Genomic DNA, 288,358 nt, shown 5'->3' with positions numbered 1-288,358 from the left:
ATGAGGGAGACAAGTGGAGGTTGAGTGAGAATGAAGGAGTGAGTGTAGAGATTGCATAGCATAGATACTTAGAAGGAGACAACGATGGAGTGAGGTTGCAAGACCAAGGGCCCTCCCTGTGTGTTGTCAGTTGTGTTCAAAGCATCACAGTGAGAGGGGGTGTGAGAGCTGCATGGTCAAATAGTTATGTGAATGTGAGCATAGAGAGAGAGGGAATGGCTAAGGGTGCATGGATGTGAGTGTCAAGTGGGATGTGGAGGAAGAGATTGCTGAAGCTGAGTGCTGGTGAGGCTTGTAATAAGGGAACATCTATAATTATGGGGGATTTCAACTATCATATTAATTGGACAAATCAAATTGGGCAGAGCAGCCTTGAGGATGAGTTCATTGAATGTATTAGGGATGGGTTTCTTGAGCAGTATGTAACTGAACCGACCAGGGGGCAAGCAACCTTAGATCTGGTCCTGTGTAATGAGACGGGATTAATTAAAAATGTCCTAGTAAAGGATCCCCTTGGAATGAGTGACCATAACATGGTTGAATTCCATATTCAATTAGAGGGTGAGAAGGTTGGATCTCAAACAAGCGTGCTAAGCTTGAATAAAGGAGACTATGAAGGTATGAGAGCGGAATTGAGTAGAGTGGATCGGGAAAATAGATTAAAGGGTAAGACGATACATGATCAGTGGTGTACATTCAAGGAGTTATTTTACAACTTCCAAAAAATATATATTCCACTGAGAAGAAAAGGGTGTAAAAGAAAAGGCAGCCATCCGTGGCTAAGTAAAGAAATTAAGGATAGTATTCGACTAAAAACAAGGGCATATAAGGTAGCCAAATCTAGTGGGAGGATAGAGGATTGGGAAAACTTTAAAAGACAGCAAAAAATAACTAAAAGATTGATTAAGAAAGGGAAGATAGATTATGAAAGTAAATTAGCAAAAAATATAAAAACAGATAGTAAGAGTTTTTATAGTTATATAAAAAGAAAAAGGGTGGCTAAAGTAAATGTTGGTCCCTTAGAGGATGAGACCAGGAAATTAATGGTGGGAAATATGGAGATGGCAAAAACACTGAATGAATATTTTACATCAGTCTTTACAGTAGAAGACACTAAGAATATCCCAACACTGGACAAACAGGGGGCTAAAGGGGGGGAGGAGCTAAACACGATCAAAATCACTAAGGAAGTGGTACTTGGTAAAATAATGGGACTCAAGGCGGATAAATCACCTGGACCTGATGGCTTACATCCTAGGGTCTTGAGGGAAGTGGCGGTAGGGATTGTGGATGCATTGGTAATAATTTTCCAAAACTCCCTGGACTCGGCAAAGGTCCCGGCAGACTGGAAAACTGCAAATGTAACACCCTTATTTAAAAAGGGCAGTAGACAGAAGGCTGGAAACTATAGACCGGTTAGCCTAACATCTGTGGTAGGTAAAATTTTGGAGTCCATTATTAAGGAGACAGTAACAGGACATTTGGATAATCATAATTTAATAGGACAAAGTCAGCATGGTTTTATGAAGGGGAAGTCATGTTTGACAAATTTGCTGGAGTTCTTTGAGGAAGTAACATATAGGGTGGATAAAGGGGAACCAGTGGATGTAGTGTATTTAGACTTCCAAAAGGCATTTGACAAGGTGCCACACAAAAGATTATTGCTTAAGATAAAAAATCACGGGATTGGGGATAATATTCTGGCATGGATAGAGGATTGGCTGTCTAACAGAAGGCAGAGAGTTGGGATAAATGGTTCATTCTCAGACTGGCAATCAGTAACTAGTGGTGTTCCGCAGGGGTCAGTGCTGGGTCCCCAACTCTTTACAATCTATATTAACGATTTGGAGGAGGGGACCGAGTGTAACATATCAAAGTTTGCAGATGATACTAAGATGGGAGGGAAAGTAGTGAGTGAGGAGGACATAAAAACCCTGCAAGGGGACATCGACAGGCTACGTAAGTGGGCAGAGATTTGGCAGATGGAATACAACACTGGAAAGTGTGAGGTTATGCACTTTGGCAGGAAAAATCGTAGAGCAAGTTATTATCTTAATGGCAAGAAACTGGAAAGTACTGAAGTACAAAGGGATCTGGGGGTCCTGGTGCACAAAACTCAAAAGGTTAGTATGCAGGTGCAGCAAGTGATTAAGAAGGCCAATGGAATGTTGGCTTTCATTGCTAGGGGGATAGAATATAAAAATAGGGAGGTATTGCTTCAGTTGTACAAGGTATTGGTGAGGCCGCACCTGGAATACTGCGTACAGTTTTGGTGTCCATACTTAAGAAAGGACATACTTGCTCTCGAGTCAGTACAAAGAAGGTTCACTCGGTTAATCCCGGGGATGAGGGGATGGACATATGAGGAGAGGTTGAGTAGATTGGGACTCTACTCATTGGAGTTCAGAAGAATGAGAGGCGATCTTATTGAAACATATAAGATTGTGAAGGGGTCGGATCGGGTGGATGCGGGGAAGATGTTCCCGATGATGGGTGAAACTAGAACTAGGGGGCATAGTCTTAGAATAAGGGGCTGCTCTTTCAAAACTGAGATGAGGAGGAACTACTTCACTCAGAGGGTGGTAGGTCCATGGAATATGCTGCTCCAAAAAGCTGTAGAAGCTACATCATTACATAAATTTAAAACAGAAATAGACAGTTTCCTAGAAGTAAAGGGAATTAAGGGTTACGGGGAGCGGGCAGGAATTTGGACATGAGTCTAGGTTCGGATCGGTCATGGCCCTGTGGGTAGCGGAGCGGGCCCAGGGGCCGTGTAGCCTGATCCTGCTCCTATTTCGTGTGTCTAATTCTGTTAGATTCAGGAGATGGTTCTGTGATAGTGGATTGGCGGTTAGGATCAGATCAGCCATGATCTTATTGAATGGCGGAGCAGGCTCGAGGGGCCGATTGGCCTACTCCTGCTCCTATTTCTTATGTTCTTATGTTCTTATGTAAAGGCAATGGGGATCAGAATGAGGGTGATGGAAACTTCATACTTCCTCGTTCGGTCCGATTGCCTGCCTCTCTTCCGCGGCTATGTTCGCGCCTGGGTGGCCTTGGAGATGGAGCACGCGGTGTCTGCTGGCACACGTGAGGCCTTCTGCGACCGGTGGGTGCCGCAGGGACTGGAGTACATCATCACCCCAGCCAACCAAATTTTAATTTAATTTGTTAAGTTTCCTTTAAAGTTTTATTAGTTACAGTCAATTTTGTTTAATCACCTCCACTTATAAAAGAGTACACCAGTGTATTTTCCGGTTACAAAACTCTCACCTGCTTACACTGGAAATCTGTCGGTTATGCCTCTGATAGGATCAGCTGTATTTATGTCTGTAGAAAGCAGGTGTAGGTGCTGTTCAGGACCACATTTGAGCCCCAAATAAGATAACCTCCAATTCCAGAGAGATTGATTATGGCCTACCATGCCTTGGAGCAGCTTCCGAGGAAGGATTGCACAACTCGCTCTTCAGCCAGAGAAACATGTTGGTGTCCTTCTGGAGTTGCAATGAGCCATTCTGATATCCTGGCATGCAGGGGTGTGGGTACCCCTGTAGCGGTGCTACTAGTGCGGGTGTCCACTCCCAGTATAGTGATGATTCTGTCTCTGCAACAGCACTGCCAGAGTGTTTACCCTACAATTCCTTGAAGGTGCAGGTAGGTAAAGACATGAAAAAGGTCATTTGTTTTTTTTTAAATAGGGACAAAGAGTACAAGAGTAAATAGGTAATCATTAATTTATACAAGACAATGATTAGTACTGTGTATTGTTTTGGGCGCCCTATTGCAGAAAGGACATTAAAGCCATAGAAGAGCGTACAATGTTGATTCACCCAGATGATGCCAGGGATAGAAAACTAAAGTTATGAGAAGAGATGTGAAATGCTGGACTATTCCCACTGCAGAGAAGATGAAAAGGAGATTTATTAGAGGTTATTATCAAAAAGGTTTCATTAAGGTGAATAGGGCAGGACTGCGGGTGAAATTCAATCGGCGGTAGCACAAAACGAGTGGTGACAGATTGGCTGCCCGCTATACACCCCACACGATTTTCCTTTCCATTGAAGTCAAAGTTAAATTTAGCCCCACTATTTATTCTGGTTGGGGAGTCAGCAATAAGGGGTCATCAGTTTTTTATTGTCACTAAAATAGTGAGAGCTAGGTCAGGAAAAGTTTATTTACAGACAGTTATTGGAGCATGGATTGCTTTGCCATGAGGAATAGTTAAAGCAGAGACCATTACATTTTTTAAGGGTCATATGGATAAATATTTGAAGTGGAGAAAGATACAGGGCTGAAGGGAAGAGTGTTACAGTGGAACTGCCAAAGAGCTTGTAGGGGATGGTGTGTGTGTGGTCAGCTTGCCCCTGACTGTTTTGAGCGGTTCGAATCGCTCCCATACCCCTGGGTTCTAGACACCAGACTTAGGTACAGGCGGCGATACAGAATTGGAGTAGACAACTGGTTTGGTGCAAGAAAACTGCATTTTATTAAAAGGCACAATAAAATTACAACACTGAAAAATTACTGGAATAGTTACAGGCATACAAGAGTACACTTAATTAGGAATGGGGAACACACGGCACATCGACGGAAAAATCACATTAATAACCCCCCTACCCTTGTCCCACCCCCAATATCTAACTAAGTTGTGCTATAAGGGGCCAGGGATTATGCTCACCAATAAAGGTTTCTGGACAGGTCGAATCCAGTCAATTAAGCCGGTTGCGGTTTTGGGGTTTGCTCTTTGTGTCCTTTGGGGCCTGCCATCGCCACGTGGTCCCAGGGCGCGGTGGTGGAGTTGTCTGAGTAAAGTACCCTCTTTTCTCCGTTAGAGATAGGGAGTAAAGTCTTTGTTGGGTACTTTATCTTGTAGAGTGGAAAACTTCGGGTTTTGTTCTTCTGGTGGTGGTCTGGTCGTCGAAGTTTTGTTGCGGTTGGGGTTCGGTTGGCCGTCTTTGGTGTCGGCTCGGTCGCAGTGGCCTAGATCATTACCTGTGCAGTGGTAATGATCTGAAGGTATGGTTTACCCGGCCCTTTGTTACCGCGGTGCTCGTGGTCGTTCCTCGTGTAAGGCTGCGGTTGCGGCCTAGTTGTCTTCGGTCGAGCCTGCCCCACCATGCCTGTCTGCTTCTTTGAGTTTCGAGTAACCCTGGACCTGAGAGTGTGCCTACTCGTCCCCAATGCTTCTTTGCGTTTCGAGTAACTTGGACCTGAGCGTGTGCCTGATTTGTTGGGCACTGTGGGGCAGTATGAGATGGTTCTGGAGGGGTCCGTCATCGCCATTTGCGGCGGCGGGACCGTACCTCTGGTGCCGAGCAGGACACATTGGTGCCGGCTCCGGCTTCACTACCGGGGGTTGTTCTTCCTCCGGTTCTACCTCGGCTTTCTCCTCTTCTACCACCCCCCCTTCGGGCCAAACCTCATTATAGCTCGGCGGTGCTGAGGGTTCAGTGGCTGGTGCCACAACTACTTCACGTGGAATCGGTTTTTTGGATTCCTTCAGGAAGTCTATGTGACTTGCCTTTGGGCTTATGAGGCATACCATGCCTTTTGCCTTAGCCAGGGCCATTGTTAGGTCTTCTACAGCCTTCTGGCAGGGGCCGTGGTCTGCACTTTCAAACCCCTGCTCGATGGCCAGCTTGTAAGCTGCCTTAACCTCCACTACTTTCTCCTCCTGTGCTCTTAGCTGTTGTGCGAGGCGGGCGCTTTTCTCCCGTACTCTCGCTTCATGAATCTTTGCCTCAGTAACCTGGCATTCCATGTACTCTACTTTAGCCTGATGTTGGCTGGCTACAATTTGGAGTTCCTGATTCAGCGCGTGAAGCGTTGCGATCAGCTTTTCCCCACCCATGGCCTTTTCCTCTATTTCTGATGCCTGGGTTATGATCTTGGCTGCCTGCGCTGCAACGACTCTGTCCAAAATCTGGACGTGTCTTTTGTAGCACATCAGCCACACTGCCTTCTCTACTGACTTTTTATGTTCTTTACTCTCTGTCCGCCTGACGGCTGCGTCTACCGGACGCCCATCCAGTAAGAGATCGGAAATCCACTGCTTAGTGAGATTTACCTTACCAAAAACATAATCCGCTATCCTCTCATCCATAACATTTCGTCCATTTAAACCTGGGTCTAATACATTGCAATCCTGCTGCCAGTGTCCTGCCGCGGTCGCCATTTTCTGTAAGGGGTTTTCTCGCTGGGTGTCCCTCTCTCTGGTGAGACCTCTCTCTTTTGCACAGTAATTTACTGAGTGGTTCGACCCACTCACCCCTTAGGTTCCGTACACTGGTCTTTGAGGCAGGAACTACAATGCAGAGAATACTCTGTAGACCAAGTTTAATGAAACAAAGTGAAATTTTATTGCATAAAGGAAAAATTGAATGTAAGCCAATAAGGTACATGGGAGGGAAAAACAAATCATAATACAGTACTAACCAATATATCCACAGGCATATTATACTTTACAAAGTTCACCATGAAATAGGGAAACACACAGAACATCGAGGGACAACAACTCATTGTTAATTATCCCCTAAAATGCCCACCCCCTAAACCTAGCTAGATTAGATTATGAGGGGCCAGGAATCATGCTCACCAGTTCCAGTTAGAAAATAGAGGTTTTGAAGTCTGCGTTTTGGTCCTCTCAGGCGTCCTGTCTCCACATGGTCAGCGGAATGCAGCGGGCTGCAACACACTCTTTTCTCCCTCGAGGTAATGGACACGGACAGGCTGGATGTTAGCAGGCCTGGATGTTGGCGTGGAGAGAGCCCATCTGTTTGACCATGTTCATAAGGTTTCCTCTTGGAGGGTCGTCATCTTCTCGTCTCGTCAATGGCCCGGGGTTTGTCGATGATCTCCCGATAGCTACCCCGGGTCTGGACGCTGACTCAACCTGAACCACCAATGGCTACTCTGAGTCTTCAAAACGTCTCCGATCCCAAACGTCTACCGAATCGTCTTCTTCTTCCGAGCCTGAGTGGCCTCTCTACTGAACCCCAACTCCTAACCGAACTGCACCTTCTTCGGACCCCCGAACAATCTCTCAAAAATGATCTCTACAATGCTCTGCTTGCTCTCCCGCACTGCTCTCTCTCCGAACTCCTAATGGCTACCCCAGGTCTCCAGTTATACTTCTCATGGAGGCCCTTATCTCCCGCCATATCAAGGTTAGTCTTTGTTTAAATTTTGGTGGGCTTGTAGCACAGAGGGGTAGTCATTGTGTTTAAAGTACTTTCAGGATGGCCGGTAACTGCCATCCCTGGTCTGGAATGACCTTGTATTGTCTTTAATGGGTCTTGATGTCCCCCTTTGAACTTGAGGCTGTTTCCCTTTGTCTGGGTAAACATTTTGATGGCCTTTATCTACAGGCCGATCTGATTGGATCTGCATCCAATCCATATGTATGGGGTTCTGTCTGGTTTCGCATTCTCTGAAATTGCATTCCAGAACTTACTGTGGGCTGAATCCACAAAAGCTGTCTGTGGACTGCAGGAACCATTTAAAAATGTCCCAAAAAGCTGGTCACGGGGTCTGGTGGCCATTTTGTGTGCCCCCTTTTTCTGGGCTTCTTTTAAAACAGTCTTTAAAATTAAGGCCTTTTCTGCCAATAGACCCTTATAGGACAATGTTCAATTTTGCGAATCCTACATTTACTATTCTTACCAAAGTGTTGGGATTGTGTGGAATGAGTTTATCTGAAACATAATGGCCTAGAAATTTGGGGGTTTAGCTCCAGCCGTTAAGACCGGTTTTGATGAAAAAATGGCATCTGACTTGCTTCTGCCCACTTCTGGCAGGTTCCACTGCGGCCGCCATGTTGGGAAGGTCGGTAGTGCTGCCGTTGCCAAGAATGGCCAGTGCTGTCTCCTCCAAGTGGGTGAGGTGAGGTTAGGAATGGGAGGTGTGCCTCGTGATTGGTACAGATTATTGGTAGGTGATTGAGGGGGGGGGAAGTCATGCATTGAGAAGTTTGTGAGGCTAGTGATGTAGTTGGTAGGAGACGGCTTTTGAAGATGCATTCACTGACCTTGACCAGTAGTCTGAGGCCATGAAGCTCCTTTGGGCACTGAAGCCAGGTTTTGGGGGCGACACTGCTGGCAGTGACGGCCTCAGTGATGTGGTCCCACATCTTTCTTTCTGGAGGGCCTCCTGGTCCCTTTGGGTACATGACCTCTCTTGCAGTGTTAATAATATTAAAGATCTAGACGAGGGAACTAGATGTAACATCTCCAAGTTTGCAGATGACACAAAGCTGGGTGGGCGTGTGTGCTGTGAGGAGGATGCCGAGAAACTCCAGTATGATTTGGACAGGTTGGGCAATTGGGCAGATGCATGGCAGATGCAGTATAATGTGGATGAATGCGAGGTTATCCACTTTGGTGGCAAAAACAGGAAGGCAGATTATTATCTGAATGGCAATAGATTGGGAGAAGGGGAAGTGCAACGAGACCTGGGTGTTCTTGTGCACCAGTCGCTGAAGGTAAGCATGCAGGTGCAGCAGGTGGTTAAGAAGGCAAATGGTATGTTGGCCTTCGTAGCGAGAGGGTTCGAGTACAGGAACAAGGATGTCTTTCTGCAGTTGTACAGGGCCTTGGTGAGACCACATCTTGAGTATTGTGTGCAGCTTTGGTCGCCTTATCTGAGGAAGGATGTTCTTGCCATGGAGGGAGTGCAGCGAAGATTCACCAGACTGACACCTGGGATGGCAGGAATCAGGAGAGATTGGGTCGATTGGCCTTATACTCGCTGGAGTTTAGAAGAACGAGAGGGGATCTCATTGAAACTTATAAAATTCTAACAGGACTAGACAAACTAGATGCAGGAAGGATGTTCCCGATGGCGGGGGATTCCAGAACCAGGGGTCACAGTCTAAAGATAAGGAGATAAGGGGTAAGCCATTTAGGACAGAGATGAGGAGGAATTTCTTCACCCAGAGAGTGGTGAACCTGTGGAATTCTCTACCACAGAAGGCAGTTGAGGCCAATTCATTAAATATATTCAAGAAGGAGTTAGATATATTTCTTAAGGCTAAAGGGATCAAGGGATATGGGGAGAAGGCAGGGACAGGGTACTGAGTTTGGATGATCAGCCATGATCTCATTGAATGGCGGAGCAGGCTCGAGGGGCCGAATGGCCTACTCCTGCTCCTATCTTCTATGTTTCTATGTTTCTATGTGTTGACCCTATAGTAATCTGGGATGTTATGATTAAGGTTATCCACCAGGTGGTGCTGTAGCCAATGCTGCTGCTTCGGTCAGAGGTTTGTGTTGTGTATGTACCTTTAAGGGAATAACTGGTCTTAGACTGCAGTACCGGCAGTGACCACCCCTGTATAAAAGGCCCTAGCAGGCTTCTGTAGTTTCAGTTTCAAGCTGCCTCTTGTTCAGTAAAGTATCTGTTAAACTGTTCTCCCGAAGTCCGTGTGTTATTGAGGCGCGGACTTTACAGTGGCGACGAGTAAGTTCGAACTCACCTGCAGTGTGGCATCATCTCACGGGGATCTCGCCTGAAAGGAAGGTCCTGGAAGGTCGTAGTCTGAGCAACGGGCGTCGAACGAGGGCAACCGCCCAAAGAATCCATCAGTGTTTGGAGAATTGCAGGAGAGACTGTGGTTCCAACGAATCGTGCTGGTAGCAGGTAGTGCGCTGACCCTTCCGGACTGCGGCGGGCTCAAGCTCGATCGAGCGGCTCTACAAATCGGGCTGCGCAGCGTCGCCGGGAAAAGAAAACAAGAGAGAGAGGGTGGAGCGCACAGGGTGCGGTCGGTGCTCGAGAACAGGACAGCGGAGAGAAACTAAACGGGGGGGAAGGAAAGCGAGACGCGCCGAAGCTGCGGGTCGCCGCCATTACCGCGTAGAACGCTAGGAGCAGCATGGCTGTAAGGGGAAGAAGCAAAAGCGCGGGAGGCGCCATTTTATCCCGTTGGGGAAGAAGCAAAAGCACGGGAGGCGCCATTTTATTCCAGTGGGGAAGAAGCAAAAGCGCGGGAGGCGCCATTTTAAATCGCCCAAGATGCCGAAAAGTGGCAGTATCACTGCTTTTGACAACGAGGTAGAAGACTGGACCACGTATGTGGAAAGAATTGAAGTGTACTGCAAGGCAAATGAGGTGGCTGATGGAAAGAGGGCGTCGGTATTATTAAATCTGATGGGTGCGAGTACGTCCGGCCTATTGCGGAATTTAATTACCCCAGCTAAACCAATGGAGAAAAGTTTTGAGGAGATTGTTCATATCTTACAGAAACATCTAAGCCCTACACCACTGCTGATAGCAGAAAGATTCAAGTTCCATAAAAGAAACCAGCACAAAGATGAGAGCAATGCTGACTATCTTACGGAACTACGCAAGTTATCGAAGCACTGCCATTTCGGAGCAGGACTGGCAGACACCTTACGGGATAAGTTTGTCTGCGGGCTCCAGAGTGAAGGAACCCAGAAACGACTACTTTCAGAAAAGGACCTGAAGCTAGAACAGGCTTTCAGCGTGGCAGTATCCTGCGAAGCAGCAGCACGGGGAGCTGCGGAAATACAACAGAAACCACAGGAATACAGCGCTAACGAAATGGCGTATGGAACCGAAAAGTGCTATCGCTGCGGCAGAACAACCCATGAGCAGAAGGACTGCTGGTTTAAAGACAAAATATGCAGGCAATGCGGGAAAATGGGACATATAGCAAGAGTCTGCAGGTCGGGAAAGAAGACCAACACGACAAGAACTATTAAGGAACAGTACAGGAAAGTAAAGAAACTGACAGATAGTAGTTCAGAAGATCAGGAGAGTGATAAGGACTCCGGGAGCAGGCGACTAAGTTGTTTAAAGTTACACAACATGATCGCAAAAGAAGATCACCGAACCATTTGGGTCACCCTCATGATAGCAGGGTCCCCAGTGAAGATGGAATTGGACACAGGATCAGCCCTAACTGTCATGAATCGACGAGACTATGAGCGGCTATTCTCACACATACCCTTAAAGGACACGTCCATTGTATTGAAGACATACACGGGGCAAAAGGTCTACCCCAGAGGAAAAATAAGGGTGCCAGTTGAATATAACGGAAAGGAAACACAGAAACTATACATGTATATACTACGAGATGGAGGACCACCATTATTGGGACGTGAATGGATCTGAAGACTACAATTGGATTGGCATTCCATTCTGGCACTAACTGTGACTGACAAAGAAGATGATGACGTCGCACCTGGACGTCTGTCACAAATTCTATCTGACGTGGAAGAGGTGTTCCAACAAGGACTTGGGACTCTAAAAGGAGTAAAGGCAACCATAAAGATTGAGGATAACGCAACCCCAAAATTTTTCAAGGCCAGACCGGTGCCATACGTGTTACGCCCAGCTGTGGAAGCTGAACTGGAGAGTCTGGAGCGTTCGGGGGTGCTGTCTAAGGTGGGCTGGAGCAAATGGGCCACACCCATCATTCCTGTAATGAAGAAAGCATTGAGCAGCACGCCTGGGGAGCCAAGGAAGGTTCGCATCCGTGGGGACTTCAAGGTGACTGTGAACCCAGTCCTGCACACAGTACAGTATCCGCTTCTGCGGATAGAAGATATTTTCGCCTCACTATCTGGAGGGAAACGTTTTACAAAGATTGACCTGGCTCAAGCGTATCTACAAATGGAGGTGGAAGAAGCATTTAGGAAATACCTCACGATAAACACTCACAAAGGCCTTTACCAGTACAATCGACTGGTATTTGGGGTAGCATCAGCCCCGGCTATGTGGCACAGGGCAATGGAACAAGTCCTGCAAGGGATCCCGGGGACCCAGTGTTATTTGGACGACATCCTGGTTACGGGCGAAAATGACAATGAACACCTTGCCAACCTGGAACAGGTGCTCACGAGATTGCAGGAATATGGGCTACGAGCCAACCGTCCCAAATGCGAGTTCTTCAGGAGACAAATCTCGTATTGTGGCCACATGATTGATGAGGAAGGGTTGCATAAGCCGCCGGACAAGATTGAGGCTGTAGTCAAGGCTCCAGCACCAGAAAATGTGTCGCAACTGAGGTCGTTCCTCGGGTTGGTGAACTACTACCATAAGTTCTTGCCGAATTTATCTACAATTCTGCACCCACTGAACGCCCTCCTTCAAACTGGTGTAACATGGAAATGGAGTGATGAGTGTAAGCGTGCCTTTTAGGAATGTAAATGCCAAATCACTTCAAAAGGAGTATTGGCCCACTAAAACCCAACACTACCGATTCGGTTGGCATGTGATGTGTCACCTTACGGCATTGGAGCGGTGCTGTCACACAAATTCCGTGACGGTTCAGAGAGGCCAATAGCCTTTGCATCGCGCTCGCTAACGTCAGCCGAGCGTAACTACGCCCAGATTGACAGGGAGGCCCTCAGCCTGGTGTGGGGGGTGAAGAAGTTCAATCACTATCTGCACAGGCAGAAATTCACCCTACTGACGGATCATCAACCCCTGGTCTCAATTTTTAACCCAAAGAAGGGCGTTCTGGTGATGATGGCGCAACGGCTGCAAAGATGGTCACTTTTTCTAGGGGCACATCAGTATGACATAGAGTACAAAGGTACGAAACAACATGGAAACGCTGATGGGTTGTCGCGCCTACCGTTGCCTATGGCGGAAGAAGCACCTGCAGTGGACCCGGTGGAGATATTCCATGCGATCATAGTCGAATGTTTGCCTGTTACAAACGCAAGTATTGAGAAGGAAACCCGAAATGACCCGACACTCTCTCGGGTCTATGATTTGACGGTGAAGGGATGGCCAGCATATGGCGACTCACTGTTGCCAGCATTCCCACCAAGGAGGGAACAGCTGTCAGTGTGCCGGGGAACCTTGATGTGTGGATCCTGAGTGGTAATTCCACCCAAGTTGAGAGATAGAGTACTCAATGAGCTTCACGAGGGTCATCTGGGAGGGGTAAAAATGAAGAGCCTAGCCAGGGCGTTTGTGTGGTGGCCGGGAATCGATAAAGAAATCGAGGATATGACCATGAGATGCACAGGATGCCAGAAGGTCCAAAACGCTCCACCACAGGCCCCGCTACATCCATGGGAGTGGCCCTCATCTCCATGGCAACGGGTACACATTGATTTCACTGGTCCATTTATGGACTCAATGGGCTGGATTTTCCTAAGCCCCTGGAGTCGGGTTGGAGGCGTGCGGGCGATAAAAATCGGAGATCCGGGGGTCCCGACCCCATCCCACCTCCAACCCACCTCCATGTCAATTTCATAGGAGTCGGGTTGCCGACCAGTGCTGGAACCCGACTCCCAGAGGCGGGAAGGGATTAAAGGCAATTAAACTGCCTGTTAACGGATAGTTAACAGGTAGTTTTTTGCCTATTCGCGATTTTATTGCTGCTCCAAACCACGAAAAGTTTTCGAGGCGGGACGTGGGTCTGAGGTCTTGGAGGGGTCAAGATGCCCAGTGTTCAGGTGAGTGAGGGGTGCAGGAGTGCAAAGGTAAGTGTTTTGCAAGTGTTTAAAGTGTTTAAATAAGTTTAACTTACTTTTACTTACCTTTACAGGAGTCCTGCATGCCGGTGTCGGGAGTCGGCTGCAAGAACCACAGAAGCTCCGATTTAAAAAAAAAAATCAGCTTCTTGGTTTCTGCAGCAAAATGATTTTAAAGTTATCCTGAGAAAGGACTGAGGCTGAATTAGCAGTTTTTCAGTGCTTGACAGCTTCAAACAGCTGTTAAACACTGATATTTCATCTGCCAAAAGCTTTTGACAGATGAAATGTCAATCTCTGACATCACCTGTTGCTGGGTGGCCCTTAATTGGCCTGCTGAGCCCACAGGGCGGGCTCAACAAGGTCAATCAGAGGAAAATCCAGTGGGTTGGCCACATCTCCATGGAGGTGGGACAACAAGCCCGAATGTGGGTTTCCCACCTCCAACCCGCCCCCGTAGCAAAATCCAGCCCAATGTTTCTAATTGCTGTGGACGCCCATTCGAAATGGCCAGAGGTCATTAAAATGTCCTCCTCCACCACGGAGAAAACTATTGCAGTCCTAAGGACCATCTTCACCAGGAATGTGTTGCCAGAACAGATCTGTTCCGACAATGGCCCACAGTTTGTGTCTGAGGATTTCCGGAGGGTTCTGAAGAATAATGGGGTGAAACATTACACATCTGCCCCATATCATCCAGCCACAAATGGATTGGCTGAGAGGTTTGTTCAGACCTTTAAAAAGGCCATAAAGGCAATGTATAATGACGACATACCACTGCAACACAAGGTGGATAATTTCTTGTTTGCTTACCGGAATGCGACACATGCAGTCACCAACCAAGCTCCAGCCATAATGTTCTTCAACCGAAGGCTAAGATGTCGCCTGGATTTGCTCAAACCAAACATAAGACGAGATGTTGAGGATAAGCAATTCCAGCACATCAATGAGAAGCCAACCAGGAGCTTCAAGATAGGGCAACCAGCCAGAATTGACTCCACCGCCAGAACAGGATACTTGAGAAAGGCGCTATCCAGTCTGGATCAGGAAGCCTCCTCAAAGACTGAACTTATAAATGACTATTTCAGTTGATGTATATATTACTGAGAAAATTGTAATTGTAATTAGTTATTATTTAGTTGTTAAAATGAATGTTATGTACTGTTTATCTAAAAGGGGAGGAATTGTTGTGTATGTACCTTTAAGGGAATAACTGGTCTTAGCCTGCAGTACCGGCAGTGACCACCTGTGTATAAAAGGCCCTAGCAGGCTTCTGTAGTTTCAGTTTCAAGCTGCCTCTTGTTCAGTAAAGTACCTGTTAAACTGTTCTCCCGAAGTCCATGTATTATTGAGGCGCGGACTTTACAGTTTGCTTCCTGTTAAGGTCAGAGGTTTGCTTCCTGTCAAGGTCAGCAAAGGTGCAATGTGTTAAGTCTGTGTGTTCTAGTTACTGTTAATAAGAATCACTGCACACAGACCACAAGAATAAATTCAACAGGTCTTTACAAGTCGAAGGTCAGGCTGAACTGCCCAATAAATCATTACACAGCACTTATATACCGGTGTGGTCACCACCGGTATTACAGTATACAGCAGCCAAGATAAGTAGTGCATCTCTTAAAATAGTTCTCTTAAAGGTGGAACGGTTACATACACCACAATCCTCCCTTTTTAGCTTAACAGTATATATTCCCCATTTAACATAACGTAATAACATATATACACAACTTCATGTAAAAACAGTTCACAGATTCAGTCTCTGAGGAGGCCTCCTGATCCAAGACGGATAACGCCTTTCAGGGGTCTCTGGTTCTCGTTGCTGGGGTGACTCATCTAGTTGATCCCCTATGGATAGGACGTCATCATCAGGTATATTCACTTCTGAGGTAGATGCCTCAGGTTCACTAACTTCCTCCACGGTTGTCTCTGTCGTAACCATGGGCTCGACTCTTGTTCTCGATCCCACCAGTTGGTCAGCATGACGCCGTATTACATTTTCACCAACATCTACCGTGTACATCAGGGGTCCTTGTCTGGCCCGAATTGTTCCAGATTGCCATTTCTCGTTTTTATAGTCCCTGGCTAACACCGGTTGTCCTATTTCAAAACTCCGAGTGGGCTTGTTATTGATATGCTGGAACTGTTTGTTTTCGACTTCCCTCCGCACATTTGGTTTTAACAAGTCCAACCTGGACCGCAACCTCCTGTTATAGAACATCATGGCAGGACTTTGGTTTGTTGTTGCATGGGTGGCATTTCAATATGCCAGTAGGAAATTGTCCACCTTGTGTTGCAGTGGAATCTGATCTTCGCTCATGGCCTTTATTGCCTTTTTGAACGTCTGTACTAACCTCTCGGCCAGCCCATTCGTAGCTGGATGATATGGGGCAGAGGTATAATGTTTCACCCCATTCTTCTTCAGGAATTTCTGGAATTCCTCTGACACGAACTGTGGTCCGTTGTCTGAACATATTTGCTCTGGCAATCCATTTCTTGCAAATATCGTTCTTAGCACCGCGATCGTCTTCTCCGAGGTAGTGGTAGTCATTTTAATCACTTCTGGCCATTTAGAATGTGCGTCCACCGCAATTAAAAACATGGAGTCCATGAATGGACCAGCAAAGTCAATATGTACACGTTGCCATGGGGTTGAAGGCCATTCCCATGGATGCAGCGGTGCAATTGGAGGTGCATTTTGGACTTTTAGGCACCCTGAGCAGCTTTTCGTCAGATCCTCTATCTGTTGGTCGATACCCGGCCACCACGCATAAGCCCTAGCAAGGCTTTTCACCTTGACTCCCCCCAGATGACCTTCATGTAGTTCTTTTAGAACTCTCTCTCTTAACTTAGGAGGGATAATCATCCTTGTTCCATACATCAATGTTCCCTGACAGATGGACAGCTGTTCTCGTCTTGCTGAGAATGCCGGTAACAGTGGATCACCATGGGCTGGGCGTCCCTTTACTGTCAATTCGTAGACCCGGGACAGTGTCGGGTCATTCCTAGTCTCCCTTTCAATATTTGCATTGGTGACAGGTAAACATTCGATGATGGTCGAGTGAAATAACTCCACCGGGTCAACCGTCGGTGCCTCCTCCTCAGTCGGTAATGGCAGGCGCGACAGCCCATCAGCATTACCATGCTGCTTTGTACCTTTGAATTCTATCTGATATTGATGTGCCCCTAGGAAAAGGGACCATCTCTGGAGCCTCTGTGCTGTCATCACCGAAACACCCTTCTTAGGGTTAAAAATGGATACCAACGGCTGGTGGTCTGTCAGCAGTGTAAACTTCTGGCCCTGCAGGTAATGATTAAACTTCTTTACTCCCCACACCAGGCTGAGAGCCTCCCTATCTATCTGAGCATAGTTGCGCTCAGCGGAGGTCAATGATCTGGATGCAAATGCGACTGGCCTTTCCAAGCCATTTGGCAACTTGTGTGAGAGTACTGCTCCAATACCATAAGGAGAAGCATCACAAGCTAAACGAATAGGTAGCGTTGGGTTGAAGTGAGCTGACACTTCCTCTGAGGTGATCAATGCCTTGCTTTTGCGAAAGGCCTTCTTACAGTCCTCGCTCCACTTCCATGGTACTTCTTTCTGCAAAAGAGCATTCAGCGGGTGCAGCACCGTGGATAGATTTGGCAGAAACTTATGGTAATAATTAATCAACCCTAGGAACGACCTCAACTGGGATACATTTTCCGGAGCGGGAGCCTTCACAACAGCTTCGATCTTGTCAGGTGACTTGTGCAGCCCCTCCTGGTCAATGACATGACCACAGTACGAGATCCGTTTCTGAAAGAACTCACATTTCTGGCGATTAACTCGAAGTCCATATTCCTTCAATCTGGTGAGCACCAGTTTCAAATTTGCAAGGTGTTCCTCATCGTCATCTCCTGTAATCAGGATATCGTCCAGGTAACATTGAGTGCTTGGAATTCCCTGTAATACCTGCTCCATGGCCCTCTGCCAAATTGCTGGAGCCGAAGCCACTCCAAAAACCAGTCTATTGTATCGATACGAGCCTCTGTGCGTGTTGATTGTGAGATACTGGCGCGACTCTTCCTCAACTTCCATCTGTAAGTACGCTTGCGCCAGGTCTATCTTGGTGAAGTGTTTCCCGCCAGACAATGAAGCAAAGATATCCTCAATCCGCGGAAGCGGATATTGCACCGTGTGAAGCACCAGATTAACCGTGATCTTGAAGTCTCCACAGATGCGGACCTTCCCCGGTTCCCCTGGCTTGTTACTCGATGAACGCTTCATGACGGGAACAATGGGCGTGGCCCACTCACTCCAGTCCACCTTAGACAGTACTCCTGAATGTTCTAGCCCTTCCAGCTCAGCTTCCACAGCAGGTCGTATCACATAAGGTACCGGTCTGGCTTTGAAAAATTTTGGGTTTGCATGTTCTGCAATCTTGATTTTTGCCGTAATTCCTCTCAGTGTTCCCAGTCCCTGTTGGAACACCTCTTTAGCCTCATCCAATATTCTGGACAATCGTTCAGGTTTGACATCTTTTTTTCCGGAATCTACCGTTATTGCTTTTAGGGAGTGCCAGTCCATATTTATTTTCCTGATCCACTCCCATCCCAGAAGTGGTGGACCTCCCTCAGGTAGTACATATAAGTCCATTCCTTGGTGTTCTTTGCCCTTGTGTACCACCTTGACTTTTATCTTTCCGATGGGGTATACTCTTTGCCCCGTGTATGTCTGCAATACTATCTCCGTATCCCGTAGGGGAATACGTGTGAATAACCTTTTGTAATCTTGCTTATTCATGACCGTCAATGCCGATCCGGTGTCCAATTCCATCTTCACTTGAACTCCTGCTATCTGAAGTGTGACCCAGATAGTTTGTAGGTCAGCTTCCTTACTCACATTGTGAATTCTCAGACTACCCAGTTCCTTGCTGTTGGAGTCTGAATCTGAATTCTGTTCATCCGAACTCTTCTCAGCCACCTTATGTACCTTTCTGCACTTTTCCTGCGGTGACTTTTTGTTGCTGGTCTTCTTTCCTGACCGGCATACTTTAGCTATGTGACCAAGCTTGCCACATTTTCTACATTCCTGATTTTTAAACCAGCATTGGTTCTGATCGTGTGTTGTCTTTCCACAACGATAACATTTCGCTGTACCCAAAGCCATTTGATCTACGCTGAGTACCGCTGCCTTCAGCTGCATTTCCGCAGTGCCTCTCGCTGCGGCTTCGTGCGATGCTGCAATAGTGACAGCCTTATCAAGTGTAAGATCATTCTCTTCAAGCAGCCGCTTTTGTGTTCCTTCTTTCGACAATCCACACACGAATTTGTCTCTCAGTGCCTCTGTCAGTCTTTCCCCAAACTGACAGTATTTCGCTAGCTTACGCAGTTCAATTAAATACTCCGCGTTGCTTTCCTCTTTCAGTTGCGTTCTCGCATAAAATTTAAATTGTTCCGCTAACATCAGCGGTGTGGGGTTCAAATGATTTCTCAGGACAGCAACAATATTAGCGAAAGCCTGATCCGTTGGTTTAGCTGGTGATAGAAGATGCTTCAATAGCCCGTATGTCTTCGCACCCATTGAGTTTAGTAAGGTTAGTGCTTTATCTTCATCTGATATTTTATTTGCCTTACAATAAATCTCTATGCGTTCTACATACGTGGCCCAATCTTCAACATTGGCATCGAAATCGTTGACGTTACCATGCTTAGGCATCCTCACAATCTTCTTGAGAAACAAAAAGAAATTTTTCTTTTATTTTTTTTTTCAAAATGGCGGTTTCCCGCGCTTGTCTTCTTCCCCCGCCTACGAAAATGGCGGCTTCCCGTGTTTGCCTTTCTCCCCCGCTGGCTGTAATGGCGATTGCCGTATTGCTGCGTTCGCCCTCCCCAGCGGTTCTCAAATCGTGCCTCCCAGCCCCTCTTGCAGTCCGGTCCTTTCCCCCGGCTGCGGCTGAGTTCTCCGCATTTAAAAAATTTTTTTAAATTATTTTCTCCCGCGCCTCGCAGCCTCGGTAGCTGCCCGGCCTTTTTCCCCGGTCGCGATCGAGCTCTCTCTCGACGCTGTTGCGCCTCCCAGCCCGCTTGCAGCCCGGTCTTTTACACCGGCTGCGTTTGCATTCACCTCGGCTCCCGTGCCTTACGCTGCCCCAGTCTCAGCGCCTCTGGCCCCGACTTCTGTCCGGCTCTTTTCCCCGGCCGTGGTCGAGTTCTCCACCCTTATATCCTCCACTTTTCCCTCCCCTACTTCACAGCCAACGTGGCCGACTTGCTGCTCGTCGCTGATCGGCTTACCCACCACTGTGGTAGAAGGGATGATCACTGCCTGTTGCTGATGGAAGGCTTCGTGTCAGGATTCTTCCTTGCTCTTCAGACCCGAGTCTTTTCTCAGCAGGATGATGAGGGCGGATGCCTCTTCTCGACGCCCGTTAAACTGCCTTGGATATATCTCTGCCGCAGGGTAAGATCGTCATCGTCGCCACTGTTAAGTCTGTGTGTTCTAGTTATTGTTAATAAGAATCACTGCACACAGACCACAAGAATAAATTCAACAGGTCTTTACTAGTCGAAGGTCAGGCTGAACTGCCCAATAAATCATTACACAGCACTTATATACCGGTGTGGTCACCACCGGTATTACAGTATACAGCAGCCAAGATAAGTAGTGCATCTCTTAAAATAGTTCTCTTAAAGGTGGAACGGTTACATACACCACACAATGCCTGGATGGAAGCCTGCCTGGTTGTTTTGCAGTCGTTTAATAAAGCACTCGTATTAATCTGAATACCTCGCTTCTTCGAGTCCTTGTCTCACTACATGGATTTATTACAGGCACCCTGCACATAGCTGGAGTGCTGCGTGTGAGACCCTGGGTGCCCCTCCTCTGGCTTGCTGAGCCTTTTGTGTTCATGCTGAAGCACTTTTCCCATTTTTTGAGTTGTGGAAGGGAATTCAGCTTTAAGTGCTGAAGACTCCCATTTGGGAATGTTTTTTCAAATGCTCTAGAGGCTTTTGGAAGATGCCAAAATCCTGGAACTCCCTCTCTAACAGTACTGTGGGAGTACCTTCACCACACAGACTGCAGCGGTTCAAGAAGGTGGCTCACCACCACCTTCTCAAGGGCAACTAGGGATGTGCCAGCAACACCCAGATCTCATGAACGAATAAAAAAAAACGCCGCTTTTGGAAGCCATATTTGGCATGGACGCTTGGACTAATGCCACCAGGAGGGCATCACACGGTCAGTGTTGCGCTGGGCTAATAATCTTTAGTTCCCAGTGTGAATTTTTCTCTCCTACTGGCATGACCATTTTCAGCGGTGATTAGCCCAAGGCTGCAGTGACACCAGCAACTTTCATGTCGCAGTCCAATTTCTAGGCCTCTGTCTTTTGTGTGCCTTTTCCTACCCTAGTGTTCCTACGAAGTGCTCCCCCAGTGGCTGCAGCATGGCTGGTGGAAGGCTGCTGAGTTTCAGTGTGGGAGACTACAGAGGGCCTTGCATGATGACTTTAAGCAGCTCTGGACCTAGAAGTCCCGGCTGTAGACTGCACCACCTCAGCATGGGTGGCAGCAGTCTGGGCTGGCTGGCTGACAGGCAGAGGCAAGGGCAATGGCGGAGTGGAGTGGGAATGCTGTCATCCTGAGAGAGGACAGCAAGTTCTTGCTCCACAGAGCCACTGCCACACCCCCGTGGCAATCCCTCAGCAATTCTAGCAACCTGTTGGAAGACAGATTGCTGGCCTGCTGCAACACCCTGCAAGCCTCTTTTGACAGCGACGATGGCAGCAGTCTGAGATTCCACTGCAGCACTGAGATGATGGATCACTTCAGCCTGTGCTGCAATGGAAGCTGCGAGATTGCCCATCCACCCACTGGCTATTTGGGTCCACAAGGTGTCTCCTGGAGTTGCCCATCATTTCCATCCTGGAAATCATGGGCTCCAAGCTCTGCGCAAAACCCCATACAATGTTGGAGCCGGACTCCTCCATGCTCCTTGACACTGATAAGAGGCTTTTTGGCAGGCTTGCCATTGCACCTTGCATTTTCGTGTGCATGCCCATCACCCTTCTTCTGAAGGCTGCCCTATCGATGTCATCATCTGAGTCCTGTGGAGCAGAACACATGCGCGAACTCGTCCTCCGGGGAGCTGGCACCCGAGCTACCCTTTTCCCCTGGCCTTGCTGCAGTCCACTCATGCCCAGTGACTCATCACGTGCAGATCCCGTGTCGGCGGGAATTTCAGCGGCAGCAGCGGGGCTATAAAAGGCTCCCAGAGACCAGGTAGGCCTCACAGCGTTGGCGGGGATTTCAGCGGCGGCAGCGGGGCTATAAAGGCTCCAAGAGACCAGGTAGGCCTCACAGCATCAGCGGGAAATTCAGCGGCGGCAGCAGGGCTATAAAAGGCTCCAGAGACCCAGGTAGGCCTCACAGCGTCGGCGGGAATTTCAGCTGCAGCAGCGGGGCTATAAAAGGCCCCAGAGACCAGGTAGGCCTCACAGCGTCGGCGGGAATTTCAGCGGCAGCAGCAGGGCTATAAAATGCCGCAGAGACCAGGTAGCCATACTAATCTCCAATCTCAGAGAGGGAGAGAAGTAAAAAGTAATCGAAGTGTGACGGCACCAGAAAGCAGGTAAGTGATTGGTTGGTGAGTATTTCTCTCTTTTTAAACATTAACTCTGTGGTTTATAATTTCTAAGCTCTCTGTGGTGTAGCGAGGACTGTTTGTAAACCAGTACCCTTAAATATATCATTTAACTGTAGTGAAATTGGTGGGATTGATTTGATTTAATTTAATTGCAATTAACTAAAGGGTAAGTCATGGCAGGACAGTCCGGTGCCGTGGTATGCTACTCCTGCGATATGTGGGAACTCAGGGACATTTCCTGTGTCCCTGACAACCATCTGTGCAGGAAGTGTGTCCAGCTGCAGCTACTGGCAGATCGCATTGCGGCGTTGGAGCTGCGATTGGATTCATACTGGACCATTCGCAATGCTGAGGACGTCGTGAATAGCACGTTTGATCAGTTGGTCACACCGCAGGCAAAGGTTGGTCAGGCAGAAAGGGAATGGGTGACTAACAGACAGAGTACTAGGCACAGGCAGGTAGTGCAGGGGTCCCCTGTGGACAGCCCCCTCTCAAAAAGATACACCACTTTGAGTACTGTTGGGGGGGATGGCTTATCAGAGGAAGGCAGCAGCAGCCAACTTCCTGGCAACAGGGGTGGTTCTGCTGCACAGGACGGGAGAAAAATGAGGGGTAGAGCTATAGTAATAGGGGATTCTATTGTAAGGGGAATAGATAGGTGTTTCTGCGGCCGCAAACGAGACTCCAGGATGGTGTGTTGCCTCCCTGGTGCAAGGGTCAAGGATGTCTCAGAGCGGCTGCAGAACATTTTGGAAGGGGAGGGTGAACAGCCAGTTGTCGTGGTGCATATAGCTACCAACGATAAAGGTAAAAAACGGGATGAGGTCCTAAAAGCTGAATATAGGGAGTTAGGAGGTAAATTAAAAAATAGGACCTCAAAGGTAGTAATCTCAGGATTGCTAACTGTGCCACGTGCTAGTCAGAGTAGAAATAGAAGAATATTTCAGATGAATACATGGCTAGAAGAATGGTGTAAGGGGGAGGGATTCAAATTCCTGGGACATTGGGACCGGTTCTGGGGGAGGTGGGAACAGTTCAAACCGGACGGTTTGCACCTGGGCAGGGCTGGGACCAATGTCCTAGGGGGAGTGTTTGCTCGTGCTCTGGGGGAGGATTTAAACTAAAATGGCAGGGGGTTGGGAACCTGAGCAGAGGGACAGAGGAAAGGGAAACAAGGATAAAAGAAAAAGATAGGAAGGAGAAAAACAAAAGTGGCAGTCAGAGAAATCAACAGTTTAAATCAAACATGGCCACAGTAAATAATAATTCTAATAGCTCTAAGAGCATTAAAAAAACAAGCCTGAAGGCTTTGTGTCTTAATGCGAGGAGCATTTGTAATAACGTGGATGAATTAGCTGCGCAAATAGAGGTAAACGATTATGATTTGATTGGGATTACGGAAACATGGCTCCAGGGTGGCCAAGGCTGGGAACTCAATATCCAGGGGTATTCAATATTCAGGAAAGATAGGCAAAAAGGAAAGGGAGGTGGGGTAGCATTGCTGGTTAAAGAAGGGATTAACACAATTGTAAGGAAGGATATTAGCTCTGATTATGTGGAATCTGTATGGGTAGAACTGAGAAATACCAAGGGGCAGAAAACATTAGTGGGAGTGGTATATAGACCTCCAAACAGTAATGCAGAGGTTGGGGATGGCATTAAAAGTGAAATTAGAGAAGCGTGCAATAAGGGCACAGTAGTCATCATGGGTGACTTTAATCTACATATAAATTGGGCTAACCAAATTAGTAACAATACTGTGGAGGAGGAATTCCTGGAGTGTTTACGGGATGGTTTCCTGGACCAATATGTCGAGGAACCAACCAGAGATCAGGCCATCTTAGACTGGGTATTCTGTAACGAGAAAGGATTAATTAACAATCTTGTTGTATGAGGCCCCTTGGGTCGGAGCGATCATAATATGATAGAATTCTTCATTAAGATGGAGAATGAAGTTGTTGACTCAGAGACTAGGGCCCTGAATTTAAATGATGAGGCGCGCATTGGGTAGGATTGATTGGAGAATGTCACTCAAAGGGTTGATGGTGGATAGGCAATGGCAAACATTCAAAGACCGCATGGATGAGCTACAGAATTTGTTCATCCCAGTTTGGCATAAAAATAAAACAAAAAAGGTGACTCAACCATGGCTAACAAGGGAAATTAGGGATAGCATAAGATCCAAGGAGAGGACATATAAATTGGCCAGAAAAAGCAGTAAAACTGAGGGTTGGGAGCAGTTTATGATTCAACAAAGGAGGACAAAGGGATTAATTAAAAAGGGTAAAATAGAATATGAGAGTAAGCTTGCAGGGAACATAAAAACTGACTGTAAAAGCTTTTACAGATATGTGAAGAGAAAAAGATTGATTAAGTCAAGCGTAGGTCCCTTGCAGTCAGAATCAGGGGAATTTATAATGGGGAACAAAGAAATGGCCGACCAATTAAATATATATTTTGGTTCTGTCTTCAAAAAGGAGGACACAAATAACCTCCCAGAGATGTCGGGGAATATAGCATCTGGTGAAAGGAAGGAACTGAAAGAAATCAGTATTTGTAGGGCAATGGTGTTAAGGAAATTGATGGGATTGAAGGCCGATACATCCCCAGGGTCTGATAATCTACATCCTAGGTTGCTTAAGGAAGTGGCCCTAGAAATAGTAGATGCATTGCTGATCATCTTCCAACATTCGATGGAATCTGGAACAGTACCCATGGATTGGAGGGTAGCTAATGTTACCCCACTATTCAAAAAAGGTGGTAGAGAGAAAACGGGGAATTAAGCCTGACATCGGTAGTGGGGAAAATGCTAGAGTCCATTATAAAAGATGTAATAGCAGAGCACTTGGAAAACAGTGACAGGATCAGACAAAGTCAACATGGATTTACAAAGGGTAAATCGTGCTTGACTAATCTACTGGCATTTTTTGAGGATGTAACTGATAAAATAGATAAGGGAGAACCAGTGGATGTGGTGTATTTGGACTTTCAGAAGGCTTTCGATTAGGTCCCACATAAGAGATTAGCGTGTAAAGTTACGGCACATGGGATTGGGGGCAAGATACTGACTTGGATAGAGAACTGGTTGGCAGACAGAAAGCAAAGAGTTGGAATAAACGGGTCTTTTTCCGAGTGGCAGGCAGTGACTAGCGGGGTACCACAGGGATCAGTCCTTGGACCCCAGCTATTCACAATATATATTAATGATCTAGACAAGGGAACTAGATGTAATATCTCCAAATTTGCAGACGACACAAAGCTGGGTGGGCGTGTGTGCTGTGAGAAGGATGCCGAGAAACTCCAGGATGATTTGGACAGGTTGGGTGATTGGGCAGAAGCATGGCAGATGCAATATAAGGTGGATAAATGTGAGGTTACCCACTTTGGTAGCAAAAACAGGAAGGCAGGTTATTATCTGAATAGCAATAGATTGGGAGAAGGGGAAGTGCAATGAGATCTGGGTGTCCTTGTGCACCAGTCGCTGAAGGTAAGCATGCAGGTGCAGCAGGCGGTTAAGAAGGCAAATGGTATGTTGGCCTTCGTAGTGAGAGGGTTTGAGTACAGGAACAAGGATGTCTTTCTGCAGTTGTACAGGGCCTTGGTGAGACCACATCTTGAGTATTGTGTGCAGTTTTGGTCGCCTTATCTGAGGAAGGATGTTCTTGCCATGGAAGGAGTTCAGCAAAGATTCACCAGACTGATACCTGGGATGGCAGGAATGACGTATGAGGAGAGATTGGATCGATTGGGCTTGTACTTGCTGGAGTTTAGAAGAATGAGAGGGCATCTCATCGAAACGTATAAAATTCTAACAGGGCTAGACAGACTAGATGCTGGAAGGATGTTCCCGATTGTCGGGGAGTCCAGAACCAGGGGTCACAGTCTAAGGATAAGGGGTAGGCCAATTAGGACAGAAATGAGGAGGAATTTCTTCACCCAGAGAGTGGTGAACCTGTGGAATTCTCTACCACAGAAGGCAGTAAAGGCCAATTCATTAAATACATTCAAGAAGGAGTTGGATATATTTCTCAAGGCTAAAGGGATCAAGGGGTATGGTGAGAAAGCAGGGACTGGGTACTGAATTTGGATGATCAGCCATGATCGCATTGAATGGTGGAGCAAGCTCGAGGGGCCGAATGGCCTACTCCTGCTCCTATCTTCTATGTTTCTATGTTTCTATACTACCCTCTAAAGTATGCGCACTGCAACGCTTTCAACTTCACCGCTCACCACAGACTCTGTCACAGCCCTTCCAATTATTTACAACACTGATTCCTCCAGGTTGGTTAGGATTTGAATCCTCACTTGGCCGCCTCCCGTCTGCTGTTGCTCACGGCGTTTGTGTGCCATCTTGACCTGCAAGTGAAAGGGAAGTGTGTCATTGAGTGTAGTGGAATGTGTTTGGGTGATGTGCCTGCCATGGTTGAATAGCTGGCAGTGTGTGCAAGGCTTGAGATGTGGGTGTGAGTATTGTAGCAGTGATAAGTGTGTGAGGGTGAAGTGAAGCCATGATTGTGAGGTATGAGTGGTGATAGCTAGAGATTGTTGGTAGGTGAGTGAGGGGGGTGTAGTGCATTGAGTAGTGTGTGAGGCTAGTGGTGCAGATAGTGGGATTTGGGATTTGCTGAAGCATTCACTCACCTTGACCAGCCGTGTGAGGTCATTAAACCTTTTGCGGCACTTGTCCAGGTCCTGGGGACAACACTGGTTGCCATGACGAATTGCGCGATCTCCTCCCAGATCCTTCTGCTTTTCAACCTTTCAAGGCCTCTTGCTCCCCCTGTGGGCATAGGACGACCCATTGTTGTTGGATCCCCAGGACCAAGGCCTTCAGTGCAGCATCTGAGAACCGTCTCACACTTTCTCTAGCCATGGCTTCTTCTCATCTGACAATGAGGTGTTTCTACAACAAAGCAGTGGAGAGAGCCTAGGCCAAACTTTATTGGCCAGTAGACTGCACCTGATATTGGCCCCCGCAATGAGCGCTAAGTCAATCGGCAGCGCTTCTAGCACTGAGCTCAGCGCTGCAATTATGAAAATGAGCAGGCAGCATGAATTTTGTGTGCTGCCTGCACCACTTAGAATGGGAGTAGGCAAATAGCGCTGCGCGGTGCCCCTGCCTGTTTTTGGGCCTTATCCAATTTCTAGGCCAAACAGTCTTATAAAGAATATAACTGGATAATTTGCAATGTTCATTAAGGAAGCAGTAGCAGGGCATTTAGAAAATTAAAATGCAGTCAAGCAGAGTCAGCATGGTTTTATGAAAGGGAAATCATGTTTAACAAATTTGCTGGAGTTCTTTGAGGATGTAACGAGCAGGGTAGATAAAGGTAAGCCAGTGGATGTGGTGTATTTGGATTTCCAGAAGGCATTCGATAAGGTGCCACATAAAAGGTTACTGCATAAGATAAGAGCTCACAGAGTTGGGGGTAATATATTAGCATGGATAGAGAATTAGCTAACTAACAGAAAGCAGAGAGTCAGGATAAATGGGTCAATCTCCAGTTGGCAAATGATAACTAGTGGGGTGCCACAGGGATCAGTGCTGGGGCCTCAACTATTTACAATCCACATTAATGACTTGGATGAAGGGACTGAGTGTAATGTAGCCAAATTTGCGATGATACAAAGATGGGTGGGAAAGCAGGTTGTGCAGAGGACTCAAAGAATCTGCAAAGGGATATCGACAGGCTAAGTGAGTGGGCAAACATTTGGCAGATGGAGGATAATGTGGGAAAGTGCGAGGTTATCCACTTTGGCAGGAAAAATAAAAAAGCAAATTATTATTTAAATGGAGAGAGATTACAAAATGCTACAGTTCAGAGGGACCTGGGGGTCCTTGTGCATGAAACACAAAGGGCTGAATTTTGTGAATGGAGGCGAGTTGGAGGTGGGACAGCTGCTTGTCATGTCAATGTCCCGCCTCCATCCTCGCCTGACCAACCAAAGGGATTTTCCCCTGATTGAGCTCGTTAAGCCCGCCCTGCGGCCTCAGCAGGCCAATTAGGGAAGAAGTCACTGACAGAGCATGTCAACGTCAGACGTGCTATATGTCAAGACGTCTTGAAAGAAGAAATGTCAGCGTTTGACAGATCCGTGAAGCTGTCAAACACTGACATTCTCTTTAGTTTGATGAGCCCTTGTATTCAGGACTCATCAAACCTTTCAAATGTATAAATTTCACATGGCTGGTACCGAGGTTCCAACAGCCAGTCTGTGAAATTGACAAGGAGGATGTCGGCTCCACTGATCCACCACGGCTGAAGGCTGTAGAAAGAAAATAAGATAAGTGAACACTTTTTTAAATTTATCACTTACCTTGCATAATTACCACTCCACACTTGCACCCATCACTCATCTCTACACCTTACTTCCAGGTGCCTCCGACCGCCACAGACCTCCTCCACATCTCCTCCAACCTGGTGGGGTTCTCCGAGGTCAGGAAGCCTTCACCTGTGAAGGTAAAATGGCACTAATCCTTTTTTCTGCCTGTTAACTACCTGTTAGCTTCCTCGGGGTTTGGAAAATCCAGCCCAAAAAGTTAGCATGCAGGTTCAGCAAGTAATCAAAAAGGCAAATGGAATGTCGGCCTTTATTGCAAGGGGGCTTAACAAGGTAGATGCAGAGAGGATGTTTCCCCTCGTGGGGAAATCTAGAACTCGGGGGCATAATTTCAGAATAAAGGGTCGCCCTTTTAGAACTGAGATGAGGAGAAATTCCTTCTCTCAGAGGGTCGTAAATCTGTGGAATTCTCTGCCCCAGAGAGCTGTGGAGGCTGGGTCATTAAATACATTTAAGGTGGAGATTGAAAGATTTTTGCAAGATAAGGGAGTGAAGGGTTATGGGGAGCGGACGGGGAAGTGGCTTTGAGCCCAAGATCAGCCATGATCTTATTGAATGGTGGAGCAGGCTCGAGAGGCCAAGTGGCCTATTCCTGCTCCTATTTTTTATGTTCTTCTGTTTGGTGTGTCAATGTGGCATTTGTGATTGATATATTAAAGGAATATCTGCTCATTAATCCAGATATCTGGAGATGATGGAAACAGAATTTTTCTGATATGAAGAGGGGAACCAGAGAATCAATCCCCTCCACTATTGCTATTTGCAGTAGTTTTGGAATCTTTAGTCATTTACATCAGAGCACCTCGTGGCCCGCAGAGAATGGGAGCCACATGATATTCTGTTGTACCTCTGAGACATGCCATCTGGTACTCCTCACCTTATGGATTTTGAGATTTCCTGAGATTTAAACTCAATTGGGACAAATTAAACCCATATCCACTCATTGCTTCCTGACAAATGATTCTGTATTACCTTTCAATGGAGGAATTAAATTATCTGAGTACTCTAGTCCCTACAATCACTGCAGAATAATGGATTTTAATGTTGTTCCTCTTTTGCAGGAAGCCAGTTTTGCCACCATAGCCTTTCCCTTTCTTTAGCAGATGGAATTATATGTAGTAATCCGTATATTTAATTATTTTTTCTCAGTTATACATTGCCTTAAGAAAAACATTTTGAAAAGATAGAAACATATACGATACAAGATATAATTAATCCAGATCTGGAGATGCTGGAATCTCTGAATTTTTCTGATATGATGAGGGGAACCAGAGAATCAACCCCCTTCAAAACAAAAAAAAAGTCAGTTCAGCCTTTTATCTGAATTGTTTATTCATCACCTGTTATAGAAATGATGGTGATTTCCCTAAACCTTCTCCAAGGATTACTGCCTCCCTCTAAAGAACGAGGATGATTTCCTTCACTGCAGGATTTCAAGACCCAATTGTAGTGTATGTACCTTTAAGGGGAGAACTACTTTTTACAGCTCCTGTATACTGTAGTACCAGCAGTGACCACACCTGTATATAAACCCTGAGTAGGGATCTGTACGTTTAGTTTTAGAGTAACCCTCATCCAGTAAATACCTGTTGATTGTTCCCTGCAGTCTCGTGTCTAGTTATTGAAGGACACACAACATCAAAATACACGGATCTAACCTTGGCGACGAGGCAGATTCGAACCTACCTGCAACTCTGCCTCACCTCCCAGGGATTCGCTCCTGGAGAACAGTGCAACAAGGTCGAGTTCAGAAGCACGGGCGTCGACCACGAGCAACCGCCCAGTTATCCAGCGGAGATTTGAGCATCGCAGGGGAGGCTGTTGAGAGCTATGCTTGGTTCTCCAGTCATGGTGGTCCAGCGAAACGGGCTGGCAACAGGTACGGTGCAGACCCTTCCCGGACAGCGGCGGCTAGAGCCGACCGACGGCACAGAAAAGGCCAAGCAGCATCGACGGGAGAAGAGAGAGGGCAGAGCGCACAGGGTGCAGCCTGTGTTCAGGACCGAGCGGCGTCGATGGAAGAGAGAGGGTAGAGTGCACAGGGGGCAGCCGGTGTTCAGGACCGAACGGCGTCAACGGGAGAAGAGAGAGAGGCGCGAAGGAAAACGCACAGAGCGCAGCCGGTGTTCAAGGGCCGAGCAGCCGCAGCGGAGAAGAAGGGAGAGCGCGGGAAACGCCATTTTGAGCCGCAGCGGAGAAGGGAGAGCGCGGGAAAACACCATTTTGAGCCAGTCTAACCACACCCAGGGATGCCGAAGAGTGGCAGTATCACAGCATTCAACAATGAAGTCGAAGATTGGACAACATATGTCGAACGCATAGAAGTGTACTGCAATGCGAATGAAGTGCCAGATGAGAGGAAAGCGCTGGTATTGTTGAATTCAATGGGTGCAAAAACGTATGGCTTACTGCAAAACCTAGCAACCCCAGAGAAGCCAGTGGAAAAAGATTTTGGAAACATAGTGTCAATCCTACAGAACCACTTAAACCCCACACCGCTGCTGATAGCAGAAAGATTTAAATTTCACAAAAGGAACCGGCATAAAGATGAAAGTAATGCTGAGTATTTAACAGAACTGTGCAAGCTATCGAAACACTGCCAGTTTGGAACGGGACTAGCAGATACTTTAAGGGACAAGTTTGTGTGTGGGCTTCAAAGTGAAGGAACCCAGAAACGGCTTGTATCAGAAAAGGATCTTACGCTGGACAAGGCTTTCAGCATGGCAGTATCACACAAAGCAGCCGCACGGGGCACTGCAGAGATACAACGGAGACCGCAAGAATATGGCACAAATGAAATGTCATACGGAACAGTGAAGTGCTATCGCTGCGGCAGAACAACACACGACCATAATGATTGCTGGTTCAAGGACAAAGTGTGCAGACAGTGTGGAAAAATAGGACACATAGCAAGAGTCTGCAGGCCGGGAAAGAAAACCAGCAGCAAGAAATCTCCACAGGAGAAGTACAAGAAGGTACATAAGGTGACGGAGAGTAGTTTAGACGAACAGAAAAGTGATACAGACTCCGGAAGCAAGGAGCTGGGTTGTCTGAAACTACATAAGGTGATCCAAACGGAGGATCACCAAACTATCTGGGTCAGGCTCAAGATAGCTGGAGTCCAAGTGAAAATGGAATTGGACACAGGATCAGCCCTAACAGTCATAAACCGAAGGGGCTACAAGCGGCTATTCTCACATATACCCTTGAGAGATACAGAGGTTGTCTTGAAGACGTACACGGGGCAAAAATTCTACCCCAAAGAAAAATAAGGGTGAACGTCATATATAACGGTAAGGAAACACCAAAAATGGACCTATATGTATTGCCAGATGGAGGACCACCACTACTAGGACGTGAATGGATCCGGAAGATACAGCTAGATTGGCATTCCATACAAGCACTGACTGTAGATGTCAAAAAGGATGACGACGCCACACCTGCACGACTGTCAAAAATGCTAACTGACGCACAAGAAGTGTTCCAGGAGGGACTTGGAACACTAAAAGGCATAACAGCGACGATCAAAATAGAGGAAAATGCAAGCCCAAAGTTTTTTAAGGCCAGACCGGTACCTTATGCGATCCGCCCAGCCGTCGAAGCAGAGCTGGAAGGTTTGGAACGTTCAGGAGTACTGTCCAAAGTGGACTGGAGCGAGTGGGCTACACCCATCATTCCTGTAATGAAGAGGTCATTGAGTAATACGCCTGGGGAACCAAAGAAGGTTCACATCTGTGGGGACTTTTAGGTGACAGTGAACCCAGTCCTTCACACGGTACAATATCCGCTTCCGCGGATTGAAGATATTTTTGCCTCGCTATCCGGAGGGAAATGCTTCACTAAGATTGATCTGGCCCAGGCGTACCTGCAAATGGAGGTAGAAGAAGCCTCGAAACAGTACCTCACGATCAACACTCATAAAGGTCTCTACCAATACAACCGGCTGATGTTCGGGGTAGCTTCAGCTCCGGCTATTTGGCAAAGGGCAATGGATCAAGTCCTGCAAGGGATTCCAGGGACCCAGTGTTATTTGGACAACATCCTGGTCACGGGCGAAAATGACAGTGATCACCTTGCCAGCCTGGAGCAGGTGCTCACTAGATTGAAGGAATATGGGCTCCGAGCAAATCGCCACAAATGTGAGTTTTTCCAGAAGCAGATCTCGTATTGTGGCCACGTTATTGATGAAGAAGGGTTACATAAGTCCCCTGAAAAGATTGAGGCAGTAGTCAAGGCTCCAGCACTGGAAAATGTGTCACAACTGAGGTCATTCCTCGGGCTGGTGAACTACTACCATAAGTTCTTGCTGAATTTGTCTACAGTACTACACCCACTGAACACCCTACTGCAAACGGGGGTACCATGGAAGTGGAATGACGAATGTAAACGAGCTTTCCAGAAGTGCAAAGAATTGATCACATCAAAAGAGGTGTTGGCTCATTTCAACCCAGCACTACCAATTCGGTTGGCGTGTGATGCATCACCCTATGGCATTGGAGCGGTGCTGTCGCACAAGTTCCCGGATGGCTCGGAGAGGCCGGTAGCCTTTGCGTCTTGGTCACTAACCTCAGCCGAGCGTAACTACGCCCAGATTGACAGGGAGGCCCTCAGCCTAGTGTGGGGAGTGAAAAAGTTCAATCACTATCTGCACGGGCAGAAGTTCACCTTGCTGACCGACCACCAACCACTTGTCTCCATCTTTAATCAAAAGAAGGGTGTGCCGGTGATGACTGCGCAACGGCTGCAAAGATGGTCCCTTTTTCTAGGGGCGAACCAATATGAAATCGAGTATAAGGGCACGAAACAGCATGGAAACGCTGATGGGCTATCACGCCTGCCACTGCCTACTGCGGAGGAAGCACCAGCAGTGGACCCTGTCGAAATATTTTATTCGACTATAATTGAATGCTTGCCAGTAACTAACGCTGATATAGAGAAGGAGACCCGAAATGACCCAACACTGTCTCAGGTATATGACTTGACGGTGAAGGGATGGCCAACACATGGCGACTCACTGTTGCCAGCATTCTCATCCAGAAGAGAACAGCTGTCAGTATGCCAGGGGACCTTGATGTGTGGATCCCGAGTGGTAATTCCACCCAAGTTAAGGGAGAGAGTGCTAAATGAGCTTCACGAAGGCCATCTGGGAGGGGTGAAAATGAAAAGCCTTGCTAGGGCTTATGTGTGGTGGCTAGGGACCGATCAGCAAATTGAGGACCTGACAAAGAGCTGTTCAGGATGTCAGAAGGTCCAAAATGCACCACCACATGCCCCTCTACACCCATGGGAGTGGCCCTCATCTCCATGGCAACGGGTGCATATTGATTTTGCTGGTCCATTCATGGACTCAATGTTTCTAATAGCCGTGGATGCGCACTTGAAATGGCCTGAGGTGATCAAAATGTCGTCCACCACCACGGAGAAAACTATTGCAGTCCTACGAACCATATTTGCCAGGAACAGCTTGCCAGAGCAGATTTGCTCTGATAACGGACCACAGTTTGTGTCCGAAGAGTTTCGAAGATTCATGAAAAGGAATGGGGTAAGGCATTACACATCCGCCCCGTATCATCCAGCCACAAATGGATTGGCTGAGAGGTTCGTACAAACCTTTAAGAAAGCAGTAAGGGCCATGTGCGATGACGACATTCCACTGCAGCATAAGGTGGACAATTTCCTGTTAGCCTACAGAAATGCGACACATGCAGTCACCAACCAGACCCCGGCCATGATGTTCTTTAACCGAAGGTTGAGATCTCGTCTGGATTTGCTCAGACCAAATGTACGAAGAGATGTTGAGAATAAGCAATTCCAGCACATCAATGAGAAGCCGACAAGGAGTTACAATGTAGGGCAACCAGTCTTGGCCCGCGACTACCGAACAGAGAAATGGCAACCAGGAACGATATGCACACAGCAGGGGCCACTAATGTACACAGTGGATGTTGGGGAGAACATTGTGAGACGCCATGTCGACCAGATCCTAGAGTCACAGGAACGAGTCAACCCCATGACTCGTGCACCTGGTGATGAACCCAACATACAGGTAGCATCTACCCCAGAAACAATAGCATCGGAAGCTGATGAACCAACTGACGACAGGGGGCCTCCGCACACTCAGGAAAGGCGCTATCCAGAAAGGATCAGGAAGCCGCCCCAAAGACTGAATTTATAAATGGACTATTTTCAGTTAATGTGCATGTTAAAAGTGTTAATTGTTAAATGAATGTTATCGTACTGTCAATCTAAAAGGGGAGGAATTGTAGTGTATGTACCTTTAAGGGGAGAACTACTTTTTACAGCTCCTGTATCCTGTAGTACCGGCAATGACCACACCTGTACATAAACCCTGAGTAGGCATCTGTACGTTTAGTTTTAGAGTAACCCTCATCCAGTAAATACCTGTTGATTGTTCCCTGCAGTCTTGTGTTTAGTTATTGAAGGACACACAACATCAAAATACACAGATCTAACACCTTTCCCCATTTTTCAGCTTCTTCCCTCTACTGCCATGGCAATTGCTAAGAGTTTTAATGTCACTCATGTTCCTGCCTGTATTATTCTTACAACTTGATTGCAATGTTCATTTGTTTCAACTTTTGTAATTCTCACCCTCCTATTCTAGGGTAATCCCATAAAATTGTATATGATATTTCTGTCTTTGATCTCATGGGTGGGAGGGGGTTGGAAGGAAAAGCAGGAGGCCAACAGTTAAAGTTCAGGGGAGGGAGGGAAACCTCAGCCACCCCATTGATGCCCAAGGCCTGCCTGACACAATTTCCAGGCCAGCTGGTAAATGGGCGAGCAGTGTTTGTGGTGGAAGGCTGTATAAATATGCAAAAAACGGTCCTATCTGTTTGCAATTTTCTGGTATAAATGGGTGGAGCATGTGCTGCATTCTCTCTGCCAATTTATACCAGACATAGCGAGGTCTAACCAGGGGTCCTTAAAGGGGCTGCTGGTAGCCACTCAAAAAGAGGCCCCCCAAACATTTTTTTTCTTTTTCTTTTTGTGAAGCCAGGAAAAGCAGGAGTGCTCTTCCTGTCTCCACAAAAATACTCTCAGCCTATGCTTGACCCCCTCTGGGATCGGCTTACTCCCCCTTCCCAGGCCCAACTTGCCAGCTGGCTCAGTGTGGGAGCTGACCGATTTCCTGCCCATTTGGAGCCCGCAACTCACCTGTAGTATTTAAACGAGGCCCGAACCCAAAACTAGTTCAGGCCTTTTGATGCTGGCTTTGGGCCTGTTTTGGGCGGAACGCTAAAATCGCCTCCATTTTCTTGTTTTGCATTTTATTCTGTTATGCTTTCTGCAAAACGAAAAAAACAAAAAGTTAAAAATGTTCTGATTTAGATAACTAATAGGCAGTAAACTGTAAAGTCTGTGTGTTCTAGTTGTAATTAATAACACACAGGCTACAAGATTAAAGTTCAACAGGTCTTTACTGGTTGGAGGTCAGGACTATCTGAAATACATCTTACTACACAGTGCTTATATACCGGTGGTCACCACCGGTATTACGTATACAGCAGCCAGAGAAAGTAGTACATCTCTTAAGGTGGAACAGGCTTAAGTTCTCTTAAGGTGGAACAGGTTACATACACCACAATCCTCCCTTTTTAGCTTAATAGTCATATCCCCATTTAACATAACATCATAACATATATACATATATAACTTCAGGTATAAACAGTTCAAAGGTTCAGTCTCTCAGGAGGCCTTCTGATTCGGTCTGGATAACGCCTTTCAGTGGTCTCTGATTCTTGTTGCTGAGGTGACTCTGCTTGTTGGTTCCCTATGTATTGGACGTCATCATCAGGTACAGTCCCTGCCGAGGTAGATGCTTCAGGTTCATTAACGTCTTCCACAGTTGTCTCTGTCGCAACCATGGGTTCGACTCTTGCTCTTGATTCGACCAGTTGATCCACATGACGCCTTATCACATTGTCACCAATATCTACTGTGTACATCAGAGGTCCTTGTCTGGCCCGAATTGTTCCGGGCTGCCATTTTTCGTTTCCATAGCCCCTTGCCAACACTGGTTGTCCTACTTCGAAACTTCGAGTGGACTTGTTATTAATATGCCGGAACTGTTTGTTTTCCACTTCCCTCCGCACATTTGGTTTTAACAAGTCCAACCTGGACCGCAACCTCCTGTTATAAAACATCATGGCAGGACTTTGATTAGTCACTGCATGAGCGGCGTTTCAATACGCCATTAGGAAATTGTCCTCCTTGTGCTGTAGCGGAATCTGATCATCGTTCATGGCCTTTATTGCCTTTTTGAATGTTTGGACAAATCTCTCGGCCAACCCGTTTTTCGCCGGGTGATATGGGGCAGAGGTATAATGTTTCACCCCATTCTTCTTTAAGAATTTTTGGAATTCTTCCGACACGAACTGTGGTCCATTGTCTGAACAGATCTGTTCTGGCAATCCGTTTCTTGCGAATATTGTTCTTAACACCGCAATTGTCTTTTCTGAAGTAGTGGTATTCATCTTGATCACTTCTGGCCATTTGGAATGTGCGTCCACCGCAATTAGGAACATGGAGTCCATGAATGGACCAGCAAAGTCAATATGTACGCATTGCCATGGGGCTGAAGACCATTCCCATGGGTGTAGTGGTGCGATCGGAGGTGCATTTTGCACTTTTTGGCACCCAGCGCAGCTTTTCGTCAACTCCTCTATCTGTTGGTCAATACCCGGCCACCATACATAAGCCCTAGCAAGACTTTTCATCTTAACTCCCCCCAGATGACCTTCATGCAGTTCTTTTAGAACTCTTTCCCTTAACTTGGGAGGAATAATCACTCTTGTCCCATACATCAAAGTACCATGGCAGACGGGCAGCTGGTCTCGCCTTGCCGAGAATGCTGGTAACAGAGGATCACCACGTGTTGGCCATCGTTTCACGGTCACCTCGTAAACTCTGGACAGTGTCGGGTCGTTCCTGGTTTCTCTTTCCTGACCGGCATACTTTAGCTATGTGGCCAAGCCTGCCACACGTTCTGCATTCTTGGTTTTTATTTGCTTTACAATAATTTTGTATGCGTTCTACATACATAGCCCAATCTTCGATGTCGCTATCAAAGGTATTAATGTTCCCATGTTTAGGCATCGTTGCAATTTAATTTCTTTTAATTTTTATCTAAGATGGCGGCTTCCGCGCTCTTTTCTTCGTCCTCCGCCTACAAAATGGCGGTTTTCCCGCGCTTGGCGGTCTTCACCCTTCCCCCGACGCTGTCTCCGCTTCACCGCGGCTCTCGCACCTTCAGTTGCCCCCAGACGCTGCGCCTTTTTAGCCCGAATGCGGCCCGGCCCTTATCACCAGCCGCGATCGATGTCCCCGCGCTGCGCCTTTCGGCCCGAATGCGGCCCGGCCCTTATCTCCAGTCGCGATTGATCTCACCGCCCTTATTCCTCTGTCTTCCCTCCCCGTCTGTACAGCCAACATGGCCGATTTTCTGGTCGCGTTGCTGCCCAGCTTACCCACTACCGAGGTAGAAAGAAGATAGCTGACAGCCGCTGACGGAGGCTTCGATTTCAGGGTGTCTTCTGCACTCTGGTTTCTCGATGTCTGCCGCGCGACGTGTCTTCCAGCAGGGTGATGAGGGTGGAAACCTCTCTTCGACGTCCGTTCAGTGGACAAAGCCGCCGTGGATATAACTGCCGCAGGGTAAGAATCTGACTCGTCGCCACTGTAAAGTCTGTGTGTTCTAGTTGTAATTAATAACACACAGGCTACAAGATTAAAGTTCAACAGGTCTTTACTGGTTGGAGGTCAGGACTATCTGAAATACATCTTGCTACAGAGTGCTTATATACCGGTGGTCACCACCGGTATTACGTATACAGCAGCCAGAGAAAGTAGTACATCTCTTAAGGTGGAACAGGCTTAAGTTCTCTTACGGTGGAACAGGTTACATACACCACAGTAAACAATTAAAAGAAAGACTTGCATTTATATGGCATCTCAAAGTACTTTACATATAATTAATTACTTTTGAAGTGCAGTGATTGACTGTTGTTGTGTAGGCAAAGGTGGCAACCATTCTCCACACAGCAAAGTTCCACAAACAATCCTGAGAAGAATGACCAGGTAATCTGTTTTTGTGGTGTTGGTTGGGAGAAAATGCCCTGCTGTTCTTCAAAAGACCAAGTTTTTGACCTAGAGAAAGGGGAGAGGGACAAGGTTTAGGAGTTATGGGGCCAAGCACTAGCAGATCAGTAGCAGCGCAATGCAACTCCAGATTGTCATATTTAGATGGGTGGTGAATAGGTGCTGAAAGAGTTAAGTAGAAAGAGAAGAAGGAAGGGAAGATGCCAATAAACCCTGCTGTGCCAGGCCACCAGCCTCAGAATCTCCAATGCTGATTTCTGTGTGTCTTCCTATGGTGTCAGTGGTGGCCTTTTCCATATGAACATGTGCATACAGTGTGGTGAAACCTTCTCCTGTACTAGTCGTCTTCCTTCTGTTGGGTGTCAGCTTCTCCTGAGTGGAAGTGTCCTGGGCAAGGCTTTTCAATGCTCACCATGTATGAGCTTGCTTACCATAGTGTGCATGGTGACAGGAAGATGCAGCAAGTGTGGCCAAAATGAGAAGTCATAGTGAGTTGAGTGTTGTAGCAGCTTTTGACGGTGTGAGTGCAAGCATAAAGGAGGTGCAATAGAGTCTTCCCATCCAACTCATGGACAGCCATGGAAAGTGGAGAAGGGAAAGATTGATTGTGCTAAGGTAAGGTGGGGTCCTTGTCAGGCTGTGCAGAAAGTATGAGAGATGTGAATGGGGGTCTTACCTTGGCACTCCTGGTGAGATCATTACATTTCTTTCTGCACTGCAGCCAGATCCTGGAGATAATGTTGAGCACATTCACATGTACCACCTCTCACCATGCCCATTTACCAATTTGCCTTGGCACCTGCTGACCATCCAAGGGGAAGGAAACCTCCTTTCCATTTTGAACTTCTTCCACTAGCCTTTCCATACCCTCTCTATGGCTATATCTGAAAGCCTTAAGGTCCTGCTGGAACTCCTCTTGCCCCCAATCATCTTCCTGCAGATCCACAGTTTTGCTCCCCTACTTTGGCCACAAAAAATGCACCTTCTCTATCAGCTGCTACAGAAATTGGGATGGGTCCCCCACTGACTCCTTGAGGTGGCCGTTGCTCTTGCCCTACCCAACCTACTGCCAGTTTCCTGTTGGAATTGACCCCAGTGTATCTTAAAAAAGCTATTTCATTATATTTTCAATTCATCCTTTAAAAAAAATTGAACTATATTAAGCCAAATCAAATGATAAGAATTAAAGACAGCATAACATTTGTCAAAGTGCATTGTACTGTTTAATCCTTCCATGGACATCATTCTTCTCAGAAGAGGGTTATACTAGTCTAGATTAGTAATCATTTACATTAATTGTTAGTTTTTTTTTAGCAAAACTGGCTTTCAATCATTTCAAAGCCCAGATCAAGCACCATATTAAAATGTCAGCAAATATTTAAAATATGAAATACATCAATATGCTGCTGGATGCAAAGTTTAGCAGTTATGGACAAATGTATCCACTTTGAAGTATTTTTTGTTAAAAGTGAAGACATCGACATGTATGGAGTGGGTAGAGGATAAACCAGACTTAAATACAGAATTATTCAATTAAGTTTGGAGTCTATACAGCAGGAGGGTTTTATAGGCTCCCACAACCCATACAATGAGTTGGGGGTGGGGGGGGCACACACCAACTGGACATGAGTATCCTGCTGGATGTCAACCCAGAATTCAAAGCTGGAGCTCTGACTCCACTCACCAGGATTGTCTGGAAGTGGGGTTTGAACCCTGCACCTTCCGACCCACAGGTGGGAATGCTACCACCACACCAAAGGCTCACTCCGTGGAAGTAGGCGGTGTTTATGATAGAGAAGATATGCGGTCAGAAGCGCAGCTCAGGGTCAACTAGGACACTGGGGTTGTGAACAGTCTAGTGCAGTCTGTGACAGTTGCCAGGTAGTGGGATGGAATCAGTGGTGAGGCAGGGTTTAGAGATAATGGTCTCAGTCTTCCCAATCTTTAATTGGAGGAAATTGCGGCTCATCCAGGACTGGATGTTGGACAAACAGTCTGACAACACAGAGACAGTAGAGAGGTCGAGAGAGGTGGTGGTGAGTTAGAGCGGGGTATTGTCAGCATACATGTGAAACCTGATGTCATGTCTTCAGATGATGTCACTGAGAGGCAGCATGTAGATGAGAAATAGGAGGGAGCCAAGGATAGATCCTTGTGGAGTGAGAAGAGAAGCCATTACAGGAGATTCTTTGCCTATGACTGGATAGGTAAGAGTGGAACCAAGCAAGGGCAGTATCACTCAGCTGGACAATGGAGGAGAGGCATTGGAGAAGGATGGTGTGATTAACCATGTTAAAGGTTGCAGAGAGGTCGAGAAGGATGAGGAGGGATAGTGCACCATGGTGACGGTCACATAGGATGTCATTTGTGACTTTGTTTAGGGCCATTTCAGTGCTGTAGAAACCTAATTGGAGAGTTTCAAATATGTAGCTGCGGGAAAGATGGGCACGGATTTGGGAAGTGACATGTTCAAAGACTTTGGATAGGAAAGGGAGGTTGGAGATGGGATGGTAGTTTGTATGGAAAGAGGGGTCAAGTTTGGATTTTTTGAGGAAGTGGGTAATGATGGTAGGTTTGAAAAGGAGAGGGACAGTACCAGACAAGAGGGAGCTATTTACAATATCAGCTAGCATGGGGGCCAGGAAGGGAATTTGGATGGCCAGTAGTTTAGTGGGAATAGTGTAGAGAGAGAGATCAGGAGGTGAGTCTAATGGACAAAATAAGCTCAGAGTGGGCAGGAGGAGAGACAAAGAAACTAGAGAAAAATGCGAGTTCTCGGCTAGGATGGGGGGAACCTTGGTGCAAACTTGGTTTGATGGGCAAGGGGAAGGTAGAGATGAGGCAGAGGCACCTGAATGGTCTCGATCTTACTGACAAAGAAGTCCATTATATAAAACCATTGATATAACCATGACCTGCCTGTCTTAGGTGGACATTTTCACATGGTTAGTTAGAAAACCATTAAAAATCTTTTGCAAGCTGAATGCCAAGTTTTAGTTGAAAACACAACCTTATTTGTCAGCGTGGAGATGAGACTTTGGACAGCGGTAACATTTGTTCTGGTGAAGAGATCAATGAACAATATGGCTGTGGTAGGAGGTCTGTAATATAATCGGTTGAGAAAGTCATGATTAGGGCAAGTGATTTGTTGTGGCAAATGATGCATTACCACTCATATCCATTCAAAAATGGCATTTTCACTGCTTTCAGCACTTTTTCATGCTAAGGAGTCCATCTCAAGGCAGAAAATCACATTAGAGAGAAAAGTTTAACAATTTACATAATTTGTCATGGGCTGTCTAGCTGCATCAAATCACTTGCCCTAATAAATGCAAATTGTGCAAAAGGTCATCGTCCCCCCCTCTTCTGTTCTTAAGACAACAGTGATTAAGAACCATTATTAAAGAGCAAACCCTATTATTCCCAACTTTCTGGATATTAGAGCCATTCATAACTTGAACTCAATCGTATCTCATTTTTCTCATTGCTGTGAGTTGAATGTGAAATGTATTTTGAAGATAAAATGTGGAATGGGGAGATGTGATAGGCTTGCATGGGGACATCCCTGGAGGCTTGAAAATACTGCTTGCCCATATTTTCTTGAAGAACAGGTTGAAAAATGCAAATTCACTGCATCTTATAAATGTGTTGCTAATGCAGGAGAAAATATGCACCTTGCATAATAAGAACTTGCTGAAATGCTGCTGTGGTCCTCAAAAAAAGGGTTAAAATTTCAACGGAAGTTAATGTATGTAAGCTTCAGGGTAACAACATTTGAGTAAATAAGAATTTTCTGAATCTAATGTGTGCTGAGTTCCTCTGGCAACCCATCAAAGTCTATGCTTTAGGATCTAAGAATAAGATTGCAAAGGAATCATAATGAAAATATTAAAACTATATCGCTCAGCTACCACAAACCTCCAAGTGCTGCAAAAATGAACAATTTCTGCTAGTTACTGTTGCACAAAATGTAACCCTTTATATCCTACACATTTCTTTTATCAATTCATTCATTTAATTTCATTTTCAAATAAACAAAATAAAATGATCTTAATGGTCAAGGTCAAACTTGTAAAACAATAAACCCATGGCCTAGAAATTCAGTATAGCCACGTTCGGGGCGCAACAGTCGGGCGGCCGCTAAAGTTTGCGGCCGGCGCAAGTTCGCGCTACCTTCGCCGATATTCAGTCGCATCGCCCCAAGAGGTTGCTGCTGCGCTAAAACAGGCGATGCACGACTATCATTAGGCGCTAAGCCGGCGGTCTGGGGCGATACCTCCGAGGGCGGGCGCAGCGCAGGTGCGGCGAGTTGCTGATTGACGGCAGACACTCTGGCGCCGGTCAGCTCTTAAAGGGGCAGGGTGGACTTGTCTGGCTGCCATGCCCTGCGCACTGCAGCCCTGAAGCAAGGCCTGACCAATGCTGGTTCATCAGTTCTACGCCCTGGACCATGGGGAAGCCCGCTATTCTTCCAAATCCCATTGCACGCTCTTGCTGCTTGTCCAGGGTCATGGGGAAGGAGATGTGCTGACGTCTCCTTCTGAAAAGGGCATTGTTCACCTGTTGGATGCAGCAATGTACCGCGAACTGGGAGATGTTGGCAATGTCCCCAGTAGCGGATTGGAAGGAGCCGGTGGCATAGAAGTTGAGAGCCACCGTCACCTTCACTGCCACCGACAGAGACGTCCTGCTCCTCAGCTGTGGCTGCAGATCTCTGCGAAGCAGGTGGCAGATCTCAGTGACCACCTCCCTTCTGAATCGCAGCCTCCGAACACACTGCTCTTCAGACATGTTCAGATATGAGAACTGCTGGCGGTATACCCTGGGTGGGTAAGGCCTCCTGTGCCGACACCTGTTGGCCCTTCTTCATCTGGCCATGACTGGCACTCTCTCACGGCGTCTCTGATCCCTTTGAATGCAATGCAGTAAGCCAACGTCTCCACCCATTGCAGCCCCCATTATATGTGGCGACTCAAGGCTATGGCACTGAAAGTGAAATCCAAGTGCAAAGCTCTGGCTTGAAGCCAGAAGTACCTGTGTGAGCGCTGAGTCAAAGCAGAAAGCTCTCTGCCTTTGTCTCTCACACAGAAGGATTGGCACAAAATGGCTGTCACTTATAATGCAGGAGGAGTCCCCTTTAAATAGCGCCCCCCGCACCCCGCAGCAACTGGGAACCGTTCCCCTCTACCAGTCGCTGGGGGCGCCAGGCGCAAAGAAGGGCGGCGCCACTGAAGTTCCGGTTTGGGGCGCACAAAGGGCGTTGCACGATGAAATGACGTCAGGATCTGCGCGCGCAGCTGAGCACGCGCAAAGACTTTGCGCCGACACTAAATCTCTAGTGAAGTTGGGGAGAGGCGCAGATCGCGCTGCGCCCGGCCGCTAGCCGCCTATCGCCCAACATCTCCTCCTCCTAAGGCGCTACCGGCTGGCGCAAGCAACTGAATTTCTAGGCCATTTTTTCCCAAACAAGTCAGCCTTATAAAGGCACTACATAATAAATTAAAGCTATCATGGCGGAAGTAAATGATGTCATCTTTTCTTCCATGTTTACTCTCCCACTAATCTCTACCTAGTAAGATTAAAGGTCAGAGAGTCAGGAGTTCAATGTTGAGTATCAAAGCATTTCATTCAACCATGTGGGGCTAACTCTACATTTCCAGTTAAGCCGCCAAGAGTAATTTTTCTTAATATCACTGGTTGTAAGTTAAACCATCCAGTAGAATATTATTTGAGATAATTCAAAGTTATCACACTTTAAAAGGAGAAATGAACCACTTGACTTGTGTAAATTAATGTGATTTATAATGATGTAGGCAGAAAATCATAATTTAAGAGAACAGAATGGGGAACATTTTAACACCCAAGAATGGGTGGGTTTGGGTCAGGTGGGAAGTAAAAATAGAAGAAAATTGAAGCGCGACCACAACCTGGCTCCAGAGCACTGACTTCCGGGTTTAACCGAGGCACATCTGGCTGCGTGCGAGTAACCTGCTCGCTGGAGTCGGTGCGATCATTATCGCAGGTGGCTCAGCAATTAACACTGCATTTAACATCACAATTACATGGAAATGAGGGGATTTTCAATTGATTGAAACATTCTTTTGAATTTAACACCTCCAGCACAGGTTTCCCAGGGCGCGGGAAACTCGCCAGTTTAAAGGAAGCGATTTTGAGGTGCACTTCATTGGAGTCTTTAAAGTTCAGATTGCCCAATTGCAATAAAGGCTCAGTTTTTACAGATTCTTTGTCAGTTCCCTCTGGCAAATGTTTAGCAGAGAATTCTTGTCACCAGAAAGGTTTATGGGAAGTTTGGTGGCTTTCAAATGGAAACCAGCAGGATGGGCGGTGCCATGGATGTTTTTGACACTACATGGGATGAGGAATTCAATCACCACCCATATCAGCAACAACGTGCTGTAGTGGGATCATCAGGTTCAAGGGAGTGGTGCACAGAAGTGAGGTGTGCACGGGAGAGAGGTGCACGGGAGGGAGGTGCAAGAGAGAGAGGTGCAGAGGCAGGAGAGAGGTGCACAGGTGAGAGGTGCACAGTAGAGAGGTGCACAGGAGGGAGGTGCAGAGGCGGGAGGTGCAGGGGAGGGAGGTGCATGGGAGAGAGGTGCAGAGACGGGAGGTGCATGGGAGGGAGGTGCACGGGAGAGAGGTGCACAGGCGGGAGGTGCACAGTAGAGAGGTGCAGGGGAGAAAGGTGCACGGGACTGAGGTGCCTGGGAGAGAGGTGCAGAGGAGGGAGGTGCATGGGAGAGAGGTGCAGAGGAGGGAGGTGCACGGGAGAGTGGTGCACGGGAGTGAGGTGCATGGGAGGGAGGTGCGCACGGGAGGGAGGTGCGCACGGGAGGGACGTGCAGAGGTGGGAGGTGCACGGGAGGGAGGTGCACAGGAGAAAGGTACACAGGAGGGAGGTGCAGAACAGTAGAGAGACCAACAGAGAGGCTGAGATTGGCCACTATCCATAGCAAGAGAGTCAACCGACAGAGCCTTCGCTTCCTAGACCTATCTGAAAAGCAGTGCTTCCAAATGCTCATATTGATATGGCAGGTGGTGACTGACATCTGCAGCCTCATTAAGAATAGCTGCTCATTGCTGGACCTGGTGACCATGCATTGCCTGTCGCCCTTAATTTCTTTACCTCTGGCTCCTTCCACCGGAGACATCTCTAGGATCTTTCAGTCAGCTGCCCATAAATGTATACGGCAGGTCACGACGGGTTGTTTGTCAGGTCACCTACTCCTGCTCTTTTTTCTTATGTTCTTATGTTCTTATGTTCTATGTCAATTTCCCCTGCAGCGACAATAGCCAGAATGAAAAGCCAATCGGATTCACCTCTCTGGCTGGCTACCCACAGGTACAGAATGTCCTCGATTGCACATATGTGGCAGTCCGAGGACCACCACAGCAACCATGAGTTTTTATCAACCACAAGGGATTTCATTCCATCAATGTGCAGCCGGTGTATAACAACAAGAAGATGTTCATGCAGGTGTGCACCAGATTCCCTGGGAGCTGTTCTGATGCTTTCATACTGCGGCAGTCCAACGATCCAGACCTTTTTGTTCCAGGAAGCAGACTTAAGGGCTGGCTCATAGGAGACAAGGAATAACCCCTTCAAACTTGGCTCATGACACCTATGAGAAACCTCACCATTGAAGCGCAGGAGCGCTACAATGAGAGCCACATGACCACCAGGTGTGTCATCGAACAAATCATTGGCATGTTGAATTTGCGTTTCAGGTGCCCAGATAGGTCTGGAGGCATCCTTCAGTACTTCGCAGCGAGGGTGTTCAGAATGATAGTGGTGTGTTGCGTCCTGCACAACATTGTGCAGCAGAGAGGATTGCAGGTGGAGGACGACCAAGGTGCTCATCACTCATCTTTGCATGAGGAGAACATAGAGGAGGAGGAAGAGGAAGAATTTGAAGATGAGGCACCCATTGCCAGACCAGCCGTGTACTTTGCTGCCAGGGATCCCTCACAGCTAGAAGGTTCAATTAATTATTCTGACTGGAACAAATAAAAAAGAAAGACACCAACACCACCGACTACTCTGCCCCAGCCCCCGCACCTCCCCCACCACATACATACAACCCCTCCTTTGCACAAAACAATCCTTCAACCAAGCATACACCCAACACACACTGCACATCCACCCAATGGATCTTGCAATAAACGTGGAAGTGGTTCTAATCAATAAATTTTATGTGTTGTTTTAAAAAAGGGAAACTTAACAACATATCATTTTGTGAATTACAATTGCTTTAACTTACACTTCCTACCACTTCTACGTGGTGCATCCCATGTGGTTTTAGCAGAGGTAGAGGCAGACTGCTGAGATGCCTTTGGCCTACGACCTCTGGGTTTTGGAGCCCCTGAGGGCCGCCGCCAAAGACTGCTCCACCTGCACCTGTGTAGGGACAGATTGGGCCGGTGGGAGACGAGGCAGCATGCATCTGTCATCTTGTTTAAGAATCATAGAAATTTACAGCACAGAAGGAGGCCATTCAGCCCATCTTGTCTGTGCGGGCCGACAAAGAGCTATCCAGCCTAATCCCACTTTCCAGAACTTGGTCTGCAGCCTTATAGGTTATGGCATTTCAAGTGTATATCCAAGTACTTTTTAAATGTGATGAGGGTCTCTGCCTCTACCACCCTTTCAGGCAGTGAGTTCCAGACCCCCACCACCCTCTGGGTGGAAAAATTTCTCCTCAAATCCCCTCTAAACCTCCAGCCAATTACTTTAAATCTATGCCTCCTGGTTTTTGACCCCTCTGCTAAGGGAAATAGATCCTTCCTATCCACTCTATCTAGGCCCCTCATAATTTTATACACCTCAATTAGGCCTCCCCTCAGCCTCCTCTGTTCCAAAGAAAACAACCCCAGCCTATCCAATCTTTCCTCATAGCTAAAATTCCCCCAGCCCAGGCAACATCCTCGTAAATCTCCTCTGCACCCCCTCTAGTGTAATCACATCCTTCCTGTAATGTGGTGACCAGAACTGCACGCAGTATTCTAGCTGTGGCCTAACTAGTGTTTTATACAGTTCAAGCATAACCTCCTTGCTCTTATATTCTATGCCTCGGCTAATAAAGGCAAGTATCCCGTATGCCGTCTTAACCCCCTTATCTACCTGTCCTGCTACCTTCAGGGATCTGTGGACATGCACGCCAATATCCCTCTAAGAGAGGAAATAGCAGAGTCTCTGACCATCATTTTCCACTACTCAGTGTCCTACCATTTATTGTGTATTCCCTTGCCTTGTTAGCCCTCCCCAAATGCATTACCTCTCACTTCTCCAGATTGAATTCCATTTGCCACTGTTCTGCCCACCTGACCAGTCCATTGATATCTTCCTGCAGTCTGCAGCATTCTTTTTCAATATCCACCACATTTTTGTATCATCTACAAACTTCTTAATCATACTTCCACATTCAAGTCCAAATCATTGATATATACCACAAAAAGCAAAGGAGCCAGTACTGAGCCCTGCGGAAACCCACTGGAAACAGCCTTCCAGTATTAAAAACACCCTTTGATGATTACTCTTTGTTTCCTGCCTCTGAGCCAATTTTGGATCCAACTTGCCACTTTGCCTTGGGTCCCATAGGCTTTTAATTTCATGACCAGTCTGCCATGCGGGACCTTATCAAGAGCCTCGGTAAAACCCATATAGAGTACATCAAACGCACTACACTCATGGACTCTCCTTGATACCTCCTCAAAAAATTCAATCAAGTTAGTCAGACATGACCTTCCCTTAATAAATCCATGCTGACTGTCCCTGATTAATCCGTGTCTTTCTAACTGAAGATTTATCCTGTCCCTCAGAATTTTTTCCAATAATTTTCCCACCACCAAGGTTAGGCTGACTGGCCTGTAATTACTCGGTCTATCCCTTTCTCCCTTTTTAAACAACGGTACCACGTTAGCAGTCCTCCAGTCCACTGGCACCACACCTGTAGCCAGAAAGGATTGGAAAATGATGGTCAGAGACTCTGCTATTTCCTCTCTTACTTCTCGTAACAGTCTGGGATACATTTCATCCGGGCCTGGGGATTTATCCACTTTCAAAGATGCTAAACCTCTTAATACTTCCTCTTTCACTATGTTTATTTAATCTAATATTTCACGCTCCTCCTCCCTGATTGCAATGTCTGCATCAACCCTTTCTTTTGTGAAAACAGATGCTAAGTATTTATTAAGAACCATACTCATGTCTTCCGCTTCCACACACAGGTTACCTTTATGGTCCCTAATAGGCCCTACTCTTACTTTAGATATCCTCTTGCTCTAATGTATTTATAAAACATCTTTGGGTTTTCCTTGATTTTACTTGACAATAATTTTTCATGCCCTTTCTTTGCTTTGCTAATTTCCTTTTTAATTTCACCCCTGCAATTTTGATACTCCTCTCAGCTTTCTGCAGTATCTGTCATAAGCTTCCCTTTTTCTCTTTATCTTTCCCTGTATGCCCCTTTGTTGTGTATGTAATATGTGTGCTACTTTGAACCTATGGACAGGACTGCACTACTTGTTGGGCGTAGTGATACGCAGTACCACTCCTGGCCATAGGGGTATAAATAGTACTGTGGGTACTGATCTCTCCTCAGACCTATGTATAGTCCCTACCTCCAACCAGTAAAGACCTGTTTGAGTTATACGTTTAAGTCTTTGTGTTAATTGTTCAATACAATACACATACTTAACACTGGCGACGAGTCAGGTTCTTACCCTGCGGCAATTGAAGAGAGGTTTCAAACATCACCACCCCACTAGAAGCGACAGGCTTTAGGACTCTGAAGCCTTCATCAGCGACTGAGCACTGGAGTGCAGCAAACATCCTGACAGCTTCCAGCGACTGACAGAAGTCTTTCTGCAGTTTCCTTGTTCAACCTAGGTGGTGGGGTAAGCCGTGCAGTGTTGGCTGCAAAGACAGGGCTGGGGAAGTTGGAGAAGATAAGGGCGATCGCAATCCCTGATAAGAGCCGCGGTGAAACGCGCGAGCGGGTGAGCCAGAGGCCGGGAGCCGCTTCAAGTGCGAGGCGCAGCGCGGGCCAGCGATCGGAACCAAAGATAAGGGCCGCACTCGGGGGCTGAAGGGAGACGGCGTCGGGGGACGGGTGAAGACCGTCAAGCGCGGGAAAACCGCCATTTTGTGGGCGGAGGACGACGGCAAGAGCGGGAAGCCGCCATCTTTGATAACAAGTAAACAAAATAAAATCTGAGAAATTGCAAATCTACAATGCCTAAACACGGGAATATTAGCACCTTTGATAGTGACCTCGAAGATTGGGCCATATATGTTGAAAGAGTAAAAAATTATTGTAAGGCCAATAAAATTCATGACCAAGATAAAGCTCTAACATTATTAAATTTAATGGGTGCGAAGACATACGGGCAATTGAAACACCTGTTATCACCAGATGAACCGGCGGATAAGACGTTCGATGAGATTGTTACTGTCCTGAAAGATCATCTAAACCCCACGCCGCTGATGCTAGCGGAACGATTTAAATTTTATGACAGAAGGCAGCTACAGCATGAAAGCAATGCTGATTATTTGCTGGAATTGCGTAAATTAGCGAAATATTGCCAGTTTGGAACGGGACTGACAGAGGCACTTCGAGACAAATTTGTGTGTGGTTTATTTAAACAGGATACACAAAAGCGACTGCTAGAGGAGAATGAGCTGATGCTTGAGAAGGCGGTCACTATGGCAGCAGCACACGAAGCCGCAGCGAGAGGCACGGCAGTAATGCAGCTACGGTCACCGGAGCTCAGTGCACACAAATTGGGTGTGAGTTCTGGCAAATGTTATCATTGTGGAAAGACAACGCATGATCAGAACCAGTGTTGGTTTAAAAACCAAGAATGTAGAACTTGTGGTAGGCTTGGACATATAGCTAGAGTATGCAGGTCAGGGAAGAAGACCAGCAACAAGAAGTCACCGCAAGGAAAATACGCAAAGGTACACAAGGTGACCGAACAGGAGTCCGATTCAGACGCTAGCAGTAATGAACTGGCTAGCTTAAGCTGTAATGAACTGGCTAGCTTAAGAGTACTCAACGCTGGTAAGGGTGCAGACCTCCAGACAATTTGGGTCACTCTTCAGATAGAAGGAGTCCAAGTAAAACTGGAATTGGACACTGGATCGGCATTGACGGTCATAAATAAGAAAGATTACAGAAAGTTATTCCAACATATTCCCCTACAGGATACGGGGATTATATTGGAAACATACACGGGGCAAAGAGTGTACCCCATCAGGAAAATAGAGGTTGCAGTGGTCCACAAGGGCGAAGACAGTCAAATAATGGACTTATATGTGATATCTGAAGGAGGTTCTCCACTACTAGGACGGGAGTGGATTAGGAAAATGAATATGGACTGGCATTTCCTACAAACAATAACGAGTGAGAACTCGGTGAAGATAGTCGGCCCAGACTCTGGAACGGATGATGGTAAGCCCAACTCAGGTGCAAAAGACAAAGTTTCAGCACAGAATTCCACTGAGCAACAACAACATAGTTTAACTGTGGATTCTGAGTCTGGCAAGTCTACTGATGTGCCCATTTCTGAGGGACACCGGGCTCGAACTCAACTCCATTTCAAACTACAACAGCAATTAGAACAAATGCTTCGCCGTTGTGAGCAAGAGTTGAATGCAACGAAAGAGTTCTTTGATATAGAGTTGGAGAATCTGGAAAGACAACAGAAGCAGCTGATGGAGAAAATGGAGCAGGAGCACACAAAACGTCTGATGTCAGAGGAGTTAACGGTCAGCCAACTCCTGCATATGCTGAAGGACAGGACTCTGAAATGGGAAAAACTTGAACACGAACTTCAATATTCAAACGAAAGGGGTTCGGAGCTCTCAAAGGTTATTGGAAGAGCTGAGGTGGCAACACAGACTGAGATGACTGCAACAGAGCAGCCCTTGGATGCCAAAAGTACGCTGACTCACGTCAACGTAGAACAACAGACCGCTGAAACAGCTGCTCCGGTAGAGGGATTGAATAGTCCGATCAATCAATCTCCAAAAGAAGTTGAAGTAGTAAAATCTCAAATGAGGTCATTAGTAAACGACTTGCTGAAAGCCCAGAAAAAGCTGGATGAAGAGGTACGCATGAAGAAGTCTCTTCAGGAAAGATGTCTGGACTTGGAACAAAAGCTGGCTAACGCCCAGCTGGGTATGGAGGAAATAGAAGACCCTCTCGCTGGCCTAGATCAGGACGACGCCGAATATTACTATGTCCTGTCCTGCCCAACTTGTAACTTCGACTCCCACCATACAGAAATCATGGAGGAGCACCGAAAGTCTACGGAACATCGGGAGAAGGTGGCTCTACTACGGAAAAAGGAGGGAGAGAAGGAGGAACTGCGCATGCAGCTGGCAGCTGACAGTGGAGCCCAGAGAGTCTCCAAGAAGCAGAAAAGGAAAAGTCGAAACAGAAGATGACCCATCTGAACCATTATTACCTCTACCAGATCACACACGTGGTCCCTCCGAACGGAGCCAATTCAGTTCGGAAGTTCAAACTGTTAAATCCATGGAAGGACTATTGAATGAGTCACTCCAGCAACGTGAACCGACTCCACCACAGAGATTGAATCTGTGAACTGTTTTCCGCAGAGACTGAATCTGTGATCTGTTTTGACATGAAGTTATCTATGTATCTATGTTATTCTGTTATGTAAACCTGAAGTTATATATGTATATATGTTATTACGTTATGTTAAATGGGGAGATGACTGTAAAGCTAGGAAGGGAGGAATGTTGTGTATGTAATATGTGTGCTACTTTGAACCTATGGACAGGACTGCACTACTTGTTGGGCGTAGTGATACGCAGTACCACTCCTGGCCATAGGGGTATAAATAGTACTGTGGGTACTGATCTCCCCTCAGTTCCCGCCTGTGGGCATGAAGTAAAGACCTACGTATAGTCCCTACCTCCAACCAGTAAAGACCTGTTTGAGTTATACGTTTAAGTCTTTGTGTTAATTGTTCAATACAATACACATACTTAACACCCTTGACATCCAGGGAGCTCTAGTTTTGTTAGTCCCACCCTATTTCTTTAAGGGAACATACTTGCTCTGAACCCTCACTATCTCCTCCTTGAATGCCTCCCACTGCCCTGACACTGATTTACCTTCAAGTTTCTGTCTCCAGTCCACTTTGGCTAACTCAAGTAGTAAAATTAGCTTTTCCCCAATTGAGAACTTTTATTCCTGGTCTATCCTTGTCCTTTTCCATAACTATCCTAAATCTAACTGAATTATGATCACTACTGATGAGAGGACTGAGTATGGTGATTGTCAAGATTGTTACTTTGCCATGATAAATCATATCCCTTTCTTTTGTCTTCCAGGGCCTTCACTGATACCCTTTCCACCTGCCCAGCTTTATTCCCTAAATCTAGGTCCAGAACTGCACCCTCTCTTGTTGGGCATGCTATGTACTGGCTAAAAACGTTCTACTGAATGCATTTTAAGAATTCTGCTCCCTCTATACCATTCACACTAATTTTATCCCAGTTAATATTAGGGAAGTTGAAATCCCCTACTATTACTGCCCTATTTTTGCACGTCTCAGAAATGTGCCTACATATTTGCTCTTCTATCCCCCTCTGACTGTTTGGGGGTCTATAGTACACTCCCAGCAGTGTGATTGCCCCTTTTTTATTTTTCAGTTCAACCACAGCAGACATGTTGATAACCAAGTTATGCACGGCCCATGCAGGGTGTGAAGCTCCATGGAGGCGGCCACTCTCTCCACGCAGACAATCTTGCAATTGCCTGTGCCACCAATCCACTACTGTTCGAGTTGGCCTCCTCCATCCTAACTGCTATTGCGGAGAATGTGCGTGGCACATCTGTCAGTACCTCACAAAGTTGCTGATTTCCCTCTATCATTCTCCTTCTCAACAATGGCCCATGGGGTTCAGCATCTATGCTCAGCTGAGTATAAATCGGAGACGATTGCGCCCCCTGACAAGGACTCTCCACAACTGTCCTTGTCACCAGTGTCTGCTTGTGCTTACTTATGAATTGTGAATTGCCAGGTGAAAAACTAACTAACTCCCTAAGTGGACCTACCGAAGTACGAGTATTTGCTCTGGTGCATGGCTGCAGGCCCTGTGACAGTGCACCCTCAGAAGGAATGAGGTCCTTTGAGGAATTGTCCTCATGCACGTCTATCAATACTTGCTCGACGTGTGAAGGCCCTGGAAGACAAAAGAAAGGGATATGATTTATCATGGCAAAGTAACAATCTTGACAATCACCATACTCAGTCCTCTCATAGTTCAGTCATTGATGAAATAAAGTCAGCATATGTGTGTCAGACTAATTTCTAATTCTGTCACCAGCCATCTGCGAGTTTCCAGTCTGTCCATCTTCGATTGAGAGGGACGCAGATGTCCCACTTATCTCCAGGGCCTCCTCCTCTGCATCTGTTAGCTGGATTATCCTCTCCCTCTCTCTTGCGTTTTGCGCTCTCTTCTCCTACAAGGAGTGAAAAGCCAAACCTGTGAGTGACTGAAGGTCACGTATTCATCCGATGGATGCAGTGCACTCGGTGAGGGTGACTATGAGACAGATCCATCACATTGCATAAGGATTCGGGTGAGTGGCAGCAATGGATGGATAAATGGGGAGGTGAGGAATTGCATAGAAAGTGAAAGATGGGTGGTGCTGAAACTTAAGTGGTTGTGAGGACTGATGTGTCCAAGACTGACTTAGTTAAATCCGAAACTAGGGTCTTAAATCTAAACAAAGCAAACTACGTAGGTATGAGGGGCGAGTTGGCTAAGGGAGATTGGGAAACTACATTAAAAGGTATGACAGTGGATGAGCAATGGCTAGTATTTAAAGAATTAATACATAATTTACAACAAATATACATTACTTTAACGCGGAAAAACCCCATAGGAAAAGTGGTCCAAACGTGGCTAACAAGAGAAGTTAAAGTTAGTATTAGATCAAAGGAAGAGACTTATTGGCCCCGATTTTCTGCCAGCCGTCGGGCGGCTTTTCAGGCGGCCGGGGGCTGAAAATCGCCAAAAAAGTGGGTCGCGACCTCCCCCCGCCTGATTCCCCGCCCTGTCCGACTTTCGGACCGCCGTTTCTCCGCGACCCGCTTCAGTCCTGCCCGCCGCTGGCGGGACTGGCCGTCGGAACACTAATGAGCAATTATTACCTTGTTTAAGTCGATTTTCAGGGGCCGTTGCAATTTTGGGGCTTTCCCCACGCTAAACACGCCTGCGGGGAACTTCGCTGATGAAACCTGGCATGAAGCTTGCTGGCTTGCTTGCTGTCAGCTGCAGGTCATTCGGAGAAGCTGCGATTTAAAGGGACAGCACTTGTATGTTGAAGGACCTTGTTGCTGCCGGCTTGGGGCTACTTCTTCAAGGCTTAGGCACAGCTGTGGAAGGTTGGAGCCTCACACACTTCTCCAATGCGATCTCCTGGGAAGCCCCTCTCGCCACCCTCACTCAGCGCTTCCTCAGCGGAGGCATCTACGAGAAGCATGGGACACCTTTTTTTCCTTCCCTTCTTGCCATTAGAGGATCTCCAGCAGCAGAGGTGGCAGCAGCAGAACCAGGAACAGCATGATAAGCACCAGGAGCACCAGGCTGCTGCTCACTCACCTGAAGGTGCACAGGCCAGAAGGGGCCAGCGCTTGGAAGTGGCTTGAGAGCACCTTGCCGCGCTTTAGGGGGCCATGGGGACCCGTTTCTGCACTGGCAGCCCTACTCAGAAGGACTTCCATGAAGATCTGGTTTCTCTGTTCAATAGATGGCCAACGCTCCTCAAGAGATGTCATTCTCTTATGAGCACTCACCATGTTTTCCGTACCCTGGCGAGTTATCTCCTCCATGGAGGTTGCCAACCTTTCCATGGTGATGTGTTCATGCGCCAATGACTCCACAAAGGCTCTGCTCATGGTCGCTATGGACTCCTCCATTCGCTCCACACTCGCAGCGACCCTGGAGACAAAACCTGCCAGAGACTCTTGCATCTGTGCATGGAGATCCATCACCTCTTCTCTTGCGGATGGACCCAGAGGCAGAGGGTCGACATGCAGCGCAGCTGAGCTGAGCTGGCAGAGTCCTGCGACCTCCGACGAGGACTCTCCACTGCTGCCCCTGTCTCCAGAATCTGCTGAGGCTCACTTGTGAGCTGTGAAACACCAGGTGACAACACTACTCTATGTCCCGAAGGTCCCCCCGAGGTGTGAGTGTCTGCGCTGGTGCTGGGTGCGCTTACTTCTGCTGACGCTGCGCCCTCAGAGGTTGGAGCTTCCTCTGAGGAGTCTGGCTGCACAGCCACTTCCTCCTCCACAGTGAGGACGGGGGCTCTGGGTGGTACTGTGGGGGAGTAAAGGAAGGAGTTAGAGATGTAATGCCAAAGTCCTTCTGGTGACTCCCAACAAGTTGGCATCTGCTGACACCTGCATCGATGCAGCATTGGTCTCAGTAGGAGGCCTCTTCCTCCCTGACCTAGGGAAGAGGACCTCCCTGTGGGCCCTAACCCCATCCAATAATGCCTGCAGTGAGGCCTCGTTGAATTTGAAGGCAGCTGGGGGTCTGGCACTGGCCACAGCTGCTGCAGGCTCCTCTGCCATCCTGTATGGTTCATTTGGAAGCCTTCAGAGGATGCAGTGCTTGCTATGGACCTTGAAAGCACCACAAATGATGACATCATACTGTGGGGCTTTCTGACTAGAAATGGACAATTAGCAAGGCTGCCCACATGCTGGGAATTAATTGGCCATTTGAGGGAAAATTGCGTGGAGCAGGCTGACACATTTTTTTGTGTGTCAGAACCCCACATTCGGAGGAATCCGACCATTTCCCACACAAGCCACAAAATCGGGCCCATAATGTTAAAGAAAGAATTACATTTATTTATTTATATGTTGTCAAAAAAGCAATAAGCCTGAGGATTGGGAGGATTTTAGAATTCAGCAAAGGAGGACCAAGAAATTGATAAGGAAAGAGAAAAAAAGAGAGTAAATTAGCAAGAGGCATAAAATCAGATTGTAAACATTTCTATAGGTATGTAAATAGGAAGAGATTAGTGTAAGTAAATGTGGGCCCATTAGAGGCAGAGACAAGAGAAATTATAATGGGCAATAAGGAAATGACAGATCATTTGTATCTGTCTTCACGGTAGAAGACACAAAAAACATTCCAGAAATAATGGGGAACCAAGGGTCTAGAGAGAATGAGGACCTTAAAGAAATCAGTATAAGTAAAGACATAGGGCTAGAAATTTGGTACTAACAGGGCACAAATGGCTTCTCACCTGGACGCGATGCCGCTAATGACTCCCGCTAAATTCAGCAGGAGTTTAGCGGCGGCAGTAACCATTAGCGCCCCACTCCACTGCGCTGCCAATGATGACATCATCACCGTGCGCAGCGTTCCGTTTTCACTCCGCCTCCAAAATTGGCCCGCGCCTCCGAATCTACACCGGGCAATGACAGCGACCGATTCAGGGGGGCAGGAACGGAGCGGCAGGAGGCTCACAGGGTGCTAACTAAAGGGGAGGTGGCGGGCGGAGGAAAAAAAATTGGCCGACTTATCTGTTGCGGCCCGTTGCGTCTTTGAACGTGAGGTCCATGCCGAGATCTGGCAGCCCGGCACTCCTCTTCTGTGCCAGGCTGCTGACATGGCACCCCGCTCCCCTGTGGTCCAGGTAGGGCCCCGTAGAATTGTGGGCTTGGGCCCTCCCCTTTAATGAGGGGAAGAGCCCTTCCATGTGGCAGTGCTATGTGGTCCATTATGTGGCGCTGCAGAGGGTTAGTGCTCTAAGAAGGAAGTGGAGCACTTGAATTAGTGCTCCAACTCCCTCTTGGGGTGCTAAATCTGAAGTTAGCAATCACCATCGCTAACGAATTTTCCCCCATACTACTGGAGAAATTAATGGGGCTAAGTGGCAACAAATCCCCTGGGCCTGACGACCTGCATCCATGGCTTTTAAAAGAGGTAGCTGCAGAGATAGTGGATGCACTGATATTAATCTTTCAGAATACCTAGATTCTAGAACAGTCCCCAAGGATTGGAAGGTAGCAAACATAACCCCGCTATTTAAGAAAGGAGCAAGAGAAAAAATGGGGAACTATAGGCCAGTTAGCCTGACATCAGTAGTAGGCAAAATGCTAGAATCTATTATTAGGGATGTGGTAACAGGGCACTTAGAAAATCATAATATGATTAGGCAGAGTCAACATGGTTTTATGAAAGGGAAATCGTGTTTGGCTAATCTGTTAGAATTTTTTGAAGATGTAACTAGTAGGATGGATAAGGGGGAACCAGTGGATGTAATATATTTGGATTCTCAAAAAGCATTCAATAAGGTGCCACACAAGAGGTTATTACATAACATTAGGACTCATGGGATTGGGGATAACATGTTAGCATGGATTGAGGATTGGTTAATGGGCAGAAAACAGAGTAGGAATAAACAGGACTTTTTTGGGTTGGCAGGCTGTAACTAGTGGGGTACTGCAAGGATCAGTGCTTGGGCCTCAGCCATTTATAATCTATATTAATGACTTAGATGAAGGGACTGAGTATAATGTATCCAAGTTTGCTGATGATACAAAGTTAGGTGGGAAAGTAATCTGTGAGGAGGACGCAAAGAAGCTGCAGAGAGATATAGACAGGATGACTGAATGAGCAAGAACATGGCAAATGGAATACAATGTGGGGAAGTGTGAAGTTATCCACTTTGGTAGCAAAAACAAAAAAGCAGAATATTTTTTGAATGGTGAGAGACTGGGAAATGCTTGCATTCAGAGGGACCTGGGTGTCCTTGTACATGAATCACAGAAAGTTAACATGCAGGTACAGCAGGCAATTAGGAAAGCAAATGGTATGTTAGCTTTTGTTACAAAGGGATTAGAGTATAAGAGTAAAGAAGTCTTACTGTAATTATACAGGGCATTGGTGAGGCCACACCTGGAGTACTGTGTACAGTTCTGGTCTCCTTATCTAAGGAAAGACATACTTGCCTTCGAAGGAGTGCAACGAAGGTTCACTAGACTGGTTCCTCGGATGAGGGGGTTGCCCTATGAGGAGAGATTGAGTAGACTAGGCCTATATTCACTGGAGTTTAGAAGAATGAGAGGTGATCTCATTGAAACATATAAAATTCTTCAGGGACTTGACAGGGTTAATGCTGAGAAAACGTTTCCGCTTGCTGGGGACTCTAGAACATGGGGTCACAGTCTCAGAATAATGGGTCGGCCATTTAGGACTGAGATGAGGAGAAATTTCTTCACTCAAAGGGTTGTGAATCTTTGGAATTCTCTATCTCAGAGAGCTGTGAATGCTCAGTTGTTGAGTATATTCAAGACAGAGGTTGATAAATTTTTAGGAACAAAGGGAATTAAGGGATATGGGGATAGTGCGGGAAGGTGGAGTTGAGGTAGAAGATCAGCCATGATCTTGTTGAATGGTGGAGCAGGCTCGAAGGGCCAAATGGCCTACTCCAGCTCTGATTTCTTATGTTCTTATCCAGATCTGCACAGAGCAGGATTAAACGGAGTGGACTTGAACAGAGTGCTTTGGTTGGGAATTTGGAGAAGAGAAGGAAGGAGTTGTTGCTTTTCGCTTACACTACTTGTAGTGCTTTCTGTTACAGGAAGATATTTAATTGCAGTACCCTTAACTTAATCTAGATCAAGTAAGTAGTCAGGAAACGAAGTTACCTAATTACAAACTTAATTAAATAAAAGGTCATATAGGGATGGCAGTACAGACGGTGTGCTGCAACTGTAGTGTGTGGGAGTTTGTGGAGAGCATTGTGACCCTGGACAGCCACGTTTGCAGTAAGTGCCTGCATCTTGAGGAACTACAGCTCAGTGTTTTTGAGCTGGAGTCTGAGGTGCAGACATTGTGGGGCATCAGGGATGGAGAGAGTTACCTGGACACTTTGATTCAGGAGGCAGTCACACCCTTTAGGTTAGGTAGTGGTACAGGTCTGGTTAGTGGTCAGGGACAGGACAGTGTGACTGCAATTCAGGCAGGTAAGGAGACCCCAGGTCAGTGCTGGAGGCGCCTCAGCTTTTGCCCTTGTCCAACAGGTATGAGGTCCTTGCTGTCTGTGTGGATGAGGGAAAAGCCTGTAGGATGAATGAGCAGGCTGACCATGGCACCATGGTGCAGGAGGCCATTCAAGTGGGGGGAGTGAAAGGGAATGTAGTTGTGGTAGGGGACAGTATAGTCAGGAGGATAGATACTGTTCCTGCAGCCGCGACCGAGAGTTCCGAAGGTTGTGTTGCCTGCCCGGTGCCAGGGTTAAAGACATCTCCTCGCTGCTGGAGAAGAACTTGGAGTGGGCGGGGTAGGATCCAGTTGTCGTGGTCCACGTAGGAAACAACGACATAGGTAAAACTAGGAATGAGGTTCTGCTGAGGGAGTTTGAGGAGCTAGGATTCAAATTAAAAAGCAGAACCTCAAAGGTAATAATCTCTGGATTGTTACCTGAGCCACGCGCAAATTGGCATAGGGACAAACAGATTAGAGGTTTAAATGCGTGGCTCAAAGAGTGGCGTGGGAGGAAGAGGTTTCAGTTCATGGGGCACTGACACCAGTACTGGGGAAAGAGGGAGCTGTTCCGTTGGGACGGGCTCCACTTAAACTGGGCTGGGACCAGTGTCCTAGTGAACTGAATAACTAGGGCAGTAGACAGGGCTTTAAACTAATGAAAGGGGCTGGTGGAAGGATTCAGGAAAGAGTAAATATAAAAGCAGCAAGAGAAATGTCAAGGCTCTAGAGCAGAGTCAAGTTTTGGGTAAAAATAAGCAGAGTGGGTCAGGAAGGGTCAGAGAGAGTAACAAAGGTGATAAGGCATCAGTGACTGAGGTGACATCAGGGAAAAATAAAAATAAGTCAAAGCTAAAGGCATTATATCTGAATGCGCGGAGCATTCGCAACAAAATAGATGAATTAATAGCACAGATAGAAATTAGCAGGTTTGATCTAATAGCCATAATTGAGATGTGGTTGCAAAGTGGCCATGGTTAGAAACTAAATATTCCAGGATACATAACTTTTAGAAGGGGTAGGCAAAATGGAAAACGAGGAGGGGTAGCCCTGATAATAAAGGATGGGATAAAGACAGTAAAGAGAAAGGATCTTAGCTCTGAAAATCAAGAAGTAGAATCAGTTTGGGTGGAGCTAAGAAACAGCAAGTGGCAGAAAACATTGGTGAGAGTAGTTTATAGGCCCCCAAACAGTAGTTGTAATGTAGGGCAGAGTATAAATCAGGAAATTAGAGGCACATGTATCAAGGGTAGTACAGTAATCATGGGGTACTTTAATCTACACATAGACTGGGCAAACAAAATTTGCAGTAATAGTGTGGAGGCCGAGTTCATGGAATGTATACAAGATAGTTTTCTAGATCAGTATGTTGAGGAACCAACTAGGGAACAGGCTATTTTAGATCTAGTATTGTGCAATGAGAAAGGGTTAATTAATAACCTTGTAGTAAAGGGGCCTTTAGGGAAGCGTGACCATAATATGATAGAATTTTATATTGAATTTGAAAGTGAATTAGTTAAATCCAAAGCTAGGGTCTTAAATCTAAACAAAGCAAACTACATAGGTATGAGGGGCGAGTTGGCTAAGGTAGATTGGGAAACTACATTAAAAGGTATGACAGTGGATGAGCAATGGCTAGCATTTAAAGAATTAATATATATTTTACAACAAATATACATTCCTTTAAGGCACAAAAACCTCACCGGAAACGTGATCCAACCGTGGCGAACAAGAGAAGTTAAAGATAGTATTAGATCAAAGGAATAGGCTTATAATGCTGCCAAAAAGAGTAATAAGCCTGAAGATTGGGAGGATTTTAGAATTCAGCAAAGGAGGACCAAGAAATTGATAAAGAAAGGATAGGTTATGAGAGTAAACTAACGAGAGACATAAAAAGAGACTGTAAAAGCTTCTATAGGTATGTAAAAAGGAAAAGATTAGCGAAAGTAAATGTGGGTCCCTTACAGGCTGAGACAGGAGAAATTATAATGGGGAATAAGGAAATGGCAGTGAAATTAATCAAATACTTTGGGCTGGATTTTGATTGAGGAGACGGGACTGCAACTTTCAGGGTTGTAGTCCTGCCGCCATCGAGTTGTGGCCAACCTACACGATTTTCACTTGATTGACCTTGTTGAGCCCACCCAGCGGGCTCAGCAGGCCAATTAAAGGCCACCCGGCAACAAGTGATGTCACAGATTGACATTTCATCTGTCAAAAGCTTTTGACAGATTAAATATCAGCGTTTGACAGCTGTTTGAAGCTGTCAAACACTGACAATCTATACTCCAAATTAATTCCTTCCTCTCAGGCTGATTTAGAGATCTCTCCAGAACAGAAAGCTGAATGCTGCAACTTTTGACAGCTTGCGGCCATTCTGCTTTCTGTGCCGGTGAGATGAGGGACTCCCGAGGCCTGAAGGAAGGAAGGCTGTAAAGGTAAGAAAAGGTAAGTAAAACTTCTTTAAACACTTTACACACACCAAACATACTTACCTCTGCACTCATGCACCCATCACTCACCTGAACAACGGACATCTCGAATCCTCCAAGCCCTTCAGCCCGACGGTCCACCTCGCTAACTTGGCGTGGTTTGGAGCCATCGGGAATCCCACACTTCAGCAATAAAAATAGGGATTCAGCTAAAAACTGCCTGTTAACTACCTGTTAACAGGCAGTTAATTGGCACTAATTCCCTTCCCGCCTCGGGGAGGCGGGTCCCAGCACAGGTTGGGTATCTGCCTCCTTTGAAACTGGCATGGAGGCAGGTTGGGGGCAGGATGGGATTGTGCCCCCTGATTTTGAGATTTTAACCCCCACACGCCTCCAATCCCGCCTCCACGGCCCAATGAAAATCCTGCCCTTTGTGTCTGTCTTCACGGAAGAAGACGCAAAAATATTCCCAGAAATAGTGGACAAGCAAGAGTATAGTGAGAATGAGGAACTGAAAGATATTAGTAATAGTAAAAAAGTAGTACTGGAGAAATGAATGGGACTGAAAGCCGATAAATCCCCTGGACCTGATGGCCTATAGCCTAGGGTTTTGAAAGAGTTGGCTATAGAGATAGTGGATGCATTGGTTGTCATTTTCCAAAATTCCATATATTCTGGAATGGTTCCCACGGATTGGAAGGTAGCAAATATAACCCCACTATTTAAGAAAGGAGGGAAAGAGAAAACAGGGTACTACAGCCCAGTTAGCCTGACATCAGTAGTAGGAAAATTGCTAGACTTTAATTGTTAAGGAAGTGGTAACAGGGCACTTAGAAAATAACAATAGGATTGGGCAGAGTCAACACGGGTTTATGAAAGGGAAATCGTGTTTGGCAAATCTGTTAGAGTTTTTTGAGGTTGTAACTAGCAGAATAGATAAGGGGGAACCAGTGGATGTGGTGTATTTGGACTTTCAGAAGGCATTCGATAAGGTGCCACACAAGAGGTTCACAGAATCACAGAATCACAGAAACCCCACAGTGCAGATAGAGGCCATTTCGGCCCATCGAGCCTGCACCGACACATATCCCACCCGATCCCCGTAACCCCTACACCAACACATATCCCACCCTATCCCCGTAACCCCACATATTTAATCCCCCTAACACTAAGGTTATTAAACAAAATGAGGGCTCATGGGATTGGGGGTAATATACTGGCATGGATTGAGGATTGGCTAATGGACTGAAAACAGAGTCGGAATAAACGAGTCATTTTCGGGTTGGCAGGCTGTAACTAGTGGGTTACCGCAAGAATCAGTGCTTGGGCCTCAGCTATTCACAATCTACAACAATGATTTGGATGAGGTGACCAAATGTAATATATCCAAGTTTGTTGATGATACAGAGCTGGGTGGGAATATAAGTTGTGAGGAGGATGCAAGGAGGCTTCAAGGGGATATAGACAGGCTAAGTGAGTGGGCAAGAACATGGCAAATGGAATATAATGTGGAGAAATGTGAAGTTATCCACATTGGTAGGAAAAATAGAAAAGCAGAGTATTTTTTAAATGGTGAGAGATTGGGAAATGTTGGTGCTCAGAGGGACCTGGGTGTCCTTGTACAGATATCACTGAAAGTTATCATGCAGGTACAGCAAGCAATTAGGAAAGCAAATGCTATGTTGGCCTTTATTACAAGAGGATTTGAGTATAAGAGTAAAGACGTCTTACTGCAAGTATATAGGGCCCTGGTGAGGCCACTCTGTTCCGCAGGGGTCAGTGCTGGGTCCCCAACTCTTTACAATCTATATTAATGATTTGGAGGAGGGGACCGAGTGTAACATATCAAAGTTTGCAGATGATACAAAGATGGGAAGGAAAGTAGTGAGTGAGGAGGACATAAAAAACCTGCAAAGGGACATAGACAGGCTAAGTAAGTGGGCAGAGATTTGGCAGATGGAATACAATACTGGAAAGTGTGAGGTTATGCACTTTGGCAGGAAAAATCATAGAGCAAGTTATTATCTTAATGGCAAGAAACTGGAAAGTACTGTAGTACAAAGGGATCTGGGGGTCCTGGTGCACGAAACTCAAAAAGTTAGTATGCAGGTGCAGCAAGTGATCAAGAAGGCCAATGGAATGTTGGCTTTTATTGCTAGGGGGATAGAATATAAAAACAGGGAGGTATTGTTGCAGTTGTACAAGGTATTGGTGAGACCGTACCTGGAATACTGCATACAATTTTGGTGTCCATACTTAAGAAAAGACATACTTGCTCTCGAGTCAGTACAAAGAAGGTTCACTCGGTTAATCCCGGGGGTGAGGGGGTGGACATATGAGGAGAGGTTGAGTAGATTGGGCCTCTACTCATTGGAGTTCAGAAGAATGAGAGGCGATCTTATTGAAACATATAAGATTGTGAAGGGGCTTGATCGGGTGGATGTGGTGAGGATGTTCCCAATGATGGGTGAAACTAGAACTAGGGGGCATAATCTTAAAATAAGGGGCTGCTCTTTCAAAACTGAGATGAGGAGAAACTTCTTCACTCAGAGGGTAGTAGGTCTGTGGAATTTGCTGCCCCAGAAAGCTGTGGAAGCTACATCATTAAATAAATTTAAAACAGAAATAGACAGTTTCTTAGAAGTAAAGGGAATTAGGGGTTATGGGGAGCGGGCAGGAAATTGGACATGAGTCTATGTTCGGAACATTCATGGCCCTGTGGGTAACGGAGCGGGCCCAGGGGCCATGTAGCCTGGTTCTGCTCCTACTTCTTGTGTTCTAATTCTGTGTTTGATTTCAGGAGATGGTTCTATTCCTGTTCCTGGCTGGGGTGGAGATCACCTTTTACAGAAGGTAAGTACTGTAGAAAATATAGGGACAGTGATCTCCTGGACGAGTTTCGATCGCCTAGATGGGTCGGAGAGGAATTTCCCAGATTTTTTTCTCCCAAATTGGCCATTGGGTTTTTTATCTGGTTTTTCGCCTCTCCGGGGAGATCACATGGGTTCGGGAGGGATGTAGAGTGATAGTAGATTTGAGGTTAGGATCAACTCAGCCATGATCTTGTTGAATGGTGGAGCAGGCTCGAGGGGCCGATTGGCCTACTCCTGCTCCATTTCTTATGTTCTTATGTTCTTATTGTGTACAGTTTTGGTCTCCTTACCTAAGGAAGGATATATTTGCCATAGAGGGAGTGCAACGAAGGTTCACCAGACTGGTTCCTGGGATGGGTTGATTGTCCTATAAGGAGAGATTGAGTAGACTAGGCCTATATTCTCCAGAGTTTAGAAGAATGAAAGGTGATCTCATTGAAACATACAAAATTCTTACAGGGCTTGACAGGGTAGATGCAGGGAGGATGTTTCCCTTGGCTGGGGAGTCTAGAACCAGGGGTCACAGTCTCAGAATAAGGGGTCGGCCGTTTAGGACTGAGATGAGGAGAAATTTCTTCACTCAGAGGGTGGTGAATCTTTGGAATTCTCTACCCCAGAGGGCTGTTGCGGCTCAGTCATTGAGTATATTCAAGACAGAGATTGATAGATTTTTGAATATTAAGGGAATCAAGGGATATGGGGTTAGTTCAGGAAAGTGGAGATGAGGTAGAAGATCAGCCATGATCTTACTGAATGGCCGAGCAGGCTTGAAGGGCCAAATGACCTAATCCTGCTCCTATTTCTTATGTTCTTATGTGATGGAGTACGCTTGGCAAGACAGAGTGAGAGCAACGGTGTTTTGCACCGCAGGATTTAGGTGTTTCAGCAAATGTACTCACTTTCCCTGACCTGATTAGGTCATTAAACCGCTTCCTGCACTGCATCCAAGATCGGGGTACAACGCTCCTGCTGCTCACCTCCTCAGCCACCTCCTACCTCATTGGTGAGAGCCACAGGTTTCTTCATCCCATTGCTGGGGGAGAGTATGTCCACTCCTGCTCCTGACTGCACCCAGCAATAATTAAAGGGGAGCATCATTAAATCTGGGTGCTGCCCTCGCTCTTTGTGATTCACCTCCTGGCTCCTCCAAATTCTATTTCTACTTTGGTCATTTAAATAGTGGGCTTCAGATCGCGTCATGCGAGTGCGCATCATGCCCGCTGCACAGCTTAGAGACGTGAAACCTGGAAGGAAAAATGTAATGATTCAATCAAGTCGAAATCGGAGATTCCGACCCGGTAACTTTGCTTCCGGGTGTCGTGCATACAATCTCCCACCATCCCCACCCCCCCAGTTCATAACCTGTCTTTACATTAATTAGTATATATAAGGGGCCGATGTTTCAGTGACACTGAATTGCTTATTCTTCTGAAGTAGCACGTTAAGTTGAATTTGGGAACAAAATAGCATGGCCTAGAACAGAGAACTGTCAAACATTATTTAAATAAAAATCAACAAAATTCCTAAAGGTGTTAGAACTGCAAATAGTTACAGTAAATGTATTAATGATATTAAATGTTCAGTGCAAGAAAAGACACAATAAAACATCTACAACTGAAAAAATAGCCAAAGACGTCTACATGCTCAGAGAAAAAGACTGATGAATGGTTTGATCTTTTGGGTAAAGGAGCCAACATGCTCTCCTAGTCTTTCAATTATGTGATGTCATATATACACTTTTTCTTTTCAATTTACTTATAAATGAAATATAGAATTATATGATAGTTCATAACATTTTCCATGTCAATAATATTTAATAAAGTCTTCCAAATATTTGAATATGTTTCATTTATCGTCGCAAATCAATCAATATTCTTTTATATCTCCACAAATATTTTTTGACAGTTAGTTTTTCAGAGATGTTGTTAGCCCAATTACACTACTTGGAGGAGGAGACCACAGATGATGAGATAACTAGTGAGGGGGTAGATCCCCACAGCCTTAAAAATCATGGGGGGTAATCTTGACTTTGGGTGATAGTGTGAAACAGCGGTATTGATTCAGCCGCTTGTTGTAAATACATCTTTCCTGATTTTCAATTCTATTGACTTTAATATCGCTTGTTTTATCACCCAAAGTCAAAATTACCCCCAAGGAATCCATGGTGGAAGAATTAGGGGGTAATTTGAACTTAATTCGGTGGTTGGGAAACTGCCGGGATCCACTGAAGTCAATGGAGAGTAAAATTGGGCCACGTGTAAATCCAGCGTTCCCACTGATCCCATCGGTTTCCCACCAGGTGAGTTAAGTTAAAAATGTCCCCGATATCAGACCTCAATTAAAATTAGCAGTAAATTATACTTTGTGGCAAAACCATGATTTTAGGTTAAAATGTTTTAACATGTAGGGATATACAGAGGGAAAATCATAGCAGTTTAAAGGTAAGTTAATTGTTCCACCTCCTAATAATTGACTCAATTGGCTTAATACACCGGCAATAAGCACTGTCCTAAGCCCAAATCAAAATAGTAATCTACTAAAAGTTCCCTTTTCGTCTAGAATGCAAATTTCGACTTGCCATCAGTCAGACAGTAACATTACCAACAGGCCAAACAAATGCCCACAGTTGCTGGTCATGCAGCTGAGATATTGGCCCATATTTTCCAATTGCACGCCTCCCACGGCCGGAGGCCTATGATCTGGAAAAATCTACGCCCTTACCTGAGGGGTCCCGGGACGCACACGCTTCCGATCCTGGGCCTCTCCAAACTGCAAGTGCGCAGAGCCCACGTATCCCAGAGGAGCATGTAGTTCGCAGTGTCCCTTGGATTGCATGGGCCATGGGGAGCCAATCAAAGAAGGGAAGATCCCTTCATACATTTGACAGGAAGACCTGTCAAATATATAAATGGAGATCACCCCAAAAACATGGTAAAACTTTAAATAATTTTTTTTTTATTCATATTTTTAAATGATTTGAAATTACAATAAATTAAGTATTTTGAACAAAAATTTAATTTTTTGAAAAAAATAATTAATGTTTTTTACGGGGCTAAAAGTAAACTTACCTTTTTTAAAAGTATTTTTAAATGATAATCAGTAAAAACATTTTTTTTTTTACTTTTTTCAACTCTTCTGGTAAAAGCAGGTCTTACGCCTGCTTTTACCAGGCGTAAGAATTGTAAGGGTTTTCTGAGGGCGGAAAGTCTCCAAAAAGTGGAACTATCCGCCCACAGAGGCCCTTCTCCAGGGCAGCTGGAGGATCTGTCAAGACCATTCCTGACAGATCAGAAATGCTGGTTTTCAGCGCATGCGCTGTGCATGCCTAAAACCGGCATTTCTGATGTCCCTACGGGTGGGTACACAACGCGTACACACCCGTAGCAATCGGAATATCTGGGCCATTAGCTTGTTTATTCAGTAGTATTGGGCTGGTAGCAAGGCCTTTAAAATAAGCATTGCCTTGTCACACATTACTAAGGCGCTTTGTGGTTTTCTGATTGTTATTCGTGAGGAGGTCTTATCCATCCATGCAATGTCCCACTTAAAGTATTTTATGAAGATTGCTCTTGGCTCCAAGCATTATTCTTTAAAATTGGAAAAAGACAGAGATATCAATAAGCCTCCAGTGTTGCGATATAACTGAGTGGTATGCAGCTCAGTGATTTGCTTGCCTATTTATTCATAGGCACGAAGGTGATTTTAACTAAATCTGGTGGCATTTGATGCCCTTTACTCCCGCCCACACATTCTGTATATTAATCAAAAGTGTAACACAGGGACAGGAGTCCTCATGAAAAATATATTCTCGCATTGCTTGCTTTTAGCTTGCCTTCACCCCTTAATCTCCGATGTGACTGTTTTAACAAGCTTTAACTTAATTACAAAATGACAATGACCTTTATCTTTGTGTATAAATGAAAAATTAGTTAACATGTACAGCTTGCTGTATTAAAACATTTTCAAAAAAAATTCTTAGGCCTTGAAATTATGCTGTGGGGTAATGGGTATAAAAGCTTAATGCTTTTATTCAAAATTCCTCTCTCCACTATTTTAGAGAAGGCATCAGCTCAATTGTCATTCACAAATGCTCTTCTGAATGACTTTTTTTAAGGGATGGAAAGGTTGGGGCAATTTTATTCAAATTCTTATTCTCTTGCCGTGCCTCTCCATGTTGTTCTACACAAGACAGTTTAGTCCTTTGAATTCTCCAATTATTCTACAGCGTCTAAAAGGAGGCATAATTTATGGATTGCTAGTTAGATCTCTTGACTAATTATTCCTTGTGCTGAGCCGCAAGCACTCCAATACTGCAAAGTAAAATTCACCCATAGACTGCAGCCAAATTTGAATGTCAGTTGAAACTGGAATTTGAATTCAGGACCTCTGGAGTCCAGTCCTCTACTGTTCCTTACATCAAGGTCTTTAGTAACATTCTCCATCTGCATGCAGCAGAAAATGCTTTTATCTAGGTCATGTTTCAACAAACACTGGAAAGCATGACAGTGTCAGCAGTTTCATTTATCAGCACAGGACTGCTTTCTCAGTGGATTATGCTGAACAAAACACCTGCTAATTGTTTGTCATGCTGGTCTCAGATGCCAGCTGAGGAATGCAGCTGAAGCTAAGGATGAGAGCAGCCAGTTGTGAAATCAGAATTTATCTATTGTGTTTCAAATAATAAATTACCACCAAATCGCAAAAGGTGGACATACAAGACATCAGGCAGTGAAAATACAAGGAAATAATTCTGTTATTAAATGTATAATCCCCACTAATTCTAGTCCCCTTACTATACCTGACTATTTTGTGAACTTGATGATCAGTTTTGAATGGCCACTACCATACCTCAACTTCAACATTGACATAGGCCTGTGAAGGATTGTGCCAAATTGGCTTGATATTCATAACATTTCCCTTTATTTAGAAAATTGTTCCTATATATCTCCAATCATTGTAAAGAACAGAATACATTGGATCACACATCCTCAATCCCAGTCATAAACATATCTCTGTCCTGTACACAGTGCTCACTTCTACATCAACAGATCCTAGGAAAAGCCTAAAGGGTGCCTAGAAGTGAGACCTAAATCACCAAATAACAGAAAAAGATTGAAATAAAATTTAGGAACAAAACTTTCATAACTACCACTTGTAGTAATGTGCATGAGGATTGGGATCTTTTGAGAAACCAGCAAAGTGGGGCCAAGAAATTGATAAAGGGAAAATGGAATATGAGCACAAACAAGTGAAAAATATAAAAAACGGATTCTAAAAGCTTCTATAGGTATGTGAAAAGGAAAAGACTGGCGAAGGTAAATGTAGGCCCTTTACAGTCAGAGACGGGAGAACTTATAACGGGGAATGAGGAAATGTCAGAGAAATTAAATAAATACTTTGTTCCTGTCTTCACGGAGGTAGACACAAAAAACCTCCCAGAAATACGAGAAAACCAAGGGTGTGGCGAGAATGAGGAACTTAAAGAAATTATTATTAGTAAAAAAACAGAACCAGCAAAATTAATGGGACTAAAAGTTGATAAATCCCAAGGACTGGATGACCTACATCCTAGGGTTTTGACAGAGGTGGCCATTGGGATAGTGGACGCATTGGTTGTCATCTTCCAAAATTCTATAGATTCTGGAACGGTTCCTGCAGATTGGCGGATAGCAAATGTAACCCCACTATTTAAGAAAGGAGGGAAAGAGTAGACGGGGAACTACAGACCTGTTAGCCTCACATCAGTAGTTGGGAAAATGCTGGAATCCATTATAAAGGATGCAATAACTGAGCACTTAGAAACTAATAGTAAGATTGGGCAGAGTCAACATGGATTTCTGAAAGGGAAATCCTGTTTGACAAACCTATTGGAGTTCTTTGAGGATGTAACTAGTGGAGTAGACAAAAGGGTACCGGTAGATGTGGTGTATTTGGATTTTTAGAAGGCCTTCGATAAGGTTGGTGAACAAAATTAGGGCACATGGAATTAGGGGTAATGTACGAGCATGGATTGAGAATTGGTTAACAGACAGAAAACAAAGAGTAGGGATAAACGGGTCTTTTTCAGGATGGCAGGCTGTGACTAGACTGCAAGGATCGGTGCTTGGGCCCCAGCTATTCACAATCTATATCAATGATTTGGATGAGGGGACTAAATGTAACACTTCCAAATTTGCTGATGATACAAAGCTAGGTGGCAGTGTCAGTTGTGAAGAGGATGTAAAGAGGCTTCAAGGGGATCTTGACAGGCTCAGTGAGTGGGCGAGAACATGGCAGATGGAATATAACGTGGTTAAATGTGAAGTTATCCACTTTGGTAGAAAAAACAGAAAGGCAGAGTATTTCCTAAATGGTAAAAGATTGGGGAACGCAGATGCTCAAACGGACCTGGGTGTCCTTGTAAATGAGTCACTGAAAGTGAATGTGCAGTGTAGTGTATGTGCCTTTAAGAGCCCCCTGTGTACTGTAATGCCGGTAATGGCCACTCGGGCTATATAAGCCTGTATATTGTGTTGTATCAGTTAGTTCACCTCCAGACTTTGTTCAGTAAACACCTGTGAAACCAACTCCTGCCTTCAGTGTCTCTATTAACACATGGATACAACAGTGGCGATGAATTGGAAACGGACTTACCTGCAATTCAGCAGCACCTCAAGGACATCGATTCCTCAGGCGTCCAAAGTCGAAGAAAAGCAAGAAAAAAAAAACTGTGGTTTCACCAGCTAGCCGAGCTGGTGGCAGGTACTGCAATAATCCTTCCTGGGTGGGCTGGGGCTCCATCAGCTGGATCTGCGGCGAGGCCAAGCAGCGAAGGCGGGGGCAAGCAGAAACAGACGGGGGGGAGCACTCGGGAGACGGCCGGCGCTGCAAAGCAGGTCGGCGTTCGGACCTAGCAGAGGGGGGGAAAAGTCCCAGAGAGTCCGGCGGGAACGAGTCTCCACGTGTAAATTAAAAAAATAAAAAATAAATAAAAACCGCGGAAAACAGCGTTGTCAGCAGCAGCAGCGGCGGGAAAGCACAGGAAGCGACATTTTTTTCCCAGGATGCCGAAGGCTGGCAATATTGATGCTTTTGATAATGATATAGAGGATTGGATCACATATCTGGAAAGAGTGGAGGTATATTGCACTGCAAATGGAATAGAAAATGATAAAAAGGCGTCAGTACTTCTAAATCTAATGGGCGCAAAGACATACGGGCTGTTACGAAACTTAATCAATCCAGCCAAACCAAAGGACAAGAATTTTAAGGAAATTGTTGATACCCTACAGGAGCACTTAAACCCAACACCGCTGCTGATAGCGGAACGATTCAAATTCTTCAAGAGGAATCAGCACAAGAATGAAAGTAATGCTGATTACCTCACCAAATTAAGAAAGCTATCAAAGCACTGCCAATTCGGGGCAGGACTGGCAGATTCTCTTTGAGACAAATTCGTCTGCGGTCTCCTAAGTGAAGGAACACAGAAAAGGCTGCTTTCTGAGAAAGATTTGACACTGGACAAGGCTTTCAGTATGGCTGTATCATACGAAGCAGCCGCAAGAGGAGCTGCAGAGATACAGCAAAAGACACGACTTCGGCACCCATGAAATGACACAGGGTTTCGAGAGATGTTATCACTGCGGCAGATCTACCCATGACCAGAGGGACTGCTGGTTCAAGGACAAAGCATGCAGGCAATGCGGAAAGATTGGACACATTGCACGGGTATGCCGATCTGGAAAAAAAAAATCCACGGACAGGAAAAAAAAAATCAATAAAGAAAAGTACAGAAAGGTACAAATGATGACGGACAGTAGCTCCGAAGACCAGAAGAGCGATAGCGACTCCGGAAACAAGAGACTAAGCTGTCTCAAATTACATAATGTAATTGCCAAAGAAGATTACCAGACCATTTGGGTTACCCTCACGATAGCAGGGTCCCCAGTTAAAATGGAGCTAGATACAGGATCAGCTCTGACTGTCATAAATCGACGGGATTACGAGCGGCTATTTCCGCATATACCTTTAAAAGACACATCCATTATCTTGAAAACATATACGGGGCAGAAAGTATACCCCAAAGGAAAAATAAGGGTGCCTGTTGTATACAACGGCAAGGAAATACAGAAATTGCATTTATACGTTCTACAAGATGGTGGTCCACTGCTGTTGGGACATGAATGGATCAGGAAGATACGTTTAGACTGGCACTCCATTCAGGCACTGACGGTGACCAGTAAGAAGAAAAATGATGATGACGTCATACCTGAACGATTAAAAGACATCTTGGCCAACGCCAAGGAAGTGTTTCAAGAGAAACTAGGAACCTTGAAAGGCATCACCGCCTCAATAAAAGTGGAAGATGCGGCAATTCCCAAATTTTTTAAGGCAAGGCCGGTTCCATACGCAATTCGTCCAGCAGTCGAGGCAGAGCTGGAGAATTTGGAAAAGGCAGGCGTATTATCCAAGATAGATTGGAACGAGTGGGCAACACCCATCGTCCTGGTCATGAAGAAAACGTTGAATAATGATAAATCTGTAGAACAGAGAAAAATTTGCATCTGTGGAGACTTCAAGGTGACTGTAAACCCGGTCCTTCACACGGTACAGTATCCTCTTCTGAGGATAGAAGATATTTTTGCCTCACTATCCGGAGGGAAACGTTTCACCAAAATTGACTTGGCACAGGCATATCTACAGATGGAGGTTGAAGAGGCCTCTAGAAAGTATCTCACGATAAATACACACAAAGGCCTGTACCAGTACAATCGACTGGTTTTCGGAGTAGCATCAGCTCCAGCTATCTGGCAAAGAGCTATAGAGCAAGTCCTCCAAGGGATTCCGGGGACTCAATGCCACCTAGACGACATCCTTGTAACAGGAGAAAACGACAACGAGCAACTTGCCAATTTGGAGCAGGTGCTCACAGAGCTGAGAGAACGGGGCCTACGAGCAAATCGCCCCAAGTGCGAATTTTTCCAGAAACATATATCACATTGTGGCCACATAATTAATAAGGAAGGGTTGCATAAGTCACCTGAAAAAATTGAAGCGGTCATAAAAGCCCCAGCACCTGAAAATGTTTCACAATTAAGGTCGTTCCTGGGATTGATAAATTACTATCATAAATTTTTACCGAACTTATCAACTCTTCTGCACCCTCTTAATGAACTGCTACAAATAGGATTAATTTGGAAATGGAGCGAAGACTGTAAACGTGCCTTCCATAAATGCAAAGACTTAATCATGTCCAAGGAAGTTTTGGCTCATTACAACCCATTACTGCCAATCAGGCTGGCGTGCGATGCGTCCGCTTACGGCGTAGGAGCGGTATTATCGCATAGATTCCCTGATGGCTCGGAACGGCCGATAGCTTTTGCGTCACGCTCATTGAACTCAGCTGAGCGTAACTATGCCCAAATCGACAGGGAAGCACTCAGCCTGGTATGGGGAATGAAGAAATTCAACCACTACCTACACGGACAAAAATTTACCTTGTTGGCTGACCATCAACCCCTCATCTCCATATTCAACCCTAAAAAGGGTGTTCCCATTATGACAGCGCAAAGGCTACAGAGGTGGTCCCTTTTTCTAGGGGCACACCAATATGACATAGAATACAAAGGATCAAAACAGCATGGGAATACTGACGGTTTATCGTGCCTACCGTTGCCAACGGTAGAAGAGGCACCTACAGTAGACCCAGTGGAGATGTTCCACTCTACCATAGTCGAATGTCTACCAGTAACAAATTCTGCCATTGAAAGGGAAACGAGAAATGACCCGACTCTCTCACGAGTCTACGATTTAACAGTGAAGGGATGGCCAGCACATGGCGAACCACTGTTGCTAGCATTCTCGCAATGAAGAGAACAGCTGTCAGTGTGCCGAGAAACCTTGATGTGTGGATCCAGAGTGGTGATTCCACCCAAACTCCAGGGTAAAGTGCTAAAGCAGCTTCACGAGGGGCATGTGGGTGGAGTGAAAATGAAGAACCTAGCCAGGGCATTTGTATGGTGGCCAGGTATCGATGGAGACATCGAAGAAATGACCAAGAGCTGCCTAGGATGCCAGAAGGTCCAAAACGCTCCACCACAAACCCCTCTACATCCATGGGAGTGGCCCTCACCTCCATGGCAAAGGGTACACATCGACTTTGCTGGTCCATTTATGGACTCAATGTTCTTAATCGCGGTTGATGCACACTCCAACTGGCTGGAGGTAATAAAGATGTCCTCCACCACCACGGAAAAAACCATCACAGTATTAAGGACCATATTTGCCAGGAATGGGCTGCCTGAACAGGTCTGTTCTGATAATGGACCGCAATTTGTGTCCGAAGAATTCAGAAAGTTCTTAAAAAAACAATGGGGTTAAGCACTACACGTCCGCCCCATACCATCCCGCCACCAATGGATTGGCTGAAAGGTTTGTCCAGACCTTCAAGAAGGCCATAAAGGCCATGGGTAATGAGGACATAAAACTTCAGCATAAGGTAGATAACTTCTTGTTTGCATACAGGAATGCAACACATATAGTTACAAACCAAACTCCCGCCATGATGTTCTTCAATAGAAGCCTAAGATGCCGGCTGGATTTGATCAAGCCAAACATCAGAAGGGACGTGGAGAACCGGCAATTTCAAGGCATGAATGAAAGGCCAACTAGAACTTTCCAGATAGGTCAACAAGTTTTGGCCCGGGACTACCGTACCGAGAAATGGCAGCCTGGAACTATTTGCACACGACTAGGACCGCTGATGTATACCGTGGACATTGGAGAAAGCATAATAAGGTGCCATGCTGACCAGGTCATGGAGTCATCCAAAAAGGGACAACCTACACCACAACTCTATACGCCTAATGATGAAGTAGAGATACCCATAGTATCTACCTCCGATCCGGTGATACTGGAACCAGATGAACATGACACTGGCATTCAAGCCGAATCAGCCTTGCCAAAAGAACCTACTACACCACCAGAAACTACTACACCACCGAGGCGTTATCCGGACCGAGTCAGGAAGCCTCCAGAAAGACTGACTTATAATTTTGACTGCAGCAATGTGTAGATTATTGTTCTTGTAACATGTAATTAATGATTACTTAAAATATTATGTACTGGTTGGCTAAAAGGGGAGGAATTGTAGTGTATGTGCCTTTAAGAGCCCCCTGTGTACTGTAATGCCGGTAATGGCCACTCGGGATATATAAGCCTGTATATTGTGTTGTATCAGTTAGTTCACCTCCAGACTTTGTTCAGTAAACACCTGTGAAACCAACTCCTGCCTTCAGTGTCTCTATTAACACACGGATACAACATGCAGGTGCAGCAAGCCATTAGGAAGGCAAATGGTATGCTGGCCTTCATTACAGGAGGATTTGAGTACAGGAGTAAAGAAGTCTTACTCCAATTATATAGGGCCTTGGTGAGACCACACCTGGAGTACTGTGTACAATTTTGATCTCCTTACCTAAGGAAGGATATACTTGCCATAGAGGGAGTGCAATGAAGGTTCACGAGATTGATTCCTGGGATGGCGGGACTGTCGTATGAGAAGAGATTGAGTAAACTAGGCCTGTATTGTCTTGAATTCAGAAGAATGAGAGGGGATCTCATTGAAGCATACAAAATTATTACAGGGCTTGATAGAGTGGATGCTGGGAGAATGTTTCCCTTGATGTGGAGATGCCGGTGTTGGACTGTGGTGGACAAATGTGAGAAGTCACACAACACCAGGTTATAGTCCAACAGCTTTATTTGAAATCACAAGCTTTCGGAGTGCTGCTCCTTCATCAGGTGAAGTGAAGAGATGCATATAGGCACAGCATAGCCAATTTATATGTCAGCTCCTTGGATCTTATGCTATCCCTATTTTCCCTTGTTAGCCACGGTTGAGTCACCTTTTATGTTTTATTTTTATGCCAAACTGGGATGAACAAATTCTGTAGCTCATCCATTTGGTCTTTGAATGTTTGCCATTGCCTATCCACCGGCAACCCTTTGAGTGCCATTCCCCAATCAATCCTACCCAACTCGCTCCTCAGACCATCGTAGTTTCCTTTATTTAAATTGAGGACCCTTGTCTCTGAGTCAACTACTTCATTCTCCATCTTAATTAAGAATTCGATCATATTATGATCGCTCTGACCCAAGGGGCCTCGTACAACAAGATTGTTAATTAATCCTTTCGCGTTACATAATACCCAGTCTAAGATGGCCTGAGTACTTCCCCGGAGTGGAGAAACTACGCCATGTTCTTCGCAGCCTTCAACATGTCATCGATGATGACGAACACCTCGCTAAGGCCATCCCCACACCACCACTACACGCCTTCAAACAGCCGCCTAACCTCAAACAGACCATCGTTCGCAGCAAATTAACCAGCTTTCAGGAGAACAGCGACCACGACACCACACAACCCTGCCACAGCAACCTCTGCAAGACATGCCAGATCATCAACACAGATACCATCATCACACGTGAGGACACTGTAGTGTATGTACCTTTAAGAGACCCTGTGTACTGTAATACCGGTAGTGACCACTCGGGTATATAAGCCTGTATAGCGTCTTGTATCTTTTAGTTCACCTCCAGACTTTGTTCAGTAAACACCTGTTAAACCAACTCCTGCATTCCGTGTCTCCATTAACACACGGATACAACAGTGGCGATGAATTGGAAACGGACTTACCTGCAATTCGGCAGCACCTCAAGGAGATCGATTCCTCAGACGAAGGTCGAAGAAAAACAAAACAAAAAAAAAACTGTGAGTTCACCAGCTAGCCGGGCTGGTGGCAGGTACTGCACTAATCCTTCCTGGGCGGAGGGCTGCGGCTCGATCGGGTGGCTCTGCAGCGGGGCCGAGCAGTGAGTCGGAAGGCGGAGGCAAACAGAGATGGAGGGTGGAGCACTCGGGAGACGGCTGGCGCTGCAAAGCAGGTCGGCGTTCGGACCAAGCAGAGGGAGGGAAAAGTCCCAGAGAGTCCGGCGGGAACGAGTCTCCAACTATTAAAAATATCTGTGTAAATAAAAACCACGGAGAACAGTGTTGTCAGCAGCGGCAGCGGTGGGAAAGCGCGGGAGGCGCCATTTTTTTCTCAGCAGGGAAGAAAGGAAAGCGCGGGAGGCGCCATTATTGATTTTCAGGATGCCGAAGACTGGCAATATTACTGCTTTCGATAGTGATATAGAGGATTGGACCATATATGTGGAAAGAGTGGAGGTATATTGCACAGCGAATGAAGTAGAGGATGATAAAAAGGCATCGGTACTTCTAAATCTGATGGGCGCAAGGACATACAGGCTGTTACGAAACTTAATCACTCCAGCCAAACCGATGGACAAGAATTTTAAGGAGATTGTTGATACCCTACAGGAGCACTTAAACCCAACACCGCTGCTGATAGCGGAATGATTCAAATTCTTCAGGAGGAATCAGCACAAGAATGAAAGTAACGCTGATTACCTCACCGAATTAAGAAAGCTGTCAAAGCACTGCCAATTCGGGGCAGGACTGGCAGATTCTCTACGAGACAAATTCGTCTGCGGTCTCCTAAGTGAAGGAACACAGAAAAGGCTACTTTCTGAGAAAGATTTGACACTAGACAAGGCTTTCAGTGTGGCTGTATCATACAAAGCAGCAGCAAGAGGAGCTGCAGAGATACAGCAAAAGCCACAGGACTTCAGCACCCATGAAATGACACGGGGTTTCGAGAGATGTTATCGCTGCGGCAGATCCATCCATGACCAGAGGGACTGCTGGTTCAAGGACAAAGCATGCAGGCAATGCGGAAAGATGGGACACATCGCACGTGTATGCCGATCTGGAAACAAAAAATCCACTGACAGAAAAAAAATCAATAAGGAAAAGTACAGAAAGGTACAAATGATGACGGACAGTAGCTCCGAAGACCAGAAGAGCGATAGCGACTCCGGAAACAAGAGACTAAGCTGTCTCAAATTACATAATGTAATTGCCAAAGAAGATTACCAGACCATTTGGGTTACCCTCACGATAGCGGGGTCCCCAGTTAAAATGGAGCTAGATACAGGATCAGCTCTGACCGTCATAAGTCAACGGGATTACGAGCAGTTATTTCTGCATATACCTTTGAAAGACACATCCATTATCTTGAAGACATATACGGGGTAGAAAGTATACCTCAGAGGGAAAATAAAGGTGCCTGTTGTATACAATGGCAAGGAAATACAGAAGTTGTATTTATACGTTCTGCAAGATGGTGGTCCACCGCTGTTGGGACGTGAATGGATCAGGAAGATATGTTTAGACTGGCACTCCATTCAGGCACTGACGGTGACCAGTAAGAAGAAAAATGATGATGACATCATACCTGAACGTTTAAAAGACATCTTGGCCAATGCCAAAGAAGTGTTTCAACAGGAACTAGGGACCTTGAAAGGCGTCACCGCTGCGGCAATTCCCAAGTTTTTTAAGGCAAGGCCGGTGCCATACGCAATTCGTCCAGCAGTCGAGGCAGAGCTGGAGAATTTGGAAAAGGCAGGCGTATTATCCAAGATAGATTGGAACGAGTGGGCAACACCCATCGTCCTGGTCATGAAGAAAACGTTGAATAATGATAAATCTGAAGAACAGAGAAAAATTTGCATCTGTGGAGACTTCAAGGTGACTGTAAACCCGGTCCTTCACATGGTAGAGTATCCTCTTCCGAGGATGGAAGATATTTTCGCCTCACTATCCGGAGGGAAACGTTTCACCAAAATTGACTTGGCACAGGCATATCTGCAGATGGAGGTTGAGGAGGCCTCTAAAAAGTATCTCATGATAAACACACACAAAGGCCTGTACCAGTACAATCGACTGGTTTTCGGAGTAGCATCAGCTCCAGCTATCTGGCAAAGAGCTATGGAGCAAGTCCTGCAAGGGATTCCGGGGACTCAATGCTACCTAGACGACATTCTTGTAACAGGAGAAAATGACAACGAGCACCTTGCCAATTTGGAGCAGGTGCTCACTAGGCTGAGAGAACGGGGCCTACGAGCAAATCGCCCCAAGTGCGAATTTTTCCAGAAACAAATATCACATTGTGGCCATATAATTAACGAAGAAGGGTTGCATAAGTCACCTGAAAAAATTGAAGCGGTCATAAAAGCCCCAGCACCTGAAAATGTCTCACAATTAAGGTCGTTCCTGGGATTGATAAATTATTATCATAAATTTTTACCGAACTTGTCAACTGTTCTGCACCCTCTTAACGCACTGCTACAAACGGGAGTAATTTGGAAATGGAGCGAAGACTGTAAACGTGCCTTCCATAAATGCAAAGGCTTGATCACGTCCAAGGAATTGTTGGCTCATTACAACCCATCACTGCCAATCAGACTGGCGTGCGATGCATCCCCTTACGGCGTAGGAGCGGTATTATCGCATAGATTCCCTGATGGCTCGGAGCGGCCGATAGCTTTTGTGTCACACTCATTGAACTCAGCTGAGAGTAACTATGCCCAGATCAACAGGGAAGCACTCAGCCTGGTGTGGGGAGTGAAGTAATTCAACCATTACCTACACGGACAGAAATTTACCTTGTTGACTGACCATCAACCCCTCGTCTCCATATTCAACCCTAAAAAGGGCGTTCCCATTATGACAGCGCAAAGGCTACAGAGGTGGTCCCTTTTCCTAGGGGCACACCAATATGACATAGAATACAAAGGATCAAAACAGCATGGGAATGCTGACGGTTTATCGCGCCTACCGTTGCTAACGGTAGAAGAGGCACCTACAGTGGACCCAGTGGAGATGTTCCACTCAACCATAGTGGAATGTCTACCAGTAACAAATTCTACCATTGAAAAGGAAATGAGAAATGACCCGACTCTTTCACGAGTCTACGATTTAACGGTGAAGGGATGGCCAGCACATGGCGAACCACTGTTGCCAGCATTCTCGCAAAGAAGAGAACAGCTGTCAATGTGCCGAGGAACCTTGATGTGTGGATCCAGAGTGGTGATTCCACCCAAACTCCAGGATAAAGTGCTAAAGGAGCTTCATGAGGGGCATCTGGGTGGAGTGAAAATGAAGAACCTAGCCAGAGCGTTTGTGTGGTGGCCAGGTATCGATGGAGATATCGAAGAAATGACCAAGAGCTGTCTAGGATGCCAGAAGGTCCAAAACGCCCCACCAGAAGCCCCTCTACGTCCATGGGAGTGGCCCTCATCTCCATGGCAAAGGGTACATATCGACTTTGCTGGTCCATTTATGGACTCAATGTTCTTAATCGCGGTTGATGCACACTCCAAGTGGCTGGAGGTAATAAAGATGTCCTCCACCACCACGGAAAAAACCATCACAGTATTAAGGACCATATTTGTCAGGAATGGGCTGCCTGAACAGATCTGTTCTGATAATGGACCGCAATTTGTGTCCGAAGAATTCAGGAAGTTCTTAAAAAACAATGGGGTTAAGCACTATACGTCCGCCCCATACCATCCCGCCACCAATGGATTAGCTGAAAGGTTTGTCCAGACCTTCAAGAAGGCCATAAAGGCCATGGGTAATGAAGACATAAATCTACAGCATAAGGTAGATAACTTCTTGTTTGCGTACAGGAATGCAACACATGTGGTTACAAACCAAATTCCCGCCATGATGTTTTTCAATAGAAGACTAAGATGCCGGCTGGATTTGATCAAGCCAAACATCAGAAGGGACGTGGAGAACCGGCAATTTCAAGGCATGAATGAAAGGCCAACTAGAACCTTCCAGATAGGTCAACAAGTTTTGGCCCGGGACTACCGTACCGAGAAATGGCAGCCTGGAACTATTTGCACACGACTAGGACCGCTGATGTATACCGTAGACATTGGAGAAAGCATAATAAGGTGCCATGCTGACCAGATCATAGAGTCATCCGAAAAGGGACAACCTACACCACAACTCTATATGCCTAATGATGAAGCAGAGATACCCATAGTATCTACCTCCGATCCAATGATACTGGAACCAGATGAACCCGACACTGGCATTCAAGCCGAATCGACCTTGCCAAAAGAACCTACTACACCACCGAAAACTACTACACCACGGAGGCGTTATCCGGACCGAGTCAGGAAGCCTCCAGAGAGACTGACTTATAATTGATTAACTGCAGCAAATGTTTAGATTATTGCTCTTGTAAACATGTTAATTAATGATTACTTATAATGTTATGCACTAATTATCTAAAAGGGGAGGAATTGTAGTGTATGTACCTTTAAGAGCCCCTGTGTACTGTAATACCGGTAGTGACCACTCGGGTATATAAGCCTGTATAGCGTCTTGTATCTTTTAGTTCACCTCCAGACTTTGTTCAGTAAACACCTGTTAAACCAACTCCTGCATTCCATGTCTCCATTAACACACGGATACAACAGACACCACCCACCAGGTACATGGTACATACTCATGTGACTCGGCCAACGTTGTCTACCTCATATGTTGCAGGAAAGGATGCCTCGGAGCATGGTACATCGGCGAGACCAAGGAGACACTGCGACAATGGATGAACGGACACCGCACAACAATCGCCAGGCAGGAGTGTTCCCTCCCAGTCGGGGAACACTTCAGCAGTCAAGGACATTCAGCCTCCGATCTTCGGGTAAGCATTCTCCAAGGCAGCCTTTGAGACACACGACAACGCAAAATCGTCGAGCAGATACTGATAGCCAAGTTCCGCACTCATGAGGACGGCCTCAACCGGAATCTTGGGTTCATGTCATGCTACATGTAACCCCACCTGACGTAGAGTCATCCAGACTCGAGTCGTCATTGGCCTGTTCTCTCTGCACAGATGTGGCCGGACCTGCTGTGATTTCCAGCAAAAAAAAAAGTTTTTTTTTTGTTCTTTGTTTGTTTTTTGTTTTTCATACAGACCCCAGCATCTGCAACATTTGACCCCTGGTGACCCCACCTCATTTTTCTTTGATGTAATGTTTTCCTGACTGACCTGTTTGGACACCATCCACACCTTTGATTGCTGTGATTATCTCTCTGCCAAGGTGGGATAAAGGGCAGTTAGAAAGATTACCTGTAATCATCTGGCAGTGTTCTCTGACTCTATATGCTGTGCCTATATGCATCTCTTCACTTCACCTGATGAAGGAGCAGTGCTCCGAAAGCTTGTGATTTCAAATAAAGCTGTTGGACTATAACCTGGTGTTGTGTGACTTCTCACAAATGTTTCCCTTGGCTGGGGAGTCTAGAACCAGGGGCCACAGCCTCAGGATAAAGGGTAGGCCATTCAGGACTGAGATGAAAAGAAATTTCTTCACACAGAGGGTGGTGAATCTTTGGCATTCTCTACCCCAGAGGGCTGTGGAGGCTCAGTCATTGGGTATATTCAAAACAGAAGTCGATAGATTTCTGATTAGTAAGGGCATCAAGGGATATAGCGATAGGGCCGCTGAATGGAGTTGAGGGAGAAGATCAGCCATGATCTCATTGAATGGCGGAGCAGGCTCAAAGGACCGAATGGCCTACTCCTGCTCCTATTTCTTATGTTCTTATGTTTTTATGTGGGCCATCTCAAATTCACGCACTGAATATACCACCACCTTGCATAAAATTCACACTGCTTAAAATTCTGAGATTTTTAGGCTAGTTTTGGCATAGGAGACTGGAATTTGAGGCATGCCATATATACCAGCAGTTACGCCATGATCTAATTGAATGGCGGAGCAGGCTCGAAGAGCTGAATCTCCTACTCCTGTTCCTATGTTCTAAAATATATACTAAATTCCTGTAGAAGTGGCTGTGGACAGAAGATGAGCCCACCCTATCCCACCCCCAATGTTGACAATATATGTAAATGACAGGATAATGAGGGTGCTGTTCCAGAAATTCTTCTATTTACACCTGTAGAAAAGAGGGATACATTGCCTGCATGAATGTCAAACCATGAACTGAAGAGTTAAAAAAAAAAAGTTGTCAGTGTGTGGTTGATGCTGATGATGCTGCATTTATTTCCTATCCCTAGTCACCCTGACAGATACCCAAGGGCCAGGGATGCCAGTGATGCGTGGCTACGCTGTGGTATAATGTGCCTCTTGGGACCAAGGTGGCCCCTGTGACAGGGCTTCTGAATCCTGGGAGGACTCTGCAGCAGGTTGCGTTACCACACATGGGCAGTCTGGTCTTGTATCCTGACACCAACATAAGCAGACATCTTACGAGAATGGCTCGAAAGGTCACATGAGCTGTCACTGAGAGAGAGAGAGGACAGCATATTTCTCTTGAAACAGTCTCCAAGGCCTGAAGACCAGTGGCCAAAGCATTCACACGGGATGCACTGACTTGTCCGGGGAGCTCTATGTCAGGAGGGATGGATACAGATGTTTGTGGTGCCACTAGTCACTCCAGGTACTGCTGCATTATCTTGAATCCTTCTCAGATATTGCCACTGAGGAAGGTATTGGACCCTGCTATGACCTGCCATCTGTCTCAGGCCCTCAGAGAAGGTCCACAGTGCTATCATGTGTGATGCTCGTCAGTATTCTATATTTATAGAGCAGAGCCCAAAGATCTGAATCTGTAGGCTCTAGTGCTAGGGGCTGATCTGCAGATGCTCTACTCCCCACCATCAGATCCCACTTTCACCTCTGACTGTTCTGACACTGTGAAGGTAATGAATAAAGGAATGCCACGTATAAATAGAGGCTGCAGGGAAGGTTTGGGGGAGCAGGTAGCTTATCTTAACTACTCTGGTGATATCATTAAACTTCTTCCTGCACTGAAGAGAAGCCCTGGGATTCAAAGAGGTGGCATTCATTGCTATAGCCACCTTCCTCCAGAAAGTACATACCACATTCTTGGTGGCCCTAAACAGACTGTCCCTCATGCTCTTTATCTGCATTAGGAGGACATGAGGGTTGGTTCCCTATCATTTTCTGCTTGTTACTTCGATCTGGCTGCCATTCTTCTTGCCAAGTTTGCCTCTAGTGCATCAAATATCATGCTGCTACACCAGATTTCTGCCTCACTGCCAGATATTTTCTGCTTCCCAGGTGTTCATGGCCCCGAAACCAATTTTTCACTTCCCCTTCCAGGTAAAAAATCTAGGCTGACACTCCAGTGTAGTACTGAGATATTTCTATCGTTCTACACTGTTGGCGATACTGTCTTTTGGATAAAACGTTAAGCCGAGGCCCCATCTGCTCTCTCAGGTGGATGTAAAAGATTCCAAGGCACTATTTCAAAGAAGAGCAGGAGACTTCTCCCTGGTGTCCTAAACAATATTTATCCCTCAACCAAAATCACTGAAACAGATTATCACATTGCTGTTTGTGGGAGCTCGCTGTGCGCAATTTGGCTGCAAATATTCCTATGTAATAACAGTGACTACACTTAAAAAAAAAAGGGCTTTATTGGCTGTAAAACACTTTGGGACCTCCTGAGGTCATGAAAGGCGCTATATTAATGCTAGTTCTTTCTTTCTTTTATTGTCGGCTCTCGTGAAGTATTTTCTTCCCCAAGGTGTTCTTGGTCACCCAAGGTATTCCTCAGCCGCCCTCCAGCAAGTTAATGCCAGTTTGCGGCATAACACCAACCTTTTCCCTAGCTTTCCACCCCCTCCCCACACTGGTGTATCTGTATTTACACAGTCTGCCTGCCTCTCATTATTTAAATTAGATGACACTACCGGCAGGCTTGGTGCCACAATTTCAAGGCAGGTGAGAGACCTGCCCCACCGCAGTTCCAATTTTCATTTCACCATTGGAATTTCAGGCCCAAAGCCCCCAGAATTCTGTTGGTTTTGTAGGATGCAAACCAAGTGGATGTTATATGGAGGGGGTGGGTTGGTGGTGGCGAATTTGGGATTTATACTAGTTTTACGCCCATTTAGGTTATACCCTCAATTCTTCTTGAAGTCAGAAGACTTCAACATGTGCCCATCCTAGAAAAAGTACAGCCATTCAAATGTTGAGTTTAGATAAGGATGATGCCATAAATCCTAAATTCCATCATTTATGCTCTAAGAACTACCCATCTAAGATATACCACAATAAAACTGGGGTAAATTAGTACTGCAGCTGAGAAAGAGTGATGCTAGAATCTTAAAGGGGAATTTCTGTATTTCATTATGTTTTTACAAAGAGACTTGTAGCTTTATTTTGGACTGGTATTTTGTCAATGTTTATTCTCCTAATTTGGAGGCTCCTAGCTTCATTTTGAACTCTCCCTTAATACTGCTTTTTCTTTGGAAAATGTTCCTAAACTATATTGCTAGGCTGTAGTATGGGTTTTCCAATGAAGATACTCCTCTTTTGTGATATATGTATGGGAAGAGGAGGAGGAACAGCAGAGAACCCAGGAAGCCAGGCTTATATGACAGGATTGCAGCAGATTCAGACCTTCCCAAAGATATCTAGCCACTAAGGTATATAGATCCAGAAGATCATATTTGAATAGATCCTTAGAGATATACATTAGGAGGCTTATATAAAACTTTACTAAGACCTCAGTTAGAGTACTCTGTGCAGTATTAGGCTCTACATTATAGGAAGAAAATAACAGAGGGTACAATATAGATTTACTAGGATGCTGCCTGGTATGAGGAAATACATGAAGAAAGAGTTGAAAAATTGGAGGAGGAATTCTGACTCCAAGGTAAATTATTAACCCTCCTTTGTGGGGCCAAGAGGAGCAGGAGTAGTCCTCCGGGCTCCACAAGGAAAGTGTGGGCACTGCTATCCCAGACAAACCCCTTACCATCCACGAGACCCTGCCAAAACAACACCCCCACACCCAGAAAATCTACCTGACTGCTGGCGGGCAGCCTCTTGGCTGCCTGATCTTCAAATCGGCCGACTCCCGAGGTCACCACCATCACAGAAACCAGTCTTCAGCCAATTCGATTCACATCATGTGAGATCAAGAAATGGCTGAGCGCACTGGATACAGCAAAGGCTATGTGACCCGACAACATCTCGGCTGTTGTGCTGAAGACTTGTGCTCCAGAACTAGCCGCACCTCTAGCCAAGCTGTTCCAGTACAGCTACAACAGTGGCATCTAATTGGCAATGTGGAAAGCTGCCCAGGTATGTCCTGTTCATAAAAAGCAGGGCAAATCCAATCCAGCCAATTACTGCCCCATCAGTCTACCTTCAATCATCAGCAATGTGATGGAAGGTGTTGTCGACAGTGTTATCAAGCAGCACTTACTCACCAATAACCTGCTCACTGATGCACAGTTTGGGTTCCGCCAAGACCACTCGGCTCCCGACTGCATTACAGCCTTGGTCCAAACATGGACAAAGGAGCTGAATTCCAGAAGTGAGGTGAGAGTGACTGCTCTTGACATCAAGGCAGCATTTGACTGAGTGTGGCATCAAGGAGCCCTACTAAAACTTAAGTAAATGGGAATCGGGGGGAAAAGTCTCCAATGGCTGGAGTCATACCTAGCACAACGGAAGATGGTTGTGGTGGTTGAAGGTCAATCATCACAGCCCCAAGACATCGCTGCAGGAGTTCTTCAGGGCAGTGTCCTAGGCCCAACCATCTTCAGCTGCTTCATCAATGACCTTCCCTCCAACATAAGGTCAGAAATGAGAATGTTCGCTGATGACTGCACAGTGTTCAGTGCCATTCACAACTCCTCAGATAATGAAGCAGTCCATGCCCGCATGCAACAAACCTGGACAACGTTCAGGCTTGGGCTGATAAGTGGCAGGTAACATTCGCGCCACACAAGTGCCAGGCAATGACTCTCCAACAAGCGAAAGTCTAACCACCGCCCGTTGACATTCAACGGCATTGCCATTGCCGAATCCCCCACTATCAATATCCTGGGGGTCACCATTGACCAGAAACTTAACTGGACCAGCCACATAAATACTGTGGCAACAAGAGCAGGTCAGAGGCTAGGGGGGCAATTTTGCCGGCGTTCAGGAGTCGGGTTTGGAGGCGGGACTGCTGGCAAAATCACAAAGATTGACAGCGGGTCCCGAACCCGCTTCTACCCGCCTCCAATCAATCTCCCCGGGAGTTGGGTTCCCGATTTGCGCAGGCACCCGACTCCTCGCGGCGGGAAGAGGATTATAGCCACTTAACTGCTTGTTAACAGGTAGATAATAGGCAGTGAAGAGGCTTTTTCCAATTTGACACTTCTACTGTGGGCTTCCCAATGTCGGGAAACCACGCCAGGGTAAGTGTGGCATGCTGTGGGTCTACTGTAATGTTTGTGTATAGATGACAGCTGCAGAAGTGGTGTGAAGGATCCAATGGGACACTGGTGAGTTGCAAAGCTAAGAAAATGTTGGGAAAGTCATTTTTAATGTGTTTAGAATTTTCTGTATGTGACAAGCTTTGAAGTGCTTGTGTAGTCCCACCTCATTGGGAGAACCTCTCTCACTTGTGACAGATCACTTCTGTAACCTCACTTGCAGCTGCCATCTGTTTTATCCTAAGGAGAGAGTCACTGGAGAGCCATTCACTCCCTCCACCACCGGCATACCGTGGCTGCAGTGTGTACCATCTACAAGATGTACTGCGGCAACTCACCAAGGCTTCTTCTGCAGCACCTCCCAAACCTGCAACCTCTTTCACTAGAAGGACAAGGGCAGCAGGCACATGGGAACATCACCACCTCCAAGTTCCCCTCCAAGTCTCACACTATCCTGACTTAGAGGTATATCATCGATCCTTCATCGTCGCTGGGTCAAAATCCTGGAACTCCCTACCTAACAGCACTGTGAGGGTAACTTCACCACATGGACTGCAGTGGTTCAAAACGGTGGCTCACCACCACCTTCTCAATGGCACTTAGGGATGGGCAATAAATGCTGGCTTTGCCAGCAACGCCCACATCCCAGGAACAAATTAAAAAAAACCTGTCGACAGCTAGCCAGTTGCCTCTTTCTGCCTGTTTTGGCTGGGCAGCTCGCCAGTGAGAACTAAATGAGGCCTGGCTGTTAAAACTGGCCAGTTAACTTCCCGCTAGGGAGTTAAAATTCCCCCTTGGGGCTTTTTTCATTAGAGCAATGCAGGTTATAGGATGTTATGATAGAAGTGTTTAAAATTATGAAAGGATGGTACAGGAAGCAGACTTTTTCCAATAGTTGAGGGTCAAGAACGAGTAGCCATAGATACAAGATTTAGAAAGGAGGCCAAGAGATACTTCTTTACACAGACACTTGTAATGATGTGGCATTTACTTCCAGAGTTAATGGTTGGAGCAAAAACTATGTCGACAATCAAGATTAGATTTGATAGCTGAATGAAGGAATAGGGGATGAAGGGCGTGTGGGAACAGAGTGGATAAATGTGATTTGCTCGCATGGAGAGTAAATGCCGCCATGGACTGTTTGGGTCAAATGGCTCAGAAAGTCATTACATCATTTAATTTCCTAGCCACTTGATCATCCTAAGCGGCACCAGGACACTTCTGCCAGGTCAGTCAATTTACTGTTTGATATTTTTAATAAGTAAGTGCATTGAAAACAGTATGAAGTTTCAATTCAGATTTGATTTGGTTCAATTAACATTTAAATAACTAACATTTTCCAATTTCATTCAAGGTCACGCCAACTATTTTCGCGCCCAATTGATCAGTCCGTGGGCACCTGAACTTCAATGTTTTGCCCAGAGGTTCCTACGATTCCATAACAAGTCTTTTCTAATTCAGCAGCCATCAAGAAAAAGTTCCGCATAATTAATGCTGATTGTTTCTAGACCCATTTGAGCAGCATCCATACGGTAAACCTTACTTGACGCAACGGTGCGTGGGATGATGTGCTTCTAGTACATTTTGTACAGTCACCAGGGGACACATATGCTGCTGTTTTGGAATAGCTGCTATCTGAGTGGATTTCTTCACATATATTTTCTAAATACTGAATGGAAGACTTACAAATTATTATAAATCTAGGTCTGTTTACATTGTGCAGTATGAAATACACACAGATCAATATTACTGTCAATTGTTGCACTCAATACAAAGTTCCAGACTTTCAACTATACACTCTCCACTGCTAGAGTTTTATAAAAGAGGGCAACAACATTCATGGGGCAAGTGCCTGATGCACTCAGGGCTACCAGGCCGAGGGATTACCTGCTAGGCCCAACCAAGAAGGTAAATAACTTACTGGAAAGTGCAGCTGGGAGGTGGACGACTTTAATTTAAAAGAACTGATCGCCGCTGCTTCCCCCCAACATCGCCACCCCTCCCCCCAACATCGCCACCCCTCCCCCCACATCGCCACCCCTCCCCCCACATCGCCACCCCTCCAGCTCATATCGCCCCCCTGCCTCTCACATCGTCCCCCTCCCCCCATATCGCCACCTCTCCCCCCACATCACCACCCCTCCCCCTCATTTCACCACCCCTCGCCCAGTGCCATCCCTCCCCCTCCCCCCATATCGCCAGCCCTCCCCCTCCCCGCCACCGCTCCCCCTCCCTGCCACCCCTCCCCCTCACATCACCCCCTCCTCTTCACATCGCCACCCTCCACCTCACATCGCCACTCCTCCCCCTCGCAACACCACCCTTCCCCCTCGCATCACCACCCCTCCCCCTCGCATTTCCACCCCTCCCCAACATATCGCCACACCTCCACCTCACACTGCCCCCCATCCCCACACATCACCCTCCCCATCACTCCCCTCACCCCCATATCACCCCGCTCCCCCCACATTGCCCCCATCCCCCACTTCACCCCCTCCCCCCAGATCACACCCCCTCCCCACACATCACACCCTCCCCCCAGATCACATCCCCTCCCCACACATCACCCCCTCCCCCCACACATCACCCTCTCCCCCACACATCACCCCCTCCCCCACATACATCACCCCTCCCCCACATACATCACCCCCTCCCCACATACATCACCCCCTCCCCACATACATCACCCCCTCCCCACATACATCACCCCCTTCCCACATACATCACCCCCTCCCCCCACACATCGCCCCATCCCCCCACACATCTCCCCCTCCCCCCTCACATCACCTCCTCCCCCCACATCGCCCCCTCCCCTCTCACATTGCCCTCTTCCCCACACATCGCCCCCCTCCCTCCACATTGCCCCCCTCCCCTTCACATCGCCCCCCCTCCCCCCACATTGCCCCTACCCCACATCAACACCCCGCCCCCTCACATTGCCACCACTCATCCACCCAATTACCCACCCCTGACCCATGAACTCCCCCTCGTCCCCTGAACTCTCCCCCTGTCCCCTGACCCATGAGTAGTTTCTTTATGATGATGAGATTTATAATAGAATTGCCACAGCCAAATAGTCTGTCTTCACTCGCATATGAAGACTGATGAGTTAAGAATAATGCCAATACTTGGAGGACTGTTGCTGCTTGTAAAGCTGCTTCTCAACTTGAATTAAGGTGGGGATTTTCAATTCGCACTTACCTGATAAGGTACTCAATGTCTGGTACAACTAGACCTGGTGTGCAAGGTCCATTATTTTTATTCATTCAGGGGATGTGGGCGACGCTGGAAAGACCAGCATGTATTGTCCATCCCTAACTGCCCTTGAGAAGGTGGTGGTGAGCCACCTTCTTGAATCGCTGCAGTCCTTGTGGTGAAGGTACTTGTTGTATCTATGTTTTAATGCGTTCAATCAAGCATGTAGATATGTCGAATTAAATCAGAGTCAGGCAGACAGGCTTATAACTGCGATGTTCACTTTATTGCGTAAAATGGCCGACTGCCGTTTTCCTGGGTAATTCCCATAATGCAATGCACATTACATTACCATATTGACTGGTGTCAAACCGCAATCAATACACGACATCCCCCTTTTCCTTGGAAACAAACTTGCAGTTTACAATCAGTTGCTTACGATAACACTGCATAACTTATTTGGTTTATAAACTTTTTACAAACTTGTCTTACCACACAATTAAATAATTCCCAGGTTTAAACATTTAACATCACCCATGCAGTTCTCGCACAGTTTATGTTGTGACATAATCAGACAGTCTTTGGGGTTTTCTTTTAACCCTTTGAGGTCTGGCTGTATTGGGTATGTCTGACATGTTGGTGTCAGTGGGTATTGCCTGTGTCACAGTGGTATGTGTGTCAGGGTCTAATATACTGTCCTCAGTCCCTTGTGTTTCCTCCTGCTCATGGAGTGTCTCCTTTGGTCCATTGGTTCTGTATTTCTTCACAAACGTAGTGTTTCTCGAGTAGCATGCTCCGTCTGGAGATTCTACTACTACTTGACTCCCTGTTTTACTCAAAACTTTATGGGGTGTGGCATTAAAAGGAGTGGTGAACTTGTCCACTTTGTCTTGCCGTACCAGCACCGTGTCGCCAATTTCCACCTCTGAGTATAGTGTTCTCCGCTGTTCATCTGCGTACAGTTTGGACTTGCCTTTTTGTTCTGCGTCCCGGTCATGTACTTCCATGTCTGCGCGCGACTCTGTGATGTCTGGCAGCTTTCCTCTCATTTTCCGTTTAAAGAGCAGCTCTGCCGGGCTCTTTCCTGTCATGGCATGGTCAATGCTCCTGTACACAGTCACATATTTTCTAAGTTCACGTTTCCAATCTAATCCTTCTGACTGAGCAATTCTGATTCTCTTCATCAGCGATCCATTCTGGCGCTCAACTTCTCCGTTACCCGGAGCCCATTTTGCTGTCATTTTCAGGTGTTTGATCCTGTTGTTTTCACAGTATTCTTTGAATAATTCAGATCTGAATTGGGGACCATTATCAGATTTGCAGATGATTGGCAAACCATGACGGCTGAAGATTGACTCTAAACTATCAATAACCTTCTCTGTTGTTGTGGAGGTCATGATGTCGTATTCATAGTAGCGACTATAATAATCAACTACCACAAGAATGGAGTGGTTGGATGGCAAGGGTCCCAGTAAGTCTATAGCTACATCCTGCCAGGGGCCCTCCGGTAATGGTGTTGGTCTCAATGGTTCAGGTGGGTCAGGTCTGGCTACTATCTGACAGCCGTGGCACGCTTTACAGTGTTTTTCAGCTGCCTTGTCCATGCCAGGCCACCAAACCTTGGTTCTGAGATGTTGCTTTGTTCCAACTATTCCCAAGTGTCCTTCATGTGCTAACACCAGGGCTCATGCGTGTAACACTGTGGGTAGCACGATGCGTGTTCCCTGAAGAATTAGGTACCCCACTACGCACAGCTCATTTGTAATTGCTGCATAAACTTCACAGTTCTCAAAACGTCCATTTGTGATTGCCTTCCGTACCAGAGGCTTCCTCCACCTCTCTAGTAGTGAGTGCTATTGGTGTCGCACTCACAGCTACAAATCTCACGTATTCATCTGAGCCATGAGAATGTCTCTCCTGTTTTGCTGTCTCCCCCAGCAATTGTGACAGTGGGTCTGCAATGTTTTGCTTGCCTGGAATGTGTATCACCTTAAAATCGTACGGCTGTAATCTAAGTACCCATCTCTCTATACGGGCACAGGGTTTAGAGTGTGGGCCATATATCACTTGTAATGGCTTATGGTCAGTTACCAAGTTAAATGTTTGGCCATACACATATGGATGCAGCCTCTCACAAGCCCATAAAAGAGCTAAGGCCTCTCTCTCTGTTTGAGAGTATTTCCTCTCACAGTCTGTTAAACTACGACTTACATAGCATATTGGCACCTCTTGTCCCTGTTGGTCCTGAACTAGTACTGCGCCTAAAGCTACAGGACTGGCATCTGCTATCACCTTGGTTGGTGCGTCCTTATCAAAATATGCTAAAGTGCCAGCTCTGGCCAACTCTTCCTTGAGTGTACTGAATGACTGTCTCTGTTGTGATCCAAATTTAAATGGTGTGTCTTTTCTCATCAGGCGTCGCAGTGGCTCTGATAGCGTTGCAACCTGCGGGATGAATCTGCTACTGTACCCAACGAGTCCCAAGAAACTCCTCACCTCTGTAGCATTCTCTGGTTCCCGAGCTTCTGTCACCGCTCGCACTCTCTTTGCTGTTGGTCCGATGCCCTTTTCAAACAACAGGATTCCCATGAAAATCAATCGGTCCATGTTGAATTGGCACTTCTCTGAGTTTAGTGTCAGTCCACTTTCCATTAGTCTGGTCATGACAGCGTGCAGGCGTCTGTCGTGCATTTCCTGGTCGTGTGCATGCACAATAATGTCGTCTGAGATGTTTTCAACACCCTCTATTCCAGCTAAGGCATTAGCTATCTCGTGCTGATATTGCTCACTAGCTGAAGATACACCGAATATCAGCCTCTTCTACCTGTATACTCCGTTATGTACTGCAAACGTTGTGATTTCTCATGACTCAGGGGTCAGTTCTAGCTGGTGATAACCCCATTTCAGGTCTAGCTTACTAAACACCGTCGAGCCATTCATACCTTGGAGTATCTCATCAACGGTGGGGATTGGATATCGTTCCCTCACTATTGCCTGGTTTGCTCGTCTCATGTCTAGGCATAACCTTACATCCTTATCCGCTTTTGGTACAATAACCACAGGATTTACCCATGGGGTGGGACCAGTTACAGGTTTGATAATGTCCATGTCCCTCAATTGTTTTATTTTGGCCTCTACTGCCCCCCTTAAGTTGAATGGTATACGCCTGAGTGGCTGGGCCACAGGCTTCACTTGTGATCGATATACAAACTGATCTGTTTTGTGTTCAGCCTTCCTACTCCCTGGAACACCTTTGAATACCGCTGTTCTAGTAGCTGTCTTACATCTACCACAGCTGAGACATCTGCGCCTACTTTTAAAACTCCCAGTTTCATGGCTGTCTCCCTTCCTAGCAACGGCTCTCCATGGCCTTTAACCACAATGAACTCCGCCTGCTCAGTTCTCTTACCTATTGTAATCCCACATGTGAATACACCTTTAACTGACAGTGGTCGGCTAGAAGCATAAGAGACTAAGGGGGAGAAATTCGGTTGGTTGCGCCACCCATTAGCGCCTAAAGAGGCCGAGAATTGGGGCGGTAACCAACTAGTGCCTGGGCGCAGCGAACCCTGCACCTCTTCCCATATTGAGCGGACATTTTGCGCCGGCGCTAAACCTTAGCGCTCGCTCACAGGCGCAGGCAGATCATGACGTCATTTCAGTGTGCAACGCCTTTTGGGCGCCCCGGACCGGAAATTCAGTGGTGCGCCCCTCCGTTCCGCCTGGTGCTAATAAGGGCAGCTTACCTGGAACATTCTCCAGTCACTCTCGGGCTGGGGGGGTGTTCTTTAAAGGGGACTGCTGTGGTATAAAAGCGACAGCCATTTTTGGACCACAACTTCTTCGAGAGTTAGAGAAAGTTGCTGAGCTGCACACTGAGAGCCATTTCACCACTGATCCAGCGCTGGCAGAAGAACTTCAGCCTTCTGACCATCACCTTGCTGTTGGTGAGCATTTCAAACGGGGAGACTTCCTGTGCGCACTTATTATGGGGGCTGCATTGGAGGGGAACGTCCTGCTGCTGAATCATCTGGAAAGGGCACAGAGACGCAGGGAGAGAGGGGCAGGCTTGGCCAGACGGAGGAGGGCCAACAGACGTCGCCACACCAGACCTTACGCTGCCAGGGTTTTCCGACAGCAGTTTTCCTACATGAACATGTCGGAGGAGCAGTGTATCAGAAGGCTGCACTTTAGAAAGGAGGTGGTGACTGAGCTGTGCCATCTGCTTCAGCCAGATCTGCAGCCTCAGTTAAGGTGCAGGACATCTCTTTCGGTGGCTGTGAAGATGACTGTTGCCCTGAACTTCTACGCAAGCGGCTCCTTTCAGGCCGCAACTGGGGACAAAGCCAACATCTCGCAGTTTGCGGTGCATTGCTGCATCCGTCAAGTGACTGATGCCCTGTTTAAAAGGAGGCGGCAGTACATTTCCTTCCCAATGACCCTGGACAAGCAGCGGGAACGCGCAGAGGGCTTTGCAGCAATAGCGGACTTCCCCATGGTGCAGGGTGCCATTGACTGCACGCACGTGGCTTTGTGGGTGCCTGTATTGAATCCAGAGGAGTTCCACAACCGCAAGGGGTTCCATTCCTTGAATGTCCAGCTGGTCTGTGACCACCGACAGCTGATCCTCGCAGTGAACGCACAGTTCCCAGGCAGCAGCCACAACGCCTTCATCCTGCGCCAGACTTCTGTTGCAGACCTTTTCGAGGCCCCGGCTCACCCAGGAGGCTGGTTTCTCAGCGACAAGGGCTATCCTCTGTGCCCGTGGCTGATGACCCCGCTCCGTTCGCCCAGCACCCCTGCTGAAGAATGCTACAATGCGAGCCATCAGGCGATGAGGAACATTGTGGAGCACACAATCGGCATCCTGAAGCAGCGGTTCCGCTGTCTGGACCATTCCGGAGGAGCCCTGCAGTACTCGCATGAGCGAGTCTCCCACTTCGTGGTTGTATGTTGCATGCTCCATAACCTCGCTATCCTACGTGCCCAGCCAATGCCACCAGACATTGAAGCACCAGCAGAGGAGGAGGAGGTGGAGGAGGAGGAGGAGGAGGAGGAGGTGCAGGACCATAATGAGAGGGAGGCACAAACTGGAAGGGCCGTCCGTCAGAGGCTGATCAGAAGTCGCTTCTCGGCCCCTCTCACGGAATGCATGCTGCCATTCCAAGAAGAGGAATGGAACCGTTCTGATACCCCAAAGCCTGTGAAGGGCAAAATGCATGTAAATAGCAGACATGGCCATTGTAAATAAATAAAGTTTTTTATTGTACAAAATGTGCTTCATTCCAACAAGACAAAGCAACAGCAACAGAAAGCAAAACTAACACACTGACACATAAGTGGCTCGCACACCCGGGAGACTGTCCAGAACATAACTAACATTCAGACCAGCATCCTCGGCCTTGATTTCTACAAATAAGACGTTACAGCAGCACCTTCTACTCTTTCCCCGTTGATGGTGATCTGCTTCTCTTGCGAGATTGGCCCCCTCCCTCCCTGCGGTTCCTCCGTAATGGGACCCCAGTGGCTGCAGCAAGGCTGGGGGAGGCCCGCTGACTGTCCGAAAGCGCAGATGCCCCTGAGGGACGGCCTGGACGACCTCTGGCCCTGGAGGGCCCGGCTGCTGACTGCTCCATCTGTGCATGGGTGGAAGCAGTCTGTCCTGCAGGTGCTGGCAGCTGCAGTGGAGACGTGCCAGCGGTGGCATCAGGAATGCTGTCATCCTGAGAGTGGACAGCAGCTCCCTGGTCGGCCGACACACTGGCACTCTGGCGGGGCAGCACCGCAGCATGCACAGCAATCAGATGGTCCACAGATTGCTGGCCTGCTGTGGTGCTGCAAGGGCCCCGGGTAATCCTGCCTGATCCAGCGAGGGTGGCAGCAGTCAGTGGTCGCGTGGCCTCAATCTGCGTCTGCATGAGACCAGCGAGTGACTGTGTGGCAACACTCAGCAGTTGCGTGGCAGGTGCCAGTGCTTCGTTGAAGCCCTGGACAGTCCTTTCCAGTGCTTCGGTGAAGCCCTGGACAGTCCTTTCCAGTGCTGTACTGAAGTCTTAGAGACTCCTTGCCTGTGCTGCGCTGAAGTCTTGGAGACTCCTTGCCTGTGCTGCGCCGAAGTCTTGGACACTCCTTGCCAGTGTCTCGATGGATTCAGGCATCCTTGCCACTGCAGCCATGAGCTCAGTGTGCCTCAGCCTAGCCTGGGCGCTCATTTCTGCGAGGGCACGCACCTCTTCTGTGCTCTGTGCAGCAGTACTCGCGGCCTGACTCGCCCTCCGGGGAGACGGCCCCCGAGCTTCCCTACCCCCCTTGCGTTGCTGCAGCCTGCTGGTTCCTGGAACTGGTTCCTCCTCAGAGCATTCCCCCCCGCTCCCCTAGGGAAGTAGTCTCCCCAGTCTGCAGAGGGACTGGCTCGCCTGAGGGTGGTAGGGATGGTCCGGCTTCCTCCTGCTCGTCGCCTCCGGAGTCCGTGGCAGTGGCAGCTTGAGGGCCCGGCTCCCAAGCTGGTGATGCAGCATCTGAAAGCAGGGAGGTTGAAGAGTGGCTTTAGCGAAAGGATAGGGTGGCAGCAAGGGATACATGAGTGCTGCAATGCACTGACCTGGGTCCAAAGTGAAAAAGCATGCTGGTGGGGGGAACAAGTGGAAGGAGAGAGCTCAAAAAGGTGATGACCTTACCATTGCTGTGCACAATGGGGTCGGCAGCTCCAGAGGTGACAGGATCACTCATCCGGCTTCCAACAATCTGGTGGACTCGCTCCTCGAGGTCTGTGAGGGTCTGCGTGTGAGGCCGGCCTCCACCGGTACGAAGCTGCTCCCTACGGTTCCTTGCCAGCTTGGCCTGCAGGAGAAAGCACGGGAAGTGCTGAGACATGCTGCCCTGAGCTGACATTACATGCCCCCCATGGTAGAATAGCCCTTACATTATGGACTGAGCTGAATGTGCGTGTGTGTTTCCAGAAAGGGCCATGGGTGCTGGCTGGCAGATGGCCATTGGGACTTCGCGCATCCTCTGGCCATAAAGTTAGGTGCAGATGGAGGGATGAAGGTGAATGTGAAAAAGGCACTCACCCTAACGACCCGAGTGAGGTCGTTGAACTTCTTCCTGCATTGCATAGGAGTCCTGGGCACCACGCTGCTGGAGGTGACTCTTTGGGCAACATCCCTCCAAGCTCTGTGGTATTCGCTCTGATGAGGCCTCCTGCCATTCTTGGGGTACAGCACAGCTCGCCGGTGCTCCACTACACCAACCAGATCTTCCAATGCCCCATCGCTAAAGCGCTCCACTCTCTGCCTGACCCTCCCCATGTCTTGGAAGTTTTGAACACCACAGGTAGGTCACCACTGATTTTGAGGCCTACAAGGCGTAGAATGTGGCTGCTGATGTTAATTGACCCGCCCCTTTAAGAGCTGGCCGGCGCCATCGTGTCTCGTGGAAATCGATTATTGACAGCACCTGCGCTGCGCCCGGCCGCCGAGAAATTGAGTAGCGCCGCCGGGTTAGCGCCTTAAGAGTACCGTGCAGCGCCTGATTTAGCGCCGCAATCACCCTCAGGAGCGCTGCAACCCAATATCGCTTGAGGTGGCGATAAGTTGCGCCTGGCGCTAAACTTTGCGCACCGCCAATACTAGCGCCCCAAGCGGGGCTATACCGAATTTATCCCCCTAACTTTCTCTCTGTCTTAGGGACATGTGACTGACACTTAATGTGTTCTGACTTTAATCCTTCCCATGTATTCTCATCTATCACATTACTAGTTGCACCCGAATCAATTAACATTCTCAGGTTTACTCCCCCCACACAAAAGGTAAGTCTCTCTGTCACGTTATTTCCAGTAACAGCAAATGCAAAATCATTTTGTTCCTCTACATTGTTCACACTGTGTTTCTTTGTACCCTTTGTGTGGCATACTTTGGAGAAATGATCCTTTCCCTTGCACTTATGACATGTTTGTCCGCGTGCTGGGCTTTTGTATCTCTGCCCATGTGGTCTGTGTGTCCACATCTGTAACATTTCCTTTCGTTCCTATCGCCATTTCCCTTTGGTTTCTCTGTCGAGCTTTTCGCATAATACCCTCTTTTCTGTGTAACACGATGAACAGTATCTGTCTCCGCCTTCTCTGTACATGACATGGCTGACATCTGCTCCTCGACGTTTTCACATTGTGAGGCCAATTGTAACGTGTGGGCGAGCATTAGACCTTGCCCTTCCTCTAGCAATTTCCTCCGCACATAGGCTGGCGTGCACCTACTCAGGATAGCGTCTCTTATTTGATTATCTGCATCCCCCCCAAAAGCACAGTCTTTAGCAGCCTGCCGCAAGCGAGTAGCAAATTGTTGCACAGTCTCACCTGTCTTCTGGGACAACTTGTGAAAAGCCTGTCTAGCAAATGCTGCGTTGACCTGGGGCACGAAGTAGTGATTCAAAGCACTAACCACTGCCGTGTAGTCTGCTGGCTCTCCTGTGTCCGCTAGAGTCGAAAAGATATCCTGGACATCTGGTCCTGCTAGGTGTAGAAGTAGAGCTCTTCTCCTCTGCTTTGTGGCACCTGTAGAGGTGTCGTCGACAATGAATCCTTTGCCGTCAGCATAAAGCTCAAAAGACGTTAACCACCTCGTGCATCTTGGACCCAACGTGGCCGGCTCGCCGAAGCATGCAAAATTTTGAATGCCGGTCTTCTCCATCCTAGCTAACTAAACTTTGGCAACTACCTATCTAAAATGATTCCGTTCATTATCCTCGTTGCCAATGTTGTATCTATGCTTTAATGCGTTCAATCAAGCATGTAGATACGTCGAATTAAATCAGAGTCAGGCAGACAGGCTTATAACTGCGATGTTCACTTTATTGCGTAAAATGGCCGACTGCCGTTTTCCTGGGTAATTCCCATAATGCAATGCACATTACATTACCGTATTGACTGGTGTCAAACTCGCAATCAATGCACGACAGTACTCCCATAGTGTTGTTAGGGAGGGAGTTCCAGGATTTTGACCCAGCGGCTATGAAGAAATGGCGCTATATTTCCAAGTCAGGATGGTGTGTAACTTGGAGGGGAACTTGCAGGTGGCGGTGTTCCCATGCGCCTGCTGTTTGTCCTTCTAGGTGGGAGAGGTCGCGGTTTTGGGAGGCTCTGCCGAAGAAGCCTTGGCAAGTTGCTGTAGCGTATCTTGCAGATGGTACACACTGCAGCCACATTGCACTGGTGGAAGGAGTGAATTTTTAAGGTGGTGGATGGGGTGACAATCAAGTGGGCTGCTTTGTCTTGGATGGTGTCGAGCTTCTTGAGTGTTGTTGGAGCTGCACTCATCCAGGCAAGTGGAGAGCTTTCCATCACACTCCTGAATTGTGCCTTGTAGATGGTGAAAAGGCTTTGGGGAGCCAGGACATGAGACACTCGCTGCAGAATACCCAGTCTCTGACCTGCTCTTGTAGCCACAGTATTTATGCGGCTGGTCCAGTTAAGTTTCTGGTCAGTGGTATCCCCCCAGGATATTGATGGTGGGGGATTCGGTGATGGTAATCCTGTTGAATGTCAAGGGGCGGAGGTTAGAATTTCTCTTGTTGGAGATGGTCATTGCCTGGCACTCGTGTGGCGCGAATGTTACTTGCCACTTATCAGCCATGCCTGAATGATGTCCAGGTCATGCGGGCACAGACTACTTCATTATCTGAGGAGTTCCGCATGGAACTGAACACTGTGCAATCCCCGCTTCTGACCCTATGATGGAGGGAAGGTCATTGATGAAGCAGCTGAAGATGGTTGGGCCTAGGACACTGCCCTGAGGAACTCCTGCAGCGATGTCCTGGGGCTGTGACGATTGGCCTCCAACAACCACAACCATCTTCCTTTGTAATAAAAACAGAAAATGCTGCAAATACTCAACATGTCAGGCAGCAGCTGTGGAGAGAGAAACAGAATTAACGTTTCAGGTCCATGACCTTATGTCAGTCCTCATCATTGAGGATGGGGATGATCATGGAGCCTCCTCCTCCTGTTGGTTGTTTAATTGTCCACCACCATACATGACTGGATGTGGCAGGACTGCAAAGCTTTGATCTGATCCGTTGATTGTGGGATTGCTGAGCCCTGTCTATAGCATGCTGCTTCCGCTTTTTAGTATGCATGTAGTCCGGAGTTGTAGCTTTACCGGGTTGGCACCTCATTTTTAGCTACGCCTGGTGCTGCTCCTGGCATGCTCTTCTACACTCCTTATTGGACCAGAGTTGGTCCCCTGGCTTGGTGGTAATGGTAGAGTGAGGAATATGCCAGGCCATGAGGTTACAGATTGTGGTGGAATACAATTCTGCTACTGTTGATGGCCCACAGCCCCTCATGGATGCCCAGTTTTGAGCTGCAAGATCTGTTCTGAATCTGTCCCATTTAGCACAGTGATAGTGCCACACAACACGATGATGGGATTTCATCTCCACAAGGACTGTGCAGTGGTCACTCCTATCAATACTGTCATGGGCAGATGCATCTGTGACAGGTAGATTGGTGAGGACAAGGTCAAGTAGGGTTTTCCCCTCGTGTTGATTCTCTCACCACCTGCTGCAGGCCCAGTCTGGCAGCTATGTGCTTCTGGACTCAGCCAGCTTGGTCAGTAGTGGTGCTACCGAGCCACTCTTGGTGATGGACATTGAAGTCCCCCACCCAGAGTACATTCTGTGCCCTTGCTACCCTCACTGCTTCTTCCAAGTGGTGTTCAACATGGAAGAGTACTGATTCATCAGCTGAGGGAGGACAGTAAGTCGTAATCACCAGGAGGGTTCCTTGCCCATATTTGACCTGATGCCATGAGACTTCATGGGGTCCAGAGTCAATGTTGAGGACTCCCAGGACCACTCCCTCCTGACTGTATACCACTGTGCCACCCCTCTGGTGGGTCTGTCCTGTCGGTGGGACAGGATATACCCAGGGATGGTGATGGAGGAGTCTGGGACATTAGTTGAAAGGTATGATTCTGTGAGTAGGACTATGTCAGGCTGTTGCTTGACCAGTATGTGGGACAGCTCTCCCAATTTTGGCACAAGTCCCCAGATGTTAGTGAGGAGTTTGCCGGGTCGACTGGGCTGGGTGTGCTGTTGTCGTGTCCTAACCGGTGCCTCGGTCGATGCCTGGTGGTCCATCCAGCTTTATTCTTATTGCAGATTTTAGTAGCGGTTTTGATACAACTGAATGGCTTGCTAGGCCATTTCAGAGGGCAGTTAACAGTCAACCACATTGCTGTGGGTCTGGTTTTCCTCTGCCAGTTGACTGTTGTCAGGAGAGTAAAGGGTGAGTAGCAGTTGAAAACCACCCTCATTGATTCAAGTTGAGAAGCAGCTCTACAAGCAGCAAAAGACCTCCAAGCACTGGCATCCTTCTTAACTCACCATTCTTCATATGTGAGTCTAGACAGGTTATTAGACTGTGGGAATTCCTTATAGCTAAACCCAACTCTGTCCTCACGTGACATCCGCACATGCATATTTTCCAGTAGAAATTACTGGCTGATATTACCCCTTTGTAGCTCTGGGGCAGTAAGAAGAATGGGGGAGAAATTAGTTTTAGCCAGGAAAGGAGTTAATGGCCACTGAAAATGGCTGACACGCTAACGGGGCAAAATACATCTGGGGGAATGGAGATTGTTGGCACAGCGCTTACCTGCCATGCAATGCCATCTTGGTGGCGTTGCTGGAAGCATCCAAGGCGAAGTTTGTGTGCAAGTGCAGCATTGCAGCTTCCCACAGCCTCTGGAAGTGAGGCTGTGGAGTTTGCAAGGAATTGTGGGCAATGAAGAGGTCTGAGAATTAAAGGGGCCATGCACACTGAAGCAATACAAATTCAAGTGAAGTGAAACAATGCAGTTTTCAGACATTTCTGCCTTAAAAAAAATATTTAACATTAAAAAGAAGTCCTAAATGTGAATATTCAGCTCTTAAAGCTGAATTCCCTTCCTGTAAGATTCTCAAAATTAACAGATCCCCCAAAATGAAAGAAAACCTTATTAAAAATGACTTTGGACCCTTGCTAAAACTTCAGGAGTGATAAAAGAGCATGTTGGGCCTAACAAGGAGTTTCAAGGTCAGAAACAGACTTGGCATTTTAAAAGGCATGTTCAGGAATGTTTGGAAAAAAGCTGTTACAGAATTTGGGATCTACCTCTGCTGTAGACAGTTTGAGTATTCGAGATAGTCAAACTGTCTGGGGGAACTGTAAACGTCACTCAGCCCCATCAAGAAATTTACATGCTAACAATAGACCCATGGAAGAACAGCCTCACAGGACCCATCCAAAAACATGCATAAAACAAATCACTTCACCAACCTACAAAGAATCTCAGGCCCCACAGGAAACTCTAAGCCTGAGGACAATTCACGACAATTAAATAAGAGCTCAACAGCTCAGGAAAACCATCCCGAAATGACTTCTCACATGTTTTAATAACTTCAACAGCTCAGGAAGCCATCCCAAAACCGTTTAAACAATTTACACAACTCAATGTTAATGAGCCCGCCAAAATCTAACAATAAACCTAAACTGATTTGGTGTGCAGATTAGCAGGCCTCGATTAGGATAATTGGGGGCCTGTTCAACAGTTAAAGAGTTCAGCAAAGCGGGAGTGTGAAGAAGTACAAGGTATTCAAAGGAGTTCAAACAGCAACAGTTCCAAGTACAAGTTGAAGATCAAGGAGCAAGCATCTCGAAGCAGTTCTCTCTCTCGAAGAAGTAACACACCATCGGACACCTCGTGGCACCAAGGGCCCCAAGAACCAACCAACCGAATATTACCCTCAGCCAACCGGGTAATATTAGGCCACCGCGACCAACGAAAAACCAACTCGGAAGAAACCGAAGATCTGCAAGCTTTTCCACTCTACAAACTATCCTGACTTACCCCTGGGTAAGATTTCATTCAAAAAGACTCTAAGCCCTATTTCTAACCAAAGAAAATTGGGTACTCACCTGATAGATCCAATACGCACCCTACCGCATCAGCGGACTCATGAAGACTGACCAGATATGCAGATGAAGTCCTCCACTGCGTCCGGGGTATGGCAGGGCCCAACTGACACATCTAGTGAACCCCAAAATCGCGAACCAGCTCAACTGTCATGGAGTCGTTTTGGTGAGCATTATCCCTGGTCCTTTAGAGCCTAACTTAGTTAGTAAGGCGGGATTGGGAGGGGTGAGGTATTTGTCTACTGTAATTTTCCCTCATGTAAAGGGATTAATACAATTGTAATGAAGGATATTAGCTCTGATGATGTGGAATCTGTATGGGTAGAATTGAGAAATACTAAGGGAAAAAAACATTAATGGGAGTGGTATATAGACCTCCAAACAGTAAGGTGGAGGTTGGGGATGGCATTAAAAGGGAAATTAAAGAAGCGTGCAATAAGGGCACAGCAGTCATCATGGGTGACTTTAATCTACATATAGATTGGGCCAACCAAATTAGTAACAATACTGTGGAGGAGGAATTCCTGGAGTGTTTACGGGATGGTTTCCTGGACCAATATGTCGAGGAACCAACCAGAGATCAGGCCATCTTAGACTGGGTATTATGTAACGAGAAAGGATTAATTAGCAATTTTGTTGTACGAGGCCCCTTGGGTCGGAGCGATCATAATATTATCAAATTCTTCATTAAGATGGAGAATGAAGTAGTTGACTCAGAGACAAGGGTCCTCAATTTAAATAAAGGAAACTACGATGGTCTGAGGAGCGAGTTGGGTAGGATTGAGTGGGGAATGGCGCTCAAAGGGTTGACGGTGGATAGGCAATGGCAAACATTCAAAGACCGAATGGATGAGCTACAGAATTTGTTCATCCCAGTTTGGCATAAAAATAAAACAAAAAAGGTGACTCAACCGTGGCTAACAAGGGAAATTAGGGTTAGCATAAGATCCAAGGAGAGGACATATAAATTGGCTAGAAAAAGCAATAATCCTGAGGATTGGGAGCAGTTTAGGAGTCAACAAAGGAGGACAAAGGGATTAATTAAGAAAGGGAAAATAGAATATGAGAGTAAGCTTGCAGGGAACATAAAAACTGACTGTAAAAGCTTTTATAGATATGTGAAGAGAAAAAGATTACTGAAGTCAAGCGTAGGTCCCTTACAGTCAGAATCAGGGGAATTTATAATGGGAAACAAGGAAATGGCTGACCAACTAAATACATACTTTGGTTCTGTCTTCACAAAGGAGGACACAAATAACCTCCCAGAGATGCCGGGGAACATAGGGTCTGATGAAAGAGAGGAACTGAAAGAAATCAGTATTTGTAGGGAAATGGTGTTAGGAAAATTGATGGGACAAAAGGCCGATAAATCCCCAGGGCCTGATGGTCTACATCCGAGTTGGTTTTTCGTTGGTCGCGGTGGTCTAATATTACCCGGTTGGCTGAGGGTAATATTCGGTTGGTTGTTTCTTGGGGCCCTTGGTGCCACGAGGTGTCCGATGGTGTGTTACTTCTTCAAGAGAGAGATCCCAGGGTACTTAAGGAAGTGGCCCTAGAGATAGTAGATGCATTACTGGTCATCTTCCAGAACCCATGGATTGGAGGGTAGCTAATGTTACTCCACTATTCAAAAAAGGTGGTAGAGAAAAAGCGGGGAATTATAGACCAGTAAGCCTGACATCGGTAGTGGGGAAAATGCTAGATTCTATTATAAAAGATGTAATAGCAGAGCACTTGGAAAGCAGTGACAGGATCGGACAAAGTCAACATGGATTTACAAAAGGTAAATCATGCTTGACTAATCTACTGGAATTTTTTGAGGATGTAACTGGTAAAATAGATAGGGGAGAACCAGTGGATGTGGTGTATTTGGACTTTCAGAAGGCTTTCGATAAGGTCCCACACAAGAGATTAGCGTGCAAAATTAAGGCACATGGGATTGGGGGCAAGGTATTGACTTGGATAGAGAACTGGTTGGCGGACAGAAGGCAAAGAGTTGGAATAAACGGGTCGTTTTCCGAGTGGCAGGCAGTGACTAGTGGGGTACCGCAAGGATCAGTCCTAGGACCCCAGCTGTTCACAATATATATTAATGATCTGGATGAGGGAATTGGATGTAATATCTCCAAATTTGCAGACGACACAAAGCTGGGCGAGAGGGTAAGCTGCGAGGAGGATGTCAGGAAACTCCAGTAGGATTTGGACAGGTTGGGTGATTGGGCAGAAACATGGCAAATGCACTATAATGTGGATAAATGTGAGGTTATCCACTTTGGTGGCAAAAACAGGAAGGCAGATTATTATTTGAATGGCAATAGATTGGGAGAAGGGGAAGTGCAAAGAGACCTGGGCGTCCTTGTGCACCAGTCGCTGAAGGTAAGCATGCAGGTGCAGCAGGCGGTTAAGAAGGCAAATGGTATGTTGGCCTTCGTAGCAAGAGGGTTCGAGTACAGGAACAAGGATGTCTTGCTACAGTTGTACAGGGCCTTGGTGAGACCGCACCTTGAGTATTGTGTGCAGTTTTGGTCACCTTACCTGAGGAAGGACGTTCTTGCCATGGAGGGAGTGCAGCGAAGATTCACCAGGCTGATACTTGGGATGGAAGAATGACGTATGAGGAGAGATTGTGTCGATTGGGCTTATACTCACTGGAGTCTAGAAGATTGAGAGGGGATCTCATCGAAACCTATAAAATTCTGTCAGGTCTGGAGAGACTAGATGCAGGAAGGATGTTTCTGATGGCCGGGGAGTCCAGAACCAGGGGTCATAGTCTAAGGGTAAGGGGTAAGCCATTTAGAACTGAAATGAGGAGGAATTTCTTCACCCAGAGAGTGGTGAACCTGTGGAATTCTCTGCCACAGAGGGCGGTGGAGGCTAGTTCATTAAATATATTCAAGAAAGAGTTGGATATATTTCTTGAGGCTAAAGGGATCAAGGGATATGGGGAAAAGGCAGGGACAGGGTACTGAATTTGGATGATCAGCCATGATCACATTGAATGGCGGAGCAGGCTCGAAGGGCCGAATGTCCTACTCCTGCTCCTATCTTCTATGTTTCAATGTATGTCGAAGTGTTTCCCCATTTTTTTTTAAGTATTAAGATTATTGTGTTGTATTTTCTTTCTCAAATAAAATTCAAAGTTCTTGCACCAAAACCAGTTGTCTGCTGCACTTTTATCACAACCCCCAAATAAGTCCAAGGTCTAGAACCAAGGGAGCGGGAGCGATTCGAACTGCTCATAAGTCAGAGTTGAAGCTGACCCCACATACCACCCCCTACATTCCTAACCTCAACAAATGGGAAAAATGCCTCAGCACGAAAACAAATGGCTCAGCAAGCCAGGGAAGGGGCACCCAGGGTCTCACACGCAACACTCCAGCTTTGTGCAGAGAGTCAACGCTGTAAGAGTGGCCCTCTACCCACAGGGGCCAGGAGGCTGTCTAGAAAGAATGTTGTGGGAGTACATCACCGAGGCCATCACAGCCAGCAGTATCACCCCCACCGCCTGACTGCAATGCCCAAAGAAGCTTCATGGCCTCAGGCCACAGGTCAAGGTCAGTGAGTGCATCTTCAAAAGCCGTCTCCTACCAACTGCACCACTAGCCTCACACACTGCTCAATGCACAACGCCCACCACTCCCCCCAATCACTCACCAAGCAACAATCTGCACCAATCATGAGGCACATCTCCCATTCCTAACCTCACCTCACCCACTTGGAGGAGACAATGCTGGCCATTCTTGGCAGGGGCATGGCTGAGCCCTTGGCCAGCGGCGGGGCTGAAAGGATACAAGATGTTGATATCCTCATATGCTATCTGCCTTCTGGCGTGCACCTCTTGCTTTCCTGCCCTCCCCTCACCACAATTCCACCCTTGTGCCTTCCTTATTTCACACACCCAGGAAATGCACCCTGCCCAGCCAGTGATTGGCCAAGAAGAGGGAGAGGAGAGTGAAGAATAACAAGAAGATTTGACACTCCCAGCCAGCAGCTCCTCAATGTCGACCAGCAAGGCCATTTGCAGTATCCCCCACTGAAAGTCAGCAGCTTTCCACCAGTCATGCTGCAGCCACTGGGGTAGCACTGCGTGACATCACTAGGGCAGGCAAAGGCACACACAAGATAATCACTAAGTGAATGCATATAGGTGATGAATTGATTTCTTGATGTCACATTGGATGGATAGTCATATATAGGTGGATTGGAAAGTTTGCTTTGTGGTGGCCTTTATTTCAGCATTGTGGCCAAGAGGACATTGTGATGGTCAGTAACAGATGGAAGGTAAGGTGTGGGACAAATGTTGAAAGGTGAATTGGGGTTGTGGTCACTGGGACCGCAGGTGGATAATTCCATCCCAGATATCCCGGCCAGAAAGGGGCTGTCTGGGTTGCATCCTTCCGTCAGCTTCCTCCTCTTCTGCTTCTTCCTCTTTGGCTTTCTCCTCTTCTGTGTCTTCCCCTTCCCTCTGAGAGCGGATGTTGTCAATCTGAAATGACAGCATAAAATGCTGGAAATACTCAACTGGTCAGGCAGCATCTCGACCTGAGACGGGAACTCTGTGTTCTCTCCAATGGATGTTGCCTGACCTGCAGCGTATTTGTAGCATTTTCTGTCATCTCAAAGGCCTTCATTTACCATCCAAGCCCTTGCAAGCATCCAGCAGCACTCCCTACACAATTAAAAGACTTTTAACAGCTATTGCAGCAAGCCACTACTTGAATAAAATTTTAAAAAACAGTCCAAAAATTTAAGTACAAATTTACCTGAAAGATGTGTGTGTCCCTTTAAGAGGTGATGACATCACCACTGTCAGCCTGCTTGCACGCCAGGTTTACCTGGCGTGCTTAGTACCCAGTGCTGAATTCAGCACTAGGGTTGAAGCTCGTATTAGTGAGGCTAAGTCGGCATCATTGACATCACCATGCTGCCATTTTTTTCAGCCTGTCGCTACCAGCAGCGCAAAGGTAAGCATAAAAATGGCAGCCACCACGGGACCCGCCACCAGCTGTCGAAAGAGCAGTGGCCGGCGCTATGGAATGGCACTGAAGGGAGCAATTTCTAGCCCAATATCACTGCAAGACTGGGTCTGAACCTCAGACTTTTAGGGGGGAATTTTGCCAGCGCTCAGGGGGGTGGGTTTGGAGGCAGGACCGGTGGCAAAATTGCAAAGATTGACAGCGGGTCCCGAACCCGCTCTCAAGCCGTCTCCAAACACTCTTCCCAGGTGTCTGGTCCCCGATTTGCACATGGACCTGACACCTAGCGGCGGAAAGAGGATTATAGGCATTTAACTGCTTGTTAACAAGTTGTTAACGTTGTTGGGGACGGGATCGGAATCCGGAAAGCAGCTGTCCCGCCCCCAAGCCGCATCGAAAGGTAAAATCCAGCCCTTCTAGTCAGTTTGGCTCACTACTGGCAACTCATTCCTAGTGAACCACTGGGTGAACTTTTTCAATTCTTCTTTTAAAAGCCACCAAGGAGATTTGGTTCTCTGTAAGATAAAAGAGGTAATAAACAATAAAGTGCTGACATTTTATCTGAAATAAGATTTTTCAGCAGGAATGTGCAGTTTAGTAGGAATCTTTGATAAATCCAGGTATGCTTGCATCATGATCTTGTGATAATGTTGATAAATAGCCCCTCAGGTGCTGAACCAAGCAAGGTTGCAAGGTCCAACCTTGTACCAAACTGATTAAGAAGGTGATTTTAAGCAGCACACCAAACTTGAGCCTAAAGAAAGAACTTGCATTTATATAGAGCTTTTTGTATCCTCAAGATGTTGTTATGGTCATTAATAACTAATCGTTTTTATTAAGAACAGCTAGCTTTTGCTAGATACTTTATTGAGCACATGTGGACTAGGTACAGTATCTGTAGAGGCATCCATCTTGACTGCTGCCTTGTGGGTAGCCTGGTGCATTGTGGGTAGCCCACTCTTATATACATACAGCACCACCTAGTGTACCATTCCAGAATGACAGGTTACTGATCATTACATCCCCCTTTCTTTGAGGTTAAACAAAATCAGTATCAATCAATATCAATCAATCATAACAACATAAACATCTTCAACAGTCAATACATTTTCAATGTAGTTTTCTTTGTACTCAAAGATTAAGTCTATCAGGCTTTTTTACTTCACATGTGGATCTTCTCAGCACAGGTAAGTCTGATGTGTTTTCATGAGAGCCTGTATGTGTATTTGTGTTAGATTGTTCTGGTGGTGAGTGACAAGATTCAGTTGTGGCATTGTCATCGATTTGCTCTTCGATAGCCTCTTGTGTTTTTAGGAGGGAATGGCGGTTCCTCCTGAGAATCTGTCCTTCCTCAGTTCTAACAGTGTATGACCATGGTCCTACTTCCTCAAGAACTGTAGCTTTCCTGTTCCGTGCATCTGGATCTTCAATCCTGACAACACCATCCCTTGTCAATGGTTTCAGAGTTTTGGATGACTTGTCATAGTATGATTTCTGTTTCAGCTTTAACAGTTGAAGTCTCTGTCTCAGTTCCTTACTCTGCTTTTCTTTTGCACAGCAGGGTAGCGTGGTACGCAACTTGCAACCCATTAGGAGTTCAGCAGGTGAAGAACCAGAGTCTAAAGGTGAGGCTCGGTAGCTGAGCAGGGCGAGATAAGGATCAGACTTGCTTTCTGTCGCTTTCTTCAGTAGCTGCTTGAGAACTTGAACACCTTTCTCTGCCTTACCATTCGACTGAGCATACAAATGACTGGATGTGATGTGTTGAAAGTCATAATGTGCTGCAAACTGTTGCCACTCCTTACAGTTGAAGCACGGACCATTGTCGCTAACGGCAATCCTGGGAATTCCATGTCTGGCAAAGATGGATTTCACATGCATTATGACACTGCTTGCTGTGGTGCTTGAGAGCAGCGCCATCTCAGGATAGTTAGAATAGTAGTCAATCACTATTAGATAGTCTTTACCATTTAAATGAAAAAGGTCCATACCAACCTTTTGCCATGGTGCTGTTGGTATGTCAGCTACTATCATTGGTTCCTTTGCTTGTTTGTTTTGGTGTTTCTGACATGTCTCACATTTGCCTATCATGTTCTCAATGTCCTTATTTATGCCAGGCCAATAAACAGTGTCTCTTGCTCTCCTTTTGCATTTTTCAATTCCGAGGTGTCCCTCATGAATCCTTTTGAGCATGTCTTGACGTAGAGCCTGTGGAATGACTATTCTGTTCTGTTTTAGTAATAGTCCACTTGCGACACTCAATTCTGACCTTATGTGAAAATATTTTGGACAGGAACCTTTTGGCCAACCATCATGAATGTTCTCTATTACTGTTTGTAATACTGTATCTTTTACTGTTTCTTCTGCTATTTGCTTTGATTTTGTGTCTGACATGGGCAGCGCAGCAGTGACCATACTCACATCAACATCCACGTCTTCTTCAGTAGAGCTCACATGACTCATTGTGGGTGCTCGGGATAGTGCATCTGCTAACACTATGGGCTGGATTTTGCTAGGGCCGGGGAGGCGGGATTGGAGGCGTGTGGGGGATAAAAATCGCAAAATTGGCGTGCGGGCCCAAACCCGCCTCCATCCCGCCTCCACGCAATTTTCCTAAATTCATGTCTGCTGGTCCCGACTCCGTCCCGCCTCCAGGAGGCGGGATAGGCCCTTAAGGCCCTTAACAAGCCCTCAATTGGCTCTATAATCCCATTTTCCTAACCACTTGCAAGTTTACTCGTTTTCCCACGTGAAACACGCCTGGTGGGAAACACACATCTGAAACCTGGCGGGAGTAGAACTGGCTTGCGGAGTAGCAGCTGCAGCTCAACCATTAAATGGCAGATTTGAACAGGCTTTAATTGCAAGTGGCATAACTTTGCTCTCTCAGGTCTGGGGGATCTTTCAGAAGGCATACCCACAGCTCTGGAAGTTTGCAGCCTGACAACCATCTCCAGTGTGACCTCCTGGGAAACCCCTCTCGCCACCTTCACTGAGCGCTTCCTCAACTGAGGCATCTACCAGAAGCATGGGAGCCATTTTTGTCCTGCCCGTCTGGATATTACATGAGGCCGCCCAACAGCAGCAGCAACAACAGTTGCGCCAAGCTGCTGCTGCCCCACCTGAGGATGCACAGGCCAGAAGGGGCCAGCGCATGGAAGGCCGTCGGCGCAGGAGATACCCCCCAAACAGGGTCTACAGACGCAGGGTCAGCTACCTCAACATGTCTGAGCAGCAGTGCCAAAGGTGGCTCCGACTTTCGCGAGAGATAGTGGCTGACATCTGCGCAATGCTGCAGCAAGACCTGGAGCCCAGAGGAGCAGCTGGACACCCCTTATCAGTGGCCGTCAAAGTCACCATCGCACTCAACTTTTTTGCCTCAGGCTCATTCCAGGGATCAGCAGCAGACATCAGCGGCATCTCCCAGGCGGCCGCACACACCTGCATCAAGCGGGTAACCGATACCCTCTTTGCCATCGCGCACAATCACATCCATTTCACCAAGGATCAAGCAAGTGTCATGGCGAGAGCGGTTGGATTTGCTAATCTTGCAGGCTTTCCAAGGGTGCAGGGCATTGTTGATTGCACACATGTGGCCCTTAAGGCTCCCCATCGCAATCCTGGTATTTTTGTCAATCGCAAAGGCTTCCACTCCCTCAACGTTCAGCTGGTGTGTGACCACAAGAAGGAAATTTTGCATGTTTGTGCCAAGTACCCTGGCAGTTGCCATGACTCCTTCATACTGCACCAGTCTACTGTGCCTCCGCTATTCAGTCCGGCACACCAACTTAACGGATGGCTACTTGGAGACAAGGGCTATCCCTTGAGGACGTGGCTATTGACGCCGCTGAGGAGCCCATCCAATGCAGCTGAGGAGAACTACAACTCCAGCCACCTTTCCACCAGAGCCATGATCGAGCAGACCATTGGTCTGCTGAAGATGCGCTTCAGATGCCTGGATAGATCAGGTGGAGCCCTGCAATACTCAGCAGCCAGGGTCTCCAGAATCGTTGTGGTTTGCTGTGTGCTTCACAACATGGCACAGCGTCGTGGCTTGCAGATGGCCGAGGACCAAGTGGCTCCTGACATACCCTCCTCAGATGAGGAGGAGGAGGAGGGGGAGGAGGAGAGCGAAGACGAACATCTTGCAGAGGCTCATCAACCAGCGGCAGCAGTGCACGAGAACATTGGTGGCCGGCATGCAAGGAACGCGCTCATATTGGGCAGATTTGCTGAGCCTCGCCCATGAGGGACTATTGCCTCGCATCCTTTTACCTGAGCACTGACAATAGCCAGGAACCAGCTGACTTCTAGCGATGTGACCACCATACTGACCTCAAAGTGAAAGTCCCATTCGCGAAATGACACACGCCACAACTACAGCAGTAGCCAACAGATGATTTATTAACATTATTCTGATGGCTTTCAACCATAACACATTAAATTCCACCCAAGTGACTACCCTTGTGACTATTTGTGCAGTTTCTTTCTCTTATGCGTGCTCCTACGTAGTGGTTCCCCAGTGGCATCAGCAGATGTGGAGGCCCCTTGCTCACTTCCTTGCTGCTCCTGTCTGGACACCTTTGGCGGGCGTCCTCTGGGGTTGCGAGCCTGTAAGGGCTGCGCAACAGTCTGCTGCTCCTGCGGCTGTGCAGGGGTTGAGACGCCGATCTCACTTGGGTGCTGACTCAGGTGGGGCTCTGACCGAGGACTTGTCAGTGGCATGGAAGTTTGAGCGCTTGGAGAGGAGCCCCCACCTCCTTGTTCTCTGCCACCATCATCCCTCTCATGGGTCAGGTCCCCCTCAGCACTTGCAAGTGGCGAGAGAGCACCTTGCTGCACATCAGGGGAGCCATGGGGACCCGTGTCGGGACTGGCAGTCCTTCTCAGAGGGACTGCCATGAAGTCCGGTTTCTCTGTTCAATAGCTGCCCATCGCTCCTCCAGAGATGTCAGTCTAGTCTTAACACTCACCATGTTTTCAACACTCGCGCGACTTATCTCCTCCATGGCCGTAGCCAGCCTTTCCACGGAGGTTGCCATCCTTTCCGTGGTAATGCGTTGATGGGCCAATGACTCCACAAAGGCTCTGCTCATGTTAGCGACAGACTCCTCCATTCGCTCCACACTCGCAGCAACCCTGGAGACAAAACCTGCCAGAGACTCCTGCATATTTTCCTGGAGTGCCATCACCGCTGATGCTGTGGATGGACCCAGAGGCAAAGGGTCGACATGCAGCTGAGCCAAGCTGGGAGAGTGCTGCGCCCTCCGACTAGGACTCTCCACTACTGTCCCTGTCTCCACCATCTGCTGAGGCTCACTTGTGAGCTGTGATACACCAGGTGACAACACTACTCTATGTCCCGAAGGTCCCACCGAGGTGTGAGTATCTGCGCTGGTGCTGGGTGCGTTGCCTTCTGCTGACGCTGCGCCCTCAGAGGTTGCAGCTTCCTCTGAGGAGTCTGGATGCTGAGGCTGAACCTCCTCCTGCGTCCTGGAGACGGGAGCTTGCGATGGTCCTGTGGGGGAGTAAAGGAAAGTGTCAGAGATGAGAGGCCAGGGTTACCTGCACAGTGCTTATTGCAGATGATCAGAGGTCCATCTGCTAGAGCTTCCAAGTCATTATCAGCGAGTCATGCAATGCAATTGAGAGAGTTGGAAAACTCTTCTGTCACCAGCTTGCTCTGCTGCACCGGTCTCTCCGTCCCCCACTTGTGTGTCGTCCTGGATGCCGACGATCTCCAGGATCGCCTCCTCCCATGGGGTCAGCTGGGCTAAGGAGGCTGCCCCTCCCCCTGTCCTGGCTCGCTCTTTTCGGTTGTGAGCTCTCTTTTCCTGCAATGGGGGAGACAAGTGGAGTTTGAGCGAGAATGAAGGAGTGAGTGTAGAGAATCGATGGCATAGATGCTTAGAAGGAGAGAAAGATGGAGTGAGATGGCAAGACCAAGGGCCCTCCCTATGTGATGTAAGTTGTTTTCATAGCATGACAGTGATAGGGAGTGTGAGGGCTGCATAGTCCATTAGTTAGGTGAATGTGACCATAGAGAGAGAGGGAGTGGGAAAGGGTGCATGGATGTCAGTGTCAAGTGGGATGTGGAGGAAGAGATTGGTAAAGCTGAGAGCTGGTGAGGAAAGGCAATGGGGATCAGATTAAGAGTGATGGGAACATCATACTCACTTTTCCAGTGCGCAGAAGGTCATGGAAGCGTTTCCGACACTGGATCCATGTTCTGCTGGTATTCGAGCTGGCGTTCACCTGCTCTGCCACCCTCAGCCACACAGCCTTGGTTTGCTGGGGTGGCTTCTTCCTCCCCGAGGAGGGGAAGAGCACCTCCCTGCTCTCTGTCGCTCCCTCCACCAATGCCTGGAGGGCTGGCTTGTCAAATCTGGGGGATGCCTTACTCCGATGTGTCGCCATGATTGATGATGGTAGCAGCAGCTGCCATGGCCAGAAGCTTGGCAGTCTGCTGAAGTGAGCAAGGCTTGTGGAAGCCCTTAAATGAAGCAGCAGTGATGATGTCATCGGAGGCGAGCTTCCCACCTGAAAAGCTCACTGGCTAGGGGTTCCCACACGTGGGGATTCAATTGGGTTATAAAATCAAAATTGCATCAATTTCCCACATCGTTCAGGATTCGTGTGTGAAACACGAAATGTGGGGAACACGACCCCAACCCGCCCCCGTAGCAAAATCCAGCCCTATGTATTTGCCTGGTGTGTAGATCAGTTCAAAGTCATATCTTTGCAGCTTCATCATGAGTCGTTGAATCCTTGGAGACATCTCATTCAGGTTCTTTTTTATGATGGCAACCAGTGGGCTGTGGTCTGTCTCAACTGTGAAGGTGGGAAGTACATATATGTAGCCATGAAATTTTTCTAGTCCAACTACCAAGCCTAGATATTCCTTTTCAATCTGGGCATATCGACACTCAGTATCAGTCATAGACCTGGAGGCATAGACAACAGGCTTCCAATCTTTACCCTCTGCTTGTAGCAAGACCGCGCCTATGCCATCCTTTGATGCATCCGTTGACACTTTGATTCTCTTTGTCGGGTCAAAGAAAGTGAGTACAGGTGTAGTTGTCAGCACTGTTTTGAGGTTCATCCACTCTTGTTCCTGTTTTTCTGTCCATGCGAACTCATTTGTTTTATGTAGCAGGTCTCGCAGACAGGTTGTCTTGGCTGACAAGTTAGGAATGAACTTTCCAATGAAGTTTATCATCCCCATGATGCGTAGCACTCCTTTTTTGTCAGTGGGTCGGGGCATGTTGAGTATGGCGTTTACTTTTTCCATATCTGGCTCTATTCCTTTACCAGATAGATTATCTCCTAGGAAAGTGACTTCCTGGATGCCAAACTGACACTTGGCTTTGTTGATCTTCAGTCCATTCTGGCGTATGCTCTGTAGCACTTTAGTCAGTCTCTCATTGTGTTCTTTCAGTGTGGAGCCCCAGATGATGATGCCATCAACATAGACCCGAACTCCTTCCAGATCTTCAATTATGTGTTCCATCGCTCTGTGAAAGATTTCAGATGCAGATATTATCCCGAAAGGCATTCTGAGGAAACAATACCTGCCAAATAGTGTGTTGAAGGTACAGTATTTGGTGCTCTCTTCATCCAGTTTTAGTTGCCAAAATCCTTGTGAGGCATCGAGCTTTGTAAAGCATCTGGCACCTGACATTTCACTGGTGATTTCTTCTCGCTTGGGAATCTGGTAGTGTTCACGTTTTATGTTTGCATTTAAGTCATTTGGATCCATGCATATTCTTAGATCATTGTTCTTTTTCTTTACACATACCATGGAGTTAACCCAGTCTGTTGGCTCTTCGACTTTCCTGATGACTCCTAGTGTGGTCATTCTGTCCAGTTCATTCTTGAGCCGGTCACGCAGGGGTGCTGGAACTCTTCGTGGAGCATGTACCACTGGCTGAGCATCTTCCTTTAGCTGGATCTTGTAAGTGAATGGTAGAACTCCAAATCCTTTGAACACATCCTGGAAATTATTTACTACAGAATCCACTGAGTCATCTGGTCTGCTTATGGCACAGTTTATACGGTATACCCTCTTGACCAGTTCTAAGTCCTCACAAGCTTTGTCACCCATTAGTGAATCAAGTCCTTCAGCCACAACAGAAAACATGAGATGATGCACTTTGTCTTTGACTGTCACTTTAAGTCTGCATATACCTAAGCTATCTATTTTCTGTCCATTATAGTCCTTCAGTAGTACTGACTTTTTCTGTATTTTGGGCTTTTCTTTCATGTTTTTAATGTCACTCATACTGATTAAGTTTGCTTTTGCCCCAGTGTCCAGTTTCAATGTAACTAATGCTCCATTTATCTGCAGTGGGATCATCCATTTGTCCTCTTTTACTGCATTAATTTTATGTTCAGCATTGTCCATATCTGAGGGCTGCACATTTTCTGTATCATTTTTGACATTGTCACATGACACCATTCGTACAAAAAATGTCTCACTTAAATCAGTGTCCTCAATCACATTAACTCGTTGCCCTTTCTTTGTTTTTACTTTTGAAAAGCATTGTTTGGCAAAGTGATTCTTTCCATTACACTTTGTGCACATTTTACCAAACACTGGGCATTGTCTTAACTGGTGTTTGTAACCACAGCATTTACAATTAAAAATTTCATCCTCCGATTGCTTTTCATTTCTGTTCTGCCCACGTTTCTTCCCCTTGTAGGACACAGCACCGACAGCAGCATTATCACTCATTACAATCGCATCATTATTGATATCACTGAAAGTCTTCGCGTGCTTTCGAGCTAGCTCGCTGGCTTGGCATATTTTCACAGCAATTTCCAATGTTAGTTTGGTTTCTCTCAACAGACGTTCCCTGACTTTTTTATCATGAATACCAAACACAATCTGGCCCTGAATCATGGATGCTTTCAGCTCAGAGAAATTACATGTCTGTGCTTTCAGTTTCAGATCAGTTATAAAGCTATCAAAAGTCTCATTTTGCTGCTGTGTCCGAGAACAGAAGATGTACCTCTCATAGGTTTCATTCTTTTTGGGAGAACAATGTGTATCAAACTTCTTTAGCACATCGTCTAATTTTCCTCTGTTCTCCTCTGGATTAAATACAAATGTATTAAATAGCTCTATCGCCTGTGGGCCTGCAACCGTGAGCAGCAACACTATTTTCCTTGCGTCTGGCTTCGTACCGTACCCGATGGCAGCAATGTAGAGTTCAAATTGTTGTTTAAAATTCTGCCAATTGTAGTCGACATTTCCTGTGAGTTTCAAACACTCTGGTGGCTTCACATTCTCCATGTCGCGTTGCACAATATTCAGCAGAGCTTACCAATCCTGGTACCATATTATGTTCATTAATAACTAGTCATTTTTATTAAGAACAGCTAGCTTTTGCTAGACACTTTATTGAGCACATGTGGACTAGGTACAGTATCTGTAGAGGCATCGATCTTGTCTGCTGCCTTTTGGGTAGCCTGGTGCATCATGGGTAGCCCGCTCTTATATACATAGAGCACCACCTAGTGTACCATTCCAGAATGACAGGTTACTGATCATTACAGATGTCTCAAAACATTTCACAAACAATGAAGTACTTTTGAAGTGTAGTCACTGCTGTAATGTAGTCAAGCATGTCAGGCAGTTTAGACAGCAAGGTCCAACAAACAGCAATAAGACAAATGACCAGTTAATCTGCATTGGCGCTATTTGTTGAAAGGCAAATGTTGGCCAGCACACCAGGAGAACTCCTTTGCTTCTTCAAAGAGTGCCATGGGATCTTTTAATTCTACTTGAATCGGGCTTAGCGAACAGAGCTGGCTTTGGCTTGATGTTTCATCCAAAAAACAGCATTTTTGATCATGCTGCAGTCCCTCAGTACTGTGCTGAAATGTTAGCCTAGATTATGTGCTCAAGTCTCTAGAAGAAAGCTTGAACTAAAACCTTCCGATTTTGCGGCAAGAGTGTTACCAATAAGCCATTCTGACATCAAAAGCAGTACTGTGTCATGATAGAGTGCATCGTCAGTGATAATTACACTAACAACAGCCAAGTTCAACCTTCAAGTAATTTGTGTTTGTCTGCCAGTAATAAGGTGGGGAGAAATAACAAAATGTAGACGCAAGCTAGCACACCGTTAGAGCCCTGAGCATCTTTCTACAGCGGAGCCAAAATTAGTAATGATTGTGACGCTGGGTAATGTAATGTTGACAATTTCTTATTTTAATTAGTGAGACTGGAGTCGATTTTGAAGTCAATGGAAATAAAAAAAACGAGCTGCCAATTCACTATCGCCCGTTTTACATTATCGCACAACTATTGACTGGGATAGTCAAAATCTACCCCATTGAGTTTTAAAAGGAGGGCAAATTCAGCTCTTCCACTTTCCCAACAGGGATCCACACCATCACCATGAGAGTCCCCTAAGGATCCATCACTGGCTTCCTCCTCTTCTTCATCTGCAACTTGCTCTTAGGCGATGTTATCTGCAGACCTAGGACTAGCTTCCACTTATACACTCAGCTCTACCTCTCCACCACCTCTTTCATTCCCTCCACTGCCTCTTTGCTGTCAGGCTGCTTGCCCAATATTCAGTCTTGAATGAGCTGCAATTTCTTGCAGGGAAACATTGGAAAGACTGAAGCCATCATCTTCAGTCCCCACCACAAAGTCCATAGCCTAGCAACTGACTCCATCTCCCTCCCAGGTGTCCTATTTGACCCTGAGCCGATCTTCTGATATCAAATCATCTCCATTATTAAGACCACCTACTTCCACTTCCATAACATAACTCACCTCCGTCCCAGCTTCAGCCTACCTACCCGAGCTATTGTGCATTGATAGAATCATAGAATCATAGAACGGTTACAGCACAGAAGGAAGCCATTCGGTTCGTCGAGCCCGTGCCGGTTCTCTACAAGAGCACTTCAGCTAGTCCCACTCCCCTGCCCTTTCCTCGTAGTCCTGCAAATATTTTTCCTTCAGGTACTTATCCAATTCCCTTTTGAAATCCACAATTGAGTCTGCCTCCAGTGCATTCCAGATCCTAACCACTTGCTGCATAAAAAAAGATTTTCCTCGCGTCGCCTTTGGTTCTTTTGCCAATCACATTAAATCTGTGTCCTCTGGTTCTCGACCCTTCTGCCAATGGGAACAGTTTCTCTCTATCTACTCTGTCCAGACCCCTCATGATTTTGAACACCTCTATCAAATCTCCTCTCAACCTTCTCTGCTCTAAGGAGAACAACTCCAGCTTCTCCAGTCTATCCACGTAACTAAAGTCCCTCATCACTGGAATCATTTTCGTAATTCTTTTCTGCACCCTCTCTAAGGCTTTCATAAAAATTACTTTCAATGCTTCCCATGAATGATGATTAAGTACAAGATGCACTACCAGCTTTTTCTTAGAAATGTTCCATCAATCACATCCTTGCATGCATCCTGACCAAAGGAGTTGATCCATTTATTGTAGCTGCATGATGTGTGTGCATGTTATCACGCCCACTGTGGGCTGTGTACTGTCATTAGATTTCACTGTTATGATGACAATTGCAATCTATCATTTATACCCTGTTTGCCATCAGGTGACCCCCCTCCCAATCTGCATGTGCTGCTGTCTATTTTGTGCTGACAGCATGCTTCAATTTTGTTGGTTGTGTAAGGGGTTTTAGATCGCAGAGGTTTCTCTCACTAGAGGCCTCTCTCTCTTGCACAGTAAAACCTTGAGTGGTTCGACCCACTCGCCCCTTAGGTTCTAGACACTGGACTTTGAGGCAGGAACTACAATGCAGAGAAAACTCTATACACCAGGTTCAATGAAAACGAAATGAAACTTTATTGCATAAAGAAACAAATCAAACTGCAAACCAATAAGGTACATGGGAGGGAAAAACAAATCATAATACAGTACTGGCTAAGATATATACAGACATATTATACTTTACAAAAGTCATCACGAAATGGGGAAACACACAGAACATCGAGGGACAACAACTCATTGTTAAAATTACCCCTTAAATGCCCACCCCCTAAGCCTATCTAGATCAGATTATGAGGAGCCAGAAACATGCTCACCAATCCAATGAGAAAGTATAAGATTTTGAAAGGTCTGCGTTTTGATCCTCTCAGGCGTCTTGTCTCCACATGGTCAACGCTGCGGGCTGCGACACTCTCTCTTCTTCCTCGAGGTGAAGGTCACGGACAGGCTGGACACTGGCAGGCCTGGACGTCAGCGGGGACGGAGACCACCTGTTTGACCATGGTTAAAGAGGTTTCTTCGCAGAGCCTAGCTGGTTTACCATTTTCAGATAGATTTCTTCTGAAGGGCTGCTGTCCTTTGTCTCGTCAACGGCCCGGGGTTTGTCGATGATCTCCCGATGGTTACCCCGGGGCGGGACGCAGACTCAAATCACCTTCTTGGTCTCTGGATCAATGTTCCTCCACGGGGACTTCTCAAAAGGGCAAGCTGGCTACCAAAAGCTGCAAAAGCTCCAAGCTCAAAAAGCTGCAAAAAGCTACCGATGGCTACCCCGGGACTCCAGTTATACTTCTCAAAGAAGCCTTTATCTCCCGCCAAATCAAGGTTAGTCTTTGTTTATCTTTTGGCGGGCTTGTAGCACAGCGGGGTAGCTATTATGTTTTAAACTACTTTGGGATGGCCGGTAACGGCCATCTCTGGTCTGGAATGACCCTGTATTGTTTTTAATGTCCTCTTGATGTCTTTAATGGGTCTTTAATGCTCCCTTTATGAATATAAAACTGTTTCCCTTTGTCTGGGTAAACATCTAGATGGCCTTTATCTACAGGCCGATCTGACTGGATCTGCATCCAATCCATATGTATGTGTACGATAGCAAAATACTGCGGATGTTGGAAATCCGAAATAACAACAGAAAATGCTGGAAAAACTCAGCAGGTCAGGCAACATCCGTGGACAGAAATTTGAGTTGACGTTTCGGGTCAAACCCTTCTTCAAAACTGGAAAGAAAAGATAGATCGGAGGCAGGGCTGCAATCAGACAAAAGAATAAAAGAAACAAAAGAAGTAAAAAATGAGACAATAAAAGGTATTAGAAGCTAGACGAGATGGTAATAGGCTGAGATTAGGTGTAAAGTGTACTGGCAGGGCAAGAGATAGCTGCCAGACGTGAGAGAGAAACAAAAGGAAAGGGGGGGGGGGAAAGGAGTGGAAAAATTACAAGAAAAAATGAAATAGGGGCCGAGGTTATGATGTGAAATTGTTGAACTCGATATTGAGTCCGGAAGGCTGCAGAGTGCCTAATCGGAAGATGAGGTGCTGTTGAGTTTACGTTGAGCTTGCGTGCGACAATACAAGAGGCCAAGGACGGTGAGGTCCGAGTGGGAATGGAGCGGTGAATTAAAATGACAGGCGACCGGAAGCTCGGGGTCACCCTTACGGACTGAACGGAGGTGTTCCGCAAAGCGGTCACCCATTCTGCGTTTGGTCTCCCCAATGTAGAGGAGACCGCATCGTGAGCAGCGAATACAGTATACTAGTTTGCGAGAAGTGCAAGTAAATCGCTGTTTCACCTGGAAGGGGTGTTTGGGGCCCTGGACAGTGGGAAAGGGGGAGGTATAGGGGCAGGTGTTACATCTCCTCTGCTTGCACGGGAAGGTGCCAGGCGAAGGGGAAGGGCTGTTTGGGGTGATAGAGGAGTGGACTATGGTGTCTCGGAGGGAGCGGTCCCTGCGGAATGCTGAAAGGGGAGGGGAGGGGAAGATACGTTTGGTGGTGGGATCACTTTGGAGGTAGCGGAAATGCCGGAGGATGATCCGTTGAATGTGGAGGCTGGTGGGGTGAAAGGTGAGGACAAGGGGAACCCTATCGTGGTTCCGGGAGGGAGGGGCAGGGGTGAGGGCAGAAGTGCGGGAGATAGAACTGACACGGTCGAGGGCAGTGTCGACCACAGTAGAGGGGAATCCTCGGTTGCGGAAAAAGGAAGACATGTCTGAAGCATTGGTGTGGAAGGTGGCATCGTCGGAGCAGATACGGCGGAGACGGAGAAACTGGGAGAATGGAATAGAGTCCTTACAGGAAGCGGGGTGGGAGGAAGTGTAGTCCAGGTAGTTGTGGGAGTCAGTGGGCTTGTAGTGAATATTGGTCGATAACCTATCCCCAGAGATGGAGACGGAGAAGTCGAGGAAGGGAAGGGAAGAGTCAGAGATGGACCATGTGAAGGTGAGGGAAGGGTGGAAATTGGAGGCAAAGTGAATGAAATTGTCAAGTTCGGGACAAGAGCAGGAAACGGCACCGATACAGTCATCAATGTATCGGAAAAAGAGGTGAGGGAGGGGACCCGAGTAGGACTGGAACAAAGATTGTTCCACATAGCCCACGAAAAGGCAGGCATAGCTAGGACCCATGTGGGTACCCATGGCAACACCTTTGATTTGGAGGAAATGAGTGGAGTTAAAGGAGAAGTTGTTCAATGTGAGAACAAGTTCAGCCAGGCGGCGGAGGGTGGTGGTGGATGGGGACTGGTCGGGCCTCTGTTCAAGGAAGAAGCGGAGCGCCCTCAGCCCATCCAGGTGGGGGATGGAGGTGTAGAGGGATTGTACGTCCATGGTGAAAAGGAAGCAGTTGGGGCCAGGAAATTGGAAACTGTTAAAGTGGCGGAGGGCGTCCAAAGAGTCGCGGATGTAGGTGGGAAGAGACTGGACAAGGAGAGAAAAGATAGAGTTAAGATAGGAAGAGATAAGTTCCGTGGGGCAAGAACAGGCTGAAACGATGCGTCTACCAGGGCAGTCCTGTTTGTGGATCTTGGGAACTCTCCGACTCTCCAACTCTCCGACACCTCCTCCTACCTCCACCTGGACCATGGCCCCACTACCGAACATCAAACCACCGTTTCCAAGACTGTCACTGACCTCATCTCCTCTGGAGATCTTCCCCCCGCTGCCACCAACCTCATAGTTCCCCAACCCGACACAGCCCGCTTCTACCTCCTTCCCAAGATCCACAAACAGGGCTGCCCTGGTAGACCCTTCATTATCCTTTTGGTTCCTGTAACAAATTAAACGATACAGCCAGGCTCCCGAGAGATTATGGCCTAGGTGAAGGCATGATCGGGTCTTTCGACCTCGATCCAAACAACACACATGCTGGGCAGATTCCAAAACTATTACTTATACACACTATCATCTTAAAAATTACACACCTTAAACTTAACTAAACTTAAACTTTATTTATGTACAATGCCGCCCGTCCCCGGGCGGCCTGCCTAATCCCTGTTTGGACTGCAGCTCACCGCTCCCTGTGGCGGGGCTGCACTGACCTGTAGCTTGGGTCCCTCACAGCCTTTTGCTGCCAATTGGGGACTGCGTTTTTCCAGGGATTTCCCAAGTCGGTGTCTGCTGACGTAGGGGGAATCTGGCCCGAGCTTTCTTGGCTGAGGCGTTCGAGACGACCTGCAAGAGGGTGCCTTGGGCGAGGCTCCCTTAGCGAGTGGACCTGCGGTTGGGACTTTAGCCCTCACAGCCCGTGACTCCACCATGACTGCCAGCTTCGGCTCCCTTCCCTCAGGCTCCGCCCCTTTGGGATTTGGGTCTGTGGCAGACGACTTCTCCCTACCTGTCCCTACAGGTGGAGAATCTCCGCCCCCAAGTTCTACCTCCCTTATGCTTGAGTCGAGGGCGGGATCTCCGTCCTCTGACTCCACCTCCTCCAGAATCGTGTCAGGGATGGGGCCTAGCTGTTCGGGCTCCCCCCCGATGGCGTTCAGATCAGGGGGAGGGCCTTGGTCTTCGGGCTCCTCCTCATCCGAGTCCCAGGCCAATGGGGAAGCCTCCCAGGTGGGCGGGACAGCTTCTCCCTTCAAGCAGGCTGCTGTTCCAGCCTGTGTGGTCTGTGACTTATTGCACGCCTCAGGCTGAGGATCTTTACCCTCAGACCTGGCTTCAGTTGTTGGCTCTTTTGCACCCAGCTTAAACAGTTTGCACTGGTTGATGTGAAACCATTTAGTGCGTCGGGGCAACTTCACTGCGTAAACCATGGGGCTGGCTTTGTCTACATTACTGTAGGGCCCCATGTACAGTGGTTCTAAACTCCCTACTCGGGCATAGTTTCTCACCATGACCTGATCTCCAATTTCCCACTCCTGTGCCTTACGGGGTTCGAGCAGCAGTCGGTTGCCCTAATGCTGATTTCCCATGTTCCCAGCCGCTTGCCCATAAACCTGTTTCAGGCGCTCCAAAAGGGTCCGGGCAAACCTGTCCCGATTTACCTCTCGGAGCTGACCCTCAATGAGCACCGGGGCTAGTACATGGGTGGGGGTTCGCATGACTCTCCCAGTCATTAATTCATGCGGGGAGTACCCCGCACTTTTAGACTGGCTAGCCCAGATCCCCATGAGGACTAGAGGCAAGGCTTCCGCCCATTTCTGGGGCGAGCCCATCGTCTCTTTCCTCAACTTTTCTTTGAGAGTGCGGTTCATGCGTTCCACAATCCCGGATGACAGAGGATTGTGGGCCACGTGCCACTTCCCTTCGATGCCTAAGAGCATGAGGGTGTTCTGCATCACTTGGCCGGTGAAATGACTCCCTTGGTCAGACTCCACAAATCGTGGTAGTCCCCACCGCGAGAACACCTCCCGGACCAAGATCCTGGCAGTACCAAGCGCCATGGCTGTTTTGCATGGGAAGGCTTCTACCCATTTGGTGAACACATCCACCAGGACGAGGCAATACTTATAGCCTCCCTGAGCGGTGGGCAGGGGCCCGATGTAGTCGACCTGTATCGACTGCCATGGTCCCTCTACTCTCCTGATGTGTCCCATGGGCACCTTCCTTTTCTGGGGGTCTGGGTTGTTTGCAGCGCACACAAGACAATTAGCGCAGAACTCGCGGACATCGTCCCGAAGTCCCGGCCACCATCCTGCCTGTTCTACCCGTTGCCAGGTGACCTCAGGCCCGGGGTGTCCCGCTCCTGGACCCTCATGGGACAGTTGAAGGAATTCCCTCCGGTGCTGCTGCGGCACAACCCACTGTTCCCCTCGGAACAGCATGCCTTCCTTGATGGAGAGGGCTGCTGTACCGTACGGACCCTCTACTTCCTTGCCCTCAGTGATGGCATTGAGGACTGTTTTTAGGGCGGGATCTAGGGTTTGGACGGTCTTGAGGTCTGGGGGCAGTGTTACCCCTGTGGTCCCCTGAGTCCCATCCCTGCCTTGGATTACTGCCACGGGTTTGGACCCATAGGGATCCCAGAAAATGCCGGTGCGGGCACTTTCCCTGGCTAGTGTATCCGCTTGCTGGTTACCCTGGTTGCGGGGTTCCGTGGAGGAATGGGCCTTCACCTTGTGGATAAAGACTTCCCCTTCCTCCCCCACTGCGGCCAGGATCTTTTCTAACAGGGGCTTTACGGTCAAGGGTCGCCCGTCCGCAGAGGTATATCCGCGGCGGGACCAGATGGCCAGGTATTCCGTACACAAATTGCATGTGAACATGTTGTCTGAGCAAATCGTCTATGGGGTGGGGAAGATCTCGGGGTGTGTAACGACGTACACTACCGCGGACAGTTCAGCCTGCTGGGCGCTCATAGTGCTGGGGAGCTTAATCGCCAGGGCAATGTCTGCCGTGGGGTCATAAACTCCACACCCTGTGAGTCGTTCGCCAGCAGACACCGTGCTGGAACCGTCTACGTAGATCTCGCGGCCCGTGGGATGTATCCTGGCCTGTAAACCTACGTTCACTTCCCATACCCCTTCTACAGAACACCGATGGGCTGTTCCGGGATATACCATGTTGGCCGCGAACTTGGGCTCGCAGAGACCCTTCACCTTCAGATCCATCTGTGAAAGGAGGAGGGTCCAGCGCGCAATGCGGGCACTGCTTACTGTCCCATCCTTAATCCTTCCATCCAGAAGCATCCGGGTGGGTGTGTGATGGGTGAGGAGAGTGATGGGAGAGGTGCCTGTGAAGATCAGCGACCTTTTCACAGCCCAATGCGTGGCCAAAAGATGCCGTTCGCAATTGGAAAAACTCCTTTCCACATCGGTGAGCACTCTGGAGGAGTAAACCACCGGCCTTAGCTTGCCGTGCCGCTCTTGAAGCAGTACAGCGCTCAAGCTATCCCCGCTAGCCGCTACCTCCAGGAAGAACTCCTCCCCCCCATCTATGGCCCCCAGAGCTGGCGCGGTCTGCAAGTCCCCCTTGAGTTTTTCAAATGCTGCCTGGCAACCCTCATCCCAGGACCACTCCACTCCCTTGTGTAGGAGTCAGAGCAGCGGGGCCGCTGTGGCTGCATAGTCCTCAATGAAATCTCTGCAGTACCCGGTCAGTCCCAGAAAGGACCGCACACCTGTTACGGTGGTGGGGATCGGTAGATCTTGCACCGATTCCTGTCTGGCCTTGTGTATGGCTCTCTCTCCAGCGTGGATGGTCAGACCCAGGAATTTTACCTCCTGCTGGCCGATCCGTGCTTTCTTTGGGTTTACCTTGAAACCCTTTCTGCCTAACAGCTCCAATAGCTTGGCCAATAGTGGGCCGTGCTCCTCTCTGGAATCTGTGAACAGGAGCAGGTCGTCCACATACTGCACTAACTGATTGGGCTGGCTGAACTCCTTTAAGCTTCCTGCCATGCATTGATGGAAAATGCTGGGGCTGTTATGGAAACCCTGTGGCAAGCAGTTCCAGGTTTACTGTTGCCCTTTAAAAGTAAAGGCGAACTTGTACTGATCCTCCCTCCTTAAAGGGATGGACCAAAACCCGTTGGAAATATCCAGCACCGTGAACGTGGTCGCGGATGCTGGAATACTCCCTATTAGGTCGGCAACTGCTGCTACCGTCGGCACGCAGGCTGAGATGTTGCTATTGAGGACTCTGTAGTCCACCGTGGCTCTCCAAGAATTGTCCGGCTTCTTCACCGGCCACAAAGGAGAGTTTACATGGGTGACTATCGGTCTCAACTCGCCCTGCTGCACCAGTGAAGACATTGCTGTCTCCATGTCGGGCTCCGCTTCCCTGGGGAAGTTGTACTGTTTTTGGGGTCGGGCCATGGGATCCCCGTCTACACTGACCTCAATCCCGGTGACCCTCCCGCAATCGTGTTTGTGAGTGGCAAACGTAGTCAGGTGGTCTGACACGAATGCCTACAGATCTTGTGGGACACTTGCGACCATGAGCTCGAGGTCGTAGCCCTCTTTTGGCTTCACGGTACATAGGGTCCCTTTCCCTTCCTTTCCTGGGATGATGACTACCTTGCCCTTCTTACCCTTACCCGCTCCCCAAAGACAATGATTTCTTAGATCCACGAGGATCCCGTGTGGAGTGGTCCTAAACGAATGGAGAGGGGAATGGAAAATGTGCCAGCCTGTTCTTTGCCTGTGAAGCCCGACAGAATATATGGGACCCCGGTGGACAGAGGTGAGGTGGTAGGGTTGTCTGTATGGATCACGGTGCACGATGCACCCGTATCCAACAGATAGGTTCCCTTTTCCTGCTCTACCTCTATCTCCACGAGGGGTCGCCTCCATACATCATATCGCAGCGCACACAGGTAAACGGGCTGCGCTGGCTCTAGTCATTTGGGTGCAACGGTCGGGTTTGTAAGAACGACAGGACCGGTGGTGGCTGCTACCCTCCCCTGCGAGATCATAAGAGACCGCATTTTCTCTAAAATTGACTCTATCACAGCGGGGTCCATAGCTGCACCAGCTCCTCTTTCAGGGGCAGGAGCTGCGTCTTGGACCTGGACTCGTGCTGGGGCGGCGGTCTGGGCTTGGGCTGGGGCTGCGGGAACTTTTCACTTATTATCCTTCCACGGATTTTTACAGTCCCTGCGCCAATGTCCATCCTTCCCACACCCGTAACAGTTGAGCTTGGCTTGGGCAGGGCGATTCCCCTCCTGACGCCACTCCTTCTTGCTTGGGGCTGCGGGTTTTGCCTCATGCACTTTTCCCTTAGAGGGAGTGTCTCCTGACTTCTACAATTCTTGAAAGCAATGTTAAGCTGTCGGAGCACTGTCTCCTCCATGATACCGGGACCTTGGGGGGTCAAACCAAGATTTGGCTAGGGCCCGTATCTGGGGCAAGCTGTTAGCAACCAGACAACGGAGCCAATGAACCCGCTGTTCGGCGTTCAGTGCAGCCCGTTCAGGCATGCCCGGACAACTGCGCCGATACACTGGCCACAGCCTTTCTGCGAAAACCCGCGGGGGTTCTCCAGTTAGCTGCACAGTCCCTTCCACACAGAGGAACGGATTACCGTCATCCACTCCCAGAACCTCCAAGATCTCGTCTCTGAGTTCCACATACCCTGTCCGTCCCCTCTTACTCCCGTCTGAGAGGCACTGAAGGATTGTGCTATCCAGGGAGAAGAGCAGCATCTTTGCCTGTTCAAGATCATCACAATCATTGATGGCGGCTGTTTCCTCTACCTCCCTGAAATGGACTGAGGGATTTCCCTTCTCGGAGAGTTTTGGGAGGTGGCTTATCATCGCTCTGAGTTGTTGGGCACCGTGGGGCACCACGAGCAGGTTCATGTGGGGTCCGTCTGCGCCATTTGTGGTGGTGGGACCGAACCTCTTGTGCCGAGTAGGACACATTGGTCCCAGCTCCGGCTTTACTACCAGGGGTTGTTCCTCCTCCTGCTCCACCTCGGCTACCATTTCTTTCACCACCCCCCCTTCGGGCCAAGCCTCACTATAGCTCAGTGGGGCTGAGGGCTCAGTGGCTGGTGCCACAACTACTTCACGAGGAATCGGATGTTTGGATTCCTGCAAAAAGTCTATGTGACTTGCTTTTGGGCTTACGAGGCATACCATGCCTTTTGCCTTAACCAAGGCCGTTCTTAGGTCTTCTATGGTCTTTTGGCAGGGGCCATGGTCGGTGCTCTCAAACCCATGCTCAAGGGACAACTTGTAAGCTGCCTTGACCGTCACTACTCTCTCCTCCTGCACTCTTAGCTGTTGTGCGAGGCAGGCGTTTTTCTCCCGTATTCTCGCTTCATGGATCTTTGCCTCAGTAACCTGGCATTCCAGGTACTCTATTCTAGCCTGGTGTTGGCTGGCTACAACTTGGCGTTCCTGATTCAGCACGTGAAGTGCTGTGATGAGTTTTTTCCCACCCATGGCCTTTTCCTCTATTTCTGCTGCCTGGGTAGTGATCTTGACTGCCTGTGCTGCAATGACTCTGTCCAAAATCTGGACTTGTTTCTTGTAACACATCAGCCACACTGCCTTTTCCACTGACTTTTTATGTTCTTTGCTCTCTGTCCACCTGATGGCTGCGTCTACCGGACGCCCATCCAGTAAGAGATCGGAAATCCACTGTTTAGTGAGATTTACCTTTCCAAAGACATAATCCGCTATCCTCTCATCCATAACATTTCGACTATTCAAACCTGGGTCTAATACATTGCAATCCTGCTGCCAGAGTCCTGCCGCGGTCGCCATTTTCTGTAAGGGGCTTTAGATCGCAGAGGTTTCTCTCTCTAGAGGCCTCTCTCCCTTGCACAGTAAAACCTTGAGTGATTCGACCCACTCACCCCTTAGGTTCTAGACACTGCTCTTTGAGGCAGGAACTACAATGTAGAGAAAACTCTATAGACCAGGTTTAATGAAAATGAAATGAAACTTTATTGCATAAAGAAACAAATCAAACTGCAAACCAATAAGGTACATGGGAGGGAAAAACAAATCATAATACAGTACTGGCTAAGATGTATACAGGCATATTATACTTTACAAAAGTCATCACGAAATGTGGAAACACACGGAACATCGAGGGACAACAACTCATTGTTAAAATTACCCCTTAAATGCCCACCCCCTAAGCCTATCTAGATCAGATTATGAGGGGCCAGAAACATGCTCACCAATCCAATGAGAAAGTATAAGATTTTGAAAGGTCTGCGTTTTGATCCTCTCAGGCGTCCTGTCTCCACGTGGTCAACGCTGCGGGCTGCGACACTTTCTCTTCTTCCTCAAGGTGAAGGTCACGGACAGGCTGGACGCTGGCAGGCCTGGACGTCGGCGGGGACGGAGACCACCTGTTTGACCATGGTTAAAGAGGTTTCTTCGCAGAGCCTAGCTGGTTTACCATTTTCAGATAGATTTCTTCTGAAGGGCTGCTGTCCTTTGTCTCGTCAACGGCCCGGGGTTTGTCGATGATCTCCCGATGGTTACCCCGGGGCGGGATGCAGACTCGAATCACCTTCTTGGTCTCCGGATCGACGTTCCTCCACGGCTCTCAAAAGGGCAAGCTGACTACCAAAAGCTGCAAAAGCTCCAAGCTCAAAAAGCTGCAAAAAGCTACCGATGGCTACCCTGGGACTCCAGTTATACTTCTCAAAGAAGCCTTTATCTCCTGCCAAATCAAGGTTAGTCTTTGTTTAACTTTTGGCAGGCTTGTAGCACAGCGGGGTAGTTATTATGTTTTAAACTACTTTGGGATGGCCGGTAACGGAATGACCCTGTATTGTTTTTAATGTCCTCTTGATGTCTTTAATGTGTCTTTGATGCTCCCCTTATGAATATAAAACTGTTTCCCTTTGTCTGGGTAAACATCTAGATGGCCTTTATCTACAGGCTGATCTGACTGGATCTGCATCCAATCCATATGTATGTGGTTCTGTCTGGTTTCATTTTCTCCGAAACGGCCTTCCAGAACTTACTGTGGGCTGAATCCACAAAGGCTGTCTGGGGACTGCAGGAACCATTTTAAAGTGTCCAAAAAGCTGGTCACGGGGTCTGGTGGCCATTTTGTATGCCCCTTTTTCTGGGCTTCTTTTAAAACAGTCTATTAAAATTAAGGCCTCTTCTGCCAATGGACCCTTATCTGACAATATTCAATTTTGCGGATCTTACAGTTGTCGCATTCAATGGGCCACAGTGCAAACACATGACATGGCAAAAACATAGAATGCCCTGGTGAAAAGTGCAATAAACAGTTTCCAGTGTACCCTGCACTCTGTCGGTGCTCTGATGCTCCACCACGCTGGGAGTGCAGTGCTGTTAAGATGCATTCTAAGGCAACATTGTACAATTAAGCAATATGTGAGCACACCTACTTGGCAACCGTCCTGAGACCAGCTGATTTCTTCCTCACCTGCTCCTAACTTTAGGACACGGGTGAGACAACATTTAGTCTGTTAGCTATCTCCATCCCAGCTGCTCTGCTGCTGTTTTTAACTGAAAGATGCCCCATGCCCCAAAAAGGTCCACCTTTCTTTGGAGCATCTCCAAATTTGCTTTGTTAAAAGGAACATTTCTGACTGATGCCTGTAGGGGGTGGCGTGTGCCCAGTCAGCTCTGCCCCTGACTGTCACTGAGTGATTCGAATCGCTCCCACACCCCTGGGTTCTAGACACCGGACTTAGGTACAGGCGGCGTTACAGAAATAGAGTAGACAACTGGTTTGGTGCAAGAAAACCGTAATTTTTATTAAAAGGCACAACAGTATTACAACACTGGAAAAGTCACTAGAATAATTACAGGCATATAAAAGTACACTTAGTTGGGCATGGGGAACACACGGCACATCGAGGGAACAAACACATTAAAAATCCCCCTACCCATGTCCCACCCCCAATACCTAACTAGATTGAGCTACGAGGGGCCAGGGGTTTATGCTCACCAATGGGATTCCTTTATACGGTTCGAAACCTGTCGATTAAGCTGGTTGTGGTTTTGGGGTTCGCTCTTTGTGTCCTTTGGGGCCTACCATCATCACGTGGTCCCAGGGCGCAGCGGTGGAGTCGTCTGAGTAAAGTACCCTCTTTTCCTCCGTTAGAGAAGTTGTCCTGCACAAACCTACCCACTGCTTTAGGACCAGAAGCTTGAATTGTGTTGTAGTACTGGAGTTTGCATTCTGGGGCTTGCAAAAATAAAGAGGCCTGATGGGATATTGGATTAAAACGTCTTAACGCCTAACACTGGACGAAGAGGGTAGGGTTTACAAGAGGAAGTCATGGCATGCTTTGTGAATGGCCTGTCTTGCTGTCAATAATAAAAAATATTCTCATCCTTTAATGCGCATTCTGACGGCACAAACAAAAGAACATTTCTCCTACACGTGGTTTTCTGATTGGAAATTGAATTCAAGGATTTTTTTTTCAGCTCAATTGTCACCACACTTCTCAGCATCTGTGAAGGCAACTTCTAACTTTTTTCAAGGGCCACTGGTTTTAATTTTAAAATTCTGTATCATGCTGTGTACCACTCGCCGGTCTCATGCTGAGTTCCAGTCCCAGAACAAACTGTTTTCTACTTTTTTGTCACTGCTGCACTGTTTCACTAAAACAGAAGAAAAGATTAAACTTATTTGCACCTATCCTTCTTTACCAAATAACTCTGGCACAATACTAGTCTCCACTAGTCCTATCACCATCTCATCTCGTTTTGAATGCCTCTTAATGTCTCTTCACTTCTCTTTTGTTCTCTCCCAGCCTCCAAACTGGCCTTTTAATTTGTTTCATTTCCTGAAACGTTGACTCTATTTCTTTCTCCACGGATGTTGCCTGGCCTGCTGAGTTTTTCCAGCATTTTCTGTTGTTAACTCTGGCACAATACTTAGCGTTACTGAAAGGTTATGCTCAAATGTATAGATTGAAGGATTTTGTTTAGAATGCCCTTCCAAACAATGCTATAGTCCATCCACAAGTTGCCATCCTTTCTGGTTTTGGTTTTTGGAGTGTATGTACCTTTAAGAGCCCCTGTGTACTGTAATACTGGTAGTGACCACTCGGGTATATAAGCCTGTATAGCGTCTTGTATCTTTTAGTTCACCTCCAGACTTTGTTCAGTAAACACCTGTTAAACCAACTCCTGCATTCCATGTCTCCATTAACACACGGATACAACAGTGGCGACGAATTGGAAACGGACTTACCTGCAATTCGGCAGCACCTCAAGGAGCTCGATTCCTCAGACGAAGGTCAAAGAAAAAAAAAGAAAAAAAAAACTGTGGTTTCACCAGCTAGCCGGACTGGTGGCAGGTACTGCACTAATCCTTCCTGGGCAGCGGGCTGGGGCTCGATCGGGTGGCTCTGCAGTGGGGCCGAGCAGCGAGTCGGAAGGCGGAGGCAAACAGAGACGGAGGGTGGAGCACTCGGGAGACGGCCGGCGCTGCAAAGCAGGTCGGCATTCGGACCAAGCAGAGGGAGGGAAAAGTCCCAGAGAGTCCGGCGGGAACGAGTCTCCAACTATTAAAAATATCTGTGTAAATAAAAAACTGTGGAGAACAGCGTTGTCAGCAGCGGCAGCGGCGGGAAAGCGCGGGAGGCGCCATTTTTTCTCGGCAGGGAAGAAAGGAAAGCGCGGGAGGCGCCATTTTTGATTTTCAGGATGCCTAAGACTGGCAATATTACTGCTTTCGATAGTGATATAGAGGATTGGACCACATATGTGGAAAGAGTGGAGGTATATTGCACAGCGAATGAAGTAGAGGATGATAAAAACGCATCGGTACTTCTAAATCTGGTGGGCGCAAGGACATACGGGCTGTTACGAAACTTAATCACTCCAGCCAAACCGATGGACAAGAATTTTAAGGAGATTGTTGATACCCTACAGGAGCACTTAAACCCAACACCGCTGCTGATAGTGGAACGATTCAAATTCTTCAGGAGGAATCAGCACAAGAATGAAAGTAACGCTGATTACCTCACCGAATTAAGAAAGCTGTCAAAGCACTGCCAATTCGGGGCAGGACTGGCAGATTCTCTACGAGACAAATTCGTCTGCGGTCTCCTAAGTGAAGGAACACAGAAAAGGCTACTTTCTGAGAAAGATTTGACACTGGACAAGGCTTTCAGTGTGGCTGTATCATACGAAGCAGCAGCAAGAGGAGCTGCAGAGATACAGCAAAAGCCACAGGACTTCGGCACCCATGAAATGACACGGGGTTTCGAGAGATGTTATCGCTGTGGCAGATCCACCCATGACCAGAGGGACTGCTGGTTCAAGGACAAAGCATGCAGGCAATGCGGAAAGATGGGACACATTGCACGTGTATGCCGATCTGGAAACAAAAAACCCACTGACAGAAAAAAATCAATAAGGAAAAGTACAGAAAGGTACAAATGATGACGGACAGTAGCTTCAAAGACCAGAAGAGCGATAGCGACTCCGGAAACAAGAGACTAAGCTGTCTCAAATTACATAATGCAATTGCCAAAGAGGATTACCAGGCCATTTGGGTTAACCTCACGATAGCGGGGTCCCCAATTAAAATGGAGCTAGATACAGGATCAGCTCTGACCGTCGTAAGTCGACGGGATTACGAGCGGCTATTTCCGCATATACCTTTGAAAGACACATCCATTATCTTGAAGACATATACGGGGCAGAAAGTATACCCCAGAGGGAAAATAAAGGTGCCTGTTGTATACAACGGCAAGGAAATACAGAAGTTGTATTTATACGTTCTGCAAGATGGTGGTCCACCGTTGTTGGGACGTGAATGGATCAGGAAGATACGTTTAGACTGGCACTCCATTCAGGCACTGACGGTGACCAGTAAGAAAAAAAATGATGATGATGTCATACCTGAATGACTAAAAGGCATCTTGGCTAACGCCAAAGAAGTGTTTCAACAGGAACTAGGAACCTTGAAAGGCGCCACCGCCTCAATAAAAGTGGAAGATGCGGCAATTCCCAAGTTTTTTAAGGCAAGGTCGGTGCCATACGCAATTCGTCCAGCAGCCGAGGCAGAGCTGGAGAATTTGGAAAAAGCAGGCGTGTTATCCAAGGTAGATTGGAGCGAGTGGGCAACACCCATCGTCCCGGTCATGAAGAAAACGTTGAATATTGATAAATCTGAAGAACAGAAAAAAATTCACATCTGTGGGGACTTCAAGGTGACTGTAAACCCGGTCCTTCACACGATACAGTATCCTCTTCCAAGGATAGAAGATATTTTCGCCTCACTATCCGGAGGGAAACGTTTTACCAAAATTGACTTGGCACAGGCATATCTACAGATGGAGGTTGAGGAGGCCTCTAAAACGTATCTCACGATAAACACACACAAAGGCCTGTACCAGTACAATCGACTGGTTTTCGGAATAGCATCAGCTCCAGCTACCTGGCAAAGAGCTATGGAGCAAGTCCTGCAAGGGATTCCGGGGGCTCAATGCTACCTAGACGACATCCTTGTAACAGGAGAAAATGACAACGAGCACCTTGCCAATTTGGAGCAGGTGCTCACTAGGCTGAGAGAACGGGGCCTATGAGCAAATTGCCCCAAGTGCGAATTTTTCCAGAAATAAATGTCATATTGTGGCCATATAATTAACGAAGAAGGGTTGCATAAGTCACCTGAAAAAATTGAAGCGGTCATAAAAGCCCCAGCACCTGAAAATGTCTCACAATTAAGGTCATTCCTGGGATTGATAAATTACTATCATAAATTTTTACCGAATTTGTCAACTGTTCTGCACCCTCTTAACGCACTGCTACAAACGGGAGTAATTTGGAAATGGAGCGAAGACTGTAAACGTGCCTTCCATAAATGCAAAGGCTTGATCACGTCCAAGGAAGTGTTGCCTCATTACAACCCATCACTGCCAATCAGACTGGCGTGCGATGCATCCCCTTATGGCGTAGGAGCGGTATTATCGCATAGATTCCCTGATGGCTCGGAGCGGCCGATAGCTTTTGCGTCACGCTCATTGAACTCAGCTGAGAGTAACTATGCCCAGATCAACAGGGAAGCACTCAGCCTGGTGTGGGGAGTGAAGAAATTCAACCATTACCTACACAGACAGAAATTTACCTTGTTGACTGACCATCAACCCCCCGTCTCCATATTCAACCCTAAAAAGGGCGTTCCCATTATGACAGCGCAAAGGCTACAGAGGTGGTCCCTTTTCCTAGGGGCACACCAATATGACATAGAATACAAAGGATCAAAGCAGCATGAAAATGCTGACGGTTTATCGCGCCTACCGTTGCCAATGGTAGAAGAGGCACCTACAGTGGACCCAGTGGAGATGTTCCACCCAACCATAGTGGAATGTCTACCAGTAACAAATTCTACCATTGAAAAGGAAACGAGAAATGACCCGACTCTCTCACGAGTCTACGATTTAACGGTGAAGGGATGGCCAGCACATGGCGAACCACTGTTGCCAGCATTCTCGCAAAGAAGAGAACAGCTGTCAGTGTGCCGAGGAACCTTGATGTGTGGATCCAGAGTGGTGATTCCACCCAAACTCCAGGATAAAGTGCTAAAGGAGCTTCACGAGGGGCATCTGGGTGGAGTGAAAATGAAGAACCTAGCCAGAGCGTTTGTGTGGTGGCCAGGTATCGATGGAGACATCGAAGAAATGACCAAGAGCTGTCTAGGATGCCAGAAGGTCCAAAACGCCTCACCACAAGCCCCTCTACATCCATGGGAGTGGCCCTCATCTCCATGGCAAAGGGTACATATCGACTTTGCTGGTCCATTTATGGACTCAATGTTCATAATCGCGGTTGATGCACACTCCAAGTGGCCGGAGGTAATAAAGATGTCCTCCACCACCACGGAAAAAACCATCACAGTATTAAGGACCATATTTGCCAGGAATGGGCTGCCTGAACAGATCTGTTCTGATAATGGACTGCAATTTGTGTCCGAAGAATTCAGGAAGTTCTTAAAAAACAATGGGGTTAAGCACTACACGTCCACCCCATACCATCCTGCCACCAATGGATTAGCTGAAAGGTTTGTCCAGACCTTCAAGAAGAACATAACCTGGCGATCGAAAAAGGTAGACACAGACAGACCCGGCTACCAAGAGAGGACAGGATATGCTCTCACTGCAGTCAGGGAGTGGTGGAGACAGAGATGCACTTCCTCACAGCTTGTAGAAAATATCAGGGCATAAGGGAGAATTTCTACCCAAAATTCACAAAAATATGCCCGGAATTCAGAAATTTGAATGACGACCAAAAACTCCCATACCTACTAGGGGAAGAGAGAAATTGCATAACACTAGCGGCACACTATGTTACAGCTTGCCATAAACAGAGGGACAACCAGTAAATATAAGAAAAGAGTATATATAAATTATATGAAAGTATATATTTATACACTCAGGGATATATCTGTTCATACACTGTATGGATAGATCTGTATTTTTGTGAACAAACATGAATGTTTTCCGATGCTTTGGCAACATAAGATGTAACTTGTCATGCCAATAAAGCGATTTGAATTGAATTGAATTGAATTGAAGACATAAATCTACAACATAAGGTAGATAACTTCTTGTTTGCGTACAGGAATGCAACACATGTGGTTACATACCAAACTCCCGCCATGATGTTTTTCAATAGAAGACTAAGTTGCCGGCTGGATTTGATCAAGCCAAACATCAGAAGGGACGTAGAGAACTGGCAATTTCAAGGTATGAATGAAAAGCCAACTAGAACCTTCCAGATAGGTCAAGTTTTGGCCCGGGACTACCGTACCGAGAAATGGCAGCCTGGAATTATTTGCACACAACTAGGACCGCTGATGTATACCGTGGACATTGGTGAAAGCATAATAAGGCGCCATGCTGACCAGATCATAGAGTCATCCGAAAAGGGACAACCTACACCACAACTCTATATGCCTAATGATGAAGCAGAGATACCCATAGTATCTACCTCCGATCCGGTGATACTGGAACCAGATGAACCCGACACTGGCATTCAAGCCGAATCGACCTTGCCAAAAGAACCTACTACACCAACGAAAACTACTACACCACCGAGGCGTTATCCGGACCGAGTCAGGAAGCCTCCAGAGAGACTGACTTATAATTGATTAACTGCAGCAAATGGGTAGATTATTGTTCTTGTAAACATGTTAATTAATGATTACTTAAAATGTTATGTACTAATTATGTAAAAGGGGAGGAATTGTAGTGTATGTACCTTTAAGAGCCCCTGTGTACTGTAATACTGGTAGTGACCACTCGGGTATATAAGCCTGTATAGCGTCTTGTATCTTTTAGTTCACCTCCAGACTTTGTTCAGTAAACACCTGTTAAACCAACTCCTGCATTCTGTGTCTCCATTAACACACGGATACAACAGTTTTGAGTTCTCTCTCAGAAACAAATAAATAATGAAATAAAAATGCAGTTATTCTAACCATTTGGAATCAATCACACGATAGGGTAAATTGTGCTGAGGGTGGAGCTTTGCAGGCATAGTCACTGGGAGCCCAATTGAGGCCAAAAGCTGCGGCCCTCTACCAACGTGCGCTGCCTCATTAAAATATTTAAGTACTTATTTAAATGGCCTAGATCTGAATTTTGACAACTTCGAGTGAGAATCTGTGTCAAGTGCAAACCTTACCCATGAAAAACTGGGTGCACTAGGGTTTGTGAGAGATGCGAGAGAAGGTAGGTTTGGTTTGCTGGGTGGGTGTCCATTTTTCCACTTTTTTTTTTAACCCAGCAGGACTTTTGTTCATTATTTTTGCTTTCTGCTGGCTTTGATATCCACTTTACAAAGGAGTGAAGATGAATTTTATTTTGGGGTTCTGAATATGCTGTATAATTGAAATGAGAAAGGGGAGTTTAGGAGAGACCAACAAATGCAAGTGTAACAAACCTTGATGTATTTTGACCACATCTGTCACTACCCGAGGAGCTGCTGACCAATGATATGCACTTGTGGATCAGGGACAGCTCTTTCCCTTGGAGTAAAGATTACCAGGGTGCAGAGTTGACCACCATATCTTCTCAAGCCACTCCAGAAGCCATCTGCTACATTCTAAGGATCTGCAGAAGGCTGCACCTCAACTGTTGCACTGTACGACCGCCTGGGCATTGGTGGGACGCCATTCTAGCAACTTAGTCTCAAGGGTTGTTAGGATTCCTGTCCTAAAATAAGCTTTTATAAATTGTGAAGAGAGATTTCCGTCTTCATGTAATTGGAAAAAGGAGGGAGGCAAAAACAGCACTGAATGGAAGTAAGATTGAAAGAGGACAGATATTCTCCAGTATGATTACATGTAACATTTTAATTTAATAACATAAGAAAATGAATGTAGAATAACTGTAAAATTGTGTGTTGTAGAAAGGTGGAAGCTGCCATTACACACCAAGAGAGGATAGAAGATCAATTATCTTAAACTCATTCAGCAGTTATGATTAATCACTTATAACAAATAGCCCAATTAGTCACAAAAATGCTCAAAATGAACCTTCTAGTGGCTGCCACAAGGCAACTGCAAAAAAAAATCCACTGATCAAGTTGAATGGCAAACTGCTAGATTTTGGGTTGGAAAATGGCCAAGATTTTGTCTCAGAGGAGAGCCTAGCTTTTCTGATGTGGGTGCAGTTTAAACGCGACTGGTCAAGGTGGGTTTTAAATGGAAGGGTGCTGATTGCATCCAATATTCTGAGGCAGCTCATTTGTATCGATTCAAGTGCAGATTTGGATCGGTGCAGTGAGAATGTTAGTGACGGGAGTGTAAAACTGCATATAACTGAAATATAACGGAAGGGGAATGTCATGAAGGGAGCACAAATTCTGATAGCCTTTGCAAAGGCTCAGAAGGCATTTCAACCCATTAGTGGCCTTTGTCAAGGCTGAGGTAATGCTGCTACTGACGGCACAGCTCTGCCTCTGGCTCCCTGCTGGCTCCGAGCCTGTGAAAACATTTCCCCGTGGTCATTTCCAGGCAGTTTGTGAAGCGGCTTGTAGATATGGTTGCTGGTACCTTGGCTGGTGTGGCTAATTAACGTATGCTGTCTGTTGATCAGCCTAGCATGCTTTCTTTTATGTAGTGCTGTCATAATTATGGCATACTGTGTCTGGAATGCTTCTAACTTACAGCTAGTTAGGCATTCGCAAATCTTAGTGATCCCATCATGTTTGCTGTCTCCAAAGGAGACAGAAGCCTCCATAAGCACTCATTGTTTGCCAAAGCAAAGTATTTTCACCTTTCTACAGATGTTGGTGTGAGGGTCCCAGCAGGTGGGCACAGAGCACCTCTCCTTTAGCTTGACCTGCCTGGCATTCTTCTGTAAGGTTTCTTCTTCTTCAAGATACTTTAAACAAGTGAATTCCTATTGGGAAATCATTGGTGCCAATAATGGTGCTGGGGCAAAAATAAAGTTGAACAATTGGAAAATGTTGGTGAATGTGCTATGAAGTATTGGTTTGCTTCAGGTCCCTGACAGTACCATCAGGCTGCTCCTCCAGGCCTACAATAACGTAAGACCACCAATGTTGCAATACTGACTCCAAGAGACACCATCAAACAGAGCTTGAATTGCAAGAATTCATAATCTGCCATATTCTTATGTCAGCAATATCACACTGTGCATTAACACATCTTCCTTTAACATGTTTGCCTCTTCACTTTAGCTTTATGGGTTAGTTAAATGCACCTGTGCTTATTTCCAAGAGAACTGTACTTTTGCTTTGCCTCACATTTCCCATCCAGATTTGTTGGGTCTCCTTATTGATCCACTGTTTCCTCTGATTCTTTTACTTTCCCAGTTCTTTTTTTTCTTCAGTGATGCTAACAGTTAACTAATATTCTTATCTTTACAAGTACTTCTATTACTCTGCTGTGGTATAGTTTATTATATCTTATGGCTAATTATGTTTCACATTACCACTCTGGCTTACTGTCCAACCTTCTGATTCTCAGCTTTGTAGCCCACAATGATATAGAATCATAGAATCATAGATCAAAACAGCACAGAAGGAGGCCATTCGGCCCATCATGCCTTTGCTGGCTCTTTGAAAGAGCTATCCAATTAATTTCTCTCCTCTGATCTTTCCCCAGAGCCCTGCATTTTTCCCCTTCAAGTATTTATCCAATCCCCTTTTGAAAGTTATTATTAAATGTGCTTCCACCACCCTTTCATGCAGTGAGTTGCAGATCATGACAACTCATTAATATAACATAATATAACATAGTCTGACCATGAAAATAATAGCCACAGACCGAGAAATTCTCCATTTGCTGCACACCAACATGAAGAGATCGCAAAGTCTCTGAAGAATGGATTCAGTCAAGAATATTTTTTGTGGACTTTTTGGGATTTTTCTGAGGGTATTTTCCCTGTTAAGTGATTGCCCTGTACAGATACGTGAAGGAGAGGTTTGTTAAAACTCCAGAGAATGCATGGCAGTTGGCTGTGACAAAAGAACTATCCATCATCCAGTATGTATTGGGTCCGCCCAACAGTCCTGGAAAAAGGAAGGGGGCCATTGAAATTGATTAGAAAAGCCATTCTAATATGCAAAAGCACTTCTCACCTCCATCTCAGAAGAGAAACAGAACAATGAACCCACTAGCTCACCCAGCCAGAAGGAAGCCAGTTTTCCCAACACAAAGACCGAAAGATATGTCCCAGACTTAGGACCATTAATCCAATACGCATGGGTCTGAGGATGACTCATCACAGATTAAGCACCGGAGTGCTCAGAAGCAAATGGATTTTATAGCTTGGCGGGAAAAGATAGGGGAAGCCAGACCCCTATAAAAACAGACTCTTTTTCCACCACTCTCTCTCGCTCTCTCTCGCTCCAACAAGACAAGAAGTACTAGAGAAGCCAACGAGCAGGGCGATCTAAACCGGGGAAAGCATAATCTCTCAGAAGTGACATTTTTGGGTTATTCTGAGGGGGGAGCTTCGTTTGGTTCAGCCAGGTGAAAGGGTTTATGCGACTGGGTAATTCGTTGGTAGGGGTAGATTTAGCATCCACCATAGCAATAAGAGAATTACTGCTTGTTATAGTCTCCAGTTTTGTACTGTATGTATGTTGATTGTAATCTGGATTTGGCCCATCTACCGGAGTGCCTGTGCGGGGGTGCCCGACCAGGCACTGCTGCAGGGGGAGCCTAGGGCTCATTGGCTGAGGACCCTGGTGGCGAACATCCTGCCCAGAATCAAGGCCAAAGCAGAGGGGTGGTTCAATTCCAGGGATCCCCAGACCACAGAAGAGAGTGTGATCCGGCAGTTAACGCTCTCTTTTAAAAATGGTAGGGGTGAGGATGACAAACCAAAGGGCAGAGTACACGAGTTAAAGCCTAGTGGAGGCAACGTTGGAAGAGAGTGGCACCAGGAAGGGGGTAGCTCATAGAAGAAGCAAGGTTGTTATAGGTGCGGGCGTAAAGAGCACTGGAGGAAAGACTGCCCAGTCTCTGACAAAAGGAGCGGGAAAGGGGATCCTCCAGCGCCAGTGCAGAAAGCCGCAGCTGTGGCAGGAAGCAGCACTGATCCATTCGCCGTATTAGTGGCTGCTCTCTGCGCAGTCTTTCTGGCAGGGCAGGGTAGGGTGGACGTGGTAGCGGGCAGCGTACTCCCATCCGCCCCGAACAATCCCGACCCATGGCTAGGGGCTTCTCAGCCCATTTACCTGTGCCCACTAAGTTATGATGCTTGAAAGAGACCGTGCGTGAAGATGGGGGTGGAGAAGGTGCAAGGGACCTATCTGCTGGACACTGGAGCTTCAAGCACCATTGTTTCTGCGGATAACCCGACCACATCACCTCTATCGAGCAGGTTCCCACATAACTTAGTAGGGTTCACCGGGAACAAACAGGCTGGGTCTTTCTCCATCCCGCTAGCCATCGATCTGCGTACACTCCATACAGAGTGGAAATGTGTCCTGATGCGGTGGGAGCGGGAGGGAATAGGCATTTTGGGGGCAGACTTCATACTGGCCCACAAGATATTGGTGGATTTCCGGAATCACTGTCTTTGGGGGGCAGTATGCACGGGAAAGGAGAAGGAGGTGGTAGTTACACCAGGGAAGCAAGGCAAGGGAACCGTGTGCACGATGAAGCCCAAGGATAGTTATGATCTTGAACTTTTGGTCACTTCTACCCCGGCGGAGTACATAGCGGATGTGCGAGCCAGCCTCGCAGCATTCGCTACACACAAGCACGACTGTGGGAGGGTAATAGGGGTGGAGGTCAGAGTAGACGGAGACCCCATGGCCCGGCCACAGAAACAGTACAACTTCCTCAGAGAGGCTGAGGTGGATTTAGAGACGGCATTGGGTTCACTGGTTGAGCAGAGTGTGTTGAGACCCATAGCGAACCATGTGAACTCTCCGATTTGGCCGGTTAGGAGAGCCACTATGGACTATCGGGTTCTGAACAAGAACATCCCAGCCTGTGCCCCCACTGTCGCAGCCATAGCCAACGTGATCGGGAGTATCCCAGCATCCACGAAAACATTCACGGCGCTGGACATTTCGAACGGATTCTGGTCTATCCCTCTCAAAAGGGAGGACCAGTATAAGTTCGCATTCACTTTCAAGGGTCAGCAGTACACATGGACCTGCCTTCCCCAAGGGTTTCACAACAGTCCTTCTATTTTCCACCAATTTATGGCCAACTGTTTAAAAGGATTTAGCAGACCGCAGCAGCTTGTGCAGTATGTGGACGACCTGCTATTGTTCTCCAACAAGGGGGTAGAGCATGGCCCCCTGCTGGCTGAGCTGCTAAGTTCGTTAAAGGAATCTTGGTTTAAAGTTAATCCCAAGAAAGCACAGATCGGCCAACAGGAAGTAAAATTCCTCGGGCTGACCGTACGTGCTGGGGAGAGGGCCATCGATGAGGCGAGGAGGAAGGCGGTACAGGAGCTACCTGCCCCGACCACGGTAACGGGGATAAGATCCTTCCTGGGACTCACAGGGTACTGCAGGGATTTCATAGAGGACTATGCCGCTACGGCAGCTCCTCTACTCCAGCTCCTCCACAAGGGAGTGGGCTGGGAGTGGGATGAGGACTGCATGGCAGCTTTTAGTCGCCTGAAGAGAGATTGCAGACCGCACTGGCTTTAGGAGTGAGTGATGGGGGAAAGGAGTTCTTTTTGGAGGTAGCTGCCACAGGGGCCAGTTTGAGCGCAGTGCTGCTCCAGGAGCGGCATGGCAAGCTGAGGCCTGTGGTATACTCATCAAGAATCCTCACAGATGTAGAGAGGGGTTACTCCAATTGTGAGAGGCACCTGCTTGCCACACATTGGGCCGTGAGGAGATCACAAATCTTCACAGGGGCGTCCCTGATAACTCTCTTAACCCATCATACGCCCACTCAGATGCTTCTGGATGGGAGGATAAAGGACGGCACTGTGAGCAGTGCACGCATTGCTCGCTGGACTTCATTGCTCTCTCAGATGAATTTGAGTGTGAAAGGCCTCTGTGAGCCCAAGCTCGCCGCAAATTTGGTCTACCCAGGGGTGGCCCACAAACGTTCTGTTGAAGGGGTATGGGACGTAGACATAGGGTCTCAGGCTGGGATCCATCCCACGGGCCGCGAGATCTATGTAGACAGGTCCAGTACAGTGGTGGCCGGGGAGCGACTCACTGGATGCGGGATTTTTGACCCAAAGGCAGGCATTGCCAAGGCCATTAAACTCCAGAGCATCATGAGCGCCCAGCACGCTGAACTGTCGGCGGTGGTGTATGTGGCTACCCACCCCGAAGTGTTCCCTATACCCTACGCGATTTGCTCAGACAGCATGTTCACCTGCAATTCGTGTACAGAATATTTAGTCATTTGGTCTCATCGCGGGTTCACATCTGCAGATGGGAAACCCCTAGCACCCAAGCCATTGTTGCGACAGATCTTAACATCGATAGGAACCCGGGGGGATTTCTACATCCACAACGTCAAGGCCCATTCTAAGACAGAACCCCATGCGGAGGGCAATCAGCAGGCCAACGTGCTGGCCAAAGAGGGTGCTCAAACGGGCACGTTTTGGGATCCACATGGGTCGAGTCAGGTAGCAGCGATCAGACAGAGGTGGGACCCAAAGGGATGCAGAGGTAGCATTGGCCCCAGACCTAAAGATGGTCCAGGCACAGGATCCCACCCTAAAGACTGTTCTGGAGACGCTGGCTAAGGGAGATAAGGTAGAGGGTCCATACGGAGTGGCCGGTATTATGGTAAAGGAAGGGATGGTTTGCAGAGGGGAACCGTGGGTAGTTTCGCAGCAGCACCGGAGGGAATTCCTTCAGTTGGCCCACGAGGGTCCAGGAGCGGGGCACCCTGGGCCGGAAACCACCTGGCAACGGGTGGAACAGGCAGTGTGGTGGCCGCAACTGAGGGAGGACGTCTGCGACTTCTGCGCAGATTGCTTGGTGTGTGCTGCAAACAACCCTGACCCCCAGAAAAGGAAGGTATCCATGGGACACACTAGGAGAGTGGAGGGACCATGGCAGTCCATACAGGTTGATTATATCGGACTGCTGCCCACTGCTCAGGGGGGTTACAAGTACTGCCTGGTCCTGGTAGATGTGTTCTCTAAATGGGTAGAAGCCTTCCCATGCCGAACAGCCACAGCTTTGGGGACCGCAAGGATTATAATGAGAGAAGTGTTTTCTAGGTGGGGGCTACCACAGTATGTGGAGTCCGATCAGGGGAGTCACTTCACAGGGGCAGTCATGCAGGCGACTCTGAAGATGCTAGGTGTAGAGGGTAAATGGCACGTCGCACACAACCCGCAGTCATCGGGAATTGTGGAGCGAATGAATAGGACCATCAAGGAAAGGTTACGGAAGGAGATGGGAGACTCACCTAGAAAATGGCCGGAGGTCTTGCCATTAGTTCTGATGGGGGTCCGAGCCAGCCCGTCTAGAAGCACAGGGTATTCCCTGCATGAGCTCGTGACTGGCAGGGTCATGAGATCACCCAGCCATGTACTGGCCCCGGTTCTCACGGAAGGTCAGTTGAGAGAGGTGAACCGGGACAGGTTTGTTAAGAATTTGCTTGAGTATCTCAGACAAATCCATTGGCAGGCTGCCAGTAACTTGGGGAAGCAACATCGTAGAAATCGTTTATTGCTTGAGCCTCAGAGGCACCACGAGTGGGAGGTTGGAAATCAAGTAATGGTTAGAAACTTCACCAGGGTAGGGACTTTTGAACCGCTGTACATGGGACAGTACAGTATCGTGGATAGGGCGAGTCCGATGATATATGCGGTCAGGATACCCTGACGCACTAAGTGGTTCCATATCAATCAGTGCAAGCTTTTCAACCCTGGGGAAAGAGCTGATAAGAGGAGGAAACAGCAGGGAGTGGTGAGCTGCGCTACAGGTGTGGGTCTCCAGCCCCTAATCTGGGACTGTGAGGAGCCCACAGCGGGACCAGTGGTTCCGTCTGTGGGGGCAGGAGGGAGAAGGAGTGCCAGGATCCAATGGCCGAGGGTGCCGTGGACGCCTCCTTACACACCAGTGAACGAAGGAAGCTGGAGTCGTAAGAGGCCCGGGTCGAGGAGTCCTAGTGTGGCCACCCAGAGATGGGTGGTGCTGTACATAACTTCTTTCCCTCCTGTCTGTTGCCTTAGCTTGTCTGTATAGTTTGGATTTTAATTGTGTCTAGCTGCGTCTGGAAAGGTGAGGCATCACCCAAGGACAACGTTGCATTCTGTGTGTTTTCAGGGAACGCCTAAGAACAAGATGAATTCAGCCATGCTAGTCTTGATCATCATGATTGAAGCCAGCACGAGTCACAGGGGCGACACCGAGGAATCGGTTGTCTTTGGCTGCACCGGCGGAGACAGACCGACCGTGACCACAGGAGGTGGCTCGAAGGATGGGGCGAGCGTCTATCTCCACGAGGGAAGATGGCCTGGATGGCTGGGGTCGAATTCCACCCGGTATTCCAGCCATGATGAGTTCACCTATGGTGAAGCGTCCATCCCATGCCCGAGAATAGGGGTTACCGCCTCCCGGGTTAGGGTAACAGAGGATAAACGGATGTGCCTTAGCTGTAGGGGACACATTCCACTGGGAAGGTGGTGGTGGCTCAGGAAACTGAGCGCGGATACAGGGGACCAGACAGCTGACTGGGAAAGACACGTACCGGACGAACACGGGTTCTCAGGGAGGAGTGAATGTGTGTTGGGATAAGTGGGAATCCGAGGAAGGGATTTATGTGTGTATGTGGAGGTCGGAAAAGATCTGCCCAGCGGGTGTGTCGATCGCATTTAGCAGGCGATGGCAGGACACCGGGGGTGGGATCGGTTGGGATCAGAGTCTGGGCTCCTGTGTAATCCCAAAACCCCCGAACACCATCAATGCCACAGAGCTCATCTCATACACCAGGAAGCCCCCGCCCAGAGCCCCGACGGTACAGACAACTGTAGATGGGTGTCCCACCACCACCAGGGGTCCAGGGAATGGGTTGGTGTTAATCCCTACTGACAAAGTGTTGTTTCAGAACGTGCACTACGCCGTGGCATCCGTAATCCTGAACCTGACTGAAGTCCAGCTACCTGTGTGGTGTCCAAGGAAGATGGAGAAGCTTTATGAAGCTCTGTTAATAGTGATGTTTCAGGAATTTTATGAACTGGACTATGGAAATGTAGAGAAAGAACAGCTTTCTAATCTGAATGTTGGGGATAGTGTGGGGTCCGGGAGGCAGAGAAGAGGGACCTGGAACGATGTAGCCACAGCGTTCAGTACAGGAACGGGTATTATTAATAGTATGGATGATGCACAACTCCAGATGCAGATCACTGGGTTAAAGAACCAACTGCGTAAGATTCTAGGGGAAGAGAATACAGTGGTAGGTTCAGGCTTCATGAGGACCAGGCAATGACCGTTCATTTAAAGGAGGTTACAAAAACTGTTAATGATTTGATACGGAATGACAGGAACACCTCGGAGCAGGCTGCACGGAATGAGGTGTGTGTGTTGTATGGAGCATGGTTGCTGAGCGAGGGCCGCAGTAACCTGGAGGACCTGAGGCAAGGTCGCGTCCCTTCATGGTTAAGCAACAAGCATCTCGCCGCGCTGCACCCGTATAGCAATTCGTTGAGCCCGTGCCAGCTTCAGTTAGCCTCTGAAGCCTACCCTGTCCCTATAGATTGCGGGCAGTCCAACCATTCTATGTGCAACATTTCGGGTATCCGATTCCTCTTCTGCCGGAACACCTCACTGAGTTACTAAAGAGCGTTGCGCTCTCCCAGAAACATTTTTACACTTTAGAGCAAAAGACAGTAGAAGTGGGGGAGGAGATCAAAGGGACTGTCTCGCCACCATGGTGGGACATCGGTCTGAGTATAGAGATTCCCCCCTGGATTCGCATCTGTTCCCATGCATTAGTTATCATACAATTGTTGCTTGTAAGCTACTTGTTTTACACCAGCTGCAGGCGATGGAGCCAGATGCTCCGAGCGCGGTGGCAAGGGGTGTTAGATCGATCCGGAAAGGTGTAATTCGATTTGTGTTGATGATGGTTTTCTCCCTGCAAAACCTGTAATGTACCAAAGTTCTGTAAGCAAGTGTATTGTATTCTGGTTATAGTTTTGCACTCTGTATTGCGCAATGTGCGCTGTTGCATTTTTTTTGTAATGTGTTACCACCTGTCAATGCTGTACTGTGTGATATGCACAGTGACTTTTTGGTAACGTCCCGTGGATCTTATTAATGTTCTGTATTTTGTAAGAAGCCGTTTCGCTGATGTTTTGACCGGTAAAAGGGAACAATGACACGCAGTAAGGGGTAAAGTTCCGGGGTTTTAAAATGTAAAATCAGGGAAACAGCTTCACTTGTGGGAGACTTTGGCCTTTGCTCTCTCATCGAGTGATGCTTTGTGGAAAGAAAAGCATCAAACGGGGGACTGAAGAGATTGCAAAGACTCTGAAGAATGGATTCAGTCAAGAATTTTTTTTTGTGGACTTTATGGGATTTTTCTGAGGGTATTTGCCCTGTTATGGGATCGCCCTGTACAGATACGTGAAGGACAGGTTTGTTAAAACTCCACAGAATGCATGGCAATTGGCTGTGACAAAAGAACTATCCATCATCCAGTATGTATTGGGTCCGCCCGACAGTCCTGGTAAAAGGAAGGGGGCCATTGAAATTGATTAAAAAAGCCATTCTAATATGCAAAAGCACTTCTCAACTCCATCTCAGAAGAGAAGCAGGACAATGAACCCACTAGCTCACCCAGCCAGAAGGAAGCCAGTTTTCCCCAACACAAAGACCGAAAGATATGTCCCAGACTTAGGGCCATTATTCCAATATGCATGGGTCCGACGATGACCCATCACTGGTTAAGCACCGAGTGCTTAGAATTTCTCCCAACACAAAGACCGAAAGATATGTCCCAGACTTAGGGCCATTAATCCAATACGCATGGGTCTGAGGATGACTCATCACAGATTAAGCACTAGAGTGCTCAGAAGCAAATGGATTTTATAGATTGGCGGGAAAAGATAGGGGAAGCCAGACCCCTATAAAGACAGACTCTTTTTCCACCACTCTCTTTCTCTCTCTCGCTCCTGCTCCAGCAAGACAAGAAGTACCAGAGAAGCCAACGAGCAGGGTGATCGAAACCGGGTTAAGCATAGTCTCTCAGAAGTGGCGTTTTTGGGCTATTCCGGGGTGGAAGCTTCGTTTGGTTCAGCCAGGCGAAGGGGTTTATGCGACTGGGTAATTCGTTGGTAGGGGTGGAGTTAGAGTCCACCATAGCATAAGGGAATTACTGCTTGTTATAGTCTCCAGTTTTGTACTGTATGTATGTTGATTGTAACCTGGATTTTATTCTCCACAGAGACAGTGATTTTGTTTAGTAGTGCATGTTTTAGCCAGAGTATGTTAGACCAAATAAATGCAAGTTTGATTCGAACCGTCCATCTAGCAATTGGGCTAGGATCAAAACCGTTTACATCTCTTGGTGACCAGCGGCAGGATCTGGGTTAAAAGAGTGTAAAAAACCGCCTACAAACATCAAACCTGATCTGTTGCATGTTTTCTCATTCATGGACTCCAAAATCCACTTTCAAAAAATACACATAGAATGCTTAGTTGGTTTTTTTCCTGAACCAGCTAAATAATTATTTTCTGCAGTGTTCTCTTTACCTGCAATTACAAGTAATCAATATTGGCCCAGAAATTCGTGTCGGGGGCTTCCTGCGGGTGCAAGCCCCCGACCTACGCCGCTGGATCACGCAAGCACAGCGCGCCGACAGTTGAAGCCTGGCCCTGCGTGGATTTCCTGTCAGTGGCCCGGTTCAGCTCCCGGCGCGCTGTGCTTGCGTGATCCAGCGGCGTAGTTAGTTCGATGAGCCGGCTGGGATCACGTGAGCACTGGGCAACCAATCGGAGGATGCAAAAGTTCATTCATGAGTTTGATAGTAAGAACTGTCAAACTCATGAAAACTCCGGGCGCCCAAAACAGTACTTAAACTTCAAATAAAAGTTAAAAAAAATCCCACTAATTAAATGAACTATTAATAACTGTAAAAAACTAATTTAAACAATTATTCAAATTTTTGAAAAAAATAATTTTTTAACAAATCAGGTCTAAAAATACACTTATCTTACTGTAAAGTCTTTAAAAATAATAAACCTGTGGAAAAAAAATTCTAACTTTAATTAATAGACCACTTACCTTTTAAAACTAAGTACTTACGTCTGCTTTTTTCTCGCGTAAAAACTGGCGGCCTTATCGCACGGGCAACCCTGTAAAAAAAAAAGGAATTTCAGCGCGCACGCGCAGACTACTGCGCGCACGCGTTCGACCTCTGAACCCCTTGGTTCAGAGGATCGGAAATGCCGGTTTTCCACGCATGCGCTGTGCATGCAGAAAACCGACAAAATTCCATCGGTCCCACGCGTGAGTACACGGTGCTTACTCACGCGTTGGGACCCGAATTACTGGACCAATATTCCATAATCTAATGCGCAAGCACCACGTTTAATTAGCTGAGACTATTGTACGTACCAAACCAGGCTGAATCAGCGCACAGCATGAGACTCAAAGGACATCTTCCATTTTGTTAAAGCAGTAATTAGGGAAATGCAATCTCAATGTTTAAATGCTGGAATCTTTTTGTCAGTTACTAAATGTAATCTAGTTCCCAGGTTCCTGATTGACTTGTACCAGAATTGCATGCACGTCAAAATATAATAGCACTATAGGGAAGTAGCTATTAAACAAGTGATAACTCGTATCCCTACCTGGAACTACAAAGGACGTAATGTACCAAACTTTCTATGGAGCTCTTAATTTGTACTGCATGGGATTTGCTTGTGAAACTGCGTGTTTCCTGTGAGCAAAGAGCTTGAAAACCTTTTTTTTAAGTGTAAGATCAACAACAAATAATTCATGCTTTTAAATCCATTTAACCTTTGTATCAAAGTTACTTGTAGGATTCTAGGGCTACTCACTGTCGCACCATCAGAATTAAAAAGGAAATCTCTGAACCTCATTAGGTATGTGAGGATAGTTATAATGGGGGGAGTTTTAACTTCCAAGAACGGGTGGGTTGGGAGCGGGATTTTGATTTTAGGAGCAGGAGCGAACCCGGCTCCAACGCACTAATCTCCGTGTTTAATGGAAGCACGATTGGATGTCGGCGAGAAACCTACACGCCAAAGTCGGGATTTAATCATTGGATGCGGGAGGGTACTTATTGCTGCAATTAACACCCTTCGGAGATGTTAATGAGCTCTTTTAAAATTGTTTTTAACTTGTCTCCAAATTTTACTTGAGCAGCACAGGTTTCCTGGGACTCGGGAAACTGACAAGGGAAATGGAGGTGAGATTGAGCCGCAGTTCAGGTGGGTATTTAAACTTGTCATCGTCCTATCTGAATTAAAGCTCACTTATTGCAGCTGGTGTCTCAGTTCCCTCTGGCAAATATTTGGCAGAAAGTGCATGTGTCCATACAGCTTTTTTCAACATTTGAGGATTTCAAATTGACAAGATCAGGATGGGAGGCACCTTGGATATGTTTGACAGCACCTCAGAAGAGGAAGACCAACACCATCAGCATGTGCACAGGAGGGAGTTGCACAGGAGAGGGGCTGAGGTCATAGGAGACACAACCCACATCACAAGGCTTACAAACAGAGGCTGAGCTTCCTTGACCCCTCAGAAGAACAGTGCTTCCACAGGCAGAGGTTGTTGCGTCATGTGCCAGTGCCCCATGAAGCAAAACCCCTGCCTCCCACACCACTCTTTGAGCCATGCATTTAACCTACTAATCTGCTTATCCCTATGCCAATTGGTGCTTGGCTCAGGTAACAATCCAGAGATTATTACCTTGATTAATATTTGGTGGCACTCCCCATCTTACCGCCGGACGCTATGTCCACCGGGGTCAGGGGGGCCTACCTGCGGTCAGGGCGTTGCTAGTTAAAGGGGAGGTGGCCGGCGGCCATTCTTGTTGCACGCCTCCTGCCATCACCTGCCCCCATTGCTGTCCCCATCCCCCGTGAAGCCCCCCCCCCCCGGGGTACCGGCTGCTCTCCGTAAACCCGGCACTCCTCTTGCGTGCTGGGCTCATTTGCCGGCACTCCCGATCCCTGGTGGGCCAGCTGGGCATCGGGAGGCGCTGCGCCATGCCCCTCCCCTTTAATAACGGAAGTAAGGCCAGCAGTACCGCGGCACATAGTGCCGTGATATTGGCTCGCAGCGCCCTAAGAGGGACGTGGGGCGCTTCCTGTAGCGACCCTCCTCCCTCTCGGGGCACTACCTGGGAAAACCGGCCAAGTGGGCGCTAACTTTTTCATGGAGCTAAATTTAGCGCCCCAGCGAAGTTAGCACCCCAAAGGGCATGCTACCCAAATTTACCCCTAAATATATTCATAAAGAATGTTAGCAATGGTTCCAAGAAGTTGTTCTGTACAAACCTACCCACCGCTTTAGGACCAGAGGCTTGAATTGTGTTGTAGTACTGGAGTTTGCATTCTGGGTCATAGAGAGTTTTAGAGTTTTACAGCACAGAAAGAGGCCCTTCGGCCCATCGTGTCTGCGCCGTCCATCAATCCCTGTCCAGTCTAATCCCATTTTCCAGCATTTGGTCCATAGCCTTGTATGCAATGGCATTTCAAGTGCTCATCCAAATGCTTCTTGAATGTTGTGAGGGTTCCTGCCTCTACCACCCTTTCAGGCAGAGAGTTCCAGATTCCAACCACCCTCTGGGTGAAAAAGTTCCTCCTCAAATCCCCTCTAAATCTGCTGCCCCTTACCTTGAATCTATGCCCCCTTGTTATTGACCCCCCTACTAAGGGGAAAAGTTCCTCTTTATCTACCCTATCTATGCCCCTCATCATTTTGTACACCTCAATCAGGTCCCCCCTCAGCCTTCTTTGCTCCAATGAAAACAACCCCAGCCTGTTTAGTCTTTCTTCATAGCTGAGGCGCTCCATCCCAGGTAACATCCTGGTGAATCTTCTCTGCACCCTCTCTAAAGCAATCACATCCTTCCTATAGTGAGGTGACCAGAACTGCACACAGTACTCCAGCTGTGGCCTCACCAGCGTTTTGTACAGCTCCATCATAACCTCCCTGCTCTTGCCTTCATTAGCCGAGGCATAGAATATAAGTATCCCATATGCCTTTTTAACCACCTTATCTACCTGTTCTGCTGCCTTCAGGGATCTATGTACATGCACACCAAGGTCCCTCTGACCCTCTGTACTTCCTAGGGTCCTACCACTCATTGTGTACTCCCTTGCCTTATTTGTCCGTCCAAAATGCATCACCTCGCACTTTTCAGGGTTAAATTCCATTTGCCACTTTTCCGCCCATCTGACCAACTCGTTTATATCTTCCTGTAGCCTGAGGCTTTCCTCCTCACAATTTACCACCCCACCAATTTTCGTGTCATCTGCGAACTTACTGATCATACCTTTAACATTCTCATCCAAATCATTTATGTAGATCACAAACAGCAAGGGACCCAGCACCGATCCCTGAGGTACCCCACTAGACACAGGCTTCCAGTCACAAAAGCAACCTTCGACCATCACCCTCTGCCTCCTGCCACTCAGCCAGTTTAGGGGCTTGCAAAAATAAAGAGGCCTGATGGGATATTGGATTACAACATCTTAACATCTAACACTGGACGAGGAGGGTAGGGTTGACAAGCAGGAAGTCATGGCACGCTTTGTGAATGGCCTGTCTTGCTGTCAATAATAAAAATTATATTCTCGTCCTTTAGTGCGCATTCTGACAGCATAAACAAAAGAACATCTCCTACACATGGTTTTCTGATTGGAAATTGAATTCAAGGATTTTTTTTCAGCTCAACTGTCACCACACTTCTCAACATCTGTGAAGGCAACTTTTAACTTCTTTCAAGGGCCACTGGCTTTAATTTTAAAATTCTGTATCATGCTTTGTACCACTCGCCGCTAGAGTTTAGAAGAATGAGAGGGGATCTCATCGAAACTTATAAAATTCTAACGGGAGTAGACCGACTCGATGCAGGAAGGATGTTCCCGATGGCGGGGGAGTCCAGAACCAGGGGTCACAGTCTAAGGATAAGGGGTAAGCCATTTAGGACTGAGATGAGGACGAATTTCTTCACCCAGAGAGTGGTGAACCTGTGGAATTCTCTACCACAGAAGGCAGTTGAGGCAAATTGATTAAATATATTCAAAAAGGAGTTAGATATATTTCTTAAGGCTAAAGGGATCAAGGGATATGGGGAGAAAGCAGGGATCGGGTACTGAATTGGATGATCAGCCATGATCTCATTAAATGGCGGAACAGGCTCGAGGGGCCGAATGGCCTACTCCTGCTCCTATCTTCTATGTTTCAATGTTTCTCATGCTGCGTTCCAGTCCCAGAACAAACTGTTTTCTACACATTTGTCACTGCTGCACTGTGCTGTGATCCCCAGCCCCTGACACGGTGCTCCACTCCCAGGCCCCCATTGTGCTTTGCTCTTCAGTCATTCTATGCTCCAGTACAGGCCCTGCTGTTTGTTCCACTCCACTGTGCTTTACTTTCAGGCCTCCTGTTGTTTTCTGCTCCTTGGCCCCCTGCTATCCTCCAGTTCTGGGCCACACTGCTCTGCACCCTGCCTCCCACTCGCTGTGCTCCACTCCCACCCCCACCCTCCCCCCGATCTGCTTCAATCTCTACTGTGCTCCACCAGTTACACCAGGATCATGCCTGCGGGTGCCCCCCCAGCGCTGACCTTGGCACAGTTGGCAGGGTCAGTGGAAGGACTGTGCTCTGCACCCTGCCTCCCACTCACTGTGCTCCAGTCCCACCACCACCCCCCCAACCAGCGCCCGCCCAACCACTCCCCCAAACCACCCCACCACCCCCTAAACCACCACCAGCCCCCAACCACCCCCCCAAACCACCCCACCCCCCAAAACCCCCAAATGACCACCACCCCCCCAATCAGCCCACCCCCCAACCACCCCCATCCCCCCCCACCCACTCAACCACCCCCACCCCCCAACCACCCCCCTCAACTGAAGGGATAATTATTAGTCCTAGCCCTTTTCGGGCTACCCCGGATCAGGCGTATTCCCCAGACGTTCACCAACTAAAGTTAGAGATAGCCGAATTCTATAAGATGCTTAATTGTGTCTAAAGGTCCAGGCTATCTCTAAAGGAAAGGAATGACTGAAGATGTTACCATCCTCCAGATAGCACTTTAAATAAGTTTAACTAGACTGTAACCTTCCGGATATTATGAGGGTCCAGAAAACCCCCCAGAATTCTGCAACTCCTCACAAAAGAGTATACAGAGATTGAGTTCACGAGTTTGATACAGAAATACTAATTGAGACAATTCGAAAAATATATAAATTTATTTAAGAACCGACATTCAGTTAACAGCTGATAAGTCAATTGTGACTTTAACAGTTCAAAATACAAATAGCTTACATTTTCTTATTCTCAGAGATCCTTATTCTCAAATCTTAACTTCGTACATTTTTACATTTCTTATTCTTAATCCAGAATATCCACCAAAATCAAATAAGAGTACCTTGATCCCCGAGACTCAAAAAACTAAAAACTTACAGTGTGCCCCTGAAGTTGAGAATCGCTTGCCCGTTTCCAGCGATTTCTGCCTTTCCATCTGAAAAGCTCTATTTTTCTACATTTTTTTTGTGGTTTATCCTTTGAAGTTTTCTGCTGATGTAAGCTAATTATCTCTTGTCATCTTTGTTGAATTCTTTCTATTCTTACTGTCATTTCAGCTGCCAACTCTCAGACTTCTGTCTGTTGTTTAGGTGTTCAAAACGTATCATAAAATGCCTATAACTTATGTATCTATTTGATACCATTTTCATCGAAGGTCTTCCATTCAATTCTAAAATGACCTAGCTGTTTGAAAACAGACATCGTGTCTACTAACTATTCCATTTTCAATACAAAATCCATGTGATTGCTTGGTGTCATCGATTGAAGTTATATTTTCAAAGTGATCTGTAGGTATCTTTTACAACATGTAAATCAAAAACACTTCAACTGAGTATTTACTTGTTTTCTAGATATCTCAGATGGTTGTACCACAGACGTCATGTCTGCTTGCTTCATTTGATGTGATATTATGAAGGCATATGGTTGTTTAATGTTCTAATTTTCTGTTTCCCTGAGTGTTAGTTTATAACACTTTAAACTGGGTGATGTATTGTGTTTCTTCTAAAGCTTAGACTTTCTGGAAGCACCAATGGTTTGCTTCAATAGGGCCATTGTTTATTGGTCAATATCCCATTCCCATTTCAAACACTTGTGTGTTAACACTTTGTCTTATCTCAGAAGCCTGTATTGACACAGCCTGTGTTGCCAAGGCTTTCCAGACTTTTAAACCCAGTATGTCATGTATTAATATCAGAAATCTGTTCACAGGATGGTGCATCTCTTGGAATATGGCTATTTCCTTTACATAACCACCTCCAGCCCCCAGCCACCTCCACTCCCCCCAACCACCCCCACCCCCGATCTGCTTCAATCTCTGCTGTGCTCCACCAGTTACACCAGGATCATGCCTGCGGGTGCCCCCCAGCGCTGACCTTGGCACAGTTGGCAGGTTAAGTGGAAGGACACCTCGTTTGCATGAAGATGGGGAGTGAGAAACACAAGCGCCACCTCGAGCACATCTCCAGTGCCACGTGTGATGTCTACTCTGCAAGCACAAAAGTGGAAGATTATCCCTATAATCTTTTCAAAAAACAGTCCTTACCTACAATATGTAATTGGAAGGCTCTCCCCTGTGTTTAGTCCCTTGAATTTTTATAGTGAGGACCAAGAAATATAAAACAGAAGGAAAGATTAAACTTATTTGCACCTATCCTTCTTTACCAAATAACTCTGGCACAATACTAGTCTCCACTAGTCCTATCACCATTTCATCTCGTTTTGAATACCTCTTAATGTCTCTTCACTTCTCTTTTGTTCTCTCCCAGCCTCCAAACTGGCATTTTAATTTGTTTCATTTCCTGGGCTTTTTCAGTCTTGACAAAGGGTTTTGATCTGAAACATTGACTCTATTTCTCTGTCCACGGATGTTGCCTGGCCTGCTGAGTTTTTCCAGCATTTTCTGTTGTTAACTCTGGCACAATACTTAGCGTTACTGAAAGGTTATGCTCAAATGTATAGATTGAAGGATTTTGTTTAGAATGCCCTTCCAAACAATGCTATAGTCCATCCACAAGTTGCCATTCTTTCTGGTTTTGATTTTGAGTTCTCTCTCAGAAACAAATAAATAATGAAATAAAAATGCAGTTATTCTAACCATTTGGAATCAATCACACGATAGGGTAAATTGTGCTGAGGGTGGAGCTTTGCAGGCATAGTCACTAGGAGCCCAATCTAGTTAGCAGCAATTTGAGGCCAAAAACCTGCGGCCCTCTACCAACGTGCGCTGCCTCATTAAAATATTTAAGTACTTATTTAAATGGCCTAGATCTGAATTTTGACAACTTCGAGTGAGGATCTGTGTCAAGTGCAAACCTTACCCATGAGAAACAAGGTGCACTAGGGTTTGTGAGAGATTGCGAGAGAAGGTAGGTTTGGTTTGCTGGGTGGGTGTCCATTTTTCCACTTTTTTTAACCCAGCAGGACTTTTGTTCATTATTTTTGCTTTCTGCTGGCTTTGATATCCACTTTACAAAGGAGTGCAGATGAATTTTATTTTGGGGTTCTGAATATGCTGTATAATTGAAATGAGAAAGGGGAGTTTAGGAGAGACCAACAAATGCAGGTGTAACAAATCTTGATGTAGTTTAACCACATCTGTCACTACCCGAGGAGCTGCTGACCAATGATATGCACTTGTGGATCAGGGACAGCTCTTTCCCTTGGAGTAAAGATTACCAGGGTGCAGAGTTGACCACCATATCTTCTCAAGCCACTCCAGAAGCCATCTGCTACATTCTAAGGATCTGCAGAAGGCTGCACCTCAACTGTTGCACTGTACGACCGCCTGGGCATTAGTGGGAAGCCATTCAAGCAACTTAGTCTCAAGGGTTGTTAGGATTCCTGTCCTAAAATAAGCTTTTATAAATTGTGAAGAGAGATTTCTGTCTTCATGTAATTGGAAAAAGGAGGGAGGCAAAAACAGCACTGAATGGAAGTAAGATTGAAAGAGGAAGATATTCTCCAATATGATTACATGTAACATTTTAATTTAATACCATAAGAAAATGAATGTAGAATAACTGTAAAATTGTGTGTTGTAGAAAGGTGGAAGCTGCCATTACACACCAAGAGAGGATAGAAGATCAATTATCTTAAACTCATTCAGCAGTTATGATTAATCACTTATAACAAATAGCCCAATTAGTCACAAAAATGCTCAAAGTGAACCTTCTAGTGGCTGCCACAAGGCAACTGCAAAAAAAAAAATCCACCGATCAAGTTGAATGGCAAACTGCTAGATTTTGGGTTGGAAAATGGCCAAGATTTTGTCTCAGAGGAGAGCCTAGCTTTTCTGATGTGGGTGCAGTTTAAACGCGACTGGTCAGGGTGGGTTTTAAATGGAAGGGTGCTGATTGCATCCAATATTCTGAGGCAGCTCATTTGTATAGATTCAAGTGCAGATTTGGATCGGTGCAGTGAGAATGTTAGTGACGGGAGTGTAAAACTGCATATAACTGAAATATAACGGAAGGGGAATGTCATGAAGGGAGCACAAATTCTGATAGCCTTTGCAAAGGCTCAGAAGGCATTTCAACCCATTAGTGGCCTTTGTCAAGGCTGAGGTAATGCTGCTACTGACGGCACAGCTCTGCCTCTGGCTCCCTGCTGGCTCCGAGCCTGTGAAAACATTTCCCCGTGGTCATTTCCAGGCAGTTTGTGAAGCGGCTTGTAGATATGGTTGCTGGTACGGCTAATTAAAGTATGCTGTCTGTTGATCAGCCTAGCATGCTTTCTTTTATGTAGTGCTGTCATAATTATGGCATACTGTGTCTGGAATGCTTCTAACTTACAGCTAGTTAGGCATTCGCCAATCTTAGTGATCCCATCATGTTTGCTGTCTCCAAAGGAGAGAGAAGCCTCCATAAGCACTCATTGTTTGCCAAAGGAAAGTATTTTCACCTTTCTACAGATGTTGGTGTGAGGGTCCCAGCAGGTGGGCACAGAGCACCTCCTTTAGCTTGACCTGCCTGGCATTCTTCTGTAAGGTTTCTTCTTCTAGATACCTTAAACAAGTGAATTCCTATTGGGAAATCATTGGTGCCAATAATGGTGCTGGGGCAAAAATAAAGTTGAACAATTGGAAAATGTTGGTGAATGTGCTATGAAGTATTGGTTTGCTTCAGTTCCCTGACAGTACCATCAGGCTGCTCCTCCAGGCCTACAATAACGTAAGACCACCAATGTTGCAATACTGACTCCAAGAGACACCATCAAACAGAGCTTGAATTGCAAGAATTCATAATCTGCCATATTCTTATGTCAGCAATATCACACTGTGCATTAACACATCTTCCTTTAACATGTTTGCCTCTTCACTTTAACTTTATGGGTTAGTTAAATGCACCTGTGCTTATTTCCAAGAGAACTGTACTTTTGCTTTGCCTCACATTTCCCATCCAGATTTGTTGGGTCTCCTTATTGATCCACTGTTTCCTCTGATTCTTTTACTTTCCCAGTTCTTTTTTTTCTTCAGTGATGCTAACAGTTAACTAATATTCTTATCTTTACAAGTACTTCTATTACTCTGCTGTGGTATAGTTTATTATATCTTATGGCTAATTATGTTTCACATTACCACTCTGGCTTACTGTCCAACCTTCTGATTCTCTGCTTTGTAGCCCACAATGATATAGAATCATAGAATCATAGATCAAAACAGCACAGAAGGAGGCCATTCGGCCCATCATGCCCGTGCATGCTCTTTGAAAGAGCTATTCAATTAATCCCTCTCCTCGGATCTTTCCCCAGAGCCCGACAATTTTTTCCCTTCAAGCATTTATCCAATTCCCTTTTGAAAGTTATTGCTTCCACCACCCTTTCATGCAGTGAGTTCCAGATCATGACAACTCATTAATATTACATGGCCTGATCGTGAAAATAATAGCCACAAACCGAGCAATTCTCCACTTGCTGCTCACCAACATCAAACCTGATCTGTTGCATGTTTTCTCATTCATGGGCTCCAAAGTCCACTTTCAAAAAATACACATAGAATGCTTAGTTGGCTTTTTTCCTGAACCAGCTAAATAACAATTTTCTGCAGTTTTCTCTTTACCTGCAATTACAAGTAATCAATAATATTCCATAATCTAATGCGCACGTTTAATTAGCTGAGACTATTGTACTTACCAAACCAGGCTGAATCAGCACACAGCATAAGACTCAAAGGACATCTTCAATTTTGTTAAAGCAGTAATTAGGGAAAAGCAATCTCAATGTTTAAATGCTGGAATCTTTTTGTCAGTTACCAAATGTAATCTACTTCCCAGATTCCTGACTGACTTGTACCAAAATTGCATGCACATCAAAATATAACAGCACTGTACGGAAGTAGCTATTAAACAAGTGATTACTCGTATCCCTACCTGGAACTACAAAGGACGTAATGTACCAAACTTTCTATGGAGCTCTTAATTTGTACTGCATGGGATTTGCTTGTGAAACTGCGTGTTTCCTGTGAGCAAAGAGCTTGAAAACCTTTTTTTTAAGTGTAAGAATGCTTTTAAATCCATATAACCTTTGTATCAAAGTTACTTGTATGATTCTAGGGCTACTCATTCTCCACTGTTGCACCATCAGAGTTAAAAAGGAAATCTCTGAACCTCATTAGGTATGTGAGGATAGTTATAATGGGGGGAGTTTTAACTTCCAAGAACGGGTGTGTTGGGAGCGGGATTTTGATTTTAGGAGCAGGAGCGAACCCGGCTCCAACGCACTAATCTCCGTGTTTAATGGAAGCACGATTGGATGTCGGCGAGAAACCTACACGCAAAGTCGGGATTTAATTATTGGATGCGGGAGGGTACTTATTGCTGCAATTAACACCCTTCGGAGACGTTAATGAGCTCTTAACTTGGCTCCAAATTTTACTTGAGCAGCACAGGTTTCCTGGGACTCGGGAAACTGACCAGGGAAATGGAGGTGAGATTGAGCCGCAGTTCAGGTGGGTATTTAAACTTGTCATCGTCCAATCTGAATAAAAGCTCACTTATTGCAGCTGGTGTCTTAGTTCCCTCTGGCAAATATTTGGCAGAAAGTGCATGTGTCGATACAGCTTTTTTTTCAACATTTGAGGGTTTCAAATTGACAAGATCAGGATGGGAGGCGCCTTGGAAGAGGAAGACCAACACCATCAGCATGTGCACAGGAGGGAGTTGCACAGGAGAGGGGCTGAGATCACAGGAGACCCACATCACAAGGCTTACAAACAGAGGCTTCCTTAACCTCTCAGAAGAACAGTGCTTCCACAGGCAGAGGTTGTTGCATCAGGTGGTGGCAGATATCTGCAACCTCCTACAGTAAGAGCCGCTCTCTGCTGGACCTGGTGGCCACGCATTACCAATGGCTGTGAATGTAACCTTCGCCCTTCGCCCTCAACTTTTTCGCCTCTGGATCCTTCCAGGGCACTGCCAGAGACATCCCGAAGGTCTCCCAGTTGGCTGCACATAAATTCATAAGACATGTTATTGATGGCTGATTTGCCAGGGCCGAGAATTATGTAAATTTCCCGTGATGAAAATAGGCAGAATAATTTGGCACTTGGATTCGCCTCTCTGGCTGGATTTATAGAATCATAGAAACTTACAGCACTGGAGGATATTCGGCCCATCGAGCCTGTGCTGGCTCTTTGAAAGAGCAGTCGTGCTTAGTCCCACATCCCCGCTTTTTATCCATAACCCTGTAGGTTCCTCATCATTAAGTACCTGTCCAACTCCCTTTTAAAATTATTCATGGAATCAGCTTCCACCACCTTTTCAGGTCGAGCGTTCCAAATCCCGACAACTCTCTTGAGTGAAAACATTTCTCCTCATCTCCCATCTAGATCTTTTGCCAATAATTTTAAATCTCTGACATCTGGTTATTGACCCAAACACCAGAGGAAATATTTTTTCTCTATCTACTCTATCAAAACTGCTCATCATCTTGAAAACCTGTATTAGGTCCCCTGTTAACCTTCTCTGTTCCAAGGAGAACCGTCCTAACTTTTCTAACCTTTCCTCATAACTGAAATTGTTCATCCCTGGGAACATCCTGGTAAACCTCCTCTGTACGCTTTCTAAGGCCTTTAGATCTTTCCTGAAGTGTGGTGCCCAGAATTGTCCACAATACTCCAGCTGAGGCCTAACCAATGATTTATAAAGTTCGAGCAGGATCACATTACTTTTATATTCTGTCCCTCTATTTATAAACCCAAGTCATCATAATCATAATCATAATCAACTTTATTGTCATTGTTAGTGCACAAGTGCAGTACAACGAAATGTAGGCTTGCAGCTCCCGAGAGTGTACATTTAGATTAAGACATTTAAACATTCAACATACATTTGGCTTGTAATACATTAACATAAACATAACCATAATAAAGTGCATTGGCAGATGTGCAGGCTTTAGAGTTTATTTGTGGAGTTCAGTAGGATGACAGCCCTGGGAAAGAAGCTGTTCCTAAATCTGGTCGTACGGGTACGAATGCATCTGTAGTGTCTCCCAGATGGCAGGAGGGTGAACAGACTGTGGCTGGGGTGGGTAGGGTCTTTGATGATGGACCGTGACCTCCGTAAACAGCGTTTCTGGTATATGTGCTCTATGGTCAGTAGCCGGGTGCCGGTAATGCGTTGGGCAGTTTTGACTACCCGCTGCAGGGCTTTCCGGTCATAGTAGCTACAGCTGCCATATCATACTGTGATACAGTTCGTCAGGATGCTCTCTATTGTGCAGCGGTGAAAGTTAGAGTGGATCAGGGGTGACAGGTTACATCCCTTCAGCCTCCTTAGGAAATATAGGCGCTGCTGGGCCTTCCTCACCAGAGAGGAGGTATTGAGGGACCAGGAGAGGTCTTCCGTGATGTGGACTCCGAGGAACTTAAAGCTGTCCACCCTTTCCACCACAGCCCCATTGATGTGGATGGGGGTGTGACTTCCACCTTTCGACTTCCTGAAGTCCACAATGATTTCTTTGGTTTTCTTGATGTTAAGGGCCAGGTTGTTATCGGTGCACCACTTCACGAGATGCTGGACCTCCTCCCTGTAGGCTGATTCACCATTGTTGGTGATCTGGCCTACTACCGTGGTATCATCCACAAACTTGATGATGGTGTTGGAACCATGAACAACCACACAGTCGTGGGTGAAGAGGGAGTAGAGGAGGGGGCTCAGCACACATCCTTGTGGGGCCCCCGTGTTCAGGGTCAGGGGGGGGGGAGGTGTGGTTACCTAATTTGACAGACTGGGGTCTGTTTGTTAGGAAGTCCAGGGTCCAGTTGCAGAGGGAAGTGTTCAGGCCAAGAGTGTGGAGTTTGGTGGCCAGCTTGCTTTTTTAACCACCTTATCAACTTGCCATGCCACCTTTAATGATTTGTGAATATGGACACCAAGGTCTCTCTGCTCATCTACACTTATTCAAAATTGTGCCATTTGTAGTATATTGCTTTTCCATATTAGTCTCCTAAAGTGCATCACTTCACACTTCTCTGCACTGAACTCCATCTGCCATGCTTCTGCCCATTTCACCATCCTGTCTGTGTCATCCTGAAGCCTATTAATATCCTCATCACCATCTACTACTTTACCAAGTTTCGTCTCATCAGCAAACTTTATAATGCTGCTTCCTACACCCAAGTCTAGGTAGTTTATAATAATTGAAAAGAGTAATGGACCCAAAACTAACATTTGGGGAATACCCAAAGCCTTTCCACCATCTACAAGGCACAAGTAAAGAGTGTGATAGAATACTCTCCACTTGCCTGGATGAGTGCAGTTCCAACAACAGTCAAGAAGCTCAACACCATCCAGGACAAAGCAGTCCGCTTGATTGGCACCCTATCCACCAACTTAAACATTCACTCCCTCCACCATCGGTGTACCGTGGCTACAGTGTTTACCATCAACAAGATGCACAGCAGCAACTCGCCAAGGCTTCTTCGGCAACACCTCCCAAACCCGCGACCTCTTCCACCTAGAAGGACAAGGGCAGCAGGCACATGGGAACGCCACCAACTCCAAGTTCCCCTCCAAGTCACACACCATCCTGGCTTAGAAGTATATTGTCAATCCTTCATCGTTGCTGGGTCAAAATCCTGGAACTCCCTACCTAACAGCACTGTGGGAGTATCTTCACCACACGGACTGCAGCGGTTCAAGAAGGTGGCTCACCACCACCTTCTCGAGGGCAATTAGGGATGGGCAATAAATGCTGGCCTTGCCAGTGATGCCCACATCCCATAAACCAATTAAAAAAAACACTGCAAACCACCTCCCAGTCTGTAAAACATCCATCCACCACCACCCTTTGCTTCCTGTCACTGAGCCAATTCTGTATCCATATCACCACGTTCCCCTTAATTCCATGGGCCTCCATCTTCTTTATAAGCCTCCTGTGTGGCACTTTGTTGAATGCCTCCCGAAAGTCTATATATATACATCTACTGCACTACCTTGATCAACCTTCTCTGTTACCTCATCAAAGAATTCAATCAAGTTAGTCTGCCTTTAAAAATTTCATGCTGGCTCTCCTTGATTAACCCATGCCTTTCCAAATAAAAGTTCATTTTATCCCCGGTAATGGTTTCCAACAACTTCCCCACCACCGATGTTAGGCTGACTGGCCTGTAGTTTTCTGGTTTATCCCTCTCCCCTTTCTTGGATAGTGATATAACATTAGCAACCCTCTAGTCTTCCAGCACTACTCCTGTAGCCAATGAGGATTGAAAGATTGTGACCAATGCCCCTGCTGTTTCTACCTTTGCTTCTATCAGCAACTAGGATGTATTCCATCTGGCCAATGATACTTAGCAACTCTCAGTAATGTTAATCTTTTTAGTAAGTCTTCTCTATCTATCATTATCCTGTCCATAACTTCCCTCTACTCTTTTAGTGTAACCTTCATATCATCTGCTTCCTTTGTGAAGACAGCTGCAAAGTACTCATTTAATACTTTAGCCATGTTCTCTGCCTCTACATGAAGATTTCCCTTTAGGTCCTTATTAGGTCCAACTTTTTCCTTAGCTAACCACTTACACTTCATATATTTATAAAAGGGTTCAATTTAATGTTTACTGCTAATCTTTTCTCGTAACCTCTGTGCGGTCTGCACAGAGTGGAATTAAATGGAGTGTATGTAAACAGAGGGCAAGATTTTCATTGGGCTGTGGAGACAGGATTGGAGGCGTGTGGGGGGTTAAAATCCCAAAATCGGGGGGGCATGAACCCATCCCGCCCCCAACCCGCCTCCATGCCAGTTTCAAAGGAGGCGGGTACCCGACCCGCACTGGGACCCGCCTTCCCGAGGCGGGAAGGGGATTAGTTCCAATTAACTGCCTGTTAACAGGCAGTTTTTAGCCTAATCCCTATTTTCATTCTTGAAGTGTGGGATTCCCGATGGCTCCAAACTATGGCAAGTTACCGAGGCAGGCTGAAGGGCTTGGAGGGGTCGAGATGTCTGGTGTTCAGGTGAGTGATGGGTGCATGAGTGCTGAGGTAAGTGTGTTTGGTGTGTTTAAAGTGTTTAAGGAAGTTTTACTTACCTTTACAGCCTTCCTTCCTTCAGGTCTCGGGAGTCCCTCATCTCACCGGCACAGAAAGCAGAATGGCCGCGAGCTGTCAAAAATTGCAGCATTCAGCTTTCTGTTCCAGAGAGATCTCTAAATCAGCCTGAGAAGAAGGAATTAACTTGGAGTACAGATTGTCAGTGTTTGACCGCTTCAAACAGCTGTGAAACACTGATATTTCATCTGTCAAAAGCTCTTGACAGATGAAATGTCAATCTGTGACGTCACCTGTTGCCGGGTGGCCTTTAATTGGCCTGCTGAGCCCGCTGGGTCAATCAAGTGAAAATCATGTGGGTTGGCTACAACTCGATGGAGGTGGGACTACAACCCCACAAGTTGTAGTCCTGACTCCTTCCTGCCTCCTCAATGAAAATCCAGCCCAGTGTGTTTCATTTGGGAATTTGGAAAGAGTGGGAGTTCAGAGAAGAGGGGGAAGGAGTTACTGCTTTTTGCCTACACTACTTGTAGTGCTTTGTGTTACAGGTAGCTATTTAATTTCATTACCCATAACTTAATCTAGAGCAATTAAGTAGTCAAGAAACTAAACTGTAAACTAAGATACTTAAATACAAATTTAATTAAATTGAATTAAGTAAAACAAGGTCATATAGGGATGGCAGCACAGGTGGTGTGCTGCAACTGCAGCATGTGGGAGTTTGTGGAGAGCATTGTGATCCCAGACAATCACGTTTGCACTAATGCCTGCATGTCGAGGAACTTCAGCTTAGAGTTGTTGAGCTGGAGTCTGAGGTGCAGACATTGCGGGGCACCAGGGAGGAGGAGAATTACCTGGACACTTTGATCCAGGAGACAGTAACACCCTTTGGGGGAAAAATTTGGTTGCTTAGCGCCTCCTGTTAGTGCCCTATGAGGGCGCTAATGGGGCGCAACGCAACTAGTGACCGGGCGTGGCGATGTTTGTGCCGCTCACGAAATTGACTGGAGTTTTTGTGGCGGCGCTAACTCTACCACCTCAATCTCCTGCGCCCGCAGATCATCACATCAGTTGAGCGTGCAACGCCCCGGACCGGATATTGAGTGGCACCCCCTTCCTTTCCCCCTGCCGCAATCAACGATTGGGAGAGTGGAACGTTTTCCAGTCGGTAAGGGGCTGGAGGAGTGCTATATAAAGATGCCCTATTCCTGCCTTTTTTTGTGGGAGACATTTTTTGCATCACTCATTCTGACAGAGAGAGAGAGAATTCTGCAAAGAGTCAACGCTGTGTGAAGTACTTTTGGCTACTGAGCAGCACTTTTCAGGTTCTTTTGGATTTGACTTTCATTACTTCGATTGTCAGAAGACTATGGGGGCTGCACTAATTCGGGGCGTCGTCCTGCACCTGTAGAATCAGAGGCATCAGAATCACAGAGAGAGAGTGGCAATCATGGCCAGAGGGAGGAGGGCCAACAGGTCTGTGCACAGGAGACCTTACCCTCCCAGGGTATTCCGGGAACAATTCTCCTACATTCAGAGGAGCAGTGTTTGCGCAGGCTGCACTTCAGCAAAGAGGTGGTCACTGATCTCTGCCACCTGCTGCAGCAAGACCTGCAGCCTCAAATGAGGACTAGGATGCCTCTGTCGGTGGCAGTAAAGGTCACAGTTGCTCTGAATTTTTATGCCACCAGCTCCTTTCAAGCAGCTACTGGGGACATTGCCAATAAATCACCAGTTAGCAGTCCATTGCTGTATCTGGGAGGTCACAAATGCCCTCTATGACCTGGGCCAAACAGCATGAACGTGCATTGGGCTTTGCGAGGATAGCGGGCTTCCCCATGGTGCAGGGTGCCATTGACTGCACGCATGTGGCATTGCATGCACCGCATGAGGCATTGCGTGCACCGCATGAGAATGCAGAGGTATTCTGAAACCGCAAGGGGTTCCACTCCTTAAATGTCCTGTTGGTCTGTGACCACAGATAGCTGATACTCGCTGTTAAACATAAGAATATAAGAACATAATGCCCACTATCCTGGCAGCAGCCACGATGCTTTCATTCTGCGCCAGACTGCTGTGCCAGAGCTTTTCCAGGCAGCGCATCAGCCAATTAGTTGGCTCCTCGGGGACAATGGTTATCCACTGTGCACCTGGCTGATGACACCACTCGGTAACCCCATCTTGCCACCAGGAACATCGTTGAGGAGACAATCGGCATGCTCAAGCAATGGTTCCGCTGTCTGGACCACTCGGAGGAGCCCTGCAGTACTCGCCTGAGTGAGTCTCCCTCTTCATAGTTGTGTGCTGCATGTTTCATAATCGCATGGATGAACTACAGAATTTGTTCATCCCAGTTTGGCATAAAAATAAAACAAAAAAGGTGACTCAACCGTGGCTAACAAGGGAAATTAGGGATAGCATAAGATCTAAGGAGAGGACATATAAATTGGCCAAAAAAAGCAGTAAACCTGAGGATTGGGAGCAGTTTAGGATTCAACAAAGGAGGACAAAGGGATTAATTAAGAAGGGGGAAATTGAATATGAGAGTAAGCTTGCAGGGAACATAAAAACTGACTGTAAAAGCTTTTATAGATAGGTGAAGAGAAAAAGATTGGTGAAGTCAAGCATAGGTCCCTTGCAGTCAGAATCAGGGGAATTTATAATGGGGAACAAAGAAATGGCAGACCAATTAAATACATATTTTGGTTCTGTCTTCACAAAGGAGGAAACAAGTAACCTCCTAGAGATGTCGGGGAACATAGGGTCTGATGAAAGGGAGGAACTGAAAGAAATCAGTATTTGTAGGGAAATGGTGTTAGGGAAATTGATGGGATTGAAGGCCGATAAATCCCCAGGGTCTGATAATCTACATCCTAGGGCACTTAAGGAAGTGGCCCTAGAAATAGTAGATGCATTGCTGATCATCTTCCAACAATCAATGGAATCTGGAACAGTACCCATGGATTGGAGGGTAGCTAATGTTAACCCACTATTCAAAAAAGGTGGTAGAGAGTAAACGGGGAATTACAGACCGGTAAGCCTGACATCGGTAGTGGGGAAAATGCTAGAGTTCATTATAAAAGATGTAATAGCAGAGCACTTGGAAAACAGTGACAGGATCGGACAAAGTCAGCATGGATTTACAAAAGGTAAATCGTGCTTGACTAATCTACTGGAATTTTTTGAGGATGTAACTGGTAAAATAGATAAGGGAGCACCAGTGGATGTGGTGTATTTGGACTTTCAGAAGGCTTTTGATAAGGTCCCACATAAGAGATTAGCGTGTAAAGTTAAGGCACATGAGATTGGGGGCAAGGTATTGACTTGGATAGAGAACTGGTTGGCAGACAGAAAGCAAAGAGTTGGAATAAATGGGTCTTTTTCCGAGTGGCAGGCAGTGACTAGTGGGATATCGCAGGGATCGGTCCTTGGACCCCAGCTATTCACAATATATATTAATGATCTAGACAAGGGAACTAGATGTAATATCTCCAAATTTGCAGATGACACAAAGCTGAGTGGGCGTGTGTGCTGTGAGGAGGATGCCGAGAAACTCCAGGATGATTTGGCAGGTTGGGTGATTGGGCAAAAGCATGGCAGATGCAATATAATGTGGATAAATGTGAGGTTATCCACTTTGGTGGCAAAAACAGGAAGGCAGATTATTATCTGAATGGCAATAGATTGGAAGAAGGGGAAGTGCAACAAGACCTGGGTGTCCTTGTGCACCAGTCGCTGAAGGTAAGCATGCAGGTGCAGCAGGCGGTTAAGAAGGCAAATGGTATGTTGGCCTTCGTAGCGAGAGGGTTTGAGTACAGGAACAAGGATGTCTTGCTGCAGTTGTACAGGGCCTTGGTGAGACTACATCTTGAGTATTGTGTGCAGTTTTGGTCGCCTTATCTGAGGAAGGATGTTCTTGCCCTGAAAGGAGTTCAGCGAAGATTCACCAGGCTGATACCTGGGATGGCAGGAATGACGTATGAGGAGAAATTGGGAGGATTGGGCTTGTACTCGCTGGAGTATAAAAGAATGAGAGGGGATCTCATTGAAACTTATAACATTCTGACAGGACTGGACAGACTAGATGCAGGAAGGATGTTCCCGATGGTTGGGGAGTCCAGAACCAGGGGTCACAGTCTAAGGATAAGGGGTAGGCCATTTAGGACAGAAATGAGGAGGAATTTCTTCACCCAGAGAGTGGTGAACCTGTGGAATTCTCTGCCACAGAGGGCAGCAGAGGCTAATTCATTAAATATATTCAAGAAGGAGTTGGATATATTTCTTACGGCTGAAGGGATCAAGTGGTATGGGGAGAAAGCAGGGACCGGGTACTGAAATTGGATGATCAGCCATGATCGCATTGAATGGCGGAGCAGGCTCGAGGGGCCAAATGGCCTACTCCTGCTCCTATCTTCTATGTTTCTATAACCTGGCAATCCTCAGGAACTAGCCAATGCCACCAGGCCTTGGTGCACCACCACCGGAGGAGGAGGATGAGGAGGAAGAGGAGGAGGATGATCAGCAGCAGCAACAAGGCAGGTGGGAGGCCCACAATGTTGAGACTGCAAGGGTCGTCCGTCAAAGACTGATAACAAGCCGCTTCTAGGCCCCTACTCAGGAAATGGCTTCTGTCATGGAGAACAACATGATGGAAAGCAACCCGCAACACCTATAGCCGGCCAAGGCAGCAATGATTCTAAAGGCCAAACATGTACATTTTGAATACAACAACTTTTTTATTTTATAAACTCCGTGTGTGTCATTTATTCATGACAATCTAATAGAAAAAAACACAAAAAAATCAATAATTAACATAACTGGTTCTCACAACCTGGAGATAATGGTCAAAACACTAAACAAAAGTAATCAGACGAACCTCAGACTTTAATAAAAACATTCCCAACATTTCTTCAGACCTCCTACTTTTTACCCTTCGAGGGTGATCTCCTTCCCTTGCTCACTTGCCCCCTTCCTGTAATGTCCGAGGATCAATAATACTCAGACTGCAGGAGAACAATAAAACAGGTATTTACTGAACAGGGTGTAATTCAAGACTGAAATACAGAAGCCTGCTATGGCTTTATATACAGGGGTGGTCACTGCCGGTACTGCAGTATAGAATCAGTTCTTCTCTTAAAGGCACATACACAACAATTCCTCCCCTTTTAGATAAACAGTACATAACTTTCATTTAACAATTAAATAATAACTAATTACAATTACAATTTTCTCTGTACTATATACATCAACTGAAATAATCATTTATAAGTTCAGTCTTTGAGGAGGCTTCCTGATCCTGACTGGATAGCGCCTTTCTCGAGTATCCTGTTCTTGCGGTGGAGTTGATTCTGGCTCATTGTCATTGGTTGGTTTGTCAGCTTCCAATACCACTGCTTCTGAGGTAGACGCAATCTGTACTTTGGGTTGATTACCAGGTGCACCTGCTCGTGGTATGGGTTTGGCTTGTTCCTGTGACTCTAGAATCTGGTCAGCATAGCGTCTCATGATGCTCTCTCCAACGTCCACTGTGTACATTAGTGGTCCCTGCTGTGTGCATATCGTTCCTGGCTGCCATTTTTCTGTTCGGTAGTCGCGGGCCAAGACTGGTTGCCCTATCTTGAAGCTCCTGGTTGGCTTCTCATTTATGTGCTGGAATTGCTTATCCTCAACATCTCGTCTTATGTTTGGTTTGAGCAAATCCAGGCGACATCTTAGCCTTCGGTTGAAGAACATTATGGCTGGAGCTTGGTTGGTGACTGCATGTGTCGCATTCCGGTAAGCAAACAAGAAATTATCCACCTTGTGTTGTAGTGGTATGTTGTCATTGTGCATTGCCTTTATGGCCTTTTTAAAGGTCTGAACAAACCTCTCAGCCAATCCATTTGTGGCTGGATGATATGGGGCAGATGTGTAATGCTTCACCCCATTATTCCTCAGAAACCTCCGGAAATCCTCTGACACAAACTGTGGCCCATTGTCGGAGCAAATCTGTTCTGGCAAGCCATTCCTGGCGAAGATGGCCTGTAGGGCTGCAATAGTTTTCTCCATGGTGGTGGAGGACATTTTGATGACCTCTGGCCATTTCGAATGGGCGTCCACAGCGATTAGGAACATTGAGTCCATAAATGGACCAGCATAATCAATGTGTACCCATTGCCATGGAGATGAGGGCCACTCCCATGGATGTAGCGGGGCCTGTGGTGGAGCGTTTTGGACCTTCTGGCATCCTGTGCATCTCTTGGTCATATCCTCGATTTCTTTATCGATTCCCGGCCACCACACAAATGCCCTGGCTAGGCTCTTCATTTTTACCCCTCCCAGATGACCCTCATGAAGCTCATTGAGCACTCTATCTCTCAACTTGGGTGGAATTATCACTCGGGATCCACACATCAAGGTCCCCCAGCACACTAACAGCTGTTCTCTCCTTGGTGAGAATGCTGGCAACAGTGAGTCGCCATATGCTGGCCATCCCTTCACCGTCAAATCATAGACCCGAGAGAGTGTCGGGTCATTTCGGGTTTCCTTCTCTATACTTGAGTTTGTAACAGGTAGACATTCGACTATGGTCGCATGGAATATCTGAACAGGGTCCACTGCAGGTGCTTCCTCTACCATAGGCAACGGTAGGCGCGACAGCCCATCAGCGTTTCCATGCTGTTTCGTACCCTTGAACTCTATGTCGTGCTGATGTGCCCCTAGAAAAAGTGACCATCTTTGCAGCCGTTGCGCCGTCATCACCGGAACGCCCTTCTTTGGGTTAAAAATGGAGACCAGGGGCTGATGATCAGTCAGTAGGGTGAATTTCTGCCCGTGCAGATAGTGATTGAACTTCATCACCCCCCACACCAGGCTGAGGGCCTCCCTGTCAATCTGGGCATAGTTACGCTCGGCTGAGGTTAACGAGCGCGATGCAAAGGCTATTGGCCTCTCTGAACCATCAGGGAATTTGTGTGACAGCACCGCTCCGATGCCGTAGGGAGATGCATCACATGCTAACCGAGATCGGTAGTGTTGGATTGTAGTGGGCCAATACTTCTTTTGAAGTGATTAGGCATTTACATTTCTGAAAGGCACGCTTACACTCATCACTCCATTTCCATGTTATTCCAGTTTGCAGTAGGGCGTTCAGTGGGTGCAGAATTGTAGATAAATTCGGCAAGAACTTATGGTAGTAGTTCACCAACCCGAGGAACGACCTCAGTTGCGACACATTTTCCGGTGCTGGAGCCTTGACTACAGCTTCAATCTTGTCCGGCGACTTATGCAACCCTTCCTCATCAATCATGTGGCCACAATACGAGATTTGTCTCCTGAAGCACTCGCATTTGGGGCAGTTGGCTCATAGCCCATATTCCTGTAATCTCGTGAGCACCTGCTCCAGGTTGGCAAGGTGTTCACTGTCATTTTCGCCCGTAACCAGGATGTCGTCCAAATAACACTGGGTCCCCGGGATCCCTTGCAGGATTTGTTCCATCGCCCTCTGCCAAATAGCTGGGGCTGATGCTACCCCGAATACCAGTCGATTGTACTGGTAAAGGCCTTTGTGAGTGTTTATCGTGAGGTATTTCCTAGACGCTTCTTCCACCTCCATTTGTAGATACGCTTGGGCCAGATCAATCTTTGTAAAGCGTTTCCCTCCAGATAGTGAGGTGAAAATATCTTCTATCCGTGGAAGTGGATATTGTACTGTGTGCAGAACTGGGTTCACAGTTACCTTGAAGTCCCCACAGATGCAAACCTTCTTCGGTTCCCCAGGTGTGCTGCTCAATGATTTCTTCATTACAGGAATGATGGGTGTGGCCCACTCGCTCCAGTCCACCTTGGACAGCACACCCGAATGCTCCAGACTCTCCAGCTCTGCTTCAACAGCTGGGCGGATCGCGTAAGGTACCGGTCTGGCCTTAAAAAATTTTGGGTTTGCGTTATCTTCGATTTTTATCGTTGCCATTACTCCTTTTAGAGTCCCAAGTCCTTGTTGGAACACCTCTTTCGCGTCAGTTAGAATTTTTGACAGTCATCCAGGTGTGATGTCATCATCCTTTTTATCAGTCACAGTTAGCGCCTGAATGGAATGCCAATCCAATTGTATTTTTCGGATCCATTCACGTCCCAATAATGGTGGTCCTCCATCTGGTAGTATATATAGATACAGTTTCTGTGTTTCCTTTCCGTTGTATTCAACTGGCACCCTTATTTTTCCTCTGGGGTAGACTTTTTGCCCCATGTATGTCTTCAATACAATGGACGTGTCCTTCAAGGGTATATGTGAGAATAGCCGCTCATAGTCTCGTCGATTCATGACAGTTAGGGCTGATCCTGTGTCCAATTCCATCTTTACTGGGGACCCTGCTATCATGAGGGTGACCCAAATGGTTCGGTGATCCTCCTTTGCGATCACATTGTGTAACTTTAGACAACTTAGTCTCCTGCTCCCGGAGTCCTAATCACTCTCCTGATCTTCCGAACTACTGTCTGTCAATTTCATTACTTTCTTGTACTTTTCCTTAGTAGTTCTTGTAGTGTTGGTTTTCTTTCCCGACCTGCAGACTCTTGCTATGTGTCCCATTTTCCCACATTGCCTGCATACTTTGTCCTTAAACCAGCAGTCCTTCTGATCATGGGTTGTTCTGCCACAGCGATAGCACTTTTCTGCTCCATACGCCATTTTGTTAGCGCTGTATTCCTGTGGTTTCTGTTGTATTTCCACAGCTCCCCGTGCTGCTGCTTCGTAGGATACTGCCACGCTGAAAGCCTGTTCTAGCGTCAGGTCCTTTTCCGAAAGTAGTTGTTTCTGGGTTCCTTCACTCTGGAGCCCGCAGACAAACTTATCCCGCAAGGTGTCTGCCAGTCCTGCTCCGAACTGGCAGTGCTTCGATAACTTGTGTAGTTCCGTAAGATAGTCAGCATTGTTCTCATCTTTGTGCTGGTTTCTTTTATGGAACTTGAATCTTTCTGCTATCAGCAGCGGTGTAGGGTTTAGGTGTTCCTGTACGATATTAACAATCTCTTCAAAACTTTTCTCCATTTGTTTAGCTGGGGTAATTAAATTCCGCAATAGGCCGTACGTTCTCGCGCCCATCAAATTTAATAATACCGACGCCTTCTTTCCATTGGCCACCTCATTGTCATTGCAATACACTTCAATTCTTTCCACATACGTGGTCCAGTCTTCTACCTCATTGTCGAAAGCAGTGATACTGCCACTCTTCGGCATCTTGGGTGATTTAAAATGGCGCCTCCCGCGCTTTTTCTTCTTCCCCAATGTAATAAAATGGCGCCTCCCGCGCTTTTCCTTCTTCCCCAATGGAATAAAATGATGCCTCCCACGCTTTTCCTTCTTCCCCTTGCTGCCACGCTGCTCCTAGCATTCTACAGGGCAATGGCGGCGACCCGCGGCTTCGGCGCGTCTCATTTTTCCTTCCCCGCGTTCTATCCTCTCCACGCTGCCCTGTTCTTGAGCACCGACCTCGCCCTTTGCGCTCCACCCTCTCTCTCTCTCTTCCTCCTGGCGACGCTGCATGGCCCCTTTGCAGAGCCGCTCGATTGAGCCCGAGCCCGCCGCAGTCCGGAAGGGTCAGCGCACTACCTGCTACCAGCACGACTTGCTGGAACACCTCGACTGGGGAGCCAGGCCCAGCTCTCCGCAGCCTCCCCTGCAACTCTCCGATGGATCCCTGGGCGGTTGCCCGCGGTCGACACCCGCCGTTCTGACTTCGACCTCCAAGAAGCTTCTCTTCAGGGAAAAGATCCCCGTGAGGTGATGCACTACTGCAGGTGAGTTCAAACCTGCCCATCGCCAGTGTAGTGTCCGAGGATCAATAATACTCAGACTGCAGGAGAACAATAAAACAGGTATTTACTGAACAGAGAGTAATTCAAGACTAAAATACAGAAGCCTGCTATGGCTTTATATACAGGGGTGGTCACTGCCGGTACTGCAGTATAGAATCAGTTCTTCTCTTAAAAGGCACATACACAACACTTCCCACCTACTGCTCTTCCGTAATGGGGCCCCAGTGGCTGCAGCAAGGCTGGCGGAAGGCTGCTGAATGCCAAATCCTGAGACTACAGATGCCCTTGAAGGACACCCTCGACCAGCTCTGGGCCTGGAGGCCCCGGCTGCAGACTGCACCAATTCTGCATGGGTGGCAGCAGTCTGGGCTACAGGCGGTGGCAAGTGCAATGGGGTAGTGACAGTGGTGGCAGCAGGAATGCTGTCCTCTTGAGAGAGGACAGTACCTCCCTGCTCGACTGACACACTGCCACTCCCATGGGGCAGCACCTCAGCATCCAGAGCAATCTGCTGGAGCACAGATTGCTGGCCTGCTGCAGCGCTGTGAGAGCCCCGGGGCAATGTGTCCGAACCAGCGATGATGGCAGCAGTCAGTGCTTGCGTGGCCTCAATCTGAGACGTCATGAGAGCAGTCTGAGATTGGATCACGGCAGCCAGTGACTGAATTGCAGCACTAAGCATTTGCGTGGCGTCCGCCTGTGCTGCAGCGGAGTGCTCCACACTCCTTGCCAGTCCATCAATGCTTTCGGGCACCCTTCCCATTGCACCCATGAGCTGAGTGTGCATGTCCACTGCCTGGGTGTTCATTTCAGCGATGAGCCGCTCCCCCTCTGCGTCCAGTGCAGCAGGACTCGCTGGCCTACTCTCCCTCCGGGGAGAAGTCCCCCGAGCTTCCCTACCCCCATCGCGTTGCTGCAACCCGCTGGGTCCCGGAGCTTCACCCTCATCAGACCCTTCCCCCGTGCTCCCCTCCAGGGAAGACTTGGTCCCAGTGTGGGCATGGGCTTCCTCGGGAGAGGGTGGCGCTGATGCTCCGGCTTCATCTTCCTCCTCAACTGCAGCTTCGCTCCCACTGGCATCTTGAGGGCCCGTCTCCTCAGCTGGTGAATCACCATCTGAAGGCAGGGAGGTACAAGAGTGGCTTTAGCGTGAGGACAGGGGGACAGTAAGGGAGGAAGGAGTGGAGTGATTTAGTAAGTTAGATTGAAAGTGTAAAAGGCTGGTGCTGTGAGGGACAAGTAGAATGAGAGAGGATAGAAAGCTGATGACCTTACCATTGCTGTCACGAATGGGGTCGGCCTCTCCAGGGGCGACGGGACCGACCACCCGGCTTGCCGCAATCCTGTAGACGCGCACCTCAAGATCGCTGAGGGGTTGCAGCTGAGGCGGCCCTCCATCCGTCTATTGCTGCTGTCTCCTGTTGTGAGATAGCTTGGCCTGCAAGAAAAAGGACGCGTCTGAGTAAATATGCAGCCATGGTCTTGCCTGATATGCCTCCTATATTTGAATAGCCCTTACTGTATGCAACCATGGCCTTGCTTGATGTGCCTCCCATAGTTGAATAGCCCTTAATGTATGCAGCCATGGTCTTGCCTGATGTGCCTCCCATAGTTGAATAGCCCTTAATGTATGCAAGGTGTGGAATGTGCGTGTGTGTTTTATGAGATGGCCATAGGTCTTGGATGAGTGTGGTTGAGATGGAGGGATGGAGAGGTATTGAAAAGCAGCCATTCACCCTGACGACCCGAGTGAGGTCGTTGAACTTTTTGCGACATTGCATATGGGTCCTTGGCACCATGCTCCTGGAGGAGACGTGATGAGCCACCTCCCTCCACACTCTTCTGTAGTCGCGCGGCAATGGCCTCCTGCCACTCTCAGTGTACAGTATAGCTCTTCGGCGCTCCACCGCGCCAATCAGAGCCTCCACGGCCCGCTCGCTGAAGCGCTGAGCTCGTTCCCTGACTCTCTCCATAGTCCTTGGCTGGAAAATTTAGGCACAGTCTGTCCACGACGAGATTCAAGCCTGCAATGAGCAGGGTGTGGCTGGAGAGCAAGACCGACCCTCCCCTTTAAGAACTGGCCGGCGCCAGTGTGTCTGTGTTCCATTGCTAACAGACATCACCTGAGCATCGCCCGCGCTCTGAGTTAGCGCCTCGCTCCTCGGCCTTTGCGCCTTAAGACAGGTGTGCAGCGGCTGATTTGGCGCTCCAATCACCTCCAGGGGCGATAAAAGCCAAGTTTGCAGTTGGAGGCAATAATTAGCGCCAGGCGCTAAACTTTGCGCTCCGCCAATAATGGTGCCCCAAACAGGGCGATACTGAATTTCTCCCCCCTTAGGTTAGGTAGTGGTACAGGTCTGGTTAGTGGTCAGGCACAGGAGGGTGTGACTGCAACTCAGGCAGATAATGGGACCCCAGGTGAAGTTCTGGAGAAGCCTCAGCATTTGTCCATATCCAACAGGTATGAAGTTCTTGCTGCCAGTGTGGATGAGGGAAAAGGCTGCAGGATGGGTGAGCAAGCTGACCATGGCACCATGGCACAGGAGGCCATTCAAGTGGGGGGAGTGAAAGGGAATGTAGTTGTGGTAGGGGACAGCTAGTCAGGGGGATAGATACTTTTCTCTGCAGCCGCAACCGAGAGTTCTGAAGGTTGTGTTGCCTGCCCGGTGCCAGGGTTAAAGGTATCTCCTTATTCAATTCGCCAGGACACTGGCTCCAGCCTGGTTTAAGTGGAGCCCGTCCCAATGGAACAGCTCCCTTTTTTCCCAGTACTGGTGCCAGTGCCTCATGAAGCAAAACTCTTGCTTCCCACACCATTCTTTCAGCCACGCATTTAACCTTCTAATCTGCTTATCCCTATGCCAATTGGCACTTGACTCAGGTAGCAGGTAGCTGGAGGAGAACTTGGGGTTGGAATGGGAGGATCCAGTTTTCGTGGTCCATGTAGGAACTAACGACATAGGTAGAACTAGGAATGAGATTCTGCTGAGAGAGTTTGAGGAGCTAGGATCCAAATTAAAAATCATTAACATCAAAGGTAATAATCTCTGGATTCAGGAAAGAGTAAATTTAAAAGCAGCAAGAGAAATGTCCAGGCTCTAGAGCAGAGCAGAGTTTTGGGTAAAAATAAGCAGAGTGGGTCATGAAGGGACAGAGAGAATAACAAAGGTAATAGGGCATCAGTGACTAAGGTGACATCAGGGAAAAATAGAAAAAAGTCAAAGCTAAAGGCACTATATCTGAATGCGCAAAGCATTTGCAACAAAACAGATGAATTGATAGCGGAGATAGAAATTAATAGGTTTGATCCAATAGCCATTACAGAGATGTGGTTGCAAAGTGACCAAGGTTGGGAACTAAATATTCCAGGATACTTAACCTTTAGAAGAGATAGGCAAAATGGAAAAGGAGGAGGGGTAGCCCTGATAATAAAGGATGGGATAAAGACAGTAGTGAGAAAGGATCTTAGCGCTGAAAATCAAGAAGTAGAATCAGTTTAGGTGTAGCTAAGAAACAGCAAGGGGCAGAAAACATTGGTGGGAGTTGTTTATAGGCTCCCAAACAGTAGTTGCAATGTAGGGCAGAGTATAAATCAGGAAATTAGAGGCACATGTAACAAGGGTAATATAGTAATCATGGGGGACTTTAATTTACACATAGACTGGGCAAACCAAATTTGCAGTATTAGTGTGGAGGACGAGTTCATGGAATGTATACAAGATAGTTTTCTAGATCAGTAGGTTGAGGAACGAACTAGGGAACATGCTATTTTAGATCTAGTATTGTGCAATGAGAAAGGGTTAATTAATAATCTTGTAGTAAAGGGGCCCTCAGGGAAGAGTGATTGGCCCAGAAATTCAGGTCTCCACGGGTGAGTACGCACGGGGTACTCACCCGTAAGCCCAATGGAAGTGCCGGTTTCCTGCATGCACTGCGCATGCGCGGGAAACCGGCACTTCCGTTCCCCTGAACGAAGGGGTTCAGAGTTCGAACGAGTGTGCAGGAGAGGCTGCGCATGCGCATCGAACTTACGTTTTTTTTGCAGGTTTCCCCGGGAGGGTAAGTCTCCAAAAGTTACACATTTAAAAAGCAGGCGTAAGGCCTGCTTTTTACAAGCTAAGTGGTGAATTAATTAAAAATAAAACAGTTTTCCCACAGGTTTATTATTTTTAAATACTTTAAAGAAAGGTAAGTTTATTTTTAGCCCCCTTAGAGAGTAAAATTATTTTTTTCAAAAATTTAAATTATTGTTTAAAATAGTTATTTCATGTAATTTATAGTTTATTTTAAAAATGTGATTAAAAAAAAAAATTTAATTGAAGATTTAGTGATGTTTTGGGGCCCGTAGTATTTCTAAGTTTTGACAGTTCTTCCTGTCAAACTTATGAATGGGCATTTCCCTGCTCCGATTGGCTTCCCATGGCCCACGTGATCTCAGGGGACGCATCGAACTAACTGCGCCACTGGGATACGCAAGCACTGCGCGCCGGCAGTTGGAGCAGGCCCAGGATCGGAATCCTACGCGGGCCCACAGCTCAACGGCCGGCGCGCAAGGTAAGTGCAGATCGACGGCTTACACCCGCGGGAAGCCCCCGACCCGAATTTCTGGGCCATCATGATAGAATTTTATATTGAGTTTGAAAGTGATTTAGTTAAATCCGAAACTAGGGTCTTAAATCTAAACAAAGCAAAGTATGTAGGTATGAGGGGCGAGTTGGCTAAGGTGAATTGAGAAACTACATTAAAAGGTATGATGGTAGACAAGCAATGGCTAGCATTTAAACAATTCATACATAATTTACAACAAATATACATTCCTTGAAGGCACAAAAACCCCACAGGAAAAGTGGTCCAACTGGGGGTAATATACTAGCATGGATTGAGGATTGGTTAACGGACAGAAAACAGAGAGTAGGAATAAATGGGTCATTTTTGGGTTGGCAGGCTGTAACTAGTGGGTACAGCAAGGATCAGTTCTTGGGCATCAGCTCTTCACAATCTGTATCAATGATTTGGATGAGGGGACCAAATGGAATATATGCAAGTTTGCTGATGATACAAAGCTAGTGGGAATAAGAACATAAGAAATAGGAGCAGGAGTAGGCACCTATCTTCTATGTATTTGGCCCTTCGAGTCTGCTCCGCCATTCAATGAGATCATGGTTGATCTTCTGCCTCAACTCCATTCACCTGCCCTATCGCCATATCCCTTGATGCCCTTACTAGTCAGAAATCTATCGACTTCTGTTTTGAACATACCCAATGACTGAGCCTCCACAGCCCTCTGGGGTAGAGAATTCCAAAGATTCAACACCCTCTGTGTGAAGAAACTTCTCATCTCAGTCCTGAATGGCCTGCCCTTTATCCTGAGGCTGTGGCCCCTGATTCTAGACTCCCCAGCCTAGGGAAACATTCTCCCAGCATCCACCCTATCAAGCCCTGTAATAATTTAGTATGCTTCAATGAGATCTTCTCTCATTCTTCTGAATTCAAGAGAATACAGGCCTAGTTTACTCAATCTCTTCTCATACGACAGTCCCGCCATCCCAGGAATCAATCTCGTGACCCTTCGTTGCACTCCCTCTATGGCAATATATCCTTCCTTAGGTAAGGAGACCAAAATTGTACACAGTACTCCAGATGTGGTCTCTCAAAGGCCCTATATAATTGGAGTAAGACTTCTTTACTCCTGTACTCAAATCCTCTTGTAATGAAGGCCAGTGTACCATTTGCCTTCCTAATGGCTTGCTGCAGCTGCACATTCACTTTTAGTGACTCATGTACAAGTACACCCAGGTCCCTTTGAGCATCTGCATTCCCCAATCTTTTACCATTTAGGAAATACTCTGCCTTTCTGTTTTTTCTACCAAAGTGGATAACTTCACATTTATCCACATTATATTCCATCTGCCATGTTCTTGCCCACTCATTGAGCCTGTCGAGATCTCCTTGAAGCCTCTTCACAACTGACACTGCCACCTAGCTTTGTATCATCGGCAATTTTGGAAATGTTACATTTAGTCCCCTCATCCAAATCATTGATATAGATTGTGAATAGCTGGGACCCAAACACTGATCCTTGCGGTGCTCCACTAGTCACAGTCTGCCATCCTGAAAAAGACTTGTTTATCCCTACTCTTTGTTTTCTGTCTGTTAACCAATTCTCAATCCATGTTAGTATATTACCCCCAATTCCATATGCCCTAATTTTGTTCACCAACCTCTTGTGTGGGACCTTATTTGAAGGTCTTCTGAAAATCCGAATACACCACATCTACTGGTTCACTTTTGTCGACTCCACTAGTTAGATCCGCAAAAAATGTAAGTTGTGAGGATGATGCAAAGAGGCTTCAAGGGGATATAGACAGGCTAAGTGAGTGGGCAAGAACATGGCAAATGGAAATTAATGTGGAGAAATGTGAAGTTATCCACTTTGGTAGAAAAAATTGCAAAGCAGAGTATTTTTTAAATGGTGAGAGATTGGGAAATGTTGGTGTTCAGAGGGACCTGGGTGTCCTTGTACACGAATCACTGAAAGTTAACATGCAGGTACAGCAAGCAATTAAGAAACCAAATGGTATGTTGGCCTTTATTACAAGAGGATTTGAGTACAAAAGTAAAGATGTCTTGCTGTAATTATATAGGGCCCTGGCGAGATCACACCTGGAGTATTGTGTACAGTTTTGGTCTCCTTACCTAAGGAAGGATATACTTGCCATAGAGAGAGTGCAACGAAGATTCACCAGACAGATTCCTGGGATGGGGGGATTATCCTATGAGGAGAGATTGTGTAGACTAGGCTTATATTCTCTAGAGTTTAGAAGAATGAGAGGTGATCTCATTGAAACATACAAAATTCTTACAGGGTTTGACAGGGTAGATGCAGGGAGGATGTTTTCCCTGGCTGGGGAGTCTAGAACCAGGGGTCACAGTCTCAGAATAAGGGGTCGGCCATATAGGACTGAGATGAGGAGAAATTTCTTCACTCAGAGGGCGGTGAATATTTGGAATTCTGTACCCCAGAGGGCTGTGGAGGCTCAGTCATTGAGTATATGCAAGACAGAGATAAATAGATTTTTGGATATTAGGGGAATCAAGTGATAGTGCAGGAAAGTGGAGATGAGGTAGAAGATCAGCCATGATCTTATTGGATGGCGAAGCAGGCTCGAGGGCCTGTTTCTTATGTTCTTATGTTCTCTCTTTGCCTCCCATATTAACTTTTTCAATTCCCTCCTGTACTTTCCATAATCTTCCTGGTTATTAACTGAATCTTGCTTCTGACATTTTTCATAAGCCTCCTTTTTCTGCTTTATTTTAACATTTATTTCCTTTGTCATCCAGGGTGCATTAACTTTGAATGCTCTACCTTTTCCCTTCAAAGGAATATGCCTAGTTTGTACCTGAACTATTGCTCCATTACTGCTTTACCCTGCAATCGCCTTTTCTAATGTACCTGTGCTAGGTCCCTTCTTAAATCACTGAAATTAGCTCCTCCTCAGTTGATCATTTTTACCTTTGACATTTTTTGGTGTCTTTCCATAATTACTTTAAACTGATTCCCAAAGGTACAGGGTGCCGTCGACTGCACACAAATGGCAATCCGAGCACCGCCACAGCAACCAGGTGCTTTTAAAAACCACAAGGGATATTCGTCTGTAAATATTGATGACTGTATCGGTGCCATCTCCTGCTCTCGCCCTGAACTAGAAAATTTCATTCACTTTGCTTCCAATTTCCACCCTTCTCTCACCTTCACATGGTCCATCTCCGACTCTTCCCTTCCTCGACTTCTCCGTCTCCATCTCTGGGGATAGGTTATTGACAAACATTCACTACAAGCCCACTGACTCCCACAACTACCAGGACTACACTTCCTCCCACCCCGCCTCCTGTAAGGACTCTATTCCATTCTCCCAGTTTCTCCGTCTCCGCCGCATCTGCTCTGACGATGCCACCTTCCATACCAGTGCTTCTGACATATCTTCCTTTTTCCTCAACCGAGGATTCCCCTCTACTGTGGTTGACACAGCCCTCAACTGTGTCCATTCTATCTCCCGCACTTCTGCCCTCACCCCTGCCCCTCCCTCCCAGAACCACGGTAGAGTTCCCCTTGTCCTCACCTTTCACCCCACCAGCCTCCACATTCAACAGATCATCCTCCGCCATTTCCGCCACCTCCAGCGTGATCCCACCACCAAACGCATCTTCCCCTCACCTCCCCTTTTAGCATTCCATAGGGACCGCTCCCTCCGTGACACCCTAGTCCACTCCTCTACCACCCCCAGTACCCCTTCCCCTTCGCCCGGCACCTTCCCGTGCAAGTGCAGGAGATGCAACACATGCCCTTATACCTCCCCCCTTCCCACTGTCCAGGGCCCCAAACACCCCTTCCAGGTGAAACAGCGATTTACTTGTACTTCCTGTAATTTAGTACAGTATACTGTATTCGCTGCTCATGATGTGGTCTCCTCTACATTGGGGAGACCAAACGCAGATTGGGTGACCGCTTTGCGGAACACCTCCATTCAATTCGTAAGGGGGACCCCGAGCTCCCAGTGGCCTGTTACTTTAATTCACCGCTCCATTCCCACTCAGACCTCACCGCCCTCGGCCTCTTGCATTGTTCCATGGAAGCTCAGCGTAAGCTCGAGGAACAGCACCTCATCTTTCGATTAGGCACTCTACAGCCCTCTGGACTCAACACAGAGTTGAACAATTTCAGATCATAACCTCGGCCCCTATCACACATATATATATGATATATATATATATATATATTTTTTTTTTCCCTTTCTTTTTTTAATCCACACTTTCGTCTGGGTTTTTTTCTTCCCTCCCACATGGCAGCTGTCCTTCATTCTGCCAGGGCCATTCACACTTCATCTAGAGCCATCCTTTGTTCCTTGAATATCTCTCAATGTCTCTTAATCTCTCCTGCTTTCTATCCTATCTCTGACCTTCCCTTTTGTTCTTTCATCCCCTCCCCCTATCCCCAGCCCCCACTTGCTTTAAAATCTATCCCGTTTCCTGCTTTTTTTCCCGTTCTGACGAAGGGTCTTCGACCTGAAATGTTAACTCCATTTCTCTCTCCACGGATGCTGCCTGGCCTGCTGAGTTTTTCCAGCGTTTTCTGTTGTTGTTTTGTCAATGCACAGCAAGTGTGCAACAACAAGAAAAGGTTCATGTAGGTCTGCATCAGATTCCCTGGGAGCTGTCATGAAGTCTTCATATTGCGGCAGTCCAACATCCCAGACCTTTTTATTCCAGGAAACAGACTTAAGGGCTGGCTCATAGGAGACAAGAGATACCTACTTCAAACTGTTAGAATAAAATTTTGCTGGACAAGATTTTGCTGGAAAAGACACAAACAACAAATTCGCTGACTGGGACTAATTGAATCACTGCACAGTGAGACATGCCACGCTTATGCATGGCTGGAACAAAGTTCATCTCGTGTCCTGACTGGGACTAATTGAATCACTGAGGACTAACAAGGTTCACTAATCACTTGTATCCTATTATTGAACTAATCACATTCCGCCGGGGAACAAGACGGAACGAAGACCTGAAGAGGCAGAATTGGCAACACAAGTGTGTAAACTCCTGACTGGAGGAAAATAACGATATGCACTAATAAACGAATTGATTGGATGAATGTAAATGATCTAAAACCAACTTCTTGGAATTGTATATAAGCTCGGCACGTACTACAATCGGGGAGAAGGTGCTCTCGCAGACCGTGTGGTTGCAGACGCTTCTCCCAGAGCTCTGTCATTTAATAAAGTTGTCTCTCTTACTCAAAGTCTAGTTTCTGAGGAATCATTTTTCCTACAACAAAACTGTGAAGCAATGAGCCATATAACTATTCAGAAAAATACACCATTCTATGAAAGAATTCTGGCCGTATTAAAACATGACAAACTGGGTCTGGAAATCTAGAAACCTAACTATGAAAAAGCTGTTACAGCAATTCAGGTAATAGAGATAAGATAGTTGTTGACACTGAATCAATAACCTTATTGAAACAGAAGGTTGGAGGCTCCTGACGGTCTGGATCTTTGGAAAGAAGACAATGGTGTATCCTGGTTAAGGTGTTCTAAGTTACACTTTGTAAAGAGGCACATAAAATTAAAAAACATATGCCTTCGTAAAAATGACATCAAGTAAAAGAAACACCTGCTGTCACACCGTTCTTGTGTTAAACTTAGAACACCTATGGAGGAGAGACACGATTCTGTGTTACAACCAGCTGAGGTGACTAAGAATTGCATAGATCACCCTAGTTAAGGTGTTCTAATTGCAAGAGCACAAACAGAAGGTGTTCTGGACTTGTTAGATGTAGGTAGCGCCCCTAGTGGTAGTTATTGTATAGCAGCATGTTATTTGACCTTCTTCCTGTCTGCATAGGAAGTAGTATTCGAGGAAGTGTTTTCTCAGTTGTGAACAAGGTTCAAATGTGGCAGCTTGTTTTCTATTCTCCTCCATCCTTCCTTATACACTAGGCAAGACGCAATGTCTGTGAGTATCCTTGTTTGGTAACATAATAACAACCTTGTTGGTATAGTATTTTGACAATACTTTGTCAATAAGAAGTTTATTAGTTGCTAGCTACTAAGGGTTAGCTTCAGTGCTATTTACTTATACAGTTACCTACTTATCTGTGTTAAGCAGTCTATTCTGTTTTCATAAACATATTTTTGCATCTTATGTAACATCTAATGTATAGTACTTACCTCTGTGTCAAAAACATACTTTGTCTCTGTTTACAGTTTCACACTTTTATTCAAGTAACGCTTCAAAACAGCACCCTGCTTCTCGAGGAGTTATTTGAATGAGTGTTTAGCTGACTGGATAAGTGGATAGGAGTTACATCTAGTGAGACCAGTACAGAAGGCCTTAGTAACAATGACATCAAATAGAAACACCTGCTGTCAAACCGTTTTTATGGTAAGCTTGGGGCACCTGAAGTAGAGACATAAGTCTGTAATGCTACTAGCTGAGGTGACTAAGAATAGCAGGGGTCAGCAGAAAAATGACTAGAGATAATTAGCTTACATCAGCAGAAACCTCAAAGGAAATACCACTGAAAAAGAGTATAAATATTGAACTTTTAAATGGGAAAATAGACTCGCTTAAAGGGGCAAAGCGATTCTCAGCTTCAGAGCTAGCTCTGTAAGTCTACAACTCTTTGTACCTCGGGATCAATGCACTGTATTTGATTTTGGTGGATATCCTGAATAAACTTTAAGAACTGTAAAGCTGTAGTGAAGTTAAGATTTGAGAGTAAGGTTCTCTGCTAATAGAATTGTAAAGCTTTCACTTTTTGGAACTGTTAATGTTGCGATTGACTCACCAACTGTAAAATATATGTTGGCTCTTTAATAAATCTATATATTTTTAGAATTGTCTCACATAATACTTCTGTATCAAACTCGCAAACTCAATCTCTGTACACTCTTTGGTGAGGAGTTGCAGAATTCTGGAGGAGTTTTCCGGACCCTCACAATATCCGGAATGTTACAGTCTAGTTAAACTTATTAAAAGTGCTATCTGGAGGACGATAACATTTTCAGGTTGTTCCTTTCCTTTAGGGAGAGATAATCCGGACCTTTAGACTCAGTTAAGCGTCCTTAGGATTCGGCTACCTCAAACTTTAGTTGAAAATGAACGTCTGAGGAATACACCTGATCCAGGGTAGCCCTAAAGGGGCTAGGACTAGTAATAATCCTTTCAAAACTTGGCACATGACACCTGTGAGGATCCCCACCAATGAGGCACAGGAGCCACATGACCACTAAGTGTGTCATCCAGCAAGCCATTGGAATGTTGAAGATGCGCTTCAGCTGTCTAGATAGGTCTGGAGGCATCTTCAGTACTCACCAGCCAGGGTGTCCAGAATGATAGTGGTGTGCTGTGTCCTCCACAACATTGCGCAGCAGAGAGGATTACAGATGGAGGAGGACAAAGGGGCTTATCACTCATCTTCGGATGCAGGAGGAGGAGGAGGAAGAAGAAGAGGAGGATGAAGATGGGGCACCATCACCAGACCAGCTTACATTGCTGCCCAGGATGCCAGGTATACCCTAATATCATGAAGGTTCACCTAGTGTAAAACAACAAATGAAATCCTGCGGTCTACTCCCACCACCAGGACCATCCCCCCCTTGCACTAAACAGTCCTTCAACCACCCATTGCACACCCGCCCAATGGGTCCTGTCATGAATTGACCTTCATCATGAAACAAGTGAAAAGGCGAGTGGTACTTGGGGGATGCAATAATGGACAAGATGTGGAAGTGGTGCAAATCAATAAACTTTGTGTCATTATAAGAAAAGGAAACTTAACAACATAACATTTTGTCAAACACCCATATGCATATATGTGTCAGAGATATTTGTAATTCTGTCACCAGCTATCTGCAAGTTCCCAGTCTCTCCATCGTTGACTGAGAGTGATGCAGATGTACCACTTAGCTCCAGGATGCCCACCTCTGCAAGAGTTAGCTGGACTATTTATGGCAGCCCACCTCCCTTCTGTTTTGCGCTCTCTTCTCCTACAAGGGGCAAAAAAAGACCAGTGAGTGAGTGAAGTTCAGGTATGCCTGATAGTCATCCTCACTGAATGCCCTGCACCCGATGGATGCATGGCATTTGGTGAGGGTGACTATCAGGCAGATGCAACACAATATTGGCCCAGAAATTCGAGTCTCCACAGGTGAGTACGCACGGGGTACACACCCGTAGGCCCAATGGAAATGCCGGTTTTGTGCATGCACTGCGCATGCGTGGGAAACCGGCACTTCCATTCCCTTGAAAGAAGGGGTTCAGAGGTGGAATGCGTGCGCCAGAGAGGCAGCGCGTGCGCATTGAACTTACGTTTTTTTTCCACGTTTTTCCGGGGGGGTAAGTCTCCAGGAGTTACACATATAAAAAGCAGGCGCAAGTCCTGCTTTTAACAAGGTAAGTGGTGAATTAACTAAAATTAAAACATTTTTTCCACAGGTTTATTATTTTTAAATACTTTAAAGAAAGGTAAGTTTATTGTTAGCCCCGTTAGAAAATGTAATTAAATTTTTCAAAAATTTAAATTATTGTTTAAAATAGTTATTTTATATAATTTATAATTATTTTAAAAATGTGATGTTTTAAAAAATTTATTTGAAGTTTTAGTGATGTTTTGGAGCTTATAGTATTTATAAGTTTGACAGCTCTTCCTGTCAAACTTATGAATGAAGCATTTTTTTTACTCATTGATGGGATGTGGGCGTCGCTGGCTGGCTGGGCCTGCATTTAGTGCCCATCCCTAATTGCCCTTGAGAAGATGGTGGTGAGCTGCCTTCTTGAACCGCTGCAGTCCATATGGTGTAGGTACACCCACAATGCTGTTAGGAAGGGAGTTCCAGGATTTTGGCCCAGCGACAGTGAAGGAACGGCGATACAGGTCCAAGTCAGGATGGTGTGTGGCTTGGAGGGGAACTTGTAGGTGGTGATGTTCCCATGCATCTGCTGCCCTTGTCCTTCTAAGTGGTAGAGGTCATGGGTTTGGAAGGTGCTGTTGAAGGAGCTTTGGCGAGTTGCTGCAGTGCATCTTGTAGATGGTACACACTGCAGCCACAATGTGCCGGTGGTGGAGGGAGTGAATGTTGAAGGTAGTGGATGGAGTGTCAATCAAGCGGGCTGCTTTATCCTGAATGGTGTCGAGCTTCTTGAGTGTTGTTGGAGCTGCACTCATCCAGGCAAGTGGAGAGTATTCCATCACACTCCTGACTTGTGCCTTGTAGATGGTGGAAAGGCTTTGGGGAGTCAGGAGGTGAGACACTCGCCGCAGAATCCCTGCTACCATTGACTCGCCATGGCCCACGTGATCCCAGGGGATGCATTGAACTAACTGTGTCCCTGGGATATGCAAGCACTGTGCACCGGCAGTTGGAGGAGTTCCAGGATTGGAATCCCACACGGGCCCACAGCTCAACGGCCGGCGCGCTAGGTAAGTGCACCTTGGAGGCTAGCACCCGTGGAAAGCCTCCGACCCGAATTTCTGGGCCATTGTATAAGGATTGTGGTGAGTGCCAATGGTGGATGGATAAAAGTGGAGGTGATGAGGTGCATAGAAAGTGAAGGCTGGTGCTGCTGAAAGTTGAGTGGGTGTGAGGAGTGATGTGATGGATAATGCTTAGCAAAACAGAGTGAAAGGTGCTGAGGGCTTAAAACACCGGATGTAGGTGAATCAGCAAATGTACTCACTTTTCCTGACCTGGTTGGGTCATTACACCGTTTCCTACATTGCATCCATGACCTGTGCACACGCTCCTGCTGCTCACCTCCTCAGTTACCTCCAACCATGCTTTCTTGAGCTGCAGGTTTATTCCTTCCATTGCTGAGAAAAAGTATTTCCCTCCTCCTCCTAATTCCACCAAGGCATGATTAAACCTGAGTGCTGCCCTAGCTCTATGGCCATCATCCACCTTGAACACCTCCAATTTCCAGTTGTGCCCGGTCCCTTTAAATATAGCTGAGATTGCGTCATGCGGGTACACATCACGCCCGCTGCTCAGCTTGGAGACGTGAAACCCGGAAGTCAAAATTAATTGGTACAATTGAGTTGAGATCACAGATTCCGACCCGCTCAGGTAACTTCCAGGTTTCCCCTATGCAATTCCACCCCGCCTTCATATTAATATCGGGGCCAATGCTTCCTCTGTGCTGATATTGGAGGAATAAATGCATTCATTATTAAAGGTTATGAGGAGAGATGGGGATGGGATTAGGGTTGTCAGCTCTAATGGGTGTACTCACACTGGCACAATGGGTAGTCTGGCCTCTTTCTATCCTGAAATTTCTATCATTCCACGATTTCACTACACATAGCAAACAGATTAAACCTTCCCCAAATCTTCATTAATCCTTTGAGAAATATAGTGAAATTTATGGCTTCAAATTCAATCTATGGGTTTTTTTTGGACAAGGAAGTGGGTAATTGATGCGCTATCAATTACTCATAAAAGACTGAGAGTTAAGAGAGTAACTAAAGGCTTTTATTAACAAAAGAATGAAGGTCTGCCTCGAGTGGTCGACCGGTCCAGAATACAAAGGGGCTGGGGAGCAGTCACCTTTATACTAGGACTTGTGGGAGGAGTCAGCCGAGGCATGTCCAGGCATGTACACAGTGGAATACAAACAGTGGTTTACCACATTCACCCCTTGTTTAAAATTGAGTCCGGCAGGGTGAAGTGTATTAAAAGTTAATGTATTGGAGTCTCTCCGGAGGCCTTGTCTGCCGCTGTGATCGGCGTGGCGACGGCAGGGGTAGTGGAGCTTCCAGCGTCGAGTCCCGCGTAGGCTGTGGCACAGGCGTGTCGTCCTCGTAGATGTCGAGCGGGTCGCTGGGCCCAGGCCTGCCGTCTGCTGGGGCTGGATATCGGATCGTGGGGGGGGGGTGGTAGTGAGTAGTGGGTTACTGCGGCCCCCGAGGGTGCAAGGTCTCTTATGGAGACTGTGTCCTCCCGCCCGTCCAGGTATGCAATGTAAGCATACTGGGGGTTGGCGTGGAGGAGGTCGACCCTCTCGACCAGGGGGTCCGTTTTATGGGTCCTCACGTGCCTTCTCAGTAGGACCGGCCCTGGGGACGTCAGCCATGGCGGTAGCGATGTCCCCGATGTGGACTTCCTTGGGAAGACAAACATTTTCTCATGAGGGGTGGCGTTAGTGGCAGTGCAGAGCAGTGACCAAATAGAGTGGAGCGCATCGGGCAGCACATCCTGCCAGCGGGAGGTTGGAAGGCCCCTAGACTTTAAGGCTAGCAGGGCGGCCTTCCAAACTGTCGCATTTTCTCTTTCCACCTGTCCGTTCCCCCGGGGGTTGTAACTGGTGGTCCTGCTTGTGGCAATACCCCTAGTTAGCAGGTACTGACGGAGGTCGTCGCTCATAAACGATGAGCCCCGGTCGCTATGGATATAGCTGGGGAAACCGAACAGGGTGAAGAGGTCGTTCAGACATTTAATGACCGTGGCACTGGTCATGTCCGGGCAGGGGATGGTGAACGGGAAACGGGAGTACTCATCAATAATATTGAGGAAGTACACATTGCGGTCGGAGGAGGGGAGAGGCCCTTTAAAATCAATGCTCAGGCGCTCGAAGGGGCGAGTGGCTTTTATCAGGTGAGCCCTGTCTGGTCTATAAAAGTGCGGTTTGCACTCAGCGCAGACTTGGCAGTTCCTGGTCATGGTCCTGACCTCCTCAATAGAGTAAGGCAGGTTGCGGGCCTTGATGAAGTGGAAGAACCTGGTGACCCCCGGGTGGCAGAGGTCATTGTGGAGGGCCCGCAGTCTATCGATCTGCGCGCTGGCGCAGGTGCCACGCGATAGCGCATCCGGGGGTTCATTGAGCTTCCCGGGCCGGTACAAGATCTTGTAATTGTAGGTGGAAAGTTTGATTCTCCACCTCAAGATCTTGTCATTTTTGATTTTGCCCCTCTGCTTGTTGTTAAACATGAAAGCAACTGAACGTTGGTCAGTGAGCAGGGTAAATCGTTTTCCGGCCAGGTAGTGCCTCCAATGACGCACAGCCTCCACAATCGCCTGGGCCTCCTTCTCAACAGCAGAGTGTCTGGTCTCCGGGCCTTGGAGGGTTCGTGAAAAGAAGGCCACGGGTCTCCCCGCCTGATTGAGGGTAGCGGCCAGGGCAAAGTCGGAAGCGTTGCTTTCCACCTGGAAGGGGATGGATTCGTCCACTGCGTGCATGGTGGCTTTGGCAATGTCTTCCTTGATACGGTGGAAGGCTAAGCGGGCCTCTGCCGTCAAGGGAAAAGAGGTGGACTTGATCAGCGGATGGGCCTTGTCCGCATAGTAGGGGACCCACTGGGCATAATAGGAGAAAAACCCTAGGCACCTCTTCAGGGCCTTGAGGCAGTGGGGCAGTGGGAGTTCCATAAGGGGACGCATCCAGTCGGGGTCGGGGCCGATGACTCCGTGTTCCACAACACAGCCAAGGATGGCGAGGCGGTTTGTGCGGAATATGCACTTCTCCTTGTTATATGTCAGGTTCAGGAGTTGGGCGGTGCGGAGGAATTTTTCGAGGTTTGCGTCATGGTCCTGCAAGTCACGGCCGCAGATGGTCACATTGTCCAGATATGGGAAAGTGGCCTGCAACGCATTTTGATCTACCATCCGGTCCATCTCCCTTTGGAAGACGGAGACCCCATTGGTGACGCCAAAGGGAACCCTAAGGAAGTGATAGAGGCGGCCGTTTGCCTCAAAGGCAGTATACTGGCGGTCCTCAGGGCGGATAGGGAGCTGGTGGTACGCTGATTTCAGGTCAATGGTCGAGAAGACGCGGTACTGCGCGATCTGTTTGACCATATCAGCTATGCGGGGGAGTGGGTAAGCGTCCAGCAGGGTGTAGCGATTTATTGTCTGGCTGTAGTCGATGACCAGGCGCTGCTTCTCGCCGGTCTTAACGACCACAACCTGGGCTCGCCAGGGGCTGGTGCTGCCCTCAATAATCCCTTCCTTCAGGAGCCGCTCCACTTCGGTTTTAATGAAAACCCTATCCCCGGCACTGTATCGCCTGCTCTTTGTGGTGATGGGCTTACAGTCGGGGGTGAGGTTAGCAAACAGTGGGGGGGGGGTGACTCTGAGTGTGGAGAGGTTGCACCTGGTGCGCGGCGGGCAATTTGGGAGCTGCTGGCTGCGGACTGTGAGTGGGGGTAGGGGTCCACCGTACGCCATCGTAACACTTTTAAGGTGGCACTGAAAATCTAACCCCAGCAGGACGGCAGCGCAGAGGTCGGGCAGGACCAGAAGTTTAAAATGATCGTACGCGGTCCCGTCTACTACGAGTGTCACTACGCAGTAGCCGCCGATGTCCGCCGACTGGGACTCGGAGGCCATAGAAATCCACTGGTGCGCAGGCAGGACTGGGAGAGAGCAACGCCGCACCGTGTCGGGGTGGATGAAGCTCTCCGTGCTCCCAGAGTCAAAAAGGCAGATTGTATCGTGGCCATTTACCTTAATGTCCATTGTGGAGCTGGCCAGCTGGTGCGGTCTCGCTTGGTCCAGTGTAACGGATGCCAGCGTAGGGGTCGGTGTGTCGCTGCGGGTATCAGATGAGGCGGTGTTGGGGGCCTGCTGTGTTCCGGCTGTCGTCCAAGATGGCGGCGTCCATGATCCCCATGTGGCTGGAGGCGTCCAAAATGGCTGCTGTACCGGTGGTTCGCACATGGCCGGAGAGGCCCAAGATGGTGGCCCGCATGGCCCACACGCGGTGCTGCTGGGGTTCGGGGTGGCTTTGGCCCTGCAGGCATTAGCGTAGTGTCCCTTCTTCCCGCAGCCCGAGCAGATCGCGTTTTTCGCCGGGCAGCGCGCTCTGGGGTGTTTTGCCTGGCCACAGAAGTAGCATTTCTGGCCTTGGGGCACTGCTGTCTGGCCTTGGGACACTGCCGCGGTAGTTGGGCCGTTGCTGGGGTGTGGCTGGGGTGGCACGGTGCTATGAGGCGGTCCTACCGTGTCCCAGGCTGTCATTCCCCGCGGCGTCCACGGTGCAGAGGAGTAGGCATCCATGCCCCGGTAGGCTGCATCCAATGATAGTGCGAGTTCAGAGGCCTTGTTGAGGTCGAGGTCACTCTGCTCCAACAGTCGCTGTCGGGTGTAATTGGATCTGTGGCCCGCTACAAAAGCGTCCCGGATAAGTTCCTCTGTGTACACGGCGGCCTTTACATCCTTACAACCACAGGCCCGGCCAAGCACAGACAGTGCCTGAAGGTATTCCACGGTCGATTCCCCAGGTTGTTGTTTATGACTCCCCAGAAGGTGCCTGGCGTACACTTCGTTCACTGGGCGCGTGTACTGGTCCTTGAGGAGCTTGATAGCGTCCGCGTACGAGGTCGCGTCTTGGATGACCGAGTACACTCGGTGGTTCACTTTGGAGGTCAGGACATCCAGTTTGTCCTCGTCCGATTTGATTGCTGCGGAGGCGGTCAGGAATTTTTCGAAACACTTAAGCCAGTGAGTAAACTTGGTGGATGAGTCCGCCTCCCGATGATCTAAGTCCAGGATGCTGGTGTGAGGATCTTCTCCATTATAAAAATTTTGTTAATAAAATTGATGCGCTATCAATTACTCATAAAAGACTGAGAGTTAAGAGAGTAACTAAAGGCTTTTATTAACAAAAGAATGAAGGTCTGCCTCGAGTGGTCGACCGGTCCAGAATAACAAGGGGCTGGGGAGCAGTCACCTTTATACTAGGACTTGTGGGAGGAGTCAGCCGAGGCATGTCCAGGCATGTACACAGTGGAATACAAACAGTGGTTTACCACAGTAATGATAATAGGTTATCAGATTGTTCTTTCCGCTCTGGGATCTGGGACTGAATTCAGTCTGGAAAATCGTGGGGAGTGTGCTACCAGTTAGCTGGGTGTGAATTTTTGTAAAATTACTCCTTACATCTATAAAATTTGTATTCCCACTTTATAAACACGTTATTAAAAACAAACTTAAAATCTTTTTGCAGATGTTTCACGATACAAAATGTATGCATCTTTTAAAAGATGTAAAGGTCTTTTGTTGCTCAAAGGATTAAATATTAGAGACTCTGCATCCTTGATAAAGTAGTGAACATGGCAATAGTGCTGAGGCCACAGACTAAACATATTGGCCCCGATATTTGCGGGGAGGCATGGAGGGAGGAACCTGGCAAGGCCATAGACGCGGAGGTCCTGCTGAATTTAACGGCAGGACCTCGCTATCTTTTTATCTTCTGTTTCCTGCTTGGCAGCCAGTCATATTGACAGCCTGGCCAGCTGATTGACCTCCAACCACCACAACCATCTGGATGCCAGGTATGACTCCAGCCACTGGAAAGGTTTTCCCCAATCCCTATTAACTTCAGTTTTACTCGGGCTTCCTGATGCCACACTCAGTCAAATGTTGCCTTGATGTCCATGGTGGTCACTCTCACCTCACCTCTGGAATTCAAGTCTTGTTGGCATGTTTGGACCAAGGCTGTATTGAGGTCTGGAGCCGAGTGGTCCTGGCTGAATGCACACTGAGCATCGGTGAGCAGGTTATTAACATAAGAACATAAGAAATAGGAGCAGGAGTAGGCCAATCGGCCCCTCGAGCCTGCTCCACCATTCAATAAGATCATGGCTGATCTGATCCTAACCTCAAATCTATTATCACTCTACATCCCTCCCAAACCCATGTGATCTCCTGGGAGAGGCGAAAAACCAGATAAAAAACCCAATGGCCAATTTGGGAGGAAAAAATCTGGGAAATTCCTCTCCGACCCATCTAGGCAATCGAAACTCGTCCAGGAGATCACTGTCCCTATATTTTCTACAGTACTTACCTTCTGTAAAAGGTGATCTCCACCCCAGCCAGGAACAGGAATAGAACCATCTCCTGAAATCTAACACATAATTAGAACACAAGAAGTAGGAGCAGAACCAGGCTACACGGCCTCTGGGCCCGCTCCGTTACCCACAGGGCCATGACCGTTCCGAATATAGACTCGTCCAATTTTCTGCCCGCTCCCTGTAACCCCTAATTCCCTTTACTTCTAAGAAACTGTCTATTTCTGTTTTAAATTTATTTAATGATGTAGCTTCCACAGCTTTCTGGGGCAGCAAATTCCACAGACCTACTACCCTCTGAGTGAAGAAGTTTCTCCTCATCTCAGTTTTGAAAGAGCAGCCGCTTATTCTAAGATTATGCCCCTAGTTCTAGTTTCACCCATCATTGGGAACATCCTCACCACATCCACCCGATCAAGCCCCTTCACAAGAGTAAATGATGTTTGAAAGCGCTGTTGTTGACTCCTTCCTTCACTTTTCTCATGATTGAAAGTAGGCTGATAAGGTGGTGATTGGCCGGGTTGGATTTGTTCTGCTTTTTGTGTACAGGACACAACTGACAATAGACAGTTTCCTAGAAGTAAAGGGAATTAAGGGTTATGGGGAGCGGGCTGGAATTTGGACATGAGTCTAGGTTCGGATCGGTCATAGCCCTGTGGGTAGCGGAGCGGGCCCAGGGGCCATGTAGCCTGATCCTGCTCCTATTTCGTGTGTCTAATTCTGTTAGATTCAGGAGATGGTTCTGGGATAGTGGATTGGCAGTTAGGATCAGATCAGCCATGATCTTATTGAATGGCGGAGCAGGCTCGAGGGGCCGATTGGCCTACTCCTGCTCCTATTTCTTATGTTCTTATGTTCTAACTGGACAATTTTCCACATTGTCGGGCAGATGCCAGTGTTGTAGCTGTACTGGAATAGCTTAGCTAGGTGCACAGCTAGATCTGGAGCACAGGTCTTCAACACTATAGCCAGGATGTTGTAGGGACCTTCGTTGTGATCAGTGCACTCAGCCGTTTCTTTGATGTCACGTGGAGTGAATCGAATTGGCTGAAGACTGACATCTGTAATGGTGGGAGAAGGATCATCCAATCGGCACTTTTGGCTGAAGATGGTTGCAAATGCATCAGGCGTGTCTTTTGCATTCGCGCTGGGCTCCTCCATCGTAAGGACAGGGATGTTCATAGAGCCTCATCCTCCCATTAGTTGCTTAAATGTCCACCATCATTTTCAACTGGATGTGACAGGACTGCAAAGTTCTGACCTGATCCGTTTGTTGTGGAGTTGCTTAGCTCTGTCTATAGCATGATGTTTTTGCTGTTTAGCATGCATGTTGTACTTTGTTGTAGCTTCACTGGGTTGACACCCCATGTTCAAGTATGCTTAGTGCTGCTCTTGGCATGATTTTCTACACTCCTCATTGAACCAGGGTTGATCACCTGGCTTGATGGTGATGGAGGGGTGATGCTTCCTCCATACCTCCCTGGTGAGTGCTCCTCTGTGAGATGATATAATTTCCAGGTCATTAACATTTGCATGGTAGTATTTCTTTCAGGAGTTCTGAACTCCTGTTCCTGACATGTGACTTTAGAAGCACATCAAGCACATTAGGGCAGATTGGGACGCAACGGGACCGTGTCACTTTTTACTGCATGTAACACCTTGGAAATAGATGCATATGGGGCATTATGTAGAGTTAGATCAGCCCCATTTTTTTTTAACTGGGAGCAGTTTTGAAACATTGATCATTTTGCAAAGATGTTTGGTTCCCTAGAGTTACCCTTTCACGCAATCATTATTTTTGCTGTGCTGCACTTTTATTTAAAGCAGCAAATAGCTGCATCAAAGAAGTAACACGTAAGAAGGTTGGGAGGGTGGGACTGTCCATTCCCATACTGTTGTGTAGCCTGGATGAGGAGAACCATTTCATGATGGGACATGGTTTTTGATGCGCTATCAATTCTAATAAAAGGCTGGGCAGAGTTCAGAACAACAGGCTTTTAATAACTACTGAATTGCACTTCAGACAGATCAGGACTATGCCTCTAGTGGACGACCGAATGCCAGGAGCTGCCATGCGGCCGCTCTTATACTCGGTAGCCCAGGGGCGGAGTCAGCTGAGGCACAGTCAGGCACAACAGTGAAACAAGAGTGAACGACAACAACAACAACAGTGAACACAGTGAACTACAGTGGTTTACCACATTCACCCCTCGTTTAAAATTAAGTCCGGCGGGGTGAAGTGTATCAAAAGTTCGAGTAGGCGAGTCTGTCGGGCGGCCTCGTTTGCCGTCGAGATCTTCGTGGCGACGGTTGCGATGGTACGGCTTCCCACGACGCGTCTTGAGCGGGGTCCAGCACCGGCGTATCGTCCCCTTTGGTGTTGGGTGGGCGAGTGGGCTCCGGCTGGTCCTGGGGGCGCGGCATGCCGTCTACTGGGGTGGAATGGACAGGGGTGAGAATTGGGTCTACCGAATTTTGGGCCGTGTCGGAGGGGGTCGTGGTGGGGGGCAATGGTGGCGGGTCAGTGGACCCCGAGGGTGCCAGATCTCTAATGGAGACTGTATCCTCCCGCCTGTCCGGGTATGCCACGTAGGCGTACTGGGGGTTGGCATGGAGGAGGTGAACCTTCTCTACCAGGGGAGCCGTTTTGTGGGACCTTACATGCTTCCTCAGCAGGACGGGCCCTGGGGACGTCAGCCAGTGTGGTAGTGAGTTACCGGATGTGGACCTCCGGGGAAAAACAAACATTCGCTCATGGGGGGTTGCGTTGGTGGCTGTACACAGCAGTGACCGGATGGAGTGGAGCGCATCGGGTAGGACATCCTGCCAACGGGAGGTCGGAAGGCCCCTAGATTTTAAGGCTAGGAGGGCCGCCTTCCAGACCGTCGCGTTCTCTCTTTCAACCTGTCCGTTCCCCCGGGGGTTGTAGCTGGTGGTCCGGCTTGAGGCAATACCTCTCATGAGCAGGTACTGACGGAGTTCGTCGCTCATGAAGGACGAGCCCCGGTCGCTATGAATATAGCTGGGAAAACCGAACAGAGCAAAGAGGTTGTGCAGGCATTTAATGACCGTAGCGGTGGTCATGTCCGGGCAGGGGATGGCAAAAGGGAAACGGGAGTACTCATCAACTATGTTGAGGAAGTACACATTGCGGTCAGAGGAGGGGAGGGGCCCTTTAAAGTCAATACTCAGGCGCTCAAAAGGGCGGGTGGCCTTGATCAGGTTTGCTCTGTCAGGCCTATAGAAGCGCGGCTTGCACTCTGCACAGACTGGGCAGCTCCTGGTCATGGTCCTGACCTCCTCGATGGAGTAAGGCAGGTTGCGGCCCTTAATGAAATGGAAGAACCTGGTGACCCCCAGGTGGCAGAGGTCGTTGTGGAGGCCCCGTAGTCTATCCATCTGCGCGGTGGCGCATGTGCCTCGCAATAGAGCGTCTGAGGGTTCGTTGAGTTTCCCTGGCCGGTACAAGATGTCGTAATTGTAGGTGGAAAGTTCGATTCTCCACCTCAAAATCTTGTCATTTTTGATTTTACCCCTCTGCTTGTTGTTGAACATGAAAGCAACTGAACGCTGGTCAGTAAGCAGGGTAAATCGTTTTCCAGCCAGGTAGTGCCCCCAGTGGCGCACCGCCTCCACAATGGCCTGGGCCTCTTTTTCCACAGAGGAGTGTCTGAGTGAGTTCGGAGCCCTGGAGGGTTCGTGAAAAGAAGGCCACGGGTCTTCCCGCCTGGTTAAGGGTAGCGGCCAGGGCAAAGTCGGATGCATCGCTCTCCACCTGGAAGGGGATGGACTCGTCTACCGAGTGCATGGTGGCCTTGGCAATGTCATCTTTTATACGGTGAAAGGCTAAGCGGGCCTCCGCCGTCAGGGGGAAGGAAGTGGACTTGATAAGTGGACGGGCTTTGTCCGCATAATGAGGGACCCACTGGGCGTAATAGGAAAAGAAGCCCAGGCACCTTTTGAGGGCCTTGAGACAGTGGGGCAGGGGAAGTTCCATCAACGGGCGCATCCGGTCAGGGTCAGGACTGATGACTCCGTGTTTCACCATGCAACCAAGGATAGCGAGGCGGGCTGTGCGGAATATGCACTTTTCCTTGTTGTACGTGAGGTTTAGGAGTTGGGCCGTGCGGAGGAACTTATCAAGATTGGCGTCATGGTCCTGCAGGTCATGGCCGCAGATGGTCACGTTGTCTAGGTAGGGAAACGTGGCCTGTAACGCATTCTCGTCGACCATCCGGTCCATCTCCCTCTGGAAGACGGAGACACCGTTGGTGACGCCAAAAGGAACCCTGAGGAAGTGAAAAAGGCGGCCGTTTGCCTCGAAAGCTGTGTACTGGCGGTCCTCAGGGCGGATAGGGATTTGGTGGTATGCTGCCTTGAGGTCAATGGTCGAGAAAACGCGGTATTGCGCTATCTTATTAACCATGTCGGCTATGCGGGGGAGGGGGTATGCGTCCAACTGGGTGTACTTGTTGATAGTCTGGCTGTAGTCGATGACTAGGCGCTGCTTGTTGCCAGTCTTAACGACTACCACCTGGGCTCGCCAGGGGCTGGTACTATCCTCAATAATCCCCTCTTTCAGGAGCCGCGTCACCTCAGATCTTATGAAGGATCTGTCCCCGGTGCTGTATCGCCTGCTCTTTGTGGCGATAGGCTTGCAGTCGCGGGTGAGGTTGGCGAACAGGGGGGGGGTGTGATTTTGAGGGTGGAGAGACTACAGGTGGGGCGCGGCGGGCAATTTAAAAACTGCTGGTTGCAGACAGTGAGCGGGGGAAGAGGTCCACCGTATGTCAAGGTGACACTCTTAAAGTGACAATGAAAGTCCAACCCCAGTAGAACGGCAGCGCAGAGATGTGGCAGGACGAATAGCTTTACATTTTTATATACGGAGCCCTTCACCGAGAGGGTCACTACGCAGTAGCCGCCGACGTCTGCTGAGTGGGATTTCGAGGCCATGGAGATCCGATGGCGCGTTGGCCGGACCGAGAGGGAATAGCGCCGTACTGTATCAGGGTGTATGAAGCTCTCCGTGCTCCCGGAATCAAAAAGGCAAGTTGTGGCGCGGCCATTTACCTGGATGTCCATCGTGGACCTGGCTAGCTGATGGGGTCTGGATTGATCCAGCGTGATGGAGGCCACTGTGGAGTCGGTAGCATCGCTGTAGAACTCCGGTGAGGCGGCGGTGGGTGAGTCGGGGGCCCGTTGGCAGAATGGCGGACAAGATGGCGGCGTCGGAGAGGAAGGACAAAATGGCGGCGCCCATGACGATCCCGATCCCCACGAGGCTGGAGGGAGGCAAGATGGCCGCTCCCACGAATCGCACGTGGCGCTGCTGGAGGTAGGGGTCTTCTGACTTCTGCAGACGCCAGCGTAGTGTCCCTTCTTATCGCAGGCAGAGCAGACCGCGTTTTTCGCCGGGCAGCGCGCCCTGGGGTGTTTGGTTTGGCCACAGAAATAACATTTCTGGCTCGGGCGGGACATCGCTGCAGCAGTTGAGGCCAGGGCCCGTGGCGGCGCCGCGTCCCAAGGTGGCGGCGGCTGCGGCATCCATGAGGCGGCCGCGCGGTCCGGGGAGTAGGCCTCCATGTTTCGGTGGGCTACGTCCAACGAGAGGGTGAGTGAAATCGCCTTCTTCAGGTCGAGCTGGCTACTTTCCAGCAGTCGCTGCCGTGTGTGAGTGGACCTGAGGCCCGCCACGAGGGCGTCCCGGATGAGCTCCTCCGTATGTTCCGTGGCTGTTACTTGCTTGCATTCGCAGGCTCGGCCGAGTTCCTTCAGCGCCCGTATGTATGCTTCTGTGGGTTCCCCGGGCTGTTGTTTGCGAGACCCCAGGAGATGTCTTGCGTAAACATAGTTGACCGGGCGTGCGTATTGCTCCTTCAAGATGTCGATAGCCCCCTGGTAGCTCGTAGCGTCCCGGATAAGGGCAAAAGCTCGGTGGTTTACTTTAGAGTTCAGCACCCTGAGCTTGTCGGCATCGGCGGCGACGGTCTCGCCGGATGCAGTCAGAAAGGACTCAAAACAGTGCAGCCAGTGCGAGAACTTAGCAGTCGAGTCCGGTTCTTGCGGGTCGAGTTCCAGGCACTTGATCTTAAGAATCTGCAGCATCGTTTTTTTTTTCAGTAGTTAATAAAATTGATGCGCTATCAATTCTAATAAAAGGCTGGGCAGAGTTCAGAACAACAGGCTTTTATTAACTACTGAATTGCACTTCAGACAGATCAGGACTATGCCTCTAGTGGACGACCGAATGCCAGGAGCTGCCATGCGGCCGCTCTTATACTCGGTAGCCCAGGGGCGGAGTCAGCTGAGGCACAGTCAGGCACAACAGTGAAACAAGAGTGAACGACAACAACAACAACAACAACAGTGAACACAGTGAACTACAGTGGTTTACCACAGTTTTCAGGTACAAAGACACATTGGGCACTATGTGCACTCCTGCCATTACCCAGCACCCGTGTACCCCTAGTTGAGCATATCAGAGAAGTCCTATCTCTGACATCTCTGATTACTGCAGCTGAGGTCTGCCATCTGTTGCAGCCTGGCCTACAGATAATGTTGGGTCAGCTTTTCCTGTTGCTGTCAAGGTCACCACAGCATTAAAGCTTCTGTGAAATTTAAGCTTCTAAGCTTCCTGGCCACTTCAGGGGACATCTGGCAGATAAGCCAGCCTGAAGTTCATTCCTCCATAAAGCAAGTGGCTGATGCCACGTTGGCCAGAGGAAGCACCTTTATCGTTTGCCCAGTGGGAAAGGGGACTCCAACTGGAGAGGGCACAGGAATTTACTAACTAGCAGGCTTCCTTAAGTTCGGGATGTTATAAAGAGAATCCATGTGACCATCAGCCCTCCACACGACAACCCCAAAGCATATGTGAACAGGAAGGGATACCACTCCATCAATACACATGAAATTTCCGACCACTAAAAATGTCACCCTGCATGTTAATGTCCATTATCCATGGAGCGCCTCAATGTTTTTGTTCTGAAGTAGCCCACACTGCCTGTATTGTTTAAAGGTGCCAAGAAAATAAACAGATGGCTCGTCAGAGACCTTTGCACCTATGATTCCAGTTGGAAACCCCCACACTGTAGCAGAGTGTGGAAACAGTGAGGCTCTTACCACTACTGAGTTTCGGCGGAACACACCATTGGGAAGCTGAGCCAATGATTCCGTTACTTAGACTGCTCCAGTGGGGTGCTGCTGCATGGTCCATATAAGGTGTGCAAAATCATTGCTGTTTGCTGCATGCTGCACAATATTGCCCATCACAGAGTGATGAGCATGCAGTGAGAGGATGTGGAGCCAATGGTGCTGCAGGCTCATATGCAGAGGAAGAGGCAGGGACAGTGGCCCTGAAACTCTATCATAGTGAGGTACATCCAATAGTGACATAGACTCACATCTTTCAGCAACCTATGATATCTCACACAGCAGAGGTTCTGCAAATAGCACATTCTCTGTACTCATGTTAACTTGACAGGTTTCTCATTGTTCCTGGTATTTATAGCCTTCTCCTGCACCCCACCCACTCCCCACCCACAACAGCACTGAAACACCAAACAAAGTGACAGTGAAGTTTTATAGGGCTGGAAATTGCGGTTGGAAGCTACCCGCGGGCGAATGCCTCCGATCCGCAAGAAAAGTACGCACCTACCTGGTGCCTCTGTATCTTCGGACTCTTGCGGTCCTGGGCCTGCAGGCATACGCATCCCAGGGGCGTTCGTGGTTCGCAAGTGACCTGGGATCACATGGGCCAGCCTATCCAATCACAGAGGGGGATCCCCATTATGCTTATGGAGATTCCATTTACGTACGGAATCCCCATAAGCATAATAGGAATGACCTAAAAAACACAAATTTCACCCCACTTAAATAAAAATAAATCATCGCATGTTAAAAATTAATTAAAATACAATTTAATTAAAAATTTAAAACAAAAATTTAATTTTTTGAAAAATAAATTTAAACATTTCTAAAGGGGCCAAAAATAACTTTAACTAATTATAAAGGTTTTTGAATATTTAAGTGATTTAAAAAAATTATTTTAATATTTATTTAAACCCTTATGCTGGTAAAAGTATGCCACAACAAATCGTTCTTCTAATTGAACACTATCATTAAAGGAGCAGGAAAGCTGAGGGGATGACATGCCATTGTAAGTCTCTATCCACATCTGATGCTGTACAGTATGGGAAAGGCCAACGTGAAGCTCAGCTTTGTTAACTTGTATGGAATTTCATGAAATGCTTAAACTGTGTAAACTTTTTTGCCAGTTAAAACATAGCAGCAACTCATCCTTACTGCATTTCTCTGCCTTGGATGCCTACAGATTCACAAAAAAGGCTGGCCCATAGTGCTTACTTGCATTAAATGTTGCACAGCACAGTGATGAGAGAAAAGGGGAAGTATTTTCATTTGAAGAATGTTTTTATGTTATAAATATGAATGCAATTAATGATGTTTGATAATCAAATTCTCCAGATCCTCAGTTTAAGAGACAACATACGTAATCAGAAATGCAATTACTGTAATTTCCAGTTACACTCAGTCATGAGGAAACCAAGATGAATCTAACCAACCCTTAACCTTGCTTCAGGAGCCCTGAAAGTAAATAAATAGCTCAATGCTTTTGGCGCAGATCAAACATTTACTGCTAAGGAGTCAAAGCCTTTTACTAATTAACTTTCACCTATTAATACCAATACAGTGGACTATTATATAAAGATCATCCATTTATATCATGTACTAACAGAAGACACATACAAGAGACAAAGGGTAAAGAGTGAAGAGTGTATGCTTGTATTAAGTGCATGTTTGTCTTGATTAATCCTTGTAGAGTCTCTTCTATGAGTGAAAACCCTTCTGGCTCATTAACTACTTTCCCCTCTGGACTGGTGCTTGCGCAGGTAAGGTGCTATGATTTGGCAGGATTAGTGTTTCTGAAAGTGCCTTGAGTGACTGGCCTCTTCTTCCAAGGCATCTGCTACAATGTGAAATACAGACGAAATACAGATGTTCTTGCCATGGAGGGAGTGCAGCGAAGATTCACCAGGCTGATACCTGGGATGGCAGGAATGACGTATGAGGAGAGATTGTGTCGATTGGGATTATACTCACTGGAGTTTAGAAGATTGAGAGGGGATCTCATCGAAACCTATAAAATTCTGTCAGGCCTGGACAGACTAGATGCAGGAAGGATGTTTATGATGGCCGGGGAGTCCAGAACCAGGGGTCATAGCTAAGGATAAGGGGTAAGCCATTTAGGACTGAAATGAGGAAGAATTTCTTCACCCAGAGAGTGGTGAACCTGTGGAATTCTCTGCCACAGAGGGCGGTGGAGGCCAGTTCATTAAATATATTCACAAAAGAGTTGGATATATTTCTTAAGGTTAAAGGGATCAAGGGATATGGAGAGAAGGCAGGAACAGGGTACTGAATTTGGATGATCAGCCATGATCTCATTGAATGGCGGAGCAGGCTTGAAGGGCCGAATGGCCTACTCCTGCTCCTATCTTCTATGTTTCTATGAAATTGTTTATCTGTACACACAGTGAAGAAATAGTTGTTGCCTGTCAGGGCATTGGAATTCTTTAGAAATACACATGAAGCTGAGACTACGCATGATGAGCCTTGCCCAGCCTTTACCAACATTCCATTGCCATTTCATCCTCACCCCCGCCATCACCCACAGGCTTTCCTGTTTGCCTGCCTATGATGTCTAAGTATTGAGTGATGTCGTTCCTCCCTTTGTTGGAGGAAGAGAAGTCAATGGTAAAGACATGTGAGTGGCATGGGCACTAGCTGCAAATGGGCCCATGCATTCCATGATGATGAGAGGAGCAGGTGCAATATCCCTTTAAATGAATTGTCCTTGAAGACTAGCAGAAGCCCTTGTGGCAGGTGCAATATCCCTTTCAATGAAATGTCCTTGAAGACTAGCAGAAGCCCTTGTGGCAGGTGCAATATCCCTTTAAATGAAATGTCCTTGAAGACTAGCAGAAGCCCTTGTGGCAGGTGCAATATCCCTTTAAATGAAATGTCCTTGAAGACTAGCAGAAGCCCTTGTGGCAGGTGCAATATCCCTTTAAATGAAATGTCCTTGAAGACGAGCAGAAGCCCTTCTGGCAGGTAATGAATTAACAGAGTGATTGTTTTCAGAGTGTGCTCTTTGCATTAATGGGGGGGTATTTTAACCACTAAAAGCGGGCGGAATGGGTTGGGTGGGAGGTTAAAGTGGTAGAAATCTGAATCCCGACTCCAACCTGCCTCCAGCCTGCCTACATCCGGTTTTAACAGAGGTGGGATGGGGGTGGGCGGCCAACCTACTCCCAGGAGACGGGTTGGCACTTTAAGTATTATAATGAGGCTCACATGCCTCATTTTAAAACTCCATTTTAAATTTAACTCTGGGCAGCTGGGATGCCTGGGCCTCGGGGAGCCCAGCAGCTAAAGGAAGGTGAGGACTGCTGGATATCCAGCCCCTGACCCACCCTCCAGCATTCGACACCCCTCTGGCCCTCGACTACCCACACCCCACCCCCAGCCTCCGATCCCCAGCCCCCACCTGCAGCCATCTAATTCTGGGCCCCTGGCCCATGATCCCCCATCCCAGCCTCTGATCCCCAGCCCCCGACCTCCGCCTCCAACCTTCCGATCACCGGCCCCTGACCACCTCTCCGACCTCCGATCCTCGGCCCCCAACGAGCCCCCCAACCCGTCCTCTGATCCCTGGCCCCCGAAACTCACCTCCGGCCTTCCAATTCCTGGCCCTGATCCTCAACCACCCCTCCGGTCTTCCGTTTCCTGGCCCCTAACCCCCGACCTCCTGTCTGGCACCCAACCACCAACCTCCCCACCCTGCCTCCGGCCTTCCAATTCCCAGCCCCTGGCCTTTCGATCCCCACCCCTGACCTCTGATCCCCGGCCCCCGACCCCCAGACTTCCAAACACCCCCAAGTGTCCGACCCACTCCGATCCTGGCCTTCCATCCCCCCCGATCTCCAACCCTCTCCGATCCTGGCCTTCCAAGCCCCCCTGGTCTCCGACCCACCCTCCAATTCCGGCTTTCCGACCATCCCACCTTGATTCTGGACTTCCAACTCCCCCCAATCTCCAACTCACTCCGATCCCGGCCTTCCAAATCCCCCCCCATGATCTCTGACCCACTCCGATCCCAGCCTTCCGACCCCCCCAACCTCTGACCCCCGCGATCCCAACCTTCCAAACCCACCCACCCCCTCTCAATATGGCTGGCACCAGGGGTGGGGGTGGGGAGGGAAGCAGAGAAAAAGTATGTTAATAGGTCCTGTCATTAAATTCGGCAGTGCTCGAGTGAAACCTGCTCTCCCAGGTTTCCCGACTGCAATCAGCCCCCCAGCTCCCTACCTGCTTTCAAGTTAAAATCCTGCCCAATGATTTCCCTGACATCCAGGTGCTGTGAGGAAAATATGATAGGCAAGAGGTAAGTGAAGTATGAGTGGTAGATGTGTATTGGCACCAGTGCCTAGACTTAGCTATCGTGAGGTCACTGAACCTCTTCCTGCACTGTGTGGTAGTTCTTGGGGTGGTGGAGCTTGCAGTGGATGCCTCTACCACATCCCTCCATCTACGGGAAGGAGAAAAACAAAAGTGGCAGGAAGAGAAATCAAGGGTTTAAATCAAACATGGCCACAGTAAATAATAATTTTAAAAGATCTAAGAGCGTTAAAAAATCAAGCCTGAAGGCTTTGTGTCTTAATGCGAGGAACATTCGTAATAAGGTGGATGAATTAGCTACGCAAATAGAGGTAAACGAATATGATATGATTGGGATTATGGAAACATGGCTCCAGGGTGGCCAAGGCTGGGAACTCAACATCCAGGGGTATTCAATATTCAGGAAAGATAGGAAAAATGAAAAGGAGGTGGGGTAGCATTGCTGGTTAAAGAGGGGATCAACACAATTGAAAGGAAGGATATTAGCTCTGATGATGTGGAATCTGTATGGGTAGAACTGAGAAATACCAAGGGGCAGAAAACATTAGTGGGAGTGGTATATAGACCTCCAAACAGTAATGCGGATGTCGGGGATGGCATTAAACGGGAAATTAGAGAAGTGTGCAATAAGGGCACAGCAGTTATCATGGGTGACTTTAATCTACATATAGATTGGGCTAACCAAATTAGTAACAATACTGTGGAGGAGGAATTCCTGGAGTGTATACAGGATGGTTTCCTGGACCAATATGTCGAGGAACCAACTAGAGATCAGGCCATCTTAGACTGGGTATTATGTAATGAGAAAGGATTAATTAGCAATATTGTTGTGCGAGGCCCCTTGGGTCAGAGCAATCATAATATGATAGAATTCTTCATTAAGATGGAGAGTGAAATAGTTGACTCAGAGACTAGGGTCCTCAATTTAAATAAAGGAGACTACGATGGTATGAGGTGCGAGTTGGGTAGGATTGATTGGGGAATGTCACTCAAAGGGTTGACAGTGGATGGGCAATGGCAAACATTCAAAGATCGCATGGATGAACTACAGAATTTGTTCATCCCAGTTTGGCATAAAAATAAAACAAAAAAGATGACTCAACCGTGGCTAACAAGGGAAATTAGGGATAACATAAGATCCAAGGAGAGGTCATATAAATTGGCCAGAAAAAGCAGTAAACCTGAGGATTGGGAGCAGTTTAGGATTCAACAAAGGAGGACAAAGGGATTAATTAAGAGGGGGAAAATAGAGTATGAGAGTAATCTTGCGGGAACATAAAAACTGACTGTAAAAGCTTTTATAGATATGTGAAGAGAAAAAGATTGGAGAAGTCAAGCGTAGGTCCCTTGCAGTCAGAATCAGTGGAATTTATAATGGGGAACAAAGAAATGTCAGATCAATTAACTACATACTTTGGTTCTGTCTTCACAATGGAGGACACAAATAACCTCCCAGAGATGTCGGGGAACATAGGGTCTAATGAAAGGGAGGAACTGATAGAAATCAGTATTTGTAGGGAAATGGTATTAGGGCAATTGATGGGATTGAAGGCCGATAAATCCCCAGGGCCTGATAATCTACATCCTAGGGTACTTAAGGAAGTGGCCCCTTAAATAGTAGATGCATTGCTGGTCATCTTCCAAAATTCGATAGACTCTGGAACAGTACCCATGGATTGGCGGGTAGCTAATTTTACCCCACTGTTCAAAAAGGGTGTTAGAGAGAAAACAGGGAATTACAGACCGGTAAGCCTGACATTGGTAGTGGGGAAAATGCTAGAGTCCATTATAAAGGATGTAACAGCAGAGCACTTGGAAAAAAGTGACCGGATCGGACAAAGTCAACATGGATTTACAAAAGGTAAATCGTGCTTGACTAATCTACTGGAATTTTTTGAGGATGTAACTGGTAAAATAGATAAGGGAGAACCAGTGGATGTGGGGTATTTGGATTTTCAAAAGGCCTTCGATAAGGTCCCGCATAAGAGAATAGCATGGAAAATTAAGGCACATGGAATTGGGGGCAAGGTATTGACTTGGATAGAGAACTGGTTGGCAGACAGAAATCAAAGAGTTGGAATAAATGGGTCTTTTTCCGAGTGGCAGGCAGTGACTAGTGGGGTACCGCAGGGATCAGTCCTTGGACCCCAGCTATTCACAATATATATTAATGATCTGGACGAGGGAACTAGATGTAATATCTCCAAGTTTGCAGACGACACAAAGCTGGGTGGGCGTGTCTGCTGTGAGGAGGATGCCGAGAAACTCCAGTATGATTTGGACACGTTGGGTGATTGGGCAGAAGCATGGCAGATGCAATATAACGTGGATTAATGTGAGGTGATCCACTTTGGTGTCAAAAACAGGAAGGCAGATTATTATCTGAATGGCAATAGATTGGGAGAAGGGAAAGTGCAACGAGACCTGGGCGTCCTTGTGCACCAGTCGCTGAAGGTAAGCATGCAGGTGCAGCAGGCGGTTAAGAAGGCAAATGGTATGTTGGCCTTCGTAGCTAGAGGGTTTGAGTACAGGAACAAGGATGTCTTGCTGCAGCTGTACAGGGCCTTGGTGAGACCACATCTTGAGTATTGTGTGCAGTTTTGGTCGCCTTATCTGAGGAAGGATGTTCTTGCCATGGAAGGAGTGCAGTGAAGATTCACCAGGCTGATACCTGGGATGGCAGGAATGACGTATGAGGAGAGATTGAGTCGATTGGGCTTGGACCCGCTGGAGCTTAGAAGAATGAGAGGGGATCTCATCGAAACTTATAAAATTCTAATAGGACTGGACAGACTAGATGCTGGAAGGATGTTCCCGATGGTTGGGGAGTCCAGAAGCAGGGGTCACAGTCTAAGGATAAGGGGTAAATCACTTAGGACAGAGATGAGGAGGCATTTCTTCAGCCAGAGTGTGGTGAACCTGTGGAATTCTTTACCACAGAAGGCAGTAGAGGCCAATTCATTAAATATATTCAAGAAGGTTTTAGATATATTTCTTAAGGCTAAAGGGATCAAGGGATATGGAGAGAAGGCAGGAACGGTGTACTGAATTTGAATGATCAGCCATGATCTTATTGAATGGCAGAGCAGGCTCGAGGGGCCGAATGGCCTACTCCTGCTCATATCTTCTATGTTTCTATGTTTCTTCTTCTTAGGCAGTCCCTCGGAACTGAGGCTGACTTGATTCCGCATTAAAAATGAGTTCTCAGGTGACTGAGTCCAATGTGTGATCTACAGTCTCTGTCACAGGTGGGGCAGACGGTGGTGGAAGGGGCGGGTGAATGAGGTGCTTGGGTTGACGAGTGCTCCTTCCGCTGTTTGTGCTTGGCTTCCGCTTGCTTCCGGCGAAGAGACTCGAGGTATTCGGTGCCTTCCCGGATGCTTCTCCTCTACTTTGTGCGGTCTTGGGACAGGGATTCCCAGGTGTCGGTGGGGATGTTGTACTTTTTCAAGGAGGCTTTGAGGGTGTCCTTGAAGTGTTTCCTCCGCCCACCTGGGGCTCTCTTGCTGTGTCGGAACTCCGAGTAGTGCGCTTGTTTTGGGAGTCTCGTATCGGGCATGCGGACGATGTGACCCGTCCATTGGAGCTGATCGAGCGTGGTCAAAGCGTCGATACTGGGGATGTTCCCTCCGTACTGCTTGAAACACCCTTGGATGGATCTTCCAGCCCTCAGTGTTGAACTGCCCTTCTGACTCTTACTTTAGTCAAGAGCCTCATTACTGCTTGCAAATTGATGCTGGCATTTTAACCCATGGCCACCCTGCCAGGTAAAGCTGCTGGGAAATCTGCAAGGCCCTGTAAGGTAAGTTATAAAACTTTCCTTAGCGGGGTCATGAGGAGGAGGAACGGACCTTCGGGCCACACAAGTAAACTGCGGGACCCGGGCACACCGCCACCCCCCCTCCCCAACCGGGAAACCCTTGCAACACCCACACTCCTGGGCATACCTCATTGCCAGCAGCCTTCGCCCTTGGTGCAGGCAGCTGGCCTCCAGGCTGCCCGACCTTTGTCTTCCCCCAGCTGTGGCTTTTCGTCCGATTCTGGTGAGCAGTTGATCAGCGGTATCCAAATGAGTCCCGGCAGTTAAAATCTGTCTGGCCTGCCGCAAAAACTCCTGCTCGGGATCGTCATCTGCTCCCGCCGGCTTCCCACTGGGAGTTAAAATCAGTCCTTCCATGTTGTCCTTGAATACTGACAACCTCAGTTTTTCATGGTATACCTTTAACTGAATGAACGATTTGCATAAGTTCATATTCATGTTAATTAGTACTTAAGGCGTAATTATTTCACTCTAGTCGCAGTTATAAAAATGATACAATCCTGTTTAATTAATATGGTGACCAGAGCTCAGTACTGGGAACAGACTGAATTCGAGGCAGTTATGGTTAGGACCTTTGCAATAAATTTCTCTTTTACTTGTTCTTATAGAATCAGAAGCCTAAAAATTCGTGGCCATCACGAGAGTTGCTGGTGTCACCGTGGCCTTGGGTTAACGGCCATTGGAAATGGACAAAGTGCCACAGGAGAAAAATTCCCGCTGGGGGCCAAAGATTTTTAGCCCAGCGCTAACTTACCATGTAACACCTCCCTGATGCCGTTACTGCAGGCATGGGAGTCGAAGTTGCCGTCCTGAAGTGGCGTTCCAGCTTCTAACAGCCTCTGGGAGTGAGGCAATAGAGTTCGCTAGGATTGTGGGAAATTAAAAGGGCAATGTCTTCTGAACTAAGAAAAATAAAAATGAAGTGAAAAAATGCAGTTTTCAGCCCTTACTGCACGGGCCGAATAGCCTCCTTCTGTGCTGTAGCCATTGTATGATTCTAAAAAAAAATTAACATTAAAAAGAAGTCCCAAATGGAAGTCTTCAGCTCTTACAGCTGAATTCCATTCTGAACCTCAAAAAATGGGTAAAGTTCCCCACTGAAAGTCAGCAACCTTCCATCAGCTATGCTGCAGCCAATGGGGTAGCACTGCGTGACATCAGCTGTATAGGCAAAGACACACATAAGACAGTCACTAAGAGAATGCATAAGGGTGATGTGTTGATTTCTTGATGTCATATTGGATGGATATATGTATAAAGTTGCATTGGAAAGTTTGCTTTGTGGTGGCTTTTATTTCAGCATTGTGGCCAAGAGGACGCTGTGATGGTCAGTAACAGAGGGAAGGTAAGGTGTGGGACAAATGTTGAAAGGGAAATTGGGGTTGTGATCACTGGTATCTCAGCCGGATGATTCCATCCCGGATATCCCGGCCAGAAAGGGGCTGTCTGGGTTGCATCCTTCTTTCTGTTTCCTCCTCTTCTGTTTCTTCCTCTTCTGTGTCTTCCTCTTAACATAGAAACATAGAAGATAGGAGCAGGAGTAGGCCATTCGGCCCCTCGAGCCTGCTCCGTCATTCAATGAGATCATGGCTGATCATCCAAATTCAGTACCCCGTTCCTGCCTTCTCCCCATATCCCTTGATCCCTTTAGCCTTAAGAAATATATCTAACTCCTTCTTGAATATATTTAATGAATTGGCCTCTACTGCCTTCTGTGGTAAAGAATTCCACAGGTTCACCACTCTCTGGCTGAAGAAATTCCTCCTCATCTCTGTCCTAAATGGCTTACCCCTTATCCTTAGACTGTGACCCCTGGTTCTGGACTCCCCGACCATCGGGAACATCCTTCCCGCATCTAGTCTGTCTAGTCCTGTTAGAATTTTATAAGTTTTAATGAGATCCCCTCTCATTCTTCTAAACTCCAGCGAGTATAAGCCCAATCGACCCAATCTCTCCTCATACGTCATTCCTGCCATCCCAGGTATCAGCCTGGTGAATCTTCGCTGCACTCCCTCCATGGCAAGAACATCCTTCCTCAGATAAGGCGACCAAAACTGCACACAATACTCAAGATGTGGTCTCACCAAGGCCCTGTATAACTGCAGCAAGACATCCTTGTTCCTGTACTCAAACCCTCTCGCTACGAAGGCCAACATACCATTTACCTTCTTAACCGCCTGCTGCACCTGCATGCTTACCTTCAGCGTCTGGTGCACAAGGACACCCAGGTCTCATTGCACTTCCCCTTCTCCCAATCTATTGCCATTCAGATAATAATCTGCCTTCCTGTTTTTGACACCAAAGTGGATAACCTCGCATTTATCCACGTTATATTGCATCTGCCATGCATCTGTCCAATCACCCAACCTGTCCAAATCATACTGGAGTTTCTCGGCATTCTCCTCACAGCCCACATGCCCACCCAGCTTTGTGTCATCTGTAAACTTGGAGATATTACATTTAGTTCCCTCGTCTATATCATTAATATATATTGTGAATAACTGGGGTCCAAGGACCAATCCCTGCGGTACCCCACTAGTCACTGCCTGCCACTCGGAAAAAGACCCATTTATTCCAACACTTTGCTTTCTGTCTGCCAACCAGTTCTCTATCCAAGTCAATACCTTGCCCCCAATCCCATGTGCCTTAACTTTACACGCTAATCTCTTATGCGGGACCTTATCGAAAGCCTTTTGAAAGTCCAAATACACCACATCCACTGGTTCTCCCTTATTTATTCTACCAGTTACATCCTCAAAAAATTCCAGTAGATTAGTCAAGCACGAGTTACAATTTGTAAATCCATGTTGACTTTGTCCGATCCTGTCACTGTTTTCCAAGTGCTCTGCTATTACATCTTTTATAATGGACTCGAGCATTTTCCCCATTACCGATGTCAGGCTTACCGGTCTGTAATTCCCAGTTTTCTTTCTACCACCTTTTTTGAATAGTGGGGTAACATTAGCTACCCTCCAATCCATGGGTACTGTTCCAGAGTCTATCGAATGTTGGAAGATGACCAGCAATGCATCTATTATTTCTAGGGCCAATTCCTTAAGTACCCTAGGATGTAGATTTATTGGTCTTCAATCCCGTCAATTTCCCTAACACCATTTCCCTACAAATACTGATTTCTTTCAGTTCCTCCCTTTCATCAGACCCTATGTTCCCCGACATCGCTGGGAGATTAATTTTGTCCTCCTTTGTGAAGACAGAACCAAAAGATGTATTTAATTGGTCAGCCATTTCTTTGTTCCCCATTATAAATTCCCCTGATTCTGATTGCAAGGGACCTACGCTTGACTCCACCAATCTTTTTCTCTTCACATATCTATAAAAGCTTTTACAGTCAGTTTTTATGTTCCCTGAAAGCTTACTCTCATACTCTATTCTCTTCTGCTTCCTCCTCTTCTGTTTCTTCCTCTTCTGTATCTTCCTCTTCCCTCTACAAGTGGATGCTGTAAATCTGAAGTGACAGCAGAAAATGCTGGAAATACTCAGCAGGTCAGGCAGCATCTTGACCTGAGACATGAACTCTGTTTCTCTCTCCACAGATGTGGCCTGACCTGCTGAGTATTTGCAGCATTTTCTGTTTTCTCAGAGGCCTTCCTTTACCATCCGAGGACTTGCAAATATCCAGGAGCACTCCTTACACACTTAAAAAACTTTTAACTTCTATTGCAACAAGCCACTACTTCAATAAAATCAAAAAAATCCAGTCCATATGCTTAAGTGCAAACATACCTGAAAGATGTGTGTGTCCCTTTAAAAGGTGCTGACAGCATCTCTGTCAGTCTGTTGCACGCTAGGTTTACATGGCGAGCTTGGGATCCAGCACTAAACTCAGCGCTGGGGTCGAAGTTCACCGTGATGATGTTCAGTCGGCATTGCAAGCCGACCAACTCACTTCTCCCTAATTTTAAATTGCAGGGCGATGGTTCTTACCGGCAACGCTGCCGGGCCTTAGAAAATGGAGGACGCCGCAGGACCTGCCACCAGCTGGTGAAAGAGCGGCGGCCACCCTCTTAACACACCTTTTTGCCGGTAATGGGTGGCATTAAGCCCCCAAATTTTTAGCTCATAGACTCTTAGAATCATGCAGCACAGAAGGAGGCCATTCGGACCATTGTGCCTGAGTCGGCTCTTTGAAAGAGCTATCCAATTAGACCCTTTCCCGTGAGCCCTGCAATTTTTTCCTCTTCAACTATATATCCAATTACCTTTCGGAAGTTACCATTGATTCTGTTTCCACCACCCTTTCAGACAGTGCATTCCAGATCATCATAACTCGCTGATTAAAAAGGGTTTACCATGAGATGAAAATAAACTGTCCCCATTCCCACTTCTTGCATCTGTTATTAAATCATTGTGCAAAGATTAGGTTCGATATTTAACAATGTGTTTTTATGTTGCATGACAATTTTTTTTTTACATTCACGAATGTCTACTAATTGCATTTGCCACTTATTCTTGCCTCTGACATCGTATTTCTAATACAACCTGAGTTCATTACCAAAGAATTACTCAATATACATTGCTTGTTTGTGTGACTGTGTAAATGTACATTTGTATCATGTTGCCACTTATTGATTTTGCTCACTTTGCTTTTTTTTGATCGGGGAAAGATTTTGGTTGAGGCACAGCTTCACAAAATGATAAAAGGAAACAGTTAATCTAGTAAGGGAGCCACCGTAGTGATAGCACAATCTGCAGTGACCTTGAACTATTCCAATCTAGTTACGTGCAGATTATATAAATCCAGATGATTAAAATCCTGATATTATTTTAGTTTTACATTGCAATATTGATGAATAGCTTTGCAAAATACCAATGAACGGAAGCAGCAAGCAATGGAAATATGTTTCAATTTATGCATCAATCCTTGGAAGGATTTAAAAGGGCAGTATTCCACTTGTTTATCAACATGGGCTGCATTCCAGATTGATTAAAAGGATTTACTATGAGATGAAAATAAACTGACAACTCTATGGTTAAAATTTGTGCCAATCAAATTTCAACGTGGCTTCCACAGCAATATTTGCATTGGCTACGTGCTCGCTTCAGATAATTATCTTTGTAGCTTTTGACAATTTTATTTAACTGTTGCAGCATGTTTTGTTACAGTGTGCACACATTGTGTTACCCTATTAATATCTGTCAATGATGACAAAATCTAACAGGTGGTGTTACATACGAGTGAATTTTTGACAACCTCAGCAGCTTGTGTTAATATTTGTTGCATTTGTCGGTGAGATGGCAAAACATTATTGTAGGAACGGGTTAACCATTTGGTTACAAGCCCATGCTGATCTTCTTCAATGTGTTTGGCTGGGATGTGGTTTTGTTTATTCTTAGGTGGGCTGTGGTGGTGGTGTAGCTGCCAGTAGCTGGCAGAAGATCAGGAATGGAGACCGTATCTTGAAAACTTTCTGCTGACTCAGTTTGAGTGAGTACGTGATCCTTTTCACACTGGGCTGCCTTTCCGCACTATTACAGCTTCATAATGAGGAAATAAAGGGATTTGCATATATTGGGATTTGACAGAGTGACTATGGGCAGCTCCAGAAGGCAGTGATTGGATCAATGGAAGATTTCAATTCTTTTTAACTTGTGAAAATACCCCAAAAGTTGGGAGATGGTGAATGCACATGAGCTAATCTTTATATCTCAATTTGCTACAGGTGGAGACTCTACAGCCCCAATTTTAACTGTCCTAACTCTGCAGTGTGAGTCCCGGGCGATTTTATCTCCCAGACCTCATTTGGACACCCTCGGTCAGTTGTCCTCCTGAAACAGACAGGAAGTGGCAGCTGGCTGGCGGCGGGGTGAGGAATGTCGACGAGCTCCTGCTCCTCCTGCCCCCACAAGGGAAATCAATAAAAACTTGGCTTTCTTCTGGAGCCGGCTCCTCTTCCCGCTAGGTTGACCCATTGAGAAAACCACAACTGCTTCTCCGCTCAGCTTCATGGTTAAAATAGCAGTCAGGCCCAAAATGATGTCATCGGAGCCCGATCTGCATATTTAAAGAAGGACCCCACCAGTTTCCATCAGGCATCCTTCTCGCAAACTCATAAGAGCAGGTTAAAATTGTAGCCTGCGGGAAGAGAGCGGGACATCGACGGGTGAGACCCACGGGCAATTTTAACTCCTCGGTTTCCCTTGGATGGACATGGCTAAAATTGTGGCTTGGGGTCAATTTTAACTTTCAGAAGGCCGACCGGTGGAGTGCACAGGCAGCATGCCCGCACTGGCAGCGAAGAAATCAGAACCATTTTGAGGCTCAGGCCTCATTCAAATAGATTCGGCTCACTGCGGGAAACAAATGGCTCGATGGATTCAGGCTGGCGCAATATCGGGTAGACTGGAGGACGCCCAGCTGACAGCAACTTAAGCAGTGAGGGCTAGGGGAGGAGTGGGGAAGGGTGCGCCCAGAGTGACAGTGGCCCAGATTATTTTTGTGGGAATGGGATTTGTTGGAGGAGCTGACCTAGTATAGCACCTGCGGGGGTAACTACTAAACTGGTACGGGAGCTGCAGGGGTAATTGCTGCCCTGGCATACTAGCTCTGGCGGTAACCACTGTCCTAGTATAGTAGCCATGGTGTGGAGATGCCGGAGTTGGACTGGGGTGGACAAATGTAAGAAATCACACAACACCAGGTTATAGTCCAACAGCTTTATTTGAAATCACAAGCTTTCGGAGCGCTGCTCCTTCATCAGGTGAAGTGGAGAGATGCATAAAAACACAGCTTATATAGTCAGAGAATAATGTCAGATGTTTACAGGTAATCTTTCTAACTGCCATTTATCACACCTCGGCAGAGAGATAATCACAGCAATCAAAGGTGTAAATGGTGTCCAAACAGGTCAGTCAGGAAAACATTACATCAAAGAACAATGCGGTGGGGTCACAAGGGTCAAATGTTGCAGATGCTGGGGTCTGTATGAAAAACAAAGAAACAGACAAAAAACATTTTTTTGCTGGAAATCACAGCAGGTCCGGCTGCATCTGTGTGGAGAGAACAAGCCAACGACGACTGGAGTCTGGATGACCCTACGTCAGGTGGGGTTACATGTAGCGTGACATGAACCCAAGATCTCGGTTGAGGCCGTCCTCATGGGTGCTGAACTTGGCTATCAGTTTCTGCTCGACGATTTTGCGTTGTCATGTGTCTCGAAGGCCGCCTTGGAGAATGCTTACCCGGAGATCGGAGGCTGAATGTCCTTGACTGCTGAAGTGTTCCCCGACTGGGAGGGAACACTCCTGCCTGGCAATTGTTGCGCGGTGTCCGTTCATCCGTTGTCGCAGTGTCTGCATGGTCTCGCCGATGTACCATGCTCCGGGGCATCCTTTCCTGCAACGTATGAGGTAGACAACGTTGGCCGAGTCACATGAGTATGTACCATGTACCTGGTGGGTGGTGTCCTCACGTGAGATGATGGTATCTGTGTTGATGATCTGGCATGTCTTGCAGAGGTTGCTGTGGCAGGGTTGTGTGGTGTCGTGGTCGCTGTTCTCCTGAAAGCTGGGTAATTTGCTGCGAACGATGGTCTGTTTTGAGGTTAGGCGGCTGTTTGAAGGCGAGTAGTGGAGGCGTGGGGATGGCCTTAGCGAGGTGTTCATCGTCATCGATGACATGTTGAAGGCTGCGAAGAACATGACGTAGTTTCTCCGCTCCGGGGAAGTATTGGACAACGAAGGGTACTCTGTTGGTTTTGTCCGGTGTTTGTCCTCTGAGGAGGTCTATGCGATTTTTCGCTGTGGCCCGTCAGAACTGTTGATCGACGAGTCGAGCGTCATATCCCGTTCTTACGAGGGCGTCTTTCAGCGTCTGTAGGTGTCCATCGCGGTCCTCCTCATCTGAGCAGATCCTGTGTATTCGCAGGGCTTGTCCATAGGGGATGGCTTCTTTAATGTGGTTAAGGTGGAAGCTGGAGAAGTGGAGCATCCTGAGGTTGTCCGTGGACTTGCAGTAGAGTGAAGTGCTGAGGTGTCTGTCTTTGATGGAGATTCGTGTGTCCAAGGATGAAGCCGATTCTGAGGAGTAGTCCATGGTGAGCTTGATGGTGGGATAGAACTTGTTGATGTTATCGTGTAGTCTTTTCAGTGATTCTTCGCCGTGGGTCCATAGGAAGAAAATGTCGTCGATGTATCTGGTTTATGGCGTTGGTTGGAGTTCCTGTGCAGCGAAGAAGCCTTGCTCGAACTTGTGCATGAAGATGTTGGCGTATTGGGGTGCAAATTTGGTCCCCATGGCTGTTCCGTGTGTTTGGGTAAAGAACTCGCCATGATGGACGTCTCGGCACTCTACACCAGTATCCCCCACAATGACGGCATTGCTGCGACAGCCTCAGTACTCAGCACCAACAACAGCCAATCTCCAGACGCCATCCTACAACTCATCCGCTTCATCCTTGACCACAATGCCTTCACCTTTGACAACCAGTTCTTTACCCAAACACACGGAACAGCCATGGGGACCAAATTTGCACCCCAATATGCCAACATCTTCATGCACAAGTTCGAGCAAGACTTCTTCGCAGCACAGGACCTCCAACCAACGCTATACGCCAAATACATCGACAACATTTTCTTCCTATGGACCCACGGCGAAGAATCACTGAAAAGACTACACGATAACATCAACAAGTTCCATCCCACCATCAAACTCACCATGGACTACTCCTCAGAATCGGTTTCATTCTTGGACACACGAATCTCCATCAAAGACGGACACCTCAGCACTTCACTCTACTGCAAGCCCACGGACAACCTCAGGATGCTCCACTTCTCCAGCTTCCACCCTAACCACGTTAAAGAAGCCATCCCCTATGGACAAGCCCTGCGAATACACAGGATCTGCTCAGACGAGGAGGAATGCGATGGACACCTACAGACGCTGAAAGATGCCCTCGTAAGAACGGGATATGACGCTCGACTCGTCGATCAACAGTTCCGATGGGCCACAGCGAAAAATCGCATAGACCTCCTCAGAAGACAAACACGGGACACAACCAACAGAGTACCCTTCATCGTCCAGTACTTCCCCGGAGCGGAGAAACTTCGCCATGTTCTTCGCAGCCTTCAACATGTCATCAATGATGACGAACACCTCGCTAAGGCCATCCCCACGCCTCCACTACTCGCCTTCAAACAGCCGCCTAACCTCAAACAGACCATCGTTCACAGCAAATTACCCAGATTTCAGGAGAACAGCGACCACAACACCACACAACCCTGCCACAGCAACCTCTGCAAGACATGCCAGATCATCAACACAGATACCATCATCACACATGAGGACACCACCCACCAGGTACATGGTACATACTCATGTGACTTGGCCAACGTTGTCTACCTCATACGTTGCAGGAAAGGATGCACCGGAGCATGGTACATCGGCAAGACCATGCAGACACTGCGACAACGGATGAACGGACACCGCGCAACAATCGCCAGGCAGGAGTGTTCCCTCCCAGTCGGGGAACACTTCAGCAGTCAAGGACATTCAGCCTCTGATCTCCGTGTAAGCATTCTCCAAGGCGGCCTTCGAGACACACGACAACGCAAAATCGTCGAGCAGAAACTGATAGCCAAGTTCCGCACCCATGAGGATGGCCTCAACCAAGATCTTGGGTTCATGTCACACTACATGTAACCCCACCTGACGTAGGGTCATCCAGACTCGAGTCGTCGTTGGCTTGTTCTCTCCACACAGATGCGGCCGGACCTGCTGTGATTTCCAGCAAAAAAATGTTTTTTGTCTTTTTTTTGTTATTCATACACACCCCAGCACCTGCAACATTTGACCCCTTGTGACCCCACCGCATTGTTCTTTGATGTAATGTTTTCCTGACTGACCTGTTTGGACACCATTTACACCTTTGATTGCTGTGATTATCTCTCTGCCGAGGTGTGATAAATGGCAGTTAGGAAGATTACCTGTAAACATCTGACATTATTCTCTGACTATATAAGCTGTGTTTTTATGCATTTCTCCACTTCACCTGACGAAGGAGCAGCGCTCCGAAAGCTTGTGATTTCAAATAAAGCTGTTGGACTATAACCTGGTGTTGTGTGATTTCTTACACTAGTATAGTAGCTGTGGGGATGGCTGCAGCCCTGGGATAGTGGTTGTGGGGTAAATACTGCCCTGGCATATAGCTGTGGGGTAACTACTATCCTAATATAGTAGCTCTGTGGGTGACTGTAATGATTTTTCTCCTTTCTAACTTATTGGCAAAAAGTAAGTGTAACAATGAGACAGAATTTTCCATTTTCCATTCATGTTGATATTTTATTAAAATAATCGATTGGAAGCACTTAAGTGTCTACAATATCTAGCTTTCCTGGTAGTCTTAGATAGCCATCTGTCCACTTTCTCTGGTGTATGAGGAAAACTCTATAGGCAGATCCCTGATATACAAGAACTTATTTTGTTTTAGTGGATTTTAGTAATCAGATAATCTGAATATTAAGAGATTTGGCTGTGGAGTCTGAAATCTAATGTCCGAATTAATCCGAATGCTTATGCCGAGTTACAAGATGAATTTGTCTTATTTCAGTGCCACATGGTGAGAAAAGCAGCTGGTGAAAACAGATCTTTGGTAAGTAGGTGCAAAAGTAATGGCCCAGAAATTCATGTCGGGGGCTTCCCGCGGGTGCAAACCCCCAACCTACACTTACATTACGCGCCGACATTTGAGGCCTGGGCCTGCGTGGATTTCCTGTCTGTGGCCCGGTCCAGCTCCCGGCGCGCTGTGCTTGCGTGATCCAGCGGCGTACTTAGTGCGATGCGTCGGCTGGGATCACATGAGCACTGGGCAACCAATCGGAGGAGGGAAAAGTCCATTCATGAGTTTGACATAAGACCTGTCAAACTCATGAAAACTCCGGGTGCCCAAAACAGTACATAACCTTAAAATATATATTTTTTTTAATCACACTATTTAAATCAACTATAAATAACATTAAATAACCATTTTAAACAATAATTTAAATTTTTGAAAAAAAAAAATTTATAAAAAATCGGAGCTAAAAATACACTTAAAGTATTTAAAAATAATAAACCTGTGGAAAAAATGTTCTAATTTTAATTAATTGACCACTTACCTTTTAAAATGAAGTCCTTACGTCTGCTTTTTTAATGTGTAAAAAGTGGAGGCCTTCACGCACGGACAAACCTGTCAAAAAAAAGGAAGTTCAACGCGCACGCGCTGCCTCATACGTCGCACGCGTTTCACCTCTTAACCCCTGCTTTCAGGGGACGGGAAGTGCCGTTTTCCCGCGCATGCGCTGTGCATGCAAGAAACCGGCACTTCCATCGGGTCCACACGTGAGTACCCTGTGCGTACTCACGCGTTGGGACCTGAATTACTGGGCCATGATTGATGCTAAGACGAGGAATGCAAACAATAGGTTCAAATAAGGACAGGAAGTAGTTCACAGATAAGCTGAACTGCTTCTATATTAATGAAGAATAAATGATCAGGGTTAGAGGTGTACATTATTGGAATCATGGACTACACTGCAAGCAAGAAATGGACAACAGTTGGATCTAAGAGGATTGGACCTTGTGGAAAAAAAAAACATTTTCAGGCAGTTTTGTGGTGTACAAAGAAGTAAAATGGGGTGATTTAGCTTATTGCCACAATTTCACCCCCAAAAATGGTGACATTTTCCACCAACAATGTCATCATTGCCACCTGCCTGGAACTTGCCCTGCTGCATGTAAATGGGGGCAGGTAGATGTGGCCAATGTTCCAATGACATTTCCCCCGACCTCTAACCCTAACCCAGCCTCCCAGAGAACTGCCATTATTGAAGTGCCAGCATAAGCAGCAGTGCCATATCCCCTGGAGTGAATATCGCATATGGCATTGAAAGCCCCATACAACAACCCCTTCAGTTTCATTAACAGGAAAGACTTTCATTCAGTAAATGGCCAGCTAGTGTGTGATGCCAACCACCTTAACCCCCACGTTAATGCCCGCTACCTGGGAAGCTGTTGTAACACTTGTATCATGTGACAATCTACCATATCAGCCTTATTGACTCAGAACCATGAATCAGGATGGTTGACTGGTGATCAGAGATGTCCCCTGCAGTAATGGCCTATGACTCTGGTAAGGCATCTGCAGACAGAGGAGGAGAATAAATATAATGAGGAAACAACAATTTTAATAGAACAAACCATAATGATAGCAGTGGTAACTTTCACTTTGCAAGCTATCAATGTACTTTGAAGTCCCTCTTGGCAATTTATTGCTATAGAAATCTGGACTGTCCAGGGAGTTTTAAATGCTGGAGAGAGTTTCCAAGGTTCACGTGGGAGTCACCACCACTGATTCAAGTAAGTTCTAGCCCTAAGATAGTTTATCTCCATAAACAATATACATGCAATGTCAAAGGTGAGAAATATTAATATAAAAGTAAAATACTCAAGTCATACATTACCTGCTGCCAATAAAGTGCAATGAGACCTGGGTGTCCTTGTGCACCAGTCAATGAAGGTAAGCATGCAGGTGCAGCAGGCGGTTAAGAAGGCAAATGGTATGTTGGCCTTCATAGCGAGAGGATTCGAGTACAGGAGCAGGGATGTCGTGCTGCAGTTGTACAGGGCCTTGGTGAGAACACACCTTGAGTATTGTGTGCAGTTTTGGTCGCCTTATCTGAGGAAGGATGTCCTTGCCATGGAGGGAGTACAGCAAAGATTCACCAGACTGATACCTGAGATGGCAGGAATGACGTATGAATAGAGATTGGGTCAATTAGACTTATATTCGCTAGAGTTTAGAAGAATGAGGGGATCTCATTGAAACATAAAATTCTAACAGGACTAGACAGACTAGATGCAGGAAAGATGTTCCCGATGGTGGGGGAGTCCAGCACCAGGGGTCACAGTCTAAGGATAAGGGGTAAGCCATTTAGGACTGAGATGAGGAGGAATTTCTTCAACCAGAGAGTGTTGAACATGTGGAATTCTCTACCACAGAAGACAGTTGAGGCTAGTGCATTAAATATATTCAAGAAGGAGTTAAATATATTTCTTAAGGCTAAAGGGATATGGGGAGAAAGCAGGGACAGGGTACTGAATTTGGATGATCAGCCATGATCTCATTAAATGGCGGAGCAGGCTCGAGGGGCCGAATGGCCTACTCCTGCTCCTATCTTCTATGTTTCTATGTAAACCTGTTTTATTCTTTGCCAATATGTTAGTGAGGATCTTTACGTGCATTCCTGATGTCTGTATGAATTCTTCTATTCATAAATGAGTGTGGATCAACTGGAGTGACAGCATGCACTGTATTGCACAGCACCTAGTATAAGCACCACTTTAGCAAACATCAGGACAGATATTCAGGCACCCGCATCTACACAATGTAACCTATCACCACCTCCTGTGCACTCATCTGACACAGAGGAATACCTTTACCCATGCAGGAAAGAGAATTGAAGAGATCTATGCTGGGTTACAGATGTGCATCTGGTGGCACAGGATCACACTCACTTTAGATGCACAGAAGAAAGTTGATTGGAAAAATAAATAACTTTCAGTTCAGCAGGAGGACAAAGACAGCTCTGGAAGTGGAGGAATTCTGGCCCTGTTTGGCACCAACCAAAGCTGGCCCCCAATAGACCATCACAATCATAGGTACAGTGGCCTAACTAGGTCAGGCAAGGTACGAGCAGTCAGTCACACCATCCAAGAATGCACTGTACTAAGCATGTCATCATGTACAATGATCTCAAAGAGGAGACTAAGAGAAGACCTGATCATGTTCTTTAAAATGATGGAAGTGTTTGATCGGATGAATGTGGTGAATCTGGGGGTGAAACTGGTCTTCACCAGTAGCACAAAACAGTCTCACAGCAAATCGGGAGCCTGTTCTACATCGTGCCTGATTTTCTTTATCATCGAAGCTAATGTGGAGTATAAACACATCATGGATCAGTTTGGGGCAATGGCCTATGTCTGTACTGCAGATTCTATATAAATCTAGTTTGACACTACGCTGGATTTACACTGCACATGGTGTCAAACGTGTGCATCTGCTCCCTCCAGGCAATCGCACACCACTTCTCTCGAGTTAGGTTGGGTCTCTGTTCAGATAACTGGAAGTTTTCTGGACTTCAGTGTCTTGGGTGGAAGACACCAACCTGGCCTGTAGTTAAGTAGGTTTGAGCTGAAATAACTGGACAGCAGTCGGGATGAAAAATGGGGAAAGCAACAGGTTTAAAATGGAACTTTGCAGAATACTGCCAGATGTTCCACCGGAAACCGGTTTGCTTTTCTTGAAAGTTTTCAATGAAATGCTGATGGTTCGTCATTTTCTGACTCTGGAATTAAGCTTTGCTTTTTGTAATTTTGAATAAATGTCTCATAATCCTGAAATGTAATTGAAAAAATTGAATACAGAGAACTTCATCCCTGGTGACTGTGTTTATTGAAAATCAAGTGAATATAATTTACTCGGCTAACCCCTTGTCAATGAGGAAAATCATCTCATGGTACTAACCAGGTAAAATGACATTGGCTTCATATGAAATATTTCATTGTCCCATGGCCCTGTAGTTATTCAGAACCTGATCAGACCATTTCTAAGAGAGGGCCTGAAGAGGGAATAGCATTTAATCTATTCAGTGACAGCCAATATAGAGAAAGTAGTTTAATTTAGACCTAATTAATGGCATAAGATTAATTTTGATCAAATGGAAAAATATGAACTCCACTTGAATTATAGATTGGATGCAATTATTATTTTAACCCCTTTGAAACTACTGGCCCCCAAGACGTATGAGGAAAAGAATGGGGATGTTTCCGCTATTGGGCTTCATGTGCTCAAGTCCCACTCCAGGGACTTGAGCACATGAAGCTAGGCTGACACTCCAGTGCAGTGCTGAGGGAGTGTTGCACCTTCGGAGGTGCCGTCTTTCAGATGAGATGTTAAACCGAGGCCCCGTCTGCTCTCTCAGGTGGATGTAAAAGATCCCATGGCATTATTTCGAAGAAGAGCAGGGGAGTTATCCACGGTGTCCTGGCCAATATTTATCCCTCAACCAACATAACAAAAACAGATTATCTGGTCATTATCACATTGCTGTTTGTGGAAACTTGCTGTGCGCAAATTGGCTGCTGCGTTTCCCAAATTACAACAGTGACTCCACTCCAAAAGTACTTCATTGGCTGTAAAGCACTTTGAGACGTCTGGTGGTCATGAAAGGCGCTATATAAATGCAAGTCTTTCTTTCTTTTATTGCTGCAATCAGGAAATTGCGCCCAAAATGCACCCGAAATTGTGCTAGTTAGGTTAGAGTTGAAGACCACGATTTTGCCAGCGCTCAGAGAGCGGGTTTGGAGGCGGGTCAGGTGTTAAATCCAAAATAATTGACGACAGGTTTGAAATCCGCTGCTGACCCGCCTCCATGCCACTTTCCAAAGTGTCGGGTCGGCAACTTCACAGCAGGCCTGACACCAAGTGGCGGAAGAGACATTTAATGTTGTTAACAGCTTGTTAACTCCTTGTTAAATGCTATTTTGCTGGGTTTTTCCATTTTCACACATTTTCAACATGTTTCACGTCGTTCGGCAAAATCGCCAGCTGAGTGTGTCGGGTCTTCCAATGAGCTGAATAGTTCACAGCTGCAAGTGCTGCATCTAAGCTTACCTATCACATCAGTTCATTTTGAAATGGCCGAAGTTGCTGAATTCATGATTTGGAGGAGACCTTTGAGCTGCATTGAGGTTGTGAGTGTGTGCTGTGAACTCTATACGCACTATCACCTTCTTGGAATAAGCCCTCTCCACATCGACTTACTCCTGATAACATCTCATCCTGAACTAACAGATATAACAGCAGAATGGGAAACATTTATACTCTCTCATCCTGGTCTTCAGATTCAGAAGAGGATCATCCGTGGCAGCAGCAGAACCAGGCACAGCAGCAGCATCAAGAACAAGAGCGCCAACCTTCTCCTCAGCCGCTGGATGCTGCGCAGGGCAGAGGCCATCAGGGCTTAGCTGGCCCGCGTTGCAGGAGAAACCCCCAACACAGGGTTTACAGGCAGAGGAGGAACTTCCTCAACATGAGTGAGCAGCACTGCCAAAGGAGGCTGAGACTTTCGCGAGAGGTAGTCGCTGACATCTTTTTTTTATTCGTTCATGGGATGTGGGCATCGCTGGCAAGGCAGCATTTATTGCCCATCCCTAATTGCCCTTGAGAAGGTGGTGGTGAGCCGTCTTCTTGAATCGCTGCAGTCCATGTGGTGAAATTACTCTCACAGTGCTGTTAGGGAGGGAGTTCCAGCATTTTAACCCAGCGACTATGAAGGATTGCCGATATACTTCCAAGTCAGGATGGTGTGTGACTTGGAGGGGAATTTGGAGGTGGTGGTATTCCCATGCACCCGCTGCCCTTGTCCTTCTAGGTGGAAGAGGTCGCAGGTTTGGGAGGTGCTGCTGAAGAAGCCTTGGTGAGTTGCTGCAGTGCATCTTGTAGACGGTACACACTGCAGACACGGTACGCCGGTTGTGGAGGGAGTGAATGTTTAAGGTGGTGGATGGGGTGCCAATCAAGCGGGCTGTTTTGTCCTGGATGGTGTCGAGCTTCTTGAGTGTTGTTGGAGCTGCACTCATCCAGGCAAGTGGAGAGTATTCCATCACACTCCTTACTTGCACCTTGTAGATGGTGGAAAGGCTTTGGGGAGTCAGGAGGTGAGACACTCGCCACAGAATACCTAGCCTCTGACCTGCTCTTGTTGCCACAGTATTTATGTGGCTGGTCCAGTTAAGTTTCTGGTCAATGGTGACCCCCAGGATTTTGATGGTGGGGGAATCGACGATGATAATGTCATTGAATGTCAACGGGCGGTGGTTAGACTCTCGCTTGTTGGAGATAGTCATTGCCTGGCATTTGTGTGGCACGAATGTTACCTGCCACTTATCAGCCCAAGCGTGAACGTCGTCCAGGTCTTGTTGCATGTGGGCATGAACTGCTTCATTATCTGAGGAGTTGTGAATGGCACTGGACACTGTGCAGTCATCAACAAACATCCCCATTTCTGACTTTATGTTAGAAGGAAGGTCATTGATGAAGCAGCTGAAGATGGTTGGGCCTAGGACACTGCCCTGAGGAATCCCTGCATCGATGTCCTGGGGCTGTGATGATTGACCTCCAACCATCAGAACCATCTTCCTTTGTGCTAGGTATGACTCCCGATTTCCCCCCCGAATCCCATTTACTTCAGTTTTACTAGGGCTCCTTGATGCCACACTCGGTCAAATGCTGCCTTGATGTCAAGGGCAGTCTCTCTCACCTCTCCTCTGGAATTCAGCTCCTTTGTCCATGTTTGGACCAAGGCTGTAATGAGGTCGGGAGCCGAGTGGTATTGGCGGAACCCAAACTGGACATCAGTGAGCAGGTTATTGGTAAGTGCTGCTTGATAGCAGTGTCGACGACGCCTTCCATTACTTTACTGATGATTGAGAGTAGACGGGGCGGTAATTGGCCAGATTGGATTTGTCCTGCTTTTTGTGGACAGGACATATCTGGGCAGTTTTCCACATTGTTGGATAGATACCAGTATTGTAGACATCTTCACAATGCTGGACCAGAGGAGCGGGTGGACACTCCCTACCAGTGGCTGTTAAATTCAACACCGCCATCAACTTCTTTGCATCAGGGTCCTTCCAGGGATCAGCAGCAGACATTAACGGCATCGCCCAGTCGGCCACCCACAGGTGCATCACGCAGGTTACCGATGTCCTCTTTGCAATGTCCACCAATTACATCCACTTTTCAACTGATGAAGCAAGTGTTACCGCACAGGCGCTAGGCTTTGTCAATTTGGCTGGCTTTCTATGTGGCCGTCAGGGCGTCCCATTACAACCCAGCTGTATTTGTGAACTGCAAGGGCTTCCACTCCCTTAATGTGCAACTGGTGAGTAACCACAGGAAGAGCATCATGCATGTGTGCACACAGCACACAGCCTCTTCAGAGGAGGAGGAGGAGGATGAGAAGGAGGACGAGCAGAATGAGGTTGCACATGAGGAACACCTGGAGGAGGCGGTTGACCCAGTGTGACCAGCACACGAGCACATTGCTGCCCGTCAGGCAAGGGATGGCCTAATCCATACTGGATTGAACTAACTTTAAGCATCACTTACATGTAGTTGTCACATGCACATGAAGGTTCAGATGACCCCAATTCCATACCATAGAGCAGCCCTCCAATGAGCTGTGCAATCCTAGCTCTTTCACCACCATTGCTTCAGATTAAAGATGCACTCACCGCTCGCTGTGCCACCTCCACTTGTGAGCACACATAGGGCGACACTTTGAAACATTCACATGACATCACTTTAATACAATAAAATAAAAGAACACAAATGGTACACTGTGAAGGAATAAGCAATATACCTATTCAGTAAAATACACCATTCTATAAAATAATTCTGACTTTATTAAAACATGACAAACTGGTCTTGAAAATCTAAAAACCTAACAATGGAGAAGCTGTGAACAGCATTCAGGCTATTGAGATAAGATAAGTTGTTGACACTGAATCAATAACCTTATTGAAACAGGAGGTTGGAGGTTCCTGATAGTCTGAAGCCTTGGAAAGAATACAATAGTACACCCTGTTAAGGTGTTTTAAATTTCACTTTAGAATCACATAAAATTAAAGAATTGCATAGAAGACCTTGGTAAGAATGACATCAAATAGATGCACCTGATACACACTGTTTTTTATGATAAGCTTTGAACACCTAAGGGTAGAGACATAATTCTCAATCCTACCAGCTGATCTAACTGTAAAAATAGCAGGGGTCAGCAGAAAAATGACTAGAGATAATTAACTTACATCAGCAGAAAACTTCAAAGGACATACCACTGAAAAATGATATAAATATTGAACTTTCAAATGGGAAGACAGTCTTGCTGTAAAGGGGCAAAGCGATTCTCGGCCTCAGAGGCAAGCTCTGTAAGTCTTCAACTCTTTGTATCTCGGGGATCAAGGTATCGTATTTGATTTTGGTGGATATTCTGCAATAAACTAAGAACTGTAAAACTAAAAAGTTAAGATTTGAAAATAAAGATCTCTGATAATAGACTTGTAAGATTTCTGTTTTTGGAACTGTTAATGTTGCAATTGAATCACCAACTGTAAATTACATGTCGGTTCTTTAATAAATCTATATATTTTTAGAATTGTCTCACATAGTACTTCTATATCAAACTCGCGAACTCAATCTCTGTACGCTCTTTGGTGAGGAGTTGCAGAATTCTGGGGGAGTTTTCCAGATCCTCATATTATCTGGAACATTACAGTCTAGCTAAACTTATTAGAAGTGCTATCTGGAGGACGGTAACATCTTCAGGTTGTTCCTTTCCTTTAGGGAGAGATAGTCTGGACCTTTAGACACAATTAAGCGTCTTTAGGATTCGGCTACCTCTAACTTTAGTTGAAAGTGAACGTCTGGGGAATACGCCTGATCCGGGGTAGCCCTAAAGGGGCTAGGACTAGTAATTATTCCTTCAACACTGATTTATATGAAAGCACCCAAGTGACTACCCATGTGACTATTTGTGTGTTAGCTTGCTCTTACACGTGTTTCTTCGTGGTGCTTCCCCTGTGGCTTCAGCAGATGCAGAGGCAGCCTGCTCACTTTCCTGCTGTGCCTGCTTAGACGCCTTTGTTGGTTGTCCTCTGGGTCGTGGAGCCTGTGAGGGCCCTGTCAAAGTCTACTCTTCCTGCGGCTGTGCAGGGGCAGAGACGGCCATCTCTGTTGGGGGAGGCAACTGGGGCTCTGACCGAGGGGTTGGCAATGGGATACCAGTGTGAGCACTTGGAGAGGAGCCCCCACTTACATGTCACCTCCCACCATCATCCCTCTCATGGGTCACCCATACTTCTCCGCCAGCAAGTTGCTGGAGAGCACCTTGTTGCACATCAGTTGGGCCATGAGGACCCGTATCTGTACTGACATTCCTCATAACAAGGACATCCATGAACCTCTGGCTTCTCTCCTCGATAGATGCCCATCTATCCTCCATATCTGACCACCTATTTAGAAGTGTTACCATATTCTCCTGAGTCTGGTGATTTATGTCCTCCATGGAGGTTGCCATCCTTTCCATGGCAGTACCTACAGTTGCCATTGTGTGCACCATGGCGCTGCTCATATTTGAGATGGACTCCTCCATTCTCTGCACACTCGCAGTCACTGTGGTTGCTAACCCAGTCAGAGCCTCCTGCTCTTGTTCCTGAAGCTCCAGCACCGCTCTCTTTCTTAATGGCCCCCGAGTCTCAGCGTCTACATGCAGCTGTGCAGAGCTAGGAGAATACTGCGGCCTCTGATGAGGACTCTTCACTGCTGTCCCTGTCTCCACCATCTGCTCTTGCTCACTTGTGAGTTGTGTGGCACCAGATGACAACACTACTCTATCTTGCGTTGGACCCACCGAGGTGTGCGTCTCTGCGCTGGTGCTGGGTGCGCTCTTTCTGCTGACGCTGCTCCCTCAGAGACTGGAGGTTCCTCTGAGGAGTCCTCCTGCTGTTCCTCCTGGACAGTAGGGAGGGGGGCTCTTGATGGTCCTGTGGGAAAGTAAAGACATGATTTAGACATGTGATATGACATTCCCTTGTGCAAGTAATTAGCACTCAATCTCTAGGAACATCAGATCCCATATCAGTCACTCCTGAATGCCAAATCAGATGTTTGGAAAATAATTCTGTCACCAGGTTGTTCGGCTGAGACCGTCTCTCCGTCCCCCACTTCAAGCTCCTCAGCGCCTCCAACAATGTCCAGAGCTGCCTCCTCAGCGTGGGTGAGCTGAGCCAACGACTGTGGTCCTCCTCCTGTTTTCTCCCTCTCCCTCTTATTGTGGGATCTCTTTTCCTGCAATGAGGGACAGAAGTGCAGTCTCAGTGAGAGTGCTGGAATGAGTGTAAAGAATGGATAGTATAGATGTTTGGAGGGAGACTATGATGGAGTGAGGTGCCAATACCAAACTCCCTTCTTGTGAGTTGTTAGTTGTTGTCATGGCATAACATTGAGAGTGAGTGTGAGGGTTGCATAGAAAGATGGGGATGTGATTCTGTACATACGGAGAGAGGGATGGGTAATGGTGCAAGGGATGTTGGGGTGAGTTAGGATGTGCAGGATTAGGGCTGGCAATGCAGATTGATGGGGATGTGAAGATAGGCACAGCAGAATGAAGGTCAGTGTGCTTTTATACTCACTTTTACTGAACGCAGGAGATCATTGAACCTCTTCCTACACTGGACCCAGGTGCGTGTACAGATAGACCTCGCACTCACCTCCTCAGCTATTTGCAGCCAGGCTACCTTGGTGTGCTGAGGAGGCTTCCTCCTTCCATCCAAAGGGAACAGAACCTCCTTGCAAGAACATGGAGGGAGTTGCCATCAAAGCGAGGAGCAGCCTTTGTTCTAGGAGCAGTCATCTCAGCAAACACCAGCACGCAGGAGCGTCAAAATGTAAATGAATGCCAAAGGGTACATGGGCCCCTTAAATACAACTGCTTCAAAGACATCATCAAAGGCAAGCAGTGGACCCGCACCCATTGATTGGGCTGGGTAGCGCGCACAGCGGGTTTAATAAGCCCAATCTATTGAAAATCGTTATCTCATTGCGGATGGAACCGACAGTGAGTCTGGAACCTGCCAAACACCGAACTCGATGCGAATCCACTTCTGGACAGAAAATCCAGCCCGAAGTTTCCGCTAAAATGTATTTGCATAATCACAAACATAAAATCTTCCATTAACCAGCACAATCGAGCAGCGTAATAGAACGTAATCCTTTATTCGTTTTCCTTTTCATTAAAAAATATTCCTTGATGTAGTTACGGGTGGTAACTTGGAGCAGTTTTATTAATACAGATAAAAATGGGTTTAATCACAAAAAATAAGTATTGTTAATAAGAGTGTCAGCCTTCAACTTATGGGTAACCTGAGAATGACTTTAAAAGCTATACTGAACCATTTACTAATTTCAGTTGTTGTACTGTAGTCAGTTTCTTAGTAAATTAAATATTTTTTGATATGTAAAAACTTTTTAAATGTGCCTACTCGTGCCTATGCACCTAAGAAGATGAGCACAATTTGAAGAGCCTTCCCGAACCAACGGAATTGGCAGAAACTTACACTGTCGACCTGGGGGCGTGGCCAGTTTTGTGGGCAGGGCCTGATCCGGGTGAATTGAATCATAAACCAGCATAAAAGATCGTGGGAAACCCTGAAGTAAGTGGCTTTGGGCGTAACTCACTTACATTTAAAATTCCCTGGTCTTTTGCGCTAGTTCAGCCAATGGCGCTGGAATCTGGGTGCAAAACTAACGGAAACTAGCGGAAACTCAACCCTAATATTTGAAGAGGTTTGTGGTACAGAGAGCCCAATCATAATAACAATTCCAGTAATAATTTCAGTCTATTGAAATACCACTTCCTGGATCTTCTTGAATGTGTGTTCAGTGATACCACAATCTTGTCCAAAATTGGCTCATAAAATAATGCATTTGTACAATCTATTAAACTGAGAATCAAGGGAAGTGTACATTATTCCAATAACATGATCGTGTTAACATATGTGGTCTCTTGCATTATGCAATAGCAGAAAGTAATAGTAATGGTTTCAGTTTTTCTACAGAACCTGACTTACATATTTTGCTTCATGAAATATTCCTCCATCTAATAGAAAAGAACTGAGACAAAAGTTAATGGGGAAGATTCCCAGTGGCCGAAGAGCTCCTCCCAGAGTCGCAATGCGGATTCCGCCCACTAAGGGGCACAATGGACATGATCTTCACTGCATGTCAATTACAAGAGAAATGCAGGGAACAGCACCAACCGCTGTACATGGCCTTCTTTGATCTCACAAAGGCCTTTGACACTGTCAACCATGAGGGATTATGGAGTGTCCTCCTCAAATTTGGCTGCCCTCAAAAGTTTGTCACCATCCTCTGCCTGCTTCACGACGACATGCAAGCCGTGATCCTGACCAACGGTTCCACCATTTACCCAATTTATGTATGAACCAGGATCAAGCAAGGCTGTGTCATTGCACCAACGCTCTTCTCGATCTTCCTTGCTGCAATGCTCCACCTCAACCTCAGTAAGCTCCCCGCTGGAGTGGAGCTAATTTACAGAACAAACGGGAAACTGTTCAATCTCTGTCGCCTCCAGTCCAGATCCAAGGTCGTCCCATCCTCTGTCATCGAATTACAGTATGCAGGTGACGCTTGCTTCTGCGCTCACTCTGAAGTCAAACTCCAAACCATCGTCAACACCTTCACCGAAGCGTGCGAGAGCATGGGCCTTACACTAAACAGCTGTAAGACAAAGGTCCTCTACCAACCTGCCCCCGCCACACAGTACTGCCCCCCGATTATCAAAAGCAACGACAAGGCCTTGGACAACGTGGACCACTTTCCATACCGCGGGAGCCTACTGTCAACAAGGGCAGACGTCGATGACGAAGTCCAATACCGCTTTCAGTGTGCCAGTGCAGCCTTCGATCGCCTGAGGAAGAGAGTGTTTGAAGACCAGGACCTCAAACCCGGCATGAAGCTCATGGTCTACAGAGCAGTAGTGATACCCGCCCTGCTGTATGCCTCAGAGACATAGACCATGTACAGCAGGCACATCAAAGCACAGGAGAGGTACCACCAACGCTGCCTCCGCAAGATCCTGCAAATCCATTGGCAGGATAGGCGCACCAACGTCAGTGTTCTCGCTCAGGCCAACATCCCCAACATCGAAGCTTTGAACACGCTCGATCAGCTCCGATGGACGGGTCACATTGTCCGCATGCCCGATACGAGACTCCCCAAAAAAGCGCTCTACTCGGAGCTCTGGCACGGCAAGAGAGCCCCAGGTGGGCAGAAGAAACGCTTCAAGGACACCCTCAAAGCCTCCTTGGAAAAAGTGTAACATCCCCACTGACACCTGGGAATCCCTGGCCCAAGACCGCACAAAGTGGAGGAGAAGCATCCGGGAAGGCGCCGAACACCTTGAGTCTCTTTGCCGGGAGGAAGCGGAAGCCAAGCGCAAGGAGCGCACATCAACCCACCAACCCGCCCCTTCAACCACCGTCTGCCTCACCTATGACAGAGACTGTAGGTCTCGCATTGGACTCATCAGCCACCTGCGAACTCACTTTTAATGTGGAAGCAAGTCATCCTCGGTTCCGAGGGACTGCCTAAGAAGCGAAGAAGAATATGTAATTAAATTGCAAACCTGTTCTCCATAAATGGCTGAATGATTTTGTTAAACATAGTGCACAGAGGAAATCTTCCCACATTATTTATAACTTATGTTAAAAAATACCTCCTACCACTCTGCCAAGGGAAGCTGAATTTTATGATTTTTTACATCTAGTTTATGAAAAAGTGGAATATGTGTAGTTAAATGTATTCCATTTTTACACACACAAGGGTACATGTTCTCCTGTGTGGATAGATAATGAAAAATTATTTTGATTGAACTGTCATTGGATTATGATAGATTAGTGGAATATATCTTTAACTTTATACACAGGAAAAAAATGCACTGTCTTAAAATGCTACTTTAGTATTGAAACCTGGGAAAGATATTGGAGCAGAATGCAATGGATAATGAGTTAAAAATGTTTGGTAAATTGCATTGAATTTGTAAAGATTATACTGAATTAATGACATGATATTTTATGGTGACAGGGGAAAAGAAAAACTACTCATGCCAAAACCAATCCCCTGACTCATAGAACATGAAATGTTCATTTGCTTTCTCATTAAGACTTAATTAATATGCATACAAAGGCAAACTCAGGGTTTTAGCACCATTTTAAACCACAATTTCATTATTAATTAGGAATATCAGTTGATCCCCAAGGAACTATTTTATTTGGCATCGTAAAACAAATCCAATTTTCATAATAACGTGAAACATTTATGTTGTTATTTTATAGGCTTCAAATAAGATCTGCTGTTTGAATATCATTTTAATTTTTAAGATTGTATAAGTCACATATGATTTCCCATTGCAGTTGAATCTGTACAGTGTACATGCTGTCCCAATAGAGTTTAATTGCTTAATGCATGCAACTTATAACCAAGTCCCAGTTTTGCTTCTTACATATTCAGTACTTATGTCATATCTTTTTTTAAAATTCCAACCTATTGCAGGTAACAAAGTTCCATTGTACGACTGTCATTCAAACAAAATGCAATGGTTCCATTTCCTTACAAACTCTACATTATAGAACCAAAATGAAATGTGCTTTGTGGGCAGCTGGGTGGCTCCAGTGCTTAGAATATGGGATTCCAGGTCTGAGTCAGGTCCAAATCTTAGATTAAATTGACATTCAGAGTCGGCTGGTTTCTATGGTTGAATTTCTCCAGTTCTCAGCCAAGCTGCCCTGAGGAGTGCCTTACCTTCGAATCCCTAACTGCCATGTGTTATAAATCTCATCACTCATCAAAAAACTACTCATGAAATAACGCTGGACGGCCAGCTGGTGGTGCCGTCCAAGGATTATAAATACTTGGGCGTGGCCCCAGCTTTCCAGGGACATTTTGTAAGACAAGGAACTAGTGAAGTATAACTAGACCTCCATGTTCTGAAACAAGTTGATTAAAGCCTTGCTTAGTGCTCAAACCAAGTGCGTAGTGAGTTTTATTACGTCAATTTAATCAACTTGATATCGACTCCACGCTCTGAGTGATTTCGGGAACAGCCAGCTACGACTTCAACTGCAGAAGGGAACTCCGGCATAGAAATCAATCCATCATGGACAAACTACTCAGACCCGCCCGTCTTGACCTGGACCCAAATTCATCTACAACTGCTAAGGTATGGAAACACTGGTATCGTACCTTTAGCAACTTCCTCAGGGTGTGTGGTGAGAATGTTCCTGATAAATTAGAGATACTTGCCAATTATGTATCTCCTCATGTGTTTGACTATATCGAAGACTGTGTAGACTATGATGCCGCTATCCTAATATTACAGTGACTGTATGTTAAGGCCCCAAACAAAATTTTTGCTCGGCATCTATTGGCCACAACTCGACAACAACCCGGGGAATCACTTGACGAATTCCTTCAAAAGCTTTGCAGGCTCAGCAAGGATTGTAACCTTAAAGCTGTCACAGCTGAGCAGTACCAGAAGGAGCTAATTCGCGATTCCTTTATTAATGGAATTACATCTCCCTTCATACGCAAGCGTCTGTTGGAGAATAAAACCCTCGAGTTACAGGCTGCCTATGACCAGGCGTGTTCCCTGGACTTAGCAAAGAGGAATGCAGATACCTATCGTTTACCTCATGCACGGGCTGCTGCTATCACTTTTAATGACTTCTTCGATAGCTCTCGGGCGGAAGCCCTCACCGATGATGACTCTAACTTAGCGGATGACAACCCTACCCTAGAAGCCTTCACTGATGACGACCCCGCCCTAGCGGCATCTTGGCAATCTGGAAGGAAGTGTTTCTTCTGTGGAGGTACATTCCATTATAGGAAATTCTGTCCTGCTCGTAACACAACCCGCAATCATTGCAGCAAGGAAGGTCACTTTTCTAAGGTATGCCAGTCAAGAGCCGCTGTTAGTAAGAAAGGCCACTTTTCTAAGGTATACCGGTCGAGAGTTCCTGTTAGTTTTGCAGCTACTATCTATAAAACTGCTCCTCCCCCAAGAGCCACTACTAAGGTTACAGCTGCAATCTATAAAACTGCTCCTCCCCCAAGAACCACTACTAAGGTTACAGCTGTCAAGGGTAAAACTGCCCCTCCTCCCATCACAGCTGTTTTTCCCCAAAGTCTGTCCCATGCAGTGATGAAGGTTTCGGTAGATGGACATATTTTGAGTGCACTAATCGACTCATGCAGCTCCGACAGCTTTATTAGTGAGCAGGCTGTCAGTAAGTTAAAACTGTGTATTTACCCCTCGGACAGGGAAATTGCAATGGCTCTGATGACACTGACCACCAATTCTTCCGGCTTTTGTCTTGTCGACCTTATTCTCAATGGCCGCACTTATTTTTCCACCCAGCTCGGGGTGCTCAAGAACCTATGCAGTGATGTGCTCCTGGGACAGGATTTCCAGAAACAACACAAAAGACTCACTTTCGCGTTTGGAGGGTCAAAGCCGGAGCTTACTATTTCCAAAGTACCATTTTGTGCGCTTTCGGCGGATTCGCTCGATGAGCCCTCCTTGTTTGCCAATCTTTCCCCCCAATGTAAGCCCATAGTCACTAAATCACAACGTTTCAGCCAAGATGATCGATCCTTTATCGAGGCAGAAATCTCTCGCCTTCTAGCTGACGGTATCGTTGAGCCATGTTCACCTTCCTGGCGGACTCAAGTCGTCGTTGTTAAAAATCCTCTGAAGCAACACAAGAAACATCTTTGCATCGATTACTCGCAAACTATTAACCAGTATACTGACCTGGATGCCTACCCACTACCATGCATCGATGACATGGTCAATAACCTTGCCAACTACGAGGTATTTTCAACTTTTGATTTAAAGAGCACATATCATCAAGTACCGTAAAAGGACACTGACAAAAAGAATACGGCCTTTGAGGCCAATGGTTGGCTTCACCAGTTTTGTCACCTTCCATTTGGGGTCACCAATGGGGTGGCCGTCTTTCAATGGGCAATGGATAGCCTAGTCAAACAGGAGAACTTAACGGACACTTTTCCATATCTGGATAATATTGTAGGAATCGTCGAATGGCGCCCGTTAGACCCGTTCCTCAGTAGTCTCGGTTGTTTTTTTGTTTGGGGAAAGCTGCAGGGAGGGCGGCAACGTCTCGCCTTTGCGCCGAACTGCGCGTGGTAGAAACACAGCCCAGCAGGCTGATGAGCTGGGGCGGCATCTGTGGGGGATGTGCGCCTCCTGGCGGTGCAGTACTGCTGCGTTACCGTGAAAATTTTGTCCGCCTCTGCCGCGAGTGCCGCGCAGTCTTCCACCTCGGATCTGGCCAGGGCAGCTTGCACCTGCTCAGGCAGCTGGCTGAGGAATAGTTCACGGAAAAGGAAGCATTCTGGTTCTGAGTCCAGGAGTGTGAGCATTTGGCTCATCAACTCCGAAGGCTTGGAGTCCCCGAGCCCGGGCATAGCGAGCAATCGACGGGCGCGCTCCGATTTAGTGAGCCTGAAAACTTGCAGCAACCGCACCTTGAGGGTTTCATACTTGCGCTCCGTTGGAGGGTTCTCGAGGAGGCTGATGATCCGCGAGGCGGTAGAGCCGTCGAGTGCGGAGACCACATAGAGATGTTTGGTCTGATCCACAACGATGCCCCTCAGGGCGAACTGGGCCTCAACCTGAATGAACCACGAGGTCGCTTGCTGCTCCCAGAACTGCGGTAGCTTCAGCGAAATGGCGTTGGCCTCCATGTTGTGTTCTTTTTGCGAAAAACATTCACAAAAAATGGGGTCACCAATGTAGGAATCGTCGGATTCCTAACTAATAACTGAGGTCGACTCAGGAGATCAAACAAACAGGTCTTTAATGTAAGACTAAACGAGTTCGAACCGTTTGTTGAGATCGATACAGGAGAACCACGAAAACAGGTCTTAACAAGATGGAGATTCCACGAGGACTGCCTGGGCAGTCACGTGGTTTGCGACGTGACGTCATTGCATTTGCCCGCGTTTTCCCGCGCTCTTAAAGGGGCCACGCCCCGTACATACAAACACTGCACAGTAATGTCTAACACAATGGTACCGGCTTAGGCTGGTGTCAGAACATCGTTAAAGGGAATTATATACAGTTGCCCAGAGTCATTCAGTGGCTCCGCCACAATATCACCATTGCTGGTCATGACCAGAAGGAGCATGATGCCAACCTCCAGAAATTTTTTGACGTTCTCCATCGTCGCAACTTTACCTTAAATGAGTCCAAATCTGTGAAATCAGTACCATCAGTCAACATCCTTGGCTACTGGGTGGGCAACAGTGTCATCAAACTGGATCCGGAGCGACTTCATCCGCTTCAGGAGCTCCCTCCCCCTACGAATCTCGGCTCTCTTCGTCGGGCACTCGGCATGTTCACCTATTATACGAAATGGATACCCGACTTCTCTGACAAGATCCAGCCCCTGCTTCATGTAAAGTCATTTCCATTGGAGGCAACGGCTATTTCAGCTTTCAACCTCCTCAAGTGACAACTGGAAAAAGCCACGCTTCATTCCATTGATGAAAATCTTCCTTTCGTGGTCGAGTGCGATGCATCGGAGGTGGCGATCTCTGCTACTTTGAATCCAGGTCGTCGACCTGTTGCATTTCTGTCCAGAACTTTGCAGGGTAGCGAGCTCCATTATCCTCCTGTTGAGAAGGAGGCTACGGCCATCATCAAAGCGGTACGTAAATGGAGTCATTTTCTCGCTCGTCGCCATTTCACACTTATAACCGATCAGCGTTTCGTGGCCTTTATGCTGGATAACCAGAAATGCACTAAGTTCAAGAATAACAAAATACAACTCTGGAGGATGGAATTGGCTGCCTTTGGATACACCATACATTATCGACCCGGCAAAGAGAATGTGGCCCCGGATACCCTCACGCCGGCATTCTGCTCCTCTATGTCAACTTTGACTCTGGCGGATCTTCATACTGACTTATGCCATCCTGGCGTTACACGTATGTTGCACTTTGTGCGATCTAAAAATCTCCCATTTTCTACAGAAGATCTGAAAAGAACGTGCTCCTCCTGTAGAATTTGTGCGGAATTAAAACCGCAATTCTTCCGTCCATTGGATGGCTCGCTCAAATACACGCTATGCAGCCTATGCAGCGACTCAGCATTGACTTTTAAGGGCCATTGCCTTCCTCAACGTGAAACACCTACTTACTGACTATGGTCGACGAATATTCACGCTTTCCCTTTGCTTTCCCCTGTCCCAATATGCTTACTTCCACAGTGATCAAATGCCTTGATCAAGTCTTTTCCCTTTGCGGTACGGCCAATTTCATCCACTCTGATCGGGGTCCCTGCTTCATGTCAAGCGAACTCAAAAGTTATCTCTCCCAACGGGGAATCACCACAAGTAAAACGACAGCGTACCATCCCATCGGTAACGGACAGGTTGAGAGATACAACGCGATCATTTGGAACGCTGTTTGTCTTGCGCTGAGGTCATGCAACCTACCAGACCAGCAGTGGGAAACTATGCTCCCTGACGTGTTGCATTCCATCAGGTCTCTCCTTTCTATGTCTACCAATGTCACACCTCACGAGCGATTCTTCAGCTTCCAGCGTCGCTCCACCCATGGGACGTCTCTACCGTCATGGTTGGCAGCTCCCGGCCCCGTGCTGCTCCGAAGATTCGTCCGATCATCTAAAACCGATCCTCTCATCGACGAGGTAGAACTCATGGACGTCAACCTCACGTATACGCACGTGCGGTACCCTGATGGCCGGGAGTCCACCGTTTTGCTCCGGGACCTGGCTCCCTGTCCGGCTGGTTCCACGGACCCAACCGATAGAGGGACCCACGGGGATGATGCCGACACTCTGCGCTCCTCCGAAGATGAAGCCCTACCTGGGACATTGAGAGATCTACCAGCTGCCCCACCGGATCCACTCGGGGAGCCGAGCGCACCCCGTGGGATGGCCACCCGAGGCCAGGACACCGGTCAATCCCCGGCTATCCAACAGGATGAAGCCAGTTCTGCGCCTGTGGGGACCCGCACCCGGAGTCACGATCTCCCCAGCCTCCCTCGGGTCAATCAGAGCAACACGGGCCCTGTCAATCAGCCGGTATGGATCAAGCAGCCCAGGGACCAAGATACGGTCCGGGGAGACATGCCTTCTAGCCATAAACAAAAATCTAAAAGGCTGCGGCTATTCGTGGTCCGCCTAATCCGTTAAGAGGAAGTCATCGGACTTCCAAATCTTTTAGGCAGGAAGAATGTTATAAATCTCATCATTCATCAAGAAACTACTCATGAAATAATGCTGGACGGCCAGCTGGTGGCGCCGTCCAAGGAGTATAAATACTCGGGTGTGGACCCAGCTTTCCAGGGACATTTTGTAAGACAAGGAACTAGTGATGTACAACTAGACCTCCATGTTCTGAAACAATTTGATTAAAGCCTTACTTTATGCTCAAACCAAGTGCGTAGTGAGTTTTATTGCATCACCTTGTCTAACTGAAAATGATACACTCATCTAATACCAGCGGAAGGACCCACCTCAATCTGAAAAGTACACCTCCTTGCACCAAATCTAAAGCAATAATGGTCTGTAGAGAGGGATGAAAACCCGGTGCTGTTGAATAAAATGGGGTAAAAGGAGAAAAATGTTTTGTTTTCATTTTATTAAGGTTACACAGTCATTATTGATACAAGAAGAATTTGGCCTGTGCAGACAAATAATGAAATGTTGTACAGTGCTATTATATCACAGAGGTCACAGACAAGTCCATCATTATTGGGAAGCAATGACTGCACTATCACTTGATGCCGTGATCACCAAATTTCATTGATAGAACTGAATAGTTAAATATAACAATATTAGAAACCATCTCAGAAATGGTTGAAGAGATCAGTATTTAGTTGCATTGTATGAATAGGATATGTCGTGACAGGTATGTAAAATATAAAATACATTCAACGATTGGTCATTATTTTTGATTTTCAGCAACCAACTGCTACGTCACTTCTGTATCTCTTTTATATTGCTTTATGCTTGCTCACCCGTTTCCGCCAGCCAGGCAGGCAGGGTTAAAATTATCCCTACTATGTTGTTATTTTTTACATCTAGTTTATGAAAAAGTGGAATACGTGTAGTTAAATGTATTCCGTTTTTACACACATGAGGGTACATGTTCGTCTGTGTGGAAAGATAATGAAAAATTATTTTGACTGAACTGTCATTGGATTATGATAGATTAGTGGAATATGGAATAGTACTGAATATGTAAGAAGCAAAACTGGGATGTGGTTATAAGTTGCATGCATTAGGCAATTAAACTCTATTGGGACAACATGTACACTGTACAGATTCAACTGCAATGGGAAATCATATGTGACTTATACAATCTTAAAAATTAAAATGATATTTAAACAGCAGATTAAAATCGCTGTAGAGCACTGACCGCTCCATTCCCGCTGTGTTCCTGCCGGCCGCCATTTTAACTATGCAGTTTTTTTTTGTTGGCCGAGGTGCTGCCAGAGACAGGCAAGGGCCTCATTAATACATGCAAATCAGGGTAATATCTTGCAATTAGGACCACAATGGCATTTTAACGCAAAATCGCTTAAATGCCTAGATCCCAACTCACCTGTAAAACCTAAAGACATTGACCTAGAAATTGGATAGTTTATCACCACCTATTAACACTATAATCGGGCAAAGAATTGCCGGCCGGGTCTCGCGGGGCCGTCATTTCGGGTGGCCGGCATTGCTGCCAACAGCAGCATTTGCGCAAATCATTGAAATGAAGCAGCTCATGACGTCAGTGAGTGTGCAACTCTCACTTGTCGCCCAATCTGCTAGATTGGACTTTGCCGCTCCACATACCAGCATGTCTTAACTACGACGAGCTGAGCAAGCATTGATGAGCAGGAAGGAGGCTCCAGCAGTGGCACTTAAAGGGATCATCAGCAACTACTTGCACCTGACATGTTTTTTCAGTTTGACTGGCTCTGTGCAACTTTCTGCAACTCCAGCAGCTTTATTAACTTCTTTCAAGGTCATAAGGTAACAGGGAGTGCTGTTACAAATGGAGAACGCCTTAATTCTTATTTAAAGGCTTCTGCTCACAACACTTGCTCACAGTCATGGGGGCTCTACTGGCAGTCCCCCTCGCACTCGAGTATCTTAGGGGGAGGGAGCAGAGGCAGCGAAGAAGAGGAAATGATGCGCACAGAAAGAGGAGGAGGAGGGCAGGAGGGCTCTCAACAGGAGGCCTTACCCACCTAGAGTCTTCAGACAGAACATAACATAAGAACATAAGAAGTAGGAGCAGGAGTAGGCCATACGGCCCCTCGGGCCTGCTCCGCCATTCAATAGGATCATGGCTGATCCGAACCTAGACTCACGTCCACTTCCCTGCCCGCTCCCCGTAACCCCTAATTTCCTTATCAGCTACGAAACTGTCTATCTCCGTTTTAAATGTATTTAATGTCGCAGCTTCCATCGCTCTCTGAGGTAGCAAATTCCATAGATTTACTACCCTCTGAGTGAAGAGGTTTCTCCTCATCTCAGTTTTGAAAGGGCAGCCCCTTATTCTAAGATTATGCCCCCTAGTTCTAGTCTCACCCATCAGTGGAACCATCCTCCCCGCATCCACCCGATCAAGCCCCCTCACAATCTTATATATTTCAATAAGATCACCTCTCATTCTTCTGAATTCCAATGAGTAGAGGCCCAACCTACTCAACCTTTCCTCATAAGTCAACCCCCTCATTTCCGGAATCAACCGAGTGAACCTTCTCTGAACTGCCTCGAGAGCAAGTATATCTTTTCTTAAATATGGAAACCAAAACTGTATGCAGTATTCCAGGTGTGGCCTCACCAGTACCCTTTATAACTGAAGCAAGACTTCCCTGCTTTTATACTCCATCCCTTTTGCAATAAAAGCCAAGATTCCATTGGCCTTCCTGACCACCTGCTGTACCTGCACACTAACCTTCTGTGTTTCATGCACCAGGACCCCCAGATCCCTTTGTACTGTAGCACTTTGCAGTTTCTCTCCATTTAAATAATAACTTGCTCTTTGATTTTTTCTGCCAAAGTGCAGAACCTCACACTTTCCAACATTATATTCCATCGGCCAAATTTCTGCCCATTCACCTAGCCTGTCTATGTCCTTTTGCAGGTTTTTTATGTCCTCCTCACTCACTGCTTTCCCTCCCACCTTTGTATCGTCGGCAAACTTGGATATGTTGCACTCGCTCCCTTCCTCCAAATCATTAATATAGATTGCAAAGAGTTGGGGTCCCAGCACTGACCCCTGCGGAACAGCACTAGTCACAAATTGCCAACCCGAGAATGAACCGTTTATCCCAACTCTCTGTTTTCTGTTAGATAGCCAATATTCCACCCATGCCAGGATATTACCCCCAATCACATGATTTTTAACGTGTGCAGTAATCTTTTCTGTGGCACCTTGTCAAATGCCTTTTGGAAGTCCAAATACACCACATCCACTGGTTCCCCTTTATCCACCCTGTTTGTTACATCCTCAAAGAATTCGAGCGAATTTGTCAAACATGACTTCCCCTTCATAAAACCATGCTGACTCTGTCCAATTAAATTATGATTATCCAAATGTCCTGTTACTGCTTCCTTAATAATGGACACCAACATTTTACCAACCACAGATGTTAGGCTAACTGGTCTATAGTTTCCAGCCTTTTGTCTGCCTCCCTTTTTAACTAAGGGCTTTACATTAGCAGTTTTCCAATCTGCTGGGACCTTACCTGAATCCAGGGAGTTCTGGAAAATTACCACCAATGCATCCGCAATCCCCACCGCCACTTCTCTCAAGACCCTAGGATGTAAGCCATCAGGTCCAGGGGATTTATCTGCCTTTAGTCCCATTATCTTACCGAGTACCACCTCCTTAGTGATTTTAATTGTGTTTAGCTCCTCCCCCCCCTATAGCCCCCTGTTTGTCCAGTGTTGGGATATTTTTAATGTCCTCTACTCTAAAGACTGATACCAAATATTTGTTCAGCGTTTTTGCCATCTCCATGTTACCCACCACTAATTTCCCGGTCACGTCCTCTCAGGGACCAACATTCACTTTAGCCACCCTTTTTCTTTTTATATAACTGTAGAAACTCTTGCTATCTGTTTTTATATTTTTTGCTCGTTTACTTTCATAATCTATCTTCCCTTTCTTAATTAATCTTTTAGTTATTCTTTGCTGGCTTTTAAATGCTTCCCAATCTTCTATCCTCCCACTAGATTTGGCTACTTTATATGCCCTTGTTTTCAGTCGGATACTGTCCTTTATTTCTTTACTTAGTCACGGATGGCTGTCTTTTCTTTTACGCCCCTTTTTTCTTGAAAGTTGTGAAATATCTCCTTGAATGTACACCACTGCTCATGTACCGTCTTACACTTTAATCTATTTTCCCAGTCCACTTTAGTCAACTCTGCTCTCATACCTTCATAGTCTTCTTTATTTAAGCTTAGTACGCTGGTTTGAGATCCAACTCTCTCACCCTCCAACTGAATTTGGAATTCAACCATGTTATGGTCACTCATTCCAAGGGGATCCTTTACTAGGACATTTTTTATTAATCCTGTCTCATTACACAGGACCAGATCTAAGATTGCCTGCCCCCTGGTTGGTTCAGTAACATACTGCTCAAGGAACCCATCCCTAATGCACTCTATGAACTCTTCCTCAAAGCTGCCCTGCCCAATTTGATTTGTCCAGTCAATATGAAAGTTAAAATCCCCCGTGATTATAGTTGTTCCCTTATTACAAGCCCCAACTATTCCCTGATTTATACTCCGACCAACAGAGTTGCAACTGTTAGGAGACCTATAGACTACACCCACTAGTGACTTTTTCCCCTTATTATTCCTTATCTCCACCCAAACTGTTTCACTATCCTGATCCTTTGACCCAATATCATTTCTCACTATTGCAGTGATTCCATCCTTTATTAACATAGCCACCCCACCTCCCTTTCCTTTCTGTCTGTCCTTCCTAATTGTCAAATACCCCTGGATGTTTAGTTCCCAGTCATGGTCACCTTGCAGCCATGTTTCTGTAATGGCCACCAGATCATACACATGTGTAGTTATTTGTATCGTCAACTCGTCTATTTTGTTACGAATGCTGCGTGCATTCAGATAAAGAACTTTTAAATATGTTTTGTGACAATTTATTCCTGCTTTTACCCCCTTTACTACTTTACCTTTATCTGTATACATTCTGTCCCTTCCTGACATGCTCTGGTTTTTAATTCCCCCACTGCTACCTTGCTCTATTGCCTTCTCCACTGACATTTTTATTTTTTGCTCTCTTGAAACCTCCCCCCCACTAATTAGTTTAAAGCCCTCTCTACAGCCCTAGTTATTCGATTCACCAGGATTCTAGTCCTAGCACTTCTCTTATATCCACTTATGCGAAGAGCAGTTTATTAGGAGGCTACGCTTCACCAAGCTGATGGTTACAGAACTCTGCCACCTCCTGCAACCGGACCTGCAGTCTGAGTGCAGGGCGACCACAGCTCTCCCAGTGGCAGTCAATGTCCCTTAATTTCTTTGCCAGCTTTTCAGTCTGCAGCAGCAGACATAGCTAACATCTCACAGTTTGCCATCTTATGCTGCATCTGGGAGGTCACTGAGTCTCTCTACACCAGGAGAAGGGACTACGTTGTCTTCTTTCTGAGCAGAGAGAAGCAGGATGAGTGCGCATGTGGCTTTGCCAGGATAGCAGACTTCCCCATCGTGCAGGGCGCCATCGACTGCACACATGTGGCTTTGTGGCTGCCGTATAACAATCCTGGATCTCCTGTAACCGCAAAGGCTACCACTCACTTACTGTGCAGTTGGTGTGCGACCACGCCCAGGGTTGGTTAATGTCCGCTATCCTGGCAGCAGTCATCCTGCATTAGTCCGGTGTGCCAGCAATCTTCCAGCCACCACAGCAAACTTGAGGGTGGCTGCTTGGAGACAAGAGCTATCCATACTCCACCTGGCTCATGACTCCCCTCCACAACCCCAATACTCGTGCCCAGCATTCATATAATGAGAGCCATGCTTCCACCAGGAACATCATCGAGCAGACCATCAGGCCACTGAAGCAACGATTTTGCTGCCTTGGCTGCTTGGGAGGCGCCCTCCAGGACACGCCTGTGCAGGTGTTCCATTTTGTGATGGTCTGCTGCATGCTTCACAACTTGGCCATCAGGGATTGGGGGACCAACTCAAGAGGAGGAGGACGAGGGAGAGGAGGAGGAGGAAGAGAATGAGGAGCAAGAGGTAGAGGAAGAGGACGAGCAGGGAGGGATGAGGCAAGCAGCCAATCACCCTTCCGGACTGGCTGTCCATGAACTGCTTATCAGACTCCGATTTCAATGAATGAAACCCCAGCTCCCTGTTGCTCACTGCATCCCATCTACTATCCCTCTGTCACGGAATGTCATAGCATCCTCCTGGGCACAAAGCTAAAATGAGAGACACCACACAAGATTCCAAACAAAATTAATAAATTTATCAAAAATCACAACACATATTGACAGCAAAAATATGAACTAATCACCCTTAATGCCTGTCTTTCGTGTGCCTTTTCCTAATCTAGTGCTCCTATGAAGTGCTATCCCAGTGGCTGCAGCATGGCTGGTGCAAGGCTGCTAAGTTTCCATGGGGGAGACTTCAGATGGCCTTGCAGGATGACCTTGAGCAGCTGCAGCCCTAGAAGGCCCGACTGTAGAGTGCACCAACTCGGCGTGGGCGGCAGCAGTCTGGGCTGGTTGGCTGACAGACAAAGGCAAGGGCAATGGTGGAGTGGCAGTGGTGGGAACAGGAATGCTGTCATCCTGAGAGAGGACAGCAGGTTCCTGCTCCACTGACCCACTGACCCATTGCCACTCACCCAGGGCGGCACCTCAGCATTCCTATCAATCTATTGGGTGTCATCATGCTTGTAATGATCAGTAACATGTCATTCTAGGATGGTACACTAGGCGGAGCTGTATGTTTAGTGGTGGGCTACCCACAAGGCAGTAGTCAAGATGGATGCCTGTACACTAGTCCACATGGCTGAATAAATGAATAGCTCAAGCTAGCTGTTCATAATGAAAACGTCTATTTATTTATGAACATAACAATGCTGAGACTGCATGAGAGCAGTCTGCGCTTCCGCTGCAGCACTAAGACGTTGGGTCGCTTCCACTTGTGCTGCAATGGCAGCCGTGACATAGCCCATCACACACACCATCATGTCTGGGTTGACACAGTCTCTTTGGGAGTGTTCCATCATTTCCAGCCTGGAAATCCTGGGCTCCATGCTCAGAGCAAAGCCCCGGCCAATGTTGCAGTTGGGCTCCTCCACGCTCCTTGACATTGCCAAGAGGTTCTCTGGCAGACTTGCCATTGCACCTTTCAATTTGGTGTGCATGCCCATCACACTTCTTCTGAAGGCCTCCCCATCAAGGTCCTCATCGGAGTCCTGTGCAGACGAACTCAGGAAGGAAGGGGAGGTGGGGTGGCTATGTTAATAAAGGAAGGAATCACTGTAATACAGAGAAATGATATTGGGTCAAAAGATCAGGATAATGAAACAGTTTGGGTGGAGATAAGGAATAATAAGGGGAAAAAAACACTAGTGGGCGTAGTCTATAGGCCTCCAAACAGTTGCAACTCTGTTGGATGGAGTATCAATCAGGGAATAGTTGAGGCTTGTAATAAGGGAACATCTATAATTATGGGGGACTTTAACTATCATATTACTTGGACAAATCAAATTGGGCAGGGCTGCCTTGAGGATGAGTTCATTGAGTGTATTAGGGATGGGTTTCTTGAGCAGTATGTAACTGAACCGACCAGGGGGCAAGCAACCTTAGATCTGGTCCTGTGTAACGAGACAGGATTAATTAAAAATGTCCTAGTAAAGGATCCCCTTGGAATGAGTGACCATAACATGGTTGAATTCCATATTCAATTAGAGGGTGAGAAGCTTGGATCTCAAACAAACGTGCTAAGCTTGAATAAAGGAGACTATGAAGGTATGAGAGCGGAATTGAGTAGAGTGGATTGGGAAAATAGATTAAAGGGTAAGACGATACATGATCAGTGGTGTACATTTAAGGAGTTATTATACAACTTCCAAAAAATATATATTCCACTGAGAAGAAAAGGGTGTAAAAGAAAAGACAGCCATCCGTGGCTAAGTAAAGAAATTAAGGATAGTATTCGACTAAAAACAAGGGCATATAAGGTAGCCAAATCTAGTGGGAGGATAGAGGATTGGGAAAACTTTAAAAGGCAGCAAAAAATAACAAAAAGATTGATTAAGAAAGGGAAGATAGATTATGAAAGTAAATTAGCAAAAAATATAAAAACAGATAGTAAGAGTTTTTATAGTTATATAAAAAGAAAAAGGGTGGCTAAAGTAAATGTTGGTCCCTTAGAGGATGAGACTGGGAAATTAATGGTGGGAAATATGGAGATGGCAAAAACACTGAATGAATATTTTGTATCAGTCTTTACAGTAGAGGACACTAAGAATATCCCAACACTGGAAAAACAGGGGGCTATAGGGGGGGAGGAGCTAAACATGATCAAAATCACTAAGGAAGTGGTACTCGGTAAAATAATGGGACTCAAGGCGGATAAATCACCTGGACCTGATGGCTTACATCCTAGGGTCTTGAGGGAAGTGGCGGTAGGGATTGTGGATGCATTAGTAATAATTTTCCAAAACTCCCTGGACTCAACAAAGGTCCCGGCAGACTGGAAAACTGCAAATGTAACACCCTTATTTAAAAAGGGCAGTAGACAGAAGGCTGGAAACTATAGACCGGTTAGCCTAACATCTGTGGTAGGTAAAATTTTGGAGTCCATTATTAAGGAGACAGTAACAGGACATTTGGATAATCATAATTTAATAGGACAAAGTCAGCATGGTTTTATGAAGGGGAAGTCATGTTTGACAAATTTGCTGGAGTTCTTTGAGGAAGTAACATATAGGGTGGATAAAGGGGAACCAGTGGACGTAGTGTATTTAAACTTCCAAAAGGCATTTGACAAGGTGCCACACGAAAGATTATTGCTTAAGATAAAAAATCACGGGATTGGGGGTAATATTCTGGCATGGATAGAGGATTGGCTATCTAACAGAAGGCAGAGAGTTGGGATAAATGGTTCATTCTCAGACTGGCAATCAGTAACTAGTGGTGTTCCGCAGGGGTCAGTGCTGGGTCCCCAACTCTTTACAATCTATATTAATGATTTGGAGGAGGGGACCGAGTGTAACATATCAAAGTTTGCAGGTGATACTAAGATGGGAGGGAAAGTAGTGAGTGAGGAGGACATAAAAAACCTGCAAGGGGACATAGACAGGCTAAGTAAGTGGGCAGAGATTTGGCAGATGGAATACAATACTGGAAAGTGTGAGGTTATGCACTTTGGCAGGAAAAATCATAGAGCAAGTTATTATCTTAATGGTAAGAAACTGGAAAGTACTGAAGTACAAAGGGATCTGGGGGTCCTGGTGCACGAAACTCAAAAGGTTAGTATGCAGGTGCAGCAAGTGATTAAGAAGGCCAATGGAATGTTGGCTTTCATTGCTAGGGGGATAGAATATAAAAATAGGGAGGTATTGCTTCAGTTGTGCAAGGTATTGGTGAGACCGCACCTGGAATACTGCATACAGTTTTGGTGTCCATACTTAAGAAAAGACATACTTGCTCTCGAGTCAGTACAAAGAAGGTTCACTCGGTTAATCCCGGGGATGAGGGGATGGGCATACGAGGAGAGGTTGAGTAGATTGGGACGCTACTCATTGGAGTTCAGAAGAATGAGAGGCGACCTTATTGAAGCATATAAGATTGTGAAGGGGTTGGATCGGGTGGATGCGGGGAGGATGTTCCCGACGATGGGTGAAACTAGAACTAGGGGGCATAGTCTTAGAATAAGGGGCTGCTCTTTCAAAACTGAGATGAGGAGGAACTACTTCACTCAGAGGGTGGTAGGTCCATGGAATATGCTGCCCCAAAAAGCTGTAGAAGCTACATCATTACATAAATTTAAAACAGAAATAGACAGCTTCCTAGAAGTAAAGGGAATTAAGGGTTACGGGGAGCGGGCAGGAATTTGGACATGAGTCTAGGTTTGGATAGGACATGGCCCTGTGGGTAGCGGAGCGGGCCCAGGGGCCGTGTAGCCTGATCCTGCTCCTATTTCGTGTGTCTAATTCTGTTAGATTCAGGAGATGGTTCTGTGATAGTAGATTGGAGGTTAGGATCAGATCAGCCATGATCTTATTGAATGGCGGAGCAGGCTCGAGGGGCCGATTGGCCTACTCCTGCTCCTATTTCTTATGTTCTTATGTTCTTAACTCGCCCTCCGGGGAACTGGCCCCCGAGCTTTGCTGCAGCTCACTTGTGTCCGGTGCCTCACCCTGTGCAGATCCCACTTCCACATTAGCCTCAAAAGTTTGCGTAGTGCCAGTTTCTGAGCTGGTGTTTGCTAGTGACAGATGCAGTGACGCTGTGTCTTCTTCTTCCCTTTCTTCTCCTCCCTCGCTCTCTTGCATCAACCTCAGGGACAGACTGGTCCAGTGCTTGTTGTTGATTGTCTGAAAGCAGAAAGGCACAAGAGTCGGGTTATGGTGAGGGGCGGGGGGGGGGGAGCGGTTGGTTGGGGGGAAGAAAGATATGCATGCATACAGCATCAGTAGCTTGAAAGTGAGAATAGATTGTGGGGTGAGGGGGAGTGGAATGTGAGAAGAAGGATTAGGAATGACTATACAGCTGTTGTCCCCAAGGGGTTCAACCTGGCTGCTTGCCACAGCCTCTACGATGTGCTGCCCAATGATCTGCAGAACTCTCTCCTTGAGCTGATTGAGGTCCTGCATGTCAGCCTGCCCCCTACCTGTCTGCTGCTGCTCCCTCCAGTTGTGAGCCACCTTGGCCTGCAAGAGAAAAAGAAGTGTGTGAGTGAGTGTGGTGCAATGTGTTTGGGTAATGTGCCTGCCATAGTTGAATAGCTGACATTGTGTGAAAAGTGTGCAATGTGGGTGTGAGTGTTGCAGCAGTGGTAAAGTTGTGAGGGTAGCGATTGTTGGTAGATGAGTGCTGGGGGTATGATGCATTGAGTAATGTGTGAGGCTTGTGATGCAGATGGTGGAATATGGCATTTTCTGAAGCCCTCACTCCCCTTGACCACTCATGTAAGGTCATTCAACTTTTTTCAGCACCGGATGGCCGACCTTGGCACCACAGTGCTCGCCGTCACATGTGCGACTATCTCCTGCCACATTGTTCTGGAGGGCTATGGCAAGGGCTTGCTTCGATCTGTGGGAAGAGGATAGTCCACCTCCTCTCCACGGCCACAACCAGTGTCTCCAGAGCTGCGTCAGAAAATCTCCAGGCTCTCTCCCTATTAGGACGCTCTGCCATTGCTTTGGAGCTCCTACTCTTCATTTTAATTCTTCTGCTTCTTGTTCTTGTGGCAGCTGCAGTTGGAACTACCTTGACAATGAGGTACTGTAGCATCAATGCATCTTCCCTTTAAGTAGTGCAAAAAGCCTGTGTCACACATGACTGGGAATTAGACTGGCCCCGATATTGATCCACCTGTTGAGCGTTAAACAGCAGATTTAGCGCTGAAATCATGACTACAATCATGTTAATGTGGAGTGAGCACGTATTTTGCATGCTTCCTGGCCTTAATACTGCCCGTTTCATGGCTGTATCCTATTTCTCGGCCATTGGTTTCTCAGAGCCACGGAAGCAGTATTTAAAGGGGCACTCAGTTGCAGGTAATTGGATCATAGGATCTGTGCACTATTGAGCTGTTTGGATTGTCAAGAGAGTTTCTAGCTTCCAAATTGTTCCTTTCTGATATTGTTTGCTTTTCTTACCCCAAGTAAGCTCCGTCTAAGGGAAGACCCATTGGGAATCCCATACCTATTACACAGAACATCTTACTGTGTAGGGGTGCAAATAATTCTGGTGATTTCCGGAACACTTAGGTTGTCAGAGGTACACCCAGTTCTATCCAAGTGCAAGGCTAAAAACAAAATGCTTTAAAACCTCTTTCAAAAAAGCTCTTCCAACAATCTCTTTATTCAAGTTGCAGGCTCCAAAATGAAGCACACCCACCAGTCTCACCTGATGCTGGCAATAGGTATGCCTCGTTTATTTCATTCTATGTTACCCTTGGTGGATCTGAGGGTGCAAGTCACTGGTTTGGGGAATTCCAGCACTGGGCATCCTCATTTACATACATTAAAATAACCCTTTGGAAGCATTAATGTGTGCATCTCAGGAAGGCCCAGAGTGCAATAGAAACTAACTAATTGAAAGCTGTCAGAACAACATCTGGCCAAGTTACAGGCCTTGAAAAAAATAGAAAATCACCATTGCTGCAGCAAAGAAGTGGTAGAAATGGCATGGAATTTCGTGGCAGTATGACCATAGAATCATAGAATCATACAGCACAGAAGGAGGTCATTCGGGCCATCGAGTCTTTTGAAGAGCAATCCAGTTAGTCCCACTCCCCTTGCTCTGTCCCCATATTTGTGCAATTTCTTCTCCTTCAAGTATTTATCCAATTCCATTTTGAAGACTACTATTGAATCCGTTTCCACCACCCTATCAGGCAGTGCATTCCAAATCCTAACCACTCATTGCGTAAAAAAGTTTTTCCTCATGTCACCCGATTCTTTTGCCAATCACCTTAAATCTGTGCCCTCTCATTAACGATCCTTCAACCATTAGAAACAGTTTCTCTTTATTTACTCTATCTAAACCCTTCCTGATTTTAAAGACCTCTATCAAATCTCCTCTTAGCCTTCTCTGCTCTAAGGAGAACATCCCCAGCTTCTCCAGTCTATCCACGTAACTCTAATTCTTCATCCCTGGAACCATTCTAGTAAATCTCTTCTGTGCTCTTTCCAAAGTCTTCATGTCCTTCCTAAAGTGTGGTGCCCAGAATGGGACACAATACTCCAGCTGGGGCAAGCTAGCATTTTTATATAGGTTTAGCATAAATTCCTGGCTTTCGTACTCTATGGGCTCGAATTTCCAAGCCCCGTGGAGGTGGGTTTGGAGGCGGGAGTGGTGGGAAAATTGCAGAATTGGGGGGCACCAACCCATCCCGCCCCCAACCCGCCTCCGTGCCAATGTCCCAGGAGGCGGGTATCCGACCTGTGCTGGGAGCCGCCTCCCTGAGGCGGGAAGGGGATTAGTGCCAATTAACTGCCTGTTTACAGGTAGTTAACAGGCAGTTTTTTGCCTAATCCCTATTTTTAGCCCTGAAGTGTGGGCTTCCCGATGGCTCCGAACCATGCCAAGTTAACGAGGCGGACCGTCGGTCTGCAGGGGTTGGAGGGGTTGAGATGTCCATTGTGCAGGTGAGTGATGGGTGCATGTGTGCAGAGGTAAGTGTGTGAGGTAAGTGTAAAGTGTTTTAATAAGTTTTATTTACCCTTACTTTCTCCTGCAGGCTTCCTTCCTTCAGTTCTCGGGAGTCCCTCAGTTCACCGACACAGAAAGCAGAATGGCCGCTGAACTGTCAAAAGCTGCAGCCTCTGCTTTCTGGTCTGGAGAGCTCTCTAACTGAGTCTGAGTAGAAGGACTCTAGTTAGAAGACAGATTGTCAGTGTTTGACTGCTTCACAGAGCTGTCAAATGCTGATTTTTCATCTGTCAAAAGCTCTTCACAGATGAAATGTCAATCACTGACGTCGCCAGTAACCAGGTGTCCCTCAATTGGCCTGCTGAGCCCGCTGGGTGGGCTTAACAAGGTCAATCAAGGGAAAATAGCGTGGGTTGGCCACAAGTCGATGGAGGCGGGACTACAACCCAAAAAGTGGGAGTCCCGCCTCTATCACGTCCCCATTGACAAAATCCAGCCCTATGCCTCTATTTATAAAGCCCAGGATCCCATTTGCTTTATTAACTGCTTTGTTAACCTATCCTTCCACCTTCAAAGATTTGTGCACAAAAACCCCCAAGTCTCTGTTCTTACACCACCTTTAAAATTGTACCATTTATTGTCTCTCCAAATTGTACCATGTATTGTCTCTCCTCATTCTTCCTACCAAAATGTATCACCTCACACTTTTCTGTGTTGAATTTCAGCTGCCATGTGTCCACCTATTCCACCAGCCTGTTTATGTCCTCCTGAAGTCTATTACAATCTTCCTCACTGTTTACTACACTTCTTAGTTTCATGCCATCTGCAAACTTTGAAATTGTGCCCTGTACCCTCAAGTCCAAGTCATTAATGTATATCAAAAGCAGCAGTGATCTCAGTACTGAACCCTAGGGAACACCACGATATACCTCCCTCCTGTCCAATAAACAACCATTCACCGCAACTAATACAATAGCAAAATACTGTGGATGCTGGAAATCTGAAATAACAACAGAAAATGCTGGAAAAGCTCAGCAGGCCAGGCAGCATCCGTGGAGAGAGAAACAGAGTTAACGTTTCAGGTCGAAGACCTTTCATCAGAACTGGAAAAAAGCAGGAAATGGAAAGTTAGTTTAGGGGCTGGGGAAAGGGGGAGGGGATGAAAGCACAAAAGCAAAGGTCAGTGATAGGATAGAAAGCAGGAGAGATTAAGAGACATTGAGAGACATTAAGAGATGTTCAAGGCAAGGGGAGATGGTAATGGGACAGGTTAAGGAACAAAGGATGGCTCTAGATGAAGTGTGAATTGCGCTGGCAGAATGAAGGAAAGCTGCCATGTGGGAGGGAAGAAAAAAAGGTCAAACAAAAAGTGTGGATAAAAAAAGAGAAATTATATATATGTGATAGGGGCCAAGGTTATGATCTGAAATTGTTGAACTCTATGTTGAGTCCAGAGGGCTGTAGAGTGCCTAATCGAAAGATGAGGTGCTGTTCCTCGAGCTTACGCTGAAGGCATGTTGGAAGCACTGGTATGGAAGGTGGCATTGTCGGAGCAGATGCGGCAGAGATGGAGAAACTGGGAAAATGGAATAGAGTCCTTACAGGAGGCGGGGTGGAAGGAAGTGTTTGGCCCTTTTTATCTTCCCTCCCAGTTCTAACAAAAGGTCATCGACCTGAAATGTTAACTCTGTTTCTCTCTCCACGGATGCTGCCTGGCCTGCTGAGTTTTTCCAGCGTTTTCTGTTGTTATTCACCACAACTCCCTGTTAGCCAATTTTGTATCCATGCTGCTATGGCCCCTTTTATCCCATGGGCTTCAATTTTGCTAACAAGCCTGTTATGTGGTAATTTACCAAATGTCTTTTGAATGTCCATATACACAACATCAATGGCAATACCCTCCTCCACACTCTCTGTTACCTCATCAAAAAACTCAATCAAGTTAGTCAAACACAATTTGCTCTTAACAAATCTGTGCTGGCTCTCCTTTATTAGGCCATATACTTGTCCAAGTGGCTATTAATTTTCTCCCAGATTATTCTTTCTAAAAGCTTCCCCAACACCGACGTTAAACTGACTGGCCTGTAATTGCCAGGTTTATCCTTCTCCCCTTTTTTGAAAAATGGTGTAACATTTGCAATCCTCCAGTCCTCTGGCACTACCCCTGCATATAAGGAGGATTGGAAGATTGTGGCCAGCACCTCAGCAATTTCTACCCTTACTTCCCTCAACAATCTAGGGTGCATCCCATCTGGACCAGGTGACTTATCCACTTAAATTACCACCAGCCTGTCTAATACCTCCTCTTTATCTATTTTTATCTCACCCAATGTCCCGACAACCTCCTCGTTTACCGTAACTTTGGCAAAGTCCTCTTCCTTGGTAAACACCGATGCAAAGTACTCATTTAGTACCTCAGCCATATCTTCTGCCTCCACCAATAGATCTCCATTTTGGTCCCTAATCGGCTCCCCCCTCCCCCGCACCCCCCCCCCCCGCTCCTCTGACAACTGTTAACGTCATACAACACTCAGTCATGTTGACTTGATTTCAGCAGGGAGTGAAAAATGATCATCTTCATAATGATGAGTTGCAACACTCTTAGATTGCCAATACTAATTCATATCTTTTCTCTCCGGCAGGGCCTTCACGCATGCAGCAGGAGTCGGTGGAGGTGCAGATGATGATTCCTCAGTCTTTAGGGTGGGAGGACACAGGTCTACTAACCCATGATTCATCGGGCAATGAATCTCAGCAAGATCATCAACAGAAAATAGAAAGGCACTGAGCAAAGATCAGGCAGTTTCCCATTGGGACAAATTAAAAATTAATAGATGAGTCCTTGAAACATATTCATGAATCTGCTAGTAGTAGAGATAACTTGCCTACTCACTGCCTAGGGAGTGGGAACAGCCAGGAGCAGTTGTAATTGTGTTTAACTGGAGACATTATTAATGTTGCATATTTTACATGTGAAATATCTGTATAAATAGACTTTTCCCTATTAATCTCCATTATATCGATTTTTTAAAAATATTGCTTTCTACTTTAGCAGAAAACATTTGAAATTAGATTCCAATTAATCTAATTTCCAAATGGTGTATAATTTTACTGGACTCCAAGCTGCATTATCGTCATTGCCATTGGTGTTCATCACTTGATTTCCTAATATCATAATGAATAATTCTGTGATACAGATACTATGGGCCAGATATTCCGATCCCTACAGGTGTGTACGCGCTGTGTACCCACCCGTAGGGACATCGGAAATGCCGGTTTCAGGCATGCACAGTGCATGCGCTGAAAACCGGCATTTCCGATCTGTCAAGAATGGTCTTGACAGATCCTCCGGCTGCCCGGGTGAAGGGCCTCTGTGGGCGGATAGTTCCGCTTTTTGGAGACCTTCCTGTAAGATTTGCAAAATTTCTGCATTTCCCCGAAGGCTGCTATTAATAAACGGGACCCTGTGTGGACATTTTAAATCAAAAAGGGTACCCAAGATGGCGTCCGTGCCTCGTGGCAGAAAGCCTGTAGGATTTTAAAATGGACTCTGCAACGCAGACAGCTTGTGGAGAAATCGAAACCAAAGCTGCAGTTTTCTGTGAAGAGAGACTTTGTATTTTGAAACCAGACAGGACTTTGAATTATGCATTAGAGCGAACTAGAGACAAATCTAAATTCAGTTTAAGCCTATAGTTAAGGCCATCAAACAGTCTACATATATTATCGGAAACAGATTAACACAGCCATCAAAGCTGGACAGGCCCATCAAGAAACTTTCATGACAATAACAAGTCAATTATCGGGCCGGTAGATGTGATTACTGGCCATCTAAAAACAGTTATTATGGATTGCTACCATTATTTAAACTAGCCCGCCAAAATTAAAACAAAGAACTAACCTGATTTGGCGCGCAGATAAGGGTTTTCGACGAAGGTATAATTGAAGGCCCCCGGGTAGCAATCGCTCTCTGGGTGCTGTGCTGCTGCTCTTCTCTTCTCTCTCCGCTCTTCGGCCCCTCGCCCTTGTGGCTACCGCTCTTTCCCCATCCCGCGCTTACCCCTGGCCTTTGCCCGTGCCTTTTTCCCACTCCATCTGGACTCACCCCAGCACCGGGTCGGGCGGACACGGACAATTCAGGCCAGGCCAGACGGGACGCTATGAGGGGAGGAGGGAAGACCACTGGAGGGAAGGCCACCTGAGGAAGACCGGCTGAAGAAGACCAACTGAGGAGACGAACTGAGGGGAGGCTTCGAATTATCAGGCCTTCAGCCTCGGCCAACCTTCGAATATCTGCATACCAACTCAAACTGGCGGTTGTCAATGAAGAATCATCCCTGCAAGGTAAAGTACCCAAACAGAGACTTTAACTTTGGGGTACGCGAACCTGGACAACACCCTTGCAGCGCCCGGAGACCATGTGACGACAGCAGGCTCCAGAGAGCACTAAGAGCGAACCCTGAACCCAACCGTTGTTTTGAGTCTAACAAACCTTTTGATTGGTGAGCATGAAGTCTGACCTCTCAGAGCGTAATCTAGTTAGGTATAGGGGGGGGGATAAGGATAAGGGGATTGCTAAGATAGTTGTTTTCCCTTGATGTGCTGTGTGTTCCCCATTCCCTGTATAAGTATATAATAGTTATTATTCTTTTGTAATTTTGCCTGTAGAAGTGTACACTCGTAATTTTTCCATAAGATTGTATCAAGTTTTTCCTCTTCAATAAAATCTTGGTTTTTGTTTACATCCAACCACCTGTCTACTCGAGTCTTCTCTGTACCGCCGCCTTGTACCTAAGTCCGGTGTCTAGAACCCAGGGGCGTGGAAGCGATTCGAACCGCTCACAAAACAATCAGAGGCATATCTGACTGGGCGTACGCGCCGAACACCACCACACGCCACCCCCTGCAGACAGGTTCATCAGCACAAAAGACCTCCCGTACGTCGCCCGTGTGGACATTCCTTTTATGTGAGCCTTTACGATGAGGATTGCAAAGCCTTTTGACTGTGGGGAAGGGAGGCATCACAGGCAAGCCTGGTGCTATTCTCGCCTAACACCCACAGGAACATGGTGGCTTATAGGACCAGGAGTGGGAGGCTTCATTGATTTTGTTTTCTTCTTCCCTAACCTGAGCGCTTAGTGATAATGCTTTCACTGCTGTCCTGGCTGGGATCAGTACAGTCAGAGTTTCCAGTTGGGACTTTCCTGGTCTGGATAGTTCAGTGCAACACCATGTAGTGTATTTATTAAATGAGCTATCAGGGACACTTGAATTAATCTTCACAACAATCATAGAATGGAAACCAGCAGAAAGTGGGGAAATCATAAAATGCATGTGAGTCTGTTACTCGACAGTAATTAAAAAATATATCTTCTACACAGCTAATGTGAAGACATCAAATCCTTGATTCCAAGTGGGCTTTATTGAGATGTTGGTCTAAACAGGGCAGACAATATAAGTTTTCCAGATAATCAATTACTTGCTAATTTGAGCTTATTGAAGTATGAATTATTTTAGTATAAATTCAGTTGGACTTTCTGTGTTCTCCTTGTTGCAGATGCTTATGATTGCAGCCTATTATCTAGCATACAAAATAAAGCATTGTCTGTGACTAATGCACGGATCAATGTCAAGTCAGTTTTGCTCATGTCATTTAGCCAGTTTAGTATTCCAATTCAATGTCATATCTGCCCAGTAATTTTACTGAATCTTGTGTTTGTTTGGAATACTAAATAACCTGACTTCAGCAATTCCAGCCGTGCTGGGATGCAGATTTAATCCCTAAGTCACTGAGTGCTTGATCTCTATTTTATCATCTGGAAAGGTGCCAAGTGGAGGCTGAGCACTTCGCCACAAGAAGGAAAGTTATCATCAGACCACAGTAATGCACTTCAACAAAGCCAGCAAAGAGCAATGTTGAGTAATAGTGACAGGGGAAACAACAACAATTTGCATTTATATAGCGACTTCAACGTAGTATAATGTCCTAAGGTGTTTCACAGGAGCGTTATCAGACAAAATTTGACATCAAACCATGTAAGGAGATATTAGGACAGGTCTGGTCAAAGGGGAGTGTCTTAAAGGAGGAGACAGAGGTGGCGAAGTGGAGAGGTTTAGGGAGGGAATTCCAGAACTTAGGGCCTAGACAGCTGAAGGCATGACCGCCAATGGTGGTGCGAAGGAAATCGAGGATGCACAAGAATTGTAGGAAGTTTGTAGGGCTGAATGAGGTTACAGAGATAGGGAGGGGCGAGACCATGGAGGCATTTGAACACAAGGATGAGAATTTTGGCCCAAAAATTGTGGTCTGCGGCGTAGCTCCAGAGTACGTACTGCCTGCTAATGAACATGATTGACGCGCTGAGCCCAGTGCTCAATGTGCTGCTGGTTGGCTCAGCGCTCAGCAGGTGGCCCAATTTCATAACAAAAAAGGTAACTCAACCGTGGCTAACAAGGGAAATTAGGGATAGCATAAGATCCAACGAGAGGGCATATAAATTGTCCAGAAAAAGCAGTAAACCTGAGGATTGGGAGCTGTTTAGGATTCAACAAAGGAGGACAAAGGGATTAATTAAGAAGGGGAAAATAGAGTATGAGAGTAAGCTTTCAGGGAACATAAAAACTGACTGTAAAAGTTTTTATAGATATGTGAAGAGAAAAAGATTGGTGAAGTCAAGCATAGGTCCATTGCAGTCAGAATCAGGGGAATTTATAATGGGGAACAAAGAAATGGCAGACCAATTAAATACATACTTTGGTTCTGTCTTCACAAGGAGGACACAAATAACCTCCCAGAGATGTCGGGGAACATAGGGTCTAATGAGAGGGAGGAACTGAAAGAAATCAGTATTTGGAGGGAAATGGTGTTGGGGAAATTGATGGGACAGAAGGCCGATAAATCCCCAGGGCCTGATAATCTACATCCCAGGGTACTTAAGGAAGTGGCCCTAGAAATAGTAGATGCATTGCTGGTCATCTTCCAAAATTCGATAGAATCTGGAACAGTACCCATGGATTGGAGGGTAGCTAATGTTACCCCGATGGAAGCCTGACATCGGTAGTGGGGAAATTGCTAGAGTCCATTATAAAAGATGTAATAGCAGAGCACTTGGAAAACAGTGACAGGATCGGGCAAAGTCAACATGGATTTACAAAAGGTAAATCGTACTTGACTAATCTACTTGAATTTTTTGAGGATGTAACTGGTAAAATAGATAAGGGAGAACCAGTGGATCTGGTGTATTTGGACTTCCAGAAAGCTTTTGATAAGGTCCCGCATAAGAGATTAGCATGTAAATTTAAGGCACATGGGATTGGGGGCAAGGTATTGACTTGGATAGAGAACTGGTTGGCAGACAGAAAGCAAAGAGTTGGAATAAACGGGTCTTTTTCCGAGTGGCAGGTAGTGACTAGTGGGGTACCGCAGGGATCGGTCCTAGGACCCCAGCTATTCACAATATATATTAAAGATCTAGACGAGGGAACTAGATGTAATATCTCCAAGTTTGCAGATGACACAAAGCTGGGTGGGCGTGTGTGCTGTGAGGAGGATGCCGAGAAACTCCAGTATGATTTGGACAGGTTGGGTGATTGGGCAGAAGCATGGCAGATGCAATATAACATGGATAAATGCGAGGTTATCCACTTTGGTGTCAAAAACAGGAAGGCAGATTATTGTCTGAATGGCAATAGATTGGGAGAAGGGGAAGTGCAACGAGACCTGGGTGTCCTTGTGCACCAGTCGCTGAAGGTAAGCATGCAGGTGCAGCAGGCGGTTAAGAAGGCAAATGGTATGTTGGCCTTCATAGCAAGAGGGTTTGAGTACAGGAACAAGGATGTCTTGCTGCAGTTGTACAGGGCTGTAGGGGGTGGCGGGTGGCGCATGCGCCCAGTCAGTTATGCCCCTGACTGCCTGTGAGCGGTTTGAATCGTTCCCACACCCCTGGCTTCCAGACACTGGACTTAGGTACAGGCGGCGATACAGAAAATCGAGTAGACAAGTGGTTTGGTGTAAGAAAACCAAGATTTTATTAAAACAGGAATGAAAACACAGTCTTATGAGAAATTACTGGTAGATAAAAAGTACAGGCATATAACAATAATACTTATACTTATACAGGGAATGGGGAACACACGGCACATCGAGGGAAAAACAATTACTTTAACAATCCCCTTATCCTAACCCCACCCCTATACCTAACTAGATTAAGCTATGTGGGGCCAGGAATTCATGCTCACCAATCCAGGGCAAAGCCTGTTGTTTTAGCAATTGCGAGTTTTGAGGTCTGGTCTCCTGTCCTTTGGGCTACTCCGTCGCCACGTGGTCACAGGGCACAGTGCTGGAGCTGCTGCTGCGACACACCTTTCCTCTCCTCAGCTACCGTCATCGTCTCGTTGCGATGGGTTCTCTTCTTCTTCTCCCTCGGGCGGTCGTCGGCTGTAACGGTGCGTCAGCGGGACGGTTGGCGGTTTTATTGCTGGTTTGATTTTACCACCCAAGCGTCAAACGCCAGCATATTCATTGCGGCGTGGACACCTGTGTTTAACACCAGCTTATACGCAGAGTTCAACTAGCCGACTTATTCTCACTGTCCATACATATATTTTCTTCCCCCAAGCGCCAGCTTATAACTAGGCGCTCGGTCTTTATTAGTGCGTCTTCTGCTGCCCTTCTCTGCTCTTGTCGGGTCTTTACCTTTTTCTTCGTCTCGCCTCGTTTCGTCTTGTCTCGCCCTTTTGTGGCCCATGTGTCCTGTATGACTTTGGACTCGGGTCTCGTTCCCCCACCTGTGATTGGTATGGATGTCCTTGGCTGTTTAACCCAATGCGGGGAGCAAGAAGAGAACCCGCCACGAGGCCAGGGCACGAGTACGGGCGGCAGCAGCCCAAGACCAGACAAGTGGTCAGAGTCAAGAGAAGAGAGCGATTGCTACTAAGGGCCTACAGTTATACTCCTTTCGATGGCCCTTATCTGCACGCCAAATCAGGTCAGTCCATTGTTTCACTTTTGGCGGGCTGTTTTAAATGATTATACCAATCTAAACTAACTGGCTTTTGATGGCCATTTATCGCAACTGATGGCCCGATGTCCAGGCTGTATTGTCATTAATGCATTTTAATCGGCCTCTGCAGCCTTGAGGGCTTCCATAAGCTGTTTCCGATTATTTATGCGGACAAACTAATGGCCTTGCACTTAGGCCTGACTGGGTTGATCTGACTTAATGCATATTCAATGTTTGCCTAGCTATCCGGCCCTTCAAACCCAAAAGTCCTTTTCACAGAAATGCATTTTAAGTTTCGATTTCCCAAAGCAGCCTGTTCTGTGCTGCAAAGTCCAAGCTTGTAAAATCTTACAGGCTTTTGGTCACGAGGTGCGGACGCCATCTTTTGGGTACCCTTTTTAAATTGTCCATCCAGGGTCCTTTTTATTAATAACCTTGGGGAATGTGGAAATTTTGAGAACTTTACAGGGCCTTGGTGAGACCGCACCTTGAGTATTGTGTGCAGTTTTGGTCGCCTTATCTGAGGAAGGATGTTCTTGCCATGGAAGGAGTGCAGCGAAGATTCACCAGGCTGATACCTGGGATGGCAGGAATGACGTATGAGGAGAAATTGGGTCGATTGGGCTTATACTCGCTGGAGTTTAGAAGAATGAGAGGGGATCTCATTGAAACTTATAAAATTCTAACAGGACTAGACAGACTAGATGCAGAAAGGATGTTCCCGATGGTTGGGGAGTCCAGAACCAGTGGTCACAGTCTAAGGATAAGGGGTAAGCCATTTAGGACAGAGATGAGGAGGAATTTTTTCACCCAGAGAGTGTTGAACCTGTGGAATTCTCTACCACAGAAGGCAGTGGAGGCCAATTCGTTAAATATATTCAAGAAGGAGTTGGATATATTTCTTAAGGCTAAAGGGATCAAGGGATATGGGGAGAAGGCAGGGACAGGGTACTGAATTTGGATGATCAGCCATGATCTCGTTGAATGGCGGAGCAGGCTCGAGGGGCCGAATGGCCTACACCTGCTCCTATCTTCTATGTATCTATGTATCTAGGAGAGATTTATGAAAATGGTACCAGGGATGAGGGACTTCAGTTATGTGGATAGGCCGGAGAAGCTGGGATAGTTTTCCTCAGAACAGAGAAGGTTAAGGGGAGATTTGATAGAGGTGTTCAAAATCAGGAAAGGTTTTGCTACAGTAAATAAGAAGAAATTGTTTCTAGTGGCAGAAAAGTCAGTAACCAGAGGACACAGGTTTAAGGTGATTAGCAAAAGAACCAGAGGCGACCTGAGGAAACATTGTTTTACGCAGCGAGTTGTTGTGATCTGGAATGTACTGCCTGAAAGGGCGGTGGAAGCAGATTCAGTGGTAACATTGAAAAGGGAATTGGATAAATACTTGAAGGGGGAAAATTTACAGGGCTATTGGCAATGAACAAGGGAGTGGGACTAATTGGATAGCTCAATCAAAGAGCCAGCAGAGGCGTGATGGGCTGAATGGGCTCCTTCATTGCTGTGTCATTCTATGATTCTATAATTCTACATCGTGCCTTTAACGCAGTAAAGCGTCCCAACGTGCTTCACAGGAGCGTTATTAGACAAAATTTGGCACCAAGCCACATAATATTAGGACAGGTGACCAAAAGTTTGGTCAAAGAGGTAGGTTTTAAGGAGCGTCTTAATGGAGGAGAGAGAGGCGGAGAGATTTAGGGAGGTAATTCCAGAGCTTAGGGCCTAAGCAGCAGACGGCCGCCAATGGTGGGGTGAAGGAAATCAAGGATACGCAAGAGGCCAGAATTGGAGGAACGCAGAGTTCTCGGTGGGTTGTAGGGCTGGAGGAGACTACAGAGATAGGGAGGGGTGAGGCCATGGAGGCATTTGAATACAATTAAATTTGAGGCTTTGCTGGACCGCGAGCCAGTGTAGGTCAGTGAGCACAGGGGTGATGGGTGAATGGCACTTGGTGCAACTTAAGATACGGGCAGCAGAGTTCTGGATCAGCTGAGTTTACACCAGCAGTGCTTTTGGCTTATGTTACTCTTTTGTAACTGTCAAAAAGGTTTATTTTTTTTTACCTAAAATAAAAATCATTGAACACTGCAATAATTAAAATAAATATATGTGCACAAGAAAGAGATTTGCAGGAACAGGCATGGGAGATGGATTTTGTGCTTTCAGACACGCCTAAATTAATGTTCCAGTCTGGGTTAGAATCATAGAATCATAGAAAGTTACAGCAGTGAAGGAGGTCATTTTGGCCCATCGTGTCCGCGCCGGCCAACAAAGTGCTCTTCAGCCTAATCCCACTTCCCAGCTCTTGGTCCATAGCCCTGCAGGTAAGGGCATCCCAAGTGCACATCGAAGTACTTTTTAAATGTGATTAGGGTTCCTGCCTCTACCACCCTTTCAGGCAGTGAGCTCCAGACTCCCACAACCCTCTGGGTGAAGAAATTTCCCCTCAAATCCCCTCTAAACCTTCCACCAATTACTTTAAATCTGTGCCCCCTGTTTTTTGCCCCCTCTACTAAGGGAAATAGGTCCTTTCTATCCACTTTATCTAGGCCCCTCATCATTTTATACACCTCAATAGGTCTCCCCTAAGCCTCCTCCGTTCCAAGGAAAACAGACCCAGCCTATCCAGTCTTTCCTCATAGCTAAGATTCTCTACTCCGGGCAACATCCTTGTAAATCTCCTCTGTACCCTCTCTAGCGCAATCACATCTTTCCTGTAATGTGGTGACCAGAACTGCACACAGTACTCTAGCTGAGGCCTAAATAGTGTTTTATACAGTTGAAGCATAACCCCCCTGCTCTTGTATTCTATGCCACGGCTAATAAAGGCAAGCATTCTGTATGCCTTCTTAACTACGTTATCTACCTGGCCTGCTACCTTCAGGGATCTGTGGATATGCACCCCAAGGTCCCTTTGTTCATAGAATCATAGAAAGTTACAGCATGGAAGGAGGCCATTTCGGCCCATTGTGCCCGCGCCGGCCAACAAAGAGCTATCCAGCCTAATCCCACTTCCCAGCTCTTGGTCCATAGCCCTGCAGGTTAGAGCATCCCAAGTGCACATCCAAGTACTTTTTAAATGTGGTTAGTGTTCCTGCCTCTACCACCCTGTCAAACAGTGAGTTCCAGACCCCCACACCCCTCTGGGTGAAGAAATTTCCCCTCAAATCCCCTCTAAACCTTCTCCCAATTACTTTAAATCTGTGCCCCCTGGTTTTTGACCCCTCTGCTAAGGGAAATAGGTCCTTTCTATCCACTTTATCATAATTTTATACACCTCAATAAGGTCTCCCCTCAGCCTCCTCTGTTCCAAGGAAAACAGACCCAGCCTAAAGGCAAGCATTCCGTATGCCTTCTTAACCACCTTATCTAATTGACCTGCTACCTTCAGGGATCTGTGCACATGCACTCCAAGGTCCCTTTGTTCCTCTACACTGCTCTACCATTTAATGTGTATTCCCTTTCCTTGTTAGCCCTCCCCAAATGCATTACCTCACACTTCTCCGGATTGAATTCCATTTGCCACTGTTCTGCCCAGCTGACCAATTGATTGATATCTTCCTGCAGTCTACAGCTTCCTTCTTCAGTGTAGGGGGTGGTGTGTGGGGTCAGCTTCGCCTCTGACTTATGAGCGGTTCGAATCGCTTCCACTCCCTTGGTTCTAGACCTTGGACTTATTTGGGGGTTGTGATAAAAGTGCAACAGACAACTGGTTTTGGTGCAAGAACTTTGATCTTTATTTGAAAAAGAAAATACAACACAATAATAATACTCGAATAAAATGGGGAAAACACTTCGACATACACGAGGGAAAAATTACAGTCGACAAATATCTCACCCCTTCCAATCCCACCTTACTAGCTAAGTTAGGCTCTGAAAGGACCAGGGATAATGCTCACCAAAACAACTCCTTGACAGTTGAGCTGGTTCGCGATTTCGGGGTTCGCTGGATGTGTTGGTTGGTGCCTGCCGTACCCCGGTTGGTTGTTTCATAAGGCCCTTGTTGCTGCGAGGTGTTGCTCTGGTTTCTTCTTGTGTGTTGACCTGCTTCCAGAACTGTGAACTTCTTCGAACTTGATGAACTCCTGAGAACTGCCCAGAACTGTAGAGCATGTAGCGAACTTGTTGCAACTGTGTAACTGCTGAACTGAACTGCTGAACCAGTCTTTCGAACTTCTTGACTTCTCTGTCTTTAGAAAACAGGCCTTCAATTGTACTAATTGGGGCCTCCTAATCTTAAATTGTTTAATCGGTTTCGGGATGGCTTCCTGAATTGCTGAAGTAGTTTAAAATTGTGAGAAGTAGTTTTGGGATGGTTTTCCTGAGCCGTTGAGCTCTTATTTAATTGTAGTGAGTTGTCCTCAAGCTTTGAGTTTCCTGTGGGGCTTGAGATTCTTTGTAGGTTGGTGAAACGATTTGGTTTATGCATGATTTAGATGGGTTCTGTGAGGCTGTTCTTCCATGGGTCTATTGTTAGCATGTAAATTTCTTGATTGGGGGAACTGTGAATGTCACTCAGCCCCTGACAGTTTGATTATCTCGAATACTCAAACTGTCTACTGCAGAGGTCGATCCCATTTCTTTGTTGCAGCCTTCTTCCCAAACGTGCCTGAACATGTCCTTTTTAAAATGCCAAGTCTGCTTCTGACCTTGAATCTCCTTGCTAGGCCCAACATGCCTTTTATCCTCCTGAAGTTTTTAGTAAGGGTCCAAAGTCATTTTTAATAGGGTTATCCTTTGTTTTGGGGATCTGCTAATTTTGAGAATCTTACATCAGTATCAACCACACAGCCGATTTTAGTGTCATCTGCAAACTTCTTAATCATACCCCCTATATTCAAGTCTAGATCATTGATTTATACCACAAAAAGCAAGGGACCTAGTGCTGAGCCCTGCGAAACCCCACTGGAAACAGCCTTCAAGTCACAAAAACACCCATCAATCATTACCCTCTGCTTCCTGTCTCCGAGCCAGTTTTGAATCCAACTTGACACTTTGCCCTGGATCCCATGGGCATTTGACTTCGTGATCAGTCTGCCATGTGGAACTTTATCAAAAGCCTTGCTAAAGTCCATGGGGGAAAAATTCAGTATCGCCCCGTTTGGTGCGCCATTATCGGCCGTGCGCAAAGTTTAGCGCCTGGCACTAATTATCGCCTCTGACGGCAAACTTGGCTTTTATCGCCCCTGGAGGTGATTGGAGTGCTAAATCAGGTGCTTCACACCTGTCTTAAGGCGCAAAGGCCGAGGAGCAAGGCGCTACCTCAGAGTGCTGGCGAAGCTCATGTGATGTCAGTCAGCAATGGAACACAGACACAAAGGCGCCAGCCAGTTCTTAAAGGGGAGGGTTGATCTTGCTCTCCATCCACATCCTACTCATTGCAGCCTTGAATCTCGGCCTGGAGAGGCCTGTACATCAAATCTGCTGGAAAGAATAATGGAGAGACCCAGGGAAAGAGCTCAGAGTGCAGCCCCCACAGTCTCTTCTAAATCGATACAAGGAAGGTCAAATCAAAATGAACCTACAAAGTGCTGCTCAGTACCCAAAACTCCTTCACACAGCGTTGAATCTCTCCAGAAGTCTCTCTCTCTCTCAGAATGCATGGTGCAAAAATGTCACCAACAAAAAAAGGCAGGAAGTGGTCGCCTTTAAATAGTGCTCCCCCAGTCCCTTCCTGACTGCAAAACGCTCCCCTCAACCTGTCGTTGCTAGCGGCAGGCGGTAAGGCAGGGGGCGCCACTCAATATCCGGTCCGGGGCGCTACCGGGGCGTTGCGCACTCGACTGACGTCACGATCTGCCGGCGCAGGAGATCGTGGCGATAGTGTTTAGCGCCACCGCAAAATGTCTAGTTAATTTCGCGAGCAGCGCAAACATCGCCTTTCCCGGGCGCTAGTTACTTTGCGCGCCATTAGCGCCCTCTTAAGGCGCTAACGGGAGGCGCAAACCAACTGAATTTTTCCCCCCATATACACTACATCAAAAGCACTACCCTCATCTACCCTCTTTGTTACCTCCACAAAAAATTCAATCAAGTTTGTCAGACACGACCTTCCCTTAACAAATCCGTGCTGACCATCCTTGATTAATCCGAATCTTTCTAAATGAAGATTTATCCTTTCCTTCAGAATTCTTTCCAATAATTTTCCCACCACCGAGGTTAGGCTGACTGGCCTGTAATTACTCGGTCTATCCTTTTCTCCCTTTTTAAACAAGGGTACCACATTAGCAGTCCTCCGGCACCACAACTGAAGCCAGAGAGGATTGAAAAATGATGGTCAGGGCCTCTGCTATTTCCTCTTTTGCTTCGCTTAACAGCCTGGGATACATTTCATCTGGGCCTGGGGATTTACCCACTCTTAAAGCTTTTAAACCCCTTAATACTTCCTCTCGCACCATGTTTATTTAATCTAATATTTCACTCTCCTCCCCCCCGATAGCAATGTCTGCTTCGCCCCTCTCCTTTGTGAAAACAGATGCAGAGTATTCATTAAGAACCCTACCGACATCTCCCGCCTCCACACACAGATTACCCTCATGATCTCTAATAGGCCCTACCCTTTCTTTAGTTGTCCTCTTACTTTTAATATATTTATAAAACATCTTTGGGTTTTCCTTGATTTTATTTGCCAAGAATTTTTCATGCTCTCTCTTTGCTTTCCTAATATCCTTTTTAATTGCACCCCTGCACTTTCTGTACTCCTCTAAAGATTCTGCAGTATTTAGCCCTTGGTATCTGTCATACGCCTCCCTTTTTTTCTTTATCCTACCCTGTATGTCTCTAGACATTCAGGGGGTTCTAGATTTCTGAGAAGTGCAAAAACTATAGGGCAGTAATAGTAGGGGATTTCAACTACCCCAATATTAACTGGGATAAAATTAGTGTGAAGGGTATAGAGGGTGTGGAATTCCTAAAATGCATCCAGGAGAACTTTTTTAGCCAGTATGTAGCAAGCCCAACAAGGGAGGGGGCGGTTCTGGACTTAGTTTTAGGGAATGAAGCTGGGCAGATCGAAGGCGTATCAGTGGGGGAGCATTTTGGTGCTAGTGACCATAATTCAGTTAGATTTAAGGTAGTTATGGAAAAGGACAAGGATAGGCCAGGAATAAAAATTAAATTGGGGAAACGCAAATTTTGCTAAGCTCAGAGGGGATTTAGCCATAGTGGACTGGAAACAGCTACTTGAAGGTAAATCAGTGTCAGAGCAGTGGGAGGCATTCAAGGAGGAGATCCGGAGGGTTCAGACCAAATATGTTCCCTTAAAGAAAAAAGGTGAGGTTTATGATCTATTATTGTCACTATTCACATTTCCTCATGGGTGTTAAGTGCTCTCTTCCTGGTTGCTGCACATTATTAAAGGGACCTTAATTATGAAAGGGTAAACAAACTGAAAACAGCTTTTCTAAATTACAGAACATTCTTGAGAGCTGTGATTCACAGAAAAGAAAACAAGTCAATAGTCTGCATCACGCATCACCTTAGCACACTAGTAAATTCCTGAAATGAGGATCTCAGTGTAATTTTTTTTAGGATATGTAGAACGTATCACTGCTGCAACTCCACTCCCTTTTAATTTTCAAACTATGGAAATTCCACAAGTCCAGTGACAGGGATGTTTAAATAAAGCCAGTTAATGCATCGACTTCAGGGAAGATCCTCTTTATCTTTACAAAGTGGTTGCAACAAGTCTTGAAGAAAATAAAACTTCACATAAGACAACAGCCGGACCGGCACCAGGAAGTTGTTCTCATGAATATAATAAATTGTTCAAGTTTGCATTTTATCAGCTTAGTTGTCATATATCATCTCTGTGGCGGCAAGCACAAATTAAATACATATGTAGCTGTGACTCTGAGGAACCATCAGCTTATCTTCAAACTTTTCTGCTTAGGTTTGTACAAAATTAACGGTGGGGAAAAGTAACATCTGATTGATTGATTGCAACAACCTTCAATCCCACCTAATTGATCTGCTTGTGACAGCCTCCAGACCTGCCTTCAAGCTGATTTGACTGGTTTATATGAACAATCGCCATTCCCAGTGAAAAAAGTTGATTTTTCTTGTGAAGTGGGCACATTCAAATCTAGGCGATGGTGCTCAAGACTATATACTGTTCATGCAGTGGGAACATTTACAGAGTAAACCTGTGGTAGGTCTTGTCTGCAGGTTGGATGCAAGAAGGTGGCCTAACTCCATGACAGCTTTCCTTTTGAAGGTCTCCTCAGACGTGTCCAAGTAGGTATCCTCAGATGTGAAGGTTTGGCTCCTGGGACGAGGCTGAGTGGAGTGTCGGGGGGGAGGGGGGTCAGACTTCTCTTACTCCTCCCAATTCAGCACTGCCATTGGAATGCCCAATGAAATATTCATGTTGAACACTGTCATTGCTGCTAATGAAACAACTGCTGTCAATAACAGCACTGTGATGAAGGTTCGCTGCAAAACGAGTCTTGCAATGGAAAAATGCAGTCACAGCAATAATTAATGCACCAAAAATAATGCAGATACAGCTGTGCGAAGAAGCAAAAAAAACACAGAACTTTAAGCACAATCATGCACTGTGAATCATATCTTTTGAAAACAAAGTTAGAGCTGGAAATCCCAGCATTATGCAGAACAAATTAACAGGTGAAATAGATCACTGATTTTGACAGGGGATCAATTTACAGAGGATTAACTAAAATCAAAAGGAGCAATGAGGCTCACATATGTTCTAAGTTGGGCCTTCAAAAATTGGAAAGATTTGCAGCTCACTGAATTTGGCTCTCAGGCCTCCTCACCTGATTCAGAAAGGCATGCTCCTGGAAAGCGAGGAGGTGGTCTGTGCACCATCACTGAAACAGTCTTATTTTATATTTAGAACTAATTTTTCATTCAAAGATACCACAGAAACATTTGTGTTATGTGACAAGGAGTTAACCACTGTTTAAGGATTGAATTTCCATGGGGGTAACTTCAGTGGATGCGCCACAACAACAAGAGTGTTTACGTTATTTCTCTGGGGTTTACGTGGATCTTCAGCTAAATTACGGTGGATAACCGGGAGAAGGTTGAAATTCAATCCTTAAATTCCTCCAGTATTCCTGGGAAGAACTTTGCTGCTATGCTGCAGAACATGAATGAGGTGAATAGCCCTTTAATTGGAACTATGATGCCACAAGCTTTAACTGATCCACCATAAAAGGCTACCTTTCCCATTCATATGCACAATGGCGTGTGAACATCTATTACATTCAAACCATTTTCTTCCACCACTTCAGTTCTGCAATATACACTTGTTAAGTTTCCTGATAGAACTCTTAGGCTGCTCAAAGTAAGAAAATAATTGTAATGAAACTTACTATTCAAAGCTTGACATTTTTTTAAAACAAAAGGTTTTAACTGTATCAGTAACATGCCTTTAAACTTCAGTGCATGTTTTTTTAAACTATTTTCTTATTACTTTTCAAATAATTCAGTATAATTGTTCAATTATGATAGTGTTAATTATCTTAAAGTAGAGTTGGTATAAACAAATGCAATATATTCTCCACAACTCTTCTTTAAATTATTTTACATTTTTTTCTTGCCTTGGAGACAGGGGTATTTGGGATCTCATGGTTGATGTTGAAAGATCACAGAATTGGTTTCAGTTCAGAGAATCCACTCATCATTTATCCTTTAACTGGTAGATAAGTCAACCTAATGAAATTTAAAATCACCTCAATGTCTCTTATCTCTATTCATCTCAATATCCCCAATGAATTTTTCTCTTTAATTCATTTAACTGTTGAATTTCAGAGCTTGTATGAGAAAAGAAAAATCCCTTATGAAAATTTTCCATGATGAACTGTTCAGCAATCAGCTTCAGAACTTTTAACTAGGCATGGAATTTCCTGGAGTGCCATGTTTCCGTATAACTACGCGTAAGAGTGAAGTTGCGCTATGTTTTTCCAAGGAAATTTGCGCGTGGTTGAGTTACGCCGGTTTTACACCAAAGCATAATTACACAGAATTTCCTTGATTATTTGTGCTGCTCTCGAGTTACATCCACCAAAACACCACTTAGCTCGTTAACATAGACCCACCCAGTTGCAAAACACCAGATAATTCAAATTCCTGCATTTCCAGCGGTTTGAGATGGTTTTTTAGACCAGTACATTGAGGAGCCAACTAGGGAACAGGCTATCCTAGATTGCGTACTGTGCAATGAGAAGGGGTTAATTAATAATCTTGTTGTGCAGGGTCCTTTAGGGAAGAGTGACCATAACATGATAGAATTCTTCATTAAGATGGAAAATGAAGAAGTCCAATCCGAAACTAGGGTCCTAAATCTAAACAAAGGAAACTACAAAGGTATGGGGAGTGAGTTGGCTATGATAGATTGGGGAGCTTCATTAAAAGGCATGATGATGGATAGGCAATGGCTAACATTTAAGGAACGACTGCATGAATTGCAACAGTTATACATTCCTTTCTGGCACAAAAACACAAAAGGAAAACCGGCCCAACCATGGCTAAAAAAAAAAATTAAGGATAGTATTACATCCAAAGTGGAGTCACATAAAGTTGCCAGAAAAAGTAGCAGGCCTGAGGATTGGGAGCAGTTTAAAGTTCAGCAAAAAAGGACCAAGAGATTGATTAAGAGGGGAAAAATAGAGTATGAGAGTAAACTTGCAAGGAACATAAAAGCGGATTCTAAAAGCTTCTACAAGTATGTAAAAAGAAAAAGATTAGTGAAGACAAATGTAGGTCCCTTACAATCAGAAACGGGAGAATTTATAATGGGAACAAGGAAATGGCTGAGCAATTAAACAAATACCTTGGTTCTGTCTTCATGGAAGAGGACACAAATAACTTCCCAGAAGTGTTAGGGAACCAAGGGTCAAGTGAGAAGGAGGAATTAAAGGAAGTTAGTATTAGTAAAAAAATAGTGCTGGAGAAATTAATGGGACTGAAAGCTGATAAATCCCCAGAGCCTGATAATCCACATCCCAGAGTACTAAAAGAGGTAGCCATGGAAATAGTGGATGCATTGGTTGTCATCTTCCAAAATTCTATAGATTATGCAGCAGTTCCTGCAGATTGGAGGGTGGCAAATGTAACCCCACTATTTAAAAAAGGAGGGAGAGAGAAAACAGGGAACTACAGATCAGTTAGCCTAACATCAGTAGTAGGAAAATGCTAGAGCCTATTATAAAGGATGTGAAAACAGGACACTAAGAAAATATCAATGTGATTTGACAAAGTCAACATGGATTCATGAAAGGGAAATCGTGTTTGACAAACCTACTGGAGTTTTTTGAGGATGTAACTGGTAGAATAGATAAGGGAGAACCAGTGGATGTGGTGTATTTGGATTTTCAGAAGGCCTTTCATAAAGTCCCACATAAGAGATTAGTGTGCAAAATTAAAGCACATGTGATTGGGGGTAATATACTGGCATGGATTGAAAATTGCCTGAAACTGGCATTTCCGATGTCCCTACGGATGTGTACACAGCACATACACACCCGTAGGGATCGGAAAATACAGCTGCACTGTTTTTTCTGTATTTTTGAATGTTCCATCTGGACTTTCCACCTAATTGCACTGTTTATTTCGGCGCAATTCGCCTGATATTGGCGCAACTGTGCAAAAGATCGCAGGATTTTAAGCGCAAATTGCATTCAGCTTAAATTGAGTTTCCGTGATCTTTTGCACTAGTTTTCAAAAAATGTGCTAGAAGCTGGCCCCACCCACAAAATTGGCCATGCCCCCAGGGTAAATTAATCACCATTGGGAGTTTCCGCTAATTGCACTCATTTGCAGGCATTCGAGGAGGCTCCAAAGATTAAGCTGGTTCTTTCGGGTGCAAGGACACTAACAGGTACATTTTTAAAGGTTTTGAATGAACTTTTAAAAAATTTACTCAGGAACTGACCACTGTACCCCAATCGAACTAGAAAATAATGTTGTATATTTTTTTAAAGTCATTTTCAGTCATTTAAAATTGGGCTACTCACAGTTGGTGGATTGACACTGTGATTTAAAATGCTTATTTTTTATGATAAACCTTTAAGAGCTGAAGACTGCCATTTGGGAATTTTTTATGTTTATTTTTTTCAGAAGGCAGTTGAGCTCTAAGGGCTAAAGACTGCCTATTTTTGAATGATTTTTATTAAAGAGAAAATCCCTTTAAGGGATCGACACTGTTTTCTAAAATGACAGGCTAGCTTTAAGACAATGCAGCTCTTGCTCCAGGGATGTTACAGGCACGCTATCTTGGGCCTCCTGCTGAGAGTAGCTTCGGAAAAAGAGTGTTGCACTCCAGGGTTTGACCTCCGCTAATTTAAATGAGCAGGCAGCACCAAAATAAGCAGGCAGCCTATGCTTTTATTTCGGGCAGCCATTAACTTCGGCCTGCGGTGACACCAGCAGCTTTACGGCCTACTCCAATTTCTAGGCCCCAGACTGAAAAGATACAAGTTTCCTCTTTCTAATGATGACACTGAATGTTTAATGAAACAAGTTTTGGCAGCTTTAATCTAGATCCCAGTGAGCACAAGTCCATAATAGCACAAGACAGCAGCCGGAGCTCTAATTTAACAATCTCACTTAGTCTGATGTGAGCCAGACATGCATCAACAACTTGTAAGTATTTTTTAAAATCACAACCCAGCACAATTGAGGAGTGTGATGACAAAACTCCATTCAGATGAAGCCCAATTTAATATGTAATTTAAAATTCAAAATTTAGACCAGAAGATTGTCAGGCAACACTTGTCACATGACCTTCTCCTGCACCAGCAGCTGTTCAATGTGCTTGTCAGAAAATTGAGTACGAGTGAAAATTAATCATAGTGAGCAGCTCAGCTGCAGGCTGTTGTTCTGTGGTTCATTGCTCCTTGCTGCTCCACCATTAATTAGAAGGAAAGTGGAGACTCTTCTGAGAATTGAGATTCTAAAAAAAACCGTGGGGGGAATTTTAACCCCACTGCGGAGCAGGAGTGAAGCGTGGGAGCAGTAAAAATACAGCAGGTGTACTTACCGGCTCGTTGCCATTTACTTTGTTCCCGCCGCTATTTTGACATTGCGCACTTCCCAAGCGGCAGCCTCAGGAATCATACGGAAATGGAGATCCGATGATGCAATTACGACCCTGACGCGATATTAACAGCAAAGGGCAGAGGTATCGCCCAACCTGCTGGGTAAAAACTAGTTGGATTAGTTTCAGAGAAAAAGAAAGACTTGCATTTATATAGTGCCTTTCACGACCACTGGACATCTCAAAGCGCTTTACAGCCAACAAAGTACTTTTCGAAGTGGAGTCGCTGTTGTAATGTGGGAAACGCGGCAGCCAATTTGCGCACAGCAAGGCCCCACAAACAGCTATGTGATAATGACCAAATAATCTGTTTTTGTTATGTTGGTTGAGGGATAAATATTGGCCAGGACACCGGGGATAACACCACTGCGCGTCTTCAAAATAGTGCCCTGTGATCTTTTATGTCCACCTGAGAAAGCAGATGGGGCCTCAATTTAACATCTCATCCGAAAGACAGCACCTCTGACAATGCAGCACTCCACTGGAGTGTCAGCCTAGCTTTATGTACTCAAATTCCATGGAAGTGGGACTTGAACCCACAACCTTCTGACTCAGTAGGCAAGTGTGCTACCCACTGATCCACAGCTGACAGGATATAAACAGGTAATGAGCTCCAGGCACTCAGATCATTGGCATCTGTTCTGCATTAAAAGTCCTGATAACCTCAGTCACCCTTAATCATAGATTGTACAGAATTGAAATCGTTCAGCCAACTTTCACATCAATTACTACTGACAAGGCAGTCTCATAAGCTGCTGTACAAACACTATATTGACCAAAGTGTTAAAAGTGATGAAGACTTTAATGTGCACCCAATCACAATCAGTTCCTTCAAATTATTAATCACCCAAATGTCAACCCACGGTGCCTTTTTTAAAAGGAGGATGACTCACTCTATGAGGTGCTCACCCAGTCGTTTCAGCAGCTGCTGTGGATGATGCACCCTTGACATGCTTTCTGCTGGTGACCTCTGGGAGATTGAACCCATGAGAGCACGCTGCAGACTGTAGCTCCTCAACTGGTGCCAGAGCAGTCTGGCCCAGCTGGCATTTGGGCTCATGGTGGGGGGGTATTGTTTGAGGGAATGCCAGCTGATCAGGCATGCTGCCATCCTGAGAGAGGGAAACATTTGTCTGCCCTATAGTGCCGCTGTCATTCCTATGGGGCTGCAGCTCATCACTCCCACTATAGGAGTTGAGTAATGCCTTGGAAGCCCCTATCCATGTGGTCCACTAGTCTGTCCAAGGTGCAGCAGATGTTGGATCCCAGAATCTGGACGGCAGCCATCTGAACTTCCATCAAAGCTCCAAAGGTGACAAATACTCCTGCTGTGAGGCCTCGGCTGCAGTGCTCCTGGAGGCACCCGCATTCTCCAAGGTAGATTGCAGAGTGGAAATGCCATGCGACAAAACTCCACATATGCTGGAAGTGGATTCCTCCATACTCTTAGACATAGAGTCATAGAATGATACAGCACAGAAGGAGGCTATTCAGCCCATTGTGCCTGTGCTGGCTCTTTGGTAGAGCTATCCAATTAGTCCCATGTCCCGGCTCTATCCCCATAGCCCTGTAAATTTTTCCCTTCAAGTATTTATCCAATTCCCTTTTGAATGTTACTGTTGAATCTGCCTCCACCACGCTATCAGACAATGCATTCCAGGTAACAACAACTCACTGCGTTAAGTTTTTTTTCCTCATGTTGCCTCTGGTTCTTTTGACAATCATCTTAAATCTGTATCCTTTTGCTTCCGACTCTTCTGCTACTTGAAACAGTTTCTCTCTGTCAAAACCATTCATGATTTTAAACACATCTATCAATTCTCCTCTTAATCTTCTCTGCTCTAAGGAGATCAACCCCAGCTTCTCCAAACACTCCACATAATTGAAGTTCCTCATGCCTGGTACCATTCTTGTAAATCTCTTCTGCACCCTCTCTAAGGACTTGACATCCTTCCTAAAGTTTGGTGCCCAGAATTGAACAGAATACTCCAGCTTAGGCCTAACCAGTGTTTTATAAAGGTTTAGCATAACTTCCTTTCTTTTGTACTCTATTCCTCTAATGATAAAGCCAAGGATCCCACATGCTTTTTTAACGACTTCTCAACTTGTCTTCCCACCTTCAAACATTTGTGTACATACACCCCCAGGTCTCTCTGTATCCCCATTAAAATTGTATCATTTAGTTTATATTGCCTCTCCTCATTCTTCCTATGAAAGTGCATCACTTCACACTTCTCTGTGTTAAATTTCATCTGCCATGTGTTTGCCCATTTCACCAGTCTCTCGATGTCCTCCTGAAGTCTGTTACTATCCTTCTCATTGTTTACTAAATTTTTGAGTTTCATATCAGCTACAAACTTTGAAATTATGCCCTGTATACCCAAGTCCAGGTCATTTTCATAAAGAGCAGTGTTCCTAATACCAACCCCTGGTGATCACCATTGTATACTTCCCTCCAGTCTGAAAAACAACCCTTCATCACTATTCTCTGCTTTCTGTCCCTTAGCCAATTTTGTATCCACACTGCCACTGTTGTTTAATCCTGTGGGTTTTCATTTTGCTTACAAGTCTATTGTGTGGTCCTTCATCAAAATCCTTTTGAAAGTCCATATACATAATATCAACCTCACTACCCTCATCATCCCTCTCCTTTACTTCATCAAAGAACTCAATAAAGTTAGTCAAACACGATTTGCCTTTAACAATTCCATGCTGACTTTCAGTAATTAATTTTGTCCCAGATTATTGCCTCTAAAAGTTTCCCCACCAGGGTGCGGAAAGTCTTTGATAGACCTTCCAATCATACATCATATGTACATGTGTGCCACAAGAATTTCTCCTTTCAAAGCTGAGCCCTGGAGATCCGCATCTCTGGCCTACTCAGTAGATCTAGGAGGGGACATCGCCCTCCGGTGAGTCATCTCCTGGCCTGCCCTGCTAACAATAGCTCTACTGCTCACTTGTGATGTGAGTTCCATTAGGTGCAGGCCCCTCGAACTTGCTATCTATCTCAGCATAAGAACATAAGAACATAAGAAATAGGAGCAGGAGTAGGCCATTCGGCCCCTCGAGCCTGCTCCGCCATTCAATAAGATCATGGCTGATCTGATCTTGGCCTCAACTCCACTTTCCTGCCTTTTCCCCATAACCCTTAACTCCCCTATAGCTCAAATATCTGTCTATCTCTGCCTTGAATATATTCACTGACTCAGCCTCCACAGCTCTCTGGGGTAGAGAATTCCAAAGATTCACGACCCTCTGAGAGAAGAAATTCCTCCTCATCTCCATCTTAAATGATGACAACTTGTGAAGGAATATGCCATATTTCAGAAAGATACACCATAGTATGAACAGAATACTGATAATATTAATACATGATATACTGGGTTTAAAAATCTAAAGCCTCAGAGACACAGGCTACAAACAGAAAAACATGCTTCTGAGATAAAGAAAGTTGTAAAAAACCACAAGCTTTGAAATGGGAATTAGTTAAAATAATAAAACAATGAAAGATTGAAGCAAACCATTGGTGCTTCCAAAAGGCCTAGAGTTTGCAACCAACACAATGAGAAGACCCATTTTAAGGTGTTAAAAGCTAACACGTTGAACAGAAACACAAACATTAAAAGAACCATGTGCCTTTGAAAAGATGACATCAAGTAAAAGAAACACCTGCTGGTCAAATGGTTTTTATGTTAAACTTGGATGACAGGAAACACATGATTAAATATGCAACCAATTGAGATAGCTAGAAATGCATGAACCACCCTAGTTAAAGTGTCTTTAATTTAGACATAGTAAATATGATACCAACAAGAACACTTTGAAGATATGACTTTAATAGATACACCAAGCAATTACATTGTGTTTGTATTGAACTTGGAGCAGTAAGAGTCACAACGTCTACTAAAAACCAATAAAGCCAATATTAAGAATTGAATGAAAGAATTTTGTAAGAATGGCAACAGAAACCATAGCTGTCATATTGTTTTTATGATGGTTTTTGAAACACCTAAAGGTAGAGACATAATTATGCATGCAATAGTTGAATTGACAGTAAGATAGAAAGCATTCAAAAGAGAGAATCAATAAAGACAATTAGCTGACATCAGCAGAGAACTTCAAAGAATAAACCAATGCAAAAAGAATATAAAACATAGACCTTTTCAACAGAAAGGGAGAACTCGCTGAACGGGCAAAGCGTTTCTCAACTCTTCAGAGGCATCGCTGTAAGGCCTAGAAATTCAGTATAGCCATTTTTGGGGCGCTAAAGTCGGGCGGCCGCTAAAGTTTGCGCCCGGCGCAAAGTCGCACCCCCTTCGCCGATATTCAGTCGCATTGCCCCAAGAGGTTGCTGCTGCGCTAAAACAGGCGATGCACGACTATCTTTAGGCGTTAAGCCGGCGGTGCTGAGCGATACCCCCGAGGACGGGCGCAGCGCCGGTGCGGCGAGTTCTTGATTGATGCAGACACTCTGGCGCCGGTCAGCTCTTAAAGGGGGAGGGTGGATTTGTTTGCCTGCCACGCCCTGCACACTGCAGCCCTCAACCTAGGCCTGACCACTTCAGCTTCACCTGCAGAACACCCAGGGCTATGGAGAAGGCCAGGGAGAGAGCGCAGCGCTTCAGCGACGGTGACCTGAGGCTGCTGGTTGGCGGAGTGGAGCGCAGGCGCTATGTTCTGTTCCCAGAAGGTGGCAAGAGGCCGCTGCCCAGCGCCTACCGGAAAGCCTGGAGGGAGGTCTCAAACAGGGTGTCTTCCAACAGCGTGGTTGCCAGGACTCCTGTGCAATGCCGGAAGAAGTTCAACGACCTCACTCGGGTTGTCAGGGTGAGTACCCTTTCCAGTGTCCTCCTCATCCCTGCATGTGCACCTCACTTTATGGGCAAAGGGACCTGAAATCCCTAATGGCCAGCCCTCATCCAGCAGCTATGGGACTGTCATGAAAATCACTTGCACATTCAGCACTTTACACACTGTACAAGCTCTTCGACCATGGGAGGCAGTGCAGACAAGATCAGGGCTACACACTGTACAAGCTATTCGACCATGGGAGGCAGTGTAGACAAGATCAGGGCTTCACACTGTACTTAGAGGCCGTCCTTTCTCTTGCAGGCCAAGGTGGCGCACAACCGGCGCAACCGAACTGAGACCGGGGGAGGCCGTCCTGACCTCAAAGAGCTCTCCGACCTCGACCAGCGTGTGGAGCGCATTGTGGCAGGCTGGCTGATTGGCCCTGTCGCCAGTGGAGATGCCGACCCTGTTCTGGGCACCAATGGTAAGGGCATCACCTTTTGGACCTCTCTCGTTCCACTTGTGCATGAGATCAGCATCCTTTGCCACTGTGCGACCAATGCGGTGAATGGCAGCACTCATGCCTCCCTCGCTGCCGCCCTGTCCTCACTCTAAAGCTACTCTTGTGCCTTCCTGCTTTCAGATGGTGAATCGCCAGGTGAGGAGGCGGGCTCTCAAGCTGCCACTGTCAGCGCTTCGGAATATGAGGAGCAGCAAGAGGAAGCCGGCCCATCAGTGCCACCCTCAGCCGCGCCAGCCCATGGCGAAGTAGGGGACACGTCTTCCCTGGAGGGGAGCCGGGGGGAAGGGTCGGAGGAGAGTGAAGCTCCGGGGCCCAGCGGCCTGCAGCAACGCGGGTGGGGTGGGGAAGCTCGGCGGACTTCTCCCCAGAGGGTGAGTGCGGCCTCCAGTCCTGCGACGGTGAGCACAGAGGAGGTGCGCCTCCTAGAGGAAATGGCCGTCCAGGCTGAGCGCAGGCACACTGAGCTCATGGCTGCAGTGGCAAGGATGCCTGACTCCATAGAGTCTCTGTCAAGGAGTGTGCAGCAATTCGGAGCAGCACAGGCCAGGAGTCTGCAACAATTCAGTGCAGCACAGGCCAGGAGTCTGGAACAATTCAGTACAGCACAGGCCAGGAGTCTGCAGGACTTCGCGGCAGCACAGTCGGCTTCTAGCCAAGTGCTCAGTCGTGCCGTCCATTCACTGGCTGGTGTCATGCGGACACAGACCAGGGCCACACGGGCACTAACTGCTGCCACCCTCGCTGGATCAGCCAGGCATCGCCAGGGCACTCGCCGCGCAGCAGCAGCCCAGCAGTCTGTTCTTCAGCTGTTTGCTGCGCATGCTGCAGTGCTGGCCCATGCGAGTGCCAATGCCTCAGGCGACCAGCGAGCACCTGCGATCTGCCAGGTTGCCACCATTCCTGCAGCCGACACTGCCACTCTGCCATTGCAGCTGCCACGAGCCGCTGGACAGACTGCTGCTGCCCAGCCAGAGTTGGAGCAGTCAGCAGCCGGCCACTCCAAGGCCAGAGCTGGTGCAGGCCGACCCCCAAGGGCATCTGCCTTCTTGCCATCTGCCCCTCAGCAGCCTTCCCCCAGCCTTGCTGCAGCCACTGGGCTCCCATTGAGGAGGAGCTGCAGGGCGGGCAGAGGCCAGGCAAGGATGCGCAAGGCATCGCCCTCGCAGAGCAAAAAGTAGAGGTATGCACAAATGCCTGGTGCTTGTTGTAAGGCCGAGACTGGTGCAGTTGTGTTTGTGTAAGGCTGAGACTGGTGTCTTTCTTTCTTTTTGTAAGGCCGAGACTGGTAGTTTTGTGTTTTTGGAGGGGGCTTCTCCACATGAGGATGTAATGTGGGAAGGGCAGAGGTTTGCAATAAATTATTTTTGTTAAATTGCAGTGTGCATGGTTTTTTTGTTAAGTCCTGGTTGCCCTGCTCGGCTGAGGCCTTGTGTAGCGGCTACATTCATCTGCTGACATTGGCACAAGCCATTCCCTGAGAGGGGGCCTAGAACCGACGTTCAATAAGCCGGCGATGGGTGGCCCTTGCACTTTCTGCCTCCCTCCTGTGCTGGTCCTCCTCCTCCTCCTCCTGAGGTGGTCCTCCAATCTCTGGTGGCAGTGCCTGAGTCCTGCGGATAGCCAGGTTGTGCAGCATGCAGCAAACGACCACGAAATGGGAGACTCGCTCCGGCGAATACTGTAGGGCTCCACCGGTATGATCCAGACAGCGGAACCGTTGCTTCAGGACGCCGATTGTTTGTTCGATGATGTTCCTGGTCACTTGATGGCTCTTGTTGTATCCCTCTTCAGCAGGGGTGCTGGGCGCACGGAGCGGGGTCATCAGCCAGGTACAGAAAGGATAGCCTTTGTCCCCGATAAGCCATCCTCGTGGGTGAGGCTGTGCCTGGAACATGTCTGCCACAGAAGTCTGTCACAGGATGAAGGCATCGTGGCTGCTGCCTGGAAAGCGGGCATTGACAGCTAGGATGAGCTGCCTGTGGTCACACACCAGCTGGACGTTGAGCGAATGGTAGCCCTTCCGGTTGCGGTAATCCTCGGCATTCTCCAGAGGTGCCCGCAAAGCCACATGCGTGCAGTCAATGGCGCCCTGCACCATGGGGAAGCCCGCGAATGCTGCAAAGCCCATTGCACGCTGTTGCTGCTTGGCAAGGGCCATGGAGAAGGAGATGAACTGACGTCTCCTTTTGAAAAGAGCATTGGTCACCTGGCGGATGCAGCAATGCACGGCGAACTGGGAGATGTTGGCAATGTCCCCAGTAGCGGATTGGAAGGAGCCGGTGGCATAGAAGTTGAGAGCCACCGTCACCTTCACTTCCACCGACAGAGACGTCCTGCTCCTCAGCTGTGGCTGCAGATCACCGCCAAGCAGCTGGCAGATCTCTGTGACCACGTCCCTTCTGAATTGCAGCCTCCGAACACACTGCTCGTCAGACATGTTGAGATAGGAGAACTGCTGGCGGTATACCCTGGGTGGGTAAGGCCTCCTTTCCCGACGCCTGTTGCCCCCTCTCCATCTAGCCAGGGCTGCCACTCTCTCATGGCGTCTGTGAGCCCTTTGGATGTAATTGAGAAAGCCAGCGTTGACACCCATTGCAGCCCCCATAATATGCTGGCAAACAATGAGATGTCAATGAAGGCAAAGACTAGTGGAAAGCTGTGGCCTGAAGCCAGAAGTACCTGTCCGAGTGTTGGGCCAAAGCAGAAAGCTATCTACCTTGGTCTCTCTCCAAAGATCTGTTTCTCAAGAAGGAGTGCTGCGAAATGGCAGCCTTTTATAGTGCAGGAGCAGTGCCCTTTAATTTGCGCCCCCCGCGCCCTGCATCGGCTGAGCACCGTTCCACTCTAACAGTCGCTAGGGGCGCCAGGCGCACAATGGGGCGTCGCCACTGAAGTTCCGGTTGGGGGCGCACAAAGGGTGTTGCACGAGGAAATGACGTCATGATCTGCGCGCGCAGCTGAGCGCGCGCAAAGACTTTGCGCCGCCGCTAAATCTCTAGTGAAGTTGGGGCGAGGCGCAGATCACGCTGCGCCCGGGCACTAGCCGCCTAGCACCCGACATCTACTCCTCCTAAGGCGCTAACGGCTGGCGCAACCAACTGAATTTCTAGGCCTAAGTCTTTAACTTTGAGTCTCGGGTTATCAAAGTAATTGATTTTAGTGGATAACCTGGATTTAGAAATAAGTAAGAAATAAGAAATGTAACGAAGTAAAGATTTGAGAATAAGGATCTCTGAGAAATAAGAAATGTAATGAAGTAAAGATTTGAGAATAAGGATCTCTGAGAAATAGGAAATGTAAGCCATCTGTATTTTGAATTGTTAATGTTGCGACTGATTCAACAGGTGTTAACTGAATGTCAGCTCTTAAATAAAACTACATATTTTTAGAATAGTCTCAAAGAGTAAATCTGTATAAACTCACAAACCCAATTTCTGTACACTCTTTTGTAAGGAGTTGCAGAATTCTGGGGGAGTATTCCGGACCCTCATAATATCCAGAAGGTTACAGTCTAGTTAAACTTATTTAAAGTGCTATCTGGAGGACGGTAACATCTTCAGTCATTCCTTTCCTTTAGGGAGAGATAGCCTGACCCTTTAGACCCATATAAGCGCCTTATGGAATTTGGCTATCTCTAACTTAAGTTGAGGGTGAACATCTGGGAAATACACCTGATCTGGGGTAGCCCGAAAGGGCTAGGACTTGTAATTATCTCTTCAACCTTATCCTGAAACTATGCCCCTTAGTTCTAAATTCCCCCACGAGGGGAAACATCCTCTCAGCATCTACCCCATCAAGCCCCCTCAGAATCTTATATGTTTCAATAAGATCCCCTCTCATTCTTCTAAACTCCAATGAGTGTAGGCCCAACCTGCTCAAACTTTCCTCATAAGACAACCCTTTCATCTCATGAATCAGTCTAATGAACCTTCTCTGAACAGCCTCCAATGCAAGTATATCCCTCCTTAAATAAGGTGACTAAAACTGTACACAGTACTCCAGGTGTTGTCTCACCAATGCCCTGTACAGTTGTAGCAAGACTTCCCTACTTTTATACTCAATCCCCTTAGCAATAAAGGCCAACATTCCATTGCTGTACCTGCATGCTAACCTTTTGTGTTTCATGTATAAGGACACCCAGATCCTTCTGTACCACAGCATTCTGTAGTCTCTCTCCATTTAAATAATATTTTGCTTTTCTATTCTTCCTACCAAAGTGGATAACCTCACATTTTCCCACATTATACTCCATCTGACAATTTTTTGCCCACTCACTTAACCTATCTATATCCCTATACAGACTCTTTGGGCTAGAAGGCGGGAATGGAGGCGTGCGGAGTGTTAAAATTGCGAAATCAGGGGGCACGAACCCATCCTGCCCCAACCCACCTCCATGCCCGTTTCCCAGGAGGCGGGTACCCGACCTGTGCTGGGAGCTGCCTCCCCGAGGCGGGATGGGGATTT

This window comes from Somniosus microcephalus, chromosome 2 (genome assembly GCF_052327205.1).
Source record: "Somniosus microcephalus isolate GS21.2 chromosome 2, FLI_Smic_1.0, whole genome shotgun sequence".
In the NCBI taxonomy this organism is placed as follows: Eukaryota; Metazoa; Chordata; class Chondrichthyes; order Squaliformes; family Somniosidae; genus Somniosus; species Somniosus microcephalus.
Note: the sequence above shows the minus strand (reverse complement) of the source record.